General features: G+C 43.9%; 2 protein-coding genes across 4 annotated transcripts; one reads left to right on the top strand and one right to left on the bottom strand.

The window, feature by feature from the left end:
- Positions 1 to 1,054: 1,054 nt before the first annotated feature.
- On the top strand, positions 1,055 to 227,243 carry MCPH1 (microcephalin 1). The gene is made up of 14 exons (XM_060136231.1): positions 1,055 to 1,235; positions 2,271 to 2,362; positions 5,582 to 5,700; positions 24,290 to 24,377; positions 27,390 to 27,504; positions 28,907 to 29,050; positions 32,635 to 32,724; positions 34,191 to 35,360; positions 50,135 to 50,241; positions 73,350 to 73,389; positions 75,831 to 75,993; positions 91,756 to 92,004; positions 100,362 to 100,439; positions 227,016 to 227,243. Exons 1-10 carry the CDS (start codon positions 1,196 to 1,198, stop codon positions 73,365 to 73,367), a joined length of 1,983 nt encoding a protein of 660 aa, XP_059992214.1. The 5' UTR covers positions 1,055 to 1,195; the 3' UTR covers positions 73,368 to 73,389; positions 75,831 to 75,993; positions 91,756 to 92,004; positions 100,362 to 100,439; positions 227,016 to 227,243.
- Positions 100,131 to 156,428, bottom strand: ANGPT2 (angiopoietin 2). 3 transcript variants are annotated; one of them, XM_060136232.1, is made up of 9 exons: positions 155,638 to 156,422; positions 127,283 to 127,438; positions 123,995 to 124,116; positions 119,225 to 119,457; positions 117,168 to 117,298; positions 111,957 to 112,058; positions 111,237 to 111,403; positions 106,739 to 106,869; positions 100,131 to 103,525 (listed from the first exon to the last, which is right to left on the bottom strand). In XM_060136232.1, the coding sequence occupies exons 1-9, from the start codon at positions 155,923 to 155,925 to the stop codon at positions 103,365 to 103,367; spliced, it is 1,491 nt and encodes a 496-aa protein (XP_059992215.1). In that variant the 5' UTR covers positions 155,926 to 156,422; the 3' UTR covers positions 100,131 to 103,364. The 3 variants fall into 3 exon arrangements, with proteins under 3 accessions (XP_059992215.1, XP_059992216.1, XP_059992217.1); XM_060136233.1 differs by having other exon boundaries at positions 117,168 to 117,295; positions 155,638 to 156,418; XM_060136234.1 differs by lacking the exon at positions 106,739 to 106,869 and having other exon boundaries at positions 103,362 to 103,525; positions 155,638 to 156,428.
- Positions 227,244 to 288,358: the final 61,115 nt, after the last annotated feature.

The raw sequence follows: 288,358 nt of genomic DNA on the forward strand, positions 1-288,358 counted from the left end.
TTGCTTACTTTCTACCTAACAGGGCCCATTGTAAGCATCAAATGACACAAAGTATAGAGAAAGCTTTTTTAATTGTAAAGGGGGGGGTGGGCAAAGGTGAAGTCCACTGTTAGTCTCCAGGTTACAATAATAAATGCCTATAAAAATAACAGTTTTAGTGAGAATCCAGGAGGAAACACATATAAGTGCTATATAATAACACTCACCTCATAGGGAGGATTAACTTTGATAATACATCTAAACTTGGATCATACATCACTTACATGATAAGTGCTCGCTCAACATTAGTTATCTCTACTATTATTACTGCTTTTTTATGAGAAAATGAAGCTTGGAGAGTGTTAGTAACTCATCAACATCTCATAGCTAGTTAGTGGCTGATATTAGCCTCCAAACTCCAAGTCCAGTCTGATTTCAAAATGAAGCCTGTTCTTCTAACCATTTGGTTATAAGGGAATCCCTTTAAGATTACTATTTTCTTTAAGCTTGGGAATAGACTATATCCTACATGATAGAACACAAAGATGGTACTCAGGTCATTGAAAATGAAACTTTTTACACTACATACGGCATGAGTCCTTTAACTAGTTCGGTGTTTCAGGGAGATTAAACAGAACTTATCAACAGGCGGGCAAGACCTTCCCCTTCCTAAACGTCACCGCCAGGAAGCTGGGGGCTGGGACAGTCTCCCCGCGGGGCGCATGCGCGCAGCCCTCGGGGGGGCGGGGCTTGCAGGGAGCGGGCGGGAGGTTTGAAACCCGGAGGCAGAGCGGCAGGCGGCTGGGCTGCTCCTGAGAGTCGGGCTCGCCCACTCCCGCCAGGATTTATCCGCTCCGGGATTTGCGGGCCGCAGAGCTCGAGGAGGCGGCCAGGCAACAGGGACCCCCCCCCCGGCGGGAATCGAAGATCCGGGGCCCCGTGCGGATATCGGAGGCTCGGGGTCCCCGCGCGTGACCTGACCCGCAGTGTAGACCTGCGGGGGATGTGAGTCTGGGCGAGAAGAGCCTGTCTCCACTTCTCGCGAGGGTGGGCCTTATTTCCCCCACCGCGGCCTTCCATCGGCGGTTTAGAAAACGCGGAGCAACGGATTTCCGCGCAGCAGGAGCTGAGCGGCGCGCGCCCGCGCTGCGCATGCTCAGTGCCGCCGCTCCGTCAGGCTCGCGGCTCAGCAGCGGCGAGTTCCTCGCCGCCCCTCATGGCGGCCCCCGAAACCCTCGGGGGCCCCGTCCTGAAAGGTGAGCGGGTGGGGGTCGAGCCGGCTTAAGGACGGGTGCCGGGGTCGGGAGGCGCTGGGACCGGGCTCGCGGGACGCGCGGGGCCCGCAACCCGGCCCTCCCGGAAGTCGGCCCGGGGGCTGGGGTCTGTCCCCGGCCTCGGCGCCGGGACCACCCGTGTGGGGTGGGGTGTGTCTCCGAGCTCAGTGCCGGGGTCGCCCCACGTGTGTTCGGTCCGGTGGGGCCGGCGGTGCGGACGCGCGGCGGGGTGGGAGACGTGGGTGGATTTGATTTTCACCGTTTTCTGGGTTCTGGCGTCTTGGGCCAGGTGGGTTTGGGGGGAGGGCAGTAGTGATACCGGGGGGGAGAAAGGGTAGCGCCCCTCGCGTGCATCTGTCAGTGTTGGCGTCTCGGCCGCTGAGTGAACAATCACCGCCTCCAGGCACACCTGGAGAGCATCAGGGTCGGAGCGGCGCGAGTCAACTACGCTCCCTGCCCCTAGGATCCTGCCTGCTGCTTGTTTTATGTAGGGTTTGCCAGTGAAGAAGGCTTTTTGCCTTTTTTACATGGCTGGGGGCGGGGGAGCAGAAGACGGGAGGACAGATGAAAATTATATCAAACCCAGACTGCCTTGTTCATAAAGTTTTGTTGGAACACAGCTATGCTTGCCCATTAATGTGTTGTCTTTGGCTGCTTTTGTGCGACAGCCATGAAGTTGAGTGGCTGTATGGCCCTCAGAGCCTCAGGTGTTTGCTCTCTGGTTCTTTACAGAAAACAGGCTCTTGCACTAGGAGAAGTTAGGCTTTGGTTTTAGGAATTTTGGGAAGACCATCCAGTTGAGAATGTAAACGGTGACGTGTGTATGGGTAAAGTTGTTTTCCCCTTGAAATTTTAAAAACTCTAATAGCACTAATATTATTTTGAATAGGTTTTTAACAGAAGAAATGTAAAACTTACATTTGAATGTAAATAGAACAAGAGAAAAATATCGGAATTCTTGGGCGAGGTATGCTGGAATATCAGATATATTTCACACTAGTATCTGTTTATTTTCAGATGTTGTGGCGTATGTAGAAGTGTGGTCAGCCAGTGGAACAGAAAATTATTCAAAGACATTTACAAATCAACTTGCGGACATGGGGGCAAAGGTAGGAAATTCATTTTACTAGTGCCGCATCTGACAGCCCTCTGAAACATACGGAGATCTACTTGCATTTTCTTATTTTGAGAGTTTTGACTTAGAACACGAAGGACAAAGAAGACAGTGGGCAAATGGCAGGAGGAGGAAGAAAGCCATGGTATGAAGAATTGAGAACAGTTGGGCTTGTACGTGATGGGAGAGGAGAGCTTGAGGATAAAAATATTGGTCCTGCCATTGGCTGCCTGATGCTGTTGATGAAAGTGCGGGATACAGGAAAAGGAACTGCTCTTTAAGGGAAACGTTGTGGATTTGGGGTATACTGGAAGTATCTGATAGACATTTGGATGTACAGATCCGGAGCTTGAGATTTTCAGGGCTAGAGATAGTGGTTTAGGCGTCAAGGCCTTAAGGGTCAGGTGAAGCCACTGGTGTGGTGACGACCCAGGTGGTTAGCATGAAAAGTGCTGCAGATGGAGCCTGTTTAGTATTTCAAGGGCTGGCAGTGGGAGCCATGGAACCAGGCGGAGAAGGATGCCAGGAGAATCCAGAAAACAAGCCTAGAAGTTGGAGGAGGGACGGGCTTCAAAGATGGAATTTTAAAACACTATAGAATCTTAAGAAAAGTTAAGATTGGGAAGTATTCAGGCTTGAGAACTGTTAAGGTCAGTGTTGGGCGTATTGCAGTTTTCAGGGAACTGGGTGAAGCGGGTGGAAATTAGCCCGGGAATCATGGAGACCCGAGGAATGGAGATGGTGAAGGCAGACGCTCTCTGAGTGAGTTCAGCTGTGAACAGAGTTTATTTGTGTGTGTGTGTGTGGACGTTGGGATTTGGGGGAGGGTGGCCGATAGGCTGGCGAAGGGGGAGATTAATATGGTAGCAGGGCAGGGATTAGGGTGAAGCAAGGACATCAGGGAAACTGCAAGGCGGCATTCACCGTCAGGCAGAGCGTGTGTGCTCCCGAATTTCCTTTGACTCACCCTGGTCCCTGCCCTGACGAGACTGGATGTAAAGGCCAAGAGCAGATTAGGGTGGAGGACAGCCAGAATGCAGGGCGGGGCTTGCTTGTGAACCTGAGAAGACACCTTTTTTCTGACACTGGAAGGTAGGAATCCGGGAGAGTTTCCACCTGATGATACCGACTGCAGACTTGGGCTACACGTGTTATTGTGGCTGAGAAAAAAAGCCGTGGAACACAGGAATTGGCAAAATGGCTTTTGAGCGTAGTATTAAGGTCTTAGATCTCTTGAATCTTTTTTTTTTCGCCTTTATTTAGAAAATTTTCAAATAGAAAAATTGAAAGAATAGTGCAGTGAACATAGATCCAGCAATTAACATCTTTACATACTTGCTTTGACTCTTGTCTTTCTAAACAGTATATTTATATGTGTATTTTTTCCTCAGCTATTTGGAAGTAGGTTGCAGGTAGCATAATTTGCCCCTAAGTACATTTTGTCTGCATCTTTAAGAGCAAGGACACTTCTGTGTGATGGAAGACTGTTGTCACATCTGAGAAAACTATCAGTGATTTCCTAGCATTTTTCTGCAGTGGTTGAATCAGTTTATCATTCTGCCAGCATATAAAAGCTCCGCTGCTGTATCTGCTTGGTTAGGTCTGTCTTTACCTTCAGTCATCCCGGTGCATTTCTGGGCATAGCATGCTGGTTTAAATTTGCATTTTCCTGCACATCTTCACATATTTACTTTGAAAACCCTGTTCAAGTCTCCAGCTCATATTTCCATTGGGTTTTTCTTTTTCTTCTTGATTTGTAAGCATTCTCTGTATTTCTCCGTTGACCCTTTTGTCAGCCATGTGAATTGCAATATTTTCTGTCACTCTGTGGCTTGCCTTTTCACCTTCTTAACGGTGTCTTTTGATGATAATTGTAAAGTAGTTTATTCTCTATGGTGAGCTTTTGTGTGTGTATCTTGTTTTAAAAAATTTGTTTCTCCACCGAGGTTATGAGGATTTTTCTCCTCTGTTATTTTCCAGAAGCTTTATCATTTTGCCTTTCACATTTAGATTTAAATTTTTGCGTATGGTGTGAAGTAGTTTTCATTTTTTTCCCATTTTCATTTTGACCATGTGGGTGGTCATTCATCTCAACACTCCTGATTGAAAAGACTGTCCTTTAGCCAGGCTACACAGTAACACCTTTGTCATCAGTCAGGTAACCATGTTTCTGTGTCCATATAGTCTGTTCTCACGACAAACCACCCTGTCTTAATTACTCTTTATCATAACTCTTCATAAGTCTTCCCCTTGTTCTTCAAGGTGTCCTGGCTATTCTTAGCCTTTTGCCTTTCCAAATACATTTTAGAGTCAGTTTATCCGTTTACAACATAAAGCTTTTTTGGGATTTTGATTGGTATTGGATTGATAACAACAGACTAGTACGGAGAGAACTGACATTTTTATAAAATGGAATCTTCTAACCCATGAACATGATGTATGCCTTTGTTGATTTGGGTTTCTTTTTTTTCAGTAATGTTTTATAATTTTCTCCGGTTGTTTTTGATGCTGTCATAAATGGTATCTTTTGAATTCTTTTTTCTAACTGCCACTGTTATATAGAAATAGTTCATTTTTTCATAATCACCTTGTGTCCAGAAAACGGTAAGTTTTCTCAGTGAGTTTCTCACAAATTCATTTATGAATTCTGTGGCGTTTTGGGGGTGTTAACAGTGTGCACAATTGAACCTTACGTGCAAAGGACTGTTTTATTTTTGTTCTTTCTAATCCTAACACTTTTTATTTCCTTTTCTTGCCATCCTGCACTGGCTGGGGCCAGTTGAATAGAATGGAGATACCAGGCATCCTCATCTGGATCCTCTTCTCAATGGAAAGCTTTTAGCATTTCCCATCATGCAGTTTTGTACCAACTTTCAGATCCTAATTTACTATGAATTTTCCTCATGAATAAACTTTTTAACTTTAATGCGTTTTTGGCATATATTGAGGTGGTTGTGATTTTTCTCTTTTACTTTGTTAATGTAGTAAATAATAATGATTGACTTTTTGTTGTTAACCAACTTTGCAGTCCTGGAATAAACTCAAGTGGTAGGAATGTATTATCCTTTTTATACTTTGATACTCTTTGCTAATTATTTTGTTGCTTATTTTTTTGCAAATGCAGTGTCACAGGAGTGACACTGGCTTGTACTTAAGAAACTGTGCAAATAGTATAACAGTACTTTAACTTTCGTTTTCTGCATTTTGTCTGCAGGTTTCAAAAACTTTCAACAAACAAGTAACTCACGTTGTGTTCAAAGACGGGTACCAGAGCACCTGGGCCAAAGCGCAGAAGAGAGGGGTGAAGCTCGTCTCAGTGCTCTGGGTTGAAAAGTAAGTCGTTTCTTTTGTTTTTTTACCCTTAAGTTATCTAGTATTGGTAGAGTGTGGAGGTATTTTGCATGAATCACAGAACCAGATAAAGTTTGATTGCCATCTTTTCTCTGCCTCTTACTAGGGTCTTTTAACATCCTCAGTTTCCTGAGTCGCAAGATGGGTGTGGTATAACTCCTAGCCTGCCCAGAGGCCCTGAGAACGGGGTATGTGTGGTGTATTCAGGAAAAAATAAGGAAGCAGATTGTGTTAGTCTGCTAGGGCAGCTGTAACAGAATACCACAGACTGCAGACTTAAACAGCAGAAATTTATTTCTCACCGTTCTGGAGGCTAGGAGTCCAAGATGAAGGTGTCCACAGGGTTGGTTTCTTATGAGGCCTCCCCTTGGCTTGCTGATGGCCATCTTATTTCTGTGTCTTCACCTGGTTTGCGTGTTTCTTTGCCCTCATCTCTTCTTATAAGGACACGAGTCCCACTGGGTTAGGGCCCACCCCAGTGACTCATTTAACCTTCACTGTCTCTTTAAAGGCCCCATTTCCAACTACAGTCACGTCCTATGGTACTGGGGGGTTAGGACTTCATGTGAACTTGAGGGACACAATTGAGCCCATACAGGAGTGGTTGAGAGGAAGCTTAGGAGGAGGTTGAGGTCAGAGGTAGTGGGGTTTCAGATGATATAAATCGAGTTCCCTGAAATCCAGATGTAAAGGAGGCATACTGCTGCTTTTCTAGAAAACTAGAGTGAGTTTACATGAAAGCAGTGATGTAAAATATAAGGAAGGCATAGACTTTGGCTGTTGATGTGAAAGCTGCTCTAGAAGAATAAAGGCTATTAATTTAAAAAACTTTAACAGTAAGGCATGGCCATTGATTCCGTTTCTTTATCTTCTGTGGCCTGGGCAGTTTTGAAAACTCCAGCCTCACCCTTTTGTTTAAAATGAGATGTTCTTCATTTTGGATGTGACCTGTGCCCCGTGTTTAGACCCAGGTTATGGTTTCCCACCCAGAAGGCTCCATGAGTGAGGTGTGCCTACCCAGAGACCTGCAGTGTTCATCCGCATCTTAATTTTGGTCACCTGGCAAGGTGTTTGCTGCTTTTTCCACTGTGTAATGGCTGTTGTTTCCCTTGAGACTGATAAGCTACCTGTGGGAAGGCAATTTAAGATCATGCAGACATTCTGCTCCCCCTGCCCCCCAGGTGTAGCGTCGTCGGTGATGACTCTTGCCTGAACCAACCTTAACTCTGAATCTTACAAGATGACTCTTTTCCAAGTTCAGCACTTCCTCCTGTTTCCCCCGGCTGTGCCCAGCTGTGTACCATAGTAAAGAGCGTGCTCTTCTCCCACGCTGATTGGTTAACCGATTAGTGTCAACTGCCGGGTTCCTGTAGTCTTCAGTGGCTTGTAGTTCATTCCTGTCTGTTTGGTGCTCAGATGGTTCAGATTTGGGTAGAGGGAGCCCCTTCAGCTGATTCTTGTGTCACTGTGACGTGTCCCATCTGACACCTTGTACCTGCTCTACCCCAGCCTTGGCGCCAGCCATTTCTGCAAAGACCGTGATTCCTTTGAGTGGGGAATAGTATCAGAGACTAAGATGTGGTGCTGGTGGGCTCGCGGCCAGGGAGTATCACGGCTTCTTGGCCTTTCGAGCAAAGGCGGGAAATATATTTGTTCCTTTCTTCCCTTTTCCTTCCCTACCTTGGATTATTTGATCTGTTAGTTTTTGAACTAAAACTCTTTCCATTCTCTTTTTTATTTTTAGTGATTGCTTTAGGGATTACAAAATGGATCCTTAACTTCTGAGTCTACTTAGATTTAATATTGTACCACTTCATATAAAATATAGAAACCTGGTAATTCTGCCCTGCCATCCTTTGTGTCACTGTTGTCATGTGTATCACATCTATATGCATTACAAGCTCACAGGACAGTGTTGTCACTGTGCTTTCAGCAGTTGTCTGTATTTTAAGTAAACTAAGAGAAAAAATTCTCTCGTATTTATCTGTGTATTTATGCTTGCTCTTCATTTCTGAGGATCTGAGTGTCCTCTGGTCTTATTTCCTTTCAGTGTGAATTATGTTTGGTATTTCTTCTTTTTTTTAATTAAGATAAAGTCCACATACCATAAAACTCACCCTTTGAGTGTATAGTTCAGTGGTTTTTAATATATTCTGTTCACAAAGATTTGTAGCAGTTACCACTGCCTAGTTCAGGAACATTTGTGTCACTCCAAAATAAGCTCCATAGCCATTAGCAGTCACTCCCCACTGTCCCCTTAGCCCCACCCCCTGGCAACCACTAATCTACGCTTTGTCTCTCTGAATTTGCTTATTCTGGACATTTCATGTAAGTGTAATCGTACGATATGTGGCTTTTTATGTTCAGCTTCTTTCACTTGGCATATGTTTTAGAGGTTCATTCGTATTGTAGCCTGTGTCAGTACTTTATTCCTTTGAGTGGCTGCATTATAAGGATGGACCATGTTTTGCTTATCTTCAGCAGGTGGACCTTTGGGTTATTTGCACTTTTTAGCTATTGAGAGCAATGCTGCTATGAACATTTGTGTACACGTTTTTGTGTGAATATATACTTTCAATCCTCTTGGGTATATATGCACCTAGGAATGAAATTGATGAGTCGCATGGACACTGCTTGTTTAGCTTTTTGAGGAGCTGCCAGACTACTTTTTGGATCGGATGCATCATTTTACATGCCCACCAGTAACGTATGAGGGTTTTTATCCCTCTTTCATGTTTACAGGTGTTGTCGTGAATGTGAAGTGGTATCTCACTGTAGTTTTGAATTGTATTTCCTTAATGAGCAGAGATGTTGAGCCGCTTCTCGTGGTTTTACTGGCTTTTTGTATATCTGGAGAAATGTCTATTCAAATACTTCGTCCATCTTTTTTAAATTGGATTATTTTTCTTGTTGAGTTGTAAGAGCTCTTTATCCTGGATATAATACCCTTATCAGATACAATATTTACAAACATTTTCTCCCTTTCTGTGGGTTATTTTTTCACTTTCTTGTTGATATCCTTTGAAGCACAGAAGTTTTAAAATTTTTCTTAAGTCCATTGTGTCTATTTTTTTCTTTTGTTGCTTGTGTTTTAAATGTCACAGCCTAGAAATCATTGCCTAATCCCAGGATGTAAAGATGTACACCTATGCTTTCTTCTCAGTTTTATAGTTTTATCCTTACATTTAGGTCTGCAGTTATACTTGAGTTAATTTTTGCACATGGTGTGAGGTAAGGCTTCACCTTCACTGTTTTGCATGTGGTTGTCCAGTTTTCCCAGCACTGTTTGTTGAATAGACTGTTCTTTCCCCATTCAATTGTCTTGGTACCCTTGCTGAAAATTAATTGACCATAGATACATGGGTTTATATCTGGATTCTCAATTCTGTTTCATTGATCTGTGTGTATCTTTAGGCCAGCACCACAGTCTTGATTCCTGTAGCTTTACCGTAAGCTTTGAAGTTGGGAAGTGTGACTCCTCCAATTTTGATTTTTCAAGATTGGTTGCCTCTTCCAATTCCCTTGCATTTCTGTATGAATTTTAGGATTAGCTTCAACTTCAGGGAGAAGCAAAGGGCAACTAATATTTGATAAAGATTGCATTGAGTCTTTAATTAGGTAGGTATTGCCATCTTAACAGTATTTAATCTTGCAATCCATGGCCATTGGATGTGTTTTCATTTTTTTGGCTGTCTAATATCTTTCAGTGATGCCTTGTAGTTTTCAGGGTGCAAACCTTACACCTCTTAGGTTAAATTTATTCATTTTTTTTTCTTTTTGATGCTATTATAAATGGAATTGTTTCACTGTTTAGTTGTTAAAATATAGACATGTAACTGACTTTTGTATGTTGATCTTGTATTCTGCAAGTTTTCTGAACTTGTTTATTAGCTCAAAGTGTTTTTGTGATTTCCTTGGGATTTTCTGTATACAGTGTTGTGTAATCTGTATATAGAGATAGCTTTACTTCTTCCTTTCCAATCTGGATGCCATGTATTTCCTTTTCTTTTCTAATTGCCCTGACCCTAATCTCCAGCACGATGTTGGATAGAAGTGGTGAGAGTAACCATCCTTGTCTTGCTCCCAGTCTTCGGAGAAAAGCTTTCTGTGTTTCTTTATTAAGTGAGATGTTAACTTTGGATTTTTTTTTTTTATAGATGCCCTTTGTCAGGTTGAGGAAGTTTCCTTCTATTCTTAGTTTTTTTTTGTTTGTTTCGGTTTGTTTGTTTATCATTAAAGGATGTTGGATTTTGTCAAATTCTTTTTCTGCAATTATTGAAATATTCATGTGGGGTTTTTTTCATTCATTCCATTAATGTGGTGTATTTGATTGATTGATTTTATATGGTGAACCAGTCTTGCATTCCTTGGATAAATCCTGCTTGGTTATGTTGTATACATTTGTTTTTAATTGCTGGATCAATTTGCTAGTACTTTTATTTTTGCATCTGTATTCATAAGGGATATTGGTCAGTACTTGTGATGACTTTTTCTGGTTTTGGTGTCAGGCAGTATTGGCATCATAGAATGAGTTGGGATGTGTTCTTCTGTCTTTTGAAGTTTGTAAGAATTGATGTTAATTCTTCAAGCATTTGGTAGAACTTCAGTGAAGCCATCAGGGCCTGGGCTTGTTTTTGTGGGAAGGTTATTGATTACTAATTCAATCTCTTGTTATAAGTTTATTCACATTTTCTATTTCTTGAGTCAGTTTGAGTAGTTTGTGTCTTTCTAGGATGTGTTCACTTCATCTAGGTTGTCTAATTTGTTGGCATGTACTCGTTTGTAGTATTCTGTAATAATCCTTTTTATTTTGATAAGGTCAGTAGTGACCTTAAAAAAAAAACCAAAGTCATTCTTGATTTTAGTAATCACTTCTTTTTGTCTTGATCAGTCTAAGCTAAAGGCTTGTCAGTTTCACTGATCATGTCAAAGAAACAACTTTTGGTTTGTTGATGTTTCTCCATTGTTTTTCTGTACGTTTTTAATTTCCACTATAATTATTATTTCCTTCTTTCTGCTTGTTTTGGGTTCAGTTTGCTCTTAGTTCTTTAGGTAGAGCATTAGGTTATTCATTTGAAATCTTTAGTCTTTTTTAATATGTGTTTATAGTTATAAATTTCCTTCGAAGCACTGCTCTAGCTGCATCTCTTGAAATTTGGTATATTATATTTTTGTTTTCAATTATTTCACAGTATTTACCGTTTTTTCTTGTGATTTCTTCTTTGACCCATTCGTTATTTTGTAGCTTCTTGTTTAATTTCTACATATTTGTGAGCCTTCCAAAGTTCATTCTGTTTTTGGTATCTAATTTCATTCTGTTATGGGTAGAAAACATATTTTATATTATTTCAGTTCTTTTTTTTAAAGTAGTTGAGACTTGTTTTTATGCCCTAACATTTGATCTGGCCCAGAGAATGTTGTATGTGTACTTGATAAGAATGTGTATTCATTCTGTTGTTGTGGATGGAATGTTCCATATACAGATGTCTGTTAGATCTAGTTGGTTTATACTGTTTTCTAAGTTTCTTGTTTGTTTCTTGATCTGTTTAGTGCTATTTTTTAAAAAGTTTATTTATTTATTTATTTTTGGCTTCATTAGGTCTTCGTTGCTGCACGCGGGCTTTCTCTAAGTTTCTTGTTTGTTTCTTGATCTGTTTAGTTCTATTTTTTTAATTTATTTATTTATTTTTGGCTTCATTAGGTCTTCGTTGCTGCACGTGGCCTTTCTCTAGTTGCAGCGAGCGGGGGCTACTCTTCATTGCGGTGCACAGGCTTCTCATTGTGGTGGCTTCTCTTGTTGCAGAGCATGGGCTCTAGGCGCGTGGCCTTCAGTAGTTGTGGCTCGTGGGCTCTAGAGCGCAGGCTCAGTAGTTGTGACGCACGGGCTTAGTTGCTCCGCGCCTGTGTGATCTTCCCTGACCAGGGCTCAGGCCCGTGTCCCCTGCCTTGGCAGGCGGATTCTTAACCACTGCGCCACCAGGGAAGTCCCGTTTCTATCCGTTACTAATTGGGGTATTGAAGTCTCCAAATGTTAATGTTAAATTGTTTATTTCTCTTTTCAGTTCTGGCAGTCTAGCATTTCTTTTAATCAGATGACAGTAGATTTCCATGGTTTTCTCCATCTGAAAATGTCCTTATTCCATCATCATTTAGTGAATAGTATTCTCAATGGATATAGAATTCCAGGGTGACAGTTATTTTTGTTTTTTTTTTCCCCCCAACTGCTTAAAGGTGTTTTCCCAGAGTCTTCTGTCCTCTGGTAGCTCATGAGAAGCCTGTAGTCTTTTAAATAATTTCTGCGTTGTAAGTAATGTGTCCTTTATCTCTGGCTTCTTTCAAGTTTTTCTCCTTATCTTTGGTTTTCAGAAGTTTCAGTGTCTAAGTGTGGTGCTTTTTAACTTATTCTGTTAAGATGTTGCTAGGTTTTTTAATGTATGAGGTTATACATTTTTTTTCTAAAAACATGATTAGTTTGGGCCGTTGTTTCTTCAAATATCTTTCCTGCCTGTTTTTCTGGTACTACTCTAGCTGCATATCAGGAATTGGCCAAGTTTTTCTGTAAAGGGGCAGATAGTAAATATTTTAGGCTTTGTGGGCCTCATAGTCTTTATTCAGCTGCTCCCTGCAGGCCCTGGTGTGGAAAGAACCCTGGAGAAGAACAAACAAATGGGTGTGGCTGTGTTGCAGTAAAACTTTATTATAAAACGTTGTGGTGGGCCGGGTGGCCTCCAGGCCATGGTTTGCCAGTCCCTCCTGTGTGATAAAGTTTTTGACATTTTCCCACTTGTCCCTAATGCCCTGGTTTTTGTTTATTGTTTTTCAGTCATCTTTTTTCTCTCCAAGTTGATCTTTCTTCAATTTCATTGACTCTTTTTTCCATCAATTCCATTCTGTTATTAAGTCCATTAATTAAATGTATTTCAGATATTTTTCAGTTCTGACATTTCCACTTGGTTCTTTTTTGTGTTTATATGTTTTGTTTTTCAGCTGAGATTTCCTGTCTTTGCTTTCTCTGTCTTTCATTAAAAGCGTATCTTCCATTCCCTGGTGGAGGATAGTTATAGCCATTCCTTGTCTGGTCGTTTCAGCATCTTGAGGTTGGTGGCTGTTGATTGTTTTTTCCTTGAGAATGTGTCACATTTTCCTGACTCTTTTGTAAAACAACTTTGGGTTGTATTTTGGGCATTGTAAATGTTATATAGAGTCTGGTTTCTCTTCTGTTACGCCAAAGGGTATTGACTTTGTTTTAGCAAAAGCAGTTGAATTGTTTAGCTGTAACCTGTGCACTGTCATTTTACAGCCTGTGCTGGGCATTGCTTGGATTTGTTCCGTTCAAGCCTTAGCTGCAGGCATATTTGTTTGCCCCATGGACACTAAATCAGGGGTCAGCCAGGGACTTGGACTTCATGCTCAGAATCTGAGGTGCCCCTTCTCTGGTTTTTTGCTTCCTGGATCCTTGCATCATTTCCTGGTGGCCTTAGCTGCCCGGGCTCTTTATCCCCAGTTCCTTTGGCCAAGACAGCAGCTGCCCATCACTACCACTGCCATAGAAACTGTCATGTTTTACTTCAGGGTAAAGCCCCAGAAACTGTGGTAAAGCCCCAGATTTTTTGTTTTGCTTCCTTTCAAAATTTGCTTGTTTTTGTTTTTCCCTAGCCTCCAAAGTCTTCTGGTAGTTGGAGGGTTTTTTTGGTATTTCCAGAATGTGTGGCTTATAGTTTATGGTGTATTTATTTGTGGGAGATTTGGTTTGTTAGGAATAAATACAGTGGAACTTAGTATGTTCTTTTTGAAGCATCTGGTGCCAGTCTAATTTTTTTCTCCTTGTAAATTATTCTTTCTGCTTGGGGGCTGTAAGGATTTGTTTTTTTTCTTTTAAAGTTTAATGGTCTTTTCTTACTGTGTCTCTAATTGATCCAGTTGATCATTCTAATTCTAGATTGGCCTTTTCAAGAGATTCAGGTCTTTATTTCTGAAAATTTTTCTTGGATGATTTAAGTATTACTCTGTTCCATTGCTTTGCTTTTCTTCTTCAAGGGCTTAAATTATATGTATGTTGGTCCTCCTTTACCTGCTTTTTATTTCAACCATTTTGACTCTGCTTCCTTCTCCTCCTGCTTCACCCTGTTTTGGCCTCAGCTCCTTCATATGTGTCCCATTTCAGGGTCACCTTCCCTGAAGTGCTCTCTGTGTCCTCCCATCTATAGTAGAGCCCCCTTTGTTACTCTCTTTTGTGCTGGTATAACTTATTCGTTCATTTGTGTGTCTGTTTACCTACCAAATCATGCATTTTGGTCTTTCCATTATGAAGTAAACTGTACGCACGACCTCCGTGTTTGTCGTCTTCTGTAGTTGTGTTTCCACTAAGCACCTAACACATAGTAGGTGCTCAGGAAGTATTTGTCCCAACAACTGATGAACAGAGGAGATATCAGAGCTACAAGTAAAAGGTTGTATGGATACGTGGGTACAGAAAAATAGACCTTTACTGAAAGCTTGAAGTTAATGGAGAAGCTTGGGCGAACATGTAACCTGACAGCTGGGCACTCCTGTCCTGAAGTGAGGCCTCCAGCCAGTCCTGACATGGGACCTCTTACCAACAGTTTTTCTCCTGCTATCCTGTTCCTTTGCTGGTCTGTTCCCTAATTTCCTTCCTCTTTACCCCCTTTCTCATCTCTGCCACTGCTTAGCTCAAGGGGCTCGTAGAAACTACAAAATAACTGTAACTGTACCCGAAGGCAATCTCCTAAGGTCTCTTTAAAAGTGAATTTAATCACATTTTTAATACAAATTCTTTTCTTTCTTGTTTATTATTATTGTTTGTTGTAACACAATCAGATTTTAACTATTATATACAATTAATTACTGATTTTTAGATTTCCTTCTGCTATCTTGAAAACAAACTTTCTTTTGAATTAAATATATTTAAATGTGTGCTATTTTTAAAGTGAAAAATCCCTACTTAATCTACCTTATGCCTTATCTTCCAGCACTCCCCTCAGTTGGGGGAAACCTACCATTGAGAATTTGGAGTATATAGTTTCAGATTGTTTTTTACTGAGCATATAAAAAATGTGTAATCGTGCATGTATACACTCACATTTATATATATACATCCAAGTAAATAAGTAGGTTTTTTTTTTTCATGGAACGCACATATGCTTTTTTAGTTAACAGTATCAGAGAGAACATTTTTCCATGTTTTTACGTAGAGGTGTATCTTGATTTTTAAAACACATATTGGTCTTTTGTAATAGATACCCAGTAATTTATGTAACCTATCTCCTATTAATGAGTATGAAGTTTTCCATTTCTTTCTTCTTTTTCTTTCCAATCAGAAATAGAGCAACATTGAACCTTTGTGTACATTACTTTCTTGCAGAGGTATAAGTCTTTCCATAGGTTTAAATTCCAAAAATGGACTTTTGGGTTCAGACGGCTTACATAGTTAAGCTTTTGATAGATGCTGTCAAGTTACATTCTGGAAAGAATGTGCCAAATTCCTTTCTTTCTAGCAGTGTGAGTTATCAGACTTTTTAATCTTTCCTACTTGGCAGGTGAAATGATAAAGTTGATTTCATTTGCATTGCCTTGATTTTTAGTGAGCTTGAACTTCCTTGGACAGAACTTGGAGGTAACAGCCAAGCTGACCTTTATTTTTTGTGTCATGTATCCGTTCTTCTTTCATTAACTGCCTGTGCAGACTATTGCTCGTGTTTTCCACTGAGGATGTGAACTTTCATGAAATACATAAGGTCACTAGGTGTCACTAGAATCCCGTTTTGTTGGGTTATTTCTGGGTGTGTTCTTTCTAAGAGCAGACAGCTGTAACTGCAGTTGATAAAATTCTGATGTTTCCTTTGGACACACATTTCCATATTGAAGGGAGAAGAAATAAAGGTGAAAGGAATGAAGGTCAGCTTGACCATCACCTCTAAGTTCAGTTGGAGAAGGTTGTTGAAGTTACATTTTTTAAACAGTCACAGAGAAACAGATAACTGGGGACACAGTTCTCAGGCGACATCCGTACGTGTTTGAGAGTCCGCCCCTCACACCTGCCTTTAGTGCTTCCTACACACAAGCATGTTTCCTTGCACAACCACAATGCGGCCATCCACGCTGATCTCACCGGCTGTTCAAGTCACACACCTGACAGCCGTCGACTCCACCCCAGAAGCCCACGTTGTGTCTGGTTGTTGCATCTCCCCGTCTTTCTCCCCGTGGAGCCCTTCCTCGGCCTGTCTTCGGCTTTCCTGCCTTTGATGCTGTTGAAGGCTACGAATGGGACTGAGTCGGGGAGTGTCCGGTGTTTCCTGGTGAGATGATCCACGTTCTGTGTCTTGCAGGGATGACCTGGGACTGGTGATGGGTGTTTCCTCTCTGTGGTGGTGGTGCCTTCCAGGCCGCTCCACTGGGGTGAATATGCCCCTTTGGCAATTAGTCAGTGTGGCTTTTGACGGAGGGACTTTCACACTCTGTAAATAACTCCCTCATCACACTGTGTGTGTCTGTACTTTATCCAGTGGGTTATAATCCATTACTATCATTGTTCCTTTTAAGGTTTGAATTGTCCTCCATTGGCCAGTGGTAGCCCGTTCAAGTTGACTTCTGTCATTGTCATTATTTTATCATTTCTCCATCACTCCCTGAACACTTCTTTTCTCTTCTGCTACAATTTAGTCCAGGCTCAGCTTGTACTTTCTCTCTCCCGGCCCTGCATGCAGCCTTTTCTCCAAGGAGCCCTGGTTCCTTTTAGTGGAAAAATAGTACTTGAGTCCAAAATCTGGTAGGCATGCTCATTGCCAAGGGGTGCTGGTCCCACGCCTTCTCGTGGGCAGAGTTGGTGATATGTACCTGTATCTGTGCCACGCATTTGTTTCTCCAGCCATCCACGTATAGCGAGTCAGTGAGTTCCCACGGATACCTGCGATTCCAGCCCAAAGATGCCTTTCCCGCCAGCTCATGACATGGCACTGCGAAGCGGTTTTGCTGTTTGACACATGCGGGGGAAAGGCCACTTGAGCACGAGACACGTGCTCTGCTGTCCTGGGTGCCCCCTGGTCTGCGCCGCATTTGACGCAGCACTTGGCAGGCGGAGAAGGCAGTCGTGCCCACCCCACTCGACAGGGGTCTGCACTTCAGCCCTGGCCAGGATACTTTGCTTTAAAGCCTTATTTCACTGTTGACAGAAGTATTTGTGATAGACCAAGGCACGTGTACTGGGATTTGACAAATTAAGGCGGGTCATCACACCAGTCACATAAATTGTCCCTACTTTGTGCCAGGGGTTTTTATTTCCCCAGCATGTTGTCTGATACGGTTCAGGATGGAGGTGATCGGCCTTTTACCAGCAAATCCAAAGGCCCCGGGGTGGGCGTCCGGGGGCTCCTGGCGGAGGGGCTGCGGGGGTCAGCGTGGCCTGGGCAGTCGGGGCTGCGCGTGGAGAGCAGCGGGCCTTCGGGAACCGAGGCCTCGAGGCAGTCCTCAGGAGGAACCTAGCGGGGGTGGGGCTGGGAAAGTTTCTAGCCGCAAGCTCTCCCCGTCCGTCTGGTTCCTGTTCGGAAGGCGTTCATGTCTCCCCGGCATGCACACGCTCTCATTTGAAGATCGGTGAGCAGCGGTGGGCATAGTGACGTGCCCCCTCCTGGGAGAGGACCGGGACCTGGCCGGACGGGCGCAGCGGGGCGGGCTGGGGGCCGAGCTGCTGCTGCAGTGCGCGTCGCGCAGGCGCCCGAGGGACGCGCACCTGGACCCTTCACTAGCTCCTGGGCACCGCCTGCGCTGCTCCGTGCTCTGCTCCAGCGTTTCCCCTCCAGTGCCCCTCCCTCGAATCCAGGTCTTAAACTTCTTTTCTCCCCTTACGGCCTTGTCAAATCCTGCCTCTCCTGTGATCGCTTTTCAGCAAGCAGCCTGGAGCGCGGATCCAGGCCACGGGCTGTGGCGCCCACCGGGCCGGCTGCTCCCCGCGTCCGCCGTCGGCGGTCGGTGCTCTGCCCGCAGCGCTGCTCCCCGAACTTCTGTGACCCCTCGCCTTCTCCCCTGCGCCGCTGGTAGGGGTGGGGACGAGACCTGAACCCTCTGTCAGGACTGTGTGCTTGGAGCCTGGCGCCCCCTCAAAGTTGCCATCCCCGTAGTTCCGGTGTTTTGTCTCCCCTTAGCGCCCTGCCCTTCTGCTGGGCATTAAGACCCTTGTGCTGAATGACTTACTGACCGGGCTTGAGGTGGCCGGTCCTGAGGGTGGGACGGGCATCGGGGTCCCGAGCAGGCAGGGCGGGCAGTGCCGCAGGTCCCACCGCTCAGCCCCGGATCCCAGGCAGGACTTCCCAGGGCAGGGCCCACGTGCTGGGCTGAGCCCAGGGCTCTGAGAGTGGCAGCCAGAAAACAGAGGCGGAAGGCTCGTCCTGCTTTTAGGGGCATCTCTTGAAACTCTTCTCTTCTTAACCACTAGATGGGGGGATGATGTCATCACTGTACATTTCTGAAGAAAAGCAGAAATGCAGCTGGTGAGCTTTTTCTGTTTATTCAGTAGATTTTGATTGAGTGCCTGATAAACGTGGTTTTGAGGTAGAGGCTTCAATATTTTCCTCCGCGTGTGGGCGCACGTTATGTTTGTATCGTGGAAGGGCTGACGTTCAACCGAGTGGGTTCAGGGAGTATGTCCACGCCAGGCTCCATCCTCCCCCATGGGGGCGGGTGGTCGGGAGTCTGGGGTCAGGCGCACCTCCAGCCCGATGGGGCGAGCCTTTCCAGGTTACTGACTAGTAGAGGAGACCGGTGGTTCTGTAAACTCGGGCAGATGGTCTTGTGTGAGCCTCAGTTTCCTCGGTCGTTCAGTGGGGGGAAAGGCACTGCTTCCCCACCAGGCTGGAGTGAGGCTTCTCGGGAGCTGACTGAGCCTCATGACGCTGCCGGTTGTAACTTTCCCGTCGTCTCGGTGATGATGGGATGATCCCAGGTCTTCCCATCCGAGTCTTCTATCCGGGTGCTTCCGGCCACCCCTTTTTGGCTACTTTGTTGCTTATAACAGTGGAAAATGGGTGACATTTCTCCCAAGCAGGGGGGAGCTGGTAAACACTGCTTGAGGCAGAAATTGGTAAAATCAAAGGGTTTTTTTTTTAAAAAGAGGCATCCTTAAGAAACCTCTCTCCTGGTCTTCTCCATCCTTGCTGCCCGTTTCTCATCTCTTTTCATTAGATCCATAATTCTGCCCAGCTCTTAACTGTAGGCTTCCTACAGGCTTCGGTGATTAGTTGGTTTTTTAAAAATTAACTTTATAAAAATGATTTTCATAAGATGAAATATTTCCATTTTAAGTATGTAGTTCACTGAACTTTGACAAAGGTACATACCCATGCTACCACCATCACAGTCAAAACACTGAGCATTTTCATCACCCCAGGGGTTCCTTTGTGTCCCTTTGTTGTCGGCTTCCCCCCTGCCCGCACCCCCCCCCAGCCGCCCCCGCCAGCACACTCCCCGATCACCTGGTCCCTGTCAGTATTGATCAGCTTTGCCTGTTCCAGCGTCTCCTGTAAGCGCACTCATCCGGCACGTGTTAGGTTGTGCCTGGCTTCTTTCGTTTAACGTGATGTTTTTGAGATTTATCCATGTTGAGATTTATCCATGATTTATCCATCGTCCCCCCGTCAATAATTTCATTTCTTTTATAGCAGAATAGTATTCTAGTGCATGGATATGCCAGTTTGTTTACCCATTCACCTGTTAATGGACGTTTGGGTAGTTTTCAATGTTTGGTTGTTACCAGTAAAGTTCCATGAACAGTCGTGTGTGTGACCTTGTATATCTTCATGCTCCTGGGTTGTTACCCACACTGTTTTCCAAGGCGGTTGTGTCACTTTACATTCCTACAATCAGGGCACGAGTCTTCACCAGCACTTGCAGTTTGTCAGTCTTTAATTTTAGCTTTTCTAGTGGCTGTGTAGTGGTATTCATGTGGTTTTTTATTTTTTGTAGCAGTTTTTTGGGATAAAATTCAGCCAGTGTACAGTTGAGTGGTTTTTAATATAGTCACAGAGCTGTGCAGCTACGACCACAATCAGCTGAAAGCATTCTCATCACCTCAGAACAAAACCTTTGCATCACTGATCCCTCTATGCTGCCCAGCCCAGAGTAGCCCTGGTCTACTTTCTGTCGCCGTGGATTTGCCTGTTCTGGATGTTTCATGTAAACAGAATCATACAGTATGTGAGCTTTGGGCCTGGCTTTTTTCTCATGACCTAATGTTTTCAAGATGCATCCATACTGTAGCCTGTGTCAGAGTTTCATTGCTTATGATCGAATAGTATTCCGTTGTATGGCTGTCTCACGTATATCCATATTGTAGATGATATGCAAATATTTTCTTCCATTCTGTGGGTTGTCTTTACACTTCTTTTACAGTTTCCTGTGAAGCAAAAAGATTTTAATTTTGATGAAGTCCAGTTTTTTATTTTTGTTTGTTTCTTGTCCTTTGGTGTCATTTAAGAAACTATTACCAGATCCAAGATCACAAAGATTTACTATCTCTTTTTGAAGAATTGTATAGTTTCGGCTCTTACATTGAGGGTTTTGTCCATCTTGAGTTAGTTTTGTGTACGGTGTGAGGTCGGGGTCTCATGTCTTCTTTCTCGTGTGGTTGTCCCACAGTTGTCCCAGCCCCATTTGTTGAAAAGACTTCTGTCGTTCTTTCCCCAGGGACTTGTCTTGACTCTTGTCAAAAATCAGTTAACCGTAAATGTGAGGATCTCATCTGGTTTTGATTATATTTTCCTGATGTCGAGCGCTGAGCATAAGATAATGTGCTTAGTGAATCTTCGTGTATTGTCTTTGGTTTAAATCCTTTGCCCATTTTTTTTAAATTGGGTTTTTGTCTTCTTAATATTGAGTTGTATGTGATTTTTGTATATATTGTACATACTAATTTCTTTGGTCAGATTCACATATTGTAATTATTTTCTCTCAGTCTGAGACTTTTGTTTTCTTTATTGTGTCTTTCAAACTACACAAATTTTCTGTTTCGTTGAAGTCCAGTTTTTGGTTTTCTTCTTTTGTGCTTTATGTTTAACATCCTCTCTGGATATCTTTGCCTGCTTCAGAAGCAGGAATTTTTTCGGGCATTTTCTTTTAGGAGCTTTAGGTTTCGCTTTTAGTTCTGTGATCTGTTTTGAGCTTTTTTTTTTTTTCTTGTTCTTTTTCTTTTTGGTGTTTGTGTACACGTTGGTGTAAGATAAAGAGCTCAACAGTGTTTGTCTTTCTACAAATTACTCATTATTCAGAAAATATTTTTGAGTGCTTACTCTCTGCCAGACATTGGGGTTACAGCTCTAACTAGACAGGCATATTTACTGCCTCCCCGGAACATACTTTTAATGAGGAAGACAAGTTTTGTAAGTGCTAGAAAGGTTTTGTAAGGCCCTGGAGGGCACAGGAGGCCCCCTGGAGTGGGTTGCCCTGCTTGGGCAGAGTGCTTTTGGGGGGGGCCGGGGGACTTTTGGAGTCACTGGGGAGCTTTGAGCTGAGGCAAAAAAGACAGCAAAGGAGCTAGTCTTTCCCTGAACTGGGGGACTGCGTCCTGGGAGCAGAAGGTCCAGCCCGAGGCAGGACAACGCCGGAGGGTCAGTGGCTGGAGTCTAGTGAGAAAAGGAAGCTTTGGGACAGAGACCAGCTCCTTCAGGACCTGGGTGAGGGATTAGAATTTTACCCACATCTGTCTTTATCCTAGTACATCCCCTAAGCGTCAGAGCTACGTAAGGGGTTGCCTGCTAGATGGATTTGCTTGGATGAGTCATCTGGGTTTAAATACGTCCAGAACTGAACTCATTCCCAACCGCTTCTAAACTCCATCTTCCGTCTTGGTCTGTGGTGCCGTTGTCCTGCCTTTGAATCAGGATGCTTCGTTTCCCATTGCTGTCCTGTTAGGAAGAGAGAGCTGGGTCCCACACACACCACAGAGAGGAAAACCAGCTCGTCTTACGAGGCTTACAGCAAGAACACTAGTCCCTTTTAATCCCCAGCTCCTGTTCTCTGGAGGCATCACCTTTCCACTCCTGCAGCTCTTTCTAGAGCTCTGACTTACCTCCGGATTCCCCATTACTGTGGCTCCACTGCTGTCTTGATGTTCGTTTTGATGTTGTCTAATGACTTTTTGGTGTGGAGGTGAGGCTAGCTTTCCAACTAGCTGCCTTTGGGGGACACACCTCGACGTCCCCATGTACATGCATTTACCGCGTGCACATACTCTCCACCCTCCCATGATTCTTAATCCTCTCATTATTCCAGTGTACGCATTCAATTAAATCAGTAGTTTTATTGACGTTATTATGACTGTGAAAGTGGTTTTTAGCTGAATCTGAAGATGCACCACAAATACATTTTGTTTCCTGCACGTCTTTGTCCCACCGGAGCTGGGCCTGGTGTCCTTAGTCCAGTGTGTCTTCGGACCACGGCGTCTGAGGACAGAACGCATCACCTCTGCTCTGCTGGAGGAGCGAGTGGGGTGCAGCAGTTAGGAGTAGAGCTGCTGCTCTTCAGACCCACCCTGGCCTCCCTTGAGGTGCGAGGAGAGGAATCCGGACCCTTCTGGTAGACCCACTGCCCCCAGCTGCAAGGCTGGGGTTTCCTGTTTGTTCTTCAATCCCCCAGATTCTCTCTTACCTGCTCTTTACTTCTGTTGGTTTGTATCCTTCTGTTTTCCTTTACTGTCATTTGATTGGGGTTTGGCGGGGGGAGGAGAGAGACATGTGCTCAGCCCATCAGCTCTAACCAGAGGCCAGGCGTGCGCTGTTCTTACTCCTAAGTGTTGCTCGGTTATGGGTCCCCAGCCCAGCCCCACAGCCTTGCTGAAATCTTTGGCGTCTCCTACCCCACTAGCCCTGGCTGGTCTTGGTGTCCCTGTCCTGGAACTTGTCCCTCAGAGGGACCTGTCCAGGGCCCCTGACACCTTCTCGGGCCCTGGAGCCTTCAGGACGAGGGTGTCATCTTTGTCACTGGTCTCCTGACTCCTGTTCATTCACTTCACTCACGCCGAATGCTGGATATTTTCCCAAAATTATCACCCTCCTCACTTCGCTGTGCTTTTGTCTCTGCTCTTCCTCCAGACAGAAGACCTGCGTCCTCCCAAGTCTGCATCCTCATCTGGTTCAGCCTGGTGGTAGCCTCTGACCTGCAGCCTTTCCTGACCCTGTCCTGTCACCTGTGCTGTCTGGCTTCTGCTCCACCTTGCTGTTCTTCTCTTGTCCTAATAATTGTGCTGCCTTTTTTTTTTTTTTTTTTACATTTTTGAAAATTTCTTTCACATCTGGCTTAATAGAAGACAGTTGCATTCTAATATCTTCTGATATCTGCTTCTGCATCTGGTGTGTGGGGGTGACTCATGTCATTTTTGCTTCAGCTCCACCGTGTGCTCTTGAGGGTGAGGAGTGAGCGGGCCGGGAATGTATCCTTGTCATGATGGCAGTAGTTCTGACTCACATCAGGCGTCTTCTCTGTTCACACTTTGAGAGTCACGGCTGATGAGTGCTGTTGACATTTTGGTGTGTCATCTTCCAGACTTAAAGTGAGAAATACTTCACTGTACAATACCATACACATGCACATTTCATTCTTATTTTAGAGACCTTTCTGTATCATTAGGGATAGATTTGCCTCATTCTTTTTTTATTGCACTGTATTTTATTATATTTTCAGCTATTATTTGTGTACTAAATGTTGAACAGTAATAGTCTAATGAAATATAGTTGGAGATGGGGTTAGTGGCCTTATTTTAAAAAGACTTAGATTGGTGACATGATTTTGTAAACACGGGAGTGATTGATCTGGGTTATGGAGAGATGAATAAAATGTTTTAAGATTAATGTTTCAGTATTATATGAATGAATCAGAAGAGGAGAAACCATAGCGAAGGAGATCGTTTAGAAAATCATTGTAATTGTTTAGATTTGAGCAGCTGAATGCTTAGGAGTGGGTAATGGTCGAGGGATTCCCAAGGCAGGTAGGGAGGTGAAGGGCGATGCAGGAGGGGAAATGGCAGATGTGAGGACAGACGGGCTGTGGAAGCAGGAGGTACAGCTCAGGGTAGCTGGGACCGCAGAGCTAGGTCTCCAGATGATGGTGGTGCCTTGACAGAAACACACAGGAAGGAGAACTTGGTTTTGGAGGATAGATAAGCTTTCTGGCTTCAATTTCTTTAGGACCCTTCTAGCTCTAGCTTATTCATTTTATGGCCTGTTTACTCTTAAATTGTGCATTTAATAGCATGTGCTTTATGAGTGCCACACAGTGATCATTTTGGAGTGTTGCAGGTCTCAAGTTATTGCATAAAGATTGTGCTTCCTGTACCTGCCTCTCACTTCTCTTCTGCTCTTACACTTAAAAACACCAAATAGAGAAGGTTTTGGTAAATTGAATTTGTATTGCCTTTTGTGTTTGGTAATAAATGTACTTATGTTAAAGGACATGTCTATTAGAATGACCTGTGTAGGGATTTCTTTCATTGCTAACTGACACGTGTGCAGATTTAACGTTGTGTGACCCTAATAGAACATGCTCATTACCGTTCGCTTTGATCACACAGATGCAGGACAGCTGGAGTGCACATCGATGAAGCGCTGTTCCCTGCAGCTAATCCCGATGAGCACCTACCAAGCCTAATGAAAAAAAAAGTAAGTACGGGACTTCAGTGTGGACTCTGGCAGTCATCAATTTATTCGCTTTTTTCTTCCTAGAAAATAAAACTTTTAGAAATATATTCAAGAGTTGTCTTAATATTGCTATTGATTGTATTATTCTTCTCACACAGCATTTTTTAATGAGTTATAGAGCTTACTTTATCCCATGAATGCTTTGATGTAGTTTGTGATAAATGGAAGAGACTGTTTGCCCAAAGGAGAACTAAAAGTTGCCAAGAAACTAGCACCCTTTCAGGTGCTCTGGTAACTACTTCAGGATTCAGGTTCTCAACATCTGTAGTAAAATACATTTGATCTGTTTGGCTGGAAAATCTCAAAAGTCTGAGGCAGAAATAGCTAAGTGTACACAGTTATTTATTACAGAAGATCTGTGCAAATACAGAGATGCTGCTTTCCTCTGAGGTCTGGTTCACGTTTGAACCACAACCGTTTTGGTTTTTTATTATTTAAAAGTTTTAATTGATTTCTGTATCTGAGGGTAAACTGTTCGCTGTGACATCAGTCACTTTGTTGTCATGTGAGAATCCCCGTTGGAGAGAAGATTTACAGACTTTCTCCACACTGAGTGAGGCAGAGGAGAGCTGTAGACTAGGGAAGATATTCCCATGGATGTCTCCAAGTTTTCTGAAATAGTAAATCCTGTGTCTCCATCACATTTCATCTCAGACAAGCTGGAACGCACCCGTGCAGTGATGGAAACTCACTTGTCTCCATCCAGATTGTGTCGGACGGTAGTGAAATGGAGCATCTCATGACTCTGTGATAGACCAGCAGCAGCTGGTAGTACGTTGAGTGAACACAGATCAGACATATCGCTCCTAATTTCCCTTCCCTCAAAATAAGCACTCTTCAGTTTGACTTGGGTCCTTGCTGATCAGATGGTCTTCAGTACATGTGCTTTGAGTGAACGAGGTTCTACTACGTTACGTGTACTATTTGGGGGGTTGCTTTTTCTTCTTCACTTAACCGTGTGTTTTCATGTCAGTGTGTGTACGTGGCTCCACTTCCTTCTGCTTTGTGTTAAACAGCGTGAATGTGTCTTGGATTCATGCACCCTTAGATCATGGACGATTTTTACTAAGTATGTTGTTTGTGTGATGTATTTGAGTTTATTTCTCCAAGCGGAATATCTAGAAAGGGACTTACAGTTCCACCAGCAGTGTACAAGGGTACTTTTTCTTAACACTGACCAATGCTGGATGTTAGTCATCTTTTAAATTTTTCCTAATCTGAAGTGTTAATAATGTCTGCTCGTACCCTTCACCACTTAAGGTTTTATTAGTCCCTACAAGCATTCCCCTTCCTTCCTTTCTCCAAATGCAGTTGCAGATTAAACCTGACTCCAGACCTTATTCTTTTGGTCTTTGGGGAGGGTCTTCGCTCCCCTCACTCTGCTGCCAGCCTGACCCTCTTGCTTGCTGTTCTTCAAACATACCACGTTTGTTTGTGTTTTAGGGCCATTGCATTGCCTGTCCCTCTGTCTGGAACACACTTCCCCCCATCCATCCATAGACGGTTTTCTGACGTCCACAGGGCTTTGTACTGCTGGTCCTTTCTCACTAAGCGGCGGTTCACTCCCCTGTCTACAGTGGCAGGTCCTTCCCACCATGCCAGCCATCCTGAGCCCCCGGCCTGCTTTTTCCTTACTATAGTACTTGCCCCTTGGTAACATATTGCAGAAGTGCGGGCAGCCAGACTCTCGCGAAGACCCCAGAACCCCGCGTGGCAGTGCTCCCGAGTCCACAGAGCGCATGCTGGTCCCCTGCCCCTGTTCTAACTGCATTACCTCTGCCAGCGACGGGGCCCTCTCACTGGTAATGGGCAGTGTTGATGAGCTTTGGGGGTAGAAACGCCCCAAGCACCAGGGGCCCATAGTTACAAAGCAACACTGTTAAATTAGTGCCTTGCATGCTGTCCAGGTACTTTGGCAAAAACAGTTCAGGCCAGCTCCAGGCCTGCTGGAACTAATCCTCCTGACACACACACACGATGTAGTTTACTTATTTGTCATGTGTATTTTCTGTCACTCCTTCATAGCGTATAAGCTCCCTGATGCAGGGATCTTTCTTTGTTTCAAGACCAGTGACTGACACACAGTAACATTTTTGTTAAATGATGAATGAGTGCATTACTAACAGATAGAGCAGGGTGCTGAACAAGAGCACAGTGTAGCAGCAGCCTTGAATGGCTAAGAAGTTCTTCCTTTAGACCGGGACGCATGTGAACACACTTGGGCTGGACACCTAAAGAGACCTGGACAGAAGACACGCTTCCCTAGCATCCTTCAGAGACCCTCGGGTGTAGGAGTAACTGTAGGTGAAGTCGGTGTCAAGCTCAGCTTTTCTATTTACGGTGGCGACCTGCCCAAATGGGCTCTTCCACAGGGGACCTGGGGGCCTGCGGTATAAAAAGTGCTAGGAGACATGAGGACGGTAGGGTGAGACGGTGACCCGGACATCACGTGTCCGAGGTTTCCTCATTCCCTACCCTTTGGACGTGTGGTCACAGGTTTTGTTTTTTACTGGCTGAATGGAGTTGCTGTGATGTAAAGACAGTAAGACAAGATTAAATTATGGTTCTCTTCTTTGGTGGTTATAAAATAATTACTTTCGTGTTTTATTACTGTGTCATGACTTTTTAGGGAGGGGGGAGATAGACATAAAAGTAGCAAAAAATAAGGAAAAGGAGACTAATTTTGTTTAAGAATCTTCATGGAAACTAAGAATGCTGGGGTCCTGAAAATGCCTCAGAAAACATAGCTACTTAGTGTGTAGCTCTTTATTCAGTCTGAAAATTCTGTCCATATTCTTACAGTTATAGGAAGAATAAACATTACAACATTTCTTCACATATAGTGAAGAAATATCTCTTTAAGTAGGTTGTATTATGGATGTTACAAAAGATATCAGGAATGTGTACGGAAGGGTTCTTTTCCTGTCTTACACAATTGCAATACAGTATTATTTTTCTGTCCTTTTTGTACAGCGCAAGTGTATGCAGCCCAAAGATTTTATGCCTAAAACACCAGAAAATGATAAAAGACTGCAAAAGAAGTTTGAGAAAATGGCTAAAGAGCTGCAGCAGCAGAAAACCACTGTGGGTAAGCTGAGAAATGCAGGCCGGCCCCCGGTGCCTGTGCCTGTACTTCCGAAGCAGCAGAACTGAGCAGAACCTTTAGCCTGCACAGTGCCGCCCGATGCCTTTGCAGAACATTGGCTGAATCCTTCGTTCTTGTGCTCGGTCATCCCACTGCTTGATGAATCGAGTCTCTCGGTGCTGTGCTGGTGCCTCCCTGACAAATCCCACATGACCGTCTGGTCTGCTGCCCCAGACAGACGTGGAGTTCTCCTTGGCATCTGTCCGCCCTGGTGCCTGTCACCCCCCTGGACCCCAGACCTGCTCTGAAGTGGTCTCCCAACTCCTCCTCTGCCCTCTTCTCCCAAGCCTGCAGCACCCCATGTGGGCGTCCGGCAGCTCCTTGGCTGGCCTTCCAGCCGCTGTGTCCTTAGTCTCCACCTCCCTGCTTCAGTCAGAAGGGTGTACGTCCGAGCTCACGTGGCCTCCCCACCCGGGCTTTAACGGTCCTCAATGTCGTCCTAAGGAAAAGATACTTAGGGTAAAATCCTGTACTTCACGTGTCCTGCAGCCGACCACATCCTATCTGATCTGCCTGTCCTGCAGCCTCACCTCAGCTCTGCCCCTCTCTGCTGTCAGCCTTCATACCTCTGCCATTTGGCCATCTTTCCTGCACCAGTGATAGTGTATTTGGAAAGAATTCAGCAAAATGGTAATGATAGATTTTAAAAAGTTCTCTTTTTAGACCAAATTTATGTCTGAATTGTCTTTTAAAAACTACAACTATAAGGTATTAAAGATTCAACTAACGTATGTCTGCATATTGCCAGAAGTGCAGTAAAAGTTGTGCAGGCCTAAGAGTTGCAAAGGAGAGGCTATTGAATGATTTGTGGTCTGTTTTTTAAGGGGGGGGACAGGTGGTCAGGGTCCTAAAGTTCTTTCATTACCTGCAAGGTGTGGATTCCAGGAAGCACACCACTGTTCACCCCACCACTGAGCCCCTTACTTCATGGCCCAAGGATCCCCTGACCTCCTTCCTGCCGCCGAGTGCACGTGCGGGTCTGTGTGTGTGTCTGTCAAAAGGGAAGAGGAGGACTTCCCTGGTGGCGCAGTGGTTGGGAGTCTGCCTGCCGATGCAGGGGATGCGGGTTCGTGCCCCGGTCCGGGAGGATCCCATGTGCTGCAGAGAGGCTGGGCCCGTGAGCCGTGGCCGCTGGGCCTGTGTGTCCGGGGCCTGTGTTCCGCGGCGGGGGAGGCCGCAGTGATGGGAGGCCCGCGTACCGCAAAAAAAAAAAAAAAAAAAAAGAGAAAAAAAAGGGAAGAGGAACCCGTGGAGTAGGGGACAGGGGTGTCCTTAAGAGGAATCATATTGTTGAAGGAGGAAGGCATTTTTTTGAGATTAAAACTGGATTTTTATTTCTTTTCAGATAATGATGTTCCTGTTCTCTTGTTTGAATCTAATGGCTCCTTGGGGTACAGTCCCACAGTTAAAATCTGCAGGGGCCACCACAGTGCAGTGGAGAAGAGGCTGCAGGAGATGAAGGAGAAGCGGGAGAATCTTTCCCCCACCTGTAAGTGACACTTCATACGATGGAAATTACAAAGTAGGTGAATAAATTGTGGAAAGGGTTTTTTTTTTTTCCTTTACATAGATATTTTAGTTAATTTAGCTTATAATCATTTTTTTACCTCTATCAGCGTAGACTTTGTTGATATTTTCTTCCAGAAAATCTTATGCTTTATTAAGATTTTTAAAGAGTATATTGGGTATGTAGTATTCTCCAGGTTTAAGATCCTGTTGTTCCTTTGTAATTTTTCATATATTCGGGATTTTTTTTTTAATTAATTGGGCCCCTCTTTTGAAGGAGTTTGCTTTAGATTAAGTAATGCTTCAGTTTATGTTTTCCTTTATTTCTTTTATCTTGAAAGTTTTTAAGTAATATACAGAACGTTGACCAGTAGTACATCGTTTGTAGTAAACATCCATCTTGATTCCCACCTCATTCTCCTCTGCCGCTGGGTAACCCATGTTTTATGTTGATGTGTTTCTCCAGATCTTTTTCAGTGGGTCACATGTCTGTGTACACATGAACAAGATAAGGCTTCTGTATTTTCCTCTGTGGTGGTGTAACTTTTCTTTACCTAAATTGGATCATGGCATACCTCTCATTTTCAGCTTTCTTGTTTTACTGAAGAGTGTATTGGTGTGGACCTCCATCTTTATTTTAATTTTTAAAGATGTCGCATAGTAGTCTAGACTTTTGATATTGAAGCATCCGTCTGTTGCTGGATATTTGTCCATTTTGTCTTTCTTTTTTTTTTTTAATTTTTGGCCTCGCTGTGCAGCTTGCGGGATCTTAGTTCCCCGATGAGGGAGGGGATTGAACTGCAGGCCCCAGGAGTCCTAGCCACTGGACCAGCCAGCGAATTCCCCCAGTTTTTCTTTATTAGAAACAGCGCTGCAGTTTTTATTCTTTTTAACTACATGGTATGGTGGTTCTTGTTCTTTTGTGACCGTTTTCCTCTCTGGACATAAGGCTTTTCCCCCCACTGTTTACTGTTATAACCCACACGCCAGTGGACATGCTTCTATATGAATCTTTATGTTCCTCTGTATTTCATGTATCGCAATAATAATTCATAAAGGCAGAATTTAAAAATTTTGGCAGATATTGTCACATTGTCCTTCAAAAAGTTTGTGTCATTTTACCCTTTGCCAGCTGTTTATAAGAACTGCAGTTTCACACCCTTGGGAAACTAGGTTAAGATACACGAACTCTGCTGTTTGTCATAATGTGGTGACTTTTGCGAAACAGAAATACTACGTTTAAGGTAGACAAATCTGTTCTGTTTGTCTTTTCCTTCTGGCCTCTAGGATTCCTGTGATGCTTAGAACTCCTCCACCACAAGCTTTCAAAATTGTATTTTCTGCTATTACTTGTAGGTTTATTTTTAAGGTTAGTTGTTTCATCTGTCCTGAATTTATATCTATATTTATGCAATGGGCATGTGTATCAGTTAAGGTTAGTTGTGGCCGCCGATAACGGACAAATGCAAAAACCAATGGCTGCACTTAGATAGAGTTGTGTTTCTCCGTCCTGCCAAAGAAAGAGGCAGGCAGGGTTCGGGGAGGCTGTTCTGTGGTGTCTTAGAGAGCGGGCTCCCGACCTCCTGCCTGGCTTCCCTGGAGCCAGCTCCCTGTGAGCAGCCTCACCAGCTCCTGCCGCTGCCGCTGCCGAACTCTGCTGGCCAGAGCGCAGTCCTGTGGCTCTTCCTGCTTGCAAGCTAAGTGCGACTGTGTGTGGCCCAGGAGCTACAAAGGCAAAACACCACTCTGGATGAGCCAAGAAATACAATACAGTTCTTTGTGTTTGTACATCTAATTTAATCTGCCAGTTTAATTTAAAATGGGCAGTGGCATTCAGGATGGCATAGCTAAGGGGACTGCTGTAGTTTTAGCCTAGGAAGTAGGAAACCAAATACAAGTCACCTGCAGGGCACTGCAAGCAAGACTGAAGAGTAGTCTTAACTAGGGTGTGTGTCTGCACTCATAAAATCAGGGTCTGTTGCAAGAGGCAGGTGGGAATGGCCATTGAGCTAGGTAACTAGCAGTGTTCTAGGGGACTGTCCAGATTGTTTCGACAAATCATTATATATGTGTGCAAACTAATTTGCCTTGAACTTTATTCCACTACTTTACAGTGTTAATTCTGCTACGTAACTGCCTCCCGCAGTTAAGTTTAAATTCAGCAGTTGAAAATGTTACCTGTGTGCTTACCTTTCTTATCTCGGTTTATTCTCATTTTCTAATCGTTCGCCCAAGTTTTCTCAGAAGTGTATTCTTTTAAGTCTCCTCAAAAAACATCTCTGGGGGGGCTTCCCTGATGGCGCAGTGGTTGAGAGTCCGCCTGCCGATGCAGGGGACATGGGTTCGTGCCCCGGTCCGGGAGGATCCCACATGCCGCGGAGCGGCTGGGCCCGTGAGCCATGGCCGCTGAGCCTGCGCGTCCAGAGCCCGTGCTCTGCAATGGGAGAGGCCACAGCAGTGAGAGGCCCGCGTACCGCAAAAAAAAAAAAAAAAATCTCTGGGGACTTCCCTGGTGGCGCAGTGATTAAGAATCCTCCTGCCAACGCAGGGGACATGGGTTCGAGCCCTGGTCTGGGAAGATCCCACATGCCGCGGAGCAACTAAGCCCATGTGCCACAACTATTGAGCCTGTGCCCTAGAGCCCGCAAGCCACAACTACTGAGCCCGCATGCCATAAATACTGAAGCCCGTGCGCCTAGAGCCCGTGCTCCACAACAAGAGAAGCCACCGCAATGAGAAGCCTGCGCACTGCAACAAAGAGTAGCCCCCGCTGGCTGCAACTAGAGAAAGCCCGCGTGCAGCAACAAAGACCCAATGAGCCAAAACTAAATAAATAAATTAATTAATTATTAATTAAAAAAAAATCTCTGGCCGTGAGACCGAGATCTCTCTCTTGTCTGTGCTCTGTTGCATGCACAGCCTTTGAAGGTGACGCCTGTGGCCTTAGCTGTTGAATCGCTGATCTCTGGGATGTTTTTCTCTGAAGCCCCCGCCCTCCGGACACTTGGGGCTGCGTAGTTCTTTGTTGCTGGGGCCATCCTGTGCCCGGCAGAGTGATCCGCAGCATCCCTGGCCCCTGCCCCCTAGATGCCGGCAGCATGGCTCCTGTCCACCGCAGCCCCACCCGCGACGTCCAGCAGCATCTGCAGGGGCCAGGCCGCCCCTGGTTGAGAACCACTGCTCTGGTCATAGAGGCAGCTGTCGGTGATCATCGTGAGAAAAGCCTTGATCGTTGAGAAGTGAGACTGACTGAAAGGTTCTCTACCCGTATCGAGCTTCTGCTTAGGTCTAGGCCGGCCGACTTTCCAAGAGCCCTTCCAACTTTTATTATCCTAGGATTCTGTGCCTTTTTTATGATATGATTTGTATAAATTATATTTTAATGATTCTCATCATCTGTAATAGATTTGAGTAAGATATCTAGAATAGCACATATTAGGAATAAGTCGTGGGTGTGTGTGTGTGTGTCAGTGCCACATGAGTGGAATGAGTGGACCTAGTATTGGCTTCATCTACTACCAGAGATCAGAGTTGTTATTTAATGAGGAGTTTTGATTATGTTTTCAGCTTCCCAGATCGTTGAAAAGTCTGACGATAACACCGTTAACGCTCTGTGTGAAGCATCTTTGAACCTTTCGCATGATACTTTGTGTTCAGGTAAAATTATTTTCACAAAAGCTTCGTTCTGTGCATGGTTTATTCTTTAATCTCTTTGGTGTGTACTGAAATTATTTGCCCACGTATCTTAAGTAATCACCATCTTTTTATTTCATACTTGATGCATGTGTGAAACAAGTGACAACAATAACTAGCTCAGTTTCATCGTTGGCTGTGCCGTGGGCGCTGCTCGCGTGTCTGTATCTCGTCTGATTGTCCTGTTAGCCCCGTGACGCAGGCCCCGTCGTTGTCCCCCTCCTGCCGGTGAGAAAGCCCGGCCAGCGAGAAGTCAGACAGCTCGTAAGAGGTCACACCATTTGTGAGCGGCTGAGCCGGGCTTCGAAGTAGGCAGTCTGACTTCAGAGTTTACTCTCTTATGCCGTGTCATGCTGCTTGCCAGCCTTTTGAAAAGTGAGCTAAGCTTATTCAGCTGCTAAAATTAAACACGTCCTATGTTTCCAGCTGCCGACTTAGAGACACGCAGAACCACCCGCCCGCTGGGCTTCTCTCTGCTCCCTGGGGGCTGCCCCTCTCCTCCCTCTTTAAAAGTAGAGCCTTAGTGGTGTCAGTCAGTAAGTTAAGACATCTCTGTTGCCTCTGGTGTGGAGTTTCTATAAACTGGGGGTCCTCCATCTGTTCAGCAAGCGCAGAGCCCCTATCAGAGGAGCCAGTGCTGGGCCAACGGCTCCAGATTCCAGAAAGCAGTGTCTGTGCTGGGGGCCTCTAGGCTAGGGAGGGGGGCAGATAGGAGTATAAGCACAGGGTGGTGACACACATGCTCTTAAAGGTTTGGGTGGAATTCTGTGTAGCAGAGGAGGACGTGCAAGACCAGAGCTGGTGAAGTCTGGGAGGATTTGCAGAGGTCTGACGTCCGAGGTGGGTTTCGAAGGAAGGGTAGTGTTTATCCAGGTTAGAGCGTGGAGCAGGGGGAGTGTAAAGGCAGCTTTTGGGAGCTGGGCAGAGCTTCGCGTTACCCTCAAGAAACGTGTAGGAAGGTGCGTGGAGAGCCAGAGCCCTGAGATGTGCCAGGCGGTTCCTGGAATTTGAATACAGAGTGAGGACTTTGGCAGGCAGCAGGGAGCCTGGGCAGCCGAGTTCATGGTGGTTGACTAGAGCCTGAACGCAGTGGTCCTTCATTCTCGGACTCCTGGCCTCCTCGAGGCCTCAGTGACGGGGTGCGGACGCTGTTCGTGGAGCGAGGCGCCCGGGCGTGTGAACATGCAGAGCACCACGCCCTCTCCGACCCCACCTTGTTCCCCGCGCACGGGGAAGCCCGGGTCCCCTGGTTAGAAACGCTGGCCAGGAGAGTGTCCTCACCTGCCGTGAGAAGCGGGTGTGGGTGACGCCCTTCTGAAGCAGGAGCCGTGCTTAGGGAGGGTCGCTTTATCACGTTATGGGCGGACTGAGAATTAGTCTTGTAATAATGTAAACCATTAAAAAGTTGGTTCTTTATTAATGTTTTCCAGAGGACTCCTTTGCTGGTGTTCTGCACTTGTCTTTTGACGATCTTTGTGGGAGCTCTGGATGTGGGACTCAGCAGAGGAGACTGGGAGGATTCCTTGACGAAAGTAAAAGCGCTGCGTGTGCTTCCTCAGCTGTGTTGAAAACGAGAAGTGTCCGTCCGCCAGCATCTCCCGGGCCCCTTGGTCAGTTAACCCTTCACCAGCCCCCCGGCAGCCTTTCCAAGGGAGACACCCACCGGCAAAGGGTTGCTGCGGGCCAAGTCATCACCCCCGACGTGAAGCCAGCACGGGAGCCGGCTGAGGGGGTGTTTGATGAGAAGAGGGGCCTGTCTCCTACGCCATCTGTAACAAATGAGCCCGCCGGGGGCCCTTCATGTCCCCAGAGCCCCTCAGCCACGAGAAGAAGGGTGTCGGCGAACTCCAGTCCACCCCCGGAGGAGAGACTGAGCAAGAGGCGGTGCCTCGGGTGGCCCCCCACGCCCCGGCTACAGCTGGAGAACAGCCTGAAGTGTGCGAGCAGCTCTGCTGTGGAGACTCTGGGCCGCGGGGAGTCCTCGTACGATGATTACTTTTCTCCCGATAACCTCAAGGAGAGGGACTCGGGGAGCCTCCTTCCCGGGGTGCAGCCGCCCGCCGGCCCTGCCCTGCTCCACTGCATGAGGAGCCTTTCCAGGAGAGAGAGGACCAGCCTCCTGGAAAGGGCTGACTTCTCCTGCATCGGCAGAAGCCCCAGGTCAGCCGGTGGTACCGACTCAACAGTGAAGGCTGGCTTCCGTCTCCAGAAGCCTGCAAACTACGGAGCTGATCCGGGCTTGAGCAGCGTGACTTCTAAGGAAACGCCTGCTGCTGAAGGAACCCCAGGGGACTGTCCCCGGGCCGAGGCTCGGGGAGGGGGAGACGCCCGCCCGGGCGGGAGTGACTCTCCCCATACCCTCAACGGACTCACTCCTCAGAAGGGACTTCGAGGTGATTTTACTTCTTTAAAAGGAAGCAATAAAGAAGTGAAAGGATGGATTGACATAAAAAGCACACAGAAAGAAGATACTCCTTCTAAAATGGTGAATTCCCCTGAAAGTGAAGCACAAAGTGATGATAAGCTAAACTTTGTAGGCGACTGGGATGTGGAAAAGTCTGCAGAGGCAATGGAAGAGTTACCCCGAGGATGTAGTGAAAGTATGTGAACCTCCTTTACCGGTCTCTCCACTATAAGAATATGTAGTAGTGTGTCCATCTTCCATGTTTATCACAACTTTTTCATAATCAAAATTTCCTTTTTTCCTTTTTATTAAACTTTAAAGAATGTATGTTTGATATTTACAGCGATAAATTCTTTAACTTCTTGAGGAATAGACAGCTTACTGCCCCATGGAATTTCTAGGTTCCTTGGTCAAACCTGTTATTAGGAATACCTTTCTCTAAGTCTTATAGGTGAAAAGAAAAGGTGATGTCTGGATGTGTTGTGTGAGCAATGGACTAGAGTGAGCGCTTTTCCTTGTTTCAGTGCAGCCTGTCACTGCAGCATCACTGTGCAAAGAGGCACGTGAGTGGAGGTCTTTTAAAACTCTCAGTTTGTAATGGTGAGGCCGTTTATTTTAGAAGGGAAATTGAGGAGTGTAAGCCATTCATTCTGTTAAGAAAAGATAAATAAATGTGGAAACAAGTTAATATTTATTTTTGAAGAAACTGGGCAATTTAGCTATGAAGAAATTTTTTAAGTATTTTTAAGTAAATAGTTCATTGTAACAGGCCTTATTAGATTTCTATTTATTTGCTTTAAGCACATCATTTAAATAGATATATTCCTATCTGTAATTTAGTTGTAACCATAGTAATGAACTATGTCATAGCAAAAGTAGCAACAGTTTTGCACTTTCTGATGATAAGCACAGACAGGTTTCAGCAAGCAAAAGTGAAGAAATCTTGAACTTAAACCACCTTCACCTAAAGATTGGGTTAAAATTTTGATAAGGCCAAGTTTATTCTTCATTATTTCTCTACTCCTTGAATCATTTTAACCACCCTTTTCAAGTTGGAGAAGTTATATGGACTGAAATATAATCACAGATGCATTGCATATCTTTTCCTTGGGTATGAACTCCCCAAAATCATCTCAGTAAAAGAATTTAATTTGTATATCATTAACCTTCTTTTTATGTCTGAGCTTTCTGATATATATAAAACTTTATTATGTATTTATAAAATATATAAAATTTGACATAAAACTATATTTTACGTTCCATTAGGGTTAGTATGTGTTTTCAAAATATTTATTTTAAAATCATGTCAAGCCTAAAATTAATATAAAACAGTGAGTGTACGGAATTATTTTGGTAGCTAAGACTATCCCGTTCTTGAAGCTTACATTCTCGTTCTCAGTTTTCATCTTGTGTATTCTTTCAGCTTTTGAATAATGCTTAATGACATGCAAATATAAGTCAAGTAAAAAAAAAAAAAAAAATCTGCTTCCAGGCTGTGTGAGCACCCTGCAGCCCCAGCGCTGTGCACAGTGTGATGGTCCTGCTCTGGGGCTCACCGCCACGTCCAGGGCCCCGAGGGGTCTGGGGCACGTTTGGTGAGGGATCACGGGCTGTAGGCAGGGCCCTGGCGTAACTGAATCTCAGAGACGGAATCAGATATTCTGTGTTCCCTAACGTAAGGACATGTAGATTGGTCTTGTTTTACGTCATCCCAAGAGAGAGAAAATCATTGAATATAGGACAGGAAAAGACTTACCTATTGTCTAGCCTAAACCTAGGTCTTTGTTTTATGGTGGTAAAATAAAGACCCACTGATGTCTTAGGTGGTCCACGGTCAGTCCACCTGGCATCCCACCTCTCTCTGGGAGCCCCACCCCCACCCCAGGTAAAAGCACATGGCCTGTGGGCTACCTTAGACATTCGTAGATGCGGAAATTGCGAAGCGGTGAAGCCCACTCTGTACTCCAAGCTGTACCTCTGCAAATCTTTTATGTTGCAATAAAAGTCTTTTTCCAATTTCTGTTTCCGTTCACTTTTACTCATCACCCTTGTCAGTGTCTAAGATAGATAGTGTGCAGCAAAGGTTGTGAGAAGAGGTTACAAAGACACTCAGTGATAAACGTTAACAGAACAAGAATGGAGGGAGAAACTTCTGATTTTTAGAATAACCTTTGAAATCATATTAACCAATAATTGTTTTCTTTCTAAGCTTTTCATTCTCTAGTTTCATAAAAATACACAAATACATGCTCAGTGTAAGAGAAACTGCTAAAAAGGGTAAAATCATCCTGTCCTACTCTCCTCATCTACCCCTTTTTGTTAGTTCACTTAACAGGGGTTTTGTGCACCTGTCGTGTCCCGGGTTCCCTTCTAGTTCCCAGGGAGACGGCAGAGAAGGAGGCAGCGCCCCCGCCCCCCAGAGGTTACATCCTAGTGAGGAGGAGGGGACAGCAGGTGTACGTCAGCATCATGCCAGGTAGCGCATCGCGTGAGACAAGGGCGCTGGTTAGGTTAGGGAAGGCCTCTCGGAGGAGGTGACCTTGGCTCACAGGCCTGGGCGTGGGAGAACAGGTACCTTGTGGCTGGGGATCATGTTTCAGCCTGAGGAAGCAGCAAGTACAAATGTCCTGAGGTAGAAAATGCCCACAAGCGCCGCAAGGAAGCCACCATAGCGACAGCTCTCTGGGCTGAGGGAGACGGGCAGGAAGTACAGTCAGAGAGGCCCCGACAAGCCTGGGGTGGCTTTGTTTTGTTTTCAAGTGTGATGAGCCACTGGCGGGTTTCAAGCAGGGAGTAACCAGTTGTGATTTTTGTTTTGGATGTAACCCTGGGAGTGTCTGCTAGAGGCAGTCAGCCAGCAGTTGTGTTTCCTTCCAGACATTGTGTGTGTGCGTGTGTGTGTACAAACACACAAGTGCAAGAAGATGTTCTGGGGGGATTTTATCGCATACGTAGGATTACATTATCCTATTGCCTTAAAATCTGTTTTTTTGAAAAATACGTCGTTTCCGTATCAGTATCAACAGAGCAATAGGTCTACCTCATTTTAAAATATGTTTCAGGAGTCAATGAAATTTTTCTGTAATGAGTCAGATAGTAAATATTTTAGACTTTGTGGGCCAGGAGGCAAAATCAGGTACATAGGTAGTTATACAATGAGAAAAAGACATTTTTACAAAATTTTTATCGGCTAAACTGAAAGTTGAGTATAACTTTTTTGTAATACAAGTCTAATGAGAGTAGAATTCTACTTTGGGGGAAGAATAACTTAATTGGGGTTCAGATTGAGTGATCTCATCAAAATTGATCGCTAATGTTTATTAAGGCTGACGTGTAATAAGATTTTACGTATTTCACCTTTGAAAATGCCGTTTCACACAGATAGCCTACCACTCCCGAAGCAGGCGGTTTTCATCGAGCACATGTTGCCTAGGAAGGATCTACAGGCTTTTATTAGTGTCCGCTGCGGGTGCCCTGTAGCACGTCCTCCTGGAGCAGGTGAAGCTCCTCCGCTGTGCAGTCGTGTGGGGTTTGAGTAAATCCCCTTTGCTCTTGCCTCAAGGTCTGCAAAACGTTGCTGGAACTGGAGCTTGTGGGAGACACGTCCGCATCAAATGGCACGACAATGGAGATCTTCTTGTTTTAACTTCTGGCACCGCAGGACAGGAAGTATGTAAAGCTGCTAGATGTCACTTACGTGTGGAAATGGCTTTCCACCCCCTGTGGCATTGCTGACCACAGCTCTTCGGATGCCCACCTGAGGTCCGTTTTCACTGTCAACTAGGTAAAGCCGTTTCATCATCCTGAATTAGCGCACAGCTTGGCCGATGCTCGTTTCTCAGTAACAAAGGTGGCTGGAGTGGTCCCACGGGTGCCGCGTGGCCACCGGCAGGAGCAGAAGGAAATCCTTTCCACACCCACGCCCTCACTGTGGTCCCTTGGTCTGAGAGAGGCTTTGCTGTGGATGATGGAATTGCATGTCAGCACAGACACGTGCCTTATCTAAACAGATTGGCCTTGTCCAATTATTAGGTTCTTTTTGATGAATCATAGTCGCCAGTAGAGGTTGATGAAGGCTAGTTTGCCCTCTTCTGCAAGCTCTACCAGCTCTTATTGAAAGCAAGTCTCCAGACATGCAGATATTATAAAACATGATTGGCATGCAGATCAGACCTATAAGCTGAAGTCCCCGGTCTTGTCCTTTAAGTTAACTGTCTGTACCTGATCTGAAAGGTTTAGTAGAGGCAGACGGGATTCTCGGGGCTCATTTCTGGAAACTGGGCAGCATCAGGCCACTAGATAACCCTCAGCCCTGCAGTTTCTTATAGGACCATTTAGGGACCAAGTCTTGGATATGACCCCTGGGCACCAGTTATGGCATGTGCCCTACTCATACGTGGGTAGGAGGGCCCTGTGATATTCTAGCCAATCCATGAATTTAACTGAGAAACATTCCTGGCATCCATTACTCTGATTAATAAGCCGATGATATCACCAGTTACCACTCATTTCTTTCATCCATTTTGCCAGTTAACAAAGCATCTAGTATTGGGCGGGAGGGTTTATAAGAGTTGTCTCTAAAGTGTGATGTTTCTGTGAGCTCACCACTACTGGCGGGGGTGTCTTGATAGGGAAGCAGTAGCTCACGTACTTCATGTCACACAGTCTGTGATGAAATGTGCTAACTTACAGGCTTCACGACACTGTGTTGCTCTGTCTTGGTGCACTAATCCTTGGGACAGAAATGGCAGGAGGGGTCTTTGCTGGCTTTGGTGGGTTTGTTGGTGGTCACTGCCTGTGTCTCTGAGTTGGGAAGGATTATGAGGCTTGGTCTTGGCTTTGAAGGACAAGGTGACATGAATAGTAGTGTCTGCTTAGAGAAGTGACTAACATGCTTCAGTAGCGGGTTTATCTGGATTAGCACTTTAATTGGTGGAGAATTACAGGCAAAAATGCTATAGTAATTGTCTGTAGAAGGTATTTTGTATATTTCTTCATTTGTAACCCCAGGCAGGGAATTGCTTTTATAATTTCAGATTTGTTTTGCAGCCTTTTGAGAAAGTGATAATCTTATTTTGATGTAGTTGATACATCTCACTGAAGTCATCAGCAGATATACCATTTTCAATTGAATTAATTAAAAATATTTCATACATGTTTTACAAAAGCAAAGCCCAGCAAATTATAGGCACTTACATATTCTTATTCAGTGTAGAACATTTTGTATATTCTGAATATTTCTTCATTTAAGAGAAAGTATGATTTACTATTGTACCAAGTAGGTAGGCATACGTGTACATGTATCCCTTAAGTATTTAAAATTGAAGATTAATTATTGTACTTCTGGATAATTCAAGTAAAATACAAATATATTCAGAAGAGTGTTTCTCCACACCCTCTTCTCCAGAACCTGCCAGACCACTCAGTGGAGGTAAGAAATCCTAACAGCTTGACGTAAGTTACTCAACCTGTGTGGCTACAAGGAGGATATTAGAACCCACTGATTATTTGACTGCTTGATTTGTTTATCTGTGTATTTATTCATTTATTCGCTAATCACCTATGTCCAGCACATAAGCACAAGGGGAGTTAATGATGTAAAGCTCTGTCCCTTTCCCTTCAGGAGCTTAGACATGCAGGGAAGACGGAGTCAAGTTAATCCATATACGAGGATCAGGCAATTCAAAAGATGGAGAGATGACCCCCAATGGGAGAGGTTATATGGTATTAAAACTGATATACGTATTTAAAATCCAGATTTTAATTATCTCTACAATGATTATAAAGGAAAAGATTCCACATCATCTTTTGAAGATCATCATTAGATTTTATTTTTGTTTTCTTGGTTAACAAAGTGAACTTGATATTTTAGCAGATGAATGTGTGTGTGTGTGTGTGTGTGTATGTGTATTCTCTTGTCATCTGAGTATTGCTTGTATAGAACTTGTGAACTGGCATGTATCCAAATCCCAAAAGTATATATGGAAAGGATTTTTCCTAGGTGTCTTTTAAGGCTCTTTCTACAGTTTTAATATTCTGCATTCTACATTGTTCTTAAATAATTCATTATTCAGATTTTAGGAGCTCAGAAGAAATTTCCCACTGGGACCGCGTTAACATTTTCTATTGATTAGTATACACCTTTATTGTTAAAATTATAGATTCTTAAAAATCAGCCTTCAGAAGCCTTTTTTTCTTTGATATAGTTGATCTTAGAGTGTCTTGCACCTGTAAATATTAATTGCTTTAATATATTATTAGTAATAGTATTATTAGTCTTAATTCTGTGTCTTGGAAGTAGGAAAGTAGGCTGTGCAGGAGGATAGATTGTTGGGAATAAGTTTATTTTGTATTTCTCTGCCCTGGACAAAACATGGACCAAGTTTCTTTTCTTTTTTATTTGTAACATCTTCATTGGAGTATGATTGCTTTACAATGGTGTGTTAGTTTCTGCTGTACAACATAGTAAATCAGCTATACATAAACATGTATCCCCATATCTCCTCCCTCTTGCGTCTCCCTCCCACCCTCCCTATCCCACCCCTCTAGGTGGTCACCAAGCTCCAAGCTGATCTCCCTGTGCTATGCGGCTGCTTCCCACTAGCTATCTGTTTTACATTTGGTAGTGTATATAAGTCCATGCCACTCTCTCACTTCGTCCCAGCTTACCCTTCCCCCTCCCCGTGCCTCAGGTTCATTCTCTACATCTGCATCTTTATTCCTGTCCTGCCCCTAGGTTCTTCAGAACCTTTTTTTTTTTAGATTCCATATATATGTGTTAGCATACGGTATTTGTTTTTCTTTCTGACTTACTTCACTCTGTATGAGAGTCTCTAGGTCCATGCACCTCACTACAAATAACTCAATTTCATTTCATTTTATGGCGGAGTAATATTCTGTTGTATATAATATGTGCCACATCTTCTTTATCCATTCATCTGTCGATGGACACTTAGGTTGCTTCCATGTCCTGGCTATTGTAAATAGAGCTGCAATGAACATTGTGGTACGTGCTTCTTTTTGAATTATGGTTTTCTCGGGGTATATGCCCAGTAGTGGGATTTCAGGGTCATATGGTAGTTCTATTTTTAGTTTTTTGAGTAACCTCCATACTGTTCTCCATAGTGGCTGGTATCAATTTACATTCCCACCAGCAGTGCAAGAGGGTTCCCTTTTCTCCACACCCTCTCCAGCATTTACTGTTTGTGAATTTTGTGATGACGGCCATTCTGACTGGTGTGAGGTGATACCTCATTGTAGTTTTGATTTGCATTTCTCTAGTGATTAGTGATGTTGAGCATCCTTTCATGTGTTTGTTGGCAATCTGTATGTCTTCTTTGGAGAAATGTCTATTTAGGTCTTCTGCCCATTTTTGGATTGGGTTGTATGTTTTTCTGATATTGAGCTGTATGAGCTGCATGTATATTTTGGAGATTAATCCTTTGTCCATTGCTTCGTTTGCAAGTATTTTCTCCCATTCTGAGGGTTGTCCTTTCATCTTATTTATGGGTTCCTTTGCTGTGCAAAAGGTTTTAAGTTTCATTAGGTCCCATCTGTTTATTTTTGTTTTTATTTCCATTTCTCTAGGAAGTGGGTCAGAAAGATCTTGCTGTGGTGTATGTCATAGAGTGTTCTGCCTATATTTTCCTCTAAGTTTTATAGTGTCTGGCCTTACATTTAGGTCTTTAACCTCTTTTGATTTTATTTTTGTGTATGGTGTTAGGGAGTGTTCTAATTTCATTCTTTGACATGTAGCTGTCCAGTTTTCCCAGCACCACTTATTGAAGAGGCTGTCTTATCTCCATTGTATATTCTTGCCTCCTTTATCAAAAATAAGTTGACCATATGTGTGTGGGTTTATCTCTGGACTTTCTATCCTGTTCCATTGATCTATATTTCTGTTTTTGTGCCAGTACCACACTGTCTTGATTACTGTAGCTTTGTAGTATAGTCTGAAGTCCAGGAGCCTGATTCCTCCAGCTCTGTTTTTCTTTCTAGGATTGCTTTGGCTATTCGGGGTCTTTTGTGTCTCCATACAAATTGTGAACTTTTTTGTTCTAGTTCTGTGAAAAATGCTATTGGTAGTTTGATAGGGATTGCACTGAATCTGTAGATTGCTTTGGGTAGTAGAGTCATTTTCACAATGTTGATTCTTCCAATCCAAGAACATGGTATATCTCTCCATCTGTTTGTATCATCTTCAATTTCTTTCATCAGTGTCTTCTAGTTTTCTGCATACAGGTGTTTTGTCTCCTTAGGTAGGTTCATTCCTAGGTGTGTTTTTCTTTTTGTTGCAGTGGTAAATGGGAGTGTTTCCTTAATTTCTCTTTCAGATTTTTCATCATTAGTGTATAGGAATGTAAGAGGTTTCTGTGCATTAATTTTATATCCTGCTACTTTACCAAATTGATTGATTAGCTCTAGTAGTTTTCTGGTAGCATCTTTAGGATTCTCTATGTATAGTATCATGTCATCTGCAAATAGTGACAGCTTTACTTCTTCTCTTCCGATTTGGATTCCTTTTATTTCCTTTTCTTCTCTGATTGCTGTGGCTAAAACTTCCAAAACTATGTTGAATAAGAGTGGTGAGAGTGGGCAACCTTGTCTTGTTCCTGATTTTAGTGGAAATGCTTTCAGTTTTTCACCATTGAAGACGATGTTGGCTGTGGGTTTGTCATATATGGCCTTTATTATGTTGAGGAAAGTTCCCTCTATGCCTACTTTCTGCAGGGTTTTTATCATAAATGGGTGTTGAATTTTGTCGAAAGCTTTCTCTGCATCTATTGAGATGATTATATGGTTTTTCTCCTTCAATTTGTTAATATGATGTATCACGTTGATTGATTTGCGTATATTGAAGAATCCTTGCATTCCTGGAATAAACCCCACTTGATCATTGTGTATGATCCATTTAATGTGCTGTTGGATTCTGTTTGCTAGTATTTTGTTGAGGATTTTTGCATCTATGTTCATCAGTGATATTGGCCTGTAGTTTTCTTTCTTTGTGACATCCTTGTCTGGTTTTGGTATCAGGGTGATGGTGGCCTCGAAGAATGAGTTTGGGAGTGTTCCTCCCTCTGCTATATTTTGGAAGAGTTTGAGAAGGATAGGTGTTAGCTCTTCTCTAAATGTTTGGTAGAATTCGCCTGTGAAGCAGTCTGGTCCTGGGCTTTTGTTTGTTGGAAGATTTTTAATCACAGTTTCAATTTCAGTGCTTGTGATTGGTCAGTTCATATTTTCTATTTCTTCCTGGTTCAGTCTTTTCAGGTTGTGCCTTTCTAAGAATTTGTCCATTTCTTCCAGGTTGTCCATTTTATTGGCATAGAGTAGCTTGTAGTAATCTCTCATGATCCTTTGTATTTCTACAGTGTCAGTTGTTACTTCTCCTTTTTCATTTCTAATTCTATTGATTTGAGTCTTCTCCCTTTTTTTCTTGATGAGTCTGGCTAATGGTTTATCAGTTTTGTTTATCTTCTCAAAGAACCAGCTTTTAGTTTTATTGATCTTTGCTATCATTTCCTTCATTTCCTTTTCATTTATTTCTGATCTGATTTTTATGATTTCTTTCCTTCTGCTAACCTTGGGGTGTTTTTGTTCTTCTTTCTCTAATTGCTTTAGGTGCAAGGTTAGGTTGTTTGTTTGAGATGTTTCCTGTTTCTTAAGGTAGGATTGTATTGCTATGAACTTCCCTCTTAGAACTGCTTTTGCTGCATCCCATAGGTTTTGGGTCGTCGTGTCTCCATTGTCATTTGTTTCTAGGTATTTTTTGATTTCCTCTTTGATTTCTTCAGTGATCACTTCGTTATTAAGTAGTGTATTGTTTAGCCTCCATGTGTTTGTATTTTTTACAGATCTTTTCCTGTAATTGATATCTAGTCTCATAGCGTTGTGGTTGGAAAAGATACTTGATACAATTTCAATTTTCTTAAATTTACCAAGGCTTGATTTGTGACCCAAGATATGATCTATTCTGGAGAATGTTCCATGAGCACTAGAGAAAAATGTGTGTTCTGTTATTTTTGGATGGAATGTCCTATAAATATCAATTAAGTCCATCTTGTTTAATGTATCATTTAAAGCTTGTGTTTCCTTATTCATTTTCATTTTGGATGATCTGTCCATTGGTGAAAGTGGGGTGTTAAAGTCCCCTACTATGGTTGTGTTACTGTCGATTTCCCCTTTTATGGCTGTTAGTATTTGCCTTATGTATTGAGGTGCTCCTATGTTGGGTGCATAAATATTTACAATTGTTATGTCTTCTTGGATTGATCCCTTGATCATTATGTAGTGTCCTTCTTTGTCTCTTGTAATAGTCTTTATTTTAAAGTCTATTTTGTCTGATATGAGAATTGCTACTCGAGCTTTCTTTTGGTTTCCATTTGCATGAAATATCTTTTTCCATCCCCTTACTTTCAGTCTGTACGTGTCTCTAGGTCTGAAGTGGGTCTCTTGTAGACAGCAAATATATGGGTCTTGTTTTTGTATCCATTCAGCCAATCTGTGTCTTTTGGTGGGAGCCTTTAGTGCATTTACATTTAAGGTAGTTATTGATATGTATGTTCCTATTCCCATTTTCTTAATTGTTTTTGTAGGTCTTTTCCTTCTCTTGTGTTTCTTGCCTAGAGAAGTTCCTTTAGCAGTTGTTGTAAAGCTGGTTTGGTGGTGCTGAACTCTCTCAGCTTTTGCTTGTCTGTAAAGGTTTTAATTTCTCCATCAAATCTGAATGAGATCCTTGCTGGGTAGAGTAATCTTGGTTGCAGGTTTTTCTCCTTCATCACTTTCACTATTTCCTGCCAGTGCCTTCTGGCTTGCAGAGTTTCTGCTGAAAGATCAACTGTTAACCTTATGGGGATTCCCTTGTGTGTTATTTGTTGTTTTTCCCTTGCTGCTTTTAATATGTTTTCTTTGTATTTAATTTTTGATAGTTTGATTAATATGTGTCTCGGAGTGTTTCTCCTTGCATTTATCCTGTATGGGACTCTCTGTGTTTCCTGGACTTGACTATTTCCTTTCCCATTTTAGGGAAGTTTTCAACTATAATCTCTCCAAATATTTTCTCAGTCCCTTTTTTCCCTCTTCTTCTTGTGAGACCCCTATAATTCTAATGTTGGTGCATTTAATGTAGTCCCAGAGGTCTCTGAGACTGTCCTCAATTCCTTTCATTCTTTTGTCTTTATTCTGCTCTGTGGTAGTTATTTCCACTATTTTTTTTTTTTTAGCGGTACGCGGGCCTCTCACTGTTGTGGCCTCTCCCATTGCGGAGCACAGGCTCTGGACGCGCAGGCTCAGCGGCCATGGCTCACGGGCCCAGCCGCTCCGCGGCATGTGGGATCTTCCTGGACCGGGGCACGAACCCGTGTCCCCTGCATAGGCAGGCGGACTGTCAACCACTGCGCCACCAGGGAAGCCCTATTTCCACTATTTTATCTTCCAGGTCACTTATCCATTCTTCTCCCTCAATTATTCTGCGTTTGATTCCTTCTAGAGAATTTTAAATTTCACTTCTTGTGTTGTTCATCGTTGTTTGTTTCACCTTTAGCTCTTCTAGGTCCTTGTTAAATGTTTCTTGCATTTTGTCTATTCTATTTCCAAGATTTTGGATCATCTTTACTATCATTATTCTGAATTCTTTTTCAGGTAGACTGCCTATTTCCTCTTCATTTGTTAGGTCTGGTGGGTTTTTATCTTGCTCCTTCATCTGCTGTGTGTTTTTCTGTCTTCTCATTTTGCTTATCTTACTGTGTTTGGGGTCTCCTTTTTGCAGGCTGCAGGTTCGTCGTTCCCGTTGTTTTTGGTGTCTGTCCCCAGTGGCTAAGGTTGGTTCAGTGGGTTGTGTAGGCTTCCTGGTGTAGGGGACTAGTGCCTGTGTTCTGGTGGATGAGGCTGGATCTTGTCTTTCTGGTGGGCAGGACTGCGTCTGGTGGTGTGTTTTGGGGTGTCTTGGAACTTATTTTTATTTTACGCGGCCTCTCTGCTAATGGATGGGGTTGTGTTCCTGGCTTGCTAGTTGTTTGGTATAGGGTGTCTAGCACTGGGGCTTGCTGGTCGTTGAGTGGAGCTGGGTCTTAGCATTGAGACAGAGATGTCTGGGCGAGCTCTCGCCGATTGATATTTGTGGGGCTGGGAGGTGTCTGGTGGACCAATGTCCTGAACTCAGCTCTCCCACCTCAGAGACTCAGGCCTGACACCCCGCTGGAGCATGAAGACCCTGTCAGCCACATGGCTTTTGGGAAGTCTGAGGTCTTCTGCCAGCATTCAATAGGTGTTTTTCAGGAGCTATTCCTTGTGTAGATGTATTTTTGATGTATTTGTGGGGAGGAGGATGATCTCCACGTCTCACTCCTCCGCCATCTGGAAGCCATGTCCCCTAGTCTTCATGGACCAAGTTTCTCTTAATAAATTTAATGGTTTTCTGAACTGTATGTTCTCATGCTGCCTTCGCCTGGTTCTGCCTCCAGAGAGATCTTCCCTTAGTATCAAAAGTATCTCTTAATCCTGCTCATTTCCATGGGGTGAGGGAAGGTAGTGATTTAACTAATTGACTCTGAGAGGCGAGTGAGTTCACTTTCTCACCTTGATGTATCAGTATTTGATGATATTGATGACCCAGACAAATTTCTGAATGGTGAAAATTCAGGCAACATAACAATAATAAACAGCCTGGGGTTGTGAAGTTCTTTTTCTCTGTATTTGATCCTTTTTTGAAAATCGAGGCAGTGAATCACTTATATAATGAAGAATGAAAATGAGGGGAGAGAAAAGAGTCTAGGATCTATGACTGGTCCTGGACGATTGATAACACCCATCACCCTGGGATATGTCGAAGGAAGAACAGCTACAGGGTGGACCGTGGCACGTCAGCTGAGATGTCTCGGGGGCGTTCATGATAGGTGTCCGTTAGGGGGTTGGGTTTATCAAGTTGCACCTCAGGTGGGAGGTCTTAGCAAGGGACATTGGGCTAGGACCCTTCAGTAAAGGCTGACTTCATGGGCTATGGTGAAATCACTTTTGAGGCAATGACAGCCCACTTAAGGAGCAACCGTAGCAAAGAGTCTCCAAGAGGTAGGGAGCCAGGAAGATGGGGCCAATGTTTGCTCACTGATCCGCCTGTTCTCACCTTCCTTGGCACTCTCGGCTGCTTTGGGTTTACTGATGACACCCTTAAAGAGAACATATTAGTCAATGACTAGCTGTTGTGAAATGCTCTTTTAATGTAACCACATAAGAAATCATTTGCTTATATCATTTTGTGACTGCATGATTGTGAAAACATGTCATTAGCAATGTCAGTCTGTCTTAAGTTTTAAATGGCTGTAATGCGTAACCTGAATCTTTATGTCTACAAGGTGCTTTAAAGCCTATTTCATTGTTCTCAGCTAGAACTGAGGCAAAATGAGTGCTGGGAAACGTAGCATAGCTAGATCTTAGCACAAACTGTTGTATGCAGAATGTCCTTTTACGTGCCCTACTAACCCATCCACTCCAAGTAAGGTCTCTATTTAGCTAGCTGCAGCCATTGCCGGGGTTGGGCAGTCACCTGGGACTGAAATAGGACTGGGAGAGAAGTGAAACACAGGGAAAAGTATAAGCTTGCTGGGGAGATGGTGGGATCAGCATGTGACTGGTTCGAGCCTCGAAGGAATCCAGTATTGGGGTGTATAGGTGGGTCAGGACCTGACCTTAAAACATTTTGGGGGCCCAAGTTGAAGATAACTAGTTTGAATTCAGTGAAATACTTAAGCATTGTTGTTCTGCATTTTGTTTTCACTGAGCTAAAACCCCATTTTTGAAAGAAGAGTTAAAAGTTTCAAATCAGATCCTCCAAACTTAATTAGATCTGTTTTATCAGAGCATCCTATTTTATGGAAATATCTGCACAACAGTCACTCTCATGTTATATGATTTTTAATTCCCGATGGCTCTTAAATCATTTTAGCCTTGTATCATGTTCATTTCTCTATGTCTACATTTTGTGTTGGGTTGTGAACTCCCTAAGGGCAGAGACAGTATTTGTGTATCTTCGCATCTCTGGTGGGCGGCCCCTGAGCACTAGATATTTGTTGATAAGCCCGTCAGTGACAGAGGGGGATGACATGGAAGGTGGGTGTGTGGCACGGCAGTGGCTGGGACCTGAGCATCCCCGAGGCCGCTGTGTGCCCTTCGTGTCAAGGTGCGAATTCTCCTACTGAGACCGTGTAAGTGGTGGCTGGTATGCTTAGTCCTTCTTCAAAGTATCAACAAAGTCAGACATCAGGCAGACTATTTGGGGAGGAAAGAATGAGCGTAGGGAGCACAACGTAAAGTCGTAGCAGTGGATGAATCAAACATTTCACACTCCATTGTTGGCTACTTAGGGTTTCTACACTGTTTAGCATCTGACGAGACTGGATTTCACGTGATGAATATCTTCTTTTTGGTTTGTGTGTCTTCATGACGAGAGGTTAGTCTCAGGTGGAAGTCTGTGGGGAGTAAAGTCACCACCTGTCATTTGTAGATTGTAACCTGAAACGTTGTACTGAAGACTGTTGGCTGGAGTAGCTCAGACTCACCCCAAAGCTAAGGTTACTTATTTCCTCTAATACAGAACTGCCTTCTCTGAGAAGCTGGGTTTTGGTCAGTATGTAAAAACCTAAGAATTGGAGTTTGAATAGTGCATGAGGTATAGGCATCATTTTGCATCATCGCGGGATGCATGGGATTCTGTCGAACTGGTACATTTTCATGTGACAGGCATAGTTGTTTCTGACCCTTGAGTTAGTGAATTGCTTGGGATATTGGAGTGGAATAAACTGAATGTTCTAACTAGATCTCAACAAGCAAGGAGTATGCAATGTTTATTTTAAAAGGCTATACTTTCTTATTACCACAATGCATAAGTAAATTAATTAAAAGTTTTTTCTTCAGCTTAAGTTGCGTTAGTATTCAGTCCATGTAGAGTTCTAACTAATCTTCAACCCACTTGGGTTTTAGGTGTTAAAAGAGGACCAGCAAGGCATGATGTTTTGGATGGCTCATGGGAAGGCTTCAAGGATCTCGTCAGACCTCATGAGGAATCAAGGAAGAGAGAGAAAGGCCAGAAGGTTGGTGTGTGAAAATATTGTTTGAAACTTTCCGATGCTGAGGCATCATGATGTTCTGCTCTGGGTTAATGAAACATAAACTCCTCTGCCCAGCTTGTATTTGATTTTTAAAAATTAATTATGGGTGGATGTTGGGAAACTCTGACAGTAAAACCAAGAACGTTGGTCACATTCAGGGCAGAGAGTTACTGTTGGTGGAGCAGGCCTCCTCTTGCCCCTTTGCCAGCGCATTTCTCGCTTGTAAAAATGCCGCCAGCTTCCCTCGAGCAGGGAAGGTTGGTCATGCCAGCAACTGCTGTTGTTCTGTAATCTGAATAAACAGTCACTAGGTAGGAGGTGAAGAACCCAACCATCTTCCATTTGTGAGCTAATCATGGTTTGACCCGAAGCCATCGGAGGGAAAGGTTTTTGTGCTGAGGCCCGGGCACCCACTTCTCTGTGGCTGCACCTCGGAACCCGGCTCTTTCTCTGACGCTGTGTGGCGCTCTCATTGCCCTGGAGGCTGACTCGGATAGTGTGGGGAGGGCTTTACACTTGTTGATTCTTCAGCATCTACTCTCATTGCTGAACTTTTGAATTAGCCACTCATTATCTTGGTACAGCTTTTGTACCTGCCCCGTGGGTGCCCTCGGTAGAGAGCTGGTGCCCTGCGGCTGCATTTAGGTTTTGCTGCCCTGTGTTCCAGTCTTCTTCCTAGTTGCAGCATGGCCACTTAATGTTTTTCCTTTGGAAAAATTAAGAAAAAAACCTGTTTGGCATTCATTCCACTGATACTTATGAAGTGTGCGGTGCTATCTATGTCCTGCTTCTCCGGATGCGTTCTGTCAGTGCTGAAGGGAGTGATCACTGCTGGTTCGGTGTGAAAGAATCGCCTGGAGGACTTTTTTTTCCCAAACTCCTAATGTGCTTCTCACCACCCCCTCTTCCCCTTTGGTAAACATAAGTGTGTTTTCTACGTCTGTGAGTCTGCGTTTTGTAAATAAATTCATTTGTGTCATGTTTTAGATTCCACATATAAGCGGTATCGTATGATATTTGTCTGTCTCTGTCTGACTTCATTTAGTATGACAATCTCTAGGTCCATCTGTGTTGCTGCAAATGGCATTATTTCATTCTTTTTTATGGCTGAGTAATATTCCATTATATATATGCACTGCATCTTCTTTATCCATTCATCTATTGATGGACATTCAGGTTGCTTCCATGTCTTGGCTACTGTAAATAGTGCTGCTATGAACGCTGGGGTGCATGCATCTTTTCGAATTAGAGTTTTCTCTGGATATATGCCCAGGAGTGGTAACTCTATTTTTAGTTTTTGAGGAACCTCCATACTGTTTTCCATAATAACTGCACCAGTTTACATTCCTACCAACGGTATAGGAGGGTTCCCTTTACTCCACACCCTCTCCGGCATTTATTACTTGTGGACTTTTTGATAATGGCCATTCTGACCAGTATGAGGCGATACCTCATTGTAGTTTTGATCTGCATTTCTCTAATAACTAGCGATGTTGAGCATCTTTTCATGTGCCTGTTGGCCGTCTGTGTGTCTTCTTTGGAGAAATGTGCATTTAGGTCTTCTGCCCCTGGAGGACTTTTTAAATGTGCAGATTCTCTGGTCCTACTTGAGACCCTCTGAGTTGGCATTTCCCAGGTGATGTTTACATCACAGCAATGAGCTGTGAAAGCCCCACATGGAGTAGAATCTCCTTCTTCACAAGAAAGAAACTGGTACTCAGGGCAGAAAATTCACCGTGGGTACCACGTCTCCCTCAGGGCAGAAGGAACAGAACCTGGATCTACTGTCTTCCATGTGGCCTTCTTCCTAATCCATTTCTTATCCCCATTCACTGCACAGCCTTTTCTCTGATGTATCGAGAACTCGTCACTCCTGAGGGCAGTGGCCCCCAGCGTTGCCCCACATTGCAATCACCTGGGGATCTGAATTTTGTTAAGATTCCTGGCTCACACCCCCAGACAGCCTGATGTCATTACTATGGGGTGCCTCTTGGGCACTAGGATTTTTTAAAACTCCTGAGCTAATTCTAACATGAAGCAAAGTTTGGAAACCACTTTTGTGCCTTAGGGACTTTGTCTAGCATAGTTCAAACAAGTAATTTATCCTGGAAGAAGTTCTGTTTGTTTCTAAACACGTCTCATATAAACTGATTTTATTGTTTAGACTAAAAAACAAAGACAAAAACTTAAAATCCTGATTTGTTTGCTTATGGGATAAGCGTTTTTAAATTTAGATACCAATATAGAGATGAATGGTCATGGTCTATCATTGCACAGGTTAAAACAAAGGACAATAGAAATTTCTTAAAATGCAATTTAAAAGTTTAAAGATACAGCTTCCTGGCAGTTTGAGATCTTGGAGTATGGGTGTGGGGAGTGGAGTTTATATTGTTATGTTATAGCAAGTCAGCAAAAACACTAAGTTTAGTTGACTGGTATTAAAAGTCTACCATGGAGCTGCACAAGGATTGTGAATTGGTGAATATCTTGTAATTGGATTTTAATGTTGAGTAAAGCAACTTTACAGGAAATATCTTTCATCAGCTAATAATTAAAGCACGTGCCTCTACTGAAATGGAGAACTGTTGGGTCTAGAGTGTAGGATTGCATTTTTACATTTTCACATGGGAGCTAGCGTCCATGCTGTTTCCGTCAATATGAAAACGGTTTGAAGCGGATGTGTCCCAGGACCCTAGTGATCTTTTTAATCTTAAACTTGACGTAGCACCTACGGGTAATGTCCCTTCTGGGCAGCCCTGCAGAGCAGGCCTGTGAAGCTGTGAATCCTAAGTTCTGTGCTGTGTAACAGTGCAGTGTGGAAAGTGGGCAGCCTGTGGGTAGGGACCACAGCCTGAGTAGGAGGTGTGGCCTGGGAACCATCTGCTTTGGAGAAGTCTCATTTCTCTTTCTTCCACTTCTGGAAATTCACTCACATGTGTTACCTGAGCCTTGTGTATCCCATGCCTCGTGATTTTTCTATATTTCTATATTTCTTTCCTTTTTTATCTCCTTATTTCATTCTGGGTATTTTCTACTGATTTCCCTTTCACCTCTCCCTCTTTATATTATAGGTGTACTCTTATGATAAACCTATATATTGCATTTGAAAACTTCATTATTGTATTTTTCAGTTTTTGTTATTCTATTTGGATTTTTAAAAATTTCCAGCTTTCTGCCAAAATTACTAATTTTGTCTTTTATTTCTTTATGCATAATTAGCATATTTATTTTGAAATCTAAACCGGATGACTCCTTTTTCTGGCTCCCTTAGTTTCTGTCTTTATTATCTGTTGTTTCTCTTAGTTTTCTGTCGTACGTTCCTCTAATATGCTTTATTATTTTTGGCATGTCTTCCTACCAGGAATTGAGATGATCTGAGGCTGAGCCTCTCTCTCTGTGAGGCCAGCTCTCCCCTTGCTCACCTGAGGGTTTCCTTCCTCCTGTGATTCACTGTCCTATCAGCTCAGCAGTGTCTCCGAATCGTGGGTTTGTGTTCGTCCAGCTTTACTAACTGTTCACGATGGGGAGGTTGTTCCGAACTACTTAGTCGATCCTTCCTGGAAATAATGGGTGAATTTTAATGGCCATTAAAACAGTTTTTTTTTCCTCTAATTAGAGATGGGATAAATCCTTCTCTGAGAAAAGAACAATGAGAGATCAAGTCAGCAGAATTTTTCAGATGAACGTGCAAGTCATTGGTTGCAAACGACACACCATCTCTTAAAGCGGGAAAACATATAATTCAATAAAGAATTACAAAATCTCAGAGCTGCAATTTCCATTAGTGATTATTTGGTTTAGTACCCACTTTTAGTGGGAAGAATCATTTTGTACATCAGTGGGAAACTATCTTTTTTAGACTTATTACTTTTTTTTTTTTTCTGCGGTACGCGGGCCTCTCACTGCTGTGGCCTCTCCCGTTGCGGAGCACAGGCTCCGGACGCGCAGGCTCAGCAGCCATGGCTTACGGGCCCAGCCGCTCCGCAGCATGTGGGATCTTCCCGGACCAGGGCTCGAACCCACGTCCCCTGCATTGGCAGGCAGGTTCTTAACCACTGCGCCACCAGGGAAGCCCCCCAATTTTTCTTTTAAGGTAAGTCATCCACTGGACAAGAAAACCCAGCTTTCCTTAGTGGCTGTGGTTTTAAATCTTGCTTTGGGGCCCTCTCTGCCTAGCAGGATTGCCTGTCAGAGGGTGAACTCTGGGTCAGAGCACAGGAAGTGTCCAGGTAGCTCTCACAAGCTTGGAGGCTTAGACAGACATGAAGGGCCAAATACTTCAAATTGTACAAGTACACTTATTTTGACTGTGGTTTAAAAAAAAAAAAAAAGACACTACACACTAGATCAAGTGCTTAAATATCCAAGTTTCTTAAACAGAGCAGAAAGCAAATGAATAACGGTTTACATATGTTCCAAAAATTGCTTGTTCTCACATTTTTACTAGGATATGAGCCCTCTAGGACACGAGCTTTAATCTTTTAATACTCATCGTAATACAGTATGACACACAAAATTGGTGTTTAGTAAATATTTGCTGAGTGAATAAAGGCTGCACGAATTTCCCTTCTGCTTTTTGAGTTTATATCTTACACCATTTCTGGTGCTTCTAACCATCACACAGTGATGTTGTAATCATCATAGTATACCTCATTTCTTTTTGAATATTCTTCCTAAACTTGTGAAATGGCCTCGTATTAGTGAAAGAAGGAAGGTTTCCATTGCAGGACATTGTTGCCGCAAGCGTTGATTCCTGAGCCAGACTCCACTGTGTGGTGGTTCTGTCACACTGAACAAGTAGATTAGTATTTCTGTGCCTCTGCTTCCCTTTATATTAAACCGGCATAATAACAGCGCCAATCTCAAAGGGTTTGTGCTAATTAAATGAGTCGAAACCTGCAAAGAGTTGAGGATGGTAGATCCCTGATATTCATGGGCACTCAGCAAAAGTTAGCTCTGTTTTCCAGCACAACAGGGCCGTGGGGGCTCTGTTTTCCAGTGGGTGAAGAGGACATCCACATATGGACTCAAAGCAGACTGGGGGGTCACTCTGCCACCCGCTTCCCTCGCCCCCCCAGAGACTGGCACGTGTCTGTAATGAAAATGGCCCTCAAGGTTCCAGTATGGCCCAAACTATGTCTCTTCCTGGATTCATTGACCGCAGTCATGCCTGGGCCAGAACGGCACCTCAGGGCATGGGGGGGAGGGAGAGCTGGGGTGCATTTTTGAGAAGCCCCCCACATGGTTCAGACGTGACGATCATCCCCCCAGGTGAGAACCTGTGTTGCAGGGTTAGATGGAGCCTCGTCTCTTTAGGTCTCTAGCGTGAAATCAACCCCCGTCGCCTTACCCGGAGGCAGACAGTGTGCGTTTCCCGGTCCCGGATCCCTGCTCTGGTGATTTGCTTCCCTCTCTCTTCTCATACCATTACAACTGCCTGAAAATACCCGGGCTCTCCTAGGAGACCTGCGTGAGGTGTACGTAACGTGCTCACTGTCGCTGCTCATCGTGGCCGTTCCTCAAGCACCGAGACCTCTTCCAGAAAGAGCTTTCCATCTCGCCATCGCGCGGAGGTGCTGCAGAGAACTCCCAGCGAGCCCTTGTTCAGAGGGCAGTAGGTTTGGAATCACAGCTTGTCCGGGTCGGGCTTCTCCAAAGAAGGAAGCTTGCAGCCGAGAGAAGGCAGAAGGGAGGCCACAGGGGCATGAGAAGATACGCTGGGCCGTGGGGCGGCCGTGGGGGCTCGAGCGCAGGTCCAGCCTGGGTGGGTGGGCTGTCCGGGGCAGGGGCCAGGAGGGCTGGGGAGACGGAAGCCTCCGGAATAAAGAAGTCGGGTGTCTGAGCCACGTTTCGTGTTCTTTTCCCCGGTGTCTCCTCTCCTCGGAAAGGTCCCTGAATGAGCCCTTCACAGCCCTGCTGGAGACTCCGCTGTTTCGTCAGTGTGCTTTACAGTCTGCAGTAATTCCAGGACTTGTCTCTTTGCCATGAGATAGTGTGCTTGGCTGCAAGCTTATAATCTGGTGGGCCGCTTTGTTTTTAAGTTTAACTTTCAAGTTGAAATAGCAGTGACTCATCCACATGACAGGTGATATTTATTTTGTTTCTTGACAGTTCCGCGCGAGCATGTTGTTACTACTCAGGGGAATTGGCACACTTCCTGGAGGATGACACCCTCTGTAACTTCCACGTAAATAACTCCATTGTTCAGACACCTCCTGCCCTCCACCGATGGGGCCTGTCTCCTGGGGGGGGCCTTGAAGACAGATAATTAGAGAGATGAGCTGGCAGAGACTGCAGGCACCCTAGATTTCGAGCACGGGTGTTTCAAGGATCCGCCATCCCTTCGATGAACCGTTTCTGGCAGAGCGCGCCCAAAGCTGGCAGTGGGGGCGCGGGAGTGTGTTGGTTATGCCAGGTGTCGCGCCCGCCCCCAGATGTGGCTCCGAAGCCCTGGGAACCCGCGGCCTCTCGGTGGTGTAGCAACTGCTTTTGGCTTTGTTAGCGTGTTGTTTTTTTCTTGTTGTGTATGAGAAGAAAATATTTATAGAGAAAACATTCAAAGAGCATCTTCAAGCGGCAGCACCTTTTCTTTACTGTATTTTCCGCGGCCCGTGGCTGCCATTGTGCATGTTCTAAGGTGTGTGCTTCAGAAACCCTCAGGTGTGTCCCGTACGGGAGGTGCTTGGTGTGAGAGCCGCTGGGCTGGCGCTGAGGCCATTCACCTGAGCGCCCGCAGTCATCTTGGGCCACGTCAAGGTAGGGGCCAGGGTAGAGCCCCCCACCCCCTGCGGAGGTCACGAGGCCGAGAGAGGAAACTGCCAGAAATCCTGTTACCATCTGCCAGTGGGCATTGGGCAGGCTGGGCCAATTTGAGAGGCACCTTCCAAATGTGAACAGTCACAGCTGCCGGTTCCTAAGGTCTAGCTTGCTAAGTAGGACCTTTGGGGGATGTTAGCCAAGCGATAGTAAACCACAGTAACCTAGCTTAGAAATATCAAATTCATCTCTGTAAAATATGCAAAACCTATGGGGGCTTCCCTGGAGGTCCAGCGGTTAAGACTTCGCCTTCCAATGCAGGGGGTGCCGGTCCCATTCCCGGTCGGGGAGCTGAGATCCCACCTGCCTGGCGGCCAAAAACCCGAAAACATACAACGGGAGCGACATTGTAACAAAGTCAATAAAGACTTCAAAACGGGTCCACGTCCAAAATAATCTTTAAAAACATAAGCAAAACAGTAACTTGCCGAAGTAGCAAGCGTGAAACTTTAAAAAACCCATCAGAACGGCTTCTTTGGGAGTAAAGGAACTGAAGAGAAGGAAGAGAAAGACACGGGTGCACTCGGGTCCACCTCGGCCCCTGCCGCCCTCCCCGTGTAAATACTCATTCTTCACCGACAGCCGCGGCGCGGACCGTTCCTGCCTGCGAGTGGATTCCAGGTCCCCGGCCCCGCCCGGCTCCCCGGCTCACACCGGCTCTCTTCTCAGACCGCCCGTCCACGCTAACCGTGGTCGCTCTGCTTCTCGTAGCAGCAGCTGGTTTGGGAATATGACTCACTTCGGCCCAATGAGATGCGAAGGGAAGTCTTGCTGGGAGGTTTCTGGAAAAAAGCCTCCTCTCACTTGAGCCAGCCCTGGGAAGAAAGCCCTCCGAGCTTTGTTATGGCTGGACGCGCCCGGGGGAAGGAACCGCGCAGCCCGAGGACCGGGCCAAAGAGCGGGCCCCGGGGAGGAGGCAGGAGGGGGCCCTCCGATCTCACGGCTTCTTCCCACTGACGTCAGAGGGATGTTGCGACAAGGGACCCAGCGCTGCGTCTGTGATGTTGCTAGGCTACGCCAGGACGCACACATACGGAGACGCAGTGCTGCACCCATGTGTCCACAGAGCTGGAGCTCACTTTAAACGTGGGTGGTTTTCCCAAGCAGGCTTTTCATGTCTGCTCTGGAGGAGCGGCGCTGGCCTCTCCAATCACAAGATATTTATTACTTCTTTCCTTAAGTCTCTTCAACTCTCTTGACTCGGGTTCAAAGTTATTGCTTTCCAAATAATACTTAAGAATATGAATTATTGGATATTAGCAGTTAAAAAAAGAAATAAAAACAGCATTATTCAGATGGAAAGGAGTTAAATGGAAGAATGACAGATGAAACCACAACTCAAAATCAATGAGGCATTATTATAGACTGTTAGAAAATAAAATAGGACGCATTTCAAATAGATTTTGTCATATGCTTTTGTGGCTTTTGGATATGAGTTCAGATTTAGTTCACCTGTCAGTGGTGAGTCGGTGTAGCGTACAATGGCTGTGAAACGGGGCAGCCTGGCCTGGAGGGGTCCTTACTCTGGTCTTCATCATCAGTGACTTTAGTTTCAAAAACTGCCCCTTTTGAACTTACGCTATCTTATTTTTCTGCAGAAATGTCTTCTGCTCTTCACTTCTGAATAAATTCACGAGTTAAAATCCAATTCTGTTCATTTTAAAAAAGGCTCTGAAATCTTTCTCAGCATTGATCAGATTGCAGCTTTTTTCTTTGCTTCTGGTATTTTTTACCATGTCCCTCCAGCTCCTCAGGTGAAGTTTGAACACAAAGGTGGGGCAAAAGATGGGAAACTAGGAATCAAAAACTGCGCAGGAGGGTGCGGCTGTGGTGGGAGCCCAAAGCACCAGGGCCGGAGGGGAGAGGGGTGTGTCTTTTTGTCTTTTCTTTCTTTCTTTTTCTTTCTTTCTTTCTTTTTCTTTCCTTCTTTCCTTTCTTTTTTCCTCTTCTTTCCTCTTCTTTTCTTTCTTTCTTTCCTTTCTCTTTCTTTCTTTCTTTCTTTCTTTCTTTCTTTCTTTCTTTCTTTCTTTCTTTCTTTCTTTCTATTTTTATATTGGAGCATAGTTCATTAGCAGTGTTATGTTAGTTTCAGGTGTACAGCAAAGTGTGTCTTTGTCTCAAAGTAAAAGGTCTAGCCTGGACATCCCATGAAATTGCATATTTTCCCCCAAATCTACCCCTCTTGTTTCCTAAGGGCCAGACTTGGTGAGTTTAGGGTATATTGAGAGTATATGGTGAAGGAACTTATGCCCTTCACTGGACCTGAGCAATGAGAGCAAGTTTCTTTCAAAGGCCACATGGCAGGGGTCGATCCCTGAAGCCAGTCCTTGTCTGCCTACTGGTGACGGGCAGGGGATGAGAGCCAGGCTCAGGCCAGCCATCTGCCCCTGCCCTCCTGGACACTCTGCATGTCCCTTCTCCCTCCACGCGCCCCATGGACTCAGATTCGCACGTCATGCGGCGGGTTGTCATTTGTTCGGGTGGGTGGTCCCAGGCTGAGCCTGCGTGAGCCCCTTGGAGCTGCCCTCTCCCCAGCCCCTTTCCCCTTCGCGCTCTCCCTTCCCTTCTAGAACACTAAGGTGACCTGGGCTCCTGCTTCCTTTCCTTGCTCTCGCACCGTTTCTCCATGAAACTGGTTCCCTTGAGTGGAAAATGGATTGCATAAAAACAAGACGGGGCGCTCTCGGTGTCTTGGTCTGCTCAGGCTGCTGTAATGGAATTCCACAGACTGGATGGTTTATAAACAACACTTCTGGAGGCTGAAGTCCAAGATCAAGGCCCAGCCTTGGGTCCTCATACAACAGAAAGGACGAGGCAGCTCTCAGGGGTCCCTTTAATAAGAGCATTAATCCCACTCATGAGGGCTTCACCCTCAGAAACTAATCACCTCCCAAAGGCCCCACCTCCTAACACCATCACCTTGGGGTTAGGATTCCAACATAGGAACTTGGGGGGCACAGACATTCCGTCCACAACAGTGTGCTCCTTGATATTAGGGCTTCATTGCCTCTAGTCCCCCATACGTTCAGGGCCAGGAGATGGGTAGACGCGTAGACCCCTGGGAGTTTCAGTGTTAGATGTTAAGTTTGTTAGATAAAGATCTTAATAAGTGAGGTGATATATGTGTATTTTTTAAACAGATTGGGTATTGATGCATAGCTCACATATACATTTTCTTTATGCTTGTTTTTTGTACTATAAACATTCATCTTTATCCAACATATGAGTATTCAAAACTGATACTGACGCTTTACTGATCAGTTCTATTATTGCATTGTTCGAGAACATTTAGAGAGGTATTACCTTTTTTAGAAAAATACTCTGAATATTAAAAGTCTCTATAATTCTCTGGAAAAAAAGATATAAGGAAGGGACAATTAAGTTACAAATAGATTCACATAAGAACGTTAAAGATTTCTGCCCCGACGTCCTGCAGTGAACCCAGCTTCAGAGCGTAGACTTTATCAACAAATTAAAAAGGGGGGGAGGGATATCAACAATATGAAGGACACATCTAGTGAGCTGCTTATTTTAAAAAGCTGAGATCTCGGGCTTCCCTGGTGGCGCAGTGGTTGAGAGTCTGCCTGCCGATGCAGGGGACACAGGTTTGTGCGCCGGTCCGGGAAATTACCACATGCCGTGGAGCGGCTGGGCCCATGAGCCATGGCCGCTGAGCCTGCGCGTCCGGAGCCTGTGCTCCGCGACGGGAGAGGCCACAACAGTGAGAGGCCCAAAGCTGGGATCTCTTGTATCCATGGATTGAGTCTTTCTGAAGACACTTAAATGATGTAGCTGCCAGGGATCTAGATAATAGAATATCCTCAGGATGTGATTTGAAGACTTTCTAGAATTTGTTTTGTTCTATTTGATTTGCTCATTTTTACTTTTCTCTATAGTCAAAATTTATGCAAACATGTTATTCTGGCAGCGCCCCTGTATCTAGATGGGCTTATATTAGTAGTGAACGACATCAATAATTTCGGCAAATGTGTGGATTATCTCTTCACTCCTTTTTTTAGGAGAAGCATGTCTACTGTTTACTTATGAAATGGTACCTAAAGCCAAAATATTTCAAAGAATGTTTTATTTTTAAAGTTTCTTTTTTATCACTAATAAAACAAGTACGTTTGTTTAATTTGACCTCCCTTTGATCTTATTAAAACAGAATCAACTAGGTTATTTCCCAAATATTCATCTTCAACACCCCCCCCTCCACTCACCACTTTAGAACTTCCAGAAAATGCTTTTGCTAAAATTAAGTACAGCGTTTCATATTTGTGAGTTGTTCCTCACTGGTTAGTGGATTATTTCACATGATTACCTCTCAGTGTTTGCTTTGATTACCTTTTGTTACTGCATAGCTGTATTTGGACAAGTGTTTTCCTTTTAAGGGACAGGGTGCTTGTTTTCGTTTTTCACGAACAAACAACAATGTTAAAAACATAAAAGGGTTGTTTTTCTTCTTTGTAATGGACATTCTATAATAGAAACCCTGAAATGCTTAGCCGTGCTTAACCGTGAGTAGATGTGAGCAGAGTAAGAGTGGGAAGGTTACATTTTATATTAATATACTGCAAATGATAAGATAAAGGTTTCCACTTTTCTTGAGGTCGTCCATATAATACAGTTTCATTGTATTTTTTTCATTGGTGAGGTCTTCATGCTTATAACCAAAATGTTAAGATATATGCATTATGCTTCTGTTTCTTCTCATGTCTGATGAATGCAACTAAACCCATGGATAACCCATGAATACAAGTAAACTTCCTGGACATCCAAGCCATGTCCCACTAGTGGCAGTGCTGGAAGACATCAGAGGTTGCACCTTGAATTGTCTGGTGGTTTTGTTAACTTACCGTCATAAGCTATAGCAGATGATGAAAGAGTTCTTATGTCGTCTCAAAAATAAGGAGAAAATCGGTGGTACCTCCCACAAGACATATAAACTGAGGGGTATCATTTCCACCGTCCTATTAAGAACTAGGAAAAGTCTTCCCTCTGTGAACTCATACCATTTCCAAGTGATTTGTCTTATTCTGAATGTTGGTCTCCCAAGTGACATCTTGGCGCATCCGTACAGACTACTCTCAGATTCCCAAAGGAGCCATTTTCTGTCCCATCCATTTCCTTGTGTACTTATCCTCCTGTCTAGGCCATCCTGTCCTACCCCACCTGCCAAACTCCTTCTCCCCCTCCAAGCCTTAGCGTGGTCACATTTTCCTTCAGGATTTCCTGACCACTTTCCCCCTTCAGGCAGACAGTTTTCTTCCCTTTGTACTCTCAACTATACGAATATCTGATGATACCTGTAATTTGACTGGATTATAATTTATATCAAAAAGCTTGTCACCCTCTTAAGGGCGGGAATCATTGTTCTTTGTATCTCTGGTGTCTGGTTTTGTGCTTGATAGATTATTCTGGCTTATTATTTATTGACTAAATGAATATTTGGTATCTGACTATATTCCTTCTTAAGGATAGGATCATTCTGTTTCCATTAATTATTCAAGGATTTCCTCATGTTTTCATGGGTTTATGTTCAAAACTGACCAAAGAGGACAAACTTGACATTTGAAATTAAAACACTTCAGTAGAAGAGCTAATGAGACAATTGCGTCTTGGGTATTCACAGCCTTTCTCAGAACTCTGTTCCCAGGCAGTTAAAACGAAAGTGTAGCAGTTGTGAGAGACAAAATGCACCGGAAATTAGGGAGCTGGTTGTATTCAGACTGCCATTCTTTAATGGGGAACACTCAAGGGAAGGAGAGGGCTGGGGTCTCACAGAGCTGGGTAAACAAGGGCGTCGCTAGGGGTCTTCGGGAACAAAGACAAGAATGAAGATGGTCTCATCTGAGTCAGTGGAGGAAGAGAGGTGGTGCAGGTCGTGGAGAGCAGAGTGGTCCTTTGGGGTTAGCCTTTTCAGACACGAGGGTGGTGTGTTTCTAGCCAGCACTATTTCCCAGGAGCTCAGGGCTCGGGTTCCACGTTCTCAGTCCCAGAGCAAAGGATGTGGTTCCTCAGCAAAGAACTTGGAAGTGATCGTAAACCTTCTGAGTGAGGCAAAGCTGGGTCTCATGGTCTCCAGGGGATTCCTGCTGGTGTTGGTTCCCTCTGTTGATGGCAAATGTTGGTTGCTTTAGGGTCCTGGATAGCAGACGTTGTAAAAGAGGGATTCCTAAAGTGAAAAGGAGCAAAACAAATTGATGTAGAAGGTTGTATTATAGTGAAGACTCAGGAGCTGAGCCCCGAGGGGCCTGCTCTAGGGGGTCTCAGGGTTGCTGGAGGAGCATCTGTTGGTTTTGCAGGACAGCTTGTCAAGTGTCCTGAGGGTCTCGAGCGAGGCTGCCCACAGGCGCGGTTACCTCTCGCACAAAGGCATGTGCCGGACCATCCTGTGGCCTGTCCAGAGAGGACCCTGCCCACCTGAGGTCACGTTGCTGGGCTGCAGTGCCCAGGGCTCCTTCAGGTCCTGGGGAGAAGCACCAGCTGCAGGATAACTGGAGTCCAGGTCGGGGCCTGGGCAGACTGGCGCCAGCTCCTGCTGGTGCCGAGACATTAGTTGGAGGGCCTGTAGCGGGATGGTGAAGGAAACCCCGAGAACTGGCTATTTGGGCAGGGGAACGGGATCTGGGCCAGTATGCAGGTAGGGCCAGAGGAAGAGGAAGTCAAGTAAATCTCCAGCAGATGAAACAGAGTTTTCACCTGTGTCAGGTTCCTGCAGTCTACACAGAGGTACAGAATAACTCAGCGAACACGGCTAGAATCTGAAGTCCTGGAATGGGGTGCTGTAAACAGCGCAGAGTTTCCCATAGAAACAAAATTTTTTCCTATAGTCCCTCCCCCAATAATCAAAGAAAGATTATTTATGATCACAGAATAAGGCTGGTCTCATTAGCTGTGTTTACATAGGTGCAGTAAGAATGGGAATTTACCATCTAGACTTTAGGTTTGATTTGCAGGATGTTTTCCTAAGGAATCTTAGATTGTAACATTTAAAAGCCTCTTGGGGCAAGGAAGCCAAGCCAAGGGCTGCTTGTCAGATTTCACCTGCAGTGCCTGTAAATTTGGGTGAATTGCTTTCTTCTGAGGTCCCCACTGTGGCCTATCGTTCTTGGGCCTGCTGCAAAGTTACTCCCTTACTCTGAGATCCCAGTAAGCCAGGGACCAGGCTCGTCATAAATAAGCTACAAGGATATATTGTACAGCACAGGGAATATGGCCAATGTTTTATAATAACTTTAAGTGGAGTATAATCTATAAAAATTTTGAATCACTATTTTGTAACCTGAAACTAATATAATATTGTAGATCAACTATACCCCAATTTAAAAAAAAATAAGGAAATCAAAACAAATTTTTTTAAAGAATACTTTTTTTAGCACTGTTTAAAATACTGAGAGTTCAATTTCCTTAACATTTGAGAACTTTAGGAATATTCAGTTTATAGGCAACTTATTTCTAAGTCAAGAGCTTCTTTAAGAGATTTTATAATCTCAGTTGGTAACATCTCAGGATGCTTTTCTCAGGATGAGGGAGAATGGCCTTTCTGAATTATAGGCACGTGCGCGCGCGCGCACGCACACACACACACACACACACACACAGAGCTTGTAATTTCAATTTTAAAATTTCACTCATAGCTCAAAATTTCTCTAATGGCATAAACACAGAAATACAAAATTCAGTCCAGATATCTCCTTCCTCGTGGCATGAAATTCTTAACAGTTTTGAGCTGAAAGTAGAAAAATAAACAGAAAAAACTAAGAAGGCAGATTCTCTGTCATCTATCAGGCAACAAAGACAAGATCTCCGTGAACCATCAACCAGTTTATGGTGATCAGACCATGAAACCAGAAGAAGCTGGCACCAGAGTGAACACTCAGAAAGAATAAAAATCAAATTCTTACCACGGTATCAATGGACAAGAATCTGGACTTCAGGACAGGATCTGGACTTAACACTGGGACCCTGGGTAAACACTCAGGAAAGGTGCACAAGGACACCTTCAGCCCTGGTTACCTGGGTGGGGAGACGGAGCCAGTCCCTTCCAAGTCACAGCACCAGAGCCATGAAAATGGGAATGCACAAGACAATGAAGATCATTCTATTCAGACTCATGTAATAGGGAGCATGTTCACCAATGAAGAACATTGCAAAGAAAAGGCAGGGGGCCTGGGGCTCTACAGAGACAGGTAAACCAGGGGGTCATCAGCAAGTCTCATGGGAATCGTGGGGAGGATGGAGGAGGGCTTTTCTGAATCACTGAGGAAGAGTGTTGGTGGGTCCTGTCTCGGAGTAAGGAGAGTGCAGTGTGGTCCTTTCAATTATGCTTTTTTAAGAACACAACAGGGTGGGAAGAGCTCTTTACCAGTGTTCTAGGTTCTGGGGCACAGGGATCAGATAAAGTTCAAGTTTGTTATGGAGAATCAACTTTGAATAGCCCGGGAATGAATAGCCTGGGAATAGCCTGGGAATCTTACAGGACAGGTAGATCCAGATCTCAGTCTTAAAGAACTATTTAATTTTTCAACACTGAATATGGTTGGTTCTAATAAATGTTAGCTGGTCTTTCTTGGTCTTTTCCAATAATTTTAAATAAGATATACTTTTATTAGATTTGTATGCTATGAATATCACCTTACATACAGATTTCATGGCTGGGGTGGAGGAGGGTCAGGTTATCATCATTAACAGAGAAAAAAGTGGCTGAACTTTCTCCCCATTTTTATTACCTTCATTGAAATGTGACATGTAGCAAAGGTTACATAGATCAAGGACTAACTTAAGAAGTGGCTTGGGATTTCCCTGGGGGCACAGCGGTTAAGAATCCGCCTGCCAATGCAGGGGACATGGGTCCAGGAAGATCCCACATGCCGTGGATCAACTAAGCCCGTGCGCCACAACTACTGAGCCTGCACTCTAGAGCCCACGAGCCATAACTACTGAAGCCTGCGCGCCTAGAGCCTGTGCTCTGCAACAAGAGAAGCCACCTCAATGAGAAGCCCACGCATCGCAACGAAGACCCAATGCAGCCAAAAATAAATAAATAAATTTATTATTTAAAAAACGAAATGGCTTGTATTCTCATGAAATTACACACTGTGAAGGTTATAATTTGCAAAACTGCTAGGATTAATATTTGCTCTCAACACAATTATTAATCACGTAGCACCCTAGGGGTAATTCATTGTCTCGTTTCTTAGATGAGGCATGTGAGGTAAGGAAAGGCCAAGTGGCCTGTCAAATACGAAATTGCTAACAAGTGAGCTGCAAAAAGTTGTCCTGAATTAGTCTTATTCTGGGTCTACTAGCATCTGATTGTATTTCTTATGCTTCATATATTCTTTTTGTATAATTGACTGTTATAAGGTATTTTCCAGTAGTGATAGCATTCTAAGAGGAGGAAAAATACCTTGACTTTTGTGTATAGAAATTTTATTCCACTCAACAGAGCATGCTGAATGCTTGCTACACTTCAAGTACTATAAGGGATAATGTGATACTTGACCTTTTGAGTTGTTTTTGCAATAGTTGTCATGCCTTGCCAGTTAACAAAATATTCACCTGAATAATAGTTTAAACTTTTTTCTTATAAAAATTTTCAAACAGAAATAAAGGGATAGATTGTACACTTGTTATCGAACCAAACTTGGGTCCACTCACCCACCACGTAGCAAAGCCAATTTACTGACACTAGGCTGTGGTGAGGGAAAGTCCAGCACCTGTTGCAGGGCCCAGCAAAGAGAACATGCTCGGAGGACCCGAGCTCCCCGATGGCTTTCAGAGAAGGGCTTTTAAAGGCAGCATTTGGGAGGAGGGCTGCAGGATGCATGACCTTCTTTTGATTGGTTGGTGGTGAGGTAACAGGGTGGTAGTTTAGGAGTCTTAATCACCAGCCTTCTGGTTCCAGCCAGTCTGGGGTCTAAGTGCTTGTGCTCAGCAAGTGGTCACCATCCTCCACCTGGGTGGAGGTGGGAGGGGTCTTAGTTCTTGCAGAACAGCTCAAAGATACGTGTCAGGTTATTGTGTGTATCCCTCGAGGAGGAACTAGGACCCAGTTTTATTGTTTCTTGACTGATTTTCCTTTGTTTCTGCATTCCCTCACTTCTGTAATGAATAACTGCTGGAGTCTGCTCTTTGGAGCTCAGGGAAGGCCTAGGAGACTAAAGCCTTTCTCTACAAACAGGAAACAGGGGACACACAGAGGGGATTTTGTATGCAGGAGGGTCCTGCAGGGTCCTGCTCAGTTTCCGTTGTTTCCACTGATAGAGAATAATTTAGCTATTAATGAAACGAAACAAACAAAAAACTATTAGAGAGGACAATTAAAATAGAAAAACAGAGAGTCAGCAATGTTCTATTGCCACTGAATTCACCTCTGGAGCCGGTGAAAGGTGTGCCTGGATGTAAGCTGCCCATGGAGTGTCCTCCACTGGTGATGACGTTTATTGACCTCTTCAGATAAATCTGCTGGGCGTCTCAGTGGGAGACCTTCAAGACCGTTAAAAGATAAGTTTTTCTAAAGGCACATCCTAACTCTCTTAATATCAAAGTGAATGCATTACTTAACTCATTGATTGGTGATGGAACCAGAAAGCTGTTTTGTCCTGTTCAGAGGAGAATCCACAGAGCAGACGCATTGATGGACCACAGGAGTTCTGAAATAGCCTTGTTAACACATCCAGAGCTGGCTTTTTTCCCCAAAAGTCAGTTAAACTTCCTTGGGACAGACTTTGCATTTCTATAGATAAGAATTACTTGCATTACTTTCAGTTTTCTACAATAAACAGAGTTGTAAAGTAGCTCAAAAACAACGAAAGGCATAAACCCCATAGAATCAGGTAACCCTGAAGGGTAAGTGTGACAAACAGTGCACAGTTTTCCACTGAAGACACCCGACAATCTTTTGTTCCATTTAAAAGTATTTCTCATTTTTTTCCTCCAACCTTGCTTCTACAACCAACTCTCTTTCTTTTTTTTTTCTTTCTTTTTCTTTTTTTTTCTGACCGTGCCACTAGGCTTGTGGGATTCCAGTTCCCCAACCAGGGATCAAACCCGGGCCCTTGGCAGTGAGTGTGTGGAGTCCCAACCACTAGACTGCCAGGGAATTCCCAACTCTTTCTTACATTGACTTTATCATATATCTATCCATTTCTCCATCAACCATCTTATTTTATTGTTCATTTCTAATATCAGTCAGTACATGTCATTTTTTAAGGAGCTTCCTTGATTAATCAAGAGAATTATACTGGATATACTTTCCAGTTTCTAATTTATAAGATCAGATAAGGGGCTTCCCTGGTGGCATAGTGGTTAAGAATCCGCCTGCCAATGCAGGGGACATGGGCTTGAGCCCTGGTCCGGGAAGATCCCACATGCCGCAGAGCAACTAAGTCTGTGCGTCACAACTACTGAGCCTGCACTCTAGAGCCCGCGAGACACAACTACTGAGCCCATGTGCCACAACTACTGAAGCCTGCGTGCCTAGAGCCCGTGCTCCGCGAGAAGAGAAGCCACCGCGATGAGAAGCCGATGCACCGCAACGAAGAGTAGCCCCCGCTCGTCACAACTAGAGAAAGCCCACGTGCTGTGCAGCACCAAAGACCCAATGCAGCCAAAAATAAGTAAATAAAATAAATAAATTAAAAAATAAGATCAGATAAGCAGATACATTTACTCTTGTAAAGGGCCTTGTACTCAGAGTGAGATGTGACGCCATTGGAGTGAAATGATCTAATTTAAGTCTAAATAGTACGACTCTGGCTTCTATGTTGAGTATTGAAATTGGAGGCTCAGGATTTTAGCAAGGAGATGATCTAAGGGGCTTTGACAGTAACATCACTTCATCCGTGTGAGACATGGGATGTTAGGGGTGGAGGTGATGAGAAGCGGTCAGACTTTGGATACATTTGGAAGGTTGAGTTGATAGGATGTGTCAATGGATTGTACACGAAATTAATAAACAGAAACCCCATGACACCCTGCAATGATAGCAGAGCCCAGCAGGAAGAAGAGGGACTCCTTTTCTTTCCTGGCAGGGACTCAGCCAGGGACAAGCCATGGACTCTGTTGAGATAGCCCTCCCAATTCCGCTTTCCCTCTATAAAAGCCATTCTCCCTTGTTTGCCCCGAGGGGACTTGCACGTGACCCGCTGTGGTTGCCCACGTGGAATTGCAATTTTCTGCTGATCCTGAATAAACCCCTCTTTGCTGGAGAAATATCTGGCAGCCTTCTTGTTTCAGGTCACAGTTGGATGTGTGGGGCATGAGAAAAAATTAGAGAGTCAAAAATGATGAAAATGCTTTTGACCTGAGCAAGTACAGAATTGCCATTAACAAATGAAGCTGTGGAAGAAATAGGTTTGGGAGAGCAGATCAGTAGTTTAGTTGTTTTCTTTTATCATGGTAAAATATATGTAAGAAAAATTTGCCATTTTAACCATGTTCAAGCGTTCAGTTTTGTGGCAGTGTTCAATGTTGTACAACTATCGCTGCTATTTCCAAAACAGTTTCCTCAATCCAAACTAAAACTCTGTACTCATTAAGCAATAACTCCGGGTTCCCACCCCACCCCCAGACCCTGGTCGCTTCTGATCTACTTCCTGTCTCCATGAACTTACTTATTCTAGATATTTTAGAAGTAGAATTACACAATATTTGTCCTTTTTTTTTTTTTTTTTTTTTTTTTTTTTGCGGTACGCGGGCCTCTCACTGTCGTGGCCTCTCCCGCTGCGGAGCACAGGCTCCGGACGCGCAGGCCCAGCGGCCATGGCTCACGGGCCCAGCCGCTCCGCGGCATGTGGGATCCTCCCGGACTGGGGCACGAACCCGTGTCCCCCGCATCGGCAGGCGGACTCCCAACCACCGCGCCACCAGGGAAGCCCAATATTTGTCCTTTTATGTCTGGCTTTTTTCTCTTAGGCGTAATGTTTTCAAGCGTCATCCATGTTGTATATATCAGAACTTCATTCGTTTTTATGGCTGAATAATATTTCATTGTATGTATGTGCCAAATTTAGTTTATCCATTTACCTCTTGATGGACACTTGGGTTGTTTTCACCTTTTAGCTCCTGTGAGTAATGCTCTTGTGAAAATTCACATACAAGTATATGAGTCCTTGTTTTCAATTCTTTTTGATGTATTCCAGGAGTAAATGTGCTGGTCGTATCGTAATTCTGTGTTTAACTTTTTGAGGAACCACCAAATGTTTTCTACAGTGGCTGCGTCATTTTATATTCCAGCCTGCAGCTTATGAGGCTTCCAGCTTCACACCATCATCAACACTTGTTGTTTTGGGAGGTTTTCTTTTTTGGTTGTTGTTTTTGTTGTTGGAACCATCCTGGTAGCTAGAAAGTGGTATCCCATTAGGTTTAGGTTTGAATTTCCCTAATGACTACTGGTTTTCATGTGCTATGGGCCATTTGCTTATCTTCTTTGGAGAAATGTCTATTCAAGTTAAATTTGTATATAGTGTAAGGCAAAGATCCAGTTTTATTCTTCTGTATGTGGATATCTAGTTCTCTCAGCATCATTTGTCAGAGAGACTATTCGTTATCCATTAATAGTCTTGGCAACCTTGTAAAAAATCAGTTAACCATGGATGTGAGGGTTTATTTCCGGAGTTTCAATTCTATTTTCATTTCTATCCTTATGACAGTACCATACACTTTGAATACTGTAGTTTTGTAGTAAGTTTTGTTTGTATAGATTGATTTATTTTTATGTATTTTTGGCTGCGTTGGGTCTTCGTTGCTGCGTGCAGGCTCTCTCTATTTGCGGCGAGTGGGGGCTACTCTTCGTTGCGGTATGTGGGCTTCTTATTGCGGTGGCTCCTCTTGTTGCGGAGCACGGGCTGTAGGCGTTTGGGCTCAGTAGTTGTGGCTCGTGGGCTCTAGAGCGCAGGCTCAGTGGTTGTGGCACACAGGCTTAGTTGCTCTGCGGCATGTGGGATCTTTCCCCACCAGGGCTGGAACTCATGTCCCCTGCACTGGCAGGAGGATTCTTCAGCACTGTGCCACCAGGGAAGTCCCTGTAAGTAAGTTTTGAAATTAGAAAGTGTGAGACCTCCATCTTTGTGGTTCCCTTTCAAGATTGTTTTGACTACTTGGGTTTCCTTGGAATTCCATGTGAATTTTAGGATGGATTTTTCCATTTCTACAAAAATTGCCATTGGAATTTTTATAGAGATTATATTGAATCTGCTTTGGCAAGTATTGTCATCTAAATAATATTAAGTCTTCCAATTCATGAACACAGGCTGTCTTTCCATTTATTTAGGTCATCTTTAATTGTTTCAGCAATTTTCAAAAAAATTTTCAGTGTACAAGGCTTGCATCTTCTTTATTAAATTATTCCTAAGTATTTTATTCTTTTTGATGCTATACAAATGGAATTGGTTTCTTAGTTTCCTTTTCAGATTTGTCATGACTAATTATAGTAATACAACTAAGTTTTGTGCCTTTTTTTTGTTTCCTGCAACTTTCCTAAATTCGTTTGTTAGTTCTAACAGTTTTTCTGGATTCTTTAGAGTTTTCTGCATGTAAGATCTTCTCATCTGTGACCAGAGGTAGTTTTATTTCTTCTTTTCCCATTTGCATGGCTTTTCTTTCTTTTTCTTGCTTGATTGCCTGACTAGAGCAGTGGCTTGGGTTTGGGCATGTCACATTTGAGATCCTTATTGGCCCTCCTGACAGAGGAGTCAGATAGACAGTAGAGTCTTTGAGTCAGGGCACCAAGGAGTAGCTCTGAGCTGGAGATGTGGAACTGGGACTGCTCGGCGTGTTGCTGCTGTATAAAGCCCAGAGGTTGTGTGAGAGGCCACGTGGGGAGTGAGTGTAGGTAAAGAAGAGAAGCAGCCTGAGGTTCCGTCACGGAGACGAAGCCTAGTGATGCCCAAGTCAGGAGAACTTCCTCTTCCCCTTCCCCTTCATCCCTTTGCTCTAGAAATGAGTATTCCCCACGGATGAAACCTTACAGGCATCCTTGGATGGTTCCCCAGAAGAAAGTAAGTGCCCTGGAATGGCCTCCTTCTGGGTTTTACTTGGATGTGGCCACACCACTGGGCCTGTGTAGTCATTGTTCCAGGGTGACACTGAAGCCAGACTCGTACTCAGCGATGAGACTCCTCCGTGAAGGTTTTGTCTCCAGACTCAACCCAGGGAGCTGTGCGCATGTTCCGCTCGGCCCCGAAACAGAGGAGCGCGGACACAGGATGATCCAGAGGGTTACCTAGGGATAGGGCAGCGTCATCCATTGTTGGGTGGCTCGTGTGCCACTTGTGAGAGGGCTTCCTCTGAGTATCTTTTTCATTCGTCTTACCTCTTCCTCCACGCTCCCTCAATACACCCATGGGGCTCACAGGCCCTTCAGTCCCATCACGTGTCCCCAGGTCCTCTGGGTGTCTTTGGTTCCTCCTCATTCATGCACAGGACCATTCAGGGCACCGATGCGTGTGCCGTGGTGGGTTCGTGGTTATACCAAGCAGCTGGATGCATTCGAAGTACATCGTATGAGCTGAAAGAGTGTATGAATAATGTGTGTTCACATTTGTTTTTTAAATAAACAGAACATTTGGCTTAATATATACCAAATTATTGATATTAAATGATTGTCATTTCTGGCTGGTGGAACTAGGGGGGGAATTTATATATCTAATTACATATTTTTAAAGCATTTAATTCTTTGCCATCAGCATGCATTTCTTATATAAGTAAAAAGTACGTTTAAACTTTTATTTTTAAAAATTTACATTTCCAGTTAATAGGAGATGCCAACACATAAATAAGCAGTCCCATTATCTGTGCTTTTGTGTGGAAGGAGTTAAAGAATTTGCTTGACTCAGGTACACACATTACTGTGTACCTATGTCCAAGACAAGAAAATGGTTGCCTAGAAGCCTCAGGAAAAATGGTTTCTAAGCCTGCAAGAAAAATGCCTTTCTTACCCTCTCCTTCCTTGGAAGTTTATTCACAGTTGGGCACTTGTGGAGGTCTGCTAGCCAATTGGTAGAACGAACTTCAGGAGGGAAACTTTTTTTCTCTTCCACCTCACGTCCTGGATTATTTTGGGTTGGTTTGGGGATAGTGTCTGAGTTTCTATCTCTTGGGCTGTTTTTTTTCCAGGAATATAAAGTTTTTTTCCTTTGATATATGCTTAAATGTTTACTTTTAAGTGATGTAACTTTTCAGAAAACATATTAAAGTTTATTTCTGTGGGAAAAATATTTTTTATATTTTTGACTGTTTTTTGTTCCTTCTCTTTTGACATCTCTAGCCAACAAGAACATTAGTCATGACAAGCATGCCATCTGAGTAAGTACTCATTGTTTTGATAACTTTCTACTCAATATAAAATTTTAGAGTTTTTGTTCATATACTGTGCTGCTGTGCTCTTGGGCAGCTCATACCTCTGTGCTGTATTGCTGTTACTCTATATAATTAGTATTGGAGTTAGAAGATCACTGGAAATAAAAGAGTTAAATGACTGTGAACAGTTCAGCACTGAAGACCTCTTGAGTGGTTTGGATAGCATTTAGAGGCGTTATAGTATTTGCTGTTCCTCTTGTTGTCTCGTACCTATTGGCTCTGCATGTCCACCATCCCCACCCCATGAAGGCCCCGTAAGTGGAGCCTCACTGGTGGAAGCATTTCCCTTAAAGGTCTTAAAGAAACGCTTTGGTGGTAAGCTTTCTGCCGCTGCATTAAAGCAGCTGTGTGCACATCTTGTGGGAGAGCTCACAGCTTGCTGGCGTGCTCTTATCACCATCCTTAAACTTTTAGCACGATATAGCACATCCAACAAAAATACAGTGCCATATTCTTTGCAACAGATTTTTGAATTCTTGTTCAAATGGGAAAACTGTGTTTTTTATATCTATCCGAGGTTTTAGGGCTTTAAGACATTTATCAAAACATTGGGGCATCTCAGTGAAAAACAGGCTGCAGAAAGAGTGCATGCTTCCAACACTTTCTGTAGTGGGATCCCTTTCCACCTGTGGCATGAAGTTAAAAGGGCTGGTTGTTCAAACCACATTATCTGGTGAAAAAGGAGCACACTCACAATTTCTGTTAATGTCTTGTGAAATATATTGGTCATCCTAAATAGTCCAGTACAGAAATGAATATTGAATACAGGTCTAGCATTTTTTTTTTTTTTTTTTTTTTTTTTGCGGTACGCAGGCCTCTCACTGCTGTGGCCTCTCCCGTTGCGGAGCACAGGCTCCGGATGCACAGGCTCAGTGGCCGTGGCTCACGGGCCCAGCAGCTCTGCGGCATGTGGGATCTTCCCAGACCCGAGCACGAACCCGCGTCCCCTGCATCGGCAGGCGGACTCTCAACCACTGCGCCACCAGGGAAGCCCTGGGTCTAGCATTTTTAAAAGTCTATATTTTTGCCCCAAATTAAAAACAGTGATAACTAGTTATTTTCCCAGTTGAAGGTTTGAAAATCAAACTCTTCATTTAGGCCATATCCTCTTTTTTATTCTTTCTTGCCCCACATATACTTCTTGTCTGAAGGTAAGAACAAGACCTAGACACATTCTGAGGCCATATTGATTAGCCATGTCTTGAAAAGATCCTTGTTATTGATTAGCACATCTACAAACAGCCAGCAGCTCCCAGACTTGGAATGAGAAAATCAGATGTGCAGCAACGAGCGAGGTTTCTGAAGAGCATCTGGGTTAGAGGTTTTCACTTCTTTTTGTTTTTTTCTTTGCCTTTTGTCCCCCCAGTTTAATATTTTCCACAACCCCAATAAGCACAGATCCTCTGGTTGAAGTGGTGATGGGACCCAGCCTTGACCCATCCATCTTCTGTACCCTGGGGATCCCTGAGAACTTCTCACCAGAGTAGAGGTCAAGCCTTTCATTTCACAAGTGGAGAAACGGGTCCTTGTGATTGGCAAACCCAAGTTCATTGGTGTTAAAAATAAGAAATGCCGGGGGATGGGGGATTGTCAGAGACGGTCTGCACAAGCATGGACAAACCTGCCTCCTTCCCTTTGGAGGATAATTTTTGGAGAAGAGAGAAGTTTATTTCTTAACTCGCTGTGCACGTCATAGTGTGGCTCAGAAAGCCTACATATTGTTTGTGTTTCATCGGGGATTTCCAAAACTTGCCTGGAGACCGAGGGAGAGGAAAAGTAGAGGGTTGTTTGGGAAGGAAGTTAGAGAGGAAGAATATTTAAAGAGAAAAAAAGCGTTCTTAAGGCATTAGTGGAATGAAAGACCAGAAGATAAACACGGGTGAGCTTTGTGAAATTTGCCCTGAGATTTGATCCGATGACTTAATAAAAAGGACCCCTTTTTCCCCCTCTTAGTAGAAAAGCGATGTGTTTGACTCTCGGCAAATGTTATATTTTCGAAATAAAATGAGTGGGAAGCTTGGTCCTGACCATGCACAAATTGGTTCAAACGGGACACAGAAGTAAATAATTGCTGTGGTGTCTGGGCAGGTGTCAGGAGGTCTGGTGTGGGATACTGGCCTGCCCCACCCCAGGCACTTGGGGAAACCCCTGGTAGCCTTGGGGCCACCGTTTTCTCAGCCATTAGAATAGGTGGTTGGAGTTGAGATCTGAAATTTTTTATTTCCCCACATTTCAAGTCATCGACGGCAAAGAAATTGACATGAGCACCATAGCCGACATCAGTGTAGAATTCTTCCGGTTTTTTACATTTTAATTCATTGCCATCACCTCGATGTTTCTGCTCAGGAAGTACATCCATTGCATTGGTTTTTCTTCCTATTTGGCAGAAAGCAGAACGTGGTCAACCAGGTTGTGGATAAACTGAAGGGCTTCTCCTTGGCCGGGGAGGCGTGTGGCTGCCCCACACACGTGCTTGCCAGGAAGCCCCGCCGCACCCAGAATGTGCTGCGGGGCATCGCAAGCGGCTGCTGAATTCTCTCCTTCGAACGGGTAAGCCGCTGCATCAGCGAAGTACGCTTTTGGGTTAGTGTCCTGAAACAGGGCGTCCCATGGCTTTGGTCAGGCCGAGTGGTGGCCCTGCATCTGTGTTATCACGCCTTCTGTCCTCCTGCTCTGGCCCCTCTGGCTCTCCTCACCTCCAGCCACTGCTGGTCCCCAGGAGGACGGGCAGGTAGCCTTCCAGATATAGACCTGGCAGCCACGGGCAGAAATAAGATAGGGCAGACTTGGCCTGAAAACGCCCAGTGCGTGTTCTCACAGTCAAATGCACTTTCTTCCGTTTTTGACCAAGAAATAATGTGACCTATGTTAATGATGGTTTAAAAAGCCAAAAGAATTCAATGATTGTTTTCACAGATGGATTTACTTAGGGTGAAACATGTTCATTTAATCCTGTTTGGATATGTTTTATCTTATGCATATCTATCTTTAACATTACTTGCCCTTATTTCTCTGCATTAAATGTAGGGTTTTGGGGTTTTGGGTTTTTTTTTTTTGTGTGTGTGGTACGCGTGCCTCTCACCGCTGCAGCCTCTCCCATTGCGGAGCACAGGCTCCGGACGCGCAGGCTCAGCGGCCATGGCTCACGGGCCCAGCCGCTCCGCGGCATGTGGGACCTTCCCGGACCGGGGCACGAACCCGTGTCCCCTGCATCGGCAGGCAGACTCTCAACCACTGTGCCACCAGGGAAGCCCTGTGGGGGGTGTGGGGGGGGTAATCATTGTTTTCATTATTCTTGAAATTGAAATTGTTTGTTACTCTTTCTGTTTTTACTTTGATACCCAACCTGTGGTCACTCCAAAGCGTTGCTGTCTGAGGGTAGCATCATTTGTTACTTGCGTTTCCATTTTGCATCTGCTAAGTACCCACCCTCCCTTCTTCTTCCCCTAAGCATGGTGTTATATTAATACTGTGTTAATTTAAACTGGTAGACTTATAATACACAAACAAACTGTAGATATATTTTCAAGAACAGCGGTGGTCTTTTTCCCTTATCATGATTTAACCCTGCATCGGTCAGTACAAGAGGTTTAGGACATTAGTGCTTAGAGTCATGAAGTGGAGAAGGCTGCAGTTCCCCCCAGAAGTCCTATTTGCATTGGCGGCAATTGGGGATTACCTTACCTAATTGAGTCTGAGTACCGATCCACATTTATTTGTATGAACTGTCATTAATAACTCCAGCTTCCGTGAATAAGTATCCTGTTTGCTTTCTCTCCAGTTCACAGTGTCTCTGTCTGTTTATCAGTCACCTCTTCCTTCCCTGGTGTCTCAGAGGGAGAGATGTTCTTTATATTTTATGAGGCCAGGCAGCTGTACTTGATTCTGTGCCCAGCCTGTTCTCCTGGAATGTAGAGCCAGCAGGGAGGTCAGACACGAGGGCCAGCGTTTACTGCTGCCAGGCGTGGAGGCCGCTGCCTGGGTGCCCCCTGTGTTTCTGCTCTGTGTCCTGCCAATGTTCTCCCACTAATCACACATAGAAATGGAGCCAGGTGCACATTTAACTTCTGGTAACCATATGTGGAATTAACCACTCTCTGTGGGATTAACCACTATCTGTGAGCAAGGCAGGAAGTAAAACATGTTATTTGATAAAATTCCAGTGCTCAGACAAGACTCCCCGCCTGGGCCTTCCTGCCCTGAGGGAGGAGCCTTGCCCACATGACGTAAGTGAATGGATTAAGTGCAATAAGGCAAGAAAACGAAATAAAAGGCATTTAGGTTAGAGGGGAAGAGGTGAGACTACCTCTGTTCTTAGACAGTATGATTGCTTATGTAGACAGTTGCAAGAAATCTATACCAAAAAGCTCTCAGAACTAATAAGTGAGTTCAGCAGATTGTCGGGAAACAAGGATACAGTAATACAAGGTCAACAATGAGGTATCTATGTACAAATCTAACATCAAAAGATGTGCAGGATCTGTGTGCTGGAAACGACAAAACACTGATTTCAAACAACAGAGAGACATACCGTGCGCATGGATTGGAAGACTCGGTATGATTAAAATGCCATTCCTCCCCAAAATGATTTGCAGATTTAACACATTCCCACTCACACTCACAGGAGAATTCTTTTTTTTTTTTTTTTTTATAAATTTATTTATTTATTTATGTTGGCTGTGTTGCGTCTTCGTTTCTGTGTGAGGGCTTTCTCTAGTTGTGGCAAGCGGCTACTCTTCATTGCGGTGCGCGGGCCTCTCACTGTTGCAGCCTCTTTTGTTGCGGAGCATGAGCTCCAGACGCGCAGGCTCAGTAGTTGTGGCTCACGGGCCCAGTTGCTCCGCGGCATGTGGGATCTTCCCAGACCAGGGCTCGAACCCGTGTCCCCTGCATTAGCAGGCAGATTCTCAACCACTGCGCCACCAAGGAAGCCCCACAGGAGAATTCTTTGATGATATAGACAAGCTGACTCTAAGATGTGTATATGGAGAAAAAGGAACAGACTAGATGAAACAGTTTTGAAAGAGAAGGACAGAGCTGGAGGCATATGCCTCCTGCCCCTGGCTTCCAGGGACAGGAGCTGCCTCCCCTCATCTGGAAGGTGATGGAGCTGGGAGTGGTGACCCCTTCTGGAAGGGGACCCTGTCCCCTTGGAGAGCCTTCAGCCAGCCTGACCAGCCAGAGAGAAGAGTTTCAGACTAGAGAGCCCAGCTGAACGGGGTTGGGGAGAGGCTCTGACTAGCAGGGTTGGCTGGTCTTTGTGTGGAACACAGGAAACCCCATCCACCCCTCTACCCAGGTGTCCCCCCACCCTTGTTCCTTGTGCCCATCCTTTCCTAGTGGCCTCTCCAGGCGACACCCTAAAGTAAGCTCCTCTTCAGGGAGAAGGTCACACGGAGGCTCCCATCTGAGCAGTCATCCCCCGCTCTTGTCTTTCCCGGTATTTATTTCCTCAGCCTGGCCCAGACTCTGGATTCAGGGATACGCACCTCTGCATGGAACCCTCAGACCCGCCCGCATCTCCACTTCTCCACGCGAGGTGGGGAGTCACAGAGCTGGGCCTGCCCGAGGGAATCAGAGCCTCCTGTGCAGACTCAGAGCCCGGGCACTCCTCCGGCTGCAGTGGGAACAAAGCAGCTTTCGCAGAAGCTGCTGCCCTTCCCACTTCTGACCTTGGCCCGGGGAGCCGGGGAGGGGCCCAGCTGCCAGAGGTGGCAGCGCAGCTTCTGCATTGACCTCCCACCAGGCAAAGGTGGTCCCGGGCTCCCCACGCACACCCCCCAGAGCAGGTCGCAGGCCCCGTGGCGTTCTGGCGGCCCCTGCTCTTTCTTCCCTCACTTTACTTTGCAGAACAGTGTGTGAGACTCAGCTCAGGCCTGTGCAGGCAGGAAATTCTCCCGTCCATCATCCAGGAGAGGTGGGCTGTGGGACGTGACCCCTTCTGGGGCATCAGGCGGTGTAAACCTGCCACCCCCAGCTCCTGACCCAGTCTCACTCCTGTGCTCTGGTGTGCTTGGGCCTTGACCCAGGCTCCCGGCCTGAGATGGTGACTAAGTTCAGGGGCTGCAGGAAGCTGTTTGCTCTGTTTGGGGGCAGCAGGTGTGTAGGGAGCGGGTCCTAGTCTCCATTTATGAGAAACAGAGAGATTTAGGGGCCCGCAGGTCACTGAACCCACGCTTCTGCAGGCTAAGCTGGATGTGTGTGGGACTGCGGTCCAGGGGGTGGGCGGTCTGAGTCCACTCGCAGGCTGCAAAGGTCGCTCTGTCCCTGGACCTCGCTCTGTCCTTTCTCCCCCTCCTGGCTTCACTGGCCGCAGGGTCTCCCTGCAGCTCTGCCATCCTCACCCGTCCTGGGGCAGAAATGAGGAGTAGCAGCCTGGGGGCACAGCGGCAAGCGGAAGGCCCGGGAAGGACCAGGCCTGGAGAGCACAGGCCCGCCTGGGCGTCCTGCGGAGGGGCCCACAGAGTCCAGGAGCGCCCCAGGAGGAAGGTGACAGCCACTGCCATCTAGGGCAAGCATCCAGCCATCTACTCGCCTCTCCGATTGTCTCCAGTCTTCCCACTCGGCCCAGAGATGGGGCCACGTGAAGGTGTCCTTGGCTTCATCCTGCTTCCGCTTCCCCACCCTGGGATTTTTATACACACAGCCTCAAGGAACAGGAGCCGGCGGTGAGAGGACCTACCTTCCGACTCATAACCGACGTCCAGACGGATAGAACCACGGGGAGAAACGTGTGCTTCATTAGTAACGAACGAAAGGAGAGCACTTTTCCCACAGCAAACCACAACAGGAAAATAAGACGCAGTTATCGGCAAAGTAGTACTAAAATAACACCCCGCACATTGCATATGGGGTACCAGGTGGTCCAGGCTTCCTGATGTCAGTTTGGAGATAGTGGCAAACATCCTAAAAGTTTCCATGGCCTTTGACTTCATAATTCTACATTCGGTCATTTATCTTAACAAGATCATTAAAGATTTACTTACAGGATGTTCATCCCAGCATTGCAATAGAGGTAAAAAGGAAAGCGACTGTCTGATTGGAGGTTCGTTTCTTTTCTGCTGTAATGAAAATTTTCAATAGGGAATTGCTGAAGTAAATTATTGTGTATCCATCCAGATGGCGGAGTACTGCACAGCCCTTAAAAGTCACGTAGAAGAACATTTGACTAGAAAGAAAAATGCTCTTTGAACATTAAAAAAGGCTATAAAAGTAGTGAGTATTATGTAATCTCAATTTTGGTTTTTTCTTTTAATATAGGTGTGTACTTGCATACATAAAACGATAAAAAGACTGAGGCTATATTCCAAAATGTTAATAATAATGGTTGTCTGTGGATGGTGGAGTAAAGTAATTGTAATTCTTCTCTTTGGTTTTCCTGTAAGTTCCAAATTTTCTATATTACTTGTGTATGGCTTTCGAATAATAAATAAAATTTAAAAGAAAACAAAAAAGTAGTTGGAGGTATAAAACTACCTGATCTTAAGGTATCCTTTGACACTTCAGTAATCAAGACGATGTGGTCTCAGCAAAAGGACAGACATAATGGAACAGACGGAGAGTCCAGAAATACACCCAGGCAAACAGCCACTGGTTTTGATGAACATGCAAAGGCCATTCAGTGGAGAAGGAACAGTCTTTTCAACAAATGGCGCTGGAGCAACTGGACATCTATATACAAAAAAATTAACCTATAACCTTATGCTCTGCAGAGAACTTACGTCAAACTGGATCACAGACTAAAATGTAAAATGATCAAACTCTTAGAAGTAAACCATAGGATAAAAATCTTCATGACCTTGGTTTACACAAAAAGTCCTTAGATACAACACCAAAAGCATGATGTGTAAGAGAAAAGAGTAATGTTATACTTCATCAAAATTAAAAATTGTTACTCTGTGAAGAATATTATGAAAGGATCAGGAGAAAATACTCGCAAATCTCATCTGACAAAGCACTTACATCCAGAATATATAAGCTCTCACAACTCAAAAATAAGAACACAAACTACCCAGACAAAGGGTGGTTCTGTTTAGGGACTCCTATATATTTCCACAGCACCCTGGGCCTCCAGGTGTTGGGCTGTTGGCGTTCCCAGACGGGTCCTGTAAGGTCGGCACTGCAGACCCCGACTTAGAGCCCCCAGACGTTATACCAGGACAGAATCCCTAAGCAGGAATGGTGTCTTTGAGGAATAACCAGAAGGTCGGGTTGGGGCACACCAAGAGAAAAAGTAGCAGAAGATGAGGTGGGACCACCAGATCGTGACGGGAACGGTGGTAAAGTGCTTGTGTCCTGTTCCTTGTGTCGTGATAAGACATGGGAAGGTTTCTATCCTGGGAGTGACGTGATGTGACTTGTGTTTCTCAGCGGACGTGGCTGCTGTGTGGAGAGCTCCCTGCAGGGGTGCAGGGTGGCATCAGGGAACCCGCCGGCAGCTGCTGCGGTCAGTATTCCAGTGGGAGAGACTGCAGCTCGGAGTGGGTGGCAGGAGGGGTAGCGGTGGCAAGACGCGCTCTGATTTGGATGCTCTCGTGACAGTCGAGGTCAAAGGCTTTCTCATGGGTGGGCTGCAGGTTGTAAGGGCAGAGGAGTGAGATAATCCCGGGGTTGTTGACTTGGACGACCACATAACAGTTGGTAAGAAGATGACTTAGCAAACATCCATAATGATTTAAAGGGGTGCGTGTGGAGGCTTCTCTTTCCTCCTACGCACCCAGGCAGACGTCACGGAGCTGTGAGAGGCACCAGCGCAGGGACGAGCCATCCACCCAGCACCAGGCATCACTGGATCCACAAATCTGGCATGAGTGGCCCTGCAGTTTGACACAGCGGCTGCCCCTGTTCCCCCCGACTCCCTGCAGCTGAGTACAAGTGACGGTAGCCCCAGGAGCCACCGTGTCACCCATGGGACCCTTGCCAGATAGTCAGCCCACTCGGCCAATTTTCCTAAATAACACAAGGTAGCAGCACCTTGAATAATTTCTTCTGCTTCAGGATCCATGGGACTGTATTAGTTTTCTGTGGCTGCTATAACAAATTTTTCAGAGGCTAAAAAAAAAAACACCCCACAAATCTATTTTCTTACAGTTTCAGAGGTCAGTAATCTGAAATAGGTTTCTGGAGGCTCTAGGAGAACAGTTTCCTGCCCTTTCCAGCTTCTGGAGGCCACCCATGTCCCTGGGCTCGTGTCCCCTTCCAGCGATTAGGTCATGACCTCTGCTTCCGTAGCCAAATCTGTGATTTCCCGCTTTCGTCTTCCACTTATTGGGACCCCCGTGGTCTCATGGAGCCCACCTGGATAACCCAGAGCATCTCCCATCTCCAGGTCGTTAACTTCATCGCATCTGTAAAGTGCCTGTCACCGCGGAAGGAAACACATTCACAGATCCTGGGACCCGCCTGTGGACAGCTGTGGGTGCCGTTATCCTGCCTTCTCCCCCATGCACAAATGCATTAATTCTATAAAGGCCATGTAACACTGTTTATTGTGTCCCCGGCTGATGACTTTTAATTGATTTGAGTTCTGTAAGGACAGGCTTTCTAAAAGTTTAGGAAGACACAGAAGGAGGAAGGTGTGTGAAGAGTAGAGCTTGGCGTGACGTGTCTGCAAGCCAAGGAGCCCGAGATTCCTGGCAGCTCCAGGAAGGAGGCCTAGACCACCTTATCCCTCAGAGCACGCCCCCCCCCGCCCCAGCAGGGACCCTGCCCACGCCTTCACATAAAATTCCTAGTCCACAGAATGGGCTTAGGTCCTTGTAAGTAAGGAGACAGACCGTTCAGAAACAGAGCACGTTGAGAAAAATTGAAAAGGAAACATTTACAGAACCTAGGGGTAAGACAGGAATAAAGACACAGACCTACTAGAGAATGGACTTGAGGACACGGGGAGGGGGAACGGTAAGCTGGGACGAAGTGAGAGAGTGGCATGGACATACATACACTACCAAATGTAAAATAGATAGCTAGTGGGAAGCAGCCACATAGCACGTGACCACCTAGAGGGATGGGATAGGGAGGGACAGGGAGATGCAAGAGGGAGGCGATATGGGGATATATGTATATGTATAGCTTGTTCACTTTGTTATAAAGCAGAAAATAACACACCATTGTAAAGCAATTATACTCCAATAAAGATGTAAAAAAAAAAAAGAATAGAGTAGGTTGCCCTGGGCCTCCAACCGTCCCCAGTCTGTTCACGTCCTTCCTGACGTGGTGCTCACCTGAGGTGCTGGCCCGGAGCGAGGCTGACCTGCTGGGGCGGGGGCTGGGGGGGGTGGCAGGGGAGGGTGTGGACCCCCCAGGACAGGAGCAAGGGCAGGACTGGGGCGGGGCTGTCATAGTGCTGAGCCAGGAGCCTTCCTAACACTAGTGCAGGAAAGCATTCAAGTGGTGATTTTAAACACCGCGTTCTCCTTCCCAGTATAGTGATTTCAGACGGTGGCAAAGCAGGTGCCTCAAGATCTTAAGAGTGGTGTGCCCCTTGCTAGGGCGCTAATTAAGCCATGGGCTCTTCTGTAAGGCCCGACTTCTGACAGGCCCTATGTTCTGTCTGTCTAGTATCTTGTACATCCAGTGCCTTCTACTAAGAAGACAGGAATCAGCAGGTAGCTGTTCAGAGAGAAAGAATGGGATGACAAGGCCCTTACATGATCACACTGCAAGCACACATCCGCACACATGTAAACCCATACATACGTGCTTGCTCTGTGTGGAGGTTCCCGTATATTTCCATTATGTCATCATCATTTTCCACATATAAATCGGCAGTGCGTTTACCTTATTTTGAAATAGAGGAAGACCCATAGAACTGTAACACAATGTCCAGGCCTCCAGTGTTTTATCAGTTGCAATAAAAATAATTCAGTACGGGACAGTTAAATGGTGAGCCGCCTGGCTGCCCCGGGATTTGGGGATTTAAAGTCAATCCATCCCCACGTAAAACGGGAAGAGACTCCGCTGAGCTGCCCGGGTGGCGGGCACCTTCCCACAGGGCAGCCTTAGGTGAGAAGCTCCATCTCACTGAGCCGCAGCTCCTCATCTGGGCAATGGACCTAGAGACAGGATGTCCTTCACAGGATTGTGTGAAAGCTAAGAGTTAAGGGTGTGTGGTGCTCTTCCCGGTGATCGGCAAAAGTAAGAACCTAACGTGTGTTAGCCTTACAACAGAAATAACTTACTAATCCCCTGCAAGAGCTGTAAATACCACTTCTTACATCCTGTCCCTGTGGTCTTAAGTACGGAAAGAACGTATTAACCCTAAAATTGACAAAAGACACTTGCTCTGGACCAGTGAGCCCTTGGCCGTGGACCCGTCCATTCATTGCACGGCTGGTCCTGGGGAACACCCACAAAAGCTTGTAAACGCTGTTGGCGCTCATAGGAGAAGAGGCTCCGGGGCCCCTTTATTGAGGAAGGGGTTGTGAGAGAAGGCTGGAACAGGGGTGGTCTGGTGGACAAAGGGAGGAGCATCTGCGTCTGGCCTTTGGGGACCCAAGAACAGACTCTTTCCTGATCCTGAGGATTTCGGTGTATTTGAGTCGCCGCTTCTCCTAAGGCCACCGTGGTACTCATTTTCATATATTGTTATTTTAAGCTTCTCCAGAACCATCAGATCCTAGTACTCCAAGTGAGAGCTCTCAGAGTTTAAGGATACTTTTGGGATTTGTGTCTCTCAATGAAAACAGCTTACCAACGATGCCCAAACGCTCACTATTCGTGAAAAGCACCGACCCCTGGGAAATCAAGAAGCACAGGATGCACTGTGGCTTAAAGAAAAATGCCTGGTCATGTAATTGTGATGACTCAGAGGTTTCCTCTTGTGGGCATGACGTGTCCATTGATACTAATATAGATTATTGCCTTAAAAAACCTGTAGAAATGAACTGAATCCCTTTCCCTGTTCAGCTCCATCTTAAATAAGACAGACATCCTCGCTGCTTCTTGAATGGCCTCCTCCATTAATTTTCTAAACAAAATCAATCGGACAAACATGATAAACTATTTTGAGAGACAGAAGTTGCCCCTGCCGCTTACAAAGCCACACCAGCTAGTTTCTAAAGCTTAGTGCACAGTTTAAGACTCATCTGCAGCTTGTTCACGACTTTGGACAGGAGCTTCACAGGCGGCAGCTTCTTTTAGGGTCAAGGTTTGAAGACTCCACACACTTACTTGAAGGGTCATGTTGCCTTTGTGCAAAAGGAGTGACTCTCGCCCTGTGGTCTGCCTCCTTTTTCCTTGTCCCCAGCGCAGTTTGGGGGGTTCTTAAAATACTCCTCTTGGCGAGCGCCATGGACTTGCCTCCAAGAAAAGCATTGCTGGGAATGCTTTTATTCCAGGGTTTGTGTGGTATTCTCTGGAAATTTTTTGTGAAGGAGAATTCTAGCAGCTCTTCAAAATTAGTTGTATGTGGTCCAGTTAGTCATAGCCAAAAAATCATGATGCTTTTATAACACAATTCGGTTTGAATTTTTAGTTAATCTGTGTGTGTGTGTGTGTGTGTGTGAGTGTGAGTGAAAACTCTGTTGGCGATTTCTACTTGTTTACAGTTCCCACTTCCATTGTTAACTCTGCTGTTTTCAGCAAAGAGAATAACTTGTGCTCTTCCTGCTTCGTGACTGAGTTGTCTATCAGAAACAGAAATTAGGCCTGTGTCCTGTTCACAGGAGACAGGAAGAAAAACAGAGAAATCGGTTTGACCAAAGTGTCCCTTTAGACTGAAGTGTGTTTGTTATTTTTTGTTCAAGCGTGGGCTCTTCGAATTCTTTAGCAGAATTGTCTCACTTTCACTTGTTTGGTGTCTGCCACACTCCTGCTGACTCACCTGTGATTCCGCTCTGCCTACTTGCCACCTCTCGCCAGGGAGGGGAGGGGCCCTGTCACCTCTTCTCCCCTCTGCTCCCAGTACACGTAGCTCTGTCCCCCTGTCAGAGACCCGCAGAGGAGTGACTCAGCCTCTGTGTTCAGGTCTAGAGGTGTCGATTCTGACCGCTTTTGAAGAAGGCTTGGTAGAGGGTCTTAAAGGCTGAATCACCTGTAAATGCAAGTCCAGGGCTTAGGCGCTAACTCAGTTCTGCAGCCACGTTTCAAGGCAGTGGCCTCAACAGGAGAACAGGAAAACGCTTCATAATCAAGTGTTTCATAAATCAAAACATGATGTCATAGTGGGTCAATTGTCTCGAAATGATGTGATTCGGTTTTGGCTTTCTCGCACTGAACTCAGTAAGCAGCGAGTTTGATAAGACGTATTGTATGTTATTGGTGTGAGCACGGAATAAAACAGCCGAATTAGAATGAAACAGTTCCTGCAGCCCATGCCTGTCGTGTTGCTCTGAAGAATGCTTAGTCACCCTCCTAAAATTACAGCCAGTGGTAGGACCAGACTGGAATCTGGGGTTTTCACTGGTGTTCTGGTACATCCCTGCCCTCCTGGGACTGTTCAGAAGGCATCGTCTTGAAACTATTTTCTCTCTTTTTTTTTTTTAAACCTTAAGTTGGCATATTAACTTTGAATAATTTTGAGACAGAATGTACTTTATACACCACACTTGTCACCAGGGTTTGTGAGCTGTTTTCTTAAGTTCTCCAGCAAACATTTATTGGCTGCAACCACATGCGGGGCGTTGATGACATAAGATCTCCAGCCTGGGCCTTTGAATCTTCATTGCCTTAATTCAAGTTATTTTCACTCTCCCGCAGATTATACCTCGATGAAGTACGTATACTTTAAAAAACGTTTTCACATCCACTGTCTCCAGGACCCTGTGAGATAGTAAACATTGTTCTGTTTAGTGGTGGAGACACTGGGAAGAATAGCTCACCTGACTTGGATGTGAATCTTTGAAACAGGCTTGATAAAGGCATTACCCTAGGCACTAGCTATAACAGTCATCTCAAAGTGCACCTCATTTAAAATGTTTCATTATTAAAATGACGGATTCTGTTTGTGGACAGACACAGAGCCTGCCGTCCTCTGCTCCTTTCACTTGCAGTGGTTCCTGGAAGGTGCCCAAGACCCTTCTCTGTGCACCCTGGGGCCACAGGAAGTAGTGGATCTGTAGGAATCCTGCACCTGCTCTGCCATCCCGTCATCCCAGCCAGACCTGGGGTACTCTTTCCACCCGGGAGGTGCTGTGCTTTCCCAGCTCCATAGGCTCAGAACTGAGGACAGATAGGAAAAAGTGATTTGCCTAGAAAGTCCGGGGCTTGCGTGTTGCCCTTCTTGAGAACACTTGGAAAGTTGTGTGGACAGGACTGTGTCACCTTGGAGTGACCCGTGCTGGAGTTTAAGGGGTGAAAGTCATCTTTGGGGGGAGGAGGCTGTGAAGTCCTGGAACGCAGCCATTGACTGTGTTATGAGTGAAGTTCCACCATCATTTTGGAATTCGTAGCTTCACATCGATAATTGGTTCTTCCGCTGTACGAAGGTGCTGGATAGGTCCCACAGCTGAGGCTGCAGGAGACAAAGCCCTGGGCGCTTAGTTAGGACGCAGAGGACAGGCCTTTGGCTTCATAGGTCATGGCCAGGAGCTTGGGAAGCCACCGGGGTATTTTAACAAGAGGACGGCGGGCTTTTCTGTCTCTGGCTTCGTGTAAAGAATGGATTGCAGGGAGGCAAGAGCACAGGGACCTGAAGCAGGCAGTTCATGATCGTCCAGGTGAGAAAGCACGATGGCCGTGACCGGGATCAGTTTGGTGCACTTTCTAGGAAGATCTGACAGGGTTGGACAACATAGGTGTGTGGAAATAGAGAAGTCAGGGTGCCTCCTGCCTAAATATTTTACTTAAGCAGCTGTAAGTGATTGAGAATTCTGTAGGGTAGGCAGTGGTACCAGTTACTGAGATGGGGAATACTGGGGAAGAAAAATGTTTGCAGGGCTTGGGGTACGATAAAAAAATTCTGAGTTATACGTATTAGGTTTGCGATTTCTATTAAACAACCACATAGAGATATCACATCAAAATGTATAAAATATAAATACCAAATTATATTTTCTGTAATTCAGTATTTATTTGTTTGTTTAGTCAGGGCAAAGGTTAGGGCTGTAAATATCCAGTTGGGAACCATTAGCACATAGGTGGTATTTAAGCTGCGGCACCTGCGGAGTGAGGAGGGCAGTGAGCTTAGGACTGGGCCCTGGGCGGTGCCAGCCGCTGGGGAGAAGGAAGAAGAGCCAGGAAGTGAAACCAAGAAGGATCAGGTGGTGGCAGAAGGGGACCACCAGGAGGACTGATTCTCAGCAAAACAGGAACCGTCTCAGGAAGCAGAGTGCGTTCAGCGGTGCTGAATTCCACTGAAAGGCGAAGAGGGTAAGGACAGAGAAAGACCATTAGGTTTGACCAGATGGATGTGGTCAGAGACCTTAGAAGCATCAGGCTTAATGATAAGGAGGGTTGAAGAGTTAATAGTGAGAAAAGAAGTGGGAACAGTGAGTGTAGAACTGTCTCTGCACCTCCTGGCGTCTGGACGGGGCAGCATGAGATGTGACTCAAGCCTCGTAGCATGGCACATTGAAAGACAGCTTTCCTGGGGCCTGACAATTTGGTTTTGTTATGATGAATTGGAATTGGTCTGGTGAAGCACCTGAATCTATTGGCTTTAGCAGGGGAAAAAAAATACTAGATTAAGGTTGTGTATGTTAAAGCAGAAGTTTCCGTATTTGGCAAACAGTGTAAATGCACGAGGCTACACATGAGAAAACCCAGTGATTCCCTTCGTGCGGGGCTTGTTGCTGCCCATCCTTTTCAAAATACGGCCTTCAGGGGTCTCACTGTTTCTGGTTTGTTTTGTTTAACAAGGGGCAGCTAAGTAGAAATGCCAGTTCTTAACTTTTCTTAACTTCAAATTATCTCTTCCTCGCTTTACGCTTGAGAATTCTAGGACCTCAACTTAGTCCATGTGGAATTGAATTGCAAATTCAAAGTTCATTTTTAGAAAAAAACTTCAGTTATACCTAAAGGTACATATTTATTATTTAACATTTGCAACTTTGTGTTGGATTCCTAAACTTTCACCTGTGTTTCTGGCATCCCAGTGAAGCAGTGCTCTCCTTAAACAGCAGCACAGAGTATCTTACCTTCAGGTTCTCATCAGAAAATGCAACCATGATTGCATTCTCTGGAACTTTTCGAAAATTAGGTTCAGCTCTCCATCATTGAGATTATCTGTCGGTGACCTTGGGGACATTGTTAACTGTGCATTCTTTTAGGTTTCTAAGCTCTATTCCTGAGTTACAATAGATTGCCACAGAACATCATACTTGAGCTCTGTTCATCCCTGCAACAAGTACCCTCTGTGAATTGGGCTTTAGTGGGAATATTAGGTTTTTGAAGAGAGAGGATGCAAGAAATACTGGATTTTAAAAAACTATTGTATGTTTTTCAAAACTGTAATTGACAACATTTTGCTACCTGATACTTTTTTTTTTTTTTTTTTTTTTTGCTGTACGCGGGCCCCCCACCGCCGTGGCCTCTCCCGTCGCGGAGCACAGGCTTCGGACTCGCAGGCCCAGCCGCTCCGCGGCATGTGGGATCCTCCTGGACCGGGGCACAAACCTGTGTCCCCTGCATCGGCAGGCGGACCCCCAACCACTGCGCCACCAGGGAAGCCCCTACCTGATACTTTTTATGTATGATCCACACAATGTGTTTCTCCTAAAATTCATTGCCCTGGAAGGTTCTCTACAGAAAACCTTTTAGGCTCTTTTTTTTTTAACTGGAGAATAAGAAATACGTAACTGAAAGTGATTTTGTTAGGCTTCCCTGGTGGCGCAGTGGTTAAGAATCCGCCTGCGAATGCAGGGGACACGGGTTCGAGCCCTGGTCCGGGAAGATCCCACATGCTGTGGAGCAACTAAGCCCGTGAGCCACAACTACTGAGCCTGGGCTCTAGAGTCCGTGAGCCACAACTGCTGAGCCCGTGAGCCACAACTACTGAAGCCTGCACGCCTAGAGCCCGTGCTCCGCAACAAGAGAAGCCACCATGATGAGAAGCCCGCGCACCTCAACGAAGAGTAGCCCCTGCTCACCACAACTGGAGAAAGCCCGTGTACAGCAACGAACACCCAGTGCAGCCAAAAAAATAAATAAATAAAATAAAGTTATTTTTTAAAAAAAGTGATTTTGTCAACTGAAATAGCAGCTTGCCTTAGATGCCTGATAGATCTACTTCTTAGTTCTTTTAAATTGGTCCTTGATCTTTTGCAAGAACAAATATCCTGTGCTTGAATAATAAAGTTCTGCATAACCTAATAATTTATCAAACACTGGTGGTTCTCAGGGAGTTCACAGACTTGAGACATCAGCCTTGACACATAAATGCAGTTGTGTGATCTCTGGTCGTGGGCTCTCGTGACGCTGGGGCAGAATGAAGTGCTTCCGTCCTTCACGTGGTCCATCCTGCCTTCCTTGCAGGCTGCCTACTATGTGCCATATCGCACACCATTGGAGAGGGTCCTTCAGTGAATAGAGAAGCACATCTCCACTGAACTTTGTTTCCTATAACTCTTTTATATTTTGGTTTTGTTGGATGACAGCAAAACAAGAAAGACCAGTATACAAGCATTAATATTATGCACAGGACTTTTTTCCTTTTAGGCATTTCTAATATTTGTGGATGCCTATCGAAGTAGAACACTTATTTCAACTGTTAAACTGTGGACAGTATTTTTTGGTAGTAAAACTCACGTAGAACAAAAAACAAACCCCAAAAACAAAACAAAAAGAAAACCTTGCGTAGAGACAGCCATACCCTCCTTAGCACAAGGGACGAGGGTGAAACAGAGACGGTTTGAAACATTAAAGCAGCCCCTTTTTAGCAGACACTGGTTATTTATTTAGTGATTAGAAGCTCTTTGAGGGCAGAGGCTGTGCCTGTCTTTACTTATGTGGCCCAGGACTCAGGATGGGACGTGGAACATAGTTGAATCAATGTGTGAGTAGATGACTAAACATAGTGTTATTTCTTTTAAAAATCTTGGAATTTATTCTTGCCTCTGATGAGCTAAAAATGTCATTTAAAAATACTATACATCATTATAAATTACAGAAGTGTCCATGTAGTTCATGTGTTTCTCATTAAAATTCATGAAGATAAGATGACCTGATGCTCATTTAAGAAAAAAATCTTTATAACTCAAATTCACATAAAGAACAAACAACAGAGATTGCTGTTAGTAGCCATAATATTTGGTTTATTGTCAGGGATGGTCATAATAATTTCTACTTTGTTTTCACAGCGAAGTGATGTTTCTGCTATTTATTTTAGTTACATTGGAATGTGTTATATTTATTTCTCTGTTTTCATTTTGATAGGAAAAGTGGAGCTCGTGTTATTTATGAAGATGTTTGGACTTCACATTTAGCTACACTGGTGGAATGCTGGGTCACCCTGCTCTCTACTTAGCAGGATGTAAAAAGTAGCTAACCATGAGCAGTGAAGCTCTGAAATCCAAGAATCATCCGTTTTCATTTCTGCAGCCTGAAAAGATGGAGTAAAGCATAAGCGGAACAAGTCTAACTTGAATGCCTGCGTGTGATATAGCCAGACTTGTTTGTAAGAAGGTACATATCAACATGTAGTTTCTTTTTCCTCTTACCATCTGGTGTTTTGTCTCTGTAAGTTAATATCTCTTAAAAAGAGAGAAGAATTCGTAACTACTTATTTTTAGTACTTTATTGCTTATTTTGTCCGTCTTGGTTAAATACACTGTGTTAAGTTCTGGGTTTCCTTCTGTGTCCCCCTCACCCCCTTTTCGGAGACAGCTGGAGCAGTGCTTTTTAAACCTTAATAACACGTGAATCACTTGGGGTTCTTACTGAAACGCAGATTCTGATTCAGTGGGTCTGGGTCTTGGGTTCTTCATCTGCTCCCAGCTCCCAGGTGCTGCTGGTCCCAGGACCCCGTAGGGAGGGGCTGGCGCCCAGTGAGCATGTCTGAGGGTGGAGATGGTGCTGCTTCCAGAAGATGCTAGTCACGTAGTAAAGTTAAAGAGGTGGGGCCGTCTTGTCAGGAGACTTACCTACGCTCAGCTTGTCAGTATAACAGTCCTTTGTGGAAACCGAGACTTGAACGGTTCTGATAAATTGCTCACGATCACAGCGCTTGAACATGGTGGATTTGGGGTTTGAATTCAGCTTTCCTCCATTCGTAGCCCACAGCCTTTCTGGCATCTACTTCCAGAGATAGCCTAGGGGATATTTTGATTTTTGCTGCCTTAAACTTCGATATACTCATTCTGTGACTGCACACCACCTTGTGTGTATTTTTGTTTTGTTTTGTTTTGTTTGCGGTACACGGGCCTCTCACTGTTGTGGCCTCTCCCGTTGCGGAGCACAGGCTCCAGACGCGCAGGCTCAGCGGCCATGGCTCACGGGCCCAGCCGCTCCGCGGCCTGTGGGATCCTCCCGGACCGGGGCACGAACCCGCGTCCCCTGCATCGGCAGGCGGACTCCCAACCACTGCGCCACCAGGGAAGCCCACCTTGTGTGTTTTTAAAAGATTAATGGCTAAGAGAGTGAATTTTGGTGCCAGCCTTGCCACTCCCCAGCTGTGTGACGAGGAAGGCAGTGAGTGTCCAGTGAGCACTAAGTTGATATTGATTTACTAATATTAGTAGGCAAGACTTTTTGACACCCGTCACTAGTCTTCATTCAAATCATAATGCATGTGAACCTTGAAAGCACGATGCCAAGTGAAAGAAGCCAAAAGATCACATACTGTGGGGTCTCTTTCCTATGATGGATCTGGAAGAGGAAGATCCTTGGACAGAGGCCGATAGTAGTTACCGGGGTGGACCGGAGAGCAGGTTGAGGAGTAATCACTTAATGGGTACGGGGTGTATTCCTGGGCTGACGCAATAGTTTCAAAACTAGAAGGAGGTAGTGGTTGCACAACATGGTGAATAAACTAAATGCCACTGAGCCATACACTTTAAAAGGGTTACTTGTGTACTATGTGAATTTCTCCTGAATTTTAAAAATCACGTGGAAAATTGCCTCACTGAGGGAGACTACTGACTTTGTATTTTTAAAATGACTTGATGGCATTATAGAACGCATTTCTTGGTGTTCTGAGAAGTGTTGGAAATACTTATTTTGGAACAAACATCATTACCTTGAAACTTTGCCAGTTCACGTTGGTCCTTCTGGGAGACTAGACCTCCTCTGCTTTCTGGCTCCACAGTGTTCAGGACTTAAGCACCCTATTATATGCTTATTAAAAGTTATACTTTTGATAGCCCCAATTTTTTCTCCTGAAGCTTAACCTAGAATCAACTTTATTGCCACAGCAATTTCATTAACTACACAGATATTTTTGTAATCTGTGATGATGTATAATGTTTTCATGTGACAAAAAGGTTAACTGACTTCTTGTCACAAAACTGTGAAGAGATGGACATTGCTTTAACCCAGTGGCCTGAGTTCTGTGTTCTTAACCAGTACATTATACTGTCTGTTTGTGGAAGAAACACAAAGATTGCTATTCTCCCTCTAGAAAAAGTCGAAACAATGGACCTATTAGCAAATTCTCTTAAAGTTTTGTTGTTTGAGAGAATCAATTACTCTCATAACTGAGGCAAAGAGTCTATGAGGTCTGACAGGAAAAATATAATTTAATTTTTATAATTCTGTTGTTAGCTAAAAATAGCAAAAAAATTAGTGAGGACCATTTTTGCTACTCTTGGATAGGAAAGAAGGAATTTGCAAATGCTGAATATATGTTTCTATACCTCCACAGACTCTCACAACCACGTTTTTTACCCCAGTTGGTGTGGGGAAGGGTGGAAGGGCAGAGGGTGATGAAGACAAGCCCAATCTCTTTTCAATGAGTAAAGGAGAAGATAATGTGTACTTTCAATCTGTTTGAAATTAACAGGATTCCCATTGGTTAAATCTGTGTCACAAGTTTCTAACCATCAGATTTGAATTTTAATCGCTCAGTTGGCATTTTATACAATATGAAGTCTTCTGTATGCAAAGAATATTGTTGACTTTTCCCACAAAGGAGCCCCCCACCATTGTTTTCTTTAGCTGCTATGTTCTCACTAGTATTCTTAGTACCAAAACTGCAGTTGAATTTAACAATTATATATGGTAGGTGGTATGGTCTGGAGACAAGTCCAAAAATAATGGTTGGTTAGCCTGGCTATTTAGAAACTTGGAATAAACAATATTACAATTACAGTAAGACATTGTGAATATTAATAAATGGTTTCAACACGATTAGTAATACTCTCAAGTAAGTTAAATCAGCTTCCTATTGAATTTGTAATTATCAACACCGGCAGTGAATCATCATCATTCAGTTTTTTAAGTGCAACCTAAAATCCCTCTTACAGGTTGCTTTCTGCTTATCCTGATCTTCTCATATCTCTTGTACATGGAAATAACTGTTGTTTTCCCTCTCTTTAATTTTTTTTTTGAGAAACCAAAAAATTAAGGGTACCTTGTTTAGTGTTTTTGCTTATTAAATGCTCTGTGAATAAATTAATTTTTAAGACAGCTGAAGAACATTTCTTTGGAAATTTTCTCAAAATATTAAGAAGTGAAAGTGAATGTTAAAGAAAAAAATTAATTTGATTGGTTCTGATCCAGAAAGTGGCATTTAGTTCTTTTGATCCTTCAGAATGTTCTAATTATTCTATAGAGAGTTGAAGAACCTAATAAAAGCTTGTGACAGTTAGCCAGCACCAGTACTAAATAACAATAGACCATTTTTTACTTAAACAAACAAAAAAAAGCCCCTTGTGCTTTACATAGACACATTAATTTATAAACAAGAGCAATTTGGGTTTATGCTATTATAATAAACCAAATTAATCTGCCTCACAAAGTTGTCCAAGCAACTTTAATGCTCTCACTGCTCCTCTTCTGTGTTGTATTGGAAGTTCTAGCCAGTGCAATAAGGTAAGAAAAAAATATACACACAGATTGGGAAGGGAAGAAATAAAACTGTCTATTTACATAAGACATGATTGTCTACCTAGAAAATATCAACAAGTCTACAGAAAGGCTACTACAGCTAGTAAGTTGTTAAGCAAGGTTACAGGATACAAGGTAAATATACAAAGTTTGGTTGTATTTCTGTGTACTAGCAATGAACATGTGGAATTCTAATTTTTTTAAATGCCATTTATATTAGCAGCTCCAGAAGCTGAAATATTTAACTTTAGGTCGGACAGAATATTTGCAGGATTTGTATGCTGAAAACTCCAAAATTCTTGACAAAGAAATTTTAAAAGACCTAAATAAAAGGAGAGAGATAGTATGTTCATGAATTGGGAAACTCGGTATTTTTTAAAGCTGTCAGTTCTCCCCATTTTGAACTCTAGAATTGACTCAGTTCCAGTTACAAGCCCAGCAAGATGTTTTTGTAGATATCGACAACTGGTTCTAGGTGCAAAGCACTTTTGAAATAGAAGGTTGGAGACTCACACGATAGAGGAATCTAGGTGACCAGTAAATGAGAACTCTTCTGTACTGTTGTGGCAATTCTTTCGTAAGGGCACAATTACCCAAAACAAAATGTTTTCAGAATCAAGTGTAATTTATGAGGCCTCTAATAGAAATGGCACTCCCTGCCCTGCTGTTTCCCAGCCCAGATTCTCACTCCTACAATATCCTTCTGCTATTTTATTTTCATATTTCTAAATAAAATGCTTTTTCTGCTTTTTTTTTTAATCACTTTTAGACGTTATCTATAGGCTTCCTTCTATGGAAGATTAAAATATGACTGTATAGCTTTCACTGTGACATACATGTCCCCTCCCCATCTACCCAGTATGGTTTTGCGTTTTGTTTAACATGTTATATATGCATATAAAGACATACTTGTTCACATTTACATGCACACATGGATGACTATGTGAATGCTGTTTGAGCTGAGCCATATAGTGTACTATGATTCTATTCCATTTCTGGTCATTTTTGTTTGTTTTTCTTGAGCTTATCATTGACAGTCATTTTCATTGCTTAGTTTTCTATATACTTATCACTAACTCACCACAAGAATTTCTAAAAAGCATTGTAGTTTTTCTCCAAAACTGTCTACACATTAGATAATCTTCCAATCCCGTTTATTTCTCTTGGAGACACCACCCATGAACCCCTTTGTTGCTCTGCTCCCTGTGAGACTGGTTCTCCCTAGGTCTACGGAGCCGCTGTTATCCTGGGACTTCCCATCACTGTGATCCCAGTAATCCCCTTTTTGTTTGGTCTGGTCTCTGTTTGCATGCTAGAGGCTTTTATCAAATGGGTAGAAAGTCATGTTTAATATTGAGGACTGAAAAGCTGATGGAAATTCTGTTTATCTGAGTGTATAGATCTTCTGATGTGATGGAGGTATTTGATAGAGGGAGGTCCACGTGTCAGTATCTGTAGGTCTTTTTTCCCTGGGGTGATTTGTTTCTCCACAAAAGAAAGGCCCTTGTCCTGCCATGGAGTTCTGCTCATGTCTCGGGGTGAGGGCTGTGCTGGAGAAGTTTTCCCTGCTACTTCTTACCACTGCTCACAGAAAAGCCCGTCTGACTTTACTTTTGTCTTATTCCAGAGGAGGGTGGGCAGGAGGGTGGAGGTAGGAGATTTCTCCATTTCACCCTGTTCTACACCGCATTTTCAGAGCTTTCTAGTACCCCCAATTTCCCAGCCTTTCTGGGAATCTGTGGAGGGAATTGGATGCTTCCTACTGACTCCCTCTCTAGACGTTTAAGCTCGAGGTTTCTGTGCTCTTCTAAGTCAGTTACCATTTATCCATTTGCTTTGCACCTTTCAGAACATCATCAGCTTTTATCTGCAGTGGGCTCTTTTTCCATTCCTCTTAGCTCCATCATTTTAGTTGAGTCTTGTGAGATGGTGAAAATAAGTTATGCTCACTTTGCTATGTTTACATAGTTGGCTTCATTTTCTCCTTTGTGTTTGATGTTATTCTTGACTTGCATTTAATCTCAGAGCCCTTGTCTGGCTTGGGTTCACTGTAGTTACACTCCTCACTCTGTTCAAGGAGAATGATTAGGTGGATATAAAATGAGAGAAAACCATTTGCATTTTGCCTGGTATGAAAGTAGTTGCAAAGTCAGTCTTACATTATGGAAAGCTGTCTCATCATTAACTATTAATCTAATAATAAGGCGAGAAAATGGGTCCTATTTAAATTCATCAACAAGGTCCAAGTTTTATGAGTGATAATTTTACAATGCCAAAAATATCATATTCATTTGCAGTGGATGCTGAAATAACTCAGCCCTCATTTTAAGGGCTATCCACATGGGATTTGATCCTCTGTATTCATGCAACCCCATTCCTTGCTTTATATAGCTTCTCAGTTATTTTCATTCTATCACGTATATTATGATAAATATCTCAGGTTAACCTTTTATTTTTAACTACACTTGCAGCCTTAACTGCCATCTTGCAGAGTAGATTTTCCCTATTTTGAACACTCTAGTAAGGTAAAGGTAAGTCTAGCTAAATGAAAAAACTAAAGCAAAAAAATTTACACTCTATTTCTGATTTGATGATTTCATTACAATCAAATTAGTGTTTTTTGCTATCTCTGTACAATACTCATTCCTGGGATGCCTACATAAATTAAATTTATTAATTTACTTTCCAAAATGCTACTGTAGATGCCTTACGGTTTTCTTTTTATAACATTTAGAAGTGGACAAATTCAGAGAACATACATTTTCTCCAAGAGATTGTTTAAATTCAGTTGACATTTTAATGTGGCTTACATTTGAACTCAAATGCCACAGCCATTTTTAAGACTGGTTCCCTGGATTCTCTCACTACTACGTTGTGTTTCTCACTATACTAGTCTTCCACATGCCTCATGTCTTGAAGTGAACCTGATTTTGAAACTTTCCACAATTTACTTCCTGGGCTAATCACATGAGTTTGTAGGGAACTAGTGTGTCTTCTGTAAATGATAACATACATCGACTGATAAGAGTAAGGTAAACACTGTTACTTCAATGGGTTATTTTAACCACCCATCAACCATGTTTGCTGTGTGTACAAACATGATTTCAGTGTAGAGTTAGCAATTTTCTAATACCTTCTTTCATTGGACTTATTAAGGTAAGGTTTTTTTGTTTTGTTTTGTTTTTTTGTAATGTTTGTTAGGCAGTAAAAATCGGGGAAACAAAAAGGGACTTCAATGACAAAATGCTTGTCTACACACAAATCTATTGAAGATTGAACAGGGTCCCTGAGAACCCAACTCATTGCTTTCCGTCTCTCTATATCATCTTGGGCCCAGTGCCCATGGAGCTGTTTGTCCTGTCTTTTCTGGCTTGTCTTCGGATTCTCCTGCCCAACAGTTGTGCTTGCACTGATGTCCGCAGCACACAGGGGTAGGACAGGGTATATTATCATACCTTCCCTACCATATGCAGCCAGCCAACCCTATTTCCTTACCACTTCTTCCAAAGCTCCCTCTACTGCAGCCAAAAAAAAAGAAGCTACTTTAATCCTGGCTTGGCCCGTGGTATTCTCCCTCTGCCGGAATACCCTCTCCCCTTCCCACTGTCTCTCTCTTTGCCTGATGGACTTTTACTCAGTTTAAATGTCGGCCCCTCTGTGGACCCTTTCTTGGTTTTCCTAGCCCGAGTTAGTTTGCTTCCTACCACAGGTTTGCACAGCCCTGCTTTGGAGGAACCAGCATTTGGTTGCTGCCATGCCTCCTGCAAGAGGGTAAACCCTTCTAGGTTTGGGTTTGGGTTTCCAGGACCCAGTTTGGACTCTTATTCATGGTAGGCTCTCAATAAGTTGTTCACAGATGAATGGATAGTGAGCAGAAAGAAATAGTTGTTGAATAAGTAAATGCATCTATTGAAAGTAAGATCTGGGCCAGTGCTGAGAATGATCATTCAGATTCTGTATTCCGTTCTTGTCTTTATTCCATTGTCATGCTCACTTTTTCTTAGAAACAAAACATTGCTGTCTCATTTTGGGTAAGTATTAGATTTAATTTATAAAAAAGGAAATATTTCAGACTGATAGCCCATAGATGGTTCTGAACTTTAGGAACTACCAAAAAGGAAGACTTAGACCTCATTCCTGCTAATTCAGCAAAAAAAACCCTTGAGTTTTACGTAGCAACTCTAGGGGCAAAAAAAAAAAATGGATTTACTGAATGTAGGAAAGAAGGAAATTGCAGATAAAAAGATCAGTGTGAGTTATGTAATTCAGCTTGATTATTTTAGTTGTACAATTCTCCTGGTACATAGAGACATACAGCTTTTCAAGGAGTTTGGTCATAGAGTAGAGATGCGTGCAGAATCTCAAATGTTGAATTAAAAATGAAAACACTGTTTTGATTACTTAAAAATGTGTGCGTTCTAACGATGATGATGACAGCTTGTTTATGAGACATTTTACTCTTCCAAAGTGTGAGAAGGATTTCCAAACATGGATGTGGAGAACTTCTCCTAAAAACATTAGCTAATGATAGAAATAAAGTTACACACCAAAAGGTTTGCTTTTTGAATTTAGGCTTATGATCTATCTTCTCCTAATACATGGGTTTTTTTAAATTAATAAAATTCTGTGTTATTTACTAAGGATTGTCTATAATGACTCCTTAAATTGGAAACTGGAATTTAGGAAGACGTAATATTTCATATGTTTAGAAACGGGATGGTTATCCTCACTAGGATAATAACCCAGACTTCTAGCCATCAGGAGACTTTTTTCTTAAACAAGCGTTTATTAATATTTGTAACATTTTTGTAACCTGAAGATTCTGATGGCACTTTGGTATTCAAGATACATGTGCTTCGGATCAATGTAGTATGTAGTTACTGCTAGGGTTTTTTTGTTTGTTTATTTTGGTTTTGCTGTATCTTCAAACTGGTTTATTGTCCACTAAAAGCCTAATAAGTCTATAAAAAATGTTCTGCTTCTTCTCTCACTTATAGGTACTGTGGTCTTTGGAAATGGGTCATTGGATTTCCGAGGAACCGTTTGAAGAGTCAGACTACTTCCCTGCAGCTCCTGTAAGTCACGTATTATTTTATGGTGGTAAATACAATTTGGTATTTTCAGGAAGTCATTATTAGCATAGATATACACTCAAGTTTTTTTTTATTAAATCAAGAGCAATTATGCCTATAACTAAAAAGACATATTTGCGGAACTTAACACATTTTGTCTATTTGTGAGAATAAATGTGAGAATGTGAGAACATTCCTCCAAAAGTTGTGAGAAATGTAATCTCAAAAAATTTAATTATACAAGTCCTCAGGATTGAGAAAAACAAAAATGAAAAAAGACTAGATTCTTGAGAAGATACTATTATATATTGCTTACTGCCTTAAAAAATAATGCTGTTACTGTTAAAAGAGATAGAAGTGATAGGTATAAAAATTGTGGCCTGCTAGCATTGTGATGTGGTCTTTCTGTTTTGATGTTTTTCCTGAAACTCAGCTTCAGCTTTACTGATTTTCAGGTATTTCAGATGCTTAATGGGAAAGTTCCAGGTTCTAATTTTTTTAAAGATTAATAAGTAGGTAATTTCAGATTTAGTTGGAAGCAGGATTGTGCAGAAGTTGGCTTTTGTTTTCAAATGTTAACTGGTTTGTCACGTTTTATCCTTTCAAAAGATTAATACCTGAAAGGTAAGTGATGATGTGTAATCTGTGAGTGATCTCCATGTTTTTTAATCGTTTGAGTATGCCATATGGCTATCACATAGTGAGAAGTTGAACTCTGTCCTCCAGTCGCTGTGGTTATCTAGTTGTTGGGTTGTTTTTGTTTTCATTTTTGAGATTGCTGTTTTGATTTGCTCTGGACTTTATAAATGTTTTCTTAAGGAGAGAAAAAATTCCTCTCAGCAAGACTCTTTGTTTGAAATACCGGGTAAGGAGTTGAAGTGTAAAGTAAAAACTCAAATTCTCCCCCACTCGCTGTCACGAGAGAGTATACGTAACTCTGAATAACATAGTGAGGGTTTGTCTTTGAAACTCACCTTATCTGCCTACATGGGCAAGTGAATATAAATTGTGTTGTTGCCAATTTTTCCCGTATTATCATTTTCCCACCTCGGTGTCTGTCATGTGGTCATTGAGATGTCATGGAAATTTATTGTTTCTTTTGAGGCGGTGATATTTTCTTATTATCAGATGTTTTTTAGCTTGATACAAAGCTGTGTATAAATTCAACCTCTGCTAACCTTATGACGCCTTCTTACATGTAATAAGAGGAGCTGTTCTGGGATGGGAGGTTATGTTCTCATTAATATATTTGTTGGGAAAGTGCAGCATGGTGGAAAAGCAGAGGGCCTGACTTGTCCAGAGTCCGAAAGTTGCTCAGCAACACCTGAGCGTCATAAAACTAAGCTGGGAAGAGGAGGGGGGTGTGGGGATAAAATAAATTAGATAAGAAAAATGGAATAAAGAAAAAAAATAGTGGTAGAACAGTATAAGGTGAAGACAGACACAGGTAAATGCTGGCTGCAAATTTGGCTCTAAGCTTCCTAGTAGCTGACTCAAAAGCGAATATATGAGAAATTGCTTCTAAATTATGAAGCATTACTCAAATGTTCATTAGTATTAATTGTACAATGAAAACTTCAAACGGAGTTAAAACTCTAGGAGTTTAAGGTTTTGCAGTCCTGAGCTTAAATCTGTGCTCTCAAAATTTTCTGTAAACATTTGAATATGCTATAAATATCAGATTTTGGTTTTGCGCCCCAGAACACCTTTTTTTTTTTTTTTAATTTGCTGGTGGTTTAATTCTAGTAAGATTTAAGTTAATGTTACTAACGCAAATTATTTTTTCCTGTAAATAACTTCCAGGGTGAATCCAGCTTGAGAAGTATAGCTTTGTAAGTGTTTTAAATGGAAGGGTTTTCTCAACCACAAACTACATTGTAGCCTACTTCCCTAAAACACGTCTTAGTAGAAGAGAAAAAAGACTTTTGTATTAGAATAGTGAGTAAAAGATAGGAAAGCCTCTTTGTCATGAAATTAAATGTATAATTTTCTTCATCATTAAAAATCAAGATTTTCCTTGTCACAAGGCACAATCATTTGTTTCAGAATCATATTACAATGTTGTAAATATCATAAAAGTTAAATGCGGTCATCTCACCTAATAAGTTATATTTAATTACTAAAAATCCCTTCATATTTAACAGCGAGGCTGAAAAAAAATAGTACAATCTTCATATATACTAAAAGAACACGTTTCTATTAATAATTTCAGAGATCCTGAAAGTTTTCACCACAGAAACTTGAAATATATATATTTGAGCATTAACTTAAAACTAACCTATCAATGCCTATGCAGATATGCTGTTCTCAAAATGAAAATTTAAAGCCCCTAAGAGGAGGAGTCAAAATGCGTTAACTATGTTTTTCCTTCTCCAAATATTAAACCGCTAATAACCACTTCTCATAAAAATCCCTGAATATATAGTATATTTTTATGGCTTCGAGAATTGTTCCTTCCTTTTAATTATGATAGTGGTGCTGAATTCAGGACATATGGATATTTACACAGTCTATAAACAGTGCTCAGAAGAATGCAGTTCCAAGGTTATCTCTACTATATGGCATAAGTGTTCTGTTTTCCAGTTATTTACTGATCGACTCGCACATAACATTCTTGGTTGTGACAACAGAGCCTGTAAATTGTCAGTCTCATTCGCAGGCTTAAATTTATCTTCCCGTAGGCGTTCTACCAGGTCACCATGCCAGGCTGTGGCTCGTTGGGGGTTGTGCTTCGGTTCGTTGAGTGATGCGGGTTTAAGGGGTGACGTTGATGGGGCTCTAGCTGGGAGCTCGCGGGTCCCCTCAGTCTGGAGCGTGGGCAGTCTGTCCGAGCTGGATAGGGAGGCAGCATGCAGCTGTGTCTTTCAGAGCTTTGGGATTAAGTCTTTGGAAACTGGAAGACACTATTCCTCAGGTGTGCGCAGGCATTTAGAAATCTGCTGGGCGGATCATCATGGTCGTGGCCTTGAGCGAGTAGCCGGACCCTTTCCAGTAGTACCACTTAATACCATTGAACTTATTTGTGTTCTGCCTCTGTGGGTAGTACATTCCGTTCAGGTTGGAAGGACCACAGGCATCAAACCACCAGCCTGTGAAAGTGAAACACAGAAGGAATTAGGAGCCAGGTGGCCCTATCTCACCGCGGAGTTACAAATACTGGCTAATCCGAGAGTCACATTCTGCTCATTTTAAGCAGGTGTGTGCGGGCCTTCTTGAGAGTGGAGGGTGCCACCCTGGCAGGTGGCAGTGTGGTTTTCCACCTCTACACTGGTGGAACCGTAGCCCCTGGGGCACATGTTTTTACGTGCTTTCTTACTTCTCTTCCCCTGTGCTGTGGGGAAGGGCCAGTCACCCACAGACGTGACTAGGAGACCCACAGGACAGTGGAAAGTGTGGAAAAGTCAGAGCCCTAGGAATCGATGGGTGGCTCTCATCGGCCCAGGGTCACCTTCCATCCGGTGCCAGCAACACGGCGGACCAGGCTGCTTCAGGCTCCCCTCCGCCTAACAAAGAATATCTTTTTGGGACTTCCCTGGTGGAGCAGTGGTTAAGAACCCCCCCTGCCAATGCAGGGGACACGGGTTCGGGCCCTGGTCCAGGAAGATCCCAGATGCCGCAGAGCAGCTAAGCCCGTGTGCCACAAATACTGAGCCTGCTCTCTAGGGCCCACGAGCCACAACTACTGAGCCCATGCGCCACAACTACTGAACCTGTGCGCTAGAGCCCACGAGCCATAACTGCTGGAGCCCACGTGCCTAGAGCCCGTGCTCCGCAACAAGAGAAGCCACCACAGTGAGAAGCCTGCGCACCACAACTAGAGAAAGCCCGCGCGCAGCAACGAAGACCCAACACAACCAAAAATCAATCAATCAATAAATTTATTAAAAAAAAAAAAGTCTTTTTGTTTCAAACGTAACCCCAAATTTTAAGTACTCAGTGGAGCTAGATAAAAAGGAAACGTTTAAGTCCCAGAGACAGAAAGGAAATGTAGAGCTATAGTGGTGTGTGCACTAAGGTAAAGTGGGGGACCTGGGAGGCCGCTGCATGGCACAGCGGCGGAGCAGTGGGCATCCACACCTACACCTGACGGACCAGGCTTGGGCTTTTAATACCCTTACCTAGAGGCCCTGGGTTTGGGAGGGGAAGGAATGCCCTCAGTCTACAAGCATTAATCCAGATAAATCTTTGCAAGATTGTGTTGGAAGGACACATACAGTATGATGCCATTTATATAAAATTTTAAAATACAGAAAAAAATAACTATTATCGATCTCTCCATACCTAGTAAAAGAAATCAATAATGTGAACGTTACAGGTATTGGTAGGGCATGTTTTATTTCTTTAAAAAGTATTCTGATGCAATTATTATATTATTTATACACTGAACTCTGATCACCAGTTATTACATCCAAGTGCCTAAATTGTTTCCTGATAGTAACAGCTCCATGACTTAGGTTGATGCAGATTAATGTTGATTTGATAAGACATTTGTGTGTGTGACTCATAAACCTTCAAAATATTCAAGAATATTGCAGATTTATAGATATGTCCATTCCAGAGCCTGTTGTCTGACTCAACTATAGAATTTACTGTCTATGCAAAAATCTAGCTGGTCATTATGCTGGTTTATCTGTGGTCCAGACCACGGCTGGGAATCTGACCTCTACAGTTGGGACCGCTCTGCTGTCTCTCTTGGGCTGCGTTTCTTCTCCCCGATCTCCTTTCCACTTCCACTCTCAGCCCTAAATCTTGATCTGAGTAAGTAAATATGTTGTTTCCTTGGTTATTAATGCACTGATACTCTCTTGAGTAGCTCTTGACATTCGGGTGGTCTGAAAACCGCCACCCTCTGCGTGGACATCTGGGCTCAGTGTGGGAATGACAGACAGGAAGCAGGATTCGGCGTGCTCCCTCCCCTCCCCGCCTCCCCTGGTTGGCTTCAAAAAGGATTACTGTGGTGGGATGGGAGAGACAGGCAGCTTTTACACAATCAGCATAATAGCTTTCTCTGGTGAAAAAATTACTGAAGTAAGTATGGCTAATAGGGAAGACCTAAGTTACCAACGTCTATTTATACATGAAATATATTCTCTAAGGAACCATAGGACTGATTTTCTTAATGGAGCCTAATTCTCTCAGTATCATTTTAAAGACTTGAAAATTACTGGGTTTCAAATTATTTTTGTAAATAAATCCTTCCTTTTGTCCGTAAATGATTCTTAACTGCAGTACAAACACGTGACAAGTTTAGACCCTTTACTTGTTTATGCAGTACCTCGTATTTATAAAATATACTGACTGCAGCTCTTTCCTCTGGTTTTCCTGGGTGAGTAATGAATGAATTTTTGGTGATACAATTCATGGTCTCTACAAATTAAACCCTGCCAATTTCCTGTTTGCCTCTGCATTTCGTCTGCGCTGTTGGCAGAATTTTTGTTGCTGATTTCAACCTTTCAGTGTTTTTAAGAACTAACTCCACAGCATTTGCCCGACTTTTTCCTGGTCTCAATCACAATTAACTGGTTTTAGTTATTCCACGTTTAAGATTTTAGGAATCAGAAGAGTAAGTTTTCTAACAGTTGGTTCCTGTCACTAAACTCTGAAATGTTTCTGAGAACTCATCTGGCCATTAAGTGACTGTTATATCACATTTGCTTATGGGTATGGTCTCTTTTTGTTTGTGTGTTGTTTTTAAGAGGTCTAACATGAAAGGTAGAAGGCAAGAAGAACCTGAAGATAAAGGCCTTAAAGTGGACAGTCATTCATTTGAATTTGATGCACAGAAAAGGAGCTTGGTTAACTACTTTCTGTGCATTATTAGTATTTGCTATACATTAATGAAATACTTTAAAAAAAAAGACAACTGAAAAATCCTTGTTGGAACAATAAATTATTAATTGGAAACATTTCTATACTGATGAATCTATGTCCCTGTTTCGGTAACCATTTTTAATTTTTAACCTTTTTAATAAAGCAAAATGGAATTAAACCATCGTGCCAACATCTGATACTCAGCACAAACTCCAGAGAGCTTGCTGAGTATCACACGGCCCCTCTCCTTGCCAGGGGTAGGTCCTGAGGAGACACAGTTGGCCTGCTGACAATTCTAGCTCAGTATCACATTCGTGTGTAAAACTCAACAGTCTGAAAAAGCGAAAAACAAATTTCCCTGTATTGAGCAAGTCTATTTATGAAATTGGGACATTGTCACCAATCACAGGTTGAAGTCCAAAGAGCCAACCTTTCCCTCTATGAAATCCTTTCTTGCCAATACAAATAGGAAGAGAGAAACGTCATCCCACCTCCTGTGAGCATTTGTGAACATTTGCAAATACATTTGTCGTTGTCTGCGTCCTTTGTGCTAAAATCATTTCCTGGTTGGCTTATGCTGCTTATTTTGCCGGCTGTCCCTGTGAGTCCTTTAAGGTGAATCCTGTAAGCATGCAAAGAAAAAAAAAAAAAGGCAAAACATAATTGGCTTGGGTGGTTGATTTATCATAGTGGAAAGTTTTTTACAACGAAGAATTTCATTCTACAGAAACACGTGCTATGCTGCTCAGTGCACTAGTGCATACTCTGGACAAAATGTTTTTGCGCTGGTATAAACAGGAACCAACTTATCATCAAATCCTTAGGCAAAGAGGAATGTTTTCATGAAGCCTTCAACGCATATCACTTGCACAGGCATCAGCGGGGACTTGGGGGCCCTGTCATTTATTTTCCTGCTGCTTTCAGGTAAACAGAAGAGGGGAAAATACATCGTGATGGGATCCTCTTTCCAAGTCTCCAGGCATCATCCATCTCTTGTAGAAATGAGAATCCAGGATGACTGGTGGGTGTGGGGAGGACAGCAGACAACAAGGGATGACCACTGAATGTGAAGTAGGAATCTAGAGAACTGTGTGGAAAAACAAATCCTTGTGGCTGCTTTGCCTTGTTTCTGAATAGTATTATAATAAACCTGCCAGACATTGAGAAAGAATAAGCGTACTATTAAGTTAGACCCTAGATAATAGCCCAGGCTTTCAGAAGATTGCAGAAGTCTGGCTCGCCCCAGCACTGTGCCTGCCAAGGAGGAGGGGAGAAGGGCAGGGGCAGGTCTGTGAGCCCGACTCCAGGAGAGCCCCAGGCAGACAGGCTCCGGAGCTCGGAGCAGGGTCCAGGGGACACGGGTGCCTGTGTCAAACTCCATGTCACAGTGTGGCGCTTGGAGCGTCGAGACCTGGGGCGTGAGGTCTCCCCATCCCAGGGACCCTCCTGCTGTACTTTAAGCGCCGCCGCCACCTCTCATCTCGGGAACACCTGCTCACATTTGCTAACAGCTATCTGGGAGGGAATAGGATTTCCTGGAATTCATGCTGGAGCAGAAGGTGGAGCTGAGAGGAAAGGTTCCCCAGGGGCGTGTCTCTAACCCGCCTGTGCCACTCACTGTCCCGGCCCGTGCATGGAATGCCCAGACCGGCCCCGAGAGGCAGGCGCCACCCCCCTCTTACACGTAAGATCGCTAAGGTTCGGTTCGGAGGTGGGAGCTCGTGCACAGCCACGTGCTGTAAGTGGTGGAGCTGGGACTGGCAGCAGCTGGGACTGCACCTCCGTTAGGGCTCCACGCTGCTGCGCCCCTTCACAGGGGCGCTTGGTTATCGAGGAGGCACTTGTGAAAAGGGGGGCATGGGGGCATATCCAATGAGTTCCATAAAGCGCTGGTCCTGAGTAACGTTTGTGTTGGTAACTCAGATTTTTGTTTGTAGTACTGTAGCTCTGGAAGCCTCATCACAGGCATTGATCGAATTTCTGAATTTCAGGGTTATCCTCATGCTTCAAAAATGACCCTGGGCCCTAGCACAGCCTCTGCATACCTGCTGCAAGGCCTTCCTGTAAGTTCTGCTCACCCTTGGGATTTTGAAACACTTTAATTTCTGTCCAGGCCCTTCTCATTAATCGTAGGTAGGGTTGAGATGAACTACTCCCCGTGCTTTTCCTCCTTTGAACTCTCCTGTCTCCTTTGAACAATCTCAGTTCTACTGGAACGCATTAAATTTCCCCAAAGCAAAAGAAGGGAGAATACTATGTTTTATGAGTCTCTGTGAGAAAAGTTGTATCTTTTTAGATCCTTCTGCCGTGTGGCCCATTGTTTTATTTTATTTTTTATTTTTATTTTGTGGCTGTGTTGGGTCTTCATTGCTGCGCGTGGGCTTTCTCTAGTTGCGCTGAGCGGGGGCTACTCTTGGTTGCAGTGCGTGGGCTTCTCATTGAGGTGGCTTCTCTTGTTGTGGAGCACGGGCTCTAGGTACGCAGGCTTCAGTAGTTGCAGCATGCAGGCTCAGTAGTTGTGGCACGTGGGCTCAGTAGTTGTGGCTCGTGGGCTCTAGAGCGCAGTCTCAGTAGTTGTGGCACACAGGTTCTAGGGAGCGTGGGTTTCAGTAGTTGTGGCTCGTGGGCTCTAGAGTGCAGTCTCAGTAGTTGTGGGGCACGGGCTTAGTCGCTCTGCAGCATGTGGGATCTTCCTGGACCAGGGATCGAACCCGTGTCCCCTGCACTGTCAGGCGGATTCTTAACCACTGTGCCACCAGGGGAGTCTGGCCCATTGTTTTAAAGTTGCCTTCTTGTAAAATTTGATTGTTAAGAATAGCCACGTTCTTGAAATTACTTTAAATTGGTACCCATTGCTTTTACATCACAGTAGAGTGAAAGGAGAGGTAATGCCAATATTTAATAATTAAATCTCAGTGTTTGTATAGAATTGCAAGAATGTTTGTGAAAAGTGACCAATTCTTAAGGTTTAATATACAAGTAGTTTTTAGTTTTAGTAAAAATAATCATACTCTATTGATGCATTTATCCCTTCTTGTAACGTGTATTTTTTCAGTTTTCCTACATTTGGGAAAAAATTCCTTTAGTGAGAAACAACTTAGCTGCTACATACAATTGGCATTCTGAAACATCTGTAGTTATTGTTTTAGTCACATCCCAGTTTTCTTATCACATTGACATGTTTTATTAGGATAATAATTTTTTCAGTGTAGTATCTGTTTTATACTGCCAAGTAAATTAAACTGAGCTTTAAACAACTGTGTGCTTTTTAAAATGGCATATCCAAAAATTGATTGCATTGCTAAAGGAAATATCTGTTAAGGACGATCGCTGTTTAAAATATTTTTATAATGTCAGCATACAAGGGTAATGACCCATATTGTAAAATCTTCTTATATAAACAGTCTAATCCTTAATTTTTGTGTGTGCTTTTTTTTTTTTTAATTCCTGTGTTGTAGATTCCTAACTGTTGCCAGTTGAAAAAATATTTAGCTTGGAGGTCAAACAATGACCAACCACTCATGTCTAAAAATTCATTGAAGTTTTGATCTGTGGAGTCAACTTTGGGCTGCAGTGAGGCCCCAACACCTATCTCTTCATTCATCTGAGTTCCCGTCCACCCTGGACAGCCGGCTCTTTCTGTAATGAGAGCTGATGTGCTGTTTCACTGACTTCTTAAAAGTCATGTCGAAGCTTGTCGTACATTATCTGTTTTCAAAACATGCTTCCGAATTTTTGGTCCACTGTTTATAAAGCAGGACACTGGACATTGTGCAGTTCTCAGGTGGCTGTCAGCAAGCTGGCTTTCGGCCTGTTTTTTCGTGCTGTCCATCGCGCGCCTCCCCAAGGAAGCCAGCTCAAGGATTTCGAAATTGTGGGTTGTTCCCAAACTACTCAGATCTTGGAATTTCTGTTGAGCAGAGGGTCTGAGTCGGGCATCAGTGGGATTTAGACGGGACGGCAGGCCAGTTGACGCCTGTCTCCTGTGACGTTCCCATGGAACTTCGCTTGTTTATTTCTGACTTCAGAGTTGGTGTTTCATAACGTGTGCTCCATGATCACCAAAACCCCCAAACACCACCAGTCCGAGCCCTCTAGACTCCCTCAGGGTGTGTTGGTGCCTGAACCCTTGTGTTGTGCCTTCTCAGACCAATTCCCGTGTGGCCACCAGGCCCCCCATCGCCCTGCTCTGCGCCGCCGCCGACACGCACGTCTGAGCCCCTCTCCCTGTAAAGCACAGGTGCACGTGCCTACTGCCCTTGCCTGGCACAGCAGGTTGTAGAGATCCCTTTGCTCTGTCTCTACTCTCTGGGCGCTTTAGAGCCAAAGAGTAAAGTCCCAGTCAAAATTGCCTGTGCTTTTCTTGGAACATTCAAGATTAGCTGTGTCCAGTGGGTGGGAGGAGGTAGGTAAATACTGAGGCAGTGCTGTGAATCAGATGATCTTCCTATAGCAGAGGGCAGAGGGTCTGGCTACCTACTGCCCACCTAATCCTTCCTCTTTTGAACTTCGCAACTCATCCTGACTTTGGGATGGAACATAACAGTTGAATATGTCTAAACTTCAAAAAGATAGATTTAACTTTTAAAACCTTCTGGAAGAAAACAGTATAGTCATGGGTATACATCTGTTGTGGTATTGGCATGGCATTTTATAGGGACACAACATTCACCTGTTCTACAAACAGTTGTTAAAGACCCATTATCTGCCACACAGGGTTCACCTGTGCCCTGAGGCTACACAGCAAACACAACAGGCAAAATTCTGTCCTCATGAAGCCTTCCTTACATTGTTGAAATTAAAGTTCGAATGTTGAAACTAGAGCAACTTACCTAAAGGCGGCAAAGAGCTCTAAGAAACAAGATGTTTTTCCCCCTTAAGGTAGCCTATGAGTAATTTAGATTCTGGTTAATACAATGGGGTTCTGACTTTCTGGAGTCATCACCCAGCAAGTCCTTTAACTTTTTCAGTGACATATAATTTCCTTACCTGTAATTGAGTTCTTCGCTTGAGAGATAGAAATGGTCGTACAACGAGTAAGCCTCATTCCCTTCCCAGTCTTTCAGGTGTATTTTAAGCACGTAGCGTTTCTGATTAGTCACTTGTGAAACAAACTCATTTCCCAGCCAGTGTTCGCCTGAAGGGTTCCCAAATCCCTGAAATCGAAGTTGTAAAATTCACTTACTTCATTTATTTTTTCTTCATGTATTTGAAATCAATAGTCCATCAACTTAACACGGAATAACCATTCAATATTCAACAGAAATCCCTTCCCGTACCGTGAAACTTTGGGGTCTTCCATATAAGAAAGATTTTTAAAAGGTCAGTTTTAGGAAACTAAGCTGTTACCAGAAGGAAATTAGTATTGGGATAATTAGAACGACTTGGGGAACCACCAATATCATAAACATCTCAGTTTACAGACGTGTGAAACACGATGAAACAGTTTACCAAAAAATGCTGAACCCACCATTAAAAATAAGCTTAACTTTCGCATGCCTTTGTTTTGATATATAGTTTACATTACATTGGCAGCAGGACCATTCTTTAACGGGGAGACTGAAACACCAGTTAAAAAGAACCCTTTGGTTAAAAAAAATGATCAAAAGTCATTGGTTAGTTTTAGATTTGTGGTAAAGTTCCTGCACATTCTCAAAGTTAGTTTTCGCAAAGAAAATTATTTTCAGATGGTTTAAAGAGTATTCATACCACTTTATATTCTTTCCAAGTCCTCTGAAAATCAACACTGCCATCTTCACGTCGCTGAATAATTGTCCACCCACCTCCAGCTGTTTCCATGTCACAGTAAGCCTGCAAACAGGAACGCACAATTACTGCCTGGGAAATGTGCGTGACTTGGGTCTTTGTCTTAAATAACAGAAACGAGATGAACGGAGATACTTATAATAAGACCAGGGCTGATGGGGTTCTCTGCGGTAAATCTTGTGGTCTTCCAAGAGGCAGAGGATTTTAAAGAAATTGAAAACCATGAATTTAAAATGACGATGAAAAATAAACAGTAATATAACATGATGTGTCGATGAAACTAGGACCTTGTCATCATCTGTTCTAGGCTAAAGACCCACCCCGATAGCTGACCCTGAGATCGCTGTTCCTTAGAGATTCGTTGGGAATGGGACGTGTTGGCAGATTGGCCCCAAACCTCTCATCTCCAGCCTGTAGAAATCCATCGCCTCGTGTTCACAGCCCTGAAAACCTTTATGATGGTTGCCAGTCCCGACTGACTCTCCAGAGAGTGGTGTAAAAGGGAGACTCTTGCCTTGTGGGGTTTCCAAGACTCCTGTGATGCCATGGGGCTGTTCGGCTTCCTCCATGTGTGGGATCAAAGTCAGGTTTCCTGGTTCATCCCTCAGAACAAGGGACCGGGGGCTCCCGTGTACCTGCTGTGTGTGTGTGACCTGAGGGGCCTGGCAGCTCCACCCCACAGACCCTGACTTCATGCTTCTCTGCACTTTGCTCACTGCCCCTGTTACTTCTCTTCCCAGCTCTTTTGATTTCTGCTTTTAAACGGGCTTGGTGGGTTTAAACTTTGTTCGCTACACAGGATTCTTCCTTGGGCTAGGAGCATGCATGCTCAATTTCAACTCAGCTGGAGTTTTATTATGAAATTAAAAACCCCCGAAAATAAGATTACACAAATAGTTTTAAATAATGAGATTATAGTAGAACGAAGGCGTTTTCCAAAAAGTTAAGATGAATTTCCTTACAGGTTACAAGGTAGTAAATGTGAAAGTTAAGGTTCAAAAGCAATTAGCAGTATTCTTCCTTTGTTGTCTTCCATGGTCTTTGGGGGGAAGAATGGAGATAATTTTGGCAGAGTAAGTTTACACGTCAACTGTACTGCATTTGTGAGCCGAAATCCTGGAGAATGGGGGCTGAAGGAGAACCCAGAGTGCACCTGGACCCGCCCTTTCATTGTAAGCGCTTGTTGGCCATCCTGTTTCGAGCGGAACCAAGAGCGGCAGCTGGAACCCAGCACTGCTTCTCCTGTTGTGCGCTCTCCGCCACCATTCCAGACTCTCTCCAGGATGGACGCTCGGCCCGTCATCGCTTCCCCAGTCACCCTCATGTTTCGAAACGTGTTGCATGAAAGAAGATTATATTTATCAAGAATAAGATGATTTCCCCATTTTAAATTAATCAGCCATATGAAATCGATCTGCTTAATATAACCCCTTATTATCTCTCTGTGTTGACGTTATTATTATTATTAATTATGGTTGTTATCATTGCTACGCATCACTCTGTTCCAAGCACCAGGCTAGGTACTTTCCGTATATTATCTGTAATCTCATGGCAACTCTGCTGTGATACTATCATTCTGCATGTTTGAAAGGAGAAAAGATTTGGTAAAGTTAGGTTAATTTGATCAGAGTCATTCAGCTATTAAGTAGCATATAGGATTTGAATAAGGTCTCTTTAATTTCCTAATTCTGTGATGTGTTTTCTACTCCCCCATGCTTCTGAAAACAGAGAAACCTGACTGTTTTGTTAATAGGTCAGAAGGCCCTCCATGCAGCTCCACGTTGAAATCAGTTCATGAATAATACTGCCTCTCACTCGCCTCTGGTCCACAAGATGGTCCGTACTGCTCACTTCTGTCAACGTGTCTAGTAAACTAGCTGAATAAGCTCCATTGATCTGAGCAGTCCTGTGCACACATGTTAGCGCCCCTGTGTCCTAAAAGGCGTGCTAGCGGGTAAAAGGACGGCACACTGTTCTCAGGGAGCCTGTCCTCATTCTAATACTTGCTTCTTCAGTGTCAGAATCACCCTGATGCAGTTGCTGATATTTAAATCAGAGAACAAGTCCATCTTGTTGTGCAAATCAGTGAAGACCAAGAGCTGGGGTCTGAGCCATACTATCCTCTCACCCCATTAGGGACAATGACGGGATCATGGGAACGTTTTCTTAATATTACTTTGTCCAGCTTAAGAAAAAGAACAGAGCATTTATAAACACCGAAGTATCATGGTTAGTTGGCTCATGAGGCTTCCGGAGCAAGATAGTGTTCAAGTAGAGTTCTCCACGTAGCCAGAAGGTACAGATGAAAATGATGAAGTAGATTATATCAGGGTCGGAAAAGCATAAGTCCTCAGATAATGCCCATGACCTCACTGCTAAGTTACAGCAAACCCGAGGGCGGTTAATACTTTTGATGAGCACACCATGGTGTGGTCCAGGGACCTGATATCTCGCTCTAAAGCTTGATTTCTTTCAGCAAATAGCGCTTGATTTAAATGTTATGCTTCGGCTCTGAGGCCATGGTGACTAAGTGATTAAAGAGCAAAGAGATCGACATTAGGCGTCAGGTATCCTGGGAAATGTAGGGAAGGAAGCTCTTATGTCTCTAACTAGCAAAAATGTAACCCTAATGCTTCTGATAAATGCCATCTTGCAATGCCTACCTTGTACAAAAACCTAATGAATTCTTCAAAAATAAGGTTGAAATGATATTTAGGCCTCTTTGGGAAAGATCTGCGCAGAGATCTGTTGAACATTCTTTCCTTGAATTAGATGAAGCAGGCCAAGCTCGGGTGCCCTGGCCCACAGAGAGGTTGTCTCACAGTCCTTGCGTGTTGAATGGATGGCAAGCACCGAGCCCTGTCCTGGGTGCTCCTCTCCATCATCACCCCGAAACCGCTCTCTAAGACAGGGGACATCGTGTCACGTCGCAGATCAGGAAACGGGAGCCTCACGCAGGTTCAGTGACTTGCTGAGAGGCACACGTTTGCAGTCAGAATTTACACCCAAATCTATCGGCCTTCCTCAGATTGAATTATGGAGTCTGAAGTCTGGAAGGGAATCCAGAGGTGACTCATCTGGACCATATATTTTAGAGATGAAAACACTGAGGCTTCAAAGATTGCTGTTCCCGGCTGTGTCAATGAGCTGTTTTCACTGCATACGTGTAAAAGGCATATATAAATCCTAATGTTTCCAGCCGTGGCCTGAGACCACATCACCCCAGAGCTGTATATCTTCTTCTCCCGGCAGTGAGGTCTTTGGGGTTGGTACGGCGAGCTGGGGCAGGGACACGCACTGAGGCAGGAAACATTACACAGTCCCTCTGGGTCTGCATCAGGGAGCAGCCCACTCTACTCTCCATTCTCCTGCTCAGGTCACTTCTGTCCCCTTACCTCCAGACCCAGAACAGACCGACATCTGGTGACAGACAACAGCGTCCAAAGAGCTGGCATGAGAACCAGATAGCACAGGGGACTGCAGGGCTTAGTATAGAGTCTGCTCATTACTTTTTCATCTGCAACAGAATATTTGGGTTTTTTCTCCCCTTAATACACTACTTTTAGGGTGCTAGGGACATTAACTGATTTTCAAGGTTGATTTAAAGCAGCACGAATGAATTCGAAAGATTTCTTTGGAAAGTCTTACCGTGAATAATAGCACAAGAATATTGTGCTATTATTCAAGATAAATCGAATATTTATCTCTTAAATTCAAAATCAAGTGTATGTGACTGTTTGAAATTCCACATCTTTAAGCCCTTGTTTGTATTTTTAAAGTGTTTTCCTTTATGACCATGTTAAATACTGAGGATAACCCTGAGTTCAAAGAGATGATACTTTCAGGAGCCTTTGAAGTCTCCATTTTGATGCAGCGTCAAGTGCCTTTTCTGTAAGTGTTTCTGTTCATTCAATGTGTAGCTGCCTTTACAGTTAGACGTAAACATACTTATAGGCATTTAGCATATACAGTCATCCCAGAGTTCTGTAACACTTCACACTGATTCTCATGTATGTTGTTTTACCTTATCAAAGCCACATTGAAATACTCCCCGGGGAAGTGACTTTTTTTTTTTCTCATCTAAAGCTTAACATCTCCCAAAGCAAGTTTTCCAGAATATCCAAGAAAAACCGAGTTAAGCTGTACACTGGCTTCTCCTGATGGTAAATTCTGATTCTTGGTTCACTTACGAGCTTCCACCTTGAAGTAAACTATGGGTACTTGGAAAGAAAAAGACCTGCTCTCGTTGATGGTGTGAGTTAAGTCTTCCAGCCCATCAGATGGGGGTATGAATGGCCCACCCAGGGAAGCCTTGAGCCCCCTGCAGCAAGTCCAAAGGGTCGGAACTGTCTCCATAACCATGTCCTTGGCCTTTGGGGCTGTGACAGCATTTGCACTGATGGTACAAAAGCACTAGTGGGTGAAACTGCCAGTGCCCTGGAATGAACTAACTAGTGCAGAGCACGCCGGAGTCACTGTGTTCCTCGGTCACACACTCGCTGTTTGGGGGGAAAAAGCCAAGTTCACTTCAGGATGTCTCTGACAAAGCAGTAAAAAAAGTATTAATCTTATTAAACCTCTACTGCTGCGGGCACGTCTTTTTATCTTCTGTTTGATGCAGTGGAAGTGAGTATAAATCACTTCTGCACATCAAGGTGCCATGGCTGTCTCAAAGAGAAATTTTGTGTGACTGGTTCAGTTGCAAGTTGAACAAGCCTTTTGTTTTTTGGATGGAATACGATTGCTGCTTGAAGTAACGATTGAAACATAAACTATGGGTATTCGAACTCTGGTAGTTTGGAAGACATTTTCTTTAAAGTTAATGATGCGAGTCTGACACTTCAAGGCAGACAGCTGACACTCTGCATGACTAAGCCAAATGCAAGGAGACGACAAGTAGATTATCTTATATATTAGGTAGACACATAAAATAAGATGGATATTTCTACATCGTTCATGTGCATCGTCAGTGTTCTGTGCCCAGTGGCTGGGCTCGGAGCCCTTGGTGAGACCTTTCCGTGTGTCAGTGTTCCTTGCTTTGCTCTGAGTGGAGCTGGGATGCATCCGGGGTGTGTGAACTACGTCTGCAGTTGCTCCACTTCTAAAACGACTTGCTTCAAGCCAGGGAGGTGAAAATGGGAGACAATGCCTTACCTTGATCTCCTCTGTGGAGTTAGGGAACGTCAGTGTGTAGATGCCACTGGTGGTCAGTCCTGATTTGAATGCTTCCGCGCAATCTCTGAAGATGATTTGTTCTTCCTTAGCAATGAGGGAGTGCTTAGCTGCTTTTTAAAAATAGGAAAGCTTTTAAAAGGAGTTCGTGAAAAGATAAAAGTATGTTATTTCAAGATGCACTCATTTGCTAAGTTTTATTACATTTGGATTCTTACAATAAGTAAAAGGGAGATGCTAGTATTTTAGCCTTTCAGAAGTTACTCCTTCAGCCTATTTCATGTTAACTCTCAAAGATGGTTACCAATAATCCATACTTCCTTTTTCTTCTCATCAACTATATGTAATGCAAGTACTTCACACTCAGCCTTAATAAACTATTACTTTTAAAAAAATCTTCCATCTTGAGTAGAATCAGATAAAGTTATTACAGAAGAATAAAAAAGAATGTACCTAAAAATAAAGTTGGCTCTACAGTGGCTGCATCCACAGCCCATTGGCCATGTCCTATCTAGGCAGTGCTGTGGATTGTTTTCCTTCCTTTCTGTTTATCTGAGGCCAAGTCTTTATACGTTTCTTTAGACCATTGGGTGAAGACATTTAGTAATCTTTGGATTTTTAGCAACCGTCTCATGAAAACTTGCGTTAAAGAGGAACCTAACATTTATTTATCTGCGTCTTTGAAATTCTTCCTTTTAAGTCTGAAAAGTCTAGGACTATGAAATTCTTTCAAATTTTTATTCTGCTCTCAACGTTTAGACTTTCCAGTCCCTCTTTTGCCACATTGAAAAAGTGTTTGTGTGTATGTATTCTTGCAGGTGTGTATTTGTACGTCATTCTAGAGACGGACGAAAGCCTAGGTGTCTGGACCGGGTGGCGAGGGCAGGCATCACAGGTGGAGGCTCCCGTCTGCACACCAGCTGGAAGCACACGGCACAGACGAAGGCTGTCCTGCTGCTCTTTCACCTGTGCTCGTTTGTTCTGCCAGGGTCTGAGCTACGTGACTTTCTCTACTTTGGCTCATCCCAGCTAATACCTCACACTGTCTTGGTCCCACCAGACATCAGATAGTTGTCTTTTCCTTTTCTCTGAATGTGAGAAAAATATATGATTTTTTTTTAATTATAAGAGAGTGAAAGTCTAGTTGGAAGGCACATGCTGCAAGCTGGCCACCTGGTGTGAAACCTGCCCCTTAGCACAAGGTTGTGCTACTGTTTTTGTTTGTTTGCGTCCTTGTTTAAGTAGAGACCTTGCGTAAATGTTTCTGTAGTTAAAGTGGGGATAGCTGTATGAGTCAAGGAAAATGTGAGAACATATTTTTTATGGAGGTGAAGAGGGTCTCTACATGAATCATATGTAAAGCGCATCTGTGTCAGAAGAATACAGTTGAAAGGACACTGAAACAGACCGTAGCAAGAACTAGACCCAATGTTTAAGAAAAAAAAAAACTTAAAAATACCACACAGGTTGTGTATCATGTCTCTAATTAACGACTGAAGATGCATCCCTTCTTCCCTCTAATATCGAAGAGAAGTTGAAAGGTCAAAAAGGAATAAGGAAGGCAAGATGTAGTTAAGGATGTGGTGAGAGAAGGAAACTGGCATTTCTTGGGTACCAATCTTATGCCAGTTACTGCAAATACTGATATTATCTCATTTAATCTTCACAACAACCCTACGGGCCTAGGATTGTTTCTCCCTCTTAAAAAATAAAAAATGTCCACTATGGTTTAGTAACTTACCCAGCCCCAAACATCTAGTTAGCAATGGAACTAACTAAGAGTAGACTCTCTGAGCCCATGAACAAAAAAGTATGTTTGGGTTGGTTTGCCTCATAATAATTAGTATAAATATATATTCCCCTTCCCCTCTTCCTCCTTTTTAATCGATTCCATATTGAGACTCTATAAAGCATTCATATGAAATATTAAGAGAAGTGTGCTTTTTCTGAAAGGTGAGAGTCTTTTTTAGAATTTTGAAAGGTTCGTCGACAACTGGCAGATAAAACTGAAGAAAAACTAGTATGTAAACTTTACTTACAGTTTGATGTCGATATCATAGTCAGTAAATTATGAACAGTCTCCATCAGGTCGTGTTGCTGCTTTTGGAGAACTGAGTTGTTCACCGTGGCCGTCACCAGTTGTTTTTCTAGCTCTTCAATGATGGAATTTTGCTTGGATACCAACACCTGGAGCTGATCTTTCTCTTCTTTGATTGACCGAAGTTGAACTATGTGTTTGTCTTCCATGTCTAGAACTTTCTTTTCCAGGAAACTTGTAAAGGGAAATAATTGTTAGTTAGTGAAGGGTTTTCTGATCACCATCAAAGCCAAGTGCTTTGTAAACAGCTAATCAGTTTCATAATCCTTATACAATCGTTCATATTTATTGGATTTCTGCTTCTCCAGGGCACTTTGTTAAGGTGTTAAAGGAGTTATAAAGTAACAAGATGTTGCCACGGCCCTGAAGAAGCTCTCAAACTTGCTGAGATCAGATAGAGGACATAGATATGACATGAGGAGAAAATGTAAGGTTCATAACTAGAAGTTACCACATGCAGTGCACTTGAAGACCGTGGTTCCGCTGAAGAGGAATGACAGTGGACAAAGGACAATGACAAGGTGCCCTTGGTTTGGGAACACCTGTGCGTCAGTGGGGAGAGCCCCAGGCTGAGAACCTTGCCTCTGCACGTGACCCCTGGGTTACCTGGGGCAGACCATCCCCCCCTTGGATCTCAGGTGTATATCTATCTAAGGGAAAGTCCACCTACAGAAGTAAATCGCTATCCACAGTGAAGGCGTTAGATTAGATGGTGCTCTCTGAGACCCCTTCTAGTTCAAATAATCCATGGGTCTATTGTTCCTTTTTGGGGGCAGTAACATTTTCTGAACCTTTAACCCTGGAAACAACATTCCTCAGCCAAGGGACAGACTACCCGTTACAGGTCTCACCTATGAGCATTAACAGTCAGTATGAGTCAGTATTATTATCAGAAATACAGTTGCAGCTCTTAAATTTATCCCATCCAATAGTCATTGTAAACCAGTGTGTGACAATAAGTATACTGTCAAAGTACCAAGTCAAGAAATAATCCGTTACCGTGATGCAGACATTTGCTTTCGACTTTCATCAGTTGCACCATATCCATTTTTTCAACTATTATTTCTTAATATTTTTACTGATATCAGCTAACTTATTTTTTTTAACTTGTGTATCACTTTCATTGATCTAAAAAGCAAGATGACTTACCGTAAGCAGAAGGTAACCTAAAAATAAATGCATAATTTTTTTCTTTTCTACCTAAAATCATTTCTAGGACCATCAGCGTACAGGCAATAGGAAGTACTCCTACAGTGCTTCACCTAGACCATTAACATAAAATGTATGGACATTTTAAAATCACTCATGTATACTGCCTTCAAAGTGATCTTGCTGAAATTTGTTATCCAGCCAATCTTTTGTTGTCTTTAATATTCTATGAAGAGGCATAAAAGAAAGATGTGATGATCACACGGTCCAGAGTGTGAATGAGAGTGTGAATACTGTGGGATGGATATGAAAAAAAAAAAAAATTTGTTTCTTTCTCCCAAACCTCTACCAGTAGAATCCAGAGGTCAGTCACATCCTAATCGAAAAGATTTAATCTTAAGGTTAAATACGAGCAGGTACTGAAGAGGTGAGCCCGGCATCGGGTCATCCCAGACCAGGCTGGTCATAAGCAGCACCGTGTATCGTTGCGTTTAAGGCTGTAAAGAGTCTCAGAGATCGGATTTCAGAGCAGCATTTTGCAAAATGCTCATCTGGACCTGTTACTGGCTTGTGTGATCAATTTAGTGGGTTGCAATAAGCTTTTCTTTTTTTTTAATAAAAGGAAATTAAATAAACGGGATAAAACAGATGAGAATAGAGCATAAACTCATAGCAAGAACTTTGTGCAGCGCAGCAAATGCCACGGTCAGTGTTGACGGGTGATGGGAGGAGGGTGGGGCAGGGTGGAGAATGCCTGCATTGCCTGACACTTTGCTTTTTAGCATCTTATTTGAATTTCTGATACAGGATGATCAATTTGATCATCACCATAACAGTTGGACTTAGGTACAGCTTAACTTTATATTAACATAATTCATGGTCTGTTGAGAAATGTGGGGAAATATCCTTGTTGGTGGAAACATCAAGGCTGAATCATGTTTCTCTTATGAGTTTTTATTGCCTCTCTTCAGAAGGGGACAGTATCAATGACAACATTTTTCCATAACAGTAATCATATAACAATATCACAATTTAACTGAACTGGTACAAGTAACCCCTAAATCAATCACTTATTTTAGAAGGAAAAAAAAAGGATGATAAGATGAAAAGGGCATAGTAATTTTCAACTTCAGCTGGTGAATCAAAAAGTGTTATAGTGGCTCTAATAAGTATAAGTATAAGTATAAGTTATAGTGACTCTAATAAGTACTTTGACTTCATTGGAAATTTCCATGAAGAAGACAATTGTACATTGGGGGAATTATTGAAGATAATTTAAAATGTGGTTTGTCAAACGTGCAACACATTCACTTTTTTTTTTTTTTTTTTTGCGGTACGCGGGCCTCTCACTGTTGCGGCCTCTCCCGTCACGGAGCACAGGCTCCGGACGCGCAGGCCCAGTGGCCATGGCTCACGGGCCCAGCTGCTCCGCGGCATATGGGATCTTCCCGGACCAGGGCACGAACCTGTGTCCCCTGCATCGGCAGGCGGACTCTCAACCACTGCGCCACCAGGGAAGCCCACATTCACATATTTTTGTAATGTTGTTCCTGCAGATGAAGTCTTAGGCTAGTCAAAATTTAAGGCACCTGAAAACAGCATGCCAAACTCACTGAAAGATGTAGAATCATCAACACAATTTTCTTATTTGTATTTACTAACAGTTGTTGATGAAAAAACCATTATCATTGCCATTTCATTTCATATTTGTGACAAAAGAGAGCGTGATTTCTGCAGCTGCTAAAATGATTATTCTTCCTGCAGGTATAGATTTAGATTTGTTACGTATGGTTTTTATAAGTCAGCTGATAAAAGCTACGCCTTTCAGTGTCCGCACTATGGCAGGTTATTCAGAAACAGTTCTTATGCAACTCCAGTCTGAGTTAGATGTCTGCTGTCCAAGTTGTGGTGCTCTGGTGCTGCAAGTCATGTAGGATTTTCGTTTGTTAGAGATGTTTATTCGACAAGGTAGTTTTACGGAGAAAATGTTGGGATGTTCAAATATAATTTCATATAAAAATGGAGTGAAATTATTGGAAAAGCACATTACTGGTCAAATGTCAATTAACCTGGGAAAAATTGTGAAGGATTAAGGAGAAAAAAATGTGAAGGATCATTTAAGCAAGAATTATCAGAAAACACAGCAGATTTCTGTGTGGTTGCAATCACTATTTTGTACATTGTAAAGCTTTAACATACAAAGGAATTTCATCAAATCGTGGATGATCAAAAAACGTAGTGAAAGTTGTCAGTTGTTTTTCACAGCAATTCAAGTTGACTTTGTATAGGAAAGTTTGCACCTTGTGGTAAATGAAAATATTAAGCAGTGTGTCTTGATTTGGGAATAAGATGCACACTTTTATAGGCAAAGGGCAATACAATTTGACAAAAATTTACAAAGATGGTGCCTGGGTAACGTAACTGACGTGTGTAAGTGATCATTTCAGCATCCTTGCGTACTAAATTAGAAAACTAAGGTGGGGACCGTGTCCAGTACCAGGGCGTCCAGCATTACTGCAGCCCACTCAAAAGAACATTAAATAAGGCCATTTTAACAACATGAAACTGGAGAGACTGTTATGTCTCAATTATTGGTCTCAGATTTTATTTACTACTTTGCAGAAGACAAAAATTTGAAACATTAAAATATTTGGAATAAAAATCTACTTGCTTTTCAAAACCCTAAATCAATAATGAGTCCAAATTGTTACTCAAAGAACAGAAGAATTGTTTCAGCTTAGTTCTTGATTAACAGGAAAGAATGATTATAAGACAATAAGCTTACAGTCATTTTTGGTTAAGAATAAAGAATTATTTAATTGTGAATTAGAGTGTGTTGTTGTCTGACCATCCTCCATGTCATGTGTACATATCCCGATTAGAAACAAGGAGGTAAGCACACCTGGAACGTGAATAGAATTATCCTCATATGTCCCCTCCTGGAATAAACCTATGAAAACCATCCCCACTGGTCATCCATAATCTTAGTTTTTGTATTGGTTTTCTTGGGATTTTTAAAATATTTATTTAGATATTAATATAACCATATTTAGTATTAACTTTTGTTTTTACTTTATCATATGCTTTAAGAGTAAATACTGCATCATGAAATGTGCATTGGTTTACAATAAAGTGTAGTTTTCCTGCTGTAGACCGTTTTGCATTGGGATAAACTAAGTCCTCAGAGGCAAAGAACTTGGCAAAGTTAATATCAAAATGCCCCAGCCAGTGTGACTTTTACTGCACAACCCTGGCAGTAGTTTTCCATAGATTCATGCATAATATGGAGGTAGAATTCGGAGGATTAGTGTAAGAGAATCTTTAAGGGGCCAGAGGATTAAAAAACAAAGTTGAAGTCTGTTTTAGAAGGTGATGCCCTTGCAGTATTTTTCTCCAAACCCTCTCCCTACCTTCCCCTCACAAGGTTTCTGATCCTTGTACTATACATTAAGAAATTCAGCATTTTGGAAGCCACGCTTATAATTAATAGTCATATGAAATAGGCTTTCATATCTAGAAAGTGTACAGTTCTGGATTATACATTTCTTTGTATTTTTATTACCTGTTCTTATCTTGCAGTTTGTTTATTTCACTGGTCTGATCCAAAATCTGTTTTTCCAATTTGTTTGTAGATAGGGAATGTTCCAGAAGCTGAAGTTCAAGTCTTGTTGTCTGATTTAATACCTAAATGTAACAAAATAAAATTCCTATTTATTATTTTTAATTAGACATAAAGTTACCTAAATTATAGGAAAACATAACTAAAATGTTACTTACTTACCCAAGCATCTTAATTTGGCATAATTTTCATTTTCAGAAAAGGCTTGTTGTGCTGGATTGCATCAGAGTGTGTTAAACATTTTTTTCATCATGTATTTTGGAAAGGGTTTAATAGTTCTGAACGATGGTGTTTGTGTCAAATAATGTTCATTTTCTTGTTCTGCCATGTTTTACCATTTCACACAGTGAGATAATTGAGAGTATAAAATGGTCATATTTAATATATCGGAAGTTGTTGATAAATGAAGAGAGGCTTTTCCTCTGTTCTCACATCTGCCAGTAGACAAAGTGTTCAGAAGTCACATACTTCCATTCTATAAGAACGTAGCTCATTTTTAGCCCAGCATTTCCTTGTTTGTATTCACTTGTTTAGTCTTTCTTTCTTCTTCCGCCCCCCCTTTTCCACTGCTCTTTTTCCTATTTTAAAAATCATGTAAACCCATCAGGAAACAAGAACATCAATATGAAGTAGGAGCTCAGTTTTGCTTTGTGGGCCTTTCTGACATAGACCACGTGCGGTATCTCTGTTCCCATTGTGTTCAAACAACTTAAAGAATGAATTCTTTCGCGTTTGGCTGCGTTCTAGCAGGAAGAGTCCATGACTCACATCCTCTGTATCATGGTTACTCAGGATGTGACATCATGTGTAAGTGTCAGGCAGAATTGTTGCCCAGAATGAGGGTCCTTGAAAGAAGCATTGTTTGCTCGGGGTCTGTGTCATTCGTGGAAGCGGCAGCCCAGCCCCACCGTGCAGGTTTAGGGACGGTCTGGTCCTTAGTCAAAGCTGGATGCCTTCATACCATGAACACTTCTGCGCATGAAAGAAGGCATTGGCCAACCTCAGGGTGTGATTTAATGTTAACACCCGGAATATAGATTTGCCCTACATCTTCTTTGGGCCCAAACATTCTGTGTTGGTTATTGATAGAAGGACCTGGAAACTTGGTCTTTTATTTAGCTCCTAAGAGCTATAAAATGAGTTCAGTGGGGGAGGGGTGGGAGGATGGCGTGTGGGTCCTGACCCACCCAGGACCAGTTGCGATGTTTTCCATCACTTTTCCGAAGGCCTCCAGCTACAGGTGACTCTAAGTTACCTAGGTCACATGGTTGTCTGTTCTCTCAGTTCTCAGGCCTCCAACCACCCCTCACAGTCTGGTTTAATAGTCTGACACCCTGACAAGCTGGAAGAATCTTCGTATCAGAAATTTTCATGTTTGGATTTAACCCGTTTCACAAAGTAACTACGCAGCAGATGCCTTAAGTAAGTTGGTACGTAATTCGGTCCCTTGATGTCCTTGCTTGGGCTCCGCTGTCTTAATGTGTTCAGTTGGACATTATAGGCTGTTTTCCTTCCAGCCATCTTCCTATGTTCCTGTAATCCTGGATCAGGTGATATCTAGTTTCACAATAGATTTTTTATATCATGTGACCCAACAAAACCTCATTAAATGCTAGTAAGCCTAACAACACAGGATGGCAAAGATTTACATCATTGCTCTGTATCTTATACTTTTTTATTTCTCTTATCTGAACCATAGGCAATGTTATACTTCCAGGACAACTTTTTGAAGGGCTTAATTGCTCATCAGTTTTACTACCCAAAGGTGGGATGTGACCTAAGCATTACTAATTTATTCTAACAATTGACAATGGATATATTGATACATTTACTTTTAGATTTTTGTGTCTTCTCCTTTTTGGATTTTATGACCTCTGGGGATTACAGTTTTCAGTACCTTGTGACCTGTTGTATAAGATATTTATATTCGTCCTAAACTGCTCTGATGTTATGGAAAGATGTGGTAAGCAAATAACTTCTTATTCTATATTCAGATAAAAATCTGTTATTCTCCTACCACCCGCCTGCTGTTCTCTCTACCTTATCCAGTAGTTCTCAGAGAGACAATGAAAGAATGCTGGTGCCCTTCTCAACGTGGGCTTATTACAGTTGGAAGGCTTATCGTTTCCCTTATTTCTTACCCCCTCCTGACTGATGTTTGGCATTTCTTGGTCTTTTAGCTTAAGTAGCACGTAAGAATAATATGTCATAGGGGTCGTTTACAGTTAAATCTACGTTGTTTTTTTTTGAGCATTATTTATAACTCAGGGTAGGAACATACTAACTTCAGAAGACTATAAAGAAGCTAGGGTTAGGACCCAGAAGGCCATTTCACCGATGACAAAGCTTGAACTTGAAGCATCTCCGTAAATCCCCCCAAGCAGCACTTTTTCCCCACCCGGACTCTTCTTATTGGGTCACGTATTGTTTGTCATTCAGCATGGCTCCAGATGAATTTTGTTTTAATGTTTTGCTGTTATTCTTCTGATATTTTCGTATTTCCTATTCTTCTTTCCTACTACTATTAATTGATAGCTCGTGGAATCTTAAAGCTAAAAGGGAACTTGGCAGTCAGTCACCTGGCCAGTCCCCCCATTTCACAGTCACAACCTCGGAGGCCAGGGAAAGCTAGTGCCTTGTTGAGATCCGTGCGTGCAGTTAATCATGGAACTCAAGGCTCTGGGCTGATGGCTAAACACTCTCTGTGCCTCAACCACTTCTTACTCTTCTCTTTGCTTCTCTCTCTATAAATTCACAGCACAGATTGTACAAACACACACCACAGATTGTTTTGGCAGTTCTGTGAGACTTAGCTTTCATCTTAACTCAAGAGTTAGGGTTAAGCACAAAGCTTCTAGCACTCTGCCTCAGTGCTTTTCGTGTCTCAGATGCACAAAAAAGCGAAGGGCTCAGAAATGGAAAGTTTATCTCAAGTCCAGAAAATACCAGTGAGGCAGAGGAACATCTCTCTCGTAGTCACGTGTGAATAACATGAAAATGGTTTGTACGTCCTCAGTAGAATAAAGGTAATGTAACTTCAGTAACAAAAATGAAAATATATTTCCTGATTTTAAATTTCTGTCTAGACACAAATTCTTAATTTCTCATCAATTCATCCTTTTTTCCGCTATCCTCGCGCTTCCTCTGCTTTTCCCTCGTTTCATTAGGTAACGATTTTGTGCTAGTATTTGTCTGGCTGGGCCATTCTCTGTTTCCTATTTCACTACTTACTTGGGCTTCAACATCAGTTAACTTCCGGGTCTGCTCTGCGGTTTGATTTAGCAGGTTGGTTCCTATTTCTATCATCACAGCGGTCTGGTTCTGCACTGCGTTCTGTTGTATCTCCACCATTTCTTTCTTCATGTTGTCCTGGATGTAATTCTCAAGCTAGAAAAGAACAAGTGTCAGGGAGACGGTCATGAGTCGAATGATCAGAAACCTTATTCCTAATTAGTTTCCCTTGTCTTTTAAAGCACCTCTTGGAAGGCTCGTGCCTTGCTCTGACTTTGCCATCTTGCTGGGTTTTTCTTATCACTAGCAGTAAAAGACAGTGTGATTTTATGTTGATTCAAAATCTGGCAGCCCAGTAACAGCATGTGTGGGAGACAGACGGTTTAGACAGCCCTAGAAGTGCACACAGGCAAGGGAGGTGGTCAAACCACAGCTCAGAGGTGGGCAGATGGCCGTGCCGTGCAGCAGGAAGGGCCACCAGGATTTCGCTGTGTTGCATCCACGTTACGCAGGAAATGAAAATCTGGTACAAAGAAGCATCACTATTTCTACCACTTTCTAGACTTGCGGTTTCTCAAAATACGGGCTTCAGAAGACTCTCTAAGATAGAGTACGAGGAGGGATGCACCTTTGGATTTTCCCTGTAACTCAGGGCCACATTCTGCAGCGACCACCCCCCTACCTTCCCTCTTACTGAGATCATCACACATTAGACCTGTTAAGTTCTCCTAACGTGTGCATTTTTCACGGTTTCGTCATTTTCTCTATCAGGCAGACTTAATCCTAGTCTAGTCTATTCATTATCTCACGTGACCGTCAGGATTGGTTCTTCTCCCATGGACCGAGGGCATGCCTGCTCATTTTAACACTCGCTTACGTGTAAGAGCGTCAACAAGCTAATTCATTGCCATGGGTATAGGTGCCTATGTCTTTGGCAGTAAAAATATACAGTTAAGTACAAATGCAGGGACTTCCCTGGTGGCGCAGTGGTTAAGAAGCCACCTGCCAATGCAGGGGACACGGGTTCGATCCCTGGTCCGGGAAGATCCCACATGCCGCGGAGCAGCTAAGCCCGTGTGCCACAACTACTGAAGCCCGCACGCCTAGAGCCCGTGCTCCGCAACAAGAGAAGCCACCGCAATGAGAAGCCCGCGCACCACAACGAAGAGTAGCCCCCGCTCGCCGCAACTAGAGAAAGCCCACACGCTGCGATGAAGACCCAATGCAGCCAAAAATAAATTAATTAATTAAAAAAAGAATACAAATGCAGGCCAGCCAGGTGTGTGGGAAGGAACATGTGGGCTTCAGGCTGTGCACACCTGCTCCCCTATTTTCCTTGGACTCTAGGTAAGTTGCTCAACTTTGGGGAGGGCCACAGTGTCCTCGTATATATAATAGGGTTTCGGTTTGGTCAGAGGAGTGTTTTAAGGATGAATTAAGCTCTGCTTTTAGAGGCATTGTGCATGTATAACTCTAGGTACTTAAAATTTCATTTCCTTTCTTTGTTTTTCTTAATGATCCAATCATGGGAGCCACAATTCCAGTCATTGGTCTAAACTCTAAGGTCATGAGGACAGAAACCTTATTTTTATTTTCATTTCTTTTTCATATAGTTATAACTCAAAAAAAATTTTTTATTAAATTGGATAATTGAAAGTTGATCATCAAACTGCTTATTTAAAAACAACATCTGCTTATAGTGCCTTTCTTTACAACTCATCATTCTCTGCAGAGAAACCATTCATAGAGCTAGTCATCAAACCTTATTTCTCCTGAAGTGTTAACCCCTGAGTAATTCTGTGCTTCTGCCTGTAAGAGTGAGAAAATGGAACGGACAGGGTCGAGTTTCCCCCGACAGTCAAGGGCTTCTTTGTTGGTCCAGCTTACACACTGTGTCCGGAGTGGTGGTGCAGGGTCGGGGTTAGTGTGAGAGCTGTAGGGTTACTGTTTCCATGCTGGTTTGCATTGCCTCCATCCCACGCACTACCCATCTCCCTCCGCGCTGCTTATCTTGATGGTTCACAGTCACCCCCTGGTTCTCCCTTGGTTTGAGCAGATCAAATATAGCATGAAACCTGACAATTACTAGAATCCCGATCATTTGTAAAATCTTGTAGTTGAAGCATTTACTTCTCAATATGAGAAGTGGTCAAAATAGAAAAGACCACCGTAGGAAAAAAAATCAGGTACTACTCCTTGGCAGTCCAACAAACATGTATAATATAGACTTCATATAATCTGAAGTGTGATAACCCTTGTTACCCTTTTATTAACTAGCTAGTACTAACTAGCTCAGGCCTTTTGGCGGTTGTGGTCTTTCTTTCTTAATTCATTCTTTCCTTTTGCCTTTCCCCCGCCTTTTAAAAATTGTAACTTTTTACAATTTAAATACATGATATAAAACAGCTCATGGATAGAAGTTTGTAATTTCTCCTTCCCTCCCTCCCTCCCTCCCTGTCTGCTCCCTCTTTCCCTCTCTCTTTCTCTCTCTCACTACCATGGGAATAATGGAATTTTTGAGGTTAAAGTTAAAGCTATGTAAGTCATCCAGAAGAGTTGTCTTAGTTACTCTTAACACCCAGCAAAGATAATATTTAGAAAGACTTATTCTGGGAAGTTTCGAACTATTAAAGATATACTTAAGCTGGGGTTTGGTTTAAGTACATACTCTGAAGTAATAAGTTACCAACTAGTAGTCTTAATCTTCTTGTTGATTTGAGTACTTAAGGGCTAAATAAAAACGGTTCTATCTTGTTTCGCTCTAAATCGCATAACTAGAAGGGGAAAATGAATCCTTCATCATCCTCAACCCCGACTGTAGAACTAATGAGTCAAATGTGGTTACAATCAACAAGACACATGAGAGGATTGTTTATAATTTGACATTTTAAAGTCAAGTTCCAATTTAAAATTAGACTCAAGAACTTTAAGACATAAAAGACCTAATTTTTTAAAATAAAATTTCTTAACTTTATGGCCATATCTTTTTCTAAGCTTGAAAACAATAGAATATAAATGCTTTTTAAGTCACTATTTTTTCAGCTTTTTAGGATGACAAAGTCTGTGTACGAGTTATGTGTGTGTGAAAGTATATGTGTATGGTATGTTGCAGAGAGGAGGTTAATCTTACACTGAAGCAAGTTACAGATCTGTGTATACACATGATGTGTGTATATAGATATTATATATAGTACATACATATATAGTTTCTTTATATAATATATACAACTAAAAAAAGTAAAATCCTATATGATACTGACCCAATTGCTAACTAACTGAAGTCTTTGAGAGAAAAGTAAAACACAAACAGGAATATCAAGTATTAGATACTTTGCGTTGATTCTCAACAAGATCTGTGCTTTCACACAAGGGTAACCCATGTTACCCTTTTATTAACTAGCTACGCAGCGAAATTAAATTAAGGTTTTTGTTGTTGTTGTTGCGGTACGCGGCCCTCTCACCGCAGTGGCCTCTCCCGTTGCGGAGCACAGGCTCCAGACGCGCAGGCTCAGCGGCCATGGCTCACGGGCCCAGCCGCTCCGCGGCATGTGGGATCTTCCCGGACCGGGGCACGAAGCCGCGTCCCCTGCATCGGCAGGCGGACCCTCAACCACTGTGCCACCAGGGAAGCCCTAAATTAAGGTTTTAAGAGAGATGGGTGATATGACAGTTGAGTACTCTAAGAATTAAGAACGTACTTAATCCCAGAAACGGTAGCAGCAGTAACAACCACAGTAACTCTAGTTGATGTTTGTTGGTTGCTTCCATGTCTCAGTTACTGTGTTCATCTCTTTCCATGGACCACAGGTGCCCAGTCTCACATGGGCACTTCTGGGCTGGGGTGCCTGGAGCAGACTGGTAGTTCAACCCAGAGGGCACACCGCACTTCCTGCCTTTTAACAGCCCAAAGTGGTACATCCCAAAATTGATGTGAGCATGCCTTCCAATGTCCAAGCTTCTCAGTGCCTTAAAGAAAAAGATAGACCACCTACCACACAGTTAAGGAATGCGGGGGGGGGGGTCATTTTTACTAATAGAAAAGCCTAGATTTGAAGACTACCAGTGACGATTTTTATCTCCTGGGACATGACAAATGGGTAGTTTTCACCCCAAAGACTAGTAGTAATTTTTAGAGAGAAAGACTCTGAACATTCATTACGTAGTGTGAAAATTTCCCATTTAATGCAGGCTTTCCCTAAATCACGGCATGTGCCTGAGCATAAGACCAAATATAGAAATGAAGCCAGTTTGGCTGATACACACGGATACATGTGCTTTGAAATTCCCCCAACTCTTGAAGTTGACAAATTAGTTCTTTTCTAGTTTGTTGCCTAAAAACGTCTTTCTGTTTAGTATCTCCTGTATTTAATTGTCTGCAACTGAAACCCAGCAATATAGAAATCGGCCCAATGAAAGTTCACTCTAGTATACGGAGGTCTTAGTACAAGAAAGAATACGAAGCAAATGAGGCCTTTCCTCTCGCTGGCAGCGCCCTGCTCCCACTCTCCTCCTGCAAACGTTTCCCGTCCTTGCTGTTTGCGCTTAGCCACTCTTATCAAAACAGTTCCAAGACACTTGAGCCTCCCCAGGGAGGGATATGGTTCTGTCTCGTTTCACATGGGTGGCTTCGCATACTCATATTTTGAAGGAATGTTTGACATTGCCCTCATGTCTGAAGATGATTAGGCAGCGATTCTCATTTGTGGGTCCAAGTGCCTCGGAAAGGTTCCCGTTACAAGTTAGAAAGAATTGTGTGGACGTTCATTTTGTCCTCGTCTTAATTAATGGTCCGAGCACGCTTCCATGTGTGGGTCCTTGAGCTGTTTCTGTTTCCTTCGGGTTCAGATGGATTATCCAAACTTAAATGAAGCTCGTAAGGCTATTGCTATGCTTATAGTTGCATAGATTCTCGCTTGATGTTATTTTTTTATTCGCTAAAAAGAATTACACCCTAAACACCATCTTTTAAAAGTTGGCAACACATTGAAATTCAAGCAGCCAGAAGAAGATATTTTAACACAACATAGACATATATATTTTTTTCAATGTAAGATATGTCCTGAGGTTTTTCATTACTCCCCAAACATTTGGAAAAATAATTTGACAGGAAAAGTAAGTCCATTTACGAAGCAACTGTGGCAGATTGATTACACACTAAAATGTTTCCCTGGCCATCTTCCTTTTCACCAAGATTATCATCATCACTTTTTGTACCAAAAGGAAAGTAATCTCAGAATTGGCTGGGGAAAGGAAAACATAGATAGTATACAAAAATCATCCCTAACTTCAAGATTTTGGTGTTGGTCCCTTACCAACTATATAGATCCTGGTTGAGAACATAGATAGTATACAAAAATCATCCCTAACTTCGAGATTTTGGTGTTGATCCCTTACCAACTATATAGATCCTGGTTGAGAACATAGATAGTATACAAAAATCATCCCTAACTTCGAGATTTTGGTGTTGGTCCCTTACCAGCTATATAGGTCCTGGTTGAGAGATCACTTTTACTTCAACAAAGCTCCGTGTCCTGATGCCTTTTAGTTCATTAGGTTTTGTCCATCTGAATAACCTAATTTCCCTAGGAAGTTAACAAACAACTTGAGGTTTCACTGGAAACATTTTATTCTATAGCATTTCAATTTGGAAACAAGATACTATAACTGTTGTCTCTTCTACTCACACCCCCCCAAAAAAGCTGTTTTTTCCTACCTCACTAATCCCTCTGACTTGATCCCTTCTTCCCACCAAGGTCTGCCCTCCTTTGTCTTCTGGGTTGTGACGCAGCCCCTAACTCTGCCTGCATCCCATCTGAGGGTCAGGGCATCGGTGTAGCTTCATCCCCCTGCAGCTCACACACTGCGCTGCACCTGCTCCTGTGGGGCAAAGCGCAGCACACACCCTGACTGGCCTGTGCCCTGCGATCTCCTTGCCTCACATCCGGTGCTCACCTGCCTCCTGGATGTACCAGACCACGTAGGCTGCTTCACCCCTGCGGCCTCTGTCTGCACCTCCTTTGCCAGGAGGCCTTGCCCTTTCTGCAGTCAGGTGCTACGCCATTGCCCGCTCTCTTCAAAGAGCCCCACGTCCTTGTGTGTTGCGATTTGATATCAAAAACATTTCTTTCTTGTCTCATTGATTTTTTAAACCTCCTAATACTACAGGCTTACGTTCCTCTTTGCTTGGGATACAGCAGTCCTGAAGCCACTCTCCAGCCATCCGCACTGGTAACAACGAGCAAAGCATTTGCTCCGATAATTAGTTTGGAAACGTGAATGCAAGATCGTTAAATCAAGGGATATTCTGTTTGGAAGGCTTATGACCTAATGTTCTTGCTTCCCTGTCATGAGGAAACAAAACATCTTTGGAGGTCTTCAGACAGAAAAGTGGCAAAACTGGGCTTTCTTCTCCCTCCATATAAGGTTTTGTTTTGTTTTGTTTTGTTTACTAATCTGGACATTTGACTGTCCAAGCAGTTGTGTCCTCAGCAGTGTTTAAGGAGAGATGCAGATGTTAAAGGGGGAAAGGCTGGGAGATGTACGTCTCAGGCAAACCTTTGTCATCTCAAACCTTGCAGGGGACTAGGGGCAAATGCATTGCTCCACGTTTTGGAGATGATGCTCAAATACCCCATGAGCTGGGGACTCTTTCCACGTCCTTTTTGTATTGATGCCGTACGTGAGTTCATGTCTCCCAGAAGAGCCCATATCAAACCACTTGCCTTCCATTCTGGCACTTTCTGTCCTCTCCAGGGTCCGGCAGACGGGATATCAAGGGAAGCAAGGCCCTGACAGCACAGGTTTTCTGGGTGGTTAACAAGCACACCTGCTTCTGTCCTCCATAACTACATGGACCCCACCCCACAGAGGATCATTCAAGCACTTCCTATAACTAATTTGTTCTGACCTAGTTTTCACTTTTTTCTATTTATCATTTGTGAACGACATTCTGTTATCTGATCCTGTGTCTAGATAACCCCGTTCCTATTTTCACTAGTACAGAGCGACTAAAAGTGTGCCCTGTGCTGACTGTAAACTTGGAAGACGTTATAAGGCATAGCGCCGTAGTCACTAGTTGCTGCTGCACTGAAGTTCATAGCTTGTCCCCCTGGGACAGATAAAGTTGTAAATAATCTGAGTTCACCAGTATATCTGTGCTCCATCAAGTCATATGTCTTTGCTTTTATTTGTGGGTGTAACTGTATATTCCTTTTCATTATTTAATTGGTTATTTTTTTATCACATACACTATCTCTTTGCCTCTTTGTATGTTGCCCTTACCATCACTCCAAAATCTAAGGAGAAAATGTATTTTTCCCCTCAAAATGTTCCAGTCATTTCCTACTGATAAAAAGGCCACTTTTCATCAGTAGCATCCCTTTTAAATGTATGCAGGCATAATGAGGCTGGTATAGCAACCTAAATTTGTCTGGGCATCTCATATAGGAAGAGGGGTCATGTTTTACACAAGATACAGCCCTTAAGAGGGCTCTTAACGTACATACGTATTTACCCAAGTATCTGCTAGAGCTCTGGTTCACAGCACTTGCAGATACTTGTAAGTCAAGGAGCAAATAAAATGCAGCAGATGCTGTTAGGTCATATATACACTTATATGCAGCAAGGCTGGTTATAGCAATTGACACCTGTAAAATGCCTATCTGTATCTACATCTATATCTTATCCATCTTCCCATGTGTATCTATATGTATATGTTTAATCTCCTTTGATTCTCATGCTGCCTTAGCTTGGGTTTCCCCCAAAGCGGAGCCCGAGACAAAGGCACACATGCAGGAAGTTTACTTAGGAAGTGGTCCCAGGGAGCAGCCTAGGGGGACAAGCGAGGGAAGCTGGGTGGAGGAGGCCGGCACACACGCTGTGGACACCCTTGACCACCGCTGTGGCCTTGGTGAGAAATCCCACAGGACCTTCTGAGGATCTGTAGGAAATGTGTTTCAGAACCTTCCGCCTGGGGCAAGAGAGAGCGCACTCCCATCCCTCGCGGGGCAGGGCGACCCCGGCATCAGCTCCCCAGCTGCGGCGTGCTGTGCCCCAGGGGCCCGCGGGTGCACCGGCGTCCCCATGGCTGGGGGTCAGGCGGGAAGTGGGCGTCCGGGGAACTGAAGCCCACTGGCTGCTCCCTGTGGGACTGGCTGGCAGAGGGGGGCCCAGAGGACTGGCCGTGTCTCCACGTGTTCCCTGGGAGCAGGGGGCGACCCCGGGCCTCATTCACAGAGCAGAAACCCCAGGTCGGAGCACTCACAGCCTCACCCGCGGCCCCGTGGACCTGACTGTGCTGTGATGGGAGGTGAGGCCAAGGTGAGCGGCTCCAGGCCCCAGGTCGTGTGGGATCATTGGGTTAAAGCCCTGGCATGTGCAGTTTGGTAACGTTGCTGAGAGAGTGGCCGTGAAAGCAGCTCTCCTGAAAGTGTCAGTGTTTATAACAGATTGGAGAAAGGGTGGAGCCGGAGACAAAACCGAGGCCACGGTCACCGGTCGCCATATGCAGAAGGTGAAACACGAGCTTAGCAGAGGCCAAAGCAGTTGGGAGAACGTCCCTTCAACCTCCGCAAATGCCCGACGGCGCAGAGGACATTCTGCGGACTGCTTCACTGGTCTGGTGCCTGGGATATTTGTTCTCAGCCTAGGACATGCAAGTGATGCTTCCTACAGAGGTAGAAAGGGAACATACGACTATTCTCTCGTTTATAAAAGGAACTGAATTGTCAGTTATTACAATGGGAGCCGTTGAAATTCAGCTCTGGGAACGAGATTTGATTAATTTAGATTACAGTATACCGAGGATTTCTTTTTTAATGAAACTAAAGTGTTCTTGCCTGTCTGAAATTAAGGTGCACCGAGAAAAAAATAAGGTAAGTAAATTATTTCAGTGTCTTTCTGCGGCAGGCAGAATCTTTTGAAACATTATGTGTATATTCATGAACATACATGTGTCCTCCGTTGTGGAGATAAATGTAGATACAGATATATCCATCCATTGTCACCTGGCTGTGGGGTGACAGACCTTCAGAAGCTGGGTGGGGAGGAAGGCTTTGGAAATCAGTAACATTGCTGAACTTTCTCATTATGTGGATGAGGGTTCTAGGACCTGGATCACAGTGTTAGCTGGTAGCGGAGTGAAAATTAAAACCCTGGTGACCCAATGCCCAGTCCAGGACTCTTACCACCGCACTGGTGTACCTGTGCTTACCTGAAAACTTTGCTACCAAGTGTTAACAATGTTACTTTTTCACTTCTGTGATGAAGTATTCAGATCACAAAGGTTATTTATGCCTGTCCCATTTCTGCTCTTTCTGTATTCTGTGGGTTTGCAAAAATCCTGGGTCGATTTCTAGGGACAAGATAGTGTGATCATCTTTGGAGCAAAAGCAGATTTTTTTCTCTCTCTCTTTTTTTTTTTTTTTTCTCTTTTTAACATGAAATAAAGGTACACTGTCATGATTACTATACTAGATGGCTATGAAAGGGAAGAGACTTAAAGAATTTAAATGATTTTTGTCTTGAAGATACTTTCAAGACAAACTAGTTTTTTATAAGGAAGCCAGGAAGCTTGTGTTGTTTCTTTAAAAGAATGGGGGGAGGCGTTGGGAATGCAGATGGGAATGCTTGAGAAATGTCAGAACTGGGCCTTGCACGCCCTGCTGAGCGCCGCACAGCAGAACAGACTCCAGCCAAGCCCCTCTGCTGCTTTATCTCCTCTGCTAGCAAAAGGTGGAGAGAATTCCAACGGAGAGACCTCGAGGATACTACTGGAGGGTGCCCAAAGTACACTAGATTGATTTGCATGAAAACAGCGATCACGTATTCCATCCCTTGTATATGATGGTGTACTCCTGACCCACCATCAGCGAAAACGTGTTCTTACGGTATTTTCTCGGTACGGCTGGTCGCTCTCTTTTGAACTGTTCATGTTCTCTTGCCCCAAAACCGTTCTATCTACTTTACAGTGGACTTGAATAAATGGATACAACGTGTATGTGTATGCTCTCTCCACTGACTGACGTTTCTAAGAGCCGAGTGTGTGTGACGGTGCCTTGTGTGTGGTGAGGAAATGGAGAGCTTCATTCAGCATCACGCTCTCGTCAGACTTGCTGCAGTAACAGCGCTGGGAAATATTTAGACAAGTGTGTTCATTTTGCTTTTCATGTTCATAAAGCTGTAGCTGCAGCTTTTTAAATTTTATGATTGTATAGCAGCTAAAGTTCATGCTTTTCTGAACCATTAAGGAGGGAGAGTTTACCTCTTCTAATATATTAGATTATCTCTAATTTGACCTCTGGTTCAGTCCTATCAAGGGTTTAAAGCTATAAAAGTTTTCATATTTTTATATTTATTTACATAATTCAGTGGCCTGTGTGCGCACACTTTAAGGAATCGTATTACTTGCCTACGCTTTGCAAAAGCAAAGAAACTTAAAAGTGATCAGTCCTTTTTTTAAACTCACATTAGAAATACAGATTATTTGTTTAATTAGACTGTTTTGCAGATTCCTCTTTAAAGCTGTAATGCATTTTTAAGCATTTTAACACTTATTTTAAACCTGATCAACAGAAAAAAAAATTTTTTTCTAATCAAAAACAATGCAACAAAAGCAGAACAATATTCAATGAGCAAACTAAGCGGCAAATAGAATAGTACAGCTTTTTTTTTTTTTTTACTAATTATAACTCATCTTTATTTCTTGATCTGAAATTTGATGACTGTATCAAGTATATATCACAGTATTTACTGTTCACCGATGAAATATTTTGCTAGTCCAGCTGGGACTGCAGTTCACTTTGGAAGGCCATGGGGAAGCTTTACACATGTCCCCCATCTGGCTGTGGCTCGCAGGCCCTCAGAGCTGCGGACGGCTGAAGTTTGGTCCCACAAGAAGAGAACCTCCACCGGGAGCTGCAAATAGTGATGATGACTTTGGACAAATCAGTGACCTTCTAATTACGTCTTCCAAGACCTCCAGACCCAAAATAAGAGTGTCTTGCTACAAAATGTATGTTGTATCAATCTTCTCTTTACGCAATACCAGTTCTAGGGACGGTGTTGTTTCTGACTCATTTTTAGAGGCAGTTTATTTCAGTCGTTTGTTTCAGCGGCATGTCATTCATGTGTAGGGAAGTCACTTTCTCTCCAGTGGTTAAGTAAGAATAGAGATGCAAAGTTTGGCCATAAAGTGAAGATGTCACTTTAAATGCACATTCTTATATTTCTACATGGTTAGTTACTTATCATCCTAATTTTTGAATAAAATTTCACTCTGAGAAGGAATCCATTTAAATAGACACCCAGGGACTTCCCTGGTGGCTCAGTGGTTAAGAATCCACCTGCCAATGCAGGGGACACGGGTTTGATTCCTGGTCCGGGAAGATCCCACATGCCGCGGAGCAACTACTGAGCCCGTGTGCGCCACAACTACTGAAGCCCGTGCACCTAGAGCCGGTGCTCTGCAACAAGAGAAGCCACCGCAGTGAGAAGCCCGTGCACCACAACGAAGAGTAGCCCGCACTCGCCGCAACTAGAGAAAGCCCATGCGCACAGCAACAAAGACCCAACGCAGCCGAAAATAAATAAGTAAATAAATTTTTAAAATAAATAAAGAGGCACCCATATAGATTTACACCTTGTCATAAAATGAACCTTTCTTACATACTAACTTGCTCAATATGAAACCTGTCGAGCTGCCCAAATCATGAGGATTGGGAATGTTTTGTGGCCAAGCATATGATACCAAATTGAAACTGTTAAATAATATTCCTTTGTGAGCACTTTTCACTGCTTTCTGTCTCACAATAGACTATTATTTTGACTTGTAAATATTGCCCCGTGGGGACTGGTTTGATATGTTGGTGCACTACATCTCAGTTGTTTTAAATAACAGATCAGTGGTACAATTAAACACGTCACGGGCAGCCTGTGGAGCAAAAGGAACCCATGCAAAAGAGCACCTCCTGTATGATCCCGTTTATATCAAGTTCAAGAGCGGACCAAACCTATGGGCGGTGACAGAAGTCAGAATAATGGTTTCTGGCTGGGAGGCGTTTAGGCGTGTGCAAGAGAGATTATTCATGGGGAAGGGGCATGAGGGGACCTTCTGGGTGCGGGAAATGTTTTATATCTAGATCCCAGTGCTAGTTACACAAGTAAATTCATATTTTAAAAGTTCACGAGGCTGTCAACTTAAGGTTAGTACACTGTATACACTTCTTGTGTTTTAGACCTCAATAAAAATATTTTTAAAGGCAAGGGTATTAAAAATGAAATGTTTGATAACTTTTGCCGTGACACTACAACCCTAGTTACTCTGAGTGGTTTTATTTACCTCTGTCTGCATCTTTCCTCTGGTTGTACCTAAGTACTGCCTAAAGACATGAACTTTGAAAAAGTGGTTTTAAAGTGACTGTCTGCAGAGAGTGTAGATTAAACCGTTCCAGCTGCCCAAAGAGGGTTAAAAGTACTCAGTTAGGTAAATTAGTAATTTAACGTTCCGAAGCTCAGTTCTTTCCGGGTCAAGCATAAACGGCATTTGCTCTCGGAAGACCGAGAAAGAATTCATGCAGTTCCCATTAGTCTAAAAATAAATAATAAATAAATAAATGTCTGAGTCATGGGTTGCATTTTGATGGAGTTCAGTGACTTCAAGTATAGGAAGAAAATGATTTATCCTTTGAATAGCTGTGCTACCCATTGGGATGAATACAGAATTGCTCTGAGAAAAGTAAAATAAATGAATTAATCTATTGAACTTCACTGTATTTAGAGTTATTCCAATTCAAGCAGCTCTTGCTTTTCAGCAGCATTATAAAAACTTGAATAAAGTAGCTTTGTGTTGGTTTCAGGTTGGAGAGAAGTGACATGTGTGATTTTTGAAGCTGTAGTAGGGCCATCATTATGCCACAGGTTTTGGGACTCGGACACACCTGGGTGTGAATCCTAGCTCAGCTGCATACTTACTAGCTACCAGGTCAGCTTTTTTAACCTCAGGTTTCTCATTGGTAAAATGAGTATATAAATGCATTCTGTGCTACGTTCGTCTGAAAATCAAATGGGACAAGTGAATCAGGGTTCCCAAGCTGTGTGCCAAGCCTCCCCAGGTCCCTGCAGCAAACTCCTAAGAACACGGGACAGTTCAGATATTCAAGGGAAATCCCACAATATTTAACATCTGTCAGCTACTGGAAGAATTAGTAGCCCAAAGTAGCTCAGTTTCAACACTCTTAGATGGTGCCACTGGGCAAAGCTGGGTTTTTAGTGGTTTGCTGTTGTTAAAAGCAAGAGCGCTGCAAGAGTCAGCATGGAACTTAAAATGGGGGTGGCAGTGTCCGACCCAGTTCCGAAGTTTGAGGAGCTGGGCAGTGCCTAACTGGCAAACAGAGTCCATAAGTATTTGGGGTTACTTGAGTTTTAGAACATCCTGTATGGACCCTTGCGTTTGGTAGGGTGTAAGCCCAATCCAGATACTGCCTCTAATTGCCCTATGATTTGATAATATTTATTGGAAAACCAGTAAATCAAAAAGACTTAGTAAATCATATAAGATCTTGATCAAGACGTGTACTTGAATAGTTTCCCAACCTCAGAAACCATTCAGAAAAACAGCCACGCTTCTCGCAAGCTTGTCGTTTGGCCCGGCGTCTGCTTTCAGGCTAACAACTTCTGTAAGCTCCGTGCACTGGGGGAGAAAGCTTCTTAGAGCACACGGTGCGTGTGTTCTGTGGACGGCCTGGCTGCCTCAGACCGATGTGTTTTGGTGGTGTAGTGCAAGTACCGAATGCATGCCAGTCTCACAGAAGTAACGTGGTCCATTTCTGCATGTAATTTACAGCTTGCACGCTTGCCACCCTCATTCGTTCAAAGCTGAACTCGTTTTATGGCGCACGGAGAAGCCCAGCTTACTTGAACACCAAATGTTCAGTGTGATTCTTCAAACGCTTGTGGTAAAAGTACGAGGGACTTGAGTCATTTTCCCATAATTAGTTTCAGTTCTGTAGGTCTGCCCCGTCTCCCTAACCCTGCTGCCTTGCATGCACGTCCATTCCAATGGAAGCTAGTGGAAAATTCCTATCCCCTTTCACTCCGCTGCCATGAGTTATAAAAAGCATGTCATTCAGGATGGACTTTTTCTTCTGCAATGTTGAATTTTTACTCACAATTTGAAGGGGAAAAAAATAATCATTTTAAGAGAGATTTCTCTATCAGTGAGGGGAGGGGCCACGGCATCACTGCGCCACCGGAGGATGGCTGACTCACTTTGCTTCATCTTTAGGGGGTCGTGTATTTATATCAGCCAGTGCTTTCTGAGGGGTAGTGTGTGAGAGTGCAGCATAGCACCTTGTCTTTTTCAGAGTCCCGTGACACTCGTTCACACGAGTCACTTCAGATCCACGTGTCACTGAGCAATCAGTGGGCACAACAAGCTCACGTGCACGTGCGGCTGGGGAGTGAGGGCTCATACAGGAGATGGGAACGAGGGGCGAGGGCTCACGTAGGAAGTGGGAGTGAGGCGCGAGGGCTCGGAGAGCAGGGAGCGGCGGCAGAAGTTTTCCTGTTGTCAGGGTTCGCTTGTTTGTTTCAATCAAAATATGAGTCATCCTACCCCCATTTTTAACCAGAAATCACTGTGGTCACTGCTGTGATTTGGTCTTGACGCCTACAGGCCGGTTTAATTTGATCAGCGGTAGTGAATTCTTGAAAGCTTCCCTCAGTCGTGGAAATCTGGTTTCAAGTTAACGTGGTCCACACGCCAGCTTAAACTTTGTGGCTTAGCGTCTTTGCTGAGTCCCCTCGGTGGAAGGACCTACACTGGAGTTCTGGCAGCTGTTTGGGACTCAGATCATGAGTGGTTGGCTCCACTGGAATCTTGGCCTCTCCTGGAGTGACTCTAGGAGCATTTTGGCTTAAGGAGGCCAAAGATAGAACTTAAGAGAAGGTTTTTTCCCGAAACGCCGATCCTGCATCCCAGCACGTTCAGGTGGTATGTGTAGACCTCTTTTAATTGTTCCTGAACCCCTAAACCATTGGTCTCCAGGAATGTGATTGGCTTTGGGGGGAAAAGTCCATGCTAGCCTTGGAAATCTCCTGAAAATGACAGTGGGAAACTCAGAACTGGGGTATGAACCCTCATCTTAATCCTTCTCCCTGGGGGCCACTAGCTCAACTCCGGCCGAACTCAGGGAAGCATCTCTTGGTTCTTCATGGCCCCGTTGCTGTGGTCTTTGTGGTCCCCATAACTGCTCAGGAAGCAAGATCAGGCCGCCCACGTGGAGAGAGGAGCTGACATGCCCCATGATGCAGAAAGTACACCTAATGGGTTTTCATAGCAATGACCGTAAGTCATATGTGTTAAAGTGTAATACCATTTAGAAAGATTTGAGAAAGGAAAATTCCTGGTGCTCCCAAAGCAAGCGCCAATCTGGAAAATGCTTTTGTTTCGCACCGTCTCTCTCTGATGCTGGAAAAGAAGGTGTTGTCAAGGGAGAGGCGAAAGTAAGGCCAGAGGGAATGGCAGGTTGTACTGGTGGGGCCTGTATTTTATGTCCAGGCTTTCTTCTCCATTGAATGTTTATACGGCTCCTTCTTTCCTCAGGTGTCTGCTGTACTATTTAATTATCTCTTTGTTAGCCTCCCATTGTAACCTTGACGGAATTATGTTTGAGCAGTACTTAAAATACTCCTCAGAAGTCCTTTCTGAGCACCTCAGGAATAAACACCAAGACCACTCTGCAACGTATGGAATATTTTCTGAAGAGCAGGTTTCATTAGAAGGTAGATTAGTCTTGGAAATCGTTCAAGGAAGCTTTAAGTCAATCCAACTGTACGGGTTCCAAAGATACAAGAAAGACAATACACAATACTTGGGTTTGTCCAGTTGAGAAGTGTCAGCTTCCCTAAAAGGACAGAAGTATCCATCTACAGTAGTACGGTGGGCACGTAAGTTGTGTCACGCTCCTACAACGAAACACTACACAGTAGTGGAAAAGGGCACATTTTAATACACACAACAACATGGATGAATCACAGAAATAATAATTTTTAAGAAAGACTCAAAGAGAATGCATGCTGTATTCCAATTACGTGAAGTACAAAACAGCAAAATTAACCTGTAGTGGCAGAGGGCAGAATAGAGGCCAGCCTTGAGAGGAGGGGCTATAGGGTGGGAGGGGCAGGAGGGAGCCACCTGGTGGCCGTTACACAGGTGTGTACCTCTATCATCAAGGTACACGCTTCGGATTTGTTAATTTTATTCTAAGTTATACCTCAAAAAAGAAGAAAGTGCTGGATTCCATGAAACAGAGCCAGCTCAGAGTCTGAGGCATGTCTAAGCCAGCGTCTGAGTAAATGAAAAGCAAGGGCTGACCTGGTCCAGTCGAGTGTTTGGGGGAGCAGAGGTGTATGTGTGAATGGACTGAGTTCCTGCTCTTCCAAGCTTCTTATTTTGCCCGTCCCTTACTCCGACAGGGCTGTCCTGGGAAGAGTTACATTTCAGTTTCTCATTCACTTGCTTATTCATGAATCCCGCCCTGTATCTGAAAACGGAGCCACGTGTGCGCCGCTGTCTGCACACTCAGCAGCCGCCATCTTGCTGTGTCCCGAGATGCAACAGGACGGCAGCTGCCAGTTGTGCAGCGTCGCCCTCCTATGGAGGCTCGAATCCTCCGGGTGTGACTGTTCTGCGTATCAGCCTCGGTTCCAGTCCTGAGAGTGAGAAAGCAGAGCTGGAAGGAGGTGGAACAGTGCTCGGAAACTGGACGGACGTGGGTTTAAATCCCTGCTCTGCAACCTCACATCTCTGGAAGCCAGCAAGTCACTCAACATCTCAACACTTTTCAGCCTTCCCCGGGGTCAGTGAAAACAATAACATCAACCCAAGTTGGTCTTCTCACAATTTCCAGTATTTGTTCTTCCTCCTGGCGGTGGACACACTCAGGGTGTGACCGTTGTGTATAGTATCAGAATGGCAGGTGTTAGGGGGCCACCGTGAAGTGCTCCATGCAAAAAGATGTGTTATTATAAGAAGCTCGGAAATAAATTATCCTAGTATTGCTGACTTTCTGCCATCTGATACCACTCTGAGCTTGAGTTTCTTCAAAAAAGGAACAGGGTATCTACCTTCAGTAGACTGTCGCGAGATTAAACGAGCTGATGTCACCAGATCATGTGCACCTGGTTAATACCAGCTGCTATCCTGACAACCGGCGGCATCCTGCCTCTGTCACTTTACAGTAACAACTACACCACAACAAAGGGGAGAAAGAGGCTTTCCCTGTTTTGAACTCTCTTGACTGCTGTCATATGAACAGTATCCTTTTTGCAAGAAGTCTATAGACTTTTTAAAGAAACCAGCAAAGTACGCTGGTGTCAAAGTAGAGTCGAAAGCCCCCCCTTGTCTGGGAAGAGGTGAGGGAGTGGTGCTGGGTTATCTCCACAGCTGCTGTGGTTGACCTGTGTTCCCGGTTTAGGATTTTGAATCACTTAAAATTGAAATGGATAGAGAAAGGGTCCCAAATAAGTAGAGAGAGTTGTTTATTCACCAGATATTTTTATCCTTTTTTTCCCCTCATCCAGAGACCATTTATTTTAATGGTAGTGGTATTTCAGGTGAAGAAGGGAAAGGAAAAGTAGCATACTATCAGACTACAACTGTAAAACCTAAATGGCATAGGGCAGGCTAATCACGTAGCAATAAATAAATGATACATATTAAACACCGTCCAATTGGAGGGAAAGCACATATAGATTTATTGTGCTTGTCATAACCGAGAAGGGAACCGTATTTGAAAATATGGACAATTAATTACACATCCCAAAATGAACAATTGTTTTTGAGGGGGTGGTGTTCTGATTAATGTTGATCCTTTAATTTGTAATATAATTATCCCAACCATCACTGCTTTTAAGAGCATTTCACTGTTGAAGTTAAGTTAAAACCAGTTCGGGTCAGGAATTCCTGTTACTAATACTTTCTTGAATTAAGACTGAATAAGTTTATTTTATTTTACTTTTTTAGGAAATTTAAGAACCTATTCCTTAGTAGCTAAAAATAATAAGGAATTTCATACACAAAAACCAAATGTTCAACATAGATAATTGGCTTGTGGTCGGAATCTGATTATTTTATGTTACTCAGCAAAATGTCTTCTCTCCAGCAGCATTTTTGTACAAGTATTTCCCATTACGAAGACCATTTTGCTTAGAGAAATTTGAAGCTACATCTGTATGTAATCATTTTTCAAGATTCCAAAGACTAGATAGTAGTTAATAAAACTCAAAAGAATTCTTGAATTATCTTCAGACTAATGTTTATAATTATCCAGCAAATAAACAAGAGTTGATAATATCTTGTTGATTCTACAGATCTAATGGCAGAGAAAATGCTTGCAGGAGGCCAGAGGAACCGTTACCTCTTGGAATTTTGAATCTTTTCTACCAAGATGTGCAGGTTGACTAGTTAACCCCAGACCACCCACTGTTTAATATTCATATAGTTCCTGCCATTGTCTTCTATAAAAACAGAACGTACGGAAGAGTAACGTTGCTCGTAGCTTACTGAAAGCTGAAGTGATAATAATAAGTTTAACCGTAAAGTCTGAGTGTTTTAATGGGCTCATGGCATTACCTGCAAGCACAAGGGGGCACAAGTAGGGTGGTTTAGGAGAAGATGCCACGTACGATTTTGGAGCTGAGTGTTTCTACAGAGAGGTACTCAGTCACCTGTTATAATCAGGACCTTTTACAAGCACACTTAGCAGCTGTCCTTTTCCATGTTGAAAGGAAGTTCATTGTCTTACAGAGTGAAGATGTGCCTTGAGGTATACAGTCAGATCATTTAACCTGATAAGACTGAGTGGAGTTACAATCTTTCTTGTGAGATAATAGTACAGAATTTGATAAGTATGTTTCTGGTATCATTATTAAAATTAATTACAATGACAGTCCCTGAGTACTGTGACATCTTACAGTTTCCAGCACACTTGTGCATTCATCATCCTATTTGAAACACGTAATAATCCCCTGAGGTCCCTGCTGTGGGTAGGAAAACCTTACGTTTCTGAAGGTACACTGTGAGGGTTTTAGCTGGTTAATGACTTAGTTGAATAATCAAGGTAAGGGGTCACTAAACAAATGTACAGTTAATCATGCTTAAAAAAAAAAAAAGTCATTTACTAAGTGAAAGAAGGCAATTTGAAAAGGCTACATACTGTGTGGTTGCAACGATACCACATTCCGGAAGAGACAAAACTATGGAGACAGTAAAAAGATTCGTGGTTGTCAGTGGTTGGAGGAGGTGGGGGTGAAGAGGCAGAGCACAGAGGATTTTTAGGGCAGTGAGACTACTCTGCATGGTTCTGTAATAGTGGATACAATGTCCTTATACATTTGTCCAGACCCATCGAATGTACACCACCAAGCGTGAACCCTAATTATCAGCTGTGGACCCTGGGTGATGGTGTGTTCGTCGATTATAACAAATGTACCATCTGGTGGGGTCACTGGTAACGGGGAGGCTGTATATGTGGGGGGCAGTAGGGAGCATGTAGGAGATCTCTGTACCTTCCCCTCACTTTGGCTGTGAACCTAAAACTGCTCTACACAATTCAGTCTTTTTTATAAAACTATCATTTGCTACATATAAGGAGGAACAAATGAAATGAAAAGCTTGCATTCCGTAGCTTCAGACTGCACCAGTTAACCTAGCCAGCTCTCCCTGGCTATATAGTTGTTTCATGGAGACGCAGAGACGCAGGAAAATAACAAGCCCGCCCAAAGGCACGCTTGTTAACAGTGATGGCATGGACTTCACGCGTAAACACGGTTTCTTTTAGATTTAGATTTCTTGGAATCTGACCAAGTGTGTCCAGGAGATCTCTTCTTTTGGTATAGAACCCCTTTATTCCAAGCTCAGGAGAGCAGGAACACATCATTCCCTTTGCTCTAGTTTGGCTCAATTCCTGGGGCTGCCTTGGGCCAGAAATGAAACCCCTGGAATGGTCTCAGTTTTTTTCACCTCTATCCTTTTCCTTCAGGGTGGTGGTCTTGAGGGCCCCAGAGGCTCCTCAGACAGAGGGAAGGGGGCAGCTCCTGGTGTAGGAAGACTGTCAGACTAACTGTCCTTATCAAGTCCCACACGACTCAGCAGGTTATATACCAAAGAGCGTGGCCTGCTTCCTGAGGGTCCATGACATCAGACAACTTTGCTATTGAACCCAACCACCAAGGTGTGCTTCTGGCGGCCAGAGTGGAAGTCTCCCGTGTGAAGCATGCTCAGACCGTTCCTAAATGTTAATTAGCGACATACAGAGGCTGACCCACAATTCGGTTTAACCTTCATCCCCGCAATTTGCTGGAGCTGTCACGATGAAGGTGCTAATACGTATGTCCTGAGTACTTATCTTAAGATGGGGAGATGTCGGTGGCAGGTTTTGTCAGCAGGCTAATCAGTAGATTAAGTCACCCCGGTGGAATAGTCCCTCTCACATCAAGAAGACTTAATATATGAGAAAGTGTTAATATGGTCTAGATAGAATGTAACAAAACCGAGAAATGGAGAGGTTGAGCGCTTGCTTCCTTTCAAGGCTTCATTAATATTCTCTACCTGAAAGTCCCACAACTATTGTGAATATTCGGCACACACAAGCCGTGGGAAACTCTAGGAAACTGTGTCAACACAATAAAAGAGTGTATTTCCCAAGACCTCTGTATCTGAATCTCTCTTCCCTTAAAAATCACTATTGTCCATGAAAAAATATAAAGTCACATATTTTTTAAACGACAGGTTATACTCTTAATGTATACACTTAGTCTGCTTGGTTGCTGGTTTTTTAAGTATTAAACATTGGAAGTGAATACTTGGTAGTGTTAAGTTGTCAGGTTGATAGAAAGATTCTGAAAGTAATTCTCAGCCGGGTAAAAGGGTGCTGAAAGGAAGGAATGAGGCTGATTTTGGAGGAAAGTAATTACCGGCCAGGCACCCCACCCCCACCCCCAGGCAGGTCCTTCAGAGGTTTTCATTAGGTTCTAGTTGAATTGCCAGGATAATGGTTTTAGCCGGTTGAAAGGGTGATGATGGTAAAAGGATCAGGCCCACTTCTCAGAGATTTCTAGTGCATTTAACATCTTTTGTCAGCGGTGCATGCCAAGATTAGGATAAGAAAGAAAGGTGATTTCATGGGCAAAATATCTAATTAAAATATTAATTTAAAGACAGACAGCTAGCACACCTGACTTTCAGTTCAGGTGGCTGAGGAGAGCTCATCCCTTTATTTTCAAACCGTATATAAAACAGTCATTTTAATCCTGATAAATGTTGAAAGTTTTATTCTGAAACAGTACCATGATTTTTTTTTTTTACTGTAATCAAAAGCTTACATCAGATTGTTGAGCTTGACATTACTTTCTCATTTTAAACATTAACAGCATGACGTCAAGGTATTTTTGTTTATATCTATTTGTAGAATGCTAAATGAGAGATACACCCTAGTTGTTTTTTAAAATCAAATAGAGGGTAGGGCAGGTCACACGTTACTTTCCTGGGACTGAATTTTATTTGCCTAGACTTTCAGGTGGTACTGGGAAATTCAGGCTGTCACCCTCAGTCAACTTCCAGAGAAGGGTTGTTACTGTATGTATGGTTTGTAGGAATTTGTATACTTTCTCTTGGTTATGATATAGTTTGCTTTTACTGTTCTGAACTACAGAGTGGAATTTCATGTGATTACTTTACACACAGCATATTCCCGATTGCTTTTTTTTTTTTCTTTGCAGCTTTGGCACCAACCCCACATAGCAAGGATTGCGAATGTTACCTGATGACCGGGTTGTCCGCAACCTGGTTGTGCCCCAGAACACCTGTGCTTGTCCTAAGACAGGACTCACAGGTGGTGGCAGTTGCCTCTGTTACTGACCTGGGATGTCAACCAAGTTACTTAACCTCTCAGACCCTCTTCTTTTTTTATTGTTAATAAAATAGATAAAAGTTATCAGATAGGTATAGGTGTATATAATGTTATAGTATATCCAGCATGTTTTTAAAATAGTCCTCCCGGTATAGGCGTATTTATGTACTGAGTAGTAAGGTGCTTACTTCAGAATGCTAGAATTACACATAATATTCTTAATGGGTGTTCTGTAGATGTGTTACTTCCTGCAATATCCACCCATTACTGATGACTTTGGTGATCAGGAAAAATGACCATTCTCACGTAGTTTCAATTGATTGTCCTTTTGTAAAAGCGGTTTCAGCGGAGTGACCACACTGTCTGGCACGGCTCCCCTCTCCCCTCACCCTCCAACACTCGCATCTCCTGCACCCGCTCGTCTGTCTCGTTTCACCCGATGTTCTGTGGGGCGCTTATCACCTTCTGACCCACGTGTTCCAACAGGATGTGGTGGTGTAATGCCGTGTATCCCCACCAGGGCGGACCCTAGTCTTTGTCTTCGCCCCAAGCACCTAGAGCACTGCCTGGGCACACATGGGCCTTCAGTAAATATTTGTTGAACAAATAAATGAACTTCAGTGACGCCTGCCCTGAACTGGAAACACCCCAAAAGGAGTGGGAGGGGTAGAGCAGTGTTCACTCATTTATGTTAATGAGCTAAGAAATAACGTGATATTCACATTCACTCACACTTCTCCCAGTGATTTTCTGCGGTCTTTCCAGCCCCATGGAAAAGTCTGCTCTTTGTCAGAGGAGGGATGTGCGTGCTTTTCCGTGTTTGTTTTTCCTCTCTGGGACCCATGCAAGACTCCTACACTGCAGAGCACACTGATATTCCCTGACCCATGTTCATGAATGATTTTAAAATAGGTGGGATTATATCCACCATGTCTGTGTTCTAGAGGTGTTTCTGGGACTAAATGAGGTAACGTATGGAAAGTGCTTTAAAATTATTCAGTGCCACTTGATTGCCATCCCCCATTTACTACTATTGCTTTAGTGATAAAAGTGTCACTGGAAAGTTGAGTGGCTCTCTTTTTATCAGAAAAGTTCTAGAAAAATTTAGAAGAAAAATATTCCTTCAAGTCAAAGAAGGATGTAGTGAAAAGAGAAAAAAAAAAAATATATATATATATACACAAACACACACACACACACACATACACAGTGGACCCTTGAACAACATGAGTTTGAACTGCACGGGTCCTCTCATACTCAGATTTTTTTCAATAAATACATACTACAGTGCTACACAATCCACAGTATTTAGTATATATGTGACATATATGTATATGACTCATGAATTATATTTTATAGGTATAGATGTGTATAATGTTATATAATATATATTTTGTATACATTTATAATAAGTATGTATACATATATAATTATTATAAGCATATATGTGTATAGTTACTATAACAGAGAGAATAGTTTGATGAGTTGTCATTATCAGTAAGTAATATAGATGCTCTGCAAACTATGAGCATCTGATCTGGAAACAATCTGTGCATGTCCATGATTCATGCCTATACCCTCTTGATCTCAACCCAGGAAACCCACAGCTGTCCAGGCCCTGGTACCATTTGGTGTCCAGAATATGGAACAATATAAGCCACCTCCTTTTTGTCAAAATAGCCATCCCATTTACTGCCCCCTTTCCTGTGTTGACAGGTGATGGATTCCATCACAGGTAGTCTCTCCTTTTTCTCCCTCCCCCCATGTCTCCTTTTCTCTCTAATACATACACACACCCCTTTAATCCATATTCTCCTTTTCCTTAGTCTTCCAAATTTTGCTCTTTTCCCCTAAATAAAATCTTTCTTTCAACCTCTTTTCATGTCACTTGTGAGCCAAAAAAAAAAAGAAAAGAAAAAGATTCTGATCACTGTATAATACCACTGTACAGGTTTTAAGAAGAAGGAAATTCGTTCATTTTGATATTAAATTTGTCACAGTAAAGGGCTAGTATACATCTCTAAGTGTTCATCTTGAAGAAAGGGGCTGAAGTTTAAGGGGAAGGAGAATTTACATCCTATTTTCTACTGTTTTAAAGGTTTGACTTTGTAATTTTACATGGCCCATATATTACTCTCATGTTTTTATGTTATTGTTAAGTTATCCATATAGTGGTAGGGTTGATTGGAACTGTTGTTCTTGAATGACAGATATACAGAGTTTCAGTTATTTTATGGATTAAAATAAGCACTATTTTAATCCATTAAAAAAATGGGCCAGCCTGAGCATCTGATCACCATTTATAGGATTAGTATCCTCTTCAAGTTCCATATAGTACAGTAACTGGCTTACAGATAAACTCCTGGAGTACAACCTGTTTGTAAACTGTAGAGGACCATATTGGTTAAAATCAACCAATTTTCAAAATACAGTAAGGAGACTATATGGATTATCTAGTGTCTAAACAGAAAGTCAGATATGATGGAAGGTGTATGCACAAGCCCACTTCCTACTTCGTGATTGCAGGCAAGTCTTCATCTCCCCACAGCGTGACACCTGCAGAGTTAACCCGGGATGTCAGACAGCCCCGTTCAGTAAGCAGAGGCCACTTGACCATGGAAAACAAATACTGTATATATACTATATATATATAATATAAACTATATGTAGTATATGCATATCTTATATAATATATGTAGTGCGCACATATTGTACTATACATCGTACATAGTATATAGTAAACAGTATATTAAACTTGCATTTTCCAACCTTAAATATGTGTACTTCTCCTACCACAGGGAAACTTTAATCATCTCTGCCTTCCTTACAATAATGATATTAATAGATAATTAAACAATAGTAATCATCTTCTTGCAGTCTTAAATAGAAGGTTTAATCAGCCTATCTGAATGCACCGAATTTGCTTCTACCACTAAACACAATCATGTTTCATGATTCAGGAGACAGCAAGGCAGTACAGGGATGGTGGGTTTATTCCAATACTGTAGTAGAACTTCGTCTGTGGATACAGTGGGAAGTTTTTTCTTTCCTTTATTGAACCAAGCTCTGGTTTGTTTGTTTGGATATACAGCTAAGGAGTGTTTTTCCACCACACATGATCACACACACACACACACACACACACACACACACACACACACACACACACACACACAATCAGTCCCTGGCAGGGGTAGGGAAGGGGCTGACAGTCTGAGTTCATCTGAGCTTCTCACCATCAGTTTTTCCCATTGACAACAGTTTTGTTTTTAGGAGCAAAACTGGATTGTTCCCTATACATCAGCTGATGAATACTTCTCCTACTTTATTAAAAGGATATAGTATTATTAATTTTAAAGAAAGTAAAGGATCTCAATTCAGGTTTACAGCTCCCAGCCTGTGCTTCTTTCGTTAAAAAAAAAAATAAGTAGGATTACGAGGAAATGTTTATATCCACTTAACAGGCATTAGCTTTATTTTTCAAAACACTGTTTTAAAGCACAATAGACTTCGCAGTTGTTGACAACTTTAAAGTATTCATCAGTGTGAAATAACTGTTTATTTCCTTTCCCTGTTTCTTCTGATCGGGGGAAAAAATAAATCTGGTCTCCTAGCAAGATACAATCCATTTTGCTAAGTTATTTGTCAGTTTTAATAAAGTGTGTTTACTGTCACGGGGGCAGAGGTTTGGAATAGTTGCAGGATTGGCAAGGGAATGTGACCTATAGTGTTTTTTAGGTCATTGTGGTGTATTTGGTGTCCTAACTATCACGATTTATCTTGTCCTTGTTTAACCGCTAACCAGAAAGTGAGCCTTCCCTGTATTGCTCCATTCATGTCCCTCTGCGCTCATTCAGAATTCTGACACTTCCTCTGCCTGGCAGACTAAAGGGGCAGAGTGGCATCTTTTGATGATGTGCGAAACAGCTTTCTTAGTCCAGGCTCCTGACAGATGCTAACCACTGAGACGCTGAAATGCGTCTCATCTACCCTGAGGTTAACCAGAAACTTGGTCTTATTTTCCTTCTTGACAAGTTTTCTTAAAACCTTAAAAGTGTTTTGTGTTTTTTTTTCCCCTCTCATTTTTAGTGTTGATCAGGGAGAGAAAGGAAATACGGAATCATAAAAAGCAGCCCTAAAGAAAAGGAAATATGCAAAACACAGAATGGTGCTTTTTCTTTCTGTCATAATCTATCAATAGGGGTTTGATTGTGATGTTGATCATTGTGGCTTATCTATCATCCCATTATATATTATTTTCTCCCTTATGAGAAAAGCAGTGTTTATTATCACAGGTGACAAAACACAGGGATAAAAAACAAGCAGAGAGGTTACATTGAATCACTTTAGGTGGGTTTCATGTTTGCTTTTTTGCTTTCATTCCCAAACCAGAGGCCAGTAAGCCAAGTGAGAGCACAAACTGACTTTCTCAGGTGCACGTTTCCCAAGAGGCCCACAGGACAGGTGCTGAGCCCGTGAAAAGATAAACATGAAGTCATTCTTGGTGACATTTAGCTAGATGGCTAAAGAAAGAATTCAGAAATACCATTGTGCTACTGTTCAAATATTTACCTATTGAACCTGGAAAGGAAAAAATGTTGGTCACCTCATGTAGAATTCCTTGTCCTTTTCCTTCTTTAAACAGCATCTCAGAGATGGAAAAGAAGGGGGTTATTTATCTAGGAAAGAAATACGAGCTCTGTATATGGAGTTGCAGGTATACCTAATGTGGGCTTCATTAAGCAAATACAATTTAGCGGTCTTGATTTGGCAAAACATTCTTCTGTGTTCCTCGACTGTTTATTTTACGAGACGACTTACCAGTCGGGCAGATTAGAATGTTTACTATGAATGACGTGTCTTTCATCTCTCACCGTGGCCGTCAGCCCTGGCATTAACCGTGCCATGGGGGGCATGACAACTCAGGGAGAAATGGGAAGTCAGAGTGAGCAGCTGTTGAGGATACAGTTTGTCTTCCAAATATTCCAACCTGTGTTGCTGCATACTTTTTAAGCTTAACAATATTATTTGCACATCTATGAATTTTAGGAGATTTTTAAAAGCACCACAGGGGACTTCTTAGGAAAAGAAAGAAATTACTGGAGAATTTGCTCAGAAGGGATAGTGCTTACAGATACGACTGATGAGTTTCATATCACAGGGCGAGTCTTTTTGATGCGCATTTGTTGTTTTCTGTTCTTTGATTTGAAGCGACCCCTCTTGTTATACTGAATGCAGTGCCGAGGGCTTTCATTCATCTCAGCTCAGGACCAGAGTAATAACTTGGTCATTTCCTCTCTGAAGGTAGGAGAGCTAATGAGAAACACAGATTCGGAGCCAAGATCTATTCTGAGATTAAGATAAGGTGTCCTGACAGAAGGTTTATGGTGAAATGAAAGACAGGGGCAAAGTTTTGAATGAGGGGAATCAGCTTGTTGTTAAAGTTCCTATATGGCTTTAAACCGTCACGTTCTCTGCTGTGTAAGCGCTGTGATGTGATGTCATTGTAATAGTTAATGATTAATCTATTTCTTGCAATTTGTCTAAACCTCCTGCAGAATATATCGAGTCCACATCAAGCAAAATTCCAGGGTGATTTGGGGGTTTGTATAAATAGCTTTACGTGTGAAAACGATGGCTTGTAAAAGCAAAACTGAGCTTTCAGTGTCCTATTTGAGTTAAACTCTCTATAAAAAGCCTGCAACAGTGGGATCGTGGTAACCCTGCGAACACGACCGTCTTGTCACGGCGTAACTGCAGCAAAATGCCCTGCACGCCTGCCCCACGAGGGGTCACCTTCAAAGCCCGTGGTGGAACTGAAGGGGCCGCAGCGCCCAATCCCCTCGGACGCTTGGAAAACCCACCCCTACAGACAAATGACAAACCCTCGGGATAAAGCCCCCCAGGTTCTGAGAGATGGAAGGTCTGCTTTATTTAATTTCCTCTTGTTTACCAAGAGCCCCAGCCTATTTTAGTAAATAAATTCAGGAAATTGGTAAAGCACTTCACTCCATCCCTTATGGATCAGTAACTAACGTGATTGTCACGTTTTTCCTGGCTCCGTCTCTGCCCTTGCTCACAGCTTCCCTCCCGTGCCTGCAACCGGTTCTATAACGTCCCTGGTAAAGGATATCACCGAGTTGAAAGTACTTGCACAAACAAAACAGCCTACACGTTGTGCAGAGGAGTGCGCTTCCTCCGTGCATAAGGAGTCCTGACTTTAGAGACTTCCCTCCATTGATCCTGGCACTCCCTTCCAGTAATCCTTGTCACTTTTCACCCCCGACCACTTTACGCGGCAGGACAGACTACAGCAAGTGGCAGCTCATTCAGAGGCGTCAGCCACCAGCTCTCTCCCGCGCTCATCGCCCCCCTTCCCGCCCCGCCAGACTGGCTGTTCAGCCCGAGCCGGTCGGAGCTGTGCACGAGGGAGTGGTGGCTCCCTACCTTCATGAGCCACTGGGTGTTGTTCTCCATGATGTTCTCCAGCAGCTGGAGCCTCTGCACGGAGTCGTCGTAGTCGAGCGGCGCATCCCGCTGCACGGCGTTGGGCACGTAGGCGCTGGAGGGCGAGCGGCAGTTGTCCATCTCCGGCAGGAGGAACGTGTAGCTGCAGGAGCCGTGCTGAACCTGATACTGCCTCTTCCCGATGCTGTCCATGCTCTTCCGAAAGTTGCTATAGGCTGCGGCTAGGAGCAGATCACAGCTCAGAGTAAAGAAAACAAGCTGCCACATTCTTTCTTTCTGTCGGTAATAAACCACCAGCTCAGCAAACTTCAAGGCGCATGAGACTCCCGGGCGCTAAGCTGCCCTCTCAGACACGGGGCTCTGCGGCCATGGCTCAGGGTCCATCAGTGAAAGTCTCCTCTTCCCTCCTTTCCCAGCAGTGACCTTGATTTCTAGTGCCGTCTTCTCCCCGGTCCCGCAGCAAACTGTCAGATCGCAGGAGGAAGAATAATCCTCCCTCGTGAGGGCTGCATTCGCCTTACAGATCAGCCTCAATGCTCCTTTGTCTCTCTTCCCCCAGATTCTGCGGTGTCAGGATCCGAATCAATCACTTTCCTTTCCTTATATGATAAGTTGATAACAGCAGCCAGACATGTGTAGCTGGCTGCTCCGCCCTCCCGGCTTGTCCGTTATCTTCCTGTAGGGGGGTCACTAGCCAGGCCACAGGAAAAATCTCTGCCTGATGTGTACTGTCCAACCAGGACTGTATGCTGCAGAAACCCTCTGGGAAAAAGCGATCAGTTACAGGACCCCTGGGTATTTCAGAGGCACCACCCTAATTGAGTATTTCCTAGAGAGAGCTTGTCGGTCTCTTGTGTCTGAAACTGATTTTACAGTGCTAAGCTGGTAAAATATCTGGGGCAATCACTTTAAAGTACAATGAAAGTTCCTGTTTTTTCCTTTAGGAATAAAAATACTACAAATATGTCAGGACTTTGGTTTATTTTTGTTATTACAAACAAAGAGGAAGAGGTCTCGCTCTGGTAAACGCTTTGCCTTTTCATAGGGAGAACAGGTTCGTGGGTATTACTTGATTTGTGAACCATTAGCCAAGTATGCAAAACTTTCATCTTAAAACAGTGGGATAGCAGCAACCTCTTGCTTTATTAAATCGCGTTAGGAAAGTCAGTTTCTGAGCTCTGACATTTCATCTTTTAAGCAAAATATCCACTTCAGTATTCAAAGTAAACTTAAAATGTACTGGACTGATTAATGGCCCGCTAAATTATAATCCACGGAGAAATCAGAATTTAAATAAGAGGAGGCTGAGAGAGGCATACCTAAACTTCTCCTTCCTTAGGTCAGGATTTGCTCAAATCCCGTCATTTTGTAACACATTATCCAGGATCAATTACATCAGTCCCGCTCAGTGTTGGACTCAGGCAAATCACTTCTTTTTAGTTAAGCTGTAAAGTCCTCATCTGTCAAATTCAAGGGTTGCATTAACTCCCAGGATTTTTCTGTTTCAATTCTGTGGCTCCATAAACCCTCCAGGGTACTTCCTTCAATGGCTAAAGCTTAACGCTTCGAAGATTGACAGTGTGCTCACTCACCAGCCAGCTTGTGCAAGGAGGCGGCCGGCGGGGGCGGGGGGGACGGCTTGGAGCCCTTGCGGTGGTCTCTTAACGCCTCAGTGCACAAGGTTTCTCTCCAGGCAGCGGCAGCCTGTTCAGCACCGACCTGATGGACCTCATCCATCCATAAAGCCAGGGTCAGTCTAATAGTGCAAGATCAGATTTCAGGGGACTTTATGATTTTAATTCTTGGATGACTGAAATTTGTATAGTGAATTGTTTCAAGAGACCTAATAATTGTACCTTTAAAAACGTCCCTCCTGTGCACGGCCTGGCTCCGAGGTTACCTCCAGAGCACGGGTTCTTGACCCAAGGTCCCCGGACAGAATTCCTGGGGTCCACGAACTTTGACAGGAAAAGACATCTTTATTTTTCACTGAAGTCTCACTGAAATATAGCCCTTCTTTTAGCTGTGAATAGGTCAGAAACAACAGTGGTCAATAGCTATGGCTTTCTCACAAATAGGAATTGCAGATGTTTTTATTACGATATCTCAAGCTATTACGTGCACTCAGCACTACATTGTCATTTGATCTATCCCAAGATCCTGTTATTTAATCTCCAAATAAAACAGCCCGTGTCATTTTCTGAGAAGGGGTTTGTAGACTTCCCCAGACTCTCAAAGGGCTCAGCGGCTCAGGAAAGCTAGAACCTGATTCTGTCACATGGTTTCCACTAAAGGAACGAATTAAAGAAGATATACTCGTTCAGACTGCTAACTGTAGGCGGACGCATGTAGGATTTGAAGACGGGACCAGTGTGAGAACCCTGATTCACTGAGATCTGAAGCAAATGCTTAACTTCTCTAAGCCTCAATGTCCCTACTTGTGAACTGAGATGATTCTTTCTGTAGCACCTCTAGCGTTATAATGATATGGAATAACGCGTGTTACTTAGGAATACTACTTGCCTTTCTTTATCAGCACTTCCCATTACATGAAAATCAGCTCTTGCACCATCCGATATTATGACTGTGTTATTCTCTGGCTGAACATGAAGCAGAAACATGGGGTGCGCCTTTTTTCTTCTAAGTTTCTCCCTTGTTTGAAAGCGCATAGTATTAGGCGTTAGTATTGCATATGTGGTTTTAAAAATCATCCATCTGCCTCCCAGGCAGATATGGTGGTTTAAAAAGAAGCCACAGGAAGAGCGTGTACCACAAATACTCCTTGTCTTCTGGGTACTGGGGAACATGACAGAGTGTCAGACATAGATAAGCAAATAGAGGGAGGGAGACCCCCTCACCAACGGGCTGTGGTGAGAACACCCAGCAGGAAGGCAGCATCGCCTCCAAGGGCACTGGTCCTGCAGGCAGTTGGCTAGGATGTTCCTTACCCATCCTCTCAAGGCCAGATGTATGGTGAGCAGTGCTCTTTGGAGGCACCTAAATGGGAATTCTTTTTTTTTTTTTTTAAATACTCTACTAATAGACACCGGATAATCTATGTGCTAAATGTGATGATGTATTCTTTCCAGATTTGTAATAGGATTTTTGCGTGTGTGTGCTGGGGGTAGGAGTTTATTAATTAATTTATTTTTGCTGTGTTGGGTCTTCGTTTCTGTGCGAGGGCTATCTCCATTTGTGGCAAGCGGGGGCCACTCTTCTTCGCGGTGTGCCGGCCTCTCACTATTGCGGCCTCTCTTGTTGAGTAGCACAGGCTCCAGACGCGCAGGCTCAGTAGTTGTGGCTCACGGGCCTAGTTGCTCCGCGACATGTGGGATCCTCCCAGACCAGGGCTTGAACCCGTGTCCCCTGCATCGGCAGGCAGATTCTCAACCACTGCGCCACCAGGGAAGCCCCTAAATGGGAATTCTTACCCAGGAGTTGGGGGGAGGCTCTAGCTAGCCCAGGGCTTGGCAGACGTTCTCTGTAAAGGGTCAGATAGTAAATATTTCAGGTTTGCGGGCCACACGGGCTCTGTCACAACGACTCGAGTCTGCCGTCATAGCGTAAAAGCAGCTGGAGACAGTCCACAAACGATGGGAGGTGGCTGTGTTCCAACAGAGTTTTATTCGTGGACACTGAAATTTGAATTTATTATAATTTTGACATCATGAAATAGTGTCTGGATTTTTGTCAGCCTTTTAAAAATGTGAAAACCATTCTTAGCTCACGGGCCGTTCCAAAGGGACCACGGGCTGTAGTCGGCCAACCAGAGGGAGTCGCCAGGGGCTGTGACATGGTTGCAAGGCCACTCTCAAGGCACAGCCGGTGTAAACAGGGAGCCTCCCATGTCTCGAGCACCTCCCGGCTTCTTCAAGAGTTGAGGAGTGTGAGACAGGCCAAGGAAAAGGGACTTAGGGAAGGGGCAGGAACGTTTGACCACAAAGACGGTGCCACTTCGAATCTGGGTCTAAACTGTAAGACGAGGCAGATGCACTAGGAGAACTGACCCCAGGGTGCACATCCCACCTGTGCAGGGCCAGCGCAGGCAGGGCCCCAAGCACAAGCCGATGCCTCCGTAGTCAGGGCTGGGCACGGGGCCGAAACGAGGCGTCACTGAGGAAGCACAGGGGAGGTGCGCCAGCCCGCTGTGGCCAACGTGGAGAACCAGCGGGAGACCCCAGACGGGGGCAGAGCGGGGGCTCTGAGGGCAGACGGGCGGGAAGACCGCCCCACCTCGGTTACGGGCCCGCCCCCCATACTTGTTTGTTTCCTAAGCGCCAGGCAACCAGCAGCTGCAGGCCACTTCCATCCAGGCCTAGGGATGGAGGCTAAACACAGCCTTGACTGTGGTTCTCAGAGCTGTTCAGTTTCAAAGAGAATCTTGAGTTTCGTCAGTGACTTGCTGACAGGACCGCTAAAAGCAGATGGGGCTATAAAACGAGAAATATTATCACAGCTTTCCCCAAAGCTGCCTTCCTGCCCAACCAATTTTTTTTTTTTTTGTCCAAACAGCTCTGCCGAACAGCTGTGTGTGGTGCCGTTTATTTTCTTAATAACGTTTGTTTTCTCCCCCGTACTGTATGTCATCGGCTGAAATTTCGGAGGCTCCCATTTAGTCACCTTAGCACGCGCGGCCTCAAGTTCTCCTTTGACGCTTTGCCGTCGTGAGGTAAATCTTCATTTGATGGTACCAAAAAGGCCACGGGACCCTGTTCCCGGAAAGAAGGAGGTCAGCCTTACAGAGAACTTGGACGAAGGCCCCTCTGCTTCAGTGCCCTGTTGAACAGAAGGCTTAACGGGTGGCGAAAGCCCACGCATCTCCCACTGGTCCTGGCCCCCAAAATGTAGGTCAGATGCCGACGTGCGTCCACTTCTGTCTGGATCACGGCATCCAACTGACCCCAACCTTCCGGAGGCTCCAGGTCACCCAGAGCCACCTGTGAGGCTCTCTCTGTGTAAGGGTGGCCCTGGAAACCAGAAACCAAGATATGGTGCTAACTGTAAAGCAGTGCAGAGTGGGGCAGCCCCCAAGGCCTGGAGCACCGAACAGGATTTGGGGAGGCCTGCGTGGCTTCTGCTCTTTCCAGGGAGCCAGTTTAATACTCAGTGTCTACCGGAATACGTCTACGGCTGGACGAAGGAGGCGATGCAGGTGGACCGGCTGGCCCGGGGAGGCGGGGCTGAGGGCGTTCCTGCCTTCTGAGGAGCCAGCATCGTGTCACTGTCCCCGTTGAAAGCCCGTAGCTAATTGGAAAAGACGGGGCCACCACTCGGACGTGCTTGGGGAGGCACGCTGGTCTCCCGCATCTATTGACGTTCTGTGCCGGGGTCTTTCTGCATCGCATCTGGGCACGTCCCCGGACTCGGTCTCACACCTGCCCGGTCACCATCACGCAGCGCAGTGACCGCCGTCCTGTCACCACTGGCCGCAGGCCTTGGAGACAGTGATTGGGGCCAGCTCTAGGGCCGGCACGGGCTGAAGTTCTGGGAAGTGCTGCGTTGATGTAGGAGGAGCCCTCAGTGCCAAAATGCCCCACGAGGTGAGGCTGGGGCGCTCTTGGGTTTTGGCCGTTTTCAGCCCGTCGGGCTACTTGGGGCTGCAGGCCCCTGGCAGGCTGGGGCTGGCGGGGGTTTAGCGGCATCTCACTCATCTGCCTCCCTGTTCCGGCCTCTTTAAAATTGGCTAAATTAGATCAACATGTTTACAACTTAGTGTGCAGTGCACGGGGAAACCATTAGGAAGTTCACTGGACATAAAATGGTTGCTAAAGAAGAAGTTATTCTTACTCCTTTCTTTCCCGAACTGTGGGCGGCAATTAATGAGCGCGGAAGAAGCAGCAGCCGCAGTGGGCGAAAAGGAAAGAAAGGCGAAGGGGGGAGGGAGGAGGGAAGGGGGGGGAGGAGGGAAGGGGGGGGAAGGAAAGGGAAAACGAGTATTTCAGCTTCCGAAAGCAGGCTCCCTCCGTGGTGATTCACAGAAGAGCCCTTTCCACTACATTCTGATGTTTGTCGAGCTGAACCTGAAGAACCGCAGGTGGCGTCTGGAGCCGTTCTGCAGAAGAGTTGGTGCGGCCTCTCCCCAGAGCTACTGACCGTGTGGAACCGGTATTAAACCCTGAGTCTGGCGGGCTGAGAAGGATAGTCCCCAGCCGTGGGATTTGAAAACAGTACCAAAGAGAAAGCCCCTTAAAGTTACTGTAAAAACAGGAAAAAGAGTAAAAGCGTAAATATCAACACACACGTGTAGCCGTGGAAGGTAAGCCTTGCCCCTACGATGGACGTGGAACACGGCTCCGTGAGGCAAGATGACAAGGATTCCGTCAGACTTGCTTGTGCCTTTCGTTTACATTCATGGATTTAAGGAGAATTTAAAGCAGTGGGTTTCTTTACCCCGCTTTTACCATGGCAAAGATCAACCTTCTTTGGAGACGCTGGCTGTCGCCTCTGTGCTGCACAAACACACACCCCGGAGACAGAACCCATTTCACTGCCAGACCTTTGGTGGCCTTTGGTCACCTGAGCTGGGCCACCACATGCCCGCTTCAGTGTCCTGGACCCGTGGCATATGTGAGCGGGATAGTCCGCTCAGAAGTGCACACAGCAGTGCAGACTTGAAGTCAGATTGAACTCCCTGAGGACGGGATCTCTGGAAATCCAGCCTCTTGTCTGACTGCATTAGTTGTGCTTTATATATCCATTCTTGCCACCTTTCTGATTTTCTGGCGTTGACAGTTTTTTTCTTTCTTTGCCTCTTTAATTTCATCTGTTGTAGCTGGCTACAAGAGTGTGATATACCTCTGAGAATACATAGTTTCTGAAATGATGTATGATGCCTAGGTTAGCACAGTTCCCTGTGCTAGTTGCAATTAAACACACATAGCGTTTGCCATAAAATAGCTGGCCCGTTCTATTTAGAGGAAAATTGTCGTCCACTTAGAATAGGGCATTGGCTCCATAGAATTCACCTTTACAGGAGGTGAGGAAATGTATATTTTGTTAAAATAAGTGTCTGCCTGCCAGAGGAGGAGAAAAAGCCTTTGCCAGATGTGTTTTCAGGCAATTTCCTTTCCTGGGAAACAGCCATTTCCCCTGCATGACCCTCGTGTTTTCATTCTCGGAGCAGACAGAATAAGTGCCGGGCAGTAAAGGGCAGAGGCCTAGATACCATCGCCTTATCTGGGACAATTATCTTCCTTCTCGCAGCTGCGTAACTTCTGTTTGACAGGGAACCATAGGAATATACGTGTCAGGGGTTAGTATTGATGGAAGAATCAGAGTTAATATGGAGAAAAATCTTTATTTGTCATTCTTATTTAGGTTATTGGCTGTCATTCTTATTTAGGTTAGTTTAATTTAAAAGGTACCAAATACTCATTCTAACTTATCTGAGTGTTTATTGTGACATTATGTCTGAAAGACATTTAGAGAAGACAGTTTTGTCTTGTTTTGTTTTTTTAAAGGAAACCTAAAAGATTCCTGAATCTTTTACAGTTTGTACGGCCATGAACCAGCACAGCATCTGCTCAAGAAAGTTTGTTTTGTAAAGCCACATTGTATACAATATGTAACCTTAAGGACTTTGACAAGCCCAAAATCTTTTTATTTGCTAGAAACTTGGGAAATATCCAAGTTACTATTTTTCTTTAAGATTTCATCATGAATTCCCTGAATTTTTGGGAATATTTTAGTTTATATATTTCTCGTGGTAACATGAAGTTATCGTAAATGCCGTTTGATTTTTAAATATTTTCATCCAATATTTTTGTGGACTATTTTATCTTTCCATCAAAAAAATGCCTAAAAGGTCAAGATACAAGTCATAACTTTAAAAAGGCAGTGGATGAAATTCTAAAACAATAGATGAGTGCATTAGCCTGATAATATTTTTGCCAGTAATTCTGTGTCCTGTTTTCTGCCCGTACACAGAAAAAAAAATGCTAAACATTCCCTTTCAGTGGATTGATGTCAGTGATTACTGTTTTGCCCATGACCAACGAAAAGTCAATAATATCTTTCCTTTGACTAACACTATTGTGTTAGTCATCAGAGATTTTGAGCTGGGCTTATGAGTTATAATTTTATATTAAATGTTCCTAAATTCATTTCAGCAAAGTTGTAGAGAATTCAAATCCTGCTGCTTGTGAAAAATGTGTCTAGTCTCTTTGTCATAACCATTCTACTAAAGAACCATCCAAATTCCTCTCAGAATGAATTTTCTCTTGAAAGTGGCCTAATGCCATCTAGATTAATCTTTGTGTAATCTAAATTTATAAAAATTTTATCTTAATTATTGAGAAACCTTTTAAAATAAGAGAGATAAAAATGTCATGTGTGTTATTTCCATTAAGATATATTATCTCTCTTGGTTATAGGTTAACATAAATAAAATCGCTTATGTCAAAGAAGTAAAAAAAAGCAAAAGCACATGACCCCCTTTTGGTATTCCTGTCTGTCCAACTGACTTGATATAAAAGATCTTCCTGTGGGAAATTAGGCTTGATTATGGAGTTATTTGTACTAACAGTCATTTTTTTCCCTAAAAGTCATTTTTGAAGAATTATAAGAAATAGTTATGCATAAAAGGAAGTGATGTTTGCATTCAAGTGTATAAAAATACTCCCCGCCATTCTTGTTCCTCCGTGAATCTAATTATGGTATCTACCGGATGATTTAAGTCTTTCCTAATAATCTCATGTGTATATGCTCTATGTTTTCCTCTTAACCCCTATCTCAAGCAATTTCTTTGGTACTCCTTTAATAATGAACTGTACTTTCCAAAGTGTTTCATTTTAAGGAAGGGGTCTAAATTCAAAGAAAGACTGATACAAAAGAAAAAACGAAAGGAAGTAAGCCGTACAAAGCCTGTGAAGAGAGGACGTTTATAGCAGGATTGAGATGCCTAGTTCCTGGCATCTGTTTCCCTCAAGAAAAATAATTTCAACAATAGTTTTTAAAGCCCTAAAACTATTCTAGTAGAATATTTACAGAAAAAAATATATATATTATTTACCTTTCCCCAAAATCCTGATGTATCTTTCAGTGACCTTTTTAATTTTATAGGTCAGAAAGTCTTGCTTGACTACAATAAAAATTAACAAAAAGCTGCTAGGGATAATACCTATAAAATACACATCAAATCTGCTTGTACTACTCACCTGCTCCCTCTGCTGGCCTCATAACAGGTAACAGGCAAAATTATCCATGTTGTTATTAAAGTCATTAATACAAATGATAGGCAAGTTAGGACATAAATCAGTAGCAATACTGATAATACACAACCCTGAATGCTTTCATTATAATTTTAGTGCAAAAGAAGACCACACCAGACATTAAACACCTACTGTGCATGCATGCACGCGCGCACACACACACACACACACACACACACACACACACACGCTCAGTGAAAAATACTTTTAAGCATTTGTTTAGCACACACAGAGCCAGAAGCTGTTTCTCTATCATCTGGCGATCAGGTTGCTACCCAAATGAGTGAAGCCATACCATTCCAACAGTAGAAGAAGTAGAGGTCTGTGCTGTCCATCTCTGTAAAGGATGAGGTTAGAGACCTGACCCTGTTCTTAACAAGTTGGTAGAGTCTTAATGAGGTAGATCTACTTCCCAACACGCAGGGACAGTGCCGTGACACCTCCGTGGTGATCCTGGGTGGTACCGGGCAAGAGTGCCCCATGGGGAAGGCTCCTGGATGGAGTGAACAGCCAGAACTACTTTCAGTGATTGTCTAGACCTAAATGCCTCACTTATTTAAAAAGAGCCTTCTCGTCCCTCCCTCAAAATAAAGAGACTAGAAGTGAAGGAAATTACATTCCAGGCAGTGGAAAGCTAGTGCAGTAAATAGGAGACCATGGAACGGATGGGAAATTCACTCTGTAATTCAGCAGAGAGCCAGGGAAGGCAGGAACCCTGGAGACCCCACTGGAACTAGCTCCAAAGCATCTGCTTAGGCATTTGGACTTTCCCCCGCGGGAGTAGACTAGCCTGCTATTGAGAGGCCCCTGGAGAGCCGTGCAGAGTGAGGTTGGAGGGAGACCTGGGGAGAAACTACGTGGTGACTCAGGTGCCTGAACTAGAACATCAGCCCAGGGCCAAGGGTGTGTGAGAGGGAGAGTCAGCGGCACCAGGTTGACTGGCCATGCAGGTTCCAGTGATGGGGTTGGTCTGGTATTGGGGTTGATTCTTCCACTTAACTAAAAATTCTGGGTAAAATAATTTCAAAATCACTTTAACAGCATCAGTGTAATGATAAGATGATAAAAAGACATCAGGCTTGAATCTAAGTGGAGGCAGGAACCAAGTGCATCAAGTGGGATGGTAAACAGCTGGACAACACGGGCATCAGTGGGTGGGGGGAGGAGCCAGAGGCCAGGGCCCTACCTGGTGGAGAGTCTGAGAGACTTCCTTCCATAACCCTGAGACCCCAGAGGACTCCACCCGCAGCACCCGGGGAAGCAGGAGTAAACCTGTCCACCCCACCTCTGCAAAGAATGCAAGAAAACAGAACAGAGGCGGACCTGATGTTAAGCAGAACGGGATTGGGGGCGGGGGACCGCCCCTGGGGATTGTAGCCACGAGCTCACCCTTAGTTTTACAGTAAAAATGAGATGGTCGGAAAGAATCTGCAGCCCTGGAGCATTTTTCTAAAGTTGTCCCCAGCTGGTGCTGTTAACTCCTCCCCGTCTCCTAGTTCCATGGCAAACGTGAATCCTTTCTAAAAGAATGCACCTTCACCATAGGTCTCAAATTCTTACAGATAATCTCCCAAGGAAAATGAGCAACTCGTAGACAGACTAAATGAGCATACAGGAAAACGTATCGCTAGCAAGTGTCAGCAGAAAGAATAGCAAAAAGAGACTGGCAAGAGCTTCGTGCTTGGAAGCTGTTGACCACATTTTGTAAAATAAGGATCCTTACTGTATTTGTCTCTTAGGGCTGCCGTAAATACAGTCATCCCTTGGTATCCACGGGAGAGTGGTCCCGGGACCCGCTGCAGACACCACAATCTGTGTACGCTCCAGTCCCTTATATAAAACAGCATAGTATTTGAACATAACCTGCATGCATCCTCCCATATACTTTCAGTCATCTCTAGATACTTTCAGTCATCTCTAGATTCCTTATATTACCGAAGACAGTATAAATGCTACATAAACAGTTCCCAGTACACAACAAATTCAAGTCTTGCTTTTCCGAACTTTCTTGAATTTTTATTGCCTGAATATTTTTAACTGGTTGAATCTGTGGATGTCTGCATCCACCTGTGGGTATGGTGGGCAGACTATTCCACAAGCTGGGAGGCCTAAAGCAACAGGAATGTATTATCTCACAGTACTGGAAACTGGATGTCTGAAATGAGGGCGTTGGCAGGGCCATGCTCCCTCTGGAGCCTGTCAGGGGAGTCCTTCCTTGCCCTTCCTGGCTTCTGGTGGTCTGCTGGCAATCTTCGGCATTCCTTAGCTTTCAGTTGCACCTTTCCATTCTCTGCCTTCATCGCCACATGACGTCCTCCTGTGCATGTGTCTGTGTGTCCTTACATGTCCCTCTTCCTGTAAAGACACCAGTCAGGTTGGACTAGGGCCCCACCCTATGCCATTATGACCTCACCTTAACTAGTTACATCTGCATCGGTTCTGTTTCCAAACAAGGTCACATTCTGAGGTGCTGGAAGTTAGGACTTATATCTTTTGGAGGGTTCCAATGCAACCCATAACACCATGCTTAAAGATATAAAATTAAATTTTGTAAATACCTAAAAGAGGCAGAAAACTAAAGTAAAAAAAATCTTGTAGATTTTAAAAGAAACTTAAAGAAAAAAATACAATAATTTAAAATTCAAAGATCATGGTTTTTTTTGTTTTTTTGCGGTATGCGGGCCTCTCACCGCTGTGGCCTCTCCCGTTGTGGAGCACAGGCTCCGGATGCACAAGCTCAGCGGCCATGGCTCATGGGCCCAGCCGCTCTGCGGCATGCGGGATCCTCCTGGACCGGGGCATGAACCCACGTCCCCCGCATCGGCAGGTGGACTCCCAGCCACCGCACCACCAGGGAAGCCCAAAGATCATGTTTAACAGAACATTAGACACATATGAAGAGAGACTCACTGAGCTAAAAGATAAATCAAAAGAAGTCTCCTGAGAACAGCGTCACAAGGAGATGGGGACTAGGAAGGAAGGGGAGGGACCTGAAGGATGGAGTGAGAAGGTCTAACCAAACTCCAGGAGGAGGACAGAGAGAGAACAGGGCAGACGGTATGTGAAGGGACAGTGGCTAAACATTGCCCCTAAATGATGAAAGACACCAAGCTACAGATTCAAAAATTCCAGTGACTGACCAACAGGATAATAACAAGCCTGGATAAAGGAGTAAGAGATGGATGATGCTGGCAGCTGGCTGCCTGGTGACACATGAGAGCTCAGGCAGGGAGGTGACAGATACGCCTTTGTACAATCCCAGTTTTAATTGGTTGTGTAACACCCAGGTGGAGTTTTGCCGTTGTACACGTAGGTCTGAAGCCCAAGAGAGTGATCTGGGCTGGAAGCAGCAAGACCTGTTTTCATGATCAATATTAATGCCAGTTTTGTTAAATAATCTTAACTAACATTAAGTAGTATATGAAAATAATGAAAAAGAACAGCTTTGTAAATTACGTAAATGTTAACAGTCTAGGTTTTTCTAGATAAAATTAAATAGCGAAGTAGCCTCCCTCCGCCTTGACCCTTGGAGTCTCAGTGGTGCCAGTTCTGTGGATTCTGGCATATTGTGCTATTCTGTAGATTTCTGCTCTGGAAGAGATAGATAATGATAGTAAATAAAGAAAGCAGCCCAGTCTGGTCAGTAAAAAGGTACTTCATAGTGTCATTGAGATGTTGCAAGTGATTGAAATAAAAATCTGCAAGATACAATTAGTAGCATGTAAGTTTTTGTAAATCTGTCACTGCTTTGAGAGTCTTTGTTATGGTTGAATTGTGTCCCCGAAAAATTCATTGACTGAAGTTCTAACTCCCGGTATCTCTGAATCTGGCCTTATTTGGAAATAGGGTCATTGGAAACGTAATTAGATAAAATGAGGTCATACCGGAGCAGGATAGGCCCCGATCTAATACGACTGGTGTCCTTATGAAAAGGGGAAATTTGGAGACAGACATATCCATGGGGAGAACACCATGTGAAGATGAAAGCAGAAATCAGGGTGATGCTTCTGCCCACCAAGAACCACCAAAGGTTGCCGGCCGCCACCGGAAGCTGGGACAGACACCTTGATCTTGGACTTCCAGGCTCTAGAACTGTTACAGAATAAGTTTTGGTTGTTTAAGCCGCTCAGTTTGTGGTACTTAGTTACACCTGCCCTAGCTCCCAAAAAAATATTACCGGAAAGGGAATTAAAATCTGTTGCTGCCTTGCAGCCTTCACCAAAAGCTGTTAAGTATTTGGTGGCTTTGCTTTGCTATTTAACCTAACAGGGAGGAAAATCCAGGCAGCCCAGATATTTTAATATGGTGGTAACCATGCAAAGCTTCATTTTGCAACAGTAAAACAATTTCTTAGAAATCCTAAGGCTCTTTCATTGCATCCGCCCTTATGTAAGGCTGTCCTCCTTCCTGGAGGCCCAGTGCCACTTCCTAGAGGAATCCTCCCTCGAGTCTGCAGGAAGAATGTTGGATGCCACCCTTAGGAAGGCCCCTTATCTGTCCACACTGGTGACACAGTGAGGCTCCTTGACAATGGCTCATTACCCGCACTGACCGTGAACTCATTGAAGCCCGAGGCCATGCCTCCTTCAGTTGCTGCTGCTGTTTCAACATGGCATCTGTGCATTCACCCCAGCCACACCTGCCCGAAGACAGCGGCCTATAACGATGAGCTCTGAGCCACGCCCCCATCCTGCAGATTCTCTGTCTCAGCTGCCTGTTGTGATAGGCCTCCCTCCCCACCGAGCCGAGGGTCCTGCCAGGGGATCCCACTCTGGACGAGGTGCAGGATTCTCCCCTCCGTCCCAGCCATCCTGCTGTCCTGTTGCAGGGGAGGCGGCCTGGATGCTGGGAGGTTGGTGCCAGTCCTTGGGCTGAGTCTTTTCTAAGTAGCTGGATGCCTTTCCCTCAGACCAGCTGCAGTGCTTGCGCCATGGCCGCCTTATCTGCAGCCTTCTGTTCTTTAAACTGAGGTCCCGCTGGAGTTTTTTCGTGGGACCTCTGTCCTATCACCTCATTTCCTCTGGAGCCTGTTGCATATGAATGAAGCCTCTAAAAATGCAGGTAAACACCTCCACATTGAATTAAATTATCACACGCACAGCACCTGATACAGAGTAAATTGGCCCCAACAAACACATTCACAGATTCTGAATGCACAGAGCATGACTGAGTGTCTAATAAACGTACTAGAGCTAACATCGAAAAGCAAGTGTTGTCCTTCAGGATGACTTTTAAGACTGTGTGCTTACCTTGCTGCCCCTGTTCAAAACATTTCTGTTGGGCTTCCCTGGTGACACAGTGGTTAAGAATCCGCCTGCCAATGCCGGGGACATGGGTTCGAGCCCCGGTCCAGGAAGATCCCACATGCCGCGGAGCAACTAAGCCCGTGTGCCACAGCTACTGAGCTTGCGCTCTGGAGCCCGCAAGCCACAATTACTGAAGCCCGCAAGCCACAACTACTGAAGCCCACGCGCCTAGAGCCCGTGCTCCGCAACAAGAGAAGCCACCGCAATGAGAAGCCCACGCACCGCAACGAAGGGTAGCCCCCGCTCGCTGCAACTAGAGAAAGCCCGCGCGCAGCAACGAAGACCCAAAGCAGCCAAAAGTAAATAAATAAATTTATTTTTTTTAAAAAAAAGCATTTCTATCTTTTTATTTGAATTTTATTTTATGTTTATACAACAGGTTCTTATTATCTATTTTATACATATTAGTGTATACATGTCAATCCCAATCTCCCAATGCATCCCCCCCCCTCTTTTCCCCCTTGGTGTCCATGTGTTTGAAAACATTTCTAGAGCTTCTTTTCAACAGCTGCTATAAAATTGCAGTTTAGTAGGTGACTAAACACAATAATATTATTATAATCCTATCACTTTTCAATGTTTTTCCTTTTATTCAATTCAACAAATACGAAAGACTGTGCTAGTTGTAAGAAAAAAAAAACACAACACACAAATTAAGGAATTCTCGATTCTCTTAATAGTCTAGAAAGAGCCTAGGATGACTCTCGTGAATTTTCTTTGCAGGATCTGAGTGATCCAGAGCCTAATTATTCCAGAATCTATGTCTTCCACCTGCTGTCAAAGTAGCTGTACAAACAAGCCAAACCAGCCCAAGATGGGGTGTCACCAAGGTCTCCTTTGCGTGAGAACCCTCCCATGAGACACAGACTATCTCCTATTTCTGAATTGGAAATGAGGGTTTTCCTGCCGTGTTGGGGAGACCCTCACTCACCTTCTGGGTACATCAGAAGTGGCCTCTCCTTTCACCAACAGCTAAAGATACCACCCTGGCATTGCTTCCCAGACGCTCGACTGTCCTGATAAACTTTTGGGCCAGGATCTTGGAGAAGAATAAGTTTGAGCCACTCTGAAGGCTCATGGGAGAGGGAAAAGGGTGGAAATTCTTTCCCAAAGTGGTATTTCTAGGAAAACACTCAGCCAGGACCTGCAGCTGTTCGCTATCCAATATCAGTTCTAAACAACATTTGAGTTGGCAAAAGAAAAGTGAGAAAACAATAAAAGGCTTGAAGCATAAAACTTTGGGAAACCCCTTTCTATAATGTGCTTGTTTAGGGCTTAAAATATTACTGTTTTCAGAACATAAGAGCTACTTTCCAACTTTTCTAGGCCTTTTTTTTTTTTTTTTTTAGAATATTATTAAGTGCTTTAACGATTAAAAGAGAAAAATACTTCTGGATCATTTTATAAACACAATCTAAAAATCTCACATGTAATTGGAGTTTTTCCCCTTCTTTTCCAGAATAGACTAGTTCATTACTACCAAACTGCCAATATAGGTGGGAGAAAATAGAAAGAATAGAATTAATGTAATTCAGTCAGGAACCAAAACCCTGCATGCAAGATGTATATACTTTGGGCATCTGCAACCCCGGGACGCTAACAATTTCAAAAGCTCTGTCATCCACAGAGAGGGAGAGTTCAGGGTAAACAGACCCATCTGAGAGGTTCTCAGTGTGACAAACTTGGGCTCATTTCAGGGCCTGAGGAGACGTGTGGCGTCTCAGGGGAAGCCGGGAAGAGGAACAGAAAAGACAGATGACGCCTCGTACGGTTCAAATTCTAATTCTAGCTCATTTGAGGCGGGTTGGGTGTCAGGAGTAGAGTTTGGCTTCTCTGGCCCATAGACTTGATTATTCCTGGCGCTACTTCACGGGGCCAAGTCCATGGGTTTTAAGCAGAAATGACCCAGGAATCCTAGCAGAGGGCCAGCCCTCCAAGAACCAGCATGGGAGTTGGGTCTGGGATGTTTCACACCACGACAGAATTCCAAGACTCTAGTGGACCGGGGATGCCTCAGTCACTAGGACCTGCCCCAGATGGAGCTGCCTCCAAGGGTAGAAGGACCTCTTTCGTTTCCTCCAGACCCTTGTCCGCCTCAGTCTTACTCACATGCAGCCCCTGCCCTCTGCCTCTGTTCCATGGGATGAGCGGCAAAGTGATCTGGAGAATTCAGTGCCATTGATAACATGGGGCGCCGTGTCTGGTCCATGGATTAGAGCCCTTCCTCAGCCCATTCCCCATCTAATTATCAGAGAAAGATGGCCTTCATTGATGCGACATCTTGGATCATCCCCTTGACACATGACAGCAGTCAGCCTGCCCATGGGTCTGACTTCAGGTGTTGAAACCCCTCTGTCCTAACGTTGGCAGCAAGTAAAATATTCCTCTTGGGTTTCTTTATGAAAAGAGCTGTGCATATAATTAACAGGTAGATTTTGGACACTTTGTATGTACTTTTGTTGTTACTGTGAGTGTGAAATTCACCTCTTTATTCAGCACTTCTTGCCAAGTGGTTCGCCTATTATCCTGACTGAGAAAATAAGATAATGGGATGGTTTTAGCAAAATAAGCAAAGGGTACCCGCCAGCTCTTTATGTCCCCAAAGCACACGTCACCAGCCGTTGCCGAAAGCGTTCTTCGTTATAAGTGAGGGAAACTGATACTTTCTGCTTTGTGTAAAAATGGAATGTTTTGAAAAAATACTGGGTAGTTCTAAAAATAATAACAATAGTAATGAGGCTGTGTAGCTGAAGCCACAGTCAGCTCCCACGCAGACGGGCCCGGGGAGGTGTCACTTCCCCGCTACCCAAGCAGGAGCTACAGATGTGCGGCCAGCACCAACCAGCAGCACCAACTCCGAGCTGGGTCGTTCTGCCCCCGCCAAGAGCCTCGCCCCGTGCCTGCTTCTCTGGGTCACTGGCATCAGATGCCAGCCCCTAGGTGGGTGGGTCGACTTGGCTCAGTCTGGCTGGTTACCTGGACCCTAGCAGCCAAGTGAGCTGGGCAAGTGAGAATCTGGCATCTTCAGACTCCACGGTGGGCGGGCGGCGCTACGTCCCGCCAAGACTCATGAGATGCGGCTGTCCCAGCAAACAAGGGTGCTCAGATACCAGCCAACCACAGAAAAGGGTCCCCTGTCCTACTGAGATGACGCGATGCCCGCCAATACTTCACTCTGTTAGTCGCGCGATAATTCAAACGTGAACTGGTATCAAGGGCTGGCACTTTCGTGTTTCAGCTTACGGCCCCTTATCACGTTAAACCGAAAGAATCCCGGAGCTGGAGGGAGACTGAGAAAGAGCCCTCGTTTGCAGATAGAAAACAGGGATGCAAGAAGGCAAAGTGACTTCCCCAGAGGGCGTGACACTACCCAGTGTGGCACACCTGCACGTGTGATACTTCTGTACGTTGAGTGTGAATATAGTCATTCCCTCACGGTCCACAGCTGCGTTACTTTCATTCGTTTTTAAGGAGGGGATACAGTTGCCCACAGTACTTACTTGCTGTCCCGAAATCTAATGACCCGGTACTGTTTGTAACCATGGGACCAAGAAAGGCAATTGAGCAGAACGCATGAATAGAACCCCAAAGAGCACAGTTTAGGGATAAAAGCGATCACTCCCTGTCGTTCCTTTGGTTTTCTCTTTGATCATTAGCGTGTAACACACATCAGGATCCCGTGTGAAAACAGAGCAATGTGTTCGAACAGTTCTTACGAGACATTCTTACAGGAAAGGAAGGTTCAGGAAGAAAACACCCTCACTGTGTATGGTTGAATGTTTAGTACTTGGCCGGCATTGGCTCCGATCCGACGCCCACTGGCCTTGGGCAGCCTCCAGCCCTGGGCTCCGTGATTGCCGGGACGGGGTCTGAGCGGGAGGGCGGGGGTCCCGTGCGGACACCTCCACCGTCACATCCAGCGTCAGCGTGCCGAGAAGCATACGTGGCAGCTGTGATTTTTTTGAGTGTGTAAAGCACTTGGAGTGGTGCCTTGTATGTAACGAAGTGCTCCATAGATGCTGTTACTGGTTGTTTTTCAGCCACTTTACTTCCACAATCTGTCTCTCAATCCTCATAATAACTCTTCCGGGCCCCGTTTAACAGCTGAGGAAACTGAAGCTTAGCGAAGTTCAGCGACCTTGCAGAGCTAAGTTCAAACCCAAGTCTGACTCCAAAGCAAATAACCAATCTGTGTGTGTATTTACTCACTTACTCGCCGATGCTCAGAGTTGGATTAATCACAGTCCTTGACTTCATTGCTCCGTGCACGGCCTTCCTTTATCTTTGGATTTTAGGATTCTTGGTTTGTTTTTAATAATGCAGTGAATACTGTGAACTCACGCTAGACACAGGAGCCGCAGCTCTGATGCCCGCCTCTGTCCCCATGTCCGTGCTGCCCATGCCCTGCCTTCTCCCCATCCAGGGACCCCGTGGTCGGGGTCCCTGTCATCCGGGCCCTGCCGCCTTCTAATTCTCTACTTCTTTCCCATCACAAACACTGTGTTTCCAGGAAATCATGGCCCACCCGTCTCTCGGCCTTTGCTCCTCTACTGCTCTTTCTTTTAGAGCATTTGTCCACATGAGGTCATTCTCTGCTTCCAAAGCCGTCCCACCCCTCAAGGCTCTACTTTTTTCCCACGAGGTCTTCTCCAGGGTCACAGTCCTTGGGGAGAACTCGCCCTCGCCTCTGAAGGGCTGTGCTCACGGGCACAGCCAGGCGTTTGGGCCCATATGGTCCGGCTGTGCAGTTCAACTAAAGCTCCTCGGGGAAAATGCTACTCTCACCTCTGCACGCCCCGCCCTGCCTAGCACAGCGCCGGCTGATGACTGGGCCCCCCCGGGAACCTGGTTGAGCGGGGTTCAAGGAGAAAGGATTGAGGCCAGGGACAACTGACAGAGTGTCCCATGGAAGATCTTCCTTGGGTGTTAACTGGTACACACAAACATGCACGCATGTGTACTGAACGTGGAACATGCACCCACAGGGCACTGGTTCTAGAGCGATAAACAAAACACACGAAATCCCTGCCGTCCTGGGGCGTTGTGTTAACACTAGAGCAGCGGAACAGATAAAGGAATAGAAATACACACACAAAGTAAGCGGCATGGACATACATACACTACCAACTGTAAAATCGATAGCTAGTGGGAAGCAGCTGCATAGCACAGGGAGATCAGCTCGGTGCTTTGTGACCACCTAGAGGGGTGGGATAGGGAGGGTGGGAGGGAGACGCAAGAGGGAGGGGATATGGGGATATGTGTATACATATAGCTGATTCACTTTGTTATACAGCAGAAACTAACACACCATTGTAAAGCAATTACACTCCAATCAAGATGTTAAAAAAAAAAAATACACACACATACATATATGATGTCCAGAATGGTAAATCCTTACAATAAAAAGAAGCTGGTGAGAGGAATAGAAAATGGTGGTGGTAGGTGCCGATTTGTAGCGTGTGATCACCGGTATCTCAGGTGAGACACCTGCGTGAAGGACGGGCGTGAGGCACTTGGTGGGTTCCCGGAAAAGGACCTGCAAGGAGCAGGCAGAGCGGGAAGCTGGCTGGGGGACACTAGGAATGGGTGAGAAAGGAAGAAGTGAGGCCGTCTGGACGCAGTGGTCCTTCCTACGTCGTAGAAATAGAGTCTGCTGAGGCGGGCTCCTCTGTGGAAGAGGCCCCTAGGCCAACCTGACCGCAGAGGCCCGTGCGTACAGCATCGGTGTCTCCAGGTCCTGTTTCCTCTAGGTGGCTGTCAGGTTGCTTGGTCTTCTTGTTTTTAGCATCGTCGTCTTTGGCACTTTGTACGTAGCTTCTGTTCTAAATTTTGAGTTTTTACCACCTTGACGTGGGTGCACTTTCTTTTGGTAGCTCTCGAGGTTCATTGTATAAACTTGTTTCTACTTTGAAATTATCACCAGTCTAATGGATATGTTGGTTTTCCTGCAAGACTTGCTGTCCATACACTGCCTCTGATCACCTTCAAACCCTCCTGGGCTTCCTGCCGCGGTCACTTCTCGGAAACTCTTGCCAATTCCCAGGCTTGTCTGTAATTGAAACCCTCAGATCTGCATGTTGGATTTGTCGTTAAAATTACAACTTGAATTCAGAATCAAGACACACTTTAAAAATAATACTACGGATTTGGAACCTCTGGTAGGAAGGAACTCTCAAGTTCATCTGCGATGTGAATTCCTCCTCCTCCTAAATGTTTGTATTCCTATCACAATCCAGGGTTTAGTGAACCATAAAAAGTTGGAAGTTAGTGCAAACAAAGTCACCCACAAAAATATTTCAACTAATTTAAAAGGAGACATGGCAGATGGAGATTGTTGTTAAAAGAACTCTTACCGGCCTAGTGCTTTTTTATTTTAATCTCTACTTATCCCAGGCCTTTTTGTCTGCATGTACTGATACATCCAAATCTACCATAAACTTATTGCTAGAACACAGTTCCTTCTAACCCATTACAACTGGGGGAGGAGATTTTGTTAAAGGTTATCTTACAGAGCATTTCTCAGTGCTGGCTACAGCTTCACTTAGTCTTTTCCAGCATTTGACGATACCCGAAGCAGTTCGTAGTGACTTTACAATAAAATGGTCCTGTCCTGCTTGCATTTTCCAAATGCACTCATATTCTGACAAGAAGTGGCTACGTGGGGCAGCCCCTGAAGGCAAACACGTTCTCCCGCTCAGCAGGTTGGGTCAAATGGTGTCCCCCAGTTACACAGTTACCCCACTTTTGATTAACAAATAGGGAGCCGAGGACAATCTCAGAAGTGCCTAAGAGTCTGAAAGCCCAGCTAAAATATAGAAAGGTTCCTGTGGGGTCTAACTGGCAAATTTGACTAATGGGTCCCAAGAATTAGTAGATAGCCCCCCATGACCCCACCCCACTTCCAGCATTCTGGACAGCACAGGAGAGTGATACGTTGTAGACATGAACGACCCTCCAGCGGTTCAGTTTTGAGGACTGGGGGTGAAACTGTATTTTCTAGCATGTCCGAACTAGTACACAATGTCTCTGTGGCAAATGAATGACTTCTCGGCCACGCACAGAGGGGTCTTCGCCCTGCCTGGGAGTCCCGTGGAGTCCCGTGGAGTCCACGGGGAAGGAGGCCTGGGTTTAACCACACAGACGCGGGCAAACACAGTGCGCGTGACGTGGTGGGCTGTGCCCACCCCCGGCAGCGTGGCCTGCGGTCGCCCCGCCGGTTTCCTGTTTGAATGAGGCCCTTCGGGTGAGCGCTTCGGGAAGTCGAATCTGACTGTTGTCCCCCCCAGCCGGAGGCGCGCCCTCACGCGGACACTCTCCCCTCCGGCTTGGGGCCTTACAGGGCCTCCGTCCACCCACGTTTGCACCTCAGGTAAATAAGACATGTAATCACGATATCTTAGCCCTAAAGTCCTGGAAGCTTTCCCTTCCCCTCCACCTCAAGGTTGCCTTTCTCAGTGTTACGATACGAGAGAACACTCTCGTTTTTTTCTTCTTTCATTGAAATTTATTTGTGGCCTTAGGTGTCGCTTTCACCCCCATCATTCTGCGTGGACTCTTCTGCACACTTACGTGTCCCTCTTCTGTACTGCCCATAAAAAGAGAGGGAAATTACAGTGCACTGCTGTTTTCTCCTTTTTATAGAATGAAGCCTGGTGGCTGAAAACCTCAGTCTGTATTTTATTCCTTATGATCGATTATGCCAGGGGGATTGCAGGGCAAATTTAAAAACAGAAAGGCGCCTCCAGTCTCCGAGCAAAGTTACTGAGCGCCTCTGTACCAGTCCCAGGGTTTAGAAGTCCGCACGCAATTTGTGTTGTGTTCTGGGAGAGAATGCAGAATTAAGGTGAACAGGAAGAGAAGGTCAGGGTAGAGATAGGAAACCGTGAGCCCCCCAGCGTGGGCCTAGGGACAGAGATAAATCTGGAGAAGGAAGATGCGGGCCGTTCATGTCTGTGGGGCAGCGGGGCCTTGGAAAAGCCATGAGCACAAAGTAGTGAGCTCGTCTGGCAATGCTGTTTAGGATGGGCTGAGAGATAAGAGGTTTGGAAACATGCCTTCCGAGCCCCGTAACTGGCTTTGCCTACCGTGGCGCACCTCCTTTGTCCCACAGCCTCCCGTGACCCGGGCATCCTGGCTGGAAGCCCCTTGTGGTGACCCCCATCTGAAGGAAATACTCCGAGAGTCAGGGCTCCGGGAGCAGGGAGCCGGGGCCTGCACACCCGGCGCTCTTCATCAGCCAGGAGCCAGGACACCTGTGCAGGTTCCCACTGGTTTGGGTTGTCAATGACACACGTGGATGGGGTGTGAGCGGGCCTGAGCATCTCTGGTGGTCCGAGCTGTGGAGACCAGAAGTCTGTACTGTGCCCCTTTCTTTTATGAAACAATCTGGGAGGAAAAATGACTCACTGGAGTCTGGCAGATGCAGGGCCCTCTGAACTGACTCCTACCTCGGCCACGTGGGGTTTCAGCTGGACGTCCTCCGACTTCGCTATCACAAGATCTCCTTCTGGTTTAGATTTGGGTGGTGGTTTCAGCTCGTGATTTCTTCTCTCCCAGCTTTATCGAGGTCTGACTTCCACGCAGTGCGATTCACCACTTCCAGGGCCTCGTCGACGACTTCTGGCAGCCGCACGGTTGTGTGATCGCCACTGCACCCAAGATCCAGAGCGTTATTTGTTTCCCATCTAGTGACTGATGGGCTTTTGAGGCGTTTCCAGGTTCTGATTGTGAGGAATCTGATTACAGCTCTTGGCACACATTGTGTGTGGTTGCGTATCACTTGGTGATTTTTCAGGAGGATAGCAGTCTTGGGACTTGGGTGGTTCACTGTGGTCTTAAAAGTCCCCCAGTGATAAGGCTGAGCCCAGGGCTTCTCTGTAAGAAGGCGTTTTTGCTTGCAAGGGGGCTTTGGTCCATGAGAAAGAAGGCGAGTGCTTGTGGAGCTCCTGTCCGGAGAACCCAGACACAGGCGAGTCAGAGGGCTGTGCGTTAGCCATCCCCAGGAGCATACGGCGGGGCTGCTTCACCTTGTCACCTGAGCCGAGGATGTAGCTTGTGCCGAGTGCGAGCTCTGAGCAGGTGAGCATCCTCTGACTGACGTGTGTCTAGCCCACTTGACAAAGGCCTTCCGGGGACAGAGGTGCACAGAGTTCAGGCTCCCTGCCGTCTGGGTTATCTCTGAACCATTCTGTCTCAAGCTCCCCAAAGTCTGGCCATTTTGGGAAACAGAGGTGAAGGAAGAATTTCCACTTTGCTGAGTGAGGGAGGCTATGGGGGGACAGAGCAAGAGGCATGTCCATGGCAGTGAGGGGGGTGCTGACCAGCTCAGGGCCGGTCCTGAGCAGACTGGCCTCCACCAGGGGAGGCATGTGGGCCCCTCACCTTCACCTCCACGGGGAGACGGCTGTATCGGCAGCTCCCAGGCCAACCGTGTACTTTGGGAGCCAGGAGGCGGTTTGGGCCAAGCACGAAGCTGTCAGTCTATAAAGGGCAGCAACCTTTATTGGAGCAAGAACTGAATTCACTTAAACTTAAAAAAAAAAAAAAGAAAGGAAAAGAAAAAACGGTTTAGAAAAGGAGAACTCTGAAAAGAAAGTTGCATTCGTGAGAATGTCCCTGGGAGCACAGGCCTTGTGGTTGGAAAATCAGCTCCCTGCGGGTAGGAGCACACCCGCCCCAAGGGAGGGCTCCATCGTTTGCGGGGTGGAATGGCTCAGTGTGGGCCAGCACCGGATTGCTTACGACAGTAGGCACACCCTGAGCCCTGCCCTCTCACTGCCCCGGATAGACGCTGAGCACAATCATGCATTGGTCCCCATGCTTGAGACGTTCCTGGTTATTGGCCTTCCCAGGACACTGGTGAGCCTTGGCCGGGCCTTGGGCTCATGGTTACTATTTCTGCCCATCTCCCCCAGCTGTTTTCGGTCCAGAGTCATGCCTTGCACCGCCTGCTAGCACCATACTGGGAGGGCAGGAATCCCAGTTCTAGTGGAAGAGACTCCAGTGGGAGACTTCACATAGTTTGTCATCGTCTGTTACTTATAGGACATCAGAAAAAATGATCAAAAGGGTAAAGGGTCAGAAATGACAACGTTGAAAGAATGCAAGGGCAATCACTGAAACCAGATTTTTGCTTTTCCAAGCAGATTTTTCTTAAATAATCAATATGTAAAACTTGGAGTATAAAAGTCATCAAATTACCTAGATAAATTTACAAGAATTTTCCCCAGACATCTGTCTTCCTGCCAGTCTCAGGAGGGCAGGTTCGTTCTATAGCGACCGACATTAGAGAAATGTTAGTGACACAGAGGTATATTTAATGATGTTTTTTCACTTATTAAGGATTTCTTTTCTTTTTTCTTTTTTTTCCTTCTTGAATCACTGACACCTCAGTTTATAGGAATCTTTTTCCACGTAAATTGAGGCTGGGATGGTGAGTGAGGAACACTTACATGCTATACTTCCTCTCTTTCCTCATATTTTATTACTAAGGATATTGACATGAAAACAGGATCTTAGTATCCAGTGAGGTCACCTGCTGCTGGTTTCCCACCAGACATTCCAGGCTTTGTGACATCAGTGTGTATTGCTCTGGGTGTCATTTGAAGAGCAGGCATCTGGAAATGATGAAATCCTGAACAACAAAGTTTTGTTTTCAGGAAGACGAGTTCGTGGGGGAGGGAAAGGAAGGGAAACGTCCTTTGAGTACCTACTATGTGCCATGCGCTTTGCGTGTCTTCTGGTTGCGATGCTCTGCTAAGGTGTCCGATGAGAACACATTAAAAACCCAGTTTTCCTCAGTGACTTTTCAAATGTTGCTGTCGTGTGTGTTCTAGCTAAATAAATTACATGCAGAGTATCAAGGATTTATTAATTCTTAAGTCAGTGTACAGCACTTGAATGCTTCTATATCTTATTTGTCATAAAACCAAGGTGTGATGATGCAGCAGTATATATTGGATAATTCTCTGTATATATGCTTATTGAAATGAAAATAATTCAAGAGAAGTTTCCATTCATAAATATTTTTACTTTAAAATACCTGAAAGACGTGCATTAAAAAGGCACATGTGGTCCCTATGAGTTATCTTGTTCTACTGAATTTCAAATGCTACCCTCATTTTAAAACTTTCTGCATTAGAAAGTTCTTTAGAATAGCAAAAAGTCAGGCAGTGAGGAACAAGCATTCATTACCAGAAGAATGACTGTAAATTATGCAGAGTTTGAAAAATTATTTTTGCAGAGGGTTTTCAATAGCATGCGAGTGTGTTACGACAGTAAGTAAAAAGCTTAAGGTCCCGACTGTGTCATCATTACACATAGAAATAAGAATGAAACATAGAGCAACAAGGTCAGTAGTGGAAGGAGCGGAGGGGAATGACATTGTCTTAAATGTTATCAGCCTGCAATTGTTTCAGGCATGGAGAGAGTGAAAAACATTCGGTTTATGTTTTCTGAAAAGTTTTGTAAGCCAGTGCAGCCGAAGACAAAGCAGTGACCACAAAGAACAAGACATCCTGGGTGGGAAGAGGAAGAGGTGGGGTCTTTCTCAAACTCAAGTCCAGTTGGCCCCCGGCCACTGGAGGATCTATCAGCTTCTGGGTTCAGATTGACAAAGAGCTTAATCTGGAATGTGGCTCTAAAACCAATTTTCCTCATGTGGCTTGTCGGTGCCAATCTGTGTTGAGGCGTTGTCACAAGCAGTAAGTTATCACAGAAACATGACAAAGCGAACTAGAGGAGCCTACGGAAAGGATTTGGCGTCAGAGCTGTGAGGTTCCAACGAGCAGGTCGTGATCTCTTAAAGGTACTGATAGAAAAGATCTCTCAAGGCTATCTTCTGTGAAAGACTGCCTGTTCTTTTTTTTTTTTTTTTTGGCTGGACCACACGGCTTATGGGATCTTAGTTCCCCGACCAGGGATCGAACCCGGGCCCCTGGCAGTTGAAGTGTCGAGTCCTAACCACCGGACGGCCAGGGAAGCCCCCGAAGAGCAGTTGAGAGTTCCCAAAGTTCATCGCCGCCCCGTGTTCGCTGATTCAGCTCCTACAGTAATTCTGTGAGGCGGGTATTAGGATGAACTCCGCCTCGTAGAGGAGGGAGCCCGAGCTGCCTGCGGCCACTCTGACCCTCCTGGGGCAGTGGAGACCGGCCTCAGACCTGAGCCTTCCTGCCCCGCGGCCACCTCACCCGGCGCCGTGACCGACTGTCAACCACTCTGGTGGGCTGCGCGCCTGCAGCTGACAGTAGCTGGGCTCGCTGTGCTGGGCGCCTCATGGCGGCTGAACGCTGGGCTGTTCGTTCACTAGGGTCTTGCTCTCCCGCGCTGTTTACACGTTAGCAAACGTCGAGGAACAGACCCTGGTAACAGAGATTCCTCTCTCCTGGCCCCTGAGGTCAGTATATGCGCTGATAATGGAAATTTCCCCACTGAAATCAACCCCGGTGTGGGATGAATGGTTAGACCAACAGGTATTTTTCTCTCCCATCCTCTAGGTTTTAAAAATCCCCAAATGTCCTTAAACACAATAGTATTTTAAGAGCCCTTTAGAAACCTCTTTGGGGTCTCTCTTCCAGCGTGCTTTGTCAGCTGGGTAATAAGCTATAGATAAACACTGCGTTCCAGGACGTACGGCCCTTAGAGAAGCAAATAATCCTGACACCTCCTGCTTCAGCATCCCTGGTGAAGTTTGATGGTTGAATTTCACAGAAATAACACGAAGAGACTCATAGCTTCTGCTTTGGGTTTGAATACAAGGGCATTCAAGTTCAACTAGTGGCAACTTTGTCTAAAACCCATAGAATTCTTCATTTTGATCCGTGGCAAACTCTATGTTTATTGAAATGCAAAAGAAGGATAGGAAACTTATTATATGTCTGTATCTAGGTAGTGGGTAAATTGTGTTCACGGTAGAATTCTTTCAACTTCCCTGGATGTTGGAAGTTTTTCATAATAAAATGCCAGGCGAAGCCTGCGGGACAGAAGGGGGAAATTCTATGAGGCGAACTGAGAACAGAAAACCGTGAACCTCTACCAGAGTCTTGTTAGTAATTTTTTCCTTTATACGTACACTTGGTGAAGTATTTCAAGCTTATAGAAATAAAATAGTAGAATATAAATGTCCCCACCACTCAGCTTGATCAAATTTTAATATTCTATTGCCATTGCTTCCATTATTTGTTTGCTTTTCATAAATAAAATATTGCAAATTTTACAAAATATTACAAAGTTAGAGCTCCCTTTATATCCCCCCATTCCATTCTCCTCCCTCCCTCCCTGAATGCAACAGTGATCCTGAATTTGCCGGTTATCACAGAATTTTTCTGTGATTTTTCAGACAAGGCGGTTACCTGCATCGGGAGGTGGGCACTGGTTTGGAGTCCAATGTAGCCGGGTAGAAAAGCAGATGTTAGTACTTCCTAGAAACAAGTAAGTTTCCTCAGAGCCTCGGTTTCTCCATCTGTTAAACGGGTGTGATAACCCCCAACACACAGGGCTGGTGTGAGGATTAAAGGAGACATTTGAAAGCACCGGTGCAGCTCCTGGAGGGTGGTGAGAACCTGGTGAGTGGTGGGACATCAAAGCCTCAGATATTTAAAGTCATTTCAAAAGGAAATAGCCCAGGACTCTGACTCGATGCTCGTAAATCCCAGGAGGACCCTCTCAGTATCAGAGTCCTTGAGCTGCCCTCTCAGCTTGCAGGTAAGGAAACTGAGTCCCAGGAGAGGAAGGGGCTCGGTCTATGCTCAGACCTTGGTTGGTGGCCCAACAGGAGGAGCAGTGACCCCTTCTCAGGGCTCTGAACCCCACCACAGAGCCGCCAGCCCAGCAGCCACGGAAGGGAACATCTGCTGAGAAACCCCCTACCCACTCTTGCTTCTGGTTTACTCTGGGCTCCGTGCCATGGATGTAAAGATTTGCTATCGTCTCATTTGCTTTTCACTCGAAGATATAACGGTTTCCCTGCAGTAGTCAGCTTCTCTTTCCTCTTTTTAAGTCAAAGTCAATCTATAATGTTTAGGCTGTACTTATTTACTTTTAAAGTGATCTAGACCCTTGTTTTTCTTTTGTTTTGTTTTGTCTTGTGTTTTGGTTTTTTAGGGCTTTATTGTTCTCAAATGGCTGCCTCAAGGCTGCGGTTCAGACGCTATTTTTCACTGAGGATTTCTGTCTTTGCTCAGACTGAGAGGAGGTCTGGGGCACCTTTATAAACCCAGTGTGGGGAATGTTATCAGTATGTTTACAGAGCCTGTGCGGTGCTGTGGAATTGCCACTGAGGGCTTCTCGAGTGGAGAAGATCGCCTTTCCCCCATGAAGGTTTTTCTCTGCTAACATTGTAGTCATCTGATCAAAGCAGGCTCTGTTTCTTGCTTTCTTCTTCTGCGATGCGGCTCCTGGTCCGGAGCATCCGGGCTGCTCTGCAGTCTGTCTGCGGGCAAACAGGAGCTCTGGAGAGAAGAGAGGTGATGGGCCCCGGCCGGCTTCACGGCACCCTCATCCCGGGGCCCCCGTTTTCTTGAGTCGGTGCTGTGACCGGCAGGAGATGAGGAGAGCCGGGGTGAGGCCACGCGCAGCGGGGCTCAGTGCCGGGCATGTCCCCGTGGCCCCCCAGCCGTGTGCTCTGCGTGGACCTGGTCGGGCACGTTCCCTGTGCAGGATCCTGGGGAGGGGTTCTTGTAAAGCACGGTTTGTCTTAAGAAAATTCACCAAAGCAAATCCGCAGAGCAGTGAGAGCCAGGGGACGACACACGACCAGTGTTTTACCCAGAACACCTCCTTACGAGGGGAGTTACAGTTACAGAACGTTATCGCTTTCACTGCGATCCGGCCCTGAGAGAGGGCCCCACTCCCAAAGGATCGTGCAGATCCTTCCTTGCGGCCCTACCGACTCACTCCGAGCCCCTCCAGGCAACTCCTAGGGCATTACCGAGAAACAAGCACCACTGCTTGTGTCCAACTGATTTTGAAACAGTGGTCAAATGGGAAGGTTTCTTTTCTTTTTCCTCTTTTACAAAAAGAAATAACATTTTTGTGTCCTTCCAGACACAGTTTTTCACATGCTGTTAGCATACGCTCCCCGAGTGCCGCTTCTGCTGTGTTATACTGAAGGGGGTAAGCCGCGAGCGACATATTATTAACCTAAATGAAGAGGAGGTTGGAAGGTACTTTGATAGTTTTCTTGGGCTCAGATCTTAGCTCTGCCTCTAACTGGGCCTGTGCCCTTTCCCAAGTCCTTCATCGCCTTGGGGTTGAGTTTCCTCGCCTGGGAGGTCGGGGGAAGGACGCCTGGGAGGTCGGGGGAAGGACGCAGTGAGCTCTCCCGCTGTAGCTCAGGCAGCTCCGGAGAGCCTCACGGGCAGCCCTCCGCACCGCATCCTCATGGGTTACACACGGTAGAGGAGGCGAAGGTACCTGCCCGTTGAGGGAAGCAACTCCACATCCAGGACGGTCGGCCCCACTGCTCATGACAGACAGGGAGGTCCAGGCCTTGGAACAGTAGTGACCCCGTGACTGAGGACGGACGAGGGAGTAGCCGGCGGGAGGGGGCAGGCGCACAGAAGAGCCTGCCTGCGGACGGGGCCGTGGACTGGAGTGTTTGACGCGTATGCCCAGCGACCAGCGCGGAGCCTGGAACACGGCAGATGCCAACAGTCTAGAACTGACACAACCCAGCCAGATCCAGGCCTAACAAGTGCCTCGTGTGCTGGGATTCCTAGTCTCTGGAGGGTGATACAGCGCAGTGGGCGATGATCACTATCAACCGTGAAACGGCCGAGGCCCAGCCCAGGCGACGGAGAAGGGTGGAAAGTGAAGAACGAGTGGTAGATCTTAGGTGTTCCCACCGCCCACAGAAAGGTCACTGTGCGAGGAGGTGGGTGTGTTAAGCAGCTTCCTGCGGTCGTTGTCTCAACGTGTACGTACACAGAGCATCTCGCGTCACACAAGCTCAGTGTATACAGCTGTCGTTTGTCAGTTATTCCTCAACAGAGCTGGAGGGAACAAAAGCAAAGGATGAACACAAAGACCCTCGTGTAGATGCTATGGTAAGACATAGCTTTACAGTTGGTCCCATAGGTAAATTAAATCAGCAGAGGACCTGAGAGAATCCTCTCGACCTCCCCGCACACCCCCGCCCCAGAGGACAGGAAGGGAGCGAACCGCCCCCCAGAAGGTGACGGTGGCCGGGAGCACCGGGTTGGGCGCCCCACGGCTGGACACAGTCCTCTCAGTTCCCGGGCGGATCAGCACGTGCCGTCACCTCCCTGCACCTTGGTGAGGCCACGATCGCACCTGCTCTGAGAACGACGTGGACGAGTCACTGTGCTAACTTTGGTCCCGGGCGGCGTGCCGGGTGCCCATAAAGGCTCCGCAAAGGTTATCTTTACCATCACCACCATCGATAGGGAGAAAACACTGAGGAAAGGAAACAGAGGCAGGACGCGGCGTTTCCTGCCGTCGTCTTCCTGGGCCTCGTTACACATCTGGAGGGGCCTCCTTCCAGTCCAGTGCGGAATACAGACTCTAGAGCAGGGATTGGTCACTTTTGTTCACAGGTGGTAAACCTGACACGTAAGGTGGACTTTACGTGCCGGTGGCACGTGCGCCTCGGCACCGAGATACCAGGGATGAAGTACAGGAAACGGCCCCAGGCCAGAGCTCACTCCCTCCCGGCGCTCCGCCGCCGGCCGGGATGCTGCCCGGTTCTCTGCCTGGATTGTCTCTGGGAGCTGGGGCACCTGGAAGGGGGAGGGGGCGAAGCAGAAGAGGCTCGTCTCTCTTCCTGGTTTGTCTGGGTCCGGCAGCGTGTCCTGCAGGATCGTCAGTCCCGCTCGCCTGAGACTCTGACTGCGCTGCGCTACTTCCGAACTCACCGCTTCCCTAAGCGCGCCGTGCTTCGCTTCGTGAACCCGCCTCCCCCCCCCCCCCCCCCGCCCCGCCAAGAGGTGGGTGCTCGCCCTGCATTTAGCAGGAAGGAGCGCTTCCGAGGGCAAGTTCTTGCTTTTGGTCTTTCTGCCCCCAGCACCTTCGGAGAGTCTCACACGTAGCAAACGGTGGTCAGCGCGGGCTGAATAATCAACAGTCACGTTGCCAGGGAATGCGGTCCTTTTCCAGCCAACGCGAGCTTAGCACGTCTGCACGTGTGTATAGGCACACCTCGTTTGATTGGACTTCGCAGATACTGAATTTCTTACGAACTGAGGGTTTGTGGCCGCCCTGCGTCGAGCAAGTCTGTTGGCACCATTTTTCCAACATTTGCTCACTTCACGTCTCCGTGCCACATTTTGGTAATTCTCACAGTATTTCAAATTTGTATTATTTATTTATTTTTAAAATTTGTTTATGTTTTGGTTGAGTTGGGTCTTGGCTGCTGCACGCGGGCTTTCTCAAGTGAGCGGGGGCTGCTCTTCGTTGCGGTGCGCGGGCTTCTCATTGCGGTGGCTTCTCTTGTTGCGGAGCACGGGCTCTAGGCGCGCGGGCTTCAGTAGTTGTGGCTCGCAGGCTCTAGAGCACAGGCTCAGTAGTTGTGGCGCACGGGCTTAGTTGCTCCTCGGCATGTGGGATCTTCCCGGACCAGGGCTCGAACCCGTGTCCCCTGCGTTGGCCAGTGCCAGCAGGGAAGCCCACATTTTTGTTATCTTTTTATGGCGATAAGTGATCTTTGGTGTTACAATTGCAAGGTGTGCCTGTATTTGCCCCTGAGTCCCCCAGCGAGAACGTCCCACACACGGAGTTTGCGGAGGGGCAGGAGGAAGGTACATGAAGGCAGCGGGTCACCGGGAGAATTGGCGTGTTCCTGCCCCGGGCCGGGGGTCCGGGTTGGAGAGTCTGTACTCGCCCGGGAAGCAGTGCCGGCTCCAGCCTTTGGGAAGCCACCATCGGGGCAGGGCTCAGAAAGGGAAGAGGGGCCGGGAGAGAGCGAGCAAAGCAGAAGCTCCCGACCCCAGAGACAGCCTGGCGCCAGCCCCAAACAGCAGAGGAAAGGCGTCCGGGCCCCTCACCTTGAAAAGCTCGTGGGTCAGCAGTGAGCACTGTCGGCCAGGCCCCTCCCGCGCGCAGCGCTCGGGCAAGCGGCCACGCAAAGGAAGCGGAGGAGTGGAGGGCACGGCCCCCAGAAGGACTCTGCCTGCAGAGGTCCGCGCTCTCGGTGCTTTAGGGCAGGCCAGACCCTGGCTCTGCGGCTCTCCCAGCTGAAGCGCACACGTCTGCACCGCGTTTAGCTTTGGGTCTGCAGGCAGAGGCGGGGGGACACCTGTACCTTGTATGTTGCTGCCACAGCACATCCCCCAGGGAAGGAGGGTACAGAGTGGGTGCAGAGTGAGCAGGTGGGCTTTCCCTTGCCTGTTGTAACCCAAGAATAGGAAACTGGAATCTGAAAAGGGTTGGCAACAGATGGGAGTGGAAAAGCCTCGAACTTTCCAGTTTCTTATTGCAGTAAGAACTTGATCGTTTCTTATTGCAGTCACACCGGAACTGCAGCTTCCCCTTGGGTGCAGTTCAGATTTTGACTTTCCAAAATTCAATGCTTTTAAATTAAAAGAAAAGGAGCTTTGGCTCTTATTTGCATAAAAGGCATACATGTGTACACAGGTGTTCTCACGCGCGCACACACACACACAGACACCCTACTTAACTGGGGAGAAGCAGGAAAGCAGTGAGAAGATCCTAATTGTGATTCAACCATGCATTTTAAAAAGCATTGCACCTATTTAGATGGGACTTCTTAGAGCGAATATCTGGCTTTTAAAAGTTTTGATAAACGTGAACACTTAAAGACTCCTGGGAAATGAGAATATTCCTTTCAACTTGGGCTTGCGTGGTTATAAATAGGAAGGCCTCTTCTAATCTCGGAATCTTAAAAAGAAAACCTTGATGTTGTTACGTGATTACCTAAAGGAATGCCTTCCTCTTCGGCCCGGAAGGATATTTTTAAGAGAATGTTAAGCTTGTGACAGGAATTATTGATACCTTTGGAATTAATTCCATTCTCCAGTGACTCAGGCTTGCTTCAAGTCATTACCTGGGAATTAGCCTGGGACTGCATGACGCCAGTCCCACACTGTTCAAAGTGCAGCATAACTTCGCGAAAGAATGAAAAAACGAGGATGTGCTTTTGTGCATTATTCTTATCGTGATGAATGATGCTTGTTTTCCTCTCCACTTTAATTAGAATGTTTCTACATTTGCCAAAGAAAATGTTGGAATGGAGACAAAAACCTGAAATTATAGGAACAGGGCTTGATGTAATAGCTTATTTATAAAGGAAACACAACTTGTTTGGTATTTTATTGAAACAGGAAGTTCAGAACCTCGGCACATACAAGTACAACAAATTCTCAGGTGCTCGTTGAGTCATCTGTTGTTGGAAATAGTCTCCTGGTAGTTTTCCCCTGGATTTACTTTTTATCTTCATTTTGGTATTTTTTAAGCAGTGGGACTGGATGGGTATAGGAAATTGCATAGAGATTCAATTAGAGATTGTATACTTTAAAAAATATATATCCGCTATCAAGACTAAGTAAATAAAGCAGGGGGGAATTCTCTCCTTTATACATTTGTATATATGCATTTTTGGTAGCTACCTATGTACAACATAAGGGAAAACAAAGTGAAACAAACATTTACCTCAATGCTACTGCTATTTCAAAAGCAGCCCTTGGTCAGGGGAATGGATTTGAGATGAATAAAGATGAAAAGCATTGTGGATTCATGTTCTATTTGCTATTGTTTAGTAAACATTTAATAGCAGAAGCTAGATAGCAATTTGATTCCTAGTATTAAAACCTTATAGGAGGGCTTCCCTGGTGGCGCAGTGGTTGGGAGTCTGCCTGCCAATGCAGGGGACACGGGTTCGAGCCCTGGTCTGGGAAGATCCCACGTGCCGCGGAGCAGCTGGGCCCGTGAGCCACAACTACTGAGCCTGCACATCTGGAGCCTGTGCTCCGCAACAAGAGAGGCCGCGACAGTGAGAGGCCCGCGTACCGCGTTGAAGGGTGGCCCCCGCTTGTCACAACTAGAGAAAGCCCTCGCACAGAAACGAAGACCCAACACAGCCAAAAATAAATATAAAAAAAAAAAAAAAAAAAAAAAAACACCTTATAGGAATGACTTGAGCTGAGTTTGTGTCGACACAGAAATCTTTAGGTTTAATTTCCCACCCTTTTCTGATAGATCAGGCCGGGATGGTGTTTTAAAACATGCAGAAGCTGCAGCCACCCCGGCAAGAGCTCAGCTTTATGAAGACTCGCCGGTGCACTGACAAGCCAGGTGCTGCTTCCGGGGCAACTTCGCAAGGAGTGCAGGGCGGGTTCCCCGGAGAATGCCTGGGAGTCAGGATTCCTGCCGGTGATCCCCAGTCCTTCTCTAACTTGTGTGGCCTGGGCCTCAGCCCTCTGCTAAATTCGGACAGTTACAGATGCGCTATCCATTCAAAGACACCTCAGAAAGATGCAGAGACACAGTGGGACAGGGGGCTTTGAAAAGGGGCAGGTGCTAACCAAGTGGTACTCCTCCCAGAAGCAGCTGTGCCACTCCTTTTTGTTTTTAACTAAGACTCTTTTTAAGAGCAATTTTAGGTTCAGAGCAAAATTGAGGGGAAGGTACAGAGGTTTCCCATACACCCCCTGTCCCCATACACACACAGACTCCCCCTGTTAACAGCATCCCCACCAGATGGTACGTTGGTTACAACTGATGGCCCTCCATTGACACATCTCATCCCCCAGAGCCCATAGTTCACATTAGGGTTTGCTCTTGGTGTTGTACATCCTATGGGTTTGGATACGTGTATCCATCATTATAGTATCGTGCAGAGTAGTTTCACTTCCCTAAAAACCTCTGTGCTCCACCTATTCACTCCCCTACCAACTCCTGGAAACCCCTGATCTTTTCACTCTCTCCATAGTTTTGTATTTCCAAAATATCACAGAGCTGGAATCATACAGTATATAGCCTTTTCACATTGGCTTCCTTCACACAGAAGTATGCATTTAAGGTTCTTCCGTGTCTTCTCATGGCGTGATAGCACATTTATTTTTAGTGCTGGATAATATTCCATTGTGTGGAGGTACCCCAGTTTACTTATCCACTCACCACTGAAGGATATTATGGCTTCCAAATTTTGGCGATTATGAACGCAGCTGCTACAAGCATTCGTGTGCAGGTTTTCGCGTGGACATAAGTTTTCCATTCCTTTGGATCAATACCGAGGCGTGTGATTGCTGGACTGGACAGTAAGAGTGTGTTTAGTTTGATGAGAAACCAGCAAACTGTCTCTCAAAGTGACTGCACCATTTCACGTTCCCACCAGCAGTGAGTGAGAGTTCCTGTTGCCCCGTACCCCTGTCAGCATTTGGTGACAAGGATTTGCCTGGATTTCGGTCATGCGAATGGGCGTGCAGTGCTACCTCACTGTTGTTTTAGTTGCATTTTTCTGATGACACACCATGCGGAGCATCTTTTCATACGCTCCTTTGCCATCTGAGGACCATCTTTGATGGGGTGTCTGTTAAGGTCTTTGGCTCGCCTTCCAACCCAGGCAGTACCTCCTTTTGAAGTCTGCAAGCCTGCCTCCTTGGGCATGTTTACGAGACCGCAGCATCGTGGACATCACCCTGACGTGCACATCCTGCTTGCACTGAGCGGGACCTCAAAGCCTCCGTCCCGCAGGAAGGTCTGGGCTTGCAATGTCTCACCTCCTGCTTTTACACTCGCCTGACACTAAATTTGACAAGGCAGAAACTTTATGGTTCTGCGTGGAAAGACTTCTTTTGGTTAGGTGGTTTTTTTTTTTTTTCTTCATTGACTGAATAACACTGAACAAAACAATATTACTATGAAATGAAAGTAATACACCCCTCTGAGTTTGTATAAATACAGTTTTTTTTTTCTTTTTAACATTGTTTGGATCGATAAACGATGCAAGAGATACATAAGATAATTCCAAAAATGCTATGAGGCAATGTGGAAAGGTCTGGAAGCCCACCCCACCCCCAAGATGCTTTTTGGTTGCTTTTACAGCTACAGACCCCCCACCTAAAGGTGGGTGTGTTGCTAAGACTTAATCTCCACCTTGGCTACACTGCTGAACAGAGGCATCACCTGGAAAAAGTGCAGCACGGTGCTTGTTAACACAGTTGGATGAGCAAACCTTGAGGTGAGAGGAAAGCAGGGAGTGTCAGTCCATAAATGCTGAGTGCGCCCACGCAGAGAGAGAGAAAATGGCCATTAAGAGGTGACGAGGAAGAGACGTGGACTTGCGTCCCCCGGGAAGGAGGGGCTCCCGGAACTGCATCTGTAGCCCTGCAAGCCACGCACACCAGAAACCCGGGAGTCGTCTTTAACCCCCGGGGGCTGCAGGGCACGCCGGCTGTGTCTTCCAGACGCCTTCTCCCTCCACTTCCGCTGTCGCTGCTTTCTGTCCTTATAGATGCGTCTCTGGAAAACACAGATCTCGTCATGTTACATTTCAGGTGACTTACCTTTGCCTGCAAGATCAAGTTCAAACTCCGCAACAAGGCATTCAAGACCTTTCCCAACACTTGTTCTCAGCCCACCTTCCCACCATCCACTGCCTCCCTGCCCCTCAATGCCAGCTGGCTACCCGGGACCCACTACCATGCCTGACACCAAGCTGTGTGTGTCCGTCTCTCCCCTGCCAGGCCACACCATCAGCATCCCCCATCACACCACACGCATGCACACACACGCGCACACGCACACACGCACACGCACACGCACAGACACATCCTTTTCCTAATTATCCTGGGACAAGCCTTTCTGGGAAGCAGACCTTCCAGGAAAAATTAATTTCACCCTCTATTATGGTTTTACAGTATTGTTTTCATATCACCGGTATAAATACTATAGTATAAAAAGGATAATTCATATATAATTAATTAATTAATTATAATTAATTGTTTATGTATGTCTCTTACTGCTAGATTATGAGCTTCTTGAAAGCAAGGTCCACATATTTGCTTTCTTTTTTTTAATCCCCTGCATCATATGTTGAAGACACCTATAATATCTTGGGTTAAAACTGAATCTGATTGGAAGGGGGTGACAGGGCAGTGGGTGCTATACGGGTCGAGGTCTGGAAGGCCAGTCTCCTTGAGCAGAGAGATTCAGGACAGGTGCTTGTTGGGAAGGATGGAAGGTCTCCAGGGGCCACATGGTAGAGGCCTGAAGACCAAACCAAGGTCGCTGCCAAGGTCCTTATACTTTTATCTGCAGCATTTGGAGCCAGAGAGGAACGTGGTCTCCACAGTTTTTGTGAGGATTTCTGGGCAGTGGAGTGAAGGCAGATGAAGTTAGAGCTGAGAGCCCTGATGGGAGGTGGCCTGACAGCCACGTGCCATGTGAAACCGTGATCTAGATGGTGGCCCTGCAAAGGGGATGAAGAGCGCCAGGGAGCTGGGGAGAATGGCCGGGAGGGCGGGAGTTGGGGGAGGAGGGCCGGGCTTACGCTCGAGCGAGCGCCAGTGGGAAGGCTCCCCTGCCTGTCTGCTTCCTTTCCTGAAGGCACAGCGAATTCCTGGGCCGCCTTTGTTGTGAACTCGTTTGTTGTTTACAGCCTCCAGGTATTTGTAGACAGATCTTATCTCCCTCCCTCTTAGTCACCACTTGGCCCAACTCTGCCCCTGGGGCTGACCTCTCACTACCCTCTCGAGGAGACTTGTTTGTGCTGTTGGAATCTATTCCATTTTGATTATTTTAAGACAAGCGGTAAGCTAAATATGGCCCAGCAAGCATGGTCTTGAAGTAAAAAAATAAATCTTATGCATGTATATGTTTGTATATATTTGTGTGTGTCGAGTGTGTATATGTTTATGCATGTATATGTTTGTATATATTTGTGTGTATCGAGTGTGTATATGTTTATGTGTGTATATGTTTGTATATATTTGTGTATCGAGTGTGTATATGTTTATGCATGTATATGTATATATATTTGTGTGTATATGTTTATGCGCGTATATGTTTATATATATTTGTGTGTATCGAGTGTGTTATGAGCCGAGGCAGCTGTGGCACTTCCCAAGCAATAGCCTGCAGCCTGTGTTCTCCCAGTTTCCCTGGGAATGAATTCACTCTACATTTTTTTTTAAAGGAAGAAAAATCAGAAAGTGATAAGTGCCTACTGTCTCCTGATTCTCCTTTAGGATACGCCTGTTTCTGTGAGGTCTTGGGGTTTATAGGACTGTGCTTATTTTCATGATCCCATTAATATGTTTGCTTATCAAGAGGGCCAGCTCTGTTTTGTCACCAAATTTCTCATCCTTCTTCTTCTTTTTTCCCTCCTCTTCCCCGTTCCATGTCTGGTCTCTAGTGAGGTTTCCGTACCTTACACTTTCGTCAAAAAATACTGGTTGAAAACACTTCTAGAAAACAATGTAGGAGAAAATCTTCATGACCTTTGGGTTGTGTATTTCTTGGGACACAAACCCAAGCACAAGCACTGACCATAAAAGGAAAATTGATAAGTTGGACTTCATGAAAATGAGAAGTTATGTTCTTTGAAAGACACCATTAAGAAAATGAAAAGGCAAGCTCCAGACAGGGAAGAAACATTCATAGTCCATGTTTTTGAAAAGGAACTTGTATTCAGAATGTATAAAGAATTCTTAAAGCCTATCCAATTTCTTAAAAATGGGCAAGCTGTAAGAACAGAACCTCACAAAAGAAGTTATATCCATGACAAAGAAAGCACATGAAAAGATGCTGAACATTATCGGTCATCTGGGAAATGCAAATTAAAACCACAGTGAGCTATGGCCACACTCACCCACTACGGACAAATTAACGCCAAAACTAAAATGCCAAGTTACAGCGAAGACGCAGAGCAACTAGAACTCATACTTTGCTGACAGGAGCGTAAAACACTGTAGAGAACTGTTCAGCAGTTTCCTACTAAAGTTCAATGTATACCTAGCAAATGACCCAGGAATTTCACTTCTAGGTATTTACCCAAGAGAAAGGAAAGCATCTGTCAACAAAAAGATTTGTAACTGTTCATAGCAGCCTTATTCATAATATCTAATAGCTGGAAAAACCCAGATGTCCATCAGCTGGTGAATGCATGAAAACTATGGTATGTTCATCCAACAGCACAACAATAAATACGACCGTAACAAGGAGCAAACAGCAACGTAGCTGAATCTCAAACACTTGTGCCGAGCCAACGACGGCGGTCACAGCGCGTGGGCCGTGTCCTTCCCTTTCCGTGACCTTCAAGGACAGGCCACACTAGTCCGCTGGCCCGTGGTGGTCCAGGGATGGGGGCAGCAAGGAATGCAAAGGGACACAGGGGACATTGGGGATGATGCGAACACGCCCACCCTGATGGAGCTGTGATTGCATGGGTGTGTACGCCTGTCAAAAGCATCAGACTCTGTGCGTCCAAGCTGGGAACATTTTATCCTTTGTAAATTATACCTCAATAGAGTCCATTTTAAAAAAGCTAATCATAAAAGAATAAATTAAGCACATACGCATTGCCAGAAAATGAGACCGTTGGTGGTTTACGCGTTCACGTGAATTTAAGGCAGCATGTGCCCTGCGCCAGGGACGTTTGCACTGTGAGATGTAATTGATGGTGAAGACATTGGCGGGGGGGGGGGGGGGGGGGTTGGGCCGGGGGGTTGGGCGTGGAAGCATCTCCCACCTTCAGTAAGTTACATAGATATGACTTATTTACAAGGTTGGGCTGGGTTTCCAACAAACAGATGGGCAGTAGGCTGCCGGTAACTCTGAACCCGTCCCGAGTCACTCTCCTTCCTGAACTTGGCGCAGTCACTATTCCGTATGCAGGTGATTCTGCTGGACACTAAAAGCAGGTGTGATAAGGTATTCGTATTCGATCTCCATTGAAGTCAGTGGGCTTTTTGTAATGATTGGGCTGGAGACCTGGGCGTCCTGGTCCTTGGACCGGCCCCCCAGCTCAGCCGTCCCCACTGCCTGCCACTGCAGCCGCACACGCAGTGGCAGGCGCCACAGGCATCGCATGGCTGCCACACTGTGCTTCCCAGTGACAGCTCTTCCCAAGGCCAGCGGATGTGTGCGCCCACTAGCCCGCAGTGTTTTAGCCAAAAGCAAAGCCTTTGAAAGAGGAGCCAGAAACAAGACCGTTCAAATCTGGTCTGTGTAGGGACTCCAGTACCCAAGTGATGAATTTAAGGGAAAAAAAGTAATTCTGTAATAAACCTCCAGGACTATTAGCTTGAGTGGGTTACAGTACGATGGAACGTTCCAGTGAGCACCTGAATTCCCCAGCACATTTTTGTAATCCGGACAGAACTTCTGAGAATTATAAACTTAAGTGCAGTAGAAGCTTTTGGAATTAGCTGGGGGATGAAATGAGTCACTATAAGTACAAAGGAGTAACAGCAAAGAAGTCGATCAGAAGGAACCATCGAATCCAAAACAGCCACACAAGAGAGAATTAGGAACTTATCCGGCACCATCGCCCCACGTTATAGGTGAGAACTAAGCCTGGAGAAGTCGTTCCACCAGCTGCAGCCCCTTGTGCTGTTTCCTGGGAAGCCGATCACTCCTTGTCATGCTTACGCCCCCCCCTGTAAGGAATGCAGGGTCAGGTGAAGCGTCGGGATCATGACCCTGCGGCCGGCTGTGAGCAGAGAACCAGAAGGAAGCCCGGCCTCCCGGCACCCAGCCCCCGTTCTTCCTGGGCTCCTAAAATCTAGAGCCATCATCATGTTTGGGACATTTGTTATCCCTTTTTCCAACTGTTGACATCCTGAAGGGATCTCTCCTTCCTGTGAGTTTCTCAGTTGCCCTTCTTCTCCTCCCTCCCTAGGCCCCTACGCCACTGGGGGCTTCACATCCATTGAAGAAGAACTTGTTTAGCCCAGGGATAATTGTTTTGAAACTTAAGAGCAGGGGGCCCCTGGCCTTTTGCTGTGACTTGTTCCCAGAAACCACACAAGGCAGATCATCAGAAAGATGTTACAGCCCGGGTTGCATTTCTGACCAGAGACTCAGCAGCAAATAAATCACAGATGTGAACAATGCTTAAACCCCCGGCGTAACGCAGCAAACCCCTAGTATCTTCTGAAACAATCCTCTTATGCTTTGAGCAACTGGACCGCGCCTGCTGGCCTCTGAAGGGAGACGTTTGCCTTCCACGTTGTGTCTTGGAAGGGAAGGGGTCTGTGGACACTGGCCTGTGCCGTCATTCGAAGGATATAGAGAAGTCGTGTTTCATTTTTAAGCATTGGGAATTAAATTGTTTCCATAAAATAAAAAATGTTAATTTGCTTTGTAAAAAAATAAATCTAGATTGGTAAGTTTTATTTTAATAGGAAAAAATGTGTAAGCAAGGTTTTAAATATTTGGTAAGTTCACTGGTGCCTGTCGGCAGCCCACAAATTGCTAAATCCAATAGCACTCCAAGATTCTGGAAGCTGCTATATTCTCTCATACTCTGAAGAATATGCCTGATGGTAAGCATAAGGAAAGATAGGTTTTTGAAGCCTGCAAATGACAAAGTTCTTTCATTTATCTGTATGTGGAATAAAATACCTAAAGCATCTAGCAACCCTCAAAGAAGAGGGGAAGGGACCTTTTGAGAAAACAAATCCATCTCAACTCAAACCTGCAAACTCACAATAGTGGATTTTAAAGTGAACTAAGAATGAATGGCGGATATAAGTTGACCTAAAAATAAAATTCACAGTAGGTCATTTCATAAATCTCAATCCAAAATATGGCTTTGAATAAAAGCTTCATTAAAACACCTGACCTGCGTCAGGTGCCACGGTCGCTTTCTATGAAAACGCCATGGTGCTCTAGTTAGAGGACTTCCCTAGTCAGACGGCCAGTGATGGTCAACCCCAGGGAGGGGACAGAAGCAAACGCCTCTTCTGTCCCCACAGGGAGCGGCGGCATGGAACGCAGCTACCTCGGGGCGGGAGAAAACGTGGAGACCAAAACAACCCCCAAAAAAGGACTAACAGCCATGGGAAACCAGGAGGCCCATGTCACAAAGCTGGGTCCTGTCCAGGATGCGCTTGGCAGGGAAGCAACCAAGTATGCCCGCGAGAAGCTGGGCTTTGGCCGGGCTCTGGACGAGGAGGGCCAGCCAGGTGGATACCAGCCCTGGTCGGGCAGTCCCGGGAGGTGAGGGCTGGCCGGAGCTGCAGGGAGGGCGGGCCTACCTGCCAGGCTGGGGCAGCAGCTCAGAGCCCTGGACCCCTGACCGACCAGCCCCAGACCGTGCCTGCTTCCGGCAGAGAGCCTGGCTCCCGGGCCTGAGGACGCCTGGGCAGGAGAGGAAGGACGACCCAGAGAGAACACCCCAGCGAGAGCGGAGGACGGAGCTCTGCAGAAGGAAGCTCATCTCTGGGCGGGTGCTGATTTGCCTTGGAATGGACATCGCACTGGCTGAACTGCTTTAATGTCAGGATTTCTCCCCCCTCCTCTTTCAAGCTTTTTGAGTCATGGACCGTATTTTATTCCTCTTTGAGCGATGGATCAATGTAGGGCGACTAGTGCCCACTTGCTACGCATTTAGTACAGATGCTTCTCGGCCTGTGGCCGCTGGAACTGCACACGGGCCCGTCCAGGGTGAAGCCGCCCGCTCTGCAGAGCCTCTAGGATTATAATACGGTGGTTCTCACCCATTAGGATCACCTGGGGGGGGGGGTTCAACTCCTGCTACCCAGGCCACAGCTCTTTAGTGAAATCAGAATGTCTGGATTGGGACCCGGGCACTGGTATTTTTAAAACTCCCCAGGTGGTCTGTAGGATGCAGGCCAGTTTAAGAACAAGGGTTATGATCCTGTCTCAGCCCAGCAGCCCACCAGAGTCACCCAGGGGGCTTTAAAACTTCCTGAGGCCAAGGCCTCCACCCGCCAGGTGCTCTGACCTGATTGCCATGGGGTGAAGCCCTTGCAGTAGTATTTTAAAGCTCCCCAAGTGATGCTACCACGCAGCCCGAGTTAGACTGCCCCGTACAATCAAGACCTACAGAGCCCTGCCCGCGAGGTTGGTTTTTCAGCCCTTTCCAAAATTTTGCCAAGAACCCCCAACTTTAAATTACACTATGGACTTGCTCTAGTGTTTTTATAAGTTTGCAAATTTCTTGCCAACTACCTGACAAGTTTTAAAGGATCAAATTAAGAAGTTCTACAAAGCCAAGGAGTTATTTCCATGTGTATTTTATCACGATTTTTTTTCTTTTAAATGAGCGTTAGAGCAATGAAAAGCAATTCAGAACCAAGTACAGCTTGAAAGCCGATGTGGTCGCCACTAAAGCGTGTGGAGCAGGCCCGGGGCAGCCAGCCCTCAGACACGGGAGGGAAAGAACCCACCGTGTTCCAAGCTTTGACCTATTTCTTGCAGTTGTTGAAAACTATGAGGCATGAAATCCAGATTTATGACTTTTTAAAAAGTTAGTTGTGGATTCCCTAGACGATTATGTTCCCATCACTTATGTAGCTTTTAAAACTCAAATGACGCTTTGAAAAAATCCAAGTTTGGCATGCGCCGAGCTCCAGTGTTGGTTGTCTTAATTCAGTAAAAGTGAGGGGGAAATGCCTCTGCCTTTGCTTAAACCACGGGTTGTTGTGAGGGGCAGACAGGAAGGCTCATTCGTGTGTAACTCTGGGGAAAGCTAAGCCGGGGTGATTCTCCTTGGGCACTTTATTTCTCGGTCTGCACAAAATGAGAATTTGAGGAAAATGTCTTAGGAAAGTGGAGCCTTCACGCTGGGTGTGCCTTTCCTTTCATCTTTTCGGATTTTATGTTTACTGGGAGTTTCACAACCGAGAGATGTCACCCGTCTCTGCCAGGGCCAGGTGCGCCAACACCAAGGGTTTCTGTATATGCCTCTCCTCTACCCTCATCTCTCTTTTGTTTGTTTGTTTGTTTGTTTTGGTTTTTTTGTTTAAATTCTTCGGAATTTCTCTCAACTGTTTTTCTAAAACATTGTAGTGTGAAAACCTCTGATTGCGTATCAGCTGTGTCTCAATAAAGCTGGAAAAGGATAGAAAATAATGCTAAAATTTCAAAAACCAACGGAGATTTATAGAAACCATACTGCACGCCTGGCAACACACGCTTCTGCCCGAGGCTTTTTCTGCCAAGAACCCTAAGGATTCCTGAAGGCATTCGCGCCGTTTTTACTGGTCTTCAGTCTCCTTGCTTGGTGGTGCTCTGATCTCCCCGTTGCCAGACTGTTACAGCTGCATGCTTCCACTTCTCCCAAATCGACGCAGACGTGAGGGTGACTAGCCACCAGGTCGTCTCACCCCACCGATAGGAACTGCACCCGTCCCCAGTCAGACGTGGGGAATCGCGTGCACAGGGCGTGGCAGCCGTCTCACGTGCAGACTGCGTTCTCCGCCATGCGCTCAGCACGTTGGGCAACGCGAGGTTCCTTAAGGACATGGATCTTGTTCTAACCCCCCGGGGGTGCTGTGATTTTTCTTGGAGCGCAGGCTCCGAGCCCCAGTTGCCTCCGTCTCCCTCACGGCACCCCGGGCAGCTCCCTGCCCCGCCCTCGCGCTGTGCGGGGCCCGTTGGGTACCAGGCACTCTCTCAGGCTCCTGTGTGACGGTGAGAAGAGCAAGGACAGAGACGTCACCCGGCCTTGGGATGAGAAGCTGGGACTCCACGTGCGATCTTCGTAAATCCCAATCCCACATTAGCGAGGAAATCAAGCTCCAGGTTGGACTAGGGAAATTTCATGATTTCCGACTTATCTGAAAGACAAAGATGGCTCTAGAATAGAAGACCTGAGCATCCTCAGATAATTCCTATCACAAGGACTGATGGGTGTGAAACGACGGCCCTACTCTGGGCTTCCGAGGTTGCTGGTCCTCCCTGGGTGGTGCAGGGGTGTCATTTAAAGCAGTACATGGTGCGGCGAAGGGCATTCATGCAGTGAAGGGCTCTGTGTCTGTTACGACGCGTCTGGTTTGGGTGTCCGTCCCTCCACCTGCCGGTGCGGCACCTTGGCCACGTTCCTCAGAACCCCGGTTTTCCGACTGTGGAATGTGGCTAATGATGGTCTCTGCCTCCCAGGATTTTTGTAGCAATTAAAATGGGATGCTTTGCGGGACACAGCTGGAATAGTTTAACAAATGTGCTGTATGTAAATGCTCAGCAAATGTGGATTACCATTTAATATCTCAGTTGTCCGTTTGAACAACCGCTGCCTCCCTAATCTCCACGAACGGGACCACTAGCCGGCCAGTTATGCCCACCAAACTCCTAGGCGTCCTGCTCCCAGGGACACACCATCCAGAGAGGAAGCAGGGCCTGAACTAAGGTGGTAGAGCAACAACTGGCGTTTGTTAGCAGCTCCTTGGGAGCCAGGCGTTGTGCTGGCTCGACTTTCACCCTGCCTTCCAGCGTTTCTGCTAGGTAGACAGGATGACCGTTTACACTTGCAGAAGCTGAGACTTCAGAGATTTCAGGTCTCACGCAAGGCCACTCGAGAGCCTCACTGGCAGCCGGTTCTTCCTGGAGCCCGGCCTGCTCTGGCCTCCCCGTGTCCCTTGGCCTCCGGGGACAGGCACTGCACGGAGGTGACACAGGAGTTGTTGCAGGTAGAGAGAGAAATCAGAGGTGTTCCCGAAGTCTTAAGACTGAGTGACTGAGTAAGAGAAACAGGAACGGAAGGAAGCATCTTCTTCCTTCCGGGTGAAGGCATCTTCTGCCAGACACTCTTCTGAGCACCTTAACTCCATGGCCGTGGGCTCCTGTTCCCACCCCCGGGCAGCCCTGGAGTCGCCCGGGCTGCACAGACTGAAGCTCAGGGTCGAGGCTTCGGTGGCAGAGAAGGATCTGACGGGGGTGGGGGTGGGGGTGTCCTTGTTTTATCCCCGTCGTCTTCCTCCCCCGCAGCCCGGGCGCCACCCCAGTGGGGACCTGGGAATCAGGGTCCTGGGCCCGTCGTTCCACACCCATTTAGTTTACTCAAATGCAGTCCCGTGCACCTACCTTGCTCTGCTTACCAGTCAGATGAAAAGGTGGACTCGAATAATCCTTTTCGTGTTGGAGTCTTTCATCGTAAACGTGAGCAGCTTTGAGAACTATACCACTTGTAGATGTTACTGCAGCTGTGCTCTTTACACGGAGCCCTGTGCCCCATCTTTCTCGTGTTTGTTATGTTTACTCACTGAGAAGTAATTTAAAACATGTTAATAGTAAAACAAGCAGATATATTACAGGGCAGAACAACTACATACGAGACCCTACAGGAAAATTACTCTAACGAGGGCTGCTCTGTGCTCTGCTGTCACGGGGTTTGGGGAACGCTAGCCCTGGTGAAATGAAACTAAGAAATTGTTCATTACAATTAGGTGTGTTTATTCACGGGTTTTGACCTTTTTCTTAACCCTTTCAAACCGTCTTCTCGGTTACTGGTTCGAACACACTATCCTCACGTACCCTAAATCTTCTGTGTCCCAGCGCTCCCAGAGTTTAAGGTCAAGGCTCATGGTACGCAGTTAGCTGGTCTCTACAGCCTTACTAGTTCAACATTTGGCCAAAGCCATAATCTTCCTTAAATCAGATTCCTCTCAGTGATGACAAAACTAACCAGAGAGGGGAAAGCTCCTACCTTCCATCTTTCCAGCTCCCTGGTTTAAGACTTTCTTCTTTCTTCATGATAAAAAACAAAAAACTAACATCATCTGCTTAGAAAATACAGCCCTCTAAGACCATTTCCAGCCGAAGGAAGGATTTTTATCAGCTTCCGCGTGGGTCTCGCCGGCCTGGAATCAACAGAACCCATTTCTTATGTTCCTGAGGTCATTTAAGGTATCTCTTAGCCCAGTTCCCCAAATCTGAGAACATGAGACATGGGTTTTCCTTACAAAAACCCTTTCTAGTCCTCCTTAAAAGTGTTTCACTAACAGTGTTACAAGTTACAACATCCAAACCTCAAACTTCTGAACTTCCAGCTAAAGCAGGAAACGATCCCATCCCCTCGCGGCTCTGCTGTCCCCGCCGTTCAGGTGGCTGCTGGACCAGCTCTCCATTTGTGAGCTACCTTCCAGAACCGTCCTCCCAGCCCCCGACGTGGTGACGCGCCACCCCGTCCGATTCCGCGTACCTAGAACCGAGCCCTCACCCTCCCGCCGGCTCCCCGGTGCCGCCCAGTTCTCCCAGTGGAATCACTGCCCTTAGGATCGCCCGACTAGAGAATTAATCAGGAGCTCCCCTTTCCTCTGCGATCCTCTGCACGCTGCGATCGATAGTTCTTGTCTCCTGAGATCTACCTTAGAGTCACTGACTTCTCTGCTCTGTGACGCTTCATCCAGACCCTCACCCACTCTGCACCTTCCACACCAGAACCTGCCCTTTTTTTTTTTTAACATCTTTATTGGAGTATAATTGCTTTACAATGTTGCGTTAGTTTCTGGTGTATAACAAAGTATAACACTTTGTATAACAAAATGAATCAGCTATACATATACATATATCCCCATATCCCCTCTCTCTTGCATCTCCCTCCCACCCTCCCTATCCCTCCCCTCTAGGTGGTCACAAAGCACCGAGCTGATCTCCCTGTGCTATGCGGCTGCTTCCCACTAGCCATCTGTTTTACATTTGGTAGTGTATATATGTCCATGCCACTCTCTCACTTCGTCCCAGCTTACGCTTCCCCCTCCCCGCATCCTCAAGTCCATTCTCTACGTCTGCATCTTTATTCCTGTCCTGCCCCTAGGTTCGTCAGAACCACTTTTTTTTTTTTAGATTCCATATATATGTGTTAGCATATGGTATTTGTCTTTCTCTTTCTGACTTCACTCTGTATGACAGTCTCTAGACCTCACTACAAATAACTCAGTTTCGTTCCTTTTTATGGCTGAGTAATATTCCATTGTATATATGTGCCACATCTTCTTTATCCATTCATCTGTCGATGGACACGTAGGTTGCTTCCATGTCCTGGCTATTGTAAATAGAGCTGCAGAGAACATTGTGGTACATGACTCTTTTTGAATGATGGTTTTCTCAGGGTGTATGCCCAGTAGTGGGATTGCTGGGTCATATGGTAGCTGTTTTTAGAAGAACCTGCCCTTTCTGATGCATCCTCTGCAGATTCTATTCCGGACTCCTAGACCCCCATCTCCCTCAGCTGAGGATCTGCTCTAGCAGCCCCTGCCCGTCCTCTGCCGGCCCGTCCTCTGCCGGCCCGTCCTCTGCTCCGCTGCCCCACCCCCCTGCCCACCGTGTCTCCCTCTTTCCCACCCCTGGGATGCTCGGTCTCCTCTCGGTGCTTCTCCATTTCCTGCTCCTTCAGGCTGGCTGAAGGCCCTGCCACCCGCTGGGACTCTCTCCGGGCTCCCGCCCACCCTGAGCGCTGCCCTTGTTTGGAATCCTTTTTGTCTGGTCACTGCTGCCCTGATCCCCCCAGGGGGGTAAGTTTGGCTTCCCTAATTGGCATGGAAAGCGAGTCTGACTTAGAAGCAGGGAGACCAGCTCCGCGGCGTTGGTCCAGGTAAGAGGTGACGTTGGCCGGGCTTGGCGCAGAGAGCACAGCACCGAGAATGTCCTCGTCCGCGTGTATTTGAAGGCGTCCCGATCGCGCGATGGGAGGTGGCAGGCGTCAAGGCGACCTCACGCTCGGCCGGGGTGCCTGGAAGGGTGGACCGGCCAAAGCTGAGCTGGAGAAGGCGCAGGTGGAGGCCCGAGCGAGGAGGAGGGGTCGGGACGGGGTCTGCGGCGTCCACGGGCCCCGAAGAGAAGGCAGCTGGGCCTGGGGTCTGCAGGGGAGCGGGGGCGCCCTCGGCGCGGCGGCTGCTCGAGTCACCGAGGGTGGGGTGAGTGCGGGGGGAGAAGGACCGAGCCCTGAGCCCGGCCCTTGCTGTGGAGCGTCGGGAAGGAGGCAGACACCCAGCGCGGCAGCAGCCGCCGGGGAAGCGGACAGAAACCCAGGGCGTGTAGCGTCCCGATGGCGCCCGCGAGGTGCGGCGGAGAGCTGCCGGGGGCACCAGCGGCACGAGGGCCTGCGGAGGAGACAGATTCACGGCTGGCAGTGTGGGCCACGCGCCGCGGGGGGGCGCAGAGACACGGGCCGGGGCCGTGGAGGACCACAGTGAGCGGGGCCTCGGCCTGGGCGGGGCCGCGGGATCCGCTCAGGACCACGTGCTGCAGGGAAGCCACGGATGTCCAGCATGACGTCCCCATCCCGGGCTGCAGGGCCGAGGTGTGCACGCAGCCGGCCAGGAGAGGGACGGGGCGGGGGTGGGGGGGGGGGTGGGGAGGGACAGCAGCATCCGGCTGCATTTAGGGGCGGGCGTGGACTCCGCCGGGGTGGCTGTCCTCCAGCTACGCCGCTGCAGGGCAGGGTCAGCTGGCAGCAACCAGGGCTGTGCTTTGACCGCGTTTGGGGGTGAAGGCTGGCGTCATAGGGGATAATTACAGCCACTGACCACGGCCGTTAAGCCTTGGGTCGGGGGGCAGAGGGCACCACGGGGGTGACCGTGACAAGGCAGTGGCTGCCGGAAGGACAGGGGCATGCGCCTGGGAGGGAGGAGAGTCTGCAGCTCCCGGGGCTGAGGCTCGGGTGAGGGGCCGTGGACAAGGTCACCAGGAAAGAGGGGTCCTAGGAACTGAGAGGACAGGAGCGGTCATGGAGGTAACAGGGAGCCCGGAAACAAAAGGTCAGAAGTGAGAGGTTCCGAGCTGGGGGGGGGGGGGGCAGGGTCTGGAAGCTGCAGAGAGAAGGACAGGTTTACATGGAAAATTGTGGGAACTTAAGCATTTTAGGGATCATCATGTTTCCTCATTTGAAGACCCTGTCTTTATCTTTATGGGATTTAGGCAAATATCAGAATTGTTAAAGGTGTGTTCCGTTTGTTTCTTTAGCTTTGTAAAAATTTCCCAGGACCACAGACAGACATCAGTTGGTCCTTCTCAGGCACAGGCAGCTCACTTTCCCTGTGATCTGGTCAGTCCCCCTAATGTGGTCAAGCGTAGGCACTGACATTTTTATTTTTTTTAATTTTTATTTTTGTCTGCATTGGGTCTTCGTTGCGGTGCACAGGCTTCTCACTGCGATGGCGTCTCTTGTTGCGGAGCACGGGCTCGAGACACGTGGGCTTCAGTAGTTGTGGCACATGCGCTTAGTTGCTCCACAGCATGTGGGAACTTCCCAGACCAGGGCTCGAACCTGTGTCCCCTGCATTGGCAGGCAGGTTCTCAACCACTGCACCACCAGGGAAGCCTGGCAGTGACATTTTTAGGAGGTGAAACTTCTAACTATATTTTGTGTTTCCAAACGGTTGCCTTTGGGTCTACCTTTTTCTACTTTGAAACAGCACTAGGATCTGTTTTCTGAGATGTATCCTCCAGAGCTAGCGGTTTCACTGGGGCCAACTGCCTGGGGGGAGTTACAGTGAGAGCCACTCAAGTCACTGTTTCAGAGATTTGCCTTCTGGGTGGGTGTCAGAGAGGAGCCCCATGTGTTCCCATGGTCTCTTGCCGCCTCCCCTTCTCTGCCCCCCCCACCCCCAGGAGAGGAAGACCAGCTTCTCACACCGCAGGGTTTGCAGAGAGGAGCGGGGCGCGCTGACAGCCCCTGCAGTTGGTCCAGTACCAGCTGCGGCCCTGTGGGTACCTCCTTGTGGGCAGGGCCAGCAAACTCACCGCACCGCAGGTCTAAGGCCCAGGTGTCCAGCCGGCTTTATGAATGATGAAAGTGGGTTTGATCTCTGTTAGACACCTGTGTCTGTCTCCCGGCTGGTACTGAACCTGGGGTGGGGGGAAAGAGGGGCATTATTTATTGGAACCTTTAGAACCTCAACAGCTGAGCACCCCTACAAACGCGTGCATGGGTCTGTTAACCCCACATAGTAATAGGAAGCTTGAAACAGGTTCATTGCATCTAGAATCCATGCCCTTCCCACTCCCCGTGCCCCGCCTGACTTCATTTCTTGCTGAAATCACTGCCGTCCTTTCCTTGGCGTCGTCTGTCTCTGATCTCATCCCCTCTGGATTTCGTGCCCTGATGTGCCCACGGTTCTCGTGGCTCCCGGTGACCCACACGCCACGCAGTAGAATCACGATCCGTCTGGTGCCTGCTTACTCAGCCTCATCACCTCGGTACAGACTTACAGGCTTGTAACATGAGCTTCTGTCACGGTGGTCCCCCACCAGGCCCTTGGTCCCGTGTGCTTCACCCCCCAGTGATCCGGAGCTGTTCGTGGCAGCGTGTGCGAGCCCAGACGCCGCCGCCCCTCACGCCCCCCCCCCGAGCGAATATCCTCCCGTCCCATCTCCAAATCACATGCCGCCTCCGGGAAGCCTGCCCGGCTCGTTTCCCATCCCATGAGGTGACGTGTCCTGTCCTGCTGTGATTTCTAGGAAGTCCTGGGGAAGCAGACACTGTGTCCTTACGTTGCTGTATCCTGGTAACGTAGCCTGACAGTCAGACAAACGAATAAACAGGTTACGTCATGGACCCAGCCCTGACTGTAGGGTAGCGGGCAGCGGTTCCAGGGTTTTGTACCTTAGGCAGTGCAGGCAAGCTCTGCTGTGACGTCAGATAAGGAACTTCGTCTCCTGGGCCTCGGGTTCCTCGTCTGTGAAGGCGAGCTGAGCCGTGGCTGAGGCCATCTCCAGGATCCTTCCCGGCACTCGCGGTCCCTGCTGTCTTCTGTGACAGCCCCCCAGCCAGAAGGTACCCAGCTGAGCTAAAGCGTCCACCGTGGCTCGTGGTCTGGCTCTGCCCCCTCTCTCCTCCCGGGCCCTCTCATGTGCATCTCTGGGCTCAGCAATGAAGTGCAAGGCCACGTGGGACACGGGTGCAGCTGTCCTCACACCGAGGGGACACTTCACCGGATCAGCCTCCTACCTGGACCCTGCGACAGGGCCAGGCACCGCGTGTGCTCCGTGGGAGCGGGGTGAGCCACGTCTTCTGGGGTGGGCATCTTCAGCTCTCTTAACTACGTGGTCACCTTTTTATTATTGAAAAGTATGAAGGAAAAGATCCCAGAATCACCCTCGCATGTGACGCGTCTCCTCCGGCAGGCATCCTTCTGCCTGGCCCGCCCCACTCCTCCTTGACTCAGCTGTGTTCACAAGGGTTCTCGAGAGACAGATACACACACGGAGACATGCAGGAGGAGATGGATTATAGGAATGGGCTCGCATGATTCCGGGGACTGAGAACTCGCAGGACCTGCTGTCTGCAGCCCGGAGAACCAGGAAGGTTCAGCCCAGGTCCAAAGGCCCAATGCCAGGAGCTCCGATGGCCCAGCTCAAGCAGAGAAAACAAATTTGCCCTTCCCTTGCCTTTTTGTTCTATTTAGACCCTTAAAGGCTTGGAAGTTTCAGAGACATCCTCACATACACACCCAGAAATCATGTTTCACCAGCCCTCTGGGCATCCCTGAGCCCCCCCCACCCCCCCGCCAAGCTGACACGTTAACCATCACATCAGTCGCGCATTTTCTCTCCCTCGAAACCTCCGCAGCCACAGCAGCTACAGATGCCCTATCGACTGTCGCCACTGCGAGCCTGGCCTCTGCACCACTGGATTATGGCCACTGGTACGTGCTGAGTTCCAGTTCAGTGGACCGGTCTGCACTTGATAGGATTTTAGAGCAGTGCCCTTCGGAAAAGCCTCCACAGACGAAGCACTTAAACTGTCCTTGAAAGAAAAATGGGATATAGACAAACAAACAATGCTAAAAAAGTGTACTTCTTAACTGTTATTCTGTCTTTTAAGTTAACCGTAAAAATTGAGGCTTTTTGGTGTACAGATAAGTTTTAACATACATAGATTTGTATAACCACCCTAAGCACAGGGAATTGAAAAACACCAAGGCACAAATTAGAGAGTTCTGTGGTATATTTGGCCAATCGGAACCACACCCCATGGTGCGGTGTCAGCCCCGTCCTTAGGTTATGGTTGCTAAAATGTGGGAGAGTGCGTCTTAGCTCTGAAGAGGTGTGGCATCATTTCACAGATGGGTATTCCTGTCCCTCTGTTGCCACAAGGAGCAGAGATCATGTGAAGTTCTGGGAAGGGCCAGGGCTTTGGGGCCTGACCCCTCAATTCTGTGGTGTGTGATCTCAGGCAAAACAGAAGAAGCCAGCCTCCCTGAGCTGCGGGTCCCAAACACGGGAAATAGTTTGCCATGAGAATTCCACAGTGAAGGATGTGTACCTCCTTTTCCCCATATGGCTCAAAACTACCTGCGGAAACTAACACTCAAGGTGCGCTCTACCCAGGGGGAAAAGCAGAATCGCTAGTGAACTCTAACACCCACGTCCGGAGTAAATGAACCGTCAACACCCTCCCCTGTTTGGGGTTCAGGGTGGGGAGACGTCTGGGTCGGGGACGAATACCCGGGGGTCACTGAAGCTAGAAGCACAGGGTTGGCAGGGGGCGGTTCCCCTCAGCTTTGCTCTGTAAACAGTGTGGTCCCCCTTGACTGACTTCTGTGTGAAGAGGCTGGAAGGTTCTGAGCTAACCTGTTAAGGCAGTATAGCTTTTTTAATGACGGCACAAACGCAAAGGCCACATTTTATAAAGCAGAGCCAGTGGCTCTTTGGCCTTAACTGAGACCCTTCAGTAGTACTGATCCTCTACAACCAAGGGTTCAAACGAAGATCTCATGACAGAGGGAGATTTCTGCCTCCTTCCAGCTGCCTCCTTGTCATGTATGTACACATGCATCCACATACACATCTGCGTGATGATCATCTTACGCCGCCACTCACAGAGAAGAGTGGGAACTGCACCCCAGCTTCACCCAGACTCCTGGCCTGGCCTGTTACTTTGGAGGCTCCTTTAGTCCAGAGCTGTCAGTAAATTCCACTTGATCCTCCTTTCTTCCACGATCTCCTTTGGTAAACAAGCATCCTGGGCTCTGTGGGGAAAAGTTGCGCCTCACTGGAAAACTATACTTCATAGCCCACGCACCCCACACCATCCCCAGGTTATCTGCTTCCAGCTTTCATTGCCTTTGAGCTGTTTCACAACCCTAGGCCGTAAAGACCTACTGTCAGTGCACACGATTCTTGTCTGTGGGCTAGAAGTGAAATCTGTCTGGTGAAGGGAATATCCCCCTACCCCACGGAAAAGCCAATATTTTGGTCCATGTGCAACTTCATTTCAGTATTTCTAATCTATAAATGTGTTATCTGTTTCTCCTTTGAACCGGTGTAGCATCTGTCAGAGTTAAATAAAATGAACACATCTTAAATGTTCCTTTTACAGTGATATGAGTTATGATTTTTTTTAACTTGTCTTTCTTTTAATCATTTTTAGCCAGAACCTTCTAAGTCCACGTGGATAAACCTGGTTTCTGAGGTCACCTCAGAGGGAAACAATAACACACCACCCTCCACCACCCTGTAATAATGCCCACATGCCCCGCCCAGACTCCTTTTCCTGGCAGTTGGTGGCAGGTGTATGTGTGTCGAAAAGCTTGAAATGAAATTAGGGTTTAGAGCAAATGGCCATGAATTGTTGTACCAAAAGGCTTGCAGTGAAAGCAGGCCTGTCGGGGGGAAGCTGGATGGAGGTACGTGTCACAGGGCGTGTAGAGCTCCCTCGGCCGCTCTGTTAACCTGGGCTGCTCGCAGCCTCACAATTCTCATTGTTTACAACGTACCCGTGGGGACAGAATGATGCTTTGCTAGACAGGAAAGTTGACTGCCGCAGTCAGAACCCTTACGGCAACGTCAAGCAGTTTTATGATCGGTGCCTTCAGAGCAGAGCCTGGGCTCCAGGGTAAGGCTGCACTGGTACATCTGAGGCCCATCAGTCACGAGGACCCAGGAAGCAAAAGCACGGGGACTGAGGACAGTAAAGGGAGTATTGGGGGAGTATCCCATACTTAACTCATTTCAGTAAGCGGAAGGTTTTAACTAAAACTCAGCAGTAAGAAGAATCTGGTGTCCTATTATATTTATAAAAAACCTGCCAATCATCGCTGTTTCTGTGGCAATGAACTCCTCTACACACATGTCCTTACATACATCGGGGAGTGTATTTGGAGGATAAATTCCTAAATTTAATTTTAAGTAAACTAAATCTTGATTAAACTTCCCCAGAAATTATTTTACTTAGGCTCGGAAAGTCAGCACGCACCTAGTCTCAATTATTTTGAGTGAAGAATCAGATCCTTGTAATTCTTTACTTCCTCTGATTGCAAGCTGAATAAATAAATAAAGGGAAGCGTTTTCATTTATTGACTTTTGCAGTACGTGCTTTAAACTGAAGTCAGGGACTGCATCTCAATCAGCTTTGCTTCCTGGCACTTTGCACGTGCCTGGTAGAGAGTAAGTGTTCAATAAATATGGGCGGGAGAAGAAGGAAGCATCAACTTAGCTTCCGAAGGCTCATTCTCAACATGAGAAAGGCTCACTTACGTCCTTTCTGCTGGGTTAAAAACAGGTTTGAGTTACTGCTCTTCTGTGTACCAAGATACATCCTTGATCAAGAAAAACTGTATCCCAAGTATATGTGTGTTGTACAGAATTTAGAAAAATATACAGCAAACTCTCACCTCTGGGTAAGGGGCAGGGTCATGAGAACTGCAGCGTTCGGTTGCTTGGGCTTCTGCAAACAAAAACCTCAACGAAGAGTAGCTTAAAAATGAAGATTTTTTTTTTTTTTCCTGACATTAAAAGGACAAGAGGAGGACAGTTCCCAGTTTGGTCAGGCCAGTGGCTTAGAAGCATTTGTTACCTGGGATCCAGGGCTTCCCCTCTTCCCACTTGCTTGTTCTCAGGGTGTCCGGGGTCCTCGGGTGGCTTCAGGAATTCTGGGTGTCCTTTGTCGACAGGACAAAGTTGCTTATGTTAGTAGGTGAGGAAAAACTGCCCCCAGCAGGCTCACTCTCAGGTCCCACTGGCCGGGATGGGTCCAGCCCACGCTTGACCCTGTCCTTCGAAAGGGAAAGGGGATCCCTGTGGTTGGCTTGGACCCAGCCTGAGTCTTCCCCTTGGGCTGGGAAGGGACCCCTATCTTGAACACATGGCCCTGCAGACGTCAGCACCCAAAAAACCACCATGCCTTGCCGTTAAGGAGGAAAAGACAGGAGTGGATTTGAGTAACAGAAAGCCCAGGGACACTCAGCTTACTGTATTCCTTTCGGTATTGTTTCAGTTATCAACCTCTGCAGCTACTTTTTAGGACGTGTGACTACATCCAACTTTAGTAAGATTCTTGATCCCCAGCTTCAGGGCAGGGTGGCCCAGTGATTCACTGAGTTTACGGATGGTGGGTTTTTCCTTGCAGCTCGAGTCACGTTGAACCAAAGCAAATCTCTTCTGCCTCAGTGTCTTCATCTGCAAAAATTAAAGGAATGACTCTTTCCACTCCCTGCGTCTCAGGGATGTTGGGAGTAAGTGACAGCGTGAACGAAGGTACCCCACGGGGAGAATGGTCATTTGTCCTGTTAGGTACCCAAGTCGAAGGGAAGCTGTGAAATGTATCAAAGCTTACGGCAAAATTCAAGGCTGGGGTGAGAAAAGAGAACGAATCCACGGTCTTGTTTATCAAATCAGCTCCACTGATGTTGCAGTGGGGTCTTGGGGGGGTTTTTGTTGTTGCTGATGTCACTGTTACAGTAGGATCGTCTTCTTCAAAAGGAAAGGAGCATAAAAACCTAGTAGGGGGACAATTTCTTCTTTCTCAGACTTTGTGGGACTGGAGGACTGAGGAACACCTTCTTCGCTGCCTGCCCACCCCGGGGTCAGCCCCTCTCCCGTACTAGCCACCCACTGTCCTCTGGGTAACGGGCGCTCCCTCACCCGCCCCCCCGGGCCCCTCCTCTGAGAGGCACCCCTTCATCTCTTTTCCCACAGACCTCCCGTCAAAGTCCTTAATTTCTCTGAGCTGCTGATCTCAGATGTTCAGTTCTGTCCTCAGGGAAACATGCGGGTTAAAGCACTCAGATGTGGATGGCAGATAACCGTCAACATATCCCAGAGGGCATTTGCACATAGAGAGGTCTTTATGAACCTGGAGTTAGTGACATGAGCGTGTAGCACAGCGGGGCCTCCCCCACTGTGCCTCTGGCCAGCCGGCCGACGTGACTTTATCAGCACAGAAGGGCGGGCAGTTCAAGGCCCCCGTCTCGGAACCCCGTCCCATCATCTCCCCCCTCCATCAGGACGCACCCCTCCCCGACCTGGCCTAGCAGGGCACAGCTAGGACTTCTGCTCTGTGCTTTGCCATTTACACCCTTGACCCCATGAGGCTGGATTTACAGCCATTCGGGGCTGTGGCGTCACTTGCTCCGGGAACCCTGAGCCCGGGACGAAGGATGCTGTCCCGGTGCCGAGGGCACTTGTGTCCCGCAAGGCTCCTGCCTCCACATTCCTCTGGGTTACTCAGAATGCAGAGGCCGTTCTCCTCCCTCAGTTGAACAGTTGATTACTTTTCAATAATTTGGTTTAGAATTTGTAGTAATTCAAAGGCCTAAACATTTTTTTTTTTCCCTATAAATTTGTTTGCTTGGAGTTTTGCCTGTAGGCTGCTCCAGGAAACGTCACTGCTTATTATCCGTCGTTATCATTAAATGGCATCATCTCCCCTGGATCCTCAGAATTCACTGAGTGTGTGCAACCTCACCTTCAGTTTGTTCTTTTTCTGAAAAAGGACGTGAGCCTTGCAGTCGGCCTGTTGTGAACAATGAATTGGTTGGGAGTAACCCTCCCCCCGCCTTTGCCCACAGTTCTGCCGCCAGGAGCGCCTCTCGTCCACCAGGCGGTACCGGGGAGCCCTGTTTGCCGATCAGCCGACCGTGTTCATTACCCCGGCCGGTGGCCTGCTCAGAGCCAAGCTGGGGGAGCTGGTCGTGCTGTGCGGGGTTTGGGTCACGCACATCCCTCGCCAGGCCAGCATCTTCATCGGACCCGTCCCAAGAAAGAAGGCGGCGACAGTCACGTACCTGTCGGAAAGGTGGATCTTAGGTAGGAGCCCATGCACAAGACGACGCTGTGTCCTGGGGGGGGGGGGCTCGGGGGTAACAGGGAGGTGCCTTGTGATTGCAGTAGCCATTGGGGGTCCCCTTCAGAGCCTGGCCACTGGACCAGGTTTCAGAGGGGAGCCTCAGGCCCATGCCCCCTTGCACGCAGCCTGGGGGCCTCTGCCGGATATCTCAGTGTCCACGTATCTGCCTTAACAGAGTCCTGTAAAAAGAGAAAAACCCTCCTGTGACTTTCATCTGTTACAAGCCCACCTAGACATTCCTGCTTTTTACTGTCAGCCCAGGTGCAGTTCGCGGGGACAAAGGAAATCCTATTAGAATTGTGCCACTTGATCTCCCGGCTCGTGTGAAAGACCCAGTAGACCCCGAGCTGCCCCAGCCGTGAGGCCACGGCACCAGCCTGGCCGCCCCCAGCTCCTGGGCCCTCCCACTGCGTGACTGCCTCGCTCTGCGGCTGGGGTCTCGGCCAGCGCCGGCTGCCAGGACCCGCCACTGTCCCTCCCCCTCCCTTTCAGGCACTTGTCCTGATGCTCGTTTGTCCGCGTGCTCCAAGTGGTGCGTTTTAGCACAAAAGGACTGGGGCTTTTATTTCTAAAAGCAAGTGTCGTGTGAATGTGACGTGGGTGTCTGGCGTCGATTCTGCTACGTTGGGCAAAACACCCCCCTCGAGCCTGCAGGGGAGGAGGTAGTGCCAGATGAGCCCCGATTCCTGGGAGGCTGGAGGCTGACACCAGCAACAAGGGGCTTCGTCTGTTACCCCAGCTCTGGGGGCTGCAGGGGCACAGGGGAGGCAGACTCGGGCAGCGTATGTGATGTAGTCGAGCATGGTGGGGTGAACTTGGGGCTCCACTGGGTTTGGATGAACGTACTAGTCGGCCTGGCTGCGGTACGGCACCACAGACCACGGGGCTGAGACAGCAGGGAGGTATTCTCAGCCCTGGGGACCAGGCGTCTGAGATCAAAGTGTCCTCGGGGCTGCTTTCTCCGCGGCGTCGCTCCTGCTTGCAGGGGGCCGTCTCTCCCTGTGTCTTCACGTGGCCTTCCCTGCACGTCCCCATCTCCTCTTATAAGGACACCAGTCACTGGATTAGGGCCCACCCTCATGACCTCAATTTAAGTAGCTCTTTAAAGGCCCTTTTCCCAAACACAGCCCCATTCTGAGGTCCTGGGGGTTCGGGCTTCAACCTGTGGGCTTTGGGGGACATAGTTCAAGCCATGACATTGAACGAGCCCTGTTTCAGCACTTTTGGCCAAGATCCTTACGTCTTAAGTGTGCTCGCTCTCCCTCTCTGCCTAGGTTTCTTTTTCAGTCTTCCTTTTGCTTTCCTTGTCTCTAAATCCCAAACTTCTGGCTTTTCTCACCGCTTCCTAGACATTATCCTTTGACACATTAGCAGAGACCATGTTTGTCCAGGTTGCATTCATTTATAATAACCACATTTTATGAATATCTTTTAAGTGACTGTTGGTCAGCCTTTGATATATTTTTAAAGTATGACAATCAAAAGTCATTTTTTACTTTCTGGTGCAGAGTAATTTATTCTTTGCCTGGAAACTAATTTCAAAATACCTATGGTTTTAGCTACAGTCCAGAAGCCAAGAGAGGCTGTTTACTCTTTTCTAAATGCCAAGAATATAGCCCTCAAAACATCCAGTGTTCTGAAACAGAAGTTCTGGTTTTGGTTTTTAGAAAAGTGCATGTATCAAAATGACACCGACTAGAGACCAGAATTGTGCTTTAAAAAAGGAGCCTCAGGCTTCCCTGGCGGCGCAGTGGTTGAGAGTCCGCTCGCCGATGCAGGGGACACGGGTTCGTGCCCCGGTCTGGGAAGATCCCACATGCCGCGGAGCGGCTGGGCCCCTGAGCCATGGCCGCTGAGCCTGCGCGTCCGGAGCCTGTGCTCCGCAACGGGAGAGGCCACAACAGTGAGAGGCCCGCGTACCGCAAAAAAAGAAAAAAAAAAAAAAAGAGCCTCATTCAGCTAACAGAACTGTGCACAGGATTGATATCAACAGCCCACATCAACAACCAGTCTTTCCAAAGTCTGCAATCATGCGCCGTGCAGAGGGCCGAAGCCTAGGTCTGCACTCCTCTTATTTCCAGGTTGGGGACCGCAGCCGGCCCCTTCCTGGCCCTGGCGCACTTCTGTGCATGGATTGTGCACAAGTCAGCCTGGTTCCTCCTGGGGTTTGGCCACTTGACCCCCCGATGGTGGGTTTTCAGGAGGCGAATGTCTACCTGCTTGAAGCCCAGGGTGTAATTTCCACAGGGCCCTTTGGAGTTCTTTGAGTCTCAGAGCTGGAACTGCGGACCTAGGTTTTTGTTTCTTTCCCCTCCCATAATTCATGTCCTGTTTCTGATTTCTCATTGATCGTACCATCTACGTGTGCCCTGGGCACCTCCCAGGTACTGTGTGTCCTGGAATCCTCGGCTCTCGGCATGGTGAAGTCCTCACCTGTAACATCAGTCCCGAGGCCCCGTCTGCACTGGGTCCTCCCCAGCCTTGTCGCTTGAGTGTTAAATACTTGAAAAATACATGTTCTTTTAGTTTATATGCATCTCTTTCTGAACGGAAGTACGATACAATAGCTCCAGCTTTGTGCAGATGAAGGAGATTTCATTTTTCTGTCTCTACACATATGCACAGACCTACAAAACACACAATCTAGGGCATCACCTTTTCTGCCACTAGCTTATTCTCTGACCAGATGCAAGTCACCTGGGTCTCTCTGGACCTAATTTTACTTACCTCGTGTACAAGACCGAGTAGTAAACACGATGATCGGAGGAGACAACACGGGGGTGCAATATCTCTCCCATCTGCAGGGGGCAGCGTCCAGGACCGCCGGGCAACGGGACACACTGACACGTAAAAAATCGTTCCTGACCTTTTGCCAAAGCAGCATTGTCTCTCTTGGAGACTTTTATCCTTCCCATTAGCTTTCAGTACAGACACTTCCAGAGAATATTTTATTGTCAAAATGTGAAATTAAAATGACCAATAAAACCACTTTTAAATTAAAATTAAAACCATGTTAAAGCACCAGTTTAAAAGTCATTTTGTGATAACTTATGAAAAGCAGTACTCAGAATTTATCAACTAGAGTTGTTCCAACTAGAATATCAGGTGCTGTGTGAGGTCGAATCCCTGAGAGCTCATTATTTTATTCAAACTGTTTTTAAAATCTTGAACGTAGCTTGGTGTGCCCACTTTCAGATTTGTAATTTACCTTCCAAAATAAAGGTTCTAGGATTTTTTTTTTTTTTTTTTTTTTTTTTTTTTTGCGGTACGCGGGCCTCTCACTGCCGTGGCCTCTCCCGTTGCGGAGCACAGGCTCCGGACGCGCAGGCTCAGCGGCCACGGCTCACGGGCCCAGCCGCTCCGCGGCATGTGGGATCTTCCCGGACCGGGGCACGAACCCGTGTCCCCTGCATCGGCAGGCGGACTCTCAACCACCGCGCCACCAGGGAAGCCCAGGTTCTAGGATTTTTTAGTACCTTTACACTTATTCCTATATTTTATGGGGTCTTTGTTTTTGCAGACCTAATAGAGTCACAGGGGATAGACAAGGAGGAGACTTTTTTGGCCATTAGAAACTCCCCCTTGGCGGGGGCAGACGTAGACACTTTCCCCAGGACCTTTGACGTCCTAGCGCTGTAATCTGTCCGATAAAACTTTTATCCCTTCACTGTATCTTAAAAACGATGACCCAATGTTTTTGAATATTTTTTTAAAAACTGTTAAATGATCATCCTACCGCCTGGTGTTGCTGGCCTAGAACGGTGTGAACTTAAGAAGTCTCCCACTAGGGCTCCACACGTGAAACTTAAGCCACGTCTTACTCACTGGCTCCGAGCAGAAGCTCACACACACCGAGCTGCCTTCTGACGAAGCCACTGGACCCGTCCCGATTGTGTTCCCAAGTCATTCCCCAGAGTCTGTTTTCCCTGAAACAGCAGCATACTTAGGCCAAGATTCTTGATGAATCATTCACCCAGGAGGAGGAATGGGGATTTTTAAGAAAGACCACACTTGCGGCACTTGAATATGTATGAAAATACACGGGAAAACAAAAGTCAGATTTCCGGCAGCAGGAAGAAAAATGTCACCTTTACCTGATGTTGGTAAAGACGTATTATGTTTTGAAGCACTTTCCAGTACTCTGGTTTCCTCCGCACGCCCACAGAGTATAGTTCCCATCTTACACATTAAGAGACGAAGACCCTGGGGTCTGAGGTACCGCTGGCGTGGCGGGGCCCATGGGCATCCATGGCAGGTCAGCGGCCTGAGCTGTAACCACTTTTCACTCTTTTTATCCCCACTGGTCTTATCACTGCAGGTTGGTTTGGCCTTTCTCATAGGCACGTTTCCAGTCTCGGGCGCCCTTTTATTGTCTGGGCTACATTCAAGTGATAAAACATACATTTTATACTATTGTGGGAACATAATGTAATAGTCTCAACAGCCTTGCCAAAGAAAAAAAAGAAGTCTTGCCTCGGCATGACTTTCTTATAACTTATAAAAAAGCATTTGATTTGAATGTCTCCCCATGTCAGTGTCCTCAGGGAAAAATCACTGATAGCGCGTGGGCCTCGTGCACGCTGGCAGGATGGCCGTCTCCACTGAGGGCTGACACGAGACTGGCTCAGACCCACGCGCTCTGAACAGGGCGTTTGTTACAGCCCCAGGCCCTAGGGTCTCCTGACCATGGAGACACCATCAGGGATCCTAGGAGCATCTCGTCTGTGTTACAGGTTTGCGCTGTTGTTGCATGTTAGGTTTACGGTGTTCATCGCTAACTGCCTAAGTGATGGAGCTCGTGCTGTGGGCTGAGCTGGTCCCCACAGAGTCCTGTGCTGAAGTCCTAAATCCCACACCTTAGGCTGCGACTGTGTGTGGAGACAAGGCCCCTAAAGAGGTGACTAAAGCGGAATGAGGTCATAAGTGTGGCCCTGATCTATGTGGACCGATGACCTTATAAGGGGAAGAGACACTAGGGGTGTGCGCACAGAGGAAGGACCTCGTGAGGACAGAGAAGGAGCGAGGCCTCGGGAGAAACCCACCCGGCTGACGACCGTGAGAAAATAATGTCTGTTGTTCAAGCCACACGATGGGCAGTGTTTGGTGATGGCAGCCCTATCAGAGTGAAGCTGCTCGAAATGAATTCTGAGATGATCGACAGGAAACGACTCGTTTTGGAGATGAAGAGAGTGAGGAATCTGAATTCCTGGGCCAGAGCCACGTGGTGAATTGCAGACCCAGAGTTCCTGGTTGCCCACCTCCCAGCCGAGAGTCTGCGTTTGTAAAGAGTCAGATCTCGTGCAGCTCGGTCACCGCACCTTCTCCTCACTCGTGCACCCACCACCGCGGTGGTTCTCAAATTGCGCGGGACGGACCCCAACACCCCACAAGCTGGGCTGAGCTCAGCGTGTCCACGTCAAAGCACAGGCACAAGAAGCTTTCCCCGATTTGCAGGAAGAGGGAAAGTCAGCGGATTAAATTATCTCATTTTCCTTTTTGACTCAATTTTTCTTAAACTGTGGCACTTGAAGATGAATATGTAGCAAGAAGTTAATACAGAGGGATGTAGGAGAAAGAAAGACTAAAGAGAACATCAAACATTAACAAAATTGAAGCAAAGAGAAAAATCTGTTCTTTGGGTGGGGGGGAGAGGAAAACAAAATCAAAATTCTAGAAACAGTGAAAAAGAAGAGAGTCCAATGAACAAAACTAAGAATGAAATTGGGGCTACAACCACAGATACAGTAAGGATAGCTAAAAATCGTGAGCTCATGATGAATAACTTTATGCCAGTAAATTTAAAAATAGGCAAGATGGATAATTTCTAGAAAAATGTTACCAAAATCGATTCAAGAAATAGAAAATCTAAACAGTTTCAACCATTAAAAAAAAAATGAATTGTAATCTGAAGGATGCCTCACCACCTGACACGAAAGTCGCCTGCAGAGTGATGGCAGCAAGATGGCACACTGGGAAGCTCCAGGCCCTTGTCTCCCCACAGAAACGTGGAAGAAACAAGCAGAAGCCGTCAGAACCAACTTTTCAGGAGCTCCGGGAAAAACATCAAAGCTTTACGGCCACCAGGCAAACGCCCAACCAAGCAAAGCCATGTTTACAGCAGTAGGAAAGTCCTGTGCCATTTACTCACCCCGACAGTCTTGGTTTCCCAGTTCCCCTCCCTGAACAGAGACTTTATTTGCTCTCATCTGCCTGGGAGACCTGAAGGACTGACTCGCCCGTCTCTGTCTCAAGTGACTTGGACACATGCAAGAAAAAAGGTGACCACCGCTCTTAAAAGCTACTTGGAAATAATAGTGGTTAATATCCGAAAGCTATAAAGAACTCTTACAACTCAACAACGAAAAAACCTGAGTACAAAACGGGCAAAGGAGTTGATTAGACCTTTCTCCAGTGACGACATCAGCACATGAAAAGATGGTGGGCATCACTAATCATTAGAGAAATGCATATCAAAACCACAGCTATTATCAAAACAAACCGTGGAGAGAGTGGAATCTCGTGTACTGTCGGCAGGAATGTAAAACGTCAGTTCCTCAAAAAATTAAAAAACAAACAAACTACCCTATGACCTAGTAATTCCAATTCTAGATACATATCCAAAAGATTTGAAAGCAGGGACTCAAATATTTACACGCCCGTGTTTACAGCAGTATCGTTCACAACAGCTAAGAGGCAGAAGCAACCAAGTGTCCATTAACAGATGAATGGATAACAAAATGGGATACACACATACAGTAGAATACTATCCAGCCCTACAAAGGAAAGCTGTTCTTAAACCTGCAACATTAACGAACCTTGAAAACATTATGTTAAAGTGAAGCCAGTCACAAAAGGACAGGTACTGTATGATTCCACTTCTATGAGTTACCTAGAACAGGCAGATTCATCGAGAAATTATAACAGAGGGTAATCGCGTCTAAGGTGGGGGGAGGGGAATGGGGAGTTATTGCTTAATGGGCACAGAGATCGTGTTTGGGATTATGAGAAAGTTCTGGAAATGAGGAGCGGTCATGGTTGCACAGCATTGTGAATGTACTTAATGCCACTGAATTGTACACTTAAAATGGCTTAAATGGTAAATTTTAGGTTATGACTGTTTTACCACAAGAAAATCGTTTTTAAGACGCCTCCGCCTAGATAGTTTTAACAGTAAATTTTACCAAACATTACACATTACTGCATAGAAAAGCTATTCACCTCATTTTACGAGGCTAGCCCAAACTCGTTTGTGAATATAGATATTAAAATCCCAAATAGGGCTTCCCTGATGGCGCAGTGGTTGAGAGTCCGCCTGCCAATGCAGGGGACGCGGGTTCGTGCCCCGGTCCGGGAGGATCTCACATGCCGCGGAGCGGCTGGGCCCGTGAGCCACGGCCGCTGGGCCTGCGCGTCCGGAGCCTGTGCTCCGTGATGGGAGGGGCCCCAACGTTGAGAGAACCGCGTACCTCAGGAAAAAAAAAAAAAAAATCCCAAATAAAATATTTACAGATTAAATTTAGCAGTGTGTTAAGAAACATATAGTCAGGTAGAGTTTAACCAAAGAATGTAGAAATAAATATCATTCAATCTTTTTTCCTAATCCATTGATTTTTCTCAGTAGATGTTAAAAAGCATTAGAGAAAATGCAGTACCCACTTATGATAAAAACAAAAAACACTTCATCAGCTAGGAATAAGAGCACTTTCTTCACACAGTGAAGGGTATCTATAAAAAACCTACAACATATATTTAACAGTGAAAATCTTAGTTTAAGGTTTAAGTCAGGTACAAAATACATATGGCTATTAACCCTTGTGTCTCAGCAGCGTTCTAGAGTTCCTAGTCAAGGGGATAAAATAAGAAACACAAACGAAGGATCAGAATTAGAAAGGAAGGGAAAAATCATTTTATTTGCCTACGATATAGTTGTGTATCTAGAAAAATCTAAGAGAATCGTTGTAACCAATTCAGCAAGATTGGTCTTTATTTATGATCCACTTACTAAAATCATTAGTATTCCGATGCCCAGTAGTAAATGTAACAGAAATATAGTGAACTCAAAGCTAGCCCTGTCGTATCATTTCACTCATGTTTCTTGGGTGGAAAGGAAAAGTTGGCATGCTAGGAATAAACTAGATTGTCTTGTCTAAGACACAGTGCAAATTCGCGCTATACCCTTGGAAAAATATCAGATATGTGAACGTCTCCAGCCCAATATCAGAGCAGAAAAAAAATGCTGAGAACTGCTCTTTCCTTCAGATATTCCGCATGGCATCAGGTCATTCATTCACTTACACAGTATTTCTTGAGCATCTCTCAAAAGGGTACAGCCCTTTTCCCGTGGGACTTACATTCTAAAGATGGGCATTTCTTTTTAATCCGGACGGTGATAAATGCTATGAAGAAAACAGGGTATGAGTATGGAGAGAGACATTGAGGTGGGCTCCTTACCGAGGAGCTGTGTTTGAGCTGAGCTCTGAATGTGGTCCAGAGGGATGAGCTCATGTGGAGCTAAGGGAACAGTTAGGGTCAAGGATGAGAGGTGGGCAGAGGCAGTGGGTCTAGAGCACAGAGCGATGCGGGGGGAAGCAGCAGAGCCTGGACCAGACAAGGCCTGGGGGACAGTAGTTAGAGGTGTGGTTTTTGTTCTAAGAATAAATAGAAGTCAAAGGATTTTAAGAAGGGGAAATGGGCTCTAAGACATATTTTTAAATAGAAGCAGAGAGAGTGATCTTAGGCTCTTGCAGTGACTCAGGTGATAAGTGATGGTGGTTAGGACCAGGGTACTATCGATGGAGGTGGTGTGAAGCTGTTTAATATGTTAAATAAAAACTCTGGAGCCAATTGCACTTGCTGGCAGATTGGACACTGTGCTGTGTTAGGAAAGAGAATAGAAGATGAGTCCTGGACTTGGGTTCTAAGCCCCCGGGAGAACGGTAAGGATCCGTGAAGAAGCAGAGAAGGGACTGGTTTATTCAGAAGAGGAATCAACGTGCAGAGGGAGACAGACTTGCTCGGTGTGGGTCCAGAGAGAAGTACGGGCCGGGCCCAGCATCAGAAAGGACTTCAGGAACATTTGGCGTCTGCTGGGGGACCCTCGCTCTGCAGAGTAGTAGAGGTGACCCCTTATGCGTGGATATCTGGCTAAACAGATACTGAGGTTTCCCAGCCCTAAAATTCATAGCTCATTTTGGTAAGTCAAGATAAAGCTCCCAGCAGCACCCTGAGGGTCCCCAAACTCTGCACAAGGACCGTTAGCCACGTCCGGCTGTTGGCAATTGGAGTCTTAGTTCAATAAAGTGACTTGCCTGTCCCACTATTAAAAAAAAGAAAAAAAAAAAGCATTGGTGGCATGTTGATTCCACATCCCAAGCACACAGAATCATGGCCAGTGAACTTTAACGTGTGCAGATACGTGTGCCAAGACCCGCTGAATAACTGTGTTCAAAAAACAAACAAACCAAACCTGGGTTTTTTTCTTTCCAATTTAAATTTCATGGGAGCTGCTTGTGTACTATTTGTCTGCCTTTCTGCTGGCTGGGACGGGCATTGCTCTAACATCTGTCTTGTGGTCATGTTTTATGGGGTGTTTGAGGATCGTGCACCTGACATGACACTGGAATCTGGGGACGTGGCTGTCTTCAGATGCCAAATGAACTTGGATAGAAACCACTCTCCATGCGTGTGTTTACAGCAGGGAACTTGGAGCCGAGAGGGGCTCCCTGGACACAGCTGTCCTGGCTCTCAGCTATTACTCAGTCCTCAAGTGTTCTCCTGGTCCCACTCTGCACGGCACCGTGCGCAGGGGGTTAATTCCTCAGGCAGCACCATCGAAGAGGTGGGAGGGGCCAGCCACAGGCCTTTGTTGTAGCTTCTGTTTTATCTGAATTTAAAACGGGACCCTTCTCCAGCCAGTCTTTTTTCCCCACAACGATGGATGGATGGATGGATGGATGGATGGATGGTGTACAGTGACGCTTGATTTCATGGTCAAAGAATTCAAACAATAGAGAAATACATAAAGACCCAAAATCTTACTACCCTTCCCTAAAGTAACGACACTAAAGATTGAACTGTGTGTTTCAGATTTAACACGTATTTACATAGAAATAAATGTATATAAACATATGCATTGAGGGTTTGTTTTCTATAAAAGGAGGATCTATCGTTCATGAGTTTTTATCCCAACTCTGTGTTTAGAAGATCCTTCCATTTTAACACAAACAGTAACCTCATCCTTTTTAACCATTGGAGGTGCTGTGATTAATTTACACACTCCTTACAATTAGACATTTGGGGTTATTTCCACTGCTTCTGCTTCTATAAATTCTGTGTGTGTGTGTGTGTGTGTGTGTGTGTGTGTGTGTGTGTGTGTTGTAACTGGAATGATTTGAATTCAATTTTAAGAGACTGTGTTGAGCTATAATTAGTGTGGCCCAGTCCCAGGGGGAGTATTTCTGTAAAAGGGATTCGTAGAAGAGGAATTACTGAGCCCTAGGGTTGTGTGTACCTTAAACCTTGATCCACACAGCTGTACCAGCTTACAGTCTCACTAACAGTACCTGGATATTCCCGTTCCCCAGACCCTCACCGGTACCAGACTTTACCCATATTTTCAGTATTTGGTGATCTCATTACTTAACGTATATGCCGTAATTACTCAGTTACTCATGAGCACGAGTACCTAGAGGGGGGATTCATAGGTCATGAACGGCCAGTTCTCATCTCTTGCCTGTTTTTACATTGGGCTGTTTCTCTTTTCCACATTGTTTTACAGCATATTTGTATAGTATGAACTGTAACCTTTTGTGATAACTATAAGATCCTCTTTGTCTCTTATGTTTGTTTATGGTGTTTTCTATGGGTTTTAATTTTTTTTTTTTTTTTTTTTGTGGTATGCGGGCCTCTCACTGCTGTGGCCTCTCCCGTTGCGGAGCACAGGCTCCGGACGCGCAGGCTCAGCGGCCATGGCTCACGGGCCCAGCCGCTCTGCGGCATGTGGGATTCTTCCCGGACCGGGGCACGAACGCGTGTCCCCTGCATCAGCAGGCGGACTCCCAACCACTGCGCCACCAGGGAAGCCCTAATTTTTAATTATTATTCTGGATGGAATCAAATACCTCCGTTTCTCCACAGCACCTACACTGAGGTTTCACTTAGGAAGGTTTCCCTACCCTGAATTTTAAACTCATCTCCTGTCTCTATTAATACTTTCACAGTTTTTTAATGTTTAGAGCATTAATCCATCTGTAATGCAGTCATTGTGGGAATATAAGGGATCATCCCATCTCTTTAATAACTTAGCTATTCTCCACTGATTTTTAATGCCCCCTTGAATCAGCTCTTAAACTCCCACATATGCACGGGTGGGTTTCTGGAGTTTGTTCTCTTCCACTGATCTATTTATCTATTCTGTGCTAATTACCTGTTTTACTACCGTAATTTTATAGTATGTTTCACTATCTAGTATGTCAAATTCTCTCGCAGTCTTCTTCTTCAAAGTTGTCTTCCGGTGCATTTTTCCCCCATATAAACTTCAGAAGAAGCGTGTCAAGTTTTTTTTAAAACAAACATTTGGAATTTGGGGATTATATTGGATTTTTAGATTAATTAAGAAAAAGCATCATCCTTTTGGCAGTCTTCTCTGGCTTTCGAAAATGACATCCTGTCAGAAATCTAAATGTAAAAATTGAATCAACAGGTTTTTTAAAACCTGGAAGAAGATATGGCTGAATTATTTTATAACCAGGTATAGGGAAGGCTTTCTACCTGTGATTCAAAATCCAAATGCAATAAAAGATTGATGTGATTTGAATATATAAATAAACGTTTGCATAAGAAAAGGCAAAAGGCAAGCAACAAACAGCAAATATATGCAACACAAATCGTGAATAAAGGACTAATAACATTAAAATGTAAAGCATAATAATACCTGAGTGTTGTAGAGAGAGTTAAGTGGTATGCGGGGTATCAGTAATAACTGTTAAGGTTCTATTGTATGTATTAATTATAATTATATGATGTATATAATATATATAGCAAACATTAAGGATCCTCTGAGATGTAGCTACCAGGTCAGACCGCCTGTGTGGAAGTGCATTTGTAGTGGGAGGGCTGTGATTAAATTCTGGGGCACTGGCTTGAGCTATAACTAAGCTAAGCTATTTTTTTCATTTTATTCATAAAAGAAACCCATTTTTTCTGCTCTGTATCTCACAACCACCAAAGCTTTCCATGTCCCATTGCTCATCACCCTGACTTCTTAAGGTCCTCCAAATATACAGTCATTGTTCACCCTCTGGATAATACTACTAATGAATAAGTCAGTCAGTCAGCACTGACAGCCCACTGCACACCTCCCTCATTCTAGCAGCAGCAGAAGGGCCGGAAGCAGGCAGCCGTCCGGCATTAAGGGTAAGGGGCTGCCTGGGGCGGCTGCAGGCACAGCTGTGTGGCCCCTTCCCCTGCACCTGTGGCTCACCCTGCGCCAGGGCCCTTCATGGGATTTTCATTATTTATACTCTGCCTTGTACCAAAGAGTACTTGCTGTAGCTGAGATTAGAATTTGGATCTCCCACATCGTGGACTGGGCAGACTTTCCTGTCTACTAGAACGTTCTGCCATGAAGGGCATGCCCTGTGTGTGCTACATCTAATAGGATACGTGACGACTGAGCCTTTGAGATGTGGCTGGTGTGACTGAGGAACTGAATCACTGATGTGATTTTGCTTCATTTTAAATAGCCACATGTGCCACATGGACCTGTGGACGAACGGACCGTGCTGCCCAGGACCACTGACGATTTTACAGATGATTTGTGTATCTGTGGTGAGTCTGTCGTCTTACCACATGCTGGCCATTGTCAGTGCTAACCTGCTTCTCTTCCTCTAGATTCAGTCACTCAGCACAAGGTCTTTGCCTCAGAGCACCGCCCGCTGCTGCCGTGAAGGGGACACCGCTCGACCCATGGCTGCTGCTAACAGCCCGCCCCGGCGTCCTCGGACGCTCAAGCGAGGGGAGGGCTGGACGCAGGAAGGATGCCTTTCTCCACCGTCACGTCTGCCGCCCGTGTGTGTTGTGGTTTTCACGTGAAGAAAGCTCCTCTGTGTGGCTTTCTGATGCCTGGGTGTGTCTCAGGGGAGCACTGACCCGCCCTGTTGGGCCTTTTCTCTTAAAGCCAGTCTGTGTGTCCTAGTTATGATCATAATCGAGAGGCCCCAGAACCTCTGTCACTGAAGAGCCATACCGTTAAATAAAGGATGGAAGTTACATTGTTCTATTGCCGAGAACAAAGAGCCCCCTGAGCTTCTACGTTTCTTTATTAACGTATCATCTACCCGGTGTGAAGGATGTTGGTCCGTTATCACCTTATGTACCTGAGATTCTTCTCAAAATAATAATGAGGACAGGTGTGAGGAACCGCAATTAATGATAATTAGCGCCATCAAAGTAGCCCCGCTTCTGCAAGCTTGGTTTCTGCTGAGGAGAGCCTCACCCACAGGAGACCAGGGCCTCTGCAGGCCGCCGGGATGCTCGCCATCGCCTGCAGGAAACGGGCATTCGGGCCAAGTCGTGCACACGCTGGCCGGTCACCTGGTGTAGGAGAGAGGTGCTATCCGCCAGCAGGGCCGAAGGCGCCAGTTAGACTCCCTCGTGGCACTGGTCCCTCCGTGTTGTTTATGTCACTCATCTCAGCTGCTATTTCTACCTCAAATAAATGTCAAGTCCCTCAGCAAATACGAGGGATCAACTTCTAGAATAACCCTCCTAGAAGGGCGGTAACGATGCACGTGGAAATAATGAAGGGTTTTCTCTTGGTGTTAATATAACGTGTACCCCAAGTCCCCTCCTAATACTCCTGCCTCAACAACGTTGAGCCTCAGTGCAGCTCGGCAGGCCGGAGGCCTTCCTCCCACCTTGTAAATCCCATGTCACTACACCCACTGCCTCCTGGGCTTGGCAACTCTGAGGCTCAGGCATCAATACTATGGCAGAGCTCCCATCGCGCCAAAAGTTCCCGAGGCAGCTGACAAAACTGTGCTGATTCCCGGTGGAGGCAAGCCACAAAGAACTCCATCCCACGGCCACATCAGCCACCTGGAGTGCCACCCAGGTCACATGTCCACCCAGGCCTGCATCCTCACAGCTAAGATTCCTGATGCCAGCCTGCCAGGAGCCACTGAAGATTCTCTCTCTGAAAGCTAATCTCTTATGAGCACACTGATTTGTGCCTGGCTTTAAGCACTTTCTATGTGGTACCTCATTTAATCCTGCCAACAAGCCTAGAAGTTAGTTACTAGAGATTTGCAACCCCTTACCCAAAACACATACGGCTAAAAGTGTCTCAGAATTCTGAACTTTTTTTTTTTTTTTTTAATTTTGAAAGGTATGTGGCTCTCGCCACTTCTATTCAACATTATATCAGAGATTCTACTGAGAGAAGAAGGCCAGGAAAGGAATTAAGGGCATACAGACTGGAAATGAAGAAGTAAAACTATTCTCAGATCACATGATACTATATGTAGAAAATTATAAGGAATTAAAGAAAAAAGTAGATTAAGCATGTTTAGCAAGATTACAGAATACAAAATCTATATACAAAGCTAACTGAATTGTGTTTCTATATACTATCAATAAACAATTCAAAAATAGAATTAAGAATACAATTCCAGGGCTTCCCTGGTGGCGCAGTGATTGAGAGTCCGCCTGCCGATGCAGGGAACACGGGTTCATGCCCCGGTCCGGGAAGATCCCATATGCCGGAGAGCAGCTGGGCCCGTGAGCCATGGCCGCTGAGCCTGCGCGTCCGGAGCCTGTGCTCCGCAACGGGAGAGGCCACAACAGTGAGAGGCCCGCGTAAAGCAAAAAAAAAAAAAAAAAGAATACAATTCCAGTTACAATATCATGTAAAAATAAACTAAACAGGAATAAATTTAACAAAAGAAGTATAAGAGCTGTATACTTAACAAAACATTTCTGAGAGAAATTAAAGTTCTAAATAAATGGAGAAATATACCAAGTTAATGGATTAGAAGACTCGATAAGATGGCTATTTTCCTCAAATTGATCTACAAATTCAATGTAATCATCAAAATACCAGGTAGATGTTTTTATAGACCTTGAAAAGCTGATGCTAAAATGTATATGAAAATGCAAAGAACCCCTAGTAGAAAAAAGTAATTTCTTTAGAAAAAGAAAGTTGGGGGATTTATACTACCTGATTTCAAAACTTACTGGCATAGAGGTAGACTACAGATCAAGGGAAGAGAATAGAGACTCTAGGTATAAATCATATTTATGGTCAAGTTGATTTCAAAACAGGTGCCAAGTCAATTCAACGCAGTAGGATAAAAAAAAACAAAAAAAACAAAGAAGCACACTTACATCCTTATCACACTTACGTCCTTACCTGACACACAAAAAGAAAATGCACACGGATCCCTACCTCACACCATACACAAAAGTTAACTCAAATGGACCAGAAACCTAACTTAGGGTTCCTCAACCTCAGCACTATTGGCATTTTTGGACCAGATAATTCTGTGCTGCAGGGGCTGTCCTGGGCATCACACTATGTTTAGCACCATCGCTGGCCTCTATCTATTAGATGCCACTAGCACACCTCACCCAGTTGCGACAGTCCAGACTGTCTTCAGATACCCCCAAATTTCCCCTGGAGGGCAGAACCGTTCCCAGCTGAGAACCACTGACCTAAAATTATAAAATGTCTAGAAGAAAACATAGCAAGAAATCTTCTGAAAGGTCAAAGATTTTTTTAGGTAGGACACTAAAGGCACAATTCCTAAAAACAGACATTGGACCTCAAAGTTTTTAAAAGTTTTGCTGTTCAAAAGAAACCATTAAGAAACTTAAAAGACAAGTCAGAGACCAGGAAAAATATTTGTGAAGCATATAGCTGATGAACTGTATCCAGACTATGTAAAGAACTTTTATTCACTAACAAGAAGATAAAGAATGGGCAAAAGACATTTCACACAAAAACATATAGAAATGATTAGTAAGCACATGAAAAGATGCTCAACATTATTAGTCATTAGAGAAACGCAAAGTAAGAGCACAAGGAGATGCTACTACGCACCCTCGGGCACGGCTGCAGCCGACAGTTCTGACAACACAAGAGTTGACCAGCATGTGGAGAATCTAGGACTCCCATGCACGGCTGGTGTGGCTGCATCATTTTGCAGTTTGGTTTAAAAACTAAGCAGACGCTTGGCATATGACGCAGCAACCTCACTCCTAGGTATGTACCCAAGAGAAATGAAAATGCGCCTGCATGAGGACTTGGACGCAGATGTTCACAGCAACGTTATTCACACCAGCCAAAAGCTAGAAGCAATCCATCAGCTGACAAATGGATACCCAAAATGTGCTATATCCATACCATGCACTGCTCCTCAGCAATAAAAGGGAGCAAACAACTGATACAGGCAACAACCTGGACCAACCCCAAGGACACGGTAGTTGAAAGAAGCCAGACACAAAAGACTACATATCGTATGGTTCCATTTAGACAAAATTTCTAGAGGAGATAAAATTATAGAGACAAACAGATCACTGGTTTCCTGCTGCTGGGGGTAGAAGAGGGAATAGACAGCAGACATTTTGGAGTGTTGGAGATAGTCTAAAACTCGATTGTGATTTTAGTTGTAAAACTGTATACATTTACTAAAATCGTGGAACAGTACACTTGCCATGGGTAAATTTTTATGGTGCATGCGTGAATTATACACCAATAAATTAAAAAAAAAAAACTATGGGGCAACCTTGGAGCTGTGCTTCTCGGATCCCACTTTAAGAAAGAATCTTCTAGGACTTCCCTGGCGGCGCAGTGGTTAAGAATCCGCCTGCCAATGCAGGGGACACCGGTTCGAGCCCTGGTCTGGGAAGATCCCACATGCCGTGGAGCAACTAAGCCCGTGCACCACAACTACTGAGCCCATGAGCCTAGAGCCTGTGCTCCGCAACAAGAGAAGCCACCGCAATGAGAAGCCTGTGCACCGCAATGAAGAGTAGTAGCCCCCATTGGCCACAACTAGAGAAAAGCCCACGTGCAGCAACAAAGACTCAGTGCAGCCAAAAATAAATAATTTTTTATAAAAAAAAGAAAGAATCTTCTGCTCAGCTGGAATGAATACAGTTAGCTGACGGCTGTTAGTGCCTTAAAGATCCACCTCAGGGCTTCCCTGGTGGCGCAATGGTTGAGAGTCCGCCTGCCGATGCAGGGGACACGGGTTCATGCCCCGGTCCGGGAAGATCCCACATGCCGCGGAGCGGCTGGGCCCGTGAGCCGTGGCCGCTGAGCCTGCGCATCCGGAGCCTGTGCTCCGCAACGAGAGAGGCCACAGCAGCGAGAGGCCCGCGTACCGCAAAAAAACAAAAAAGAAAAAAAATCCACCTCAGTTTTCAAGCCGAGGCCACTCTCCTCCTGGGCGGTCATCCCCGGGCAAGAATCGGGCCCAGCGGGCATCAGGGGCCTGGCCAATTCTGCTAATATAAGACCCTGACAGGCACCCGGGCTCCAGAACCTCCGTCCCCACCTGCAGTGTCTGAGGCGTCTCCTCCATCGTCTCTTCCTTCCTCCTGTCCTGTCACAGCTGCGTCCGCAAGCGCTGCTTGAGAATCCTGCTTCCTCCCATTTTTATTTTTCTCGGGAGTTACGCCCAACAAACCTCTTGCTCTCTTAACTCCCATGAGTGTCAGCTACCCGAGGCCCCCCGACCCCCACCAGCAAAGACTGTGATGCATGTGACCCCCCCCCCCAGGCACTCAGGGGCAGCAACCTGCAACCTCACATTTCTTCCGTGACACACACCACATGAGTGGGACACAGAAAACTATTGAGCATCTCGTGTGTTCAGGTCAGATTTTGTTTGCCTCTAATTCAAAAAACCCTCTATTTTAGTGCCTTTGGGTTTGGGAATTGTGGATTAGGGACTGTGGGACTGGTATTCTTATCTGCGGACACTCTGCTTTTTGGCGATATTACACCAGTGGATGGAAGGACTGGGGTTTGAACACGGAGTCCCTACACGGGACTGCAAGCTCGTCAGGCTTAACTGCAGCTCTGAGAATGTCCAATGGACTGGTAATGATGGATTTTTAAAACGTTTACTAATGCCCACCACGTGCAGGTAACTACCCTCATGAAACACAGGTCCTTAAACTCAATCAACGTGTTTCCAAGAAGCTGTAATTAGCGGTTGTTTTCAGCCTTTGTTAAACGGCAAAACCCTTTAAGTGAGGCTGCATGAAAGTTGAAATAGATACATCAAGTGGCAACAGAGCTCCAGCTAAAGAGTGGGGAGGGAAGAGAGGGTTCCAGCCTCTTGCCCAAAGAGCCATCCTTCGTCCCCATGGGGTCACCTCCGCAGTGCCTCTGTGGGTACTTATGGGACCATCTCAAAGCCACTACATCTGGTCCAATCCTCCCCTCCACTTGCAGAGAAGCTGACACCTTCAACATCATTCAACTAATGAGCAGTAATCCTACAAAAACCATCTAAAGTCAGAACTCCCCACTCACAACAGCACAAACTGAAATTGTCTATGAGCAAGGGACAGCCTTGATCAAACTCAGAAAACTGCTCTGAAAGGCAAACAACACTGAAGAGTAGAGTCACAAGTGAGACTTCATTTGATGTCAGTGAAAGCTGCTTTGTGTCATGCCGGCCACTCCCATTATCTTGTACACCCAGTGCCACATTTTTTAATAAAACATTTTTCACCGTGCGTTACATTATATACTATTATCCTCTCATGTGTTGAGAAATGCCATTTAGGGCATTAAAAGATTTAATTTCTAGATAGTTACTTACAATCATGCCGCCTTGTAATTGTGTTTGAAAAGCGTATGAGAAAATCCTGAGCTGGCTTCTCGAACTTTAACGCGAATTTGAATCATCTGGGGATATTGTTAAAGGTAGATTCTGATTCAGTAGATCTGGGTGGGGCCCGAAACGCTGCATTTGTGACAAGCTGCCAGATGATGTCATGGAAGCTGCTTGAATTGCAAGGATTTGGAATACTCAGAGGGATAACTTTACATACCATTTAGTTCTGTACAGGAATTAATGATTTGGAGATTTTAATATCTTTTTTAAAGCAAATTGCTGCTTCTAGCCGTGTGTTGCAAATACGTTATAAAATTCGACCAAGGTATTTCTTTGAAAATGCTTAGGGCAGTGACTCTCAACCCTGACAGAACACCAGAATCACCTGAGGGGGGTTAAAAATACACAAACACCAAGGATTCTGATTTAACTTGTCTGGGTATCCATATATTTGGGTTGGGGGGGCGGTATTTGTCTGTTTAGTTCTGTGCAGTTTTTTGTTTCGTTTAATTTTTGAATTTTATTTTTTTTATACAGCAGGTTCTTATTAGTCATCAGTTTTATACACATCAGTGTATACATGTCAATCCCAATCGCCCAATTCATCACACCACCATCCCCACCCCCACCCCCCACCCCCGCGGTTTTCTCCCCTTGGTGTCCATACGTTTGTTCTCTACATCTGTGTCTCAACTTCTGCCCTGCACACTGGTTTTATCACGTGTGAGGTTCATGTATCAACCACCACAGTGAAGATAGAGACCACCTCCATCACGATGATCCCTCGCGACCACATTCCCCTTTGTAACCACACCTACTTACCCTGCTTCCTTACCTCCTGGCAACCAGTAATCTGTTTTCCATTTCTATAACTTTGTCCTTTCAAGAATGTTATGTAAATGGAATGGAATGTTATGTAAATGGAATCATACAATATGTATCCTTTGGCATTGGCTTTTATCCCTCAGCATAATTCTCTGATAACTCATCTACCTGTGTGTATCAATAGTTGGTTAACTTTTTATTGTTGAGCAGTACCCCATGGCATGTTTACTTAACTATTAAACTATCCCAAGTTTACTTAACTATTCACCCCTTGAAGAGGGTGAAGACATGCCCCAGACCAGTGTGATGTTCATTTATCAACTTGACTGGATCATGTGATGCCCAGATATTTGGTCAAACATCATTCTGGGTGTGTCCATGAGGATGTACCTGGGTGAAATTAACATTTGCATCGGTAGACTGAGTAAAGCAGGTTGCCCTCCCCACCGTGGGTGGGCCTCATCCAATCAGTTGAAGGCCTGGCTAGAACAAAAAGACTGAACCTCCTTAATAAGGCGGATCTCCTCCTGCCTGACTGCCTTGAACTGAGACATCCATCTCTTCCTGCCTTTGGACTCAAACTGAAACATCGTCTCTGCTTGGGTCTCGAGCCTGCAGGCGTTCAGACTGGAGCTCACGCCACCAGCTCCCCTGGGTCTACAAGTGTGGATCTTGACTCTCCGGCCTCCATCAGCACACAAGCCAATTCCTTACAATAAATGTCTCCTATTGGTTCTGTGTCTCTGGAGGACCTTGACTAGTACACTCAGCGTGTGACACAAAGTAGGTATTTGAATGTCTGCCGAACCTGGATTTGAACCCATGGGGAGTTGACAAGCCCTTCAAGGCTTTGAAGGAAGTATGGTGGCATATTGTGATGGATGATTTAGGAGTCTAAGCAGCTTAGCAGCGTGGGATGGAGGGTCCAGTGTTGATGGGGTGGTGGGGGAGCAGAGCCCAGTCTGTCATCTCCCTCCACCAAGGATGGTTCCTGGAGGCAGGATGCACACGGGGACCTACACTTTAACCCGGGTGAAGCCATCAGGCACACAGTTCACCAGCCCAGAGAGAATCCATGGAGTTTCATGGAACCTCTTGGTAAAATTGGGTTCTAGTCTTCACCTACCACTTGGTAGAACCAGGGCAGGTTGACTTAAGAATCCTGGGAGTCAGGGAAGTTATGTGTAAAGTGGTGATGATTCTGCACGTACTGCACCTGTCATAATAATGCAGCGGCCTTTGTAAGGATCAGAAGAAGGTGTGAAAGGCCTTTATAAGCCACTAGGCCCTATAAAAATGTAACCTATGACTATTCTCGTTCTAACAGAAACACAGGAGCTGGTCTGCATTAATCATGAAGAAACAAACATCAGAACAAATTGATGAGGTGTCTGAGAATAAACCACTGGCAGAGTTTCTCAGAGCACTGAGAGGGACCTTCTGGCCCAGGGTCACCAGCAGTGCTGACTCCTGAGCCACTGCAGAGGACCAAAGCAGGACCCCTGGGAGGAGTGACGAGTTAACCCTAAAGTTTGGCATCTCTCAGCTCTGCCCTTTCAAGGGAATGCAGTGCTCCTGGATGTGCTAGTGAGGGTGAGACTGGTATTCTACGCTGATCTTTGGGAAGGAAAGGAGAACAAGGGTATTTACTGTGAAGCATTAAAAACTTAGATCCAAAGCATGAAACTAAAGCAAAATGTGTAAACAGCCACCTCTGCATGAAATAGCTCCATTTTACAGAACGTATCATTCTGTATTGTGTAGAGGATCAGTGTAGGTTGATAACTAAAATAAATACCAAGCTTCTCTCTCCTCTGTGTTTATATTTAAAGCCACTATTTTATTTCATGTAACAAGTGGTGACTTAATTGCAGATACAGTGAAAAAATGATCATAAACATTTTTGTGTTCTCATCATTACTTCCTTACACATAACCTTTCCCTTGGTTAGAGAGAATCAATATTGAGGAGAATAGGCTTTATTTAGGAAGAATGCAAGGAAAACAGATAATGGCCAAGTTTTTGACTTCCAAAATATTGGGGAAGAAATAGAATAGGCTTAATAACCTAAAAACACTTCCGCTGCAACATATCTAGAAAACTAAAGAAAAATATTACAAACTTCTTTATAAATGTATTGCAGAACCCCTAAAAAAGAAAGGGAATTCCCAGTGGGTGGGGATCAGGAAGGAGCCATAACCTGAGAACTACCTGAGTCTGAGGGCTGAAGGCTGCTGCCCGGGAATGGGGGGGGGCGGTGGGCTCTGGGAAGCAGGGGCTTGTGTATAACGGAAAACAGGGTCAGCAGAGGAGGTTATGGGCCTGTGTTAGTGGGTGGTATTGGAGTGGAGACCCTCCAGGTAAAACTGAAATTCTGTCCAGTACACACTCAGTGAAGGAGACTAGGAAAAAATTCTATACTAGTTGACAAGCTAGACTATCTGGCTTGGAGTTCCAATCAAGGAGAAAAAAAATCATTCCTTTCATACCATGTTTTATGAACTAAAATTAGAAAAGCAATGACACAAGTACAAAAACTGTACTTATAAGTTTGAAAACATACAAATAATTGATACATAAAAGAAAGCACAATGGAAATAAATAATATTTAGACCTGAAGAAAAAACTCCTTGCTTCAGCTAAAGCAAGATTTAGAGGGAAATATATAGCTCTAATTGCTTACATTAGTAAAGAAAAAAATCACTACAAACTAATTAGCTAAATATTCAACAAAAGAGGTTGGGAAAAGAACTATATAGTAAATTAAAGAAGGACAGGAAGGAAACAATAAAGCTAATAGAAATTAGCAAAGTAAAAATAAAGAAATGAAAATTCATCCAACAAAAGGTGATTCTTTGGAAACACTGATAAAATAGGTAAATTTCTGAAAGCCTAATCAAGCTAATTAACATCATAAAAACATAAGGAGGCAGTGTGGAACCCACCAGTAATGTTATATAGTCAGAGATTCTGTAATATGATAATGGTGGTGTGTAATTCACTTAAAACTCCACTTTAGGTTTAAAAAAATGTAGCAAAAATAGCCATAACTACAATAATCTGTTATTAGTTATACAATATAAAAGTACATAAATTGAATCATCAATAACCTAAAATATGAGGTGGGGAAAGGTAAAATTGTAAAGCATAAGAACCCTATTTAGGTTAAGCTGTTATTCGTTTAAAATAGGGTGTTATAATTTTAAGATATTTTATGTAAGCCTCATGGTCACCATAAGGGAAAAAACCTGTAGTAATTACAGAAAAGCATAATAAAGAAGACAAAGTATAGTGATACCACAAGACATCAAAACACACACAAAAAGACAGCAGGATAGGATTCAAGGAAGAGTGGGTCTACAAAACAACCAGGAAAGAAGACCAAAATGGCAAGAGTAAGTCTTTAGGTATCAGTAGTTACTTTAAATATACACAGATTATATTTTCCAACCAAAGATATAAAATAGCTGGAAGGATAAAAAGAACAAGATCCAACAATACACTGCCTACAAGAAATTCACTTTAGTGTTAAGACATACATAAACTGAGAATGAAGGGCTGGGAAAAGATACTGCAAGCACATGGTGACCAAAAACAGGCAGAGGTAACTATACTTATGCCAGAAAAAATAGACTTTAAATTTAAAATGGTAAAAAAGCCAAAGGAAGTCAGTATATAATGATAAAGGAGCCAATATATCAGGAAGATATAACAGTTTTAAGTATTAATGCATCCAACATCAGAGCACCTAAATACATAAAGCAAAAAGTAACAGAGCCAAAAGGAGAAATAAACAGCAATATAATAATGGTTGGGGACTTTAATATCCCATTCTTGACAATGGATAGAGTATCCAGACAGAGAATCAGTAAGAAAACAGCAGACTTAAGCAACACCTTATGAAGGTAATAGACATATACTGAACGTTCTATCTGACAACAGCAGAATACATGTTCTTCTGACATGCACATGAAACATTTTCTAGAACAGGCCATGTAGTAGGTCACAAAACAAGTCTTAGCAACTTCAAGAAGATTGAAATTAGTCAAGTATCTTGTCTGACCAAAATGGTATAAAACTAGAAATCAATAAGAGGAAAAGTGAACATTTTACAAATACATGGAGAGTAAAAATACTCTTCTGAACAATCAATGAGTCAGAGAAGAAATTAAAGGAGAAATAAAGTATCTTGAGACAAACAAAAATGGAAACATAACATACCAAAACTTATGGGATGCAGCAAAATCTGTTCTAAGAAGGAAGTTTATAGCAATAAATGCCCACATTAAGAAGAAATATCCCAAACAAACAATGTAGCTCTGTGCCTTAAGCAACAAGAAAAAGAACAACAAACTGAGACTATAGTTGGCAGAAGGAAAGAAATAATAAAAATTAGAGCAGACATAAATGAAACAGAGAACAGGAAAACAATAGAAAAGATTAACCAAAATAAGAATTGGTTCTTTGAAAAGATAAACAAAATTGACAAATCTTTAGCTAGACTAACCAAAGGAAAAAGAGAGAAGGGCCAAATCAATAACTTATAAATGAAAAACAGACATTACAAATGATACCACAAAATTACAAAGATCATAACAGGCTACTATTAACAACTATACACCAACAAACTGGAAAACTTAGGAAGAAATGGAAAAATTCTTAGAAACATACAAACCACCAAGACTGAAGTGGGAAGAAATAGTCTGAATAGACCAATTATTAGTAAGGAGATTGAATCAGTAATCAAAAATGTCCCAACAGGGCTTCCCTGGTGGCACAGTGGTTGAGAGTCCACCTGCCGATGCAGGGGACGCGGGTTTGTGCCCCGGTCCAGGAGGATCCCACATGCCGCGGAGCGGCTGGGCCCATGAGCCGTGGCCGCTGAGCCTGCGCGTCTGGAGACTGTGCTCCACAACGGGAGAGGCCGCAACAGTGAGAGGCCCGCGTACTGCAAAAAAAAAAAAAAAAAAATGTCCCAACAAAGAAAAGTCCAGGACCAGATGGCTTCACTGGTGAATTTTACAAACATTTGAAGAATTAACATCAATCTTTCTCAAACTCTTTCAAAATATCAAAGAGGAGGAAATCCTTTAAACTCATTTTATGAAGCCAGCACTAGCCTGATACTAAAACCAGGTAAGGACACTACCAGAAAGGAAAACCATAGGCTAATATCCCTCATGAATATAGATGCAAAGGTTCTGCAAACTGAATTCAGTAGCACATTAAAAGGATCATTTACCATGACCAAGTGGGCTTTGTCCCTCATGGGTAAGGATGTTTCAACATAAACAAATCAGTGTGATATATCATGTTGATAGAATGAAAGAAAAAATCATATGATCATTGCAGTTGACACAGAAAAAGCATTTGACAAAATTCAACATCTCTTTATGATTTAAAAAAAACTCCAACAAATTAGGAACAGAAGGAACATACTTCAACATAATAAACAACAGATATAACAAGCTCACAGCTAATACTGCTCAATGGTGAAATGTTGAAAGCTTTTCCTCTAAGATCAGGAACAAGACAAGGGTGCCCACTCTCACCACCCTGTTTAACATAATACTGGAAGTTCTTGCCAGATCAATCAGGCAAGAAAAGAAATAAAAGGCATTAAAATTGGAAAGGAAGAATAAAATAGTCTCTATTTGCAGATGGTAAAATTTTATATGTAGAAAATCCTGAAGACTCCACCGAAAAACTGTTACATCTAAACAACAAATTCAATAAAATTGGAGGATACAAAATTAACATACAAAAACCAGTAGTGTTTCTGTACACTAACAACAAATTATCTGAAAAAGAAATCAAGAGGGCTTCCCTGGTGGTGCAGTGGTTAAGAATCCACCTGCCAATACAGGGGACGGGGGTTCAGGCCCTGGTCTGGCAAGATCCCACATGCCACAGAGCAACTAAGCCCGTGTGCCACAACTACTGAGGCTGCGTGCCACAACTACAGAAGCCTATGCACCTAGAGCCCATGCTCCACAACGAGAGAGCCACCACAATGATAAGCCCACGCACCGCAACAAAGAGCAGCGCCCACTGGCCGCAACTAGAAAAAGCCCACCCACAGCAATGAAGACTCAACGCAGCCAAAAATTAATTAATTAATTAATTAATTTAAAAGAAATCAAGAAAACAATCCTATTTACAATGGCATCAAAACAATAACATTCTTAGGAATAAACTTAACCAAAAAGTTGAAAGATCTCTACTCTGAAAACTACAAGGCATTGATGTTTAAAAATTAAAGACAAAGAAATGGACAGGTGTCCCGTGTTCCTGGATTGGAAGAATTAGTAATATTAAAATGTCAGTCTTACCAAAAGCCATCTATATATTCAGTGCAATCCCTATCAAGATTTCAGTGGCATTTTATTTTGTTTACATAGGTAGGAAAACAGTCCTGAAGGCTGTGTGAAACCACCAAGATGCCAAATAGACAAAGCAGTCTCTTGTGAAAGAACAGCAAAGCAGGAGGCATCACACTTCCCAATTTCAAGCTATACTACAGAACAGTATGGTACTGGTATAGAAACAAATAGATCAATGAAACAGTCAGGAGCCCTGAAATAAATCCAAGCATATATGGTCAACGGATATTTGACAAAGGAACCAAGAATACTCAATGGAGAAAAGACAGCCTCCAATAAATGGTCCTGGGATAACTGGATATTCACATGTAAAACAATGACATTTGACCTCTATCTCACACCACTCAAAAATTAACTCTAAATGGATTAAAGACTTGAAACCACGAAACTCCTAGAAGAAAACCTAGGAAAAATAAAAGCTCCTTGACACGAGGCTTGGCAATGATTTCTTGGATATGACCCCTCAAGCACAAGCAACGAAATAAAAAATGAACAAGTGGGACTACATCAAACTAAAAAGCTTCTGCACAGGAAAACAATCGACAAAGGGAAAAGACAATCTATGGAATGGGAAAAATGGCTTACAAACCATATATTTAAGATAATATCAAAAATATATAACGAATTCATATGACTCAAAGCAAAAAGATGAATAATCCAATTTAAAAATGGGCTGATGATCTGAATACACATTTTTACAAAGACAACATATAAATGACCAATAGGTACAATGAAAAGGTGCTCAACATCACTAGTCATAGGGAAATGAAAATCAAAACCACAATGAGATATCGCCTCACACCTGTTAGAATGGGTGTCATAAAAAGATAAGAGATAATAGATGTACTGATAGATGAGGGTGTGGAGAAAAGGGAACCCTTGTGCATCGTTGGTGGGATTGTAAACTGGTACAACCACTATGGATAACTGCATAGAGGATCCTCAAAAAATTAAAAATAAAATTGCCCTATGACCTAGTAATCCCATTTCTGTGTATACATCCAAAGAAAATGAAATCATCATCTCAAAGAGGTATCTCACCCCATGTTCACTGCAGCCAAGATATGGAAACAACCTAAGTGTCCACTGATGAATGAATACAGAACATGTGATACATATATATACAATGGAATATTATTCAACTCTGAAAAACTAGGATATCCTTCCATTGGTGACAGTTTGGATGGAACTTAAGCATTATGCTTTGTGAAATAAGTCAGACAGAGGAAGATGGATACAGTATGATCTCACTTATATGTGGAATCAGAAAAAAAAAAACTCAAAGCAAAAGACCTAGTTTGTGGTTTCTAGAGGTTGGGGGTGGGGGCATGGGAAGATTGGAGGAAGGTGGTCAAAAGGTAGAAACTTCCAGTTATAAGACAAATAGGACTACAAATATAACGTACGGCATGCTGACTACAGCTCACACTGCTGTATGATAACATATGACAGCTAAGAGTAAATCACAAGGAATTTTTCTTTTCTGCTTTCTCTCTTTATTGTATCTATACGTGATGATGGATGCTACCTAAACTTACTGCAGAAATCATTTCACACTATATGTAAGTAAACCATTACGCTGTAAATCTTAAATTTACACAGTGAGGTATGTCAATTATATCTCAAAAAAAAAACTGGAAAAGATTAAAATAAAGAAATGAAATCATCTATTCGTCAAAAGATGATCACTGAGAACGCTGTTAAAGTAAGTAACTCTCGGAGATTTGAGAAGATGGCGGAAGAGTAAGACACGGAGATCACCTTCCTACCCACAGATACACCAGAAATACATCTACACGTGGAACTGCTCCTACAGAACACCTACTGAACGCTGGCAGAAGACCTCAGACCTCCCAAAAGGCAAGAAAGTCCCCACGTACCTGGGTAGGGCAAAAGAAAGCAGAAGAAACAGAGACAAAGAATAGGGACGGTACCTGCACCAGTGGGAGGGAGCTGTGAAGGAGGAAAGGTGTCCACACACTAGAAGCCCCTTCGCGGGCGGAGACTGCGGGTGGCGGAGGGGGGAGCTTCGGAGCCGCGGAGGAGAGCGCAGCCACAGGGGTGCGGGGGGCAAAGCGGGGAGATTCCAGCGCAGAGGATCGGTGCCGACCGGCACTCACCAGCCCGAGAGGCTTGTCTGCTCCCCCGCCGGGGCGGGCGGGGCTGGGAGCCGAGGCCCGGGCTTCGGTCGGAGCGCAGGGAGAGGACTGGGGTTGGCGGCGTGAGCACAGCCTGCAGGGGTTAGTGCGCCACGGCTGGCCGGGAGGGAGTCCGGGAAAAAGTCTGGACCTGCCGAAGAGGCAAGAGACTTTTTCTTCCCTCTTTGTTTGCTGGTGCGCGAGGAGAGGGGATTCAGAGCGCCGCTTAAAGGAGCTCCAGACACGGGCGCGAGCCGCGGCTAACAGCGCGGACCCCAGAGACGGGCGGGAAACGCTAAGGCTGCTGCTGCCGCCACCAAGGGGCCTGTGTGCGAGCACAGGTCACTCTCCACACCCCCTTCCGGGGAGGCTGTGCCGCCCACCACTGCCAGGGCCCCAGGATCCAGGGACAACTTCCCCGGGAGAACACACAGCGTGCTTCAGGCTGTTGCAGCAATGTCACTCTGGCTTCTGCCGCCGCAGGCTCGCCCCGCATCCATACCCCTCCCTCCCCCAGGCCTAAGTGAGCCAGAGTCCCCGAAGCAGCTGCTCCTTTAACTGCGTCCTGTCTGAGCCAAGAACAGACGCCCTCAGGCGACCTACACGCAGAGGCGGGGCCAGATCCAAAGCTGAGCCCCTGGGAGCTGTGAGAACAAAGAAGAGAAAGGGAAATCTCTCCCAGCAGCCTCAGGAGCAGTGGATTAAATCAACTTGATGTACCCTGCATCTGTGGAATACATGAATATACAACAAATCATCCCAAATTGAGGAGGTGGACTTTGGGAGCAATGATATATATATATATATTTCCCTTTTTCTCTTTTTGTGAGTGTGTATGTGTATGCTTCTGTGTGAGATTTTGTCCGTATCGGTTTGCTTCCACCATTTGTCCTAGGGTTCTGTGTGGCTTTTTTTTTTTTTTTTTACTTTTTAATTCTTTCTTCCTTCCTTCCTTTCTTTCTCTTTCTTATTTTTTCTCTCTTTTATTCTGAGCCATGTGGAGGACAGGGTCTTAGTGCTCCAGCCAGGCGTCAGGGCTGTGCCTCTGAGGTGGGAGAGCCAACTTCAGGACACTGGTCCACAAGAGACCTCCCAGCTCCACATAATATCAAACGGCGAAAATCTCCCAGAGATCTCCATCTCAACACCAGCACCCAGCTTAACTCAACGACCAGCAAGCTACAGTGCTGGACACCCTATGCCAAACAACTAGCAAGACAGGAACACAGCCCCATCCATTAGCAGAGAGGCTGCCTAAAATCATAAGGCCACAGACACCCCAAAACACACCACCGGACGTAGAACTGCCCACCAGAAAGACAAGATCCAGCTTCATCCACCAGAACACAGGCACTAGTATCCTCCACCAGGAAACCTATACAACCCACTGAACCAACCTTAGCCACTGGGGACAGACACCAAAAACAACGGGAACTATGAACCTGTAGCCCATGAAAAGGAGACCCCAAACACAGTAAGATAAGCAAAATGAAAAGACAGAAAAACACACAGCAGATGAAGGAGCAAGGTAAAATCCCACCAGACCTAACCAATGAAGAGGAAATAGGCAGTCTACCTGAAAAAGAATTCAGAATAATGATAGTAAAGATGATCCAAAATTTTGGAAATAGAATAGAGAAAATGCAAGAAACATTTAACAGGGACCTAGAAGAACTAAAGAGGAAACAAGCAATGATGAACAACACAATAAATGAAATTAAAAATACTCTAGAAGTAATCAACAGCAGAATAACTGAGGCAGAAGAACGGATAAGTGACCTGGAAGATAAAATAGTGGAAATAACTACTGCAGAGCAGAATAAAGAAAAAGGAATGAAAAGAACTGAGGACAGTCTCAGAGACGGTCAACATTAAACGCACCAACATTCGAATTACAGGGGTCCCAGAAGAAGAAGAGAAGAAGAAAGGGACTGAGAAAATATTTGAAGAGATTATAGTTGAAAATGTCCCTAATATGGGAAAGGAAATAGTTAATCAAATCCAGGAAGCACAGAGTCCCATACAGGATAAATCCAAGGAGAAACAAACCAAGACACATATTAATCAAACTATCAAAAATTAAATACAAAGAAAACATATTAAAAGCAGCAAGGGAAAAACAACAAATAATACACAAGAAATCCCCATAAGGTTAACAGCTGATCTTTCAGCAGAAACTCTGCAAGTCACAGGGAGTGGCAGGACATATTTAAAGTGATGAAGGAGAAAAACCTACAAGCAAGATTACTCTACCCAGCAAGGATCTCATTCAGATTTGATGGAGAAATTAAAACCTTTACAGACAAGCAAAAACTGAGATAGTTCAGCACCACCAAACCAGCTTTACAACAAATGCTAAAGGAACTTCTCTAGGCAAGAAACACAAGAGCAGGAAAAGACCAACAGTAACAAACCCAAAACAATTAAGAAAATGGGAATAGGAACATACATATCAATAATTACCATAAATGTAAATGGATTAAATGCTCCCACCAAAAGACACAGACTGACTAAATGGATACAAAAACAAGACCTGTATATATGCTGTCTACAAGAGACCCACTTCAGACCTAGGGACACGTACAGACTGAAAGTGAGGGGATGGAAAAGCATATTCCATGCAAATGGAAATCACAAGAAAGCTGGAGTAGCAATTCTCATATCAGACAAAATAGACTTTAAAATAAAGACTATTACAAGAGACAAAGAAGGACACTACATAATGATCAAGGGATTGATCCAAGAAGATATAACAATTGTAAATATTTATGCACCCAACATAGGAGCACCTCAATACATAAGGCAAATACTAACAGCCATTAAAGGGGAAATCGACAGTAGCACAATCATAGTAGGGGACTTTAACACCCCACTTTCACCAATGGACAGATCATCCAAAATGAAAGTAAGGAAACACAAGCTTTAAATGATACATTAAACAAGGTGGACTTAATTGATATTTATAGGACATTCCATCCAAAAATAACAGAATGCACATTTTTCTCAAGTGCTCATGGAACATTCTCCAGGATAGATGATATCCTGGGTCAGAAATCTAGCCTTGGTAAATTTAAGAAAACGGAAATTGTATCAAGTATCTTTTCCAACAACAACACTGTGAGACTAGATATCAATTACAGGAAAAGATCTGTAAAAGATACAAACACATGGAGGCTGAACAATACACTACTTAATGACGAAGTGATCACTGAAGAAGTCAAAGAGGAAATCAAAAAATACCTAGAAACAAATGACAATGGAGACATGACGACCCAAAACCTATGGGATGCAGCAAAAGCAGTTCTAAGAGGAAAGTTTATAGCAATACAATCCTACCTTAAGAAACAGGAAACACCTCAAATAAACAACCTAACCTTGCACCTAAAGCAATTAGACAAAGAAGAACAAAAAACCCCCAAAGTTAGCAGAAAGAAAGAAATCATAAAGATCAGATCAGAAATAAATGAAAAAGAAATGAAGGAAATGATAGCAAAGATCAATAAAACTAAAAGCTGGTTCTTTGAGAAGATAAACAAAATTGATAAACCATTACCAGACTCATCAAGAAAAAAATGGAGAGGACTCAAATCAATAGAATTAGAAATGAAAAAGGAGACGTAACAACGGACACTGCAGAAATACAAAGGATCATGAGAGATTACTACACGCAACTCTATGCCAATAAAATGGACAACCTGGAAGAAATGGACAAATTCTTAGAAATGCACAACGTGCCGAGACTGAACCAGGAATAGAAAATATGAACAGACCAATCACAAGCACTGAAATTGAAACTGTGATTTAAAATCTTCCAACAAACAAAATCCCAGGACCAGATGGCTTCACAGGTGAATTCTATCAAAAATTTAGAGAAGAGCTAACACCTATCCCTCTCAAACTCTTCCAAAATACAGCAGAGGGAGGAACACTCCCAAACTCATTCTTTGAGGCCACCATCACCCTGATACCAAAACCAGACAAAGATGTCACAAAGAAAGAAAACTACGGGACAATATCACTGATGAACATAGATGCAAAAATCCTCAACAAAATACTAGCAAACAGAATCCAACAGCACATTAGAAGGATCATACACCATGATCAAGTGGGGTTTATTCCAGGAATGCAAGGATTCTTCAATATACACAAATCAATCAACGTAATACACCATATTAAGAGATTGAAGGAGAAAAACCATATGATCATCTCAATAGATGCAGAGAAAGCTTCTGACAAAATTCAACACCCATTTATAATAAAAACCCTCCAGAAAGTAGGCACAGAGGGAACTTTCCTCAACATAATAAAAGCCATATATGACAAACCCACAGCCAACATTGTCCTCAATGGCGAAAAACTGAAACCACTTCCACTAAGATCAGGAACAAGACAAGGTTGCCCACTCTCACCACTATTATTCAACATAGTTTTGGAAGTTTTAGCCACAGCAATCAGAGAAGAAAAAGAAATAAAAGGAATCCTGATAGGAAAAGAAGAAGTAAAGATGTCACTCTTTGCAGATGACATGATGAAATACATAGAGAATCCTAAAGATGCTACCAGAAAACTACTAGAGCTAATCAATTAATTTGGTAAAGTAGCAGAATACAAAATTAATGCACAGAAATCTCTGGCATTCTTATACACTAATGATGAAAAATCTGAAAGTAAAATTAAGAAAACACTCCCATTTACCATTGTAACACAAAGAATAAAATATCTAGGAATAAACCTACCTAAGGAGACAAAAGACCTGTATGCAGAATATTATGACACTTATGAAAGAAATTAAAGATGATACAAATAGATGGAGAGATATACCATGTTCTTGGATTGGAAGAATCAATACTGTGAAAATGACTATACTACCCAAAGCAATCTACAGATTCAATGCAATCCCTATCAAACTACCACTGGCATTTTTCACAGAACTAGAACAAAAAAGTTCACAATTTGTATGGAAACACAAAAGACCCCGAACAGCCAAAGCAATCTTGAGATCGAAAAATGGAGCTGGAGGAATCAGGCTCCCTGACTTCAGACTACACTACAAAGCTACAGTAATCAAGACAGTGTGGTACTGGCACAAAAACAGAAATATAGATCAATGGAACAGGATAGAAAGCCCAGAGACCAACCCACGCACATATGGTCACCTTATCTTTGATAAAGGAGGCAAGAATATACAGTGGAGAAAAGACAGCCTCTTCAATAAGTGGTGCTGGGAAAATAGGTACATGTAAAAGTATGAAATTAGAACACTCCCTAACACCATACAGAAAAATAAACTCAAAATGGATTAAAGACCTAAATGTAAGGCCAGACACTATCAAACTCTTAGAGGAAAACATAGGCAGAACGCTCTATGACATAAATCACAGCAAGATCCTTTTTGACCCACCTCCTAGAGCAATGGAAATAAAAACAAAAATAAACAAATGGGACCTAATGAAACTTCAAAGCTTTTGCACAGCAAAGGAAACCATAAACAAGACCAAAAGACAATCCTCAGAATGGGAGAAAACATTTGCAAATGAAGCAACTGACAAAGGAGTAATCTCCAAAATTTACAAGCAGCTCATACAGCTCAATAACAAAAGAACAACCCAATCCAAAAATGGGCAGAAGACCTAAATAGACATTTCTACAAAGAAGATATACAAATTGCCAACAAACACATGAAAGAATGCTCAACATCACTAATCATTAGAGAAATGCAAGTCAAAACTACAATGAGATATCATCTCACACTGGTCAGAATGGCCATCATCAAAAAATCTAGAAAAAATAAATGTTGGAGAGGGTGTGGAGAGAAGGAACACTCTTGCACTGTTGGTGGGTATGTAAATTGATACAGCCACTATGGAGAACAGTATGGAGGTTCCTTAAAAAACTACAAATAGAACTACCATACGACCCAGCAATCCCACTGCTGGGCACATACCCTGAGAAAACCAGAATTCAAGAAGAGTCATGTACCAAAATGTTTATTGCAGCTCTATTTACAATAGCCTGGAGATGGAAGCAACCTAAGTGTCCATCAACAGATGAATGGATAAAGATGTGGCACATATATACAATGGAATATTACTCAGCCATAAAAAGAAACAAAATTGAGTTATTTGTAGTGAGGTGGATCGACCTAGAGTCTGTCATACAGAGTGAAGTAAGTCAGAAAGAGAAAAACAAATACCATATGCTAACACATATATATGGAATCCAAGAAAAAAAAAAGTCATGAAGAACCTAGGGGTAAGACAGGAATAAAGACACAGACCTACTAGAGCATGGACTTGAGGATATGGGGAGGGGGAAGGGTAAGCTGTGACAAAGTGAGAGAGTGGCATGGACATATATACACTACCAAATGTAAAATAGATAGCTAGTGGGAAGTAACCACATAGCACAGGGAGATCAGCTAGGTGGTTTGTGACCACCTAGAGGGGTGGGATAGGAAGGGTGGGAGGGAGGGAGACGCAGGAGGGAAGAGTTATGAGAACATATGTATATGTATAACTGATTCATTTTGTTATAAAGCAGAAACTAACACACAATTGTAAAGCAATTATACTCCAATAAAAAACGTTAAAAAAAAAGTAACTCTGAAAGCTTAAGGAGGAAAAAAGAGGAAAATAATACTAGACTTGAAAAGGGAAACACTCACACACACATATACACAACTCTAATTTTTCAAATTTGAAGTATTTTGAAAACTTTTATGAAATTGATAATAAACAACTGATAGAAAACCAGAGAAAGTTGATCTAATATTATATTAGAAATGAGTAGACGTAATTCAGCAAAAATAGGCTGACACCAAAAATCAAAATCAAAAGTATAATAACAGTAGAGAATAGAATATTAGCAGGTGCCATGCAAACCTCTATCTGTAAGAAAAAATAAAAGCCACTGGAGAAGGTGTGGAGAAAAGGGAACACTCCTCCACTGTTGGTGGGAAAGTAAGGTGGTGCAGCCACTGTGGAAATCAGTGTGGAGGTTCCTCAGAAAACTAAAAATAGAATTACCATATGATATAGCAATCCCACTCCTGGGCATATACTTGGACAAAACTATAATTCAGAAAGATGCATGCAACCCTATATTCATAGCAGCACTATTTACAATAGCCAAGACATGGAAGCAACCTAAATGTCCATTGACAGATGAATGGATAAAGAAGATGTGGTACATATATACAGTGGAAGAGTACTCAGCCATAAAAATAATGAAATAATGCCATCTACAGCAATGTGGATGCAAGTAGAGATTATCGTAGTAAGGGAAGTACATCAGAAAGAGAAAGACAAGTACCGTATATCACTTATATGTGGAATCTAGAATATGGCACAAATGAACCTATCTACGAAACAGAAACAGAATCACAGACATAGAGAACAGACTTGTGGTTGCCAAGGGGGAGGGGAGGAGAGGGAGGGATGGAGTGGGAGTTTGGGATTAGCAGATGCAACTAGTATATATAGGATGGATAAACAAGATCCTACTGTAAAGCACAGGGAACTATATCCAATCTCCTGTGATAAACCATAAAGGAAAAGAATATTTTTTAAAAAAGAACGTATATATGTGTAAAACTGAGTCACTTTGCTGTACAGTAGAGATTGGCACAATACTGTAAATATACTTCAATTAAAAAGAAAAGATAGGGGAGCTTCCCTGGTGGCGCAGTGGTTGAGAGTCCGCCTGCCGATGCAGGGGATGCGGGTTCGTGCCCCTGTCCGGGAAGATCCCACATGCCGCGGAGCGGCTGAGCCTGTGAGCCATGGCCACTGAGCCTGCACGTCCGGAGCCTGTGCTCCGCAACGGGAGAGGCCACAACAGTGAGAGGCCCCCGTACCGCAAAATAAATAAATAAATAAATAAAATAAATTTTAAAAGATAGCCAATATAGATTAATCTCAGACATATATTTTATTTGCCTACAATTTGTGTGGGGTGGGTACTTTTCAGCAAGGAAAGACTGCACAGGTAAGGAGCAAAATAGGACAGTCTCAGTCATCAAACATTTCTTACTAATTGCTGGTGGGAATGCAAACCGTTACAGCCACTTTGAAAGACAATTTGGCCATTTCTTATAAAACTGAATATACTCTTAGGACATAAACCAGCAATTACGCTCCTCAGTGTTGACCCAAAGGAACTGAAAATTATGTCCACACAAAAACCTGCATGCAGATGTTTATAGAAGCTTTATTCATATTTGCCAAAATACGGAAACAACCAAAATGTCCTTCAGTAGGTGAATGACTAAACTACACGTAAATGCAGACAATGGAATATTATTCAGCACTAAAAAGAAATGAGATATCAAGCCATAAAAAGACAGGGAGGAACATTAAATACTAATTTCTACGTGAAAGAAGGCTACATTCTGTATGATTCCAATAGCGTGGACCCTTGCATAACATGGGTTTGAACCCTGAGGATCCACTTATATACGGAAATTTTCTTTTTTTTTTTTTACTAAATACGGATGATAGTACTACACAATCTGTAGTTGCTTGAATCTGCAGATGTGGAACGGCAGACATGGAGAGCTGACTGTAATGTTATACATAAATTTTTGACTGCATGGTTGGTCATTGCCCCCAAGCCCCACATCGTCCAAGGGTCAGCTGTATATCACCTTCTAGAAAAGGCAAAACTATGGACATAGTGAAAAGATTAGTGGTTGCCAAAATATAAAAAAATTTTTTAAAGATTAGTGGTTGCCAGGAGTTGGGGAGAGGAAGGGTGAATAAGTGGGGTGCAGAGAATTGTTAGTGCAGAGAAAATACTCTGTGACACTGTGTTGATGAATACATTTCACTATACATTTGTTTAAACCCACAGAATGTATTGAGTTGGCCAAAAAGTTCGTTCGGGTTTTTCCATAACATCTTACAGAAAAACCCGAAGGAACTTTTTGGACAACCCAATACAACACCAAGAGTGAACCCTAATGTAAACGATGGACTCGTGTGATTATGACGTGTCCATATAGGTTCATCGGTTGTAACCAATGTACCGTCTGATGCAGGATGTTGATAATGGGAAGGCTGTGTACTTCAGGGGACACATGGGAAACCTCCACACCTTTCAGTCTTATGGTGAACCTTAAAGTCCTCTAGAAAGACAACAAAAACAGTAAATGTTTTACTTCAAGGTAGCAATGTAGAAGGACCCCGAACGCATTTCCTGCCACCAGGCACATCAAATCTACAGCTACCTACGGGACAATTTCATGTGAAAGAAACCCCGAAACTACATAAGTGACTCCTACCCACCAGGTGAATGAGAGGGGAAAAACACATCCAATCGGTAGGACAGGCTGAGACACAGTCTCACCATAAACCCCATTCTCTGTGCAGCGACCCACAGTTGGGAGGAAACTCACAACCCTTCTCCCTGACGAGTGATACGTTTGCACCCCACATCCGGAACCGCAGCTTTTAACACCTGCCCCTGAGAGAGAAAACCGCCAAACATCAAGCTTTAAAAGCCAGTGGGGCTTGTGTCCCCAAGACCCACAAGGCTATAGAGGTCTGAGCAACACTTCTTGAAAGGCTTATACACAAAGACTCAGACCCCGGTGAGCAGAGCGGAGCAGAGGCAGCCGACTGAAATGCACCCAGTCTTCCTGTGAAAGAGGCCTATTTGCTTACAGGACACTTTGGCCTGCAGGGCAGACCTCCAGTTTAACTCACATCCAAGAGTCTGACTGAAATGCTCACCGAAGAGTATTGGGGGCTGGGGGGAGCCAACTTCCTGACCCCCCTGACCTCCCTCTGCCTCACTCCAGGTTGCTGGTACCTTCCAGAATGGAGTGTGTGCACTGCACACTTCCGGTGCCCCAGCCCAGGGGTTGCCCCCTGATCGCCTGCTTCTGGTGGCCAGCAGGGCAACATTCACAGGTCCCCCAGGGCTGTAACAGTGGAGAAACCACTCTTAACCGGCTACACCCAGGGTACAACAGAGTGGCAGCTGACTGAAAAATGGAGTCTTTCTGCAAAAGAGGCCTGTTAGCTTATCTTCAAAGCTGGGGCTGGATGGGTAGGCCTCTAATTAAAATCACATTTTAGAGCAGGCTGTAATCCTCTCTTCAGAGAACCTGGATGGCAGGCACTACATCTGCGCTCTCCTTCTGCTTGATTCAAGGTCATTGGTACCTCCCAAAAGAGAGTTCTTGCATTTATCTAGCACCCTGGGTTTTATGTCTGGTGCCTCGGTTTTTGTGGCCACCCAGTGAGATGCCCCTTGATCACCTGGCTCTGGTAGCCAGTGGGGTTGTATTTTCTGGTACCATAGGACTGTAACAAATGGGGAAATGGTTCTAAACCAACCATCATCCCCAGGGCACAGTGCAGACATAAGCAGACAGAAACATACTAGGCATTCTGTGGAAGAGGCCTGTTAGCTTATCTTTACAGCTGTGGCTTGAGGGCCAGGATCCTAATTAAACACACATCCAGGGCCCTTGCGTAATTCTCTCCAGACACCCAGAGAGGCAACGGCTGATTTCTCCTGGAGTGGAACCTGTGTGTACATCTGGTGGCCCATTAGTTGTGGATGCTGCCCAGAGGACGCATCCCTTGATGGCCTAGATCTGGCTGCCAGTGGGGCTGGCATTCACAAGTTCAACAAGACAATAGCAAAGAAAGAGATCTTAACTATTACCCCAGGGTGCAGTGCAAAGGGAGCAGACAGAGATGCCCGTATCCCAGTCTTCCCTTTGAAAGAGGTATATATACACATACTTAAAAGCTGCTTCCTTAGGGTCTGACTTCCAATCACCAAGAATCTTGGTGCTGACTGAAATCCTCTCCTTTGGGATATTGACAGGTCTTAACACACCCTCAACTCCTGCGAGCCACTAATAATAAAGTAGGCTGCTTGAGCAATCACAAAGGTTTGAGTTACAACCAAGAGCTAAGGCAGGGTTGAATGATAAGACAGATTTGTCTCCTACAAAAGGATGCTCCTTCAAGAATGAGGGAGGTGGCTGAAAACTTCTCTGAACTGGGGAAGGAAACAGACATCCAGATGCAGGAAGCCTAGAGAGCTCCAAATAAGATGAACCTAAAGAGATGCCCCCCAAGACACATTTTAATTAAATAGTCAAAAGTTAAAGACAAAGAAAGAATCTTAAAAACAACTAAGAGAAAAACAACTTGTTACATACAAGGGAACTCCCATAAGACTATGAGCAGGTTTCTCAGCAGAAACGTTGAAGACCAGAAGGAACAGGCATGGTATTCAAAGTGCTAAAAGAAAAAACTGCCAACCCCAAATACTCTACCTAGCAAAGTCATTCTTTGGAAACGAAGGAGGGATAAAGAGTTTTCCAGACAAGCAAAAGTGAACGACTTCATCACCACTAGACAGGGCTTACAAGAAAAGTTAAAGGGGCTTCTTTAAGCTGAAATGAGAGGTGCTAATTACTAACAGGAAAACGTATGAAAATATAAATCTCACTGGTAAAGGTAAAAATGTAGTAAACTTCAAAAGATCTAATGTTGTAAAAGTGGTGGGTTAATCACCTATAAAGCTAGTATGAAGATTAAAGGACAAAAGTAGTAGCTCTATTATAACTACAATTTGTCAAGGAATACACAATATAAAAAGATGCAAATTGTGATATCAAAAACAAAAAGTGGTGGGGAGGAGTAAAAATGTAGAGCATTAGAATGCTTTCAAACTAAACTTGATACCAGCTTAAAATATATTGTTATAAATGTAAGTTATTTTATGTAAGCCTCATGGTAACCAAAAAGAAAAACATACAGTAGATATATACATACATACATCCTCAAATCACAAAAGGAGAGAGCAAGAGAAGAAAGGATCTACAAAAGACCCAGGTGACAATTAACAAGATGGCAGTAAGTACATACCTATCTATAATTATTTTAAATGTAAACAGACTAAATTCTCCAATCAAAAAATGTAGAGTGGCTGAATGAATAAAAAACCAAGACCCATCTTTATACTGCCTACAAGAGACTCATTTTAATTTTAAGGATGGACACACACACACACACACACACACACACACACACACACACACACACAGAAAGTGAAGGGATGGAAAATGATATTCCATGCAAATGGAAACAAAAGAAACCTGGGGTAGCTGTACTTGTATCAGACAAAATAGGTTTGATTTTAAATTTTTATTTATTTATTTATTTATTTTTGGCTGCGTTGGGTCTTCGTTGCTGCACACGGGCTTCCTCTAGTTGTAGAGAGCGGGGGCTGCTCTTTGTGGCGAAGTGCAGGCTTCTCATTCGGTGGCTTCTCTTGTTGCAGAGCACGGGCTCTAGGCTCACGAGCTTCAGTAGTTGTGGCATGTGGGCTCTAGAGCACAGGCTCAGTAGTTGTGGCACACGGGCTTAGCTGCTCCACAGCACGTGGGACCTTCCTGGACCAGGGATAGAACCCATGTTCCCTGAATTGGCAGGCAGATTCCTAACCACTGTGCCACCAGGGAAGTCCCCAAAATAGACTTTATAACAAAGACTATCTGTTGTAAAAAGTGTATTTATTATATAATGATAAAGTAGCCAATGCAACAAGAGGATATAACACTGAAAATATTCATGCATCTAATACAGGAGCACCTAAATATAGAGAGAAAATATTAACAGACATAAAGGTAAAACTGACAGCAATACAATGATAGTGATGAACTTTAATACCCCACTTTCATCAATAGATAGATCATCCAGACAGAAAATCATTAAGAAAACTCTGGCCTTAAACATATTAGACCAGATGGACTTAACACACATATATAGAAAAATCCATCCAAAAGCAACAGAAACATATTTTTCTTAAGTGTACAAAGAAAATTCTCCAGAGTGGATCACATGTTATGGTAAAAGAGAAGTCTTAAGAAAACTGAAATCATATCAAGCATCTTTTCCGACCTCTATGGCAGAAACTAGAAATCAATTACAAGAAGAAAACTGGAAAATTCACAAATATATGGAGATTAAAAAACTGCTAGTGAGTAACCAATGGATTAAACAAGAAATCAGAGAGAAATCAAAAAATAATTCGAGACAAATGAAAATGGAAAAACAACATATCAACACTCATTGTATGCAGCAACAGCAGTTCTAAAAGTTCATAGTAATAAATGCCTACATTAAGAAACAAGAAAGATCTCAAATAAAACAGTTCTTTACCACAAGAAACTAGAAAAAGGAGGACAAACAGCCCAATGTTAGAAGGAAGAAAATAGTATCGATCTGAGCAGAAATAAATGAAATAGAGATGTAAAAGACAATAGAAAGGGTCAATGCAACTAAGAGCTGGTTTTCTGGAAAGATTTTAAAAAATAGACATTTAGCTATACTAAGAAAAAAAACTCAAATAAATAAAAGCTTAAATGAAAGAGGAGACATCACAACTGACACCACAAAATACAAAGGATAAGAGACTACTCTGAACAATTATATGCTAACAGATTAGACAACCTAAAAGAAAAGATAAATTCCTAGAAACATACAATCTACCAAGACTGAATTAGGAATAAAGAGATAACAGTCTGATTACTAGTAAAGGAGACTGAATCAATAATTTAAAACCTCCCAACAAACAAAAGTTCAGAACCAGAAGGCTTCACTGGGGGATTCTATCAAATATTTTAAGAATTAATAGCAATCCTTCTCAAAACTCTTTCAAAAATGACAAGAGGAAGGAACAATTCCAAATTCATTTTACAGGCCGGCATTATTCTGATAACAAAAGTAGACAAGGACAATACAAGAAAATTACAGACCAATATCCCTGATGAACACAGATGCAAAAATCCTCAAGAAAATAATAGCAAACTGAATTCAACAATACATTTAAAAGATCATATACCATGATCAAGTGGTATTTATTCCAGGGATGCAAGAATTGTTCAACAATCCATAAAATCAATGCGATGCACAACATTAACAAAATAAAGGATAAAAACCATGTGATTATATCAATAGATGTAGAAAAAGCATTTGAAAAATTCTTCATTCATATTAGAAATTCTTAACAAAATGGGTATAGAGACAGTTACTTCAACAAAATAAATGCCATATATGACAAGCCTACAGCTAACATTATATTCAATGGTGAAAAATTGAAAGCATTTTCTCTACAATCAGGAACAACACAATGATGTCCACTCTCACCACTTCAACATGGTATTAGAAATCTTTGCCAGAGCAATTAGGCAAGAAAAGGATATAAAAGGCATCTAAATGGGACAGGAAGCAGTAAAATTGTCACTATTTGCAGATGACATATTATATGGAGAAAACCTTAAAGGCTTCATCAAATAACCATTAGAAAAAATAAACAAATTTCAGTAAAGTTGCAGGATATAAAATCAATGTACAAAAATCATTTGCATTTCTATACACTAATAGTGAACTGTCAGAAAGGGAATTTAGGACAACAATCCCGTTTACAATTGCATCAAAAAGAACAAAATATCTAGAAATAAATTTAACCAAGACACAAATAAATGGAAAGATATTCCATGCTCATGTGTTAGAAGAATGTTGTTAAAATGTCCATACTGGGGCTTCCCTGGTGGCGCAGTGGTTGAGAGTCCGCCTGCCGATGCAGGGGATGCAGGTTTGTGCCCCAGTCTGAGAGGATCCCACATGCCGCGGAGCGGCTGGGCCCGTGAGCCATGGCCGCTAAGCCTGCGCGTCCGGAGCCTGTGCTCCGCAACGGGAGAGGCCACAGCAGTGAGAGGCCCACGTACCGCGCAAAAAAAAAAAAAAAAAAAAAGTCTATACTACCCGAAAGCAATCTACAGATTCAATACATTCCCAGTCAAAATTTCAATGGCATTTACACAGAAGTAAAACAAACAATTCTAAAATTTGTATGAAACCACAAAAAAACGCAAATAGCCAGAGCAATCTTGAGAAAGAACAAAGGTGGAGGCTTCATGCTCCCTGACTTCAACTATATTACAAAGCTATAGTAATCAAAATAGTATGATATTTTCATAAAAACAGACACGTATATCTACAGAATAGAGAGCCCAGAAATAACCTTCATGCACATGGTCAATTAATTTACAACAAAGGAGCCAAGAATATACAATGGGGAAAGGACAGTATTTTCAGTAAATGGTGTTGGAAAAACTGGACAGCCACATGCAAAAGAATAAAACTGGACCGCTACCTTACAACACACAGAAAAATGGATTAAAGACTTGAATGTAAGGCCTGAACCTATAAAGCTCCTAGAAGAAAACATAGGTCATAGCTCCTTGACATTGGTCTTGGTGATGATTTTTTGGATAAGACACCAAAAACAAAGGCAAGAAAAACAAACAAAAACTCAAGTGAAAACTACATCAAACTAAATAATTTCTGCACAGCAAAGGAAACCATCAGCAAAATGAAAAGGCAAAATTCTGAATAAGACAAAATATTTGCAAATTATATGTCTGATAATGGGTTAATATCCAAAACCACAAAGAAGTCATATAACTCAACAAAAAAATTAAAATTAAAAAAGTCTAATTAAAAAATGGGCAAAGCACCTGAATAGACATTTTTTCTAAAGAAGGCATACAATTAGCCAACTGGTACATGAAAAGGTGCTCAACATCACTAAACAACAGCGAAATGGAAAATCAAAACCACAATGAGATCACCTCACATCTGTCAGAATGGCTATTACAAAAAAGACAAGAGATAACAGTTTACTAGGAAAGATGTGGAGAAAGCAGAAGACTTGTGCACTGTTTGTGGGAATGTAAGTTGGTGCAGCCACTATGGAAAAGAGTATGGAGGTTCCTCAAAAAATTTAAAATATAACTATCATATGATCCAGCAATTCTACTTCTTGGTATTTATCTGAAGTAAATAAAAACACTACCTCAAAAAAGATATCTGCAAATCTGTGTCCACCGCAGCATTATTTACAATCATGAAGACATGGAAACAACCTAAGTATCCATTGATGGATAAAGAAAATGTGATAACGTGATCCACACCCATACCCACACCCACACTGGAATATTATTCAGCCATAAAACAAGAAATCCTGATATTTGAGACAACATAGATCGACCTTTAGTGCCTTATTCTAAGGGAAATAAGTCAGATAGAGAAAGCCAAAAAACTGTATTATCTTGCTTATACATGGATTCTACAAAAAACAAACTCAGAGATACAGAACAGTTTGGTGATTGCCAGAGGTGGGGGTGGGTAGTGGACAACATGGTTGAAGGTGGTCAAAAGGTACAAATTCCAGTTGTAAAATAACTAAGTACTGGGGATGTAATATACAGCATAGTGACTACAGTTAATGTCACTGTATTGCATACTGGAAAGTTGCTAAGAGAATAAATCTTGAAAGTTCTCATAAGAAAAAATTATGTAACTACATGTGGTGATGGATGTTAACTAGAGCTGTAGTGATCATTTCACAATTATACATATATCAAATCAATATTGCACAGCTGAAACTATCATATGTCAATTATATCTCAATAAAAAGGAGAAAAATAATAAAGTAAAAACTTTTTCTAGTACCCCTCCCCTTCAAAACAAAAAACTACACAAGGACAATACTCTAAAGGAATAGTTTGTTCAATCATATAATACAGTACAATAAAACATACCCATATACACACATGACGATCAACCCAAGAACAGCAAGATGAATACATTAACAAATTAAAGCAGGAAATAATGTGTGATTGTCTCTAAATCAATAGGAAAAAATTTAAATCAACACAAAGTAATGATAAAAATTCTTAGGAGCAGTGTTATCTTCTGATAAGGGGTATTTTCTGACACCTATACCAAATACAGTTAATGATGAAATTAGACATATTCTTTTAAAAGTCAGGAACAAGATAAGGATGCTTATTCTCATCCCTGCTATTCAACACTTACTGGATGTTCTAGCCAAATGACAAAACAAGAGAAATGAAAAGCCTAATGATTATGAAGAAAAAATCAAAACTGTCCTAACTTGCAAAAGCTAGAGTTATCTAAATAGAAAAGCCAGGACTTCTCAAGCAAATTATTAGAGTTCAGAAACATTTTGGATACAAAAATCAATGTAAGAAATAATGTATTTCTATATACTAGCAACTTTTATAAAGATTACATGTGAAACAGCACCAAAAGTATGAGGTACTTTAAAAACATATCTCATAAGCTTTGCGTGGAACATATATAGAGGAAATTATAAAACTTACTGGAATACCTTAAGAAGATCTAAAATAAATGAAGATATCATGAGATAGATTAAGTACACAAAAAGGGATACAATGTATATGTATAGGAAGACAATTTTGTAAAGATGTCAATTTCCCCCCAAATAATCTATAAAGTCAATTCTGTTGTATGTGCATGTGTATGTATTCTGACAAGCTGATTCTCAAATCCCCCAAACAGTAATATTTAAAACTCTCCTGAATAGGAGAATACATGATGAGGCTTGTTCCACCAGATAAGATGACTCAAAATACAGCAACAGTAATTATGACAGTGTGGTAAATATAGAGGTAAGGGCAGATACACAGATCAACAGAAAAGAATAGAGAACCAAGAAATGGACCCACACATGTATAGAAACTTAGTATATAACAAAGATGGTTTGACAAGTTAGTAGGGACATTATGGAAAATTGTGTTCTTCATATGGGGAGAAAGACTCTCTACTTCACACCATACACACACAAAAAATCAATGCCAGGTGGACTGATAGTTCAAAGTCTAAAGCTTTAAGAAAAAAATATGAGATAATTCAAAAAAACACATGCACCCCAATGTTCACTGAAGCACTAGTTACGATAGCCAGGTCATAGAAGCAACCTAAATGCCCATCGACAAGACGGATGGATAAAGAAGATGTGGCACATATATACAATGGAATATTACTCAGCCATAAAAAGGAACGAAATTGGGTCATTTGCAGAGACGAGGATGGATCTAGAGACTGTCATACAGAGTGAAGTCAGTCAGAAAGAGAAAAACAAATATCGTATGTTAACGCATATATGTGAAACCTAGAAAAATGGTACAAATGAACCGGTTTGCAGGACAGAAGTTGAGACACAGATGTAGAGAACAATTGTATGGACACCAAGGCGGGAAAGTGGGGGGGGGTGGTGAGATGAACCAGGAGATTGGGATTGACATGTATACACTAATATGTATAAAATGGATAACTAATAAGAACCTGCTGTCTAAAAAATAAAATAAAATTCAAAAAAAAGAATAAAATATGAGAAAAACTTTATAAGTGGGAAGGATTTCTTAAAACACACAGACACCACAATCCATAAAGCAAAAACATGAAATAAATTGTATTATATAAATGTCAATGAATAAATATTAAAAGTTAAGACATCTGTATAAACAATAACACCAAAAATACAGTTAAAATACCAATCACATAGGCAAAACACCTTATAAACATATTGAATGTGGGAAGGCTTTCCCCCAATGTTCACATAGGAAAGAACATGAGAGAATTTATAATGGAGAAAAAAACATAGAACATATGTAAATACTGGAAGGCCTTTTTCATACTTCAAACCTTATGCAGCATCAGATAATTCATACTGGAGAACAAAATGCATCTCCTAAGCTTCCCCCCACCCACTTAAAGCCTCAAAGTTTACCTCATCTGTGATATAATCAGACACTCAGGTGTAGCAACATCATTTTTCATGGCTCAAAAGCTAATGAGAAGGAGTAAATTCAAAAGGGGGTAAACTCCCCAGCATGAAACGTAAATCTGAATATACAGATATCCAAGAAGCAGAGGAAATGCGAAACAATTTGTCTGTTCTGGACACATTGCTTTAACTGTCCTGTTTGTAGTCAGTGCGATCCTTGGAACGCCAGGTAGCAAACTCCACCGATACATTTCAGCTCTATCCTCATGATCAACATATTCCTAATGGAATGCCCCTCTCCCCACAAGCCTGAGAGAATAAAGGAGGTGGGGAGGTGAGGAGGGAGGGAGAAAATATTCACTTCTCTCACCCCTGAGCTTGGTAACAGGGGTGTTAGATGTAGGGATTGGGGTGGGGGCAGCTAGGGAAAGACTGGCTGGGGAGAAGTGCTAGAGACGGAGGGTCTGGATGACTGGATGGGAAGGCTTGGGGGGAAGAGCAAATAGCAGCACAACAAAAGCCTGTCTCCAGGCACACTCCTGATCTGGGCGGAGATACTGCATCGAAACCTGCTCTGAGAATTGAAACATCTTCTGTGCCCTCTCTTTTGGACAAGAGCAATCTGCTACCTACTACAGGGAAATAGCTTGTCAGCCATCTGCTCACTCTGCTAGTGAGAAGTGGAGGCCTGGCATCATGACTTGGCAGCCTTCGTGATCAGGCTGGGGAGGGAGGGTGGCTGGGGAAAGCAGTGTACTAGGCAAAGGGAAGCCTCACGGTATGGAACACTGAGTGTTTTCCTTTACCCAAGGGCAGCCAAGACAAGCACCCGACAATGGAGATCCCCAAGATTAGGGTTAGTTACAGGCCTATTTGTCTGCCAGACTAATTCTTTATGTGGCCTGCTCTGTATCCCACCTGCTCACGATCAGAAGATTCATTCACTCAACAACTGTTTACTAAGCCCCTCATGCGTGCAAGGCTCTGGGGAAAAACACAGTGAACGAGACAACTACTGTCTCTGCCCTCATAAAGGAAACATTTCTACAGGAAAGGCAGGTTAAAATATGTAAGTTTAAGTAAGTAAGAAAAGGAACAGGAATGGAGATAGAGAATTGTGGAGAGGGGAACTACTTCAGATAGCGTGGTCGGGAAAGGCTTCTAAGATAACATTTAAGCTCAGAAATAAAGAAAGAGCTAGCCATTCAAAGAGTGACAGGAAAAGCTTTCTAGATGGAGGAAATAACACACACAAAGATGCCAAGGTGAGAAGGGGCTGGTTGTATCTGAACAACAAGAGAAGGGGAGTGTGTCTGGAGCAAGACAAATAAGGAAGGGGCTGGTATGTGATGGGGTTGGAGACAAGCAAGGGACAGACCAGGTATGATGTGTAAGTCGTGGAAAGAGTGTTCAACTTCATGCTAAAGCTAATGGAAAACCAGTGAGGGTTTTAAACAGAAGAATGATATCCAATTTATCTTTCCTGATGATTTTTGCAGCTCGTGTAGAGAATGCTTTGGAAGGGGACAAGAACAGAATTAGGGACCAGTTAGGAGACTTTGGCAGTAATCGAGACAAGAGGTGACCATGACAGTAAAGATTTTGAGAATGGATTTTTGAGATAGAAATAATAGGATTTGCTAAAAGATGGATTCAATGTGGAAGATGAGGAAAAGAGGAGCATCAAGAGTGACTCCTAGGTTCTTGCTGAGTGACTAGGTCGATGATGCCACTTAATGGCTCTATGAATGAAGAGGTAAAGGAAACAGTTTGGAGCACAGATACGTCAGTTTGTGTTATGTTATACTGCTGTAACAACCCACAAATTTTAACAATGGCTTACAGTGCTTTACTATAATGATTTATCTTAACAGTTTATTTTTTGTTCCCGCTATACATCCAAAACTATAAGACAGATACAGCTCTGCTGTATATGTTTTGCTAGGACCCAGGCTAAAGGAACAGTTCCCATCTGGACAGAGAAACAGAACAAGAAAGCTAGAAATACGTGATAGCTCTTATAGCTTCTACTCTGATACCCCATTGTTCCCATTTTACCAGCTGAAGCAAGTCTCATGGTATTCTCCTCCCATACCAGTGGAGGTGGACTGCAGACACCTGTGACACTAACTAGCCAGGGCCAGCATCAGACTCCACAGGTTTAAGGGACTCGTACTCCACAGGGCTGCCCTCTCTTCAGGCAGCAGCCACACATTGGGGGGCAGGGGGAATCCCAGGTCACCTGTGCTATCCCAATCACCTGGCCACAAATGTGGGTGGTTCCCACAACTCCACGTTTGATGATTTGCTGGAATGCCTCACAGACTTCAGAAAATTGCTTTACTTACAATTACAGTTCTCTTATAAAGGATACAAATCAGGACCGGCCAAATGAAGAGACACATAGGATGAGGTCTGGGAGGGAACACACAGCTTCAATGCCTTCTTCCCATGAAATCAAGGCATGTAACCCTCCTGACACATTAATGTGTTCATCGACCAGGAACCTTCAACATGCTTCAGTGTGCAGAGTATTTATTGGGGTGTTACTACATAGGCATGACTGATTAAATCACTGGCCACGTGATTGAACTCAAAGTTCCAATCTTCTAATCACATGGTTGGTCATTCTGGTGACCAGCGCCTATCCAGAAGTTATCTAAGGGCCCACCATGAGATAGCTCATTAGCATAACAAAGATACTCCTATTGTTTCTGAGAGTTTTTAATGCTCTCTGCCAGACACTAGGGACAAAGACCAGATATGTGTTTTATTATACCACACATGATAAGCCTATGCATGCTATATATGTAAACATATAAGTAACTTGGTAACAGGTGGGGATATCTTCTTTCAAGGAGAAGAAATAGATAATTGAAAACAATAACACAAACCATCTATATTAGGGTTCTCCAGAGAAACACAAGCAATAGAATATACATAGATATATGTGTTTTTCAGAATGGGGAACACCTTTCTAATTATTCCACCAAGGTATCAACTATAAAAGGACATTTGTTTTCAAAAGTCTGAAGGAAAAAAATAAAAACAACCAAGGTCAAAAGAAAAGCAACTGGGGAAAATATAACTCAAATCACAAATGGTAAATAGTCCTTAATATACACAGAGCTTCTACAAATCAATAAGAATAATCAAAGGATTTGGACAGATAATACACTGAAAAGAAAAATGAAATGGCTCTTTCACTTATGAAAGTATGCTCAACCTCCATCATAATACAAAAAAAAAAATGCAAAGGAGGACCAGTAGTTCCTATTTTCTCTTATCAGATTTATGAAGATCCAAAAGTTTGATAACTGTCTTGATAATACATTAGTGAAGATGTAGAAAATAGGCAATCTATATTTTACTATTGAGAATGTAAATTTTACAACTTTGGTAGAGGGCAAATTTATAACACCTTTATAGTTATAAATGTATATACCTTTCACCCAGCAAATCCCATTTCTATTAATTTATCATACAGATTGACTAAAAAAGGGTACATTCAGGTTTTGTGGGGCCTGAGCTGCATACAACTTCTCAGTGCCATCTCTAGGGAAAAGGAATCAAAATTATAAAAATAAAATGAGGTACACAGAGAGCCCATCACAGCTTCACTTGGGCAGGGAACAAAGCAAGCAGCCCTATTCAGATGTTCTTAGCTAGCAGCACACTTGCCCACCCTTGACCTCACCCAAAAATACCTTAGATCATGCCCCCGCACCAAAGGACGTTACCAGCAGACATGTCTAGCTCAAACTGAGCTGAATGGTGAAGAACTGCCTCTGTCAAAGCAAGTCTGCCAAGTCTGAAAGGGAAGACCACCTGCTTAACTGTGGAGATACCACTGTAAGAAGTAAAAGATCATTAGAAGTTGGGTAGATATTGACACCATCAAAGGAAACAGCTCTAGTAACTGACAAAAGAATGAAGATTTATGAACTCTCAGACAAAGAATTCAGAACAATTTTCTTAAAGAAGTTTAGTGAACCACAGGAACACAGAGACAACTGAACAAAATTGGGAAAATCATGCATAAACAAAATGAGAACTTCACCAAAGAAAGAGAAAACATTCTTAAAAACCAGAAATCCTAGAGCTAAAAAATATACAATAACAGAACCGAAGAATTTAACAGAGAGCTTGAAAAGCAGAATCAACCATGGAGAAGAAAGAATCATTGGCCTGAAAGATAGGACATTTGAAATTATCCATTCAGAGGAGCAAAAAGAAAGAATGAAAAACAGTGAAGAAAGCCTTTGGAATTTATGAAACAATATTTGTGTTATGGAAATTCTAGAAGAGAAAGTGTCAATAAGAATATTTAAAGCAATAATGGCTGAAAACTTCCCAAACTTGGGGAGAGTAATAGATATCCAGATCCAGGAGGTCCAAAGGACTCCAAATAGGTTGAACCTGAAAGGGGTACACTGAGAAACATTATAATTAACTTGTGAAAAGTCAAAGACAGAAAAAAATGAAAAAGCATCAAAAAAAAAAAAAAAGAGAGAAGTTACATAAAAGGAACCCCATAAGACTATCAGAGAATTTCTCAACAGAAACTTTTAAGGCCAGAAGAGAATGGGATGATGTATTCAAAATGTTCAAAGAAAAAAAATGTCAACCAAGAGTACTATGCCCAGCAAAGCTTTCCTTTAATAATGAAGGAGAAATAAACATTTTCCTAAGCAAACAAAAGCTGAGGAATTCATCACCATTAGACCTGCCTTACAAAAAATACTGAAGGGGGTTCTTTAAGCAGATGTAAAAGGATGCTAAATAACATAATAAAGAAAGCAGAGTAAAACATTCTGGTAATTGTAATTATACAGTAAAAATTAAATTCTGCTATATGGTAATGGTGGTGCATAACACACAGCTCTAGTTTAAAAGTTAAAACAATAAAGAAACTAAAAATAACTACAATAATCTGTTATTACTTACACAATAAAAATTGTAGTATCAATAACCCAAAATGTGAGGAGAATGAGAGCTAAAAGTGTAAGCTTAGGAATCTATAGAAGTTCAGCTCTTATTTGTTTAAAATAGGGTGTTATAATTTTAAGATATTTTATGTAAGTTTCATGGCAACCACAAGGGAAACCCTTGGTAATTATACAAAAGAACATGATAAGCCAAAGTATACCAATACCATAACACACTATATCACAAAAAAGGACAGCAGAATAAGAAACAAGGAACAACCTATGAAACAACCAGAAAACAAAATGGCAATAGTTAAGTCCCTACTTATTAATAATTACTTTAAACATAAACAGATAAAATTCTTTTATCAAAAGACAGAAAAGCAAGTCCAACAATATGCTGCCTACTCATGCTAGTCTTAAAGACACACATAAACCGAGAGGGAAGGGATGGAAAAAGATTTCAAGCAAATGGTAACCAGAAATAAGCAGGGTAACTATATTTGTATCTCGGACAAATAGTATTTAAACTAAAAATGTTAAAAAGAGACAAAGAATGTCATTATGTAATGATAAAGAGGTCAATACATCAAGAAGATATAGTAATTGTAAATATTTATCCAGCCACCATTGAAGCACCTAAACACATAAAGCAGAACTAACAGAGCTGACAGGAGAAATAAACAGCAAAACAATAATTGTTGGAAAGTTAGTACCCTACTCTCAACAAGGAGTACGATCATCCAGGCAGAGAATCAATAAGAAAGCAGTGGATATGAACATTATAAACCGCATGAACCTGAGACATATATATACAGAACATTCTATCCAACAACAGCAGAATACACATTCTTCTCAAGTGTGCATAAAACATTTTCTAGGATAGACCATGTGTTAAGTCACAAGACAAGTCTTAGCAAATTCAAGAAGACAAATCATATCAAGTATCTTTTCTGATAATGGTGTGAAACTAGAAATCAATAATAAGAGAAAAACTGAAAAATTCACAAACACAGGAAAATTAAACAGCACTCTCCAGAACGACCAATGGATCAAAGAAGAAATTAACTGAGAAATTAAAAAGTATCTTGAGACAATTGGAAACTTACCAAAACTTATGGGATGCAGTGAAATCAGTTCTCAGAGGGAAGTTCATAGCAATAAACACCTATGTTAAGAAGTAAAAAGATCCCAAATAAACAACCTAACTTTATGCCTTAAGGAACTAGAAAAAGAACAAACTGAGACCAAAGTTAGCAGAACAAAGGAAATAATAAAGATTAGGCAAAAAAATAAAATAAAATAAAGAATAGGAAAATGATAGAAAAGATTAACCAAAAAGACAAACAAAATTGACAAACCTTTAGCTAGACTAACTGAGGGAAAAAGAGAGGATCAAAATCAACAAAATTATAAATTAAAAAAAGACACTACAACTGATACCACAGAAATGCAGAGGATCATAAAAAGGTACTATAAACAACTACATGCCAACAAACTGGACAAACTATACAAAAAATTGAAAATTCTTAGAAACATACAAACTACCAAGACTGATTTAGGAAGAAATAGGAAGTCTGAATCTAACTATTACTACAAAGGTGATTGAATCAGTAATCAAACTCTCAATGCAGAAAAGCCCAGGACAGATGGCTTCACTGGTAAAATTTACCAACATTTAAAAAAGAACTAATGCCAATATTTTTCAAACTCTTCCAAAAATCAAAGACAAGGGAACACTCCCAAACTCATTTTACAAGTTCAGTATGATCCTGACACCAAAGCCAGAAAAGGATACTACCAGAAAACTACAGGCCAATATCCCTAATGAATATAGATGCAAAAATTCTCAATAAAATACTAGCAAACTGAATTCAGCAGCATAGTAAAAGGATCATCCACCATGACCAAATGGGATTTCTGCCTGGGATACAAGGATGGTCTGACAAACACAAATCAATCAATGTGATACATCAATAGAATTTTTAAAATCATACGATCATCTTAATAGATGCAGAAAAAGCATTTGAGAAAATTCAACATCTGTCCATGGTAAAAACTCAGCTAATTAGGTATAGAAGGAATGTCCCCAACATAATAGTAGCCTATATGATAAGCCCATAGTATATATCATATTCAACAGTAAAAGGCTGGTAAAGTTGAAAGATCAAGAACAAGAGTGCCCACTCTCACCACTCCTGCTCGACATAGTACTGAAAGTCCTTGCCAGAGCAATCAGACAAAAAGAAATAAAAGCATCACAATCAGAAAGAAAGGAGTAATACTTTATCTATTGTTGGCATGATTTTATTTCTAGGAAATTTCTAAAGAGACCACCAAAACACTGTTCCATCTAATCAACAAATTCAGTAAAATCACAGGAAACAATATTAACTACAAAAGTCAATATCATTTCTATACACTAACAAAAATTACTGGAGAATGAAAGAAAACAATCCCATTTACAATAGCATAAAAACAATACTTAGCAATAACCTTTAAAAAGGAGGTAAAAGATCTCTGAAAACTGTGAGACACTGATGAAAGAAATAGAAAAAGTCATGAGTAAATGGAAAGGTATCTTGTGTTAGTGAACTGAAAAATTATTAAAATGTCAATACTATCTCATGGTAACAAAACAAAGGAACTACAATGAAAAAACACAGGTTGGCTAAATGGATAAAAAAAAAGACCCATCAATATGCTGCCTATAAGCGATTTACTTCAGATATTAAGGATACACACAGACTGAAAGTAAAGGGATAGAAAAAGACATTTCACGAAAATGGAAATCAAGAGAAAGCTGGAATAGCTATAATTACTTCAGACAAAATAGACTTTAAGACAGACTAATAGGGGACAAAGTTGTTCGTCATATAATTATTAAGTGGCCAATCCAACAAGAGGGTATAACATTTGTAAATATTTTAGCACCCAACATAGGTTCACTGAATTATATAAAGCAAATTTTACAAGACCTAAAGGGAGAAACAGATTGCAGTACAATAGGAAGAGACTTCAATACACCACTTTCATCAATGGACAAATCATTCAGACAGAAAAATCAATGAAAAGCACTGGCCTTAAATGACACGTTATTCCAGATGTGTCATTTAACAAACATACACATAGAACATTCCATCCCAAAGCAACACAGTACATGTTTTCTCAAATGCACATAGAACACTCTCCAGGATAGAACAAATGTTAGGCCACAAAACAAGTCTTAATAAATTTAAGAATTGAAATCATATCAAGCATCTTTTCTGATCATGATAGTATAAAAGTGAGATCAATTACAAAAAGAAAACTGAAAAATTCAAAAATTTAAAAAATATACTGAGACAAATGAAAATGAAAAAAATAACAAAATTTATGGGATGCTGCAAAGGCAGTCCTAAGAGGGAAGCTCATAGTGATAAACACCAATATTAAGAAACAAGATCTCAAATAAACAACCACAAGAACTAGAAAAAGAAGAGCAAACTAAGCCCAAAGTTAGTAGAAGGAAGGAAATAAAGATCAGAGCAGAAATGAATGAAACTGAGACAAAAAGACAATAGAAATGGTCAATGAAACTAAAAGCTGGTTATTTGAAAAGATAAACAAAATTGACAAACCTTTACCAAAAATCAACAAGAAAAAGAGAGGGCTCAAATAAGATCATAAATGAAAGAGAACACATTACAAATGATACCACAGAAATACAAAGATTGTAAAAGACATGCCAGCAAACTGGACAACCCAGATGAATTAGATAAATTTCTAGAAACATACAACCTACCAAGACTGAATCATGAAGAAACAGAAAATCTGAACAGACCTATTACTAGTAAGGAGATTGGACCAGTAATCAACAACCTCCCAACAAATCACTGGACCAGATGTTTTTACTGGTAAATTCTACAAAATATTTAAAAAGTAATTAATTCTCAAACTCTTCCAAGTAATAGAAGATGAGAGAATACTTCCAAACTCATTTTACAGGATCAGCATTACTCTGATACCACAAAAAAAGAAAATTACAGGTCAATATCCCTGATAAACACAGATGCAAAATTCCTCAACAAAATATAACCAAACCAAAATTTAAAAGTACATTTAAATATCATACACCATGATCAAGTGGGATTTATTCCAGGGAAGCAAGTCTAGTTCAACATCTGCAAATCAATAAGTAATACACCATATTACAAAATGAAGGATAAAAATCATATGATCATCTCAATAGATGCAGAAAAAACTTTTGACACAATTCAAGGTCCATTCATGACAAAAACTCTCAACAAAGTGGGTATAGAGGGAAGGTACCTCTGCAAAATAAAGACATATATGACAAGCCTATAGCTAACATCATACTCAACAGTGAAAAGCTGAAAGCTTTTCTGCTAAGATCAGGAATGAGAAAGAATGCCCAGCCTCATCACTCTTATTCAACATAATAATGGAAGTTCTTGCCCAAGCAATAAGCCCAGAAAAAGAAATAACAGGTATCCAGTTGGAAAGGAAGAAGTAAAATTTTCACTTTTTGCAGATGATATTATATATAGAAAAACCTAAAAACTCCACCAAAAAACTGTTGGAACTAATAAATGACTTCAGTAAAGCTTCAGGATACAAAATTAAGATTCATAAATCTGTTGTTTCTATATACTATTAACAAACTAGCAGAAAGAGAAAATAAGAAAACAATCCCATCTATGGTTGCATCAAAAAGAATAAAATATCTAGGAATAAATTTAACCAAGGAGGTGAAAGACCTGTATACTGCAAGCAATGAGACGCTGATGAAAGAAACTGAAGACACAAATAACTGGAAAGATATTCCATGCTCATGGATTGGAAGAATACTGTTAAAATATCCTTACTATCCAAAGCAATCTACAGGTTCAATGTAATCCCTATCAAAATTTTAATGGTATTTTTCATAGAAATAGAACAAACAATCCTAACATTTATATGGAACCGTAAAAGACCCTGAACAGCCTAAGCGATCTTGAGAAAGAACAAAGCTGGAAACATCACGTTCCCTGATTTCAAACTATATTACAGTGCAATAGTAATCAAAACAATACGGTACTGGCATAAAAACAGACACATAGATCAATGGAACAGAATAGGGAGCCCAGAAATAAGCTCACACACATATGGTCAATTAATTTATGACAAATGATCCGAGAATGGACAATCTTTTCAATAAATAGTGCTGGGAAAACTGGACAGCAGGTTTCATTAAAGAATAAAATTGGACCACTATCTTACCCCATAAACAAAAATTAACTCAAAATGGATTAAAGATTGTAAGACCTGAAACTATAAAACTCATGGAAAAAAACATAGGGGCTATGTTCCTTGACATCAGTCTCAGCAATGATTATTTGCATTTGATGCCAAAAGCAAGTTCAACAAAAGCAAAAATAAACAAGTGAGACTACATCAAAATAAAAGCTCTTCACAGCAAAAGAAACGATGAACAGGGGCTTCCCTGGTGGTGCATTGGTTAAGAAGCTGTCTGCCAATGAAGGGGACACAGGTTCGAGCCCTGGTCTGGTAAGATCCCACATGGCTCGGAGCAACTAAGCCCGTGTGCCACAACTACTGAGCCTACGCTCTAGAGCCCGCAAGCCACAACTACTGAGCCTGCACGCCTAGAGCCCGTGCTCCGCAAGAAGAGAAGCCACCGCAATGAGAAGCTTGCGCACTGCAAGGAAGAGTAGCCCCTGCTCACCGCCACTAGAGAAAGCCTGCACACAGCAAGACCCAACACAGACAAAAATAAAATAAATTTATTCAAAAAAAACGATGAACAAAATGAATATGCAACGTACCAAATGGGAGAAAGTATTTACAAATCATTTATCTATTATGGGTTTAATATCTGAAATATATAAGAAACTCATACAATTCAATAGCAAATAAACGGTCCAATTTAAAAATGGGCAGAGAATCAGAATAAACATTTTTCAACAAAAGCATACAGACGACCAACAAGTCCATGAAAAGATGCATCATTAATCATCAGGGAAATGCAAATCAAAACCTCATGTCTGTCAGAATGGTTATTATCAAAAGACAAGAAATAACAAGCGTTGGTAGGAATGTATATTGGTGCAGCCACTATGGAAAACAATACGGAGGTTTCTCAAAAAATTAAAGGTAGAACTACCATCTGATCCAGGAATTCTACTTCTGGGTATTCAGCCAAAGGAACTGAAAACACTAATTTGAAAGGATATATGCAGCCCCATCTTTATTGCAGCATGATATACAAAATTCAAGATGTGGAAGCAACCTTAAGTGTTCATCATTTAAGGGATGGATGAGGAAAACGTGGTATACATATACAACGGAGTATTATTCAGCCATAAAACAGAAGGAAATTCTGCCACATGAGAACATGCACGAACCTGGAGGATGTTATGCTGAATGAAATAAGTTAGAGAAAGACAAATACCATATGATCTTACTTATATGTGGAATGTAAAACAAAACAAAAAACTGAATTCAAAGATATAGAGAATATATAAAGCAGAAGCTAACACACCCTTGTAAAGCAATTATACGCCAATAAAGACGTTAAAAAGAAAAAGATATGGAGAATGGATTGGATTTGTGCTTGCCAGAAATGGGGGTTGGGGGCAGTGAAATGGGTCAAAAAGTATAAATTGACAACTATTAAAAAAAAAAGCGTCCTGGGCGTATAAGGTACAGCGTGGTGACCATAGTTAACGATGCTGTATTCCACATTCAAAAGTCGCTAAGAAAGATCTTAACATTTGTCCTCACAAGAAAAAAACTAATTATTTGTGGTGATGGATATAAATGAGATTTACTGTGGTGATCATTTCACAATATGTACAAATATTGAATCACACTGTACACTTGAAACTAACATGGGATATGTCAATTCTATCTTAATTTAAAAAAAAGCCTGGGCAAGTGGAGGTTGCCAAGGAGCACAGTGGGGTCAGAGGATGGAAAATTACTAAGAGGAAACAACAGCGATAAGGGGGATTCTGAGTAAACCAACCTAACAGGATTCTTGCTGGAAGCAGACCAAGCAGTTAACCTTCACCTGTGAGATGAGGAACCTGACCAGGTATCAAGAGTGGAGGTTCTCATTAAATGGACTTAGCAGGGCTATTGCTCAAGCTGGATTTGACAAAGCGACAGACGGGCCTGGGAGAAGCTTCAGGAGATGGACTGAAGTTTAACCAAGCAAAGAAATTTTGTCACTTCCTGTCTGGAGACCTCGGAGCCCAGGATGAAGGTCAGCCTGGGAGCAGACGCAGCATTATTCAGGGAGCCACGTCTTTGCCAACACACGTGTCAAACCTCCAGGTGATAGGAATTCCCAGCACACATTAAGAAACGCTTGGCAAACAGGCCTCACTCCAAACAACTGAAATGATGAAGAGGGTCGACAACGTCTCTGCTTACAACTGTTGCGTGTGTTTAGCAATTAGTTAACTTGCTTGACCATACTGTAAGAAGGAAATGTGTCTATTTTAAAGTGACCCGTGCTTGTAATTAAAGTTTTACGTTCCCTGTTGTCAATTTTGTTTCATCTTTTCCTTTAAAACTATAAAGCCTATTTTCTGTGCCTGGAGAACCGTGTCTACTTCTACCCCTGTCCTATTTGTACTGTTAACTGAGACAAATATTTAAATTATTGAACTGAAGCTAAACAAGCCCATACAAAGATTCCTCAGGCTAAACTAGTATTTTGTTTGGTATGCGTTCCCAGTTTAGGCGTTGATGTTTTCCCAAAGCCTTGGGACCTTCCAAGGTCCTAAGCTCCACCTAGAACTCGGAGACACCGGCCCCCGTCGTTCCGTTGTTAGTCTGGTTTCAATTTTTCAATTGCTCGGATTCACAGCTGATCTATGGGAACAAATGGCTTTCCCTCTTTAGTATTTCAGAGAGAAGATTTACTCAAAGAGTTTGATATCCCTAACGGCAAGCCAGCCGATGAACTCCCAGCCAAACCTACGGAGAGAGGAATTGTCAGGAGGACCCCTTCCTGGGGATCGCCCAGCTGTCTGTCCATCCGCTCTGTCAACATGAGCGCAGGAATGGGGCACATTAGTAGCGGTTCTAGCAGCTCGCAGCCGCCACAGGGGCCCAGGCAGAGCAGGAGATGAAGTGACTGCCAGCCCCGAAGCTTGGCATGGAGAGCCAGCTGCCAGCCAGATGATGTGCTCCGCCAGCTACGTGAAACCCAATCATTAAGTTCTGGGGGAACTGGTCAGAGAGAGAAAGACTCTTTGTCCTGAGTGTGTGGAGCTGCCGAGGGTGGAGCGCAGGAGAAGGGCTGTGACTCATGATGCCACAAGGGTTGTTCCCAAAACAGATCTGGGGACATTATGTCAGGGATGGGGCCAAGGGCACAGCAGGAGGTAGAAGGCTCGAGACAGACCTCATCGCAGACGGGCGACGAAAGACTGTCACCTTGTCTTCGCGGCCACAGAGCCCAGAAAAGACGACGGGGGCAGCCCTCCAAGGACGCTGGAGACAGAGGAATTTGGTCACTTTCAACTCACTGGCATTTTGCTTTTCTTGAGCAATTCCCACACGCACACCCATCTTTGTGACTTACTGGATTCAGGGGCCACTTGTAATAGCCTCTGAGACCAAATTAGACTTGAACGGATAACATATCCACGCTCCAGGGCTTAAGAGTTCACTTCCTGCACTAAAGGAGTGAAGAAATGGGGGGAAATGACCCCTACGATGCTCAGTTGTTGTTTTTCGTTTTTGGTTTTGTTTTTTTTTTTTTTTTTTTTTGGCTGCGTTGTGTCTTCATTGCTGCGTGTGGGCTTTCTCTAGTTGCGGCGAGCGGGGGCTACTCCTCATTGCGGTGCACAGGCTTCTCATTGCAGTGGCTTGTCTTTGCTGTGGAGCACGGGCTCTAGGCGCACGGGCTTCAGTAGTTGTGGCTCGCAGGCTCAGTAGTTGTGGCTCTCAGGCTCCAGAGCGCAGGCTCAGTAGTTGTGGCGCACGGGCTTAGTTGCTCCGCAGCATGTAGGATCTTCCTGGACCAGGGCTTGAACCCGTGTCCCCTGCATTGGCAGGCGGATTCTTAGCCACTGCACCACCAGGGAAGTCCCTGATCCTCAGCTTTGATGGACCCACCACCAGAGGCAAAGTGATCGTAGCTTTAAGACGTGGGTATCTTTTCCACATTGTTGCTCGGGCAAGAATTCTGTGGCTTCTTGCAGGCTGTGTCCACCCGCTCTTCCCCACGTTGCAGCCAGTGTTTGCTGTCCTTATTCTACCGTTTACCTTCTAGCACACATCTAATGTTTGCTCGCACCCAACACAAAGAGCCCAGACCCACAAGATGTTGTTTGAACGTCCATTCCACTGCAGGTACAGATATATACCTGGCTCTGGGGACCAGAATAAGTGACAGAGCAGTTGCCCTCAGAGTCGACAGCCTTGGAGGGAGGCAGTCGGGTCAGAAAGCAAATTGTAGTGCAGTGTGATAAGCTCACCAAAGGCTGGGGAAAGAGACAATGCTGAGAAAGGGGTGATTCATCCTAAACCCTTCTCTTTCCCTCCAGCAAATGCTTCTGGGAGAAACTGACATCTGAGATAGGTTTTAAAGGAAGTTGAGGTGTCCACCGACAGGAAAACACAGCAAGGAAGAGGCTGTGGAGGTGTCGGGAAGCCTGCTGGGTCACAGGGGCCCTGGAGCTTTGAGTGGGAGTGGAGATGGAGGACGTGCCATTGACAGACGAGCCCGGGCCATATGTGAGCATCTGCTAGTCGTGAGAGGCTCCTGTAATTCTCCAGGCAAAAAATGCTGGGGTGCTGGACTAAATGCTCCTGGAAATGCAAAGGAGGAGATGGACTTGAAGGCTATTTAAGAAATGGAATGAACAGAACTTGCTGACTGAGTAGCCATGCAAAGTAAGAAGACACAGCTGAGCAAGGATGAGTCTCCGGGTTCAGGGATACAGTGTTAGAATGATCAGGAAGACCTATATTTTAAGAGGAATCATATCCGTAAGCTAACGGGACAAAATGTACCGGAGTGCTTTAGCCATGAAGGGAGTTTGCTGCCCAGTGGATACAAAGCGGTCAAGTTCTCACTGCTGAGGACACTTGTCAGAAAGATGGGGGTGGGGAGATCAATGCACAGCTCTGTTTCAGAACTGTATCTTAAGCTTGTTAGATAGTCCAAGAGTAGTTGCCGGGTTTCTAAATCTAGCTATTTGTGCGATCCAAAAAAGTAAAGAAGTGACTTCCATTTTCAGCAAGAAAATGAACATTATAATGGACATCTAAAAAGGCAGAATGAAATATAGAGAATTTCCTTTTGAATAATGGATAAACCTACGAACTCTAGGGCTGGAAATAAAGGAGAGAGGCAGGTCATCACTGAAACTGGGAAGACCCTACTGATCTAGAACTGTGTGTGTGTGTGTGTGTGTGTGTGTGTGTGTGTGTGTGTGTGTGTAGGGGGGCAAGGGGAAATTGGAATGGAGAGCACACCTGATAAAGCAGGGGCTCGGGAAGGGTTACTCTCCTGGAAATGCACTCATCAGGGGCAATGACTTCTTTCCCAAGGCAAACAAGAAGGACGTTTGTCTTTATCAGCAACATCCTTAGGCATCTGGAAGAAGTAACACATACCTTCCAGGAAGAGTGTTCCTTAACCTGGGCTTCTGATAATACTCACAGATAAAGCGACTGCAAATATGAATGCACAGACACTTCCAAATAAACCATCATGATCGTCTTTAGGAAAAGCAACTAATAGGACCAGACTGACCAAGACTTAAGAGACTGAATCAGACATAGATTATAAAATAAGAATGTTTAACATATTGAAAGAAGTAGGAGGGGCTTCCCTGGTGGCGCAGTGGTTGAGAGTCTGCCTGCCGATGCAGGGGACGCGGGTTCGTGCCCCGGTCCGGGAAGATCCCACATGCCGCGGAGCGGCTGGGCCCATGAGCCATGGCCACTGAGCCTGCGCGTCCGGAGCCTGTGCTCTGCAACGGGAGAGGCCACAACAGTGAGAGGCCCACGTACCAAAAAAAAAAAAAAAAAGAAGTAGGAGGACAAAAAAGAGAAAGGAGCAAGAAATGTGACAAAATGATAAGACAGAGTTGAAAAAGAACCAAACAGAACTTAGAGAAATTTTAAAAAAAATTAACAGTGTTTAAATCGTTTTGAACCTCCACATAAAAAAGATGTCCTGGATAGAAAAAACAAACCAAGGTATTCTCATGAACTCCAATACAAAAGCATGTGGTGACAAAGCACCCTCGGCCACAAGATCTGTGTGGGTACCAATGTCGATAAAGGAGGAAAAAGGAGGAGGTTATGGGTCAGTGGCTGATGACCTAAGAACAGACAATCCCTAAATAGCTATAAGTTATTACCAGAATGCACAGTGGGGCCAATTTGAGAACAGCACCTGGGTTTTGCCCAATTCAATAGCATGTGAGTACAAGGGGCCTACAGTAAGAAGGGCTGAAGGGTACTGGAGCAGTCTACACCCTGTGAATTCTCAAAACTGATCCACCTGAATGTGTTTCTAGGCTAGGGTCCTACACTGAGGAGAAACTGCTGGGAGTGGAACCAAAATTAAGACAGGCACAACAGAGACAAAAGAGAGGGTCAAGATCAGGGATCCACAGATTCGTCTGCAGAGGACTAGATAGTAAAAATTTTAGGCTTTGAGGACCAGACAGTCTCTGTTACAACTACTCAGCTCTGCAGTTATAGTGCCAAAGTAGCCACACATGATATGAGTGGACGTGGCTGTGTCCCAATAAAACTTTATTTACAGACATTGAAATATAAACTTCATATAATGTTCATATGTCCAAAATATCCTTTTGTTTTTGTTTTATTGCCTCTGATGTTTCAACCATTTATAAGTGTAAAAACCACTCTTAACTCACAGGACATACAAAAATTGGCAGTGGGCAAGATCTACTTTTCCAAGCCCTAGTATCAATCAAAGTAGGGTAGAGGAAAAGACGCAAGGAAGTTCAGATGCTCCCACATCACTAGTCATCACGAAATGCAAGTCAAACGTACAATGACATACCACCTCATACCTGATAGGATAGCCTTTACCAAAAAAGACAAAAGATAAAAAATGTGGCAAAGATGTGCAGAAAAGGGAACCCTTATACACCTTATTGGTGGGAATGTGGAATATAAAGTGGTGGAGCCACTATGGAAAACAGTATGGAGGTTCCTCAAAAAATTAAAAGTTGACCTACCATATGATCCAGCAATCCCACTCCTGAGTGTATATATTTGAAGGAGTGGAATAAATATCTCAAAAAGATACCTGCACCACCATGTTCATTGCAACATTATTCACAATAGCCAAGATATGGAAACAACCTCAATGTCCATCAACAAATGAATGGATAAAGAAGATGTGGTATACACATACAATGGAATATTATTCAGCCAGGAGAAAGAAGGAAATCCTACCATTTGTGACAACATGGATGAGGCTTGAAGGTATTATGTTAAGTGAAATAAGTCAGAGAAAGAAATATTGTAAGATGTCCACTTATATGTGGAATCTAAAAAAAATCAAACTTGTAAAAGTAAAGAGTAGAATAATGGTTACCAAGAGACAGGAGCTGGAAGAATTAGGGAAATGTTAAGGGTCCAACTTTGCAACTGGTAGATAAATAAATTCTAGAGATCTAAGGCACAGCATAGTGATTACAGTCAACAATACTGTATTATATAATTCAAAGTCATAAAAAACTAGATCTGAATTGTTCTCACCACAAAAAAAAGAAATAATTATGTGAAATGATAGAGGTGTTAGCTAACACACATTGATCATCATATTGCAATATATAAGTGTACCAAATCAACACGTGTACATCTTAAATTTACACAATGTTGTATGTCATTTACATCTCAAAAATAAGTACATTTAAAAGAAAAAAAAAGCTCAGAAAGCAAGCCACCTTATTTTTGAAGACTACCAAAAAGCAGCAGCAGAGGGTTCAGTTAGAAAAGCCACCTTAAGCCACGCTTCATCCTAAAAGTTCAAACTAATTTCACGAAGAAATAAGATATAGCCAACACAAAACTATCAAGGTGAAATCCCATACAGAATTATTATAGGAAAAAAGAGAAGAAGGAGTAATCCTGCACAGACAATAAAAGCATGAATAAAGACATGACCACAAAATAGATCAAGAACTATTATGACTTTAAGAAAATTATGTAAGACATAAAATAACACATAAGTGAGAATTAGAAAAACTCAACAATGAGGTAACAGAATTCAGGAACGATTTAGAAATAAAGGAAATGAATTTCAGAAGCAAAGGCTAAACTAAAAGGAACACAATAATAAATACAAAAAAGAAATATTTTTTTAAATGTCAGAGAAAGTGACAAATATTAAAGATAGGCAAAGGAGATTAGACACAGGAGCTCTTGAAGAAAACACAAAAAAATCTGAATTAGTACTAAAAACTACAGTTCAAGAACCTTTCTTGAATTAAAAAAAAAAAACCTGAAGCTATGTATTGAAAAAGTACACAACATACCTGAGAATACTGACCCCAAATGGTAAAAGTACAAAAGTTTAAAGAAAAAGGAAAAGATCTGTTGGACATCCAAAAAAAAAAAGAGCATGGTGACTATTAAGAAAAAAATAGATGATCAAACTTTTTGACAGCACTGCTTTAGGAAAAGAAAATGAAATAACATATTTAAGATACTCAAGGAAGAAATGTATAAGAATTTTATATCCAGCAAAACTGACTTAAGTATAAAAGGCACCGTTACCAACATGCCAGAACTCAGAAAATATATTCATGAGTTTTTCCTGAGTAATCTATTAGAGATCAAGGCTCAGACAACCAAAATGACTGAAGAGATATTGAATTAAGTACAGGTGAGGTGTACATATATAATACACACATGCACACATACATCACACACACAAAAATGAAGCTTAAGAGAGTGACAGTATAATATCTACAAGCTCTGACAATGTAGCTATAGTACAACCATTTCAAAAATGGTAGAGGGAGAAAAGAAATGGAGGGAGAATGGGAGAACACATGCCAAAAAAAAAAAATGTAGTGTTTTTAGGAATCATATTGGTGGTAGCATTGGTATTATTATTCTGAGACTTCTGGGTATATAATATGGCATAAAACCAGTGAGTTTTTATGGGATATTCTAAGTCTATCATCTCCTGTGTCTTTGAGAACTAGGTTCTCAGGTACGAAAGAAAGAAGATACAGATGTAATTGAGAAGAGACTGATCAGAATTGGACTCATGGGATATTTTACTTTTAATATATGTATATATTTCTTAGCGCTGTTCACTAAACATCCCTTAGGGACAAAACTGTGGCCTCGAAATATCATTTCACTTTAAGAAATCAAACCTTGAAGAAATGGCTTATTTCATGTCTATAAAAGGAAAAGTGTGAGTGTGGGACATCTTGTCATACAAAACTGCAAGGAAGACGTCCAAGACTGTTAAGGTGATCTCAAAAGGACCAAGAAGCCAACTAGAAGAGGCTCCCACTGGATGAAAGGAGACACTTTGAGCTCTAATAAGAATAATTGCAATGGATTAAAGCCCTTCAAAGATGTTTAAATCCATGGGTTCTTAATGCTCTGAAAAATGACAGGAATGAAAAGGAACAAATTTATTCTCTTGAAAACTGATCTTGAAGCAATCAAACATTTATTCTACCACTTCCTTACAAACTGTACCACTTGGTAAACAAAGAATTATGAGGGAAAGTGTATCTTTATAAATGTATTCCAAATAATAAATGAAAAGGTACTGATAGACTTAGAAACTGCCCTTTGCAAACCTCTACAAATGGAAATAGATGTTAAGTATCAGTATCACTGACTGCTAAGATCACAAAATAGACAACCACGCATTATATTCTTCCAATTGGCTTAACGAAGGCATTGAGCCTGAGTCATCCAGTCAGTGGTTTCAGCTACCAGTTTTCAGGACATGCACAGGACAGAGGAACATGCTGAACTGCACCATGAGTCTGCAACCACCAATGTCCACATGGTGGGAAATGGTATAGATCAAATGACTTGGGTTCTTCAGAAGAAACTGGCCAAACTGCAAGGGAGTAAAAGGAGGTAAAGGAGGAACATAAGGAAATTTAAAAGACTTAAAAGAGATGGTGAAAAAAATTAAATGACCAAGGGTAAGAAAAAAATATTTAAAGGAAGTGCAGTTTTCAAGTTAAACACAACTCATGAGAGAATCAGCAAACTGGAAAATAATGTCCAAAGAAATTGCTCAGAATGCCTCACACCTTCTTTATCCACTGATGGGCACAAGTTATTTCCATATCTTGGTTACTGCAAATAACGCTGCAATGAATGTGAGGGTGCATACATCTTTCAAATTAGCATTTCCTTTTGGGGGGGATAACTACCCGGAAGTGGGATTGCTGGATCATATGGTAGTCTTTTTAAATTTTTTGAGGAACCTCCATACTGTCTTCCAGAGTGGCAGCACCAATTTACATTCTTATCAACATCCTCACCAACACTTGTTATTTCTTGTCTTTTTTCACCTACCATTCTGACAGGTGTGAGGTGATATCTCATATGGTGGTTTTGATTTGCATTTCCCTGATCATTAGTGATGTTGAGCACCTTTACATGTACCTGTTGGCCATGAGAACATATCACAGAAGCACATGTAGAGCATATAAAAGAGAAGTTAAGAAAAATGAGGAAGTCCAACATATGTCAATTTCAAGTGTCAAATCAAAGTGTTAAAGTAATGAGAGGACAGAGATATTTAAAGAATATTTAACATATTCCTTAAAAAAAATAATGGCCAATCCGGCCAAGGTGTCAGACCTGAGCCTCTAAAGTGGGAGAACCGAGTTCAGGACATTGGTCCACCAGAGACCTCCTGGCCCCTCGTAATATCAAGCAGCAAGAGCTCTCCCAGAGATCTCCATCTCAACGTGAAGACCCAGCTCCACTCAGTGACCAGCAAGCTCCAGTGCTGGACGCCCCATGCCAAACAACTACCAAGACAGGAACACAACCCCACCCATTAGCAGAGAGGCTGCCTAAAATCATAATAAATTCATAGACACCCCAAAACACACCACCGGACATGGTCTTGTCCACCAGAAAGACAAGATCCAGTCTCATCCATTAGAACACAGGCACCAGTCCCCTCCACCAGGAAGCCTAACCAACCCACTGAACCAACCTTAGCCACTGGGGGCAGACGCCAAACACAATGGGAATTATGAGCCTACAGCCTGCAAAAAGGAGACCCCAAACACAGTAAGTTAAGCAAAATGAGAAGACAGAGAAACACACAGCAGATGAAGGAGCAAGGTAAAAACCCACCAGACCAAACAAATGAAAAGGAAATAGGCAGTTTACCTGAAAAAGAATTCAGAGTAATGATAGTAAAGATAATCCAAAATCTTGGAAATAGAATGGAGAAAGTACAAGAAAAGTTTAACAAGGACCTAGGAGAACTAAAGAGCAAACAAACAATGATGAAAAACACAATAAATGAAATTTAAAATTCTCTAGAAGTAATCAATAGCAGAATAACTGAGGCAGAAGAATGGATAAGTGAACTGGAAGATAAAATAGTGGAAATAACTACTGCAGAGCAGAATAAAGGAAAAAGAATGAAAAGAATTGAGGACAGTCTCAGAGACCTCTGGGACAACTTTAAATGCACCATCATTCCAATTATAGGGGTCCCAAAAGAAGAAGAGAGAAAGAAAGGGACTGAGAAAATATTTGAAGAGATTATAGTTGAAAATTTCCCTAATATGGGAAAGGAAATAGTCAATCAAGTCCAGGAGGCGCAGAGTCCCATACAGGATAAATCCAAGAAGAAACACGCAAAGACACATATTAATCAAACTATCAAAAGTTAAATACAAAGAAAAAATATTAAAAACAGCAAGGGAAAGCCAGCAAATAACATACAAGGGAATCCCCATAAGGTTAAGAGCTGACCTTTCAGCAGAAACTCTGTGACCCTGAAGGGAGTGGCAGGACATATTGAAAGTGATGAAAGGGAAAAAACCTACAACCAAGATTACCCTACCCAGCAAGGATCTCATTCAGATTCGATGGAAAAATTAAAACCTTTACAGACAAGCAAAAGCTAAGAGAATTCAACACCACCAAACCAGCTTTACAACAAATGCTAAAGGAAATTCTCTAGGCAGGAAACACAACAGAAGGAAAAGACCTACAATAGCAAACCCCCAAAACTTAAGAAAATGGTAACAGGAACATACCTTAAATGCAATTACCTTAAATGCAAATGCATTAAATGCTCCCACCAAAAGACACAGACTGGCTGAATGGATACAAAAACAAGACCCGTATATATGCTGCCTACAAGAGACCCACTTCAGACCTAGGGACATGTACAGACTGAAAGGGAGGAGATGGAAAAAGATATTCCATGCAAATGGAAATCAAAAGAAAGTTGGAGTAGCAATTCTCATATCAGACAGAATAGACTTTGAAATAAAGACTATTACAAGAGACAAAGAAGGATACTACATAACGATCAAGTGATCAATCCAAGAAGATATAACAATTGCGAATATGTATGCACCCAACCTAGGAGCACCTCAACATACAGGCAAATGCTAACAGCCATAAAAGGGGAAATTGACAGTAACACATGATAGTAAGGGACTTTAACACCCCACTTTCACCAATGGACAGATCATCCAAAATGAAAATAATAAGGAAGCACAAGCTTTAAATGACACACTAAACAAGATGGATTTAAATGATACTTATAGGACATTCCATCCAAAAACAACAAAATACATTTTCTTCTCAAGTGCTCATGGAACAATCTCCAGGATAGATCATAACTTGGGTCACAAATCAAGGCTTGGTAAATTTAAGAAAATTGAAATCATATCACGTATCTTTTCCGACCACAACACGGTGAGACTAGATATCAATATCAATATTACGGGGAAAAAACTGTAAAAAAATACAAACACATGGAGGCTAAAAAATACACTGCTAAATAACCAAGAGATCACTGAAGAAATCAAACAGGAAATCAAAAAATACCCAGAAACAAATGACAATGAGAACACGACGACCCAAAACCTATGGGATGCAGCAAAAGCAGTTCTAAGGGGGAAGTTCATAGCAATACAAACCTACCTCAAGAAACAAGAAAAATCTCAAACAAACAACCTAACCTTACACCTAAAGCAATCAGAGAAAGAAAAACCAAAAAAACCCCAAAAGTTAGCAGAAGGAAAGAAATCATAAAGATCAGATCAGATATAAATGAAAAAGAAATGAAGGAAACAATCGCAAAGATCAATAAAACTAAAAGCTGGTTCTTTGAGAAGATAAACAAAATTGATAAACCATTAGCCAGACTCATCAAGAAAAAAAGGGAGAAGACTCAAATCAATAGAATTAGAAATGAAAAAGGAGAAGTAACAACTGACACTGCAGAAATACAAAGGATCATGAGAGATTACTACAAGCAACTCTATGCCAATAAAATGGACAACCTGGAAGAAATGGACAAATTCTTAGAAAAGCACAACCTTCCAAGACTGAACCAGGAAGAAATAGAAAATATAAACAGACGAATCACAAGCACTGAAATTGAAACTGTGATTAAAAATCTTCCAACAAACAAAAGCCCAGGACCAGATAGCTTCACAGACGAATTCTATCAAACATTTAGAGAAGAGCTAACACTTATCCTTCTCAAACTCTTCCAAAATACAGCAGAGGGAGGAACACTCTCAAACTCATTCTACAAGGCCACCATCACCCTGATACCAAAACCAGACAAAGATGTCACAAAAAAGAAAACTAGAGGCCAATATCACTGATGAACATGGATGCAAAAATCCTCAACAAAATACTAGCAAACAGAATCCAACAGCACATTAAAAGGATCATACACCATGATCAAGTGGGGTTTATCCCAGGAATGCAAGGATTCTTCAATATACACAAATCAATCAATGTGATAAACCATATTAACAAACTGAATAAAAACCATATGGTCATCTCAATACATGCAGAAAATGCTTTCGACAAAATTCAACACCCATTTATGATAAAAACCCTCCAGAAAGTAGGCATGGAGGGAACTTACCTCAACATAATAAAGGCCATATATGACAAACCCACAGCCAACATCATTCTCAATGGTGAAAAACTGAAACTATTTCCTCTAAGATCAGGAACAAGACAAGGTTGCCCACTCTCACCACTATTATTCAACATAGTTTTTGAAGTTTTAGCCACAGCAAGCAGAGAAGAAAAAGAAATAAAAGGAATCCAAATCGGAAAAGAAGAAGTAAAACAGTCACTGTTTGCAGATGACATGAAACTATACATAGAGAATCCTAAAGATCCTACCAGAAAACTAATAGAGTAGTCAATGAATTTGGTAAAGAAGCAGAATACAAAATTAATGCACAGAAATCTCTTGCATACCTATACATTAATGATGAAAAATCTGAAAGTAAAATTAAGGAAGCACTCCCATTTACTATTGCAACAAAAAGAATACAATAACTAGGAATAAACCTATCTAAGGAAACAAAAGACCTGCATGTAGAAAACTATAAGACACTGATGAAAGAATTTAAAGATGATACAAACAGATGGAGAGATATACCATGTTCTTGGATTGGAAGAATCAACACTGTGAAAATGACTATAGTACCCAAAGCAATCTACAGATTCAATGCAATCCCTATCAAACTACCAATGGCATTTTTCACAGAACTAGAACAAAAAATTTCACCATTTGTATGGAAACACAAAAGACCCCAAATAGCCAAAACAATCTTGAGAAAGAAAAAAAGAGCTGGAGGAATCAGGCTCCCTGACTTCAGACTATACTACAAAGCTACAGTAATCAAGACAGTATGGTACTGGCACAGAAACAAAAATATAGATCAATGGAACAGGATAGAAAGCCCAGAGATAAACCCACGCACCTATGGTCACCTTATCTTTGATAAAGGATGCAAGAATATACAATGGAGAAAAGAAAGCCTCGTCAATAAGTGGTGCTGGGAAAACTGGACAGCTACATGTACAAGACTGAAATTAGAACACTCCCTAACACCTAACATACACAAAAATACAATCAAAATGGATTAAAGACTTAAATGTAAGGCCAGACACTATCAAACTCTTAGAGGAAAACATAGGCAGAACACTCTATGACATACATCACTGCAAGATCCTTTCTGACCCACCTCCTAGAGAAATGGAAATAAAAACAAAAATAAACAAATGGGACCTAATGAAACTTAAAAGCTTTTGCACAGCAAAGGAAACCTTAAACAAGATGAAAAGACAACCCTCAGAATGGGAGAAAATATTTGCAAATGAAGCTACTGACAAAGGATTCATCTCCAAAATATACAAGCAGCTCATGCAGCTCAATATCAAAAAAACAAACAACCCAAACTAAAATGGGCAGAAGACCTAAAGAGACCTTTCTCCACAGAAGATAAACAGCTTGCCAACAAACACACGAAAGGATGCTCAAATCACTAATCATTAGAGAAATGCAAATCAAAACTACAATGAGGTATCACCTCATGCCAGTTAGAATGGGCATTATCAAAGTCTACAAATAATAAATGCTGGAGAGGTGTGGAGGAAAGGGAACCCTCTTGCACTGTTGGTGGGAATGTAAATTGATACAGCCGCTATGGAGACGTGTATAGAGGTTCCTTAAAAACTAAAAATAGGACTACCATAGGACCCAGCAATCCCACTACTGGGCATATACCCTGAGAAAACCATAATTGAAAAAGAGTCACGTACCACAATGTTCATTGCAGCACTATTTACAATAGCCAGGATGTGGAAGTAAGCTAAGTGTCCATCAACAGATGAATGGATAAAGAAGATGTGGCACATATATACAATGGAATATTACTCAGCCACAAAAAGGAACGCAATTGAGTTATTTGTAGTGAGGTGGATGGACCTAGAGTCAGTCATACAGAGTGAAGTAAGTCAGAAGGAGAAAAACAAATACCCTATGCTAACACATATATATGGAATCTAAAAAAAAAAAAAAAACGGTTCTGAAGAACCTAGGGGCAGGACAGGAATAAAGACGCAGACGTAGAGAATGGACTTGAGGACACAGGGACGGGGAAGGCTAAGCTGGGACGAAGTGAGAGAGTGGCATGGACATATATATGCTACGAAATGTAACATGGATAGCTAGTGGGAAGCAGCCCCATAGAACAGGGAGATCAGCTCAGTGCTTTGTGAGCACCTAGAGGGGTAGGATAGGGAGGGTGGGAGGAAGACGTAAGAGGGAGGGGATATGGGGATATATGTATATATATAGCTGATTCACTTTGTGATACAGCAGAAACTAACACTCCATTGTAAAGCAATTGTACTCCAATAAAGATGTTAAATAAATGATGGCCAGGAATCTTCCAGAATTGAGGAAGCACCAAAATATACAAAGCAAAATAAATTCATGCATAGATATCTCGTAGTGACGCTATATACCATCAAAGACAGAGACAAGATTACAAAATCAACCAGATTATCTACCAAAGAATATCAATTAGGCTGACAACAGTTTTTTTAAGAGCAACAATGGAAGCCAGAAGGAAGTAGAATATCTTCAATGTGCTAGAAAATCATTATAGACCTAAAGACACTCTCAGAAATTGAGAACGTTTACCCCCAAAAGACTCAGGGAAGGAACATACAAAGGGTGTACTTCAGGAAGAACGAGACAATCCCAGGGAGAAACTCTAAAATGAAAGATTTGGTAAGTAAACAAAATGGTAAACATATGGGTAAACAAACACACATTCAGTTAATGACCATAGTAACGTAGTCAGCAAGGTTAAAACCGGAGAAATGTGAAAACATTCACAATATGGTATCCCCATAGCGCGTAAAGTGGAAGCAGTGGACAGTGGAACCAAAGCATCTTCAAATCCTTGTACCACTCAGGAGGATGGTAAGATAGCCATTAACTTTGGACTGTGAAGCATATATAAAACGTTTCAAAGGGAACCACTAAAAGAATAGAAAAATGCATCTATCTTCCAGAGATGTGAAGAGAAATAAATGAAATGCCAAAGCAGATGAAAAACTAAAGCAGAGAGAATTTAGAGTTAGTAAATCAACGTGCCTCAAGATTTTCCATGGGGGCGTAGGATAGTATTAGGCCATTCAGAGAAAACAAGTGGCTGTCTTTTTGATAGGCTATAGGGTAAACAGGAAACGAAAGCAACGATTCCTTAGGCTTTCCTACCGAGAACTATAATTTATAACATTTGATACATCCCTCATTATTAAAATATTTTAGGTTAATTTTTAAATCTGCACCCAGTTTAAAAACTCCAGCAGGGAAAATGGACTTTAGATGGTCACCTCCTTCTCTCCCTTCAGTCTCCTCAAAAGAGCAGC

This window comes from Lagenorhynchus albirostris, chromosome 21 (assembly GCF_949774975.1).
Source record: "Lagenorhynchus albirostris chromosome 21, mLagAlb1.1, whole genome shotgun sequence".
NCBI classification, from domain to species: domain Eukaryota; kingdom Metazoa; phylum Chordata; class Mammalia; order Artiodactyla; family Delphinidae; genus Lagenorhynchus; species Lagenorhynchus albirostris.

Excerpts from the sequence above, each read along its gene's own strand:
- MCPH1 (XM_060136231.1), top strand. The coding sequence starts at position 1,196 with ATGGCGGCCCCCGAAACCCTCGGGGGCCCCGTCCTGAAAG. Across the intron at positions 24,378-27,389 it reads CAAGCCTAATGAAAAAAAAA|CGCAAGTGTATGCAGCCCAA; the intron begins GTAAGTACGGGA and ends CTTTTTGTACAG. Across the intron at positions 29,051-32,634 it reads GGAGAATCTTTCCCCCACCT|CTTCCCAGATCGTTGAAAAG; the intron begins GTAAGTGACACT and ends TTATGTTTTCAG.
- ANGPT2 (XM_060136232.1), bottom strand. The coding sequence starts at position 155,925 with ATGTGGCAGCTTGTTTTCTTTACTCTGAGCTGTGATCTGCTCCTAGCC. Across the intron at positions 127,439-155,637 it reads ACACCCAGTGGCTCATGAAG|CTTGAGAATTACATCCAGGA; the intron begins GTAGGGAGCCAC and ends GTTCTTTTCTAG. Across the intron at positions 119,458-123,994 it reads AAACTGCAAGATAAGAACAG|TTTCCTGGAAAAGAAAGTTC; the intron begins GTAATAAAAATA and ends TCCCTTTACAAG.